Source organism: Phyllopteryx taeniolatus, chromosome 17 (assembly GCF_024500385.1).
Source record: "Phyllopteryx taeniolatus isolate TA_2022b chromosome 17, UOR_Ptae_1.2, whole genome shotgun sequence".
Taxonomy (NCBI): domain Eukaryota; kingdom Metazoa; phylum Chordata; class Actinopteri; order Syngnathiformes; family Syngnathidae; genus Phyllopteryx; species Phyllopteryx taeniolatus.
In genome coordinates, this window is record NC_084518.1 from 654788 (window position 1) to 898580 (window position 243793).

Sequence of the window (243793 nt, forward strand, 5' to 3'; positions counted from 1 at the left end):
TGGTGGGATTTCCAGGCCATGCGTTGACGTGGCGGCCGTGGTGGCAGAAGTTCTACGTATTGTTGTCGCTGGAGTCTGGAACATTCTATTTTTGGTACAGTAATATTTTTGGGTCAAGTCGTTCGCCTTTGGCAACGGATTTGGAACTAGGAAGCGCACTAATTCCAAGCGACTGGCCTACGACGAGAACTGCACGTCAACAATGTCACCACGACCGAGCGCACTGATGTGGTAAGTTTGGATGAAATGTAAAACTTTTCTAAGCTTTTCAAGCTTTTTTATATTTATTTACAATAACTTTGTACTGTACTGGGTATTTTAGGCCACGGGAAAAAAAGATTGTACTGTACAGTAGTAAATGCAAATGGCCTCAAAAAATAAAAGTGCTTCAATGTAACGGACAATCGGCTAAATTGGACCGTATTTGTCCGTTCTATCGAGGTTCCACTGTAGAAAGGGTTCTAAATAACACATTGGTTAAGTAATGCAATACTTTTGTTGTCCTTGTATGCTTGGCATGAATATTGAGTGCAAAAAAATCAACGAAAGGCTACTGAAGCTCTGGTAATAATGAAATCTGTTTCGTTTTTTTTTAAATTGTAATCGGCCCAATTTGTTCAAATGTACCATGCACCTGCCTAAAAACCTTTTAGAAAAGATGTGCTGCTTGTGTGGGGGAAAAAAAATCAGTGTCAGTGGAAAAGACATCATAATCATTGAAGCCATAAGGAATTTTGGCTCGCCTCGATCTCAGGCTTCATTTTATTTTCCATCCCGCTTTGACCTTTTGCGTTGTGAAGCACTTTGTGGCCTCCGTGTCAAAGCTGCTGAATAGGAAAAAATCTTGCTTGCTTTTATACGAGGATAAATTGCACATCAAACAATAAAGCTCATCCGCTTTAATGATGCTTTTTTTCAATTCTTATTGTTTCCATGCTGCTCAAGTTCAACCTTTCGCCACATTGAACAATTTCCATCCACACGACTTTCACAAGACATTTGCGCATTTTCGAAGACTGCTGTAGTTGCGGCTGTCGGCGCGCAGAGGGCAGCAGAGGCCAAAGTTGCGTCTCCGTGACGACGCCTGCCCCTAGCGACCATGGCTGTAGACTGTTACCGTGGTTACCGCTCGCTAAAGTAACAATCTAAAGCCACGGTCGCCATGGAGACAGCAGCGGACCGGCGTTGGTCGCCATGGCAACTGAAGGGCGGCCTGCTCTCACTGGCGCACGCCGGGACTCCTAGTTGTGCCCATCTGTCGGTCCGTGCCCGGTTGTTGTTGTTGTTGTTGTTGTTGTTGCCAGGCGTCAGTAGCCATGACTGTAGACTGTTACTGTGGCGGGAGTGCGCATAGCAGCAGTAAGCAGTCTACAGCCAAGGTGCTGATGCTCCGGCCGGCTCTTCAAACTCCAAAACATCAAAGTCTCACCTAATATACATTTACAATGTTTGCAAACATTTGGTGCCATGCGGGAGACATCTGGGAAGGGGGGGAGTGGGGGGGCAACAAGTCAGCGGCATTTAAAACAGTGAGCAAACGTCTTGCGTTATATTCCCCCGAAGCTTTTTTTGAAGTCATTCAAAACCAGTCGAGGTACGTCGGAACCTGCTGCCGAGGAGGCCGAATGCGGCGGCGAGGCGGACGGCTTTTGCGAGAAAAAGTTTGGCTGCCAAACGTAATGCTAGCCTGCTAGCTGACCTCATCTTGACAGCACGCCATCCAATTTCCGCTCGTCTGTGCCGTTAAGCCGAGCGACGCAAAATTCATTCGACGAGCCAGTCCCTCGACGATTGTGCGCACTATGTCGGATTTTTTGTTTTTTTAAGCCATCATGTCTGAGGAAGATCAACCTATAAGAGACAAGGTGTCAGTTATTTGCCGTGCACGCTTGCACTCTGACTTGTTGGCTCGGGCTTCGGGAACTTTGCTCAAACGGTGTTGGAATATTTACCTCTGGGGGGGAAAAAGACAGCGACAACAACAAAAAGCCCATCCCTCGTTAGCTAACAACTGGGCATAAGACTGGCAAGAAGTCACGCACAATTAGCAACATTTCTGCCCGACAGGTAAGTTGATTGCCTTTTCATTTTCATAAACCTTCAAACCGATAAATTGAGTGTCAAGGGTAACACTCGATCGCCAATAAATCGTAATCTGAGCCCGTTTTTCTCAACGGGCTGTCGTGACCACGTGGCACGGGAGGCTCGCTCACTAGTACGTGCGACCATGTCGTGGGTCAAAGGTCAACGTGGACTTTTCTGGATTTGGAGTCATCCTCTCGTTTTCTCCGGCCGCGTTCAAAATAACCGACGGGCGCGCTGCGGCGAGCAACGCTCAAGGAGAAGAAAAAAGATGGAGATGGCCAAGAGTTCCTCAGCGGAGAACCTGCACGGACAAAAGTCGACATCTGAAGCACAAACACACATTTTGACTCTGCGGACCTCACGGGACACAAAATATAACAAAATTCAAGAGACGGTGAGACTGAAAGCACTTTTTAAAATATGCCGAGAATGTCCAATTGTAGAATTAGAACTCTTTGTTTGTTTGTCGGGCAAATTAGTTTTCAAAATGTAATCATATCACAAAAATTGTGAAATTGTTCATTTGACTAACATTTTCTATTTTACGATTTCCAATAAATCAAGCGGCGCGGTGTTCGACTGGTTAGAGCGTCTGCCTCGCAGTCGTGAGCTCGCGGGTTCAAATCCGGCCCCGCCTGTGTGGAGTTTGCATGTTCTGCGTAGGTTTTCTCCGGGAACTCCGCTTCCCTCCCACATCCCAAAAACATGCGTGCTAGGTTCACTGAAGAGTCTCAATTGTCCCTAGGTGTGAACGGTTGTTTGTTTCTATGTGCCCTGCGATTGGCTGGCGGCCGGTTCAGGGTTCAGAGACCCCGCCTCTCGCCCAAAGATGGCTGGGGTGGGCGCTGGCACGCCCGCGACCCGCGTGAGGAGAAGCGGAACGGAAGATGGCCGATTTCATGAGCTTAAGGAATGGAAAAAAAATGTAATAAAAAGAAAGAAAGACATTTTAAATTAACTGAGTTTAGGGAAAAAAATGACTAAATGAATGCATGAAATATGGTGACAAAATCACTTCTATTAGTCCCACCAAGGGGAAATTTGCAATTATGAAAATTACAAATATTACAGGGTGCTCGGCATGAATAATAATACTAACAATAAATATGTAAACTTGTTTTTGAAGTAAAATTATTCTTATTGACGATAATGACGTTTATTGGCTGCCATCTTGTTGACTCGACTTCAGTTGCGAGCTTGTTCATTATCTATCGATCGAGCCCTGTTACTTGCATGCGCAAAAAAGGGAATACATTTCTCAGGATAAAACTGTAAAAAGGTTACGGGGCGCCATCTTGTGACATTTAGGGCCAGGGAACTTTGTTGCGGTGATTTGAAAGCTTCATTTCGACAAACTCATCTGGTGGCATCTACTTCCAGTTCAAATCCTTTTTTCCTGGATTTTGGATTTTTTTTTCCGGATTTGCTTTGATGAGAGTGGGCAACAGGTGTACCTAATGAACTGACGTGCATTGGTCGCACATGGTTCCAATGTGTTAAAAGTAACATTATTATTCTATTATTTTCGAGGAAAAGAGGGGGAAATGATGTCAGTGTAGCACATTTTTATCATCAACCAATGTACGTTTGAAAGAAGTATTTTTTTTTATTTTGTGATGATTTTTTTCCAACCAAATATTTTGTCATAATATATTTACGAAGGGAAATGTTACTAATGCTCATTGACATCATCACACGTTTAGCATTTGTAATCCTTTTTTTTTTTTTTTTTTTTGAGTGCGTAAAAGTGTCCATTCCCGCCACTTCAGCACCACGTGGTCTGAACAGCGCCCCACTCACACGCGCTCTCCGTGGTTCTGATTTGGCGTGTGTGCGTGCGTGTGCGTGTGTGAGAGACGTCACCCGCTCCGACAACCAATGGGCTTAGACCTCTCTCGGGCTCCTCGGTTGCCATGGCAGCAGCGGCAGCGGCGGCGATTCATCCGCTCCGGGCGATTTCGCGCTCCCCTTTCCCGCGCAAACAAGCAGCGACGACATGCGAATGAACACGCGCTCGTGCATTCACTCATGCACGAGCGAACTGCGCAATCCCGCCCACTGCGGCGCGTGCGTGGGCGGTCATCCGCAACGTGCGCAAGAGTGACGCAGGGCTGACGTCACAACAACCGCTGGAAGTCCATATAAGGACGAAGGGGCTCCCGGCCGGAAGGAGGGCATGAAAGTGACGCTCGACTTGACCGGAAGTGGAAAAGGAGCCACGCAGGCGTATCTGTCGTTGCTTTCACGACGATGACGTCGAATTGTGCGCGTGAGTCACACTGCAGCAACGCTCACCTTCATCACCGCCATCCTCCTCATCACTCAATCAAACCCGCGCGTTGCACTCACCTGCTGCACACTTCTTCTTCACTGCTTCTCTTCTTGTCCTCCTCCTTCGCCTTCTCGGAGTTTTCGCGGTGTGTTGCGCGTCCGCCGCTCGCTTCCCTCACAGAGCGGCTCTCCCGTCCTCCGTGGGCTTTTTATAGCGATGCCCTAGTAACTCGTAAAGGAAGAGGTGGGGTGGGGCGAGTGAGTGGGGGGCAGCTCATTCATTCAGAGATTCACCTACTCATGTGCGTGCGTGGACACGTCACTGAGGCGCGGGGGGGGGGGGGGGGGGGGGCGGGGCGGACGCACAAGCGGGACTTGAGCTTCTCCTTTTTGATATGATGGCGTGGTGACGTCACTTAAATGTCACATATCTTAACTCTGACCGCCGCGAACGTTTCTATTGGACAGCCGAGATCCGAGCGTTTACTGCCACCGACGTATCTACTCGTTTTTCGACGGGCGGTCAATTGCAGGCTCCACGCAACAATAATGACATGCAGACGCCAGTAGATGGCAGCGCTGCGTGAGAGTTTTTGAGAAGAAGATCAGCATGCCACGTCTCGGTCTTCTGGCGTTTTGCGAGCCTTTGGGCGGCCGTTCGCTCGCTCGCCCCGTGTGCCCGTTAGCGTATTGTTACATATTCTCTACCCTCGCTAACTTCTGTGTGCTTTCTGTTTTTGGTTTCCTGATTTCTCTGCTAACAGTAAGTCCAAACCTGTTCTTGGTTTGGCTTTATTGTTCAGACTTTTTTTGATGGAGTCAAATGGCAAACGGCGTGTAAAAAAAGCCACTGACGTTCAACTCGAGCCATCGGTGAGTGAGCGTCGCTAACAGTGCGTTTCTTCGTTGTCTGTGTGTAAACGAAGAAGTATTGTGTCATCTTCGTCAGTCTTGTTTTTGCGTGTTTATAGTTGGAGGTGTCCCAAAAACCAAAAATCTGTTCACAAAAAGCTGGTTTTGTCCGCTTGTTGGTGAGAAACTGCTGTTTTTGGTGAAACTAACCCGTGGCAACTGCTGATGACTGAAGAAACTTGTTTTCTCTGGGTAGCGTCGCTCTTTATTTTGTCACAGAACACAATTTTCTGTAGGTGTTGAAAGCCAAAGCAGTCTAAAATGGCCGCCAGGAAAGCTTTTTCGGGTTTGTTTCACAGAAGGCGATATGACTTTTCTTCTTGTAATATTGCAGCGTGCAAGAAGGCAGACAAGTTTGAATGAGATTCTTTCGGGAAGCCAAGTTGGCCCGCAGGTGGCGCTGCAGCAGTTTGCCTTCTGCAACCAATTTGACGACTTTTGAGATTTGGGCTTTTTTTTCCCGGAAGGAATTCGAGCAGCATGTCCCGACGCCATTCTTACCGAGTTTGCTTGTTCATCAACTGTTTTCCTAAAAACGAAAAGTTCTTCTTCTTCCCTTGCAGCCGCCCACCTCCCCTTTTTCCCCATTCTGACTCATCCTGAAATCCCTGCGAGACCCCCTACTCAGGCGCGCACGCGTGTGTTTTCTCTCCCTTTGATTGCCGATGTGAGAACGCAGCTGAAAGAGCGAGAGAGAAGAAGGGAGGAAAGAGGAGAAGATTGATGCGAGATCGGGTCGAGGGGATGCGACGGAGGAAGAACAAATGGAGGAGGAGGGGAAGGACGAGATGGACTGGAAGCGGGTGAAAGAAGAAGGAGGGAGGAAAGAGGAGTGACGGAAGGAAAAGATGGGGCCGGAGCAGAAGAAGAAGCGATGAGAAGAAGAACATGTGGGGGAGGAGAAGAAAGAAGGACAAGGAGGCGGAGGGAGATCCCTGCGCGCCCCCGCGTCCTTCCCTCCGTGCGCGCACACACACTGGAACTTTTTGCAAAGTCATCCAAGTGTGACTCACACACACGCCAAAGTCCTACGCTGCGTGCGATTAGCCACTTAGCGTCCCTAATGAAGTGGCCGTCTAGCGGCCTCGTCGTTTGAATCGACTCGACCAGAACACGCGGACGAACCTCAAGAAATGGACGCTTGGCGTATTGGACCGGACACTCCCCTCGAGTGGACACGCGCGCTCGCAGACGTTTGCCCGATCGCGGTTCCAATGGCCACCGAAACGCCGGGGGCCGCCGTCCCCTTCGCTCCCCCCCTTTGCGTGCCACTGGTTCAACTCTGTTTAGTCGAAACGAGCACGTAGCTTAGCCTTTCAGTCTGCTAGCATGTCGCAGATTGAAGACCAACACTGCAGCAGCACGTGGAGACAGACAATATACAAGTACAAGTGTTGGTGCTTCCGCACCTGCAGATTCATCTGTTCGCAGATTTTCTGTTGAATTTTCGGTTTCTTCCAAAACACTTATTAGCAGTATCTGTCCGCTTATTGAAGAATTTGCGTGTGCGTGTTGAAAAAGCCTCGTGTCCAGCCAGTCATATATTCTTCATCCTCCGTGACGAGCAACATGTAGTGCCGTACCGGTGAGCCGAGAGGAGATGAGCAGAATATCCGTCTGTCTGTCGAGCACAGCGGACGGAACGAGGCGCGCGACGGCCCTTCGATTGGGACAAAAACTGTTGCCTCCAGTGAGGATTTTTATAAAGTACAATTTTGCTACTTGAACACGGTTCGAATTGTTTGCGCTGCTCTGTAACGTGTACTTTGCGTCATGAAGGCCGTCCTCCCTCGCGGTCGCTCTTCATCTCGCCCTCCTCCTCCTCCTCCTCCTCCTCCTCTGACGTCACGCCCCCGTGCGGAGGCGGCGGGGATCGCCAGCCAGCCAGCCAGCCAGCGAGCGAGGGCGCGTGATCGGGCCGCCCGGTGAAACCCCCTTCGGCGGCTGGATGAGATTCACCTGCAAAAAAAACCAAACCAAACCAAAAACCAGCCCCCGCGTTTCTCTCATTTGTATTCGCGCAAGCCCCCATCCTCCTCCTCCTCCTCTTCATCTTCCTCCTCCCGTGTGCGCGCGTGTCGTCATCCTGCGTTGCTTCACCTGCAGTTTGCTGCAGCGCGCGCACACGCGCACACGCCCAGCACTTCCGGCGTGTCCCCCCCGCCCCCTTCGCGCGCTCTCGCGCACACGCAACACCCTCAAAGTGGCGCAGACTGGAAATAAGACGGCGAGAGCATTTCGTGACCTAAAAGCAAAGAAAACGTCTTCTCGGTGTATTTGTGCGAAACAAAATCAAATGTGGCCAATATTGAACGCATTCATAGACCTCGCATCGTGATTAAGGGGCCCAATGATGCGTAACAAGTGCTGATAATCAGCAAGTCATATCAAAATACAGTCGAAGGCGTTTTTGTGTATATTTGCTCGCCAAAATCCCAGATTGCATGTCATCCATTTTCAATGAATGTGACTTGTCAATATCATCACGTATGTCAAGTAATACATTTATTGCTGTATATTTGCTTGATTTCTTTGTCAGTACTAAAACCCCTTTGAAAAAAAATGGCACTTTTTCACCATTTGCAATAATCATTGCTGCTTAAGCGATTTCCCATCATATATATATATATATATAAAGCTTTATTCTCAACAACATTTGACCTGCCAACGCTTCAAATATCCTCTCTGCAATATTGTAACTAACCGAACAAACGTAAGGAAATTCTGGATTTATTTTTGGCCATTTTGTCTGTTTTCCTACCAAACGGATCATTTTGCTGTGAGGAAAAGTGCTGTAAAAGTCATTCAGGTGACTTACTTACGAGGTGACGAGTTTGTGTGGATGTTTCTGATCGTTATGGCAACGAAGGGAAGCAAAGAGTGCAGATGAATAATTCAGCGGCCGAGGGTGACAATTCCCGTTTGGCTCCATAACTTTGCTGCTGCTGCTGCTGCGGAAGTGGACGTGTTGACTCCGGCGGCGGCGCATCATCTGCACGGGAGCATACCGCACCTGCACGTACATCGTGACGTGCCCACCTGCGCCCTGGCACTGACGACACCGGACGTGACGCGGAGCAGCTGTAAATGGTAAGTGTTCAATAAAGTGGATGTGAAATAAAAGTGCACGGGAATGCGCTTCCATCGGGCCAATACAAACCCTTCCTCGATTGTGACACCTAGTGGATCTTACGCGGAACTGAAAGCGCACTGACTCGGGAGTGGAGACGTCAATATGGCCGAGACAGACGCAAATCGTCTTTACTCACCGGGCTTAAACGGTCGAGAAAATACCAATAAGTACGGGACGCCTACACGGATTCTTCCATACGTATCTACAAACAAAAGTTTGTAGTCGTCGGTAAGATGAGGCCACCGTCGGAACGTCGAAGTTTGTCCCGTCGCGGCCTCCGTATGTGTTTCGTGGTTTCCTGTTGTTGTGCGTTGGACCAACCAAGATGGCGGAGCAGCTGGACCGAGTGAGAATCTCCGCCGCCGAACTTCGAGTCCAAAGCGCCGCGGCGTCCAATTCGACACTTGACCAAGGTGCAAAGAGGACAAAACACAACGACGACGGCAGAGAGCTCAAAAGCTCGCAAACTCGCGTAGTTGCCGAACGTGCGCGCGCTCGGCTAATCTCGCTAATGCTAATCGTGCTCATGCTCATGCTAGCCGTGTCAGCCCGCGCGCGTTGCTTTTAAACGTCGCGGACATTTTGCCACAACCGTTAACATTACACACTTAAGTGCGAGACATGAGTCTGTGCCTTTTCAAGTGAACTTAAAACGATATTGTCGTCACGAGGACAACCAAAGGGAGAGTTTGAGAAACTTGTGCGACAAAAAGCAAAGCAGTGAAGCACTTCGTCGTGTGACTGTGTTGTGTTGTGTTGTGCTGTGCTGTGTTGTGCTGTGCTGTGCATGCGGAAACTTGTCAAAGTCGTTGTTGTCGCGGGCCACATTGTTGTTACGGTTTCCCTCAGAGGGCCGTTATGACGGTTTAATCACCTCATCATACATACGTACATCATACACGGCAAATTGATGCCTAACTAGTTTTGGAAATCAGAAGGCAAGGATAATAGTTTGTTGAGGGGTTGGTCGAGTTACTGTAAACAAAAGTAGGGCTCGCTAAATCCCGATTCGTTATTCGTGCTGACAGTAACGAATGACTTCCGTCTCAGAATCGACTCGCTACTCCATGTACTATTCTGAAATAAAAGCATGTCATAGGCCAACAAATGAAAAATTCCATTTGATTATTTGAAAACTCAGAAAGAAGGATGGCAGCGAAGCACTACTTTTGTCCAAATGAAGCTCCTGAAACTTGTCAACATAGTTCCTTGGCACCAAGAGCATTTCATTTTGCCTGTATGTCAGTGGCATAGCTGTCTTGGATTACAGCACGCACGAGGTTCTCGAAATCCCGATTGCCAAATCTTTGTGTGTGTGTGTGTGTGTGTGTTCTTTCCTTGAACGCAGAGGACTGCCACGGGCCCAAGAAGCACTGGCGCCGTCCCGACTTGCAGCGCTACCGGCGAGGGCCCGGACAGGGACGACAGCGCCGCGACAGCGAGGAGCCCGAAAGCGGTCCCAAACCGAAGAACGGCAAAAAGAACCTCCTCGTCCGCGCCGACGACGAGGCGGGAGGCGGCGACAATAATGTTCCCGACGTCAACAGCGAGGCCGCTCGGGAAAATGACGTGCCCCAAAACCACCAAGAAAGTCAGGATCCCGCCGGAGCCGTCAAGCCAAAGAAAACCCGCAAGCCCGACCGGGAATTTTACCAGCCCGGAATCCGCCGGAACGCACAGGGAAAAGACTGCGGCGGGGCGCGAGAGCAGGATAAGCCCCCCTCGGGGAATCGCGACCGTGAAGCCGAGCGGCGCGCCGAAGAAAGAGAGGCAAAGGAGAACGCAGAAGACGGAAAATGCACTCAAGAAAATACGAATTTCAAGGAGACAAACAGGAAAAAAGGACGGCAGGCTGCGGAAGAAGTCACGGTGGAGAAACTTGCGGGCAAAGTGGAAAAACTCAGCGTCAAGGCAGAAGCGTCTCGCGAAGGCGCCGAGGACGCAGCCGGCCGGAGAGGCAAAACGACAGACAAGGAAAAGAAGCCAGAAAAGGGAAACCGCCGAAGAAGAGGCGGCGAGAAGGAGAAGAGCCAAGATGTCGTCGCGGGGCCGAGCGAGCGGGAAAAAGAGAGACGGGACGCCGACGAGGCCCACAAATCAGGAGAGACGCATCCAAACGTGGGAAGGGGGAGCCGAAGGAGAAGCGCCGATATCAACTACAAAAAGCGCAGCGGGGAAGACGCTCCCACGCGGAGGAACGCGCAGCGCGAGGGCCAGCGTAGCGAGCGCCGCAAATCGGACGGCGCCGCGCCCGCCTCCAAGCGCTATTCCAAATCGGACATCCGACGCCCGCGCCGGCGCACGTACAGCAGCAGCTCGGCCGGCAGCGTCGCCGGCGACGGCCGCCCGCAGAGAGGAGGGCGCAGATCGCACCTCCGCGGCCGCGACGCCGACGGGGAGTCCTCGGCCGACTCCGCCGAAGGAAGCGAGACGAGCGACGCGGCGGACGACGGGCGGACGCGCGGGACGGACGGCGCGTGCGAGGAGCGGCACGCCTGCCGAGGGCGAGGGATCGGCGGGGTCTCCTCGCAGAAGAAACGGGACGTCTCCGGGGATCGCCACAAACACGGGCCGGCTCCTCGCGGCCGCGGCGGAGGTACGAACGGACGTGGATTGATGACGGACACGCAAGGCGTTAAAGGGAGTCGAGACGCAAGTTTACGTACGGAAATGACCAAAAGTGGCGTAATAGAGGTCAGAGTTCGGAGCGTTACATAGAAACATAGCTACTTTAGTCATCCTGTGAGCACACAGCAGCAGAATTCACACGTCAACATTCATGTCAGTAGCAAAGGCGCAATGGCGAAACAAAAACAAGAGCAGCTTTGCGGCAGAATTATCAGACTTTTGTAGCTCATTCCACTCGGGCTGAAACCATTTTTGAGTAGAACAATTCCAAAATGAGTTTCTCGTAGCGCCGCAGGGATCATTTTTCCGAACGGACTGACGTTACTGCCGACGCGCAACGCTCCGTGGAGAAATAAGACCGCGCCGAGACTGCGTCGATGATTGAGAATGTCCGAAGTTTGCGTTCATTTCGCATTTAACGAGGAAGAAAACATCAGCCGCACGTCTACGATGGCAAACGCAAAGTAACGCAAGCATTGTTTGCTCATTTTATGGAGCCTACCACTGCTAATTAGTACCGCCGCTACACGTTTTAAGAAAAGAAAGCAAGCGGGTGACCCGAGCTGCAGATGCGAGGCACTCGACGCGCGGACTCGCTAACGTCAGCTAACAGCAGCCGACTGCACTCTCGTTCGCTGACGCGCACACATTCGAAGTCGCAGGTACGACGCAATAAAATGGGAGGATGGTGACCCCAAGTGGACAAAAATAATACCTGCACCTCATATGCGCATTTTGTGTTGGTGTTGCTCAATAATGCAAAATCAATTTTGATCTGTGTAATTGATGGGAAAATCAGTGAACTGTTTGATAGCTGCAGAAGAAGAAAATAAGAAAATGTTTAAGATCTTGGTATGTGGTAGGTAACAAATTATATATTAATGACAGTGATGTGAAAGGATGAGGGCTGTCAATCGATTCATTTCATAAAATCCGATTAATCACGCTTTTGAATTTGGATTATTTGCAATTCATCACAGGCGCCACGTTTTGCTTTGAGATGGTATTTTAAGCAGGTTGCGCTCGGATGAAATATGCAAATGAGCTTGTTTTTTCGGCCTGCCTTTTGAAGCCAAATTTGTGCCGGGCATCCCCTCACTCATCTTCGCGTTGACCCGATCGCTGACCTTATAGCAACCTGCGCCGCATTTCACATATCCATCCGCCGTGAAGGTCAAGGAGCGTGTGTGGTCAAAATAGATTGTGTGATTCATCTCAGTTAATACATGATGAATGCGATCCTTTTTAGTTATCGCTTTAACTTTGACAGCCCTAAAAAGTGTACAATGTATGCAACATTGAATTCATTCTTCAACAATGATTCCGAATTGCGAGGTATAGTAACATCAAGACCGGCGTGTCCACCAGGTATCCTGGTGCTGCCGTCCCGCAGCGACATCTCCGACCCGGCCGAAGCGGGCCAGCGGATGCTTTTCGGCGGGCTTCGAGGAGGAGCCGCCTCGCGGGTCCGAGGAGGCCGCGGCGGAGGCGCGAGGCGCCTGTGGGACCCCAACAATCCCGAGCAGAAACCGGCGCCGTCCCCCGGCGGCCGGCGCTCCCTCCCGCGGGCCGTCTACCCGCAGACGGGATACGGTCAGCTGCACTTCCTGGACACGGACGACGAAGCGGCGGGGAGTCCTCCGGTGTCGCAGCGGCGGGCGGCCGCCTCGGCCCGCTACAAGTTCCAGAAGTCGGACGACCCCTACTGCTGCGCCGCGCCCGTCGGCCAGCGCCACGCCTTCCCCTTCGCGCCGCCCTACCAGGCGGCCGACGGCGCGTACCCGACGGCTCAGCTGTACAGAGGTTACCCCCGGGCGGGCGGCGCGCTGACGGCGGAGGAGGCGGAGCAGCAGGCCAGAGGCGAGCTGGGCCGCGTGCTCAGGGGGGCGGACTCCCAGGAAGTTCAGCTCGGCAACCTGCTGTCCCGAGACGGACTCGGCGCCGACGGGCTGGAGCGCATGGCCCGGCTCAGGTCACAAGGACGCTCCGAATCACACGCGTACATTGGCTTCCAAATCATCGACATCGCCACTTCTCAACCGTTTTACACTCAGTAGCGCCTCAAAAAGTACTTGGCTCTCGTCAGCAACATTCAAATACAGTAGCGTACGTTGTAATGCTAAAAGGTACACGGGGGACGCCTGCATATTCACGGTCCGACACCCGCGGATTCACCTATTTGCGGATTTGTTCCCCAAATTCTTTCCCAATTATTCGACTTTTTTTTTTTTCTAAAATGTTTCAAATGGTTCATACATGTGCGTGATATTGCAAATGATTCCCTAGCCCGTTGATGTTGCGATGCGCGTTCGTTTGCAAGGATGTCGATTGTGATGTTCTCGACCGCCAGGGCGGAGCTGCTGGGCGTGTACGAGCGCGTGGTTCTGAGCGACATCGAGCTGGCCGACTCCCACGCCGTGGACCAGGCGCTGTGGAAGAACGTCTTCTACCAGGTCATCGAGCGCTTCCGCCAGCTGCTCAAGGACCCCGCCGCCGACGACGACACGCCGCGCATCCGCAACGTGCTGCTCACGCTGCTCGACGAGGTAGACGGCTGTAAAAACGCGGCTCGGGGACTCGCTTGAACGTTGAAGATTTCCACTCGGGACTGATTTCTGCCTCGTTTCCAGGGAGCGCAGTTCTTTGACACGCTGCTCCACAAGATGCAGACGGTCTACCAGTTCAAACTGGACGACTACATGGACGGCATGGCCATCAGGGCGCGGCCGCTGCGCAAAACGGTACGGGCGGGGTCTTACCGAAAATGTTCCTTTGAAATATGAGTGATGGGAAAACCAGTCTAAAGCTGAAATGTGGTCTACTAAAAGTTGGTTTTAAACTGATTTAAGATGATTTGGACACGTCCGATTTTTGGGAACAGCCAAAAGGAAGCGGTTGCTGTACTGTACTCAGAGTTTGTGCTGTCTCAGGTGAAGTACGCTCTGATCAGCGCTCAGCGCTGTATGATCTGTCAAGGAGACATCGCTCGCTACCGCCAACAAGCTAGCGACTCGGCCAACTACGGAAAAGCTCGCAGGTACGAAGGCATTTGCGGAAAATGATGATGATTGTCTCGTTAGAATTTGTTCCTTGGATGGTAATCCCCGCCGAACCCTGCTGCAAATAGCAAACAAAAACAAAAACACAAAGAATTATGATATCATTGATCCAATTATAGAAAAGGTAGGAAAATGATTGTTTGTTTGGATGAATAAAAAAAGCGCTCACTTTCGACAGTGTTGTCATTACGTCAAACAGTTATTTGCTCATATTGCATGTTTTCACTTATTTCTATCTTGTGCTGTATTTTTAACGACACGATCAAAACAAGTGAAACATAAGTTTGTTCGGGGGCCGGAACAGATTCATTCGATTTCCATTCATTTCAAAGGGAAAAATGGATTACGTTTGTGAACGGACTCTCGTAACAAATTAAATTAGTGAGCGTTGCGGTTGCGCAGTATATTTAACATCTTTATGTATTTAATTCTTTTTCTTAGCTGGTACCTGAAAGCCCAGCAGATCGCCCCCAAAAATGGCCGCCCGTACAACCAGCTGGCCTTGCTGGCGGTCTACACCGTGAGTGACAAAACGCGGACCTTTAGCGGCGGCTAGTTAGCTCGTAGCACATTGATCCCCGAGCGTTTGTCCCCACCCGCAGAAGCGCAAGCTGGACGCCGTGTATTACTACATGCGCAGCCTGGCGGCGTCCAACCCCATCCTGACGGCCAAGGAGAGCCTCACCAGCCTGTTCGAGGAGGCCAAGTGCAAAACGGAGCAGTTGGAGCGTCGCAGGAGGCAGGACGAGCGGGACGGCGGCTCGGGGGGCCCCGCCGTCAGAGGGCGCGCCGCACCCGAGGACGGGGCGCGCTCCGAAGTCTGGCTGCGCCCCGGCGGACGCGTGGGCGCCAAGGCCGCGTCCGCGCGAGGGGCCGCCGGCGAGTCCGCCGGGGACTGTGAACTGGACGCAGAGCTCGGCGGTCTCAGCGCTAGTGACGTAAGAGCTGCCTCTCAAAACAATGATGAGATTAACTTTATTACGGTAATTTCTCATGTATAATGCGCACCTCCAAAGTTGGCGACAGAAATCGAGAAGTCTTCTACCCATGTACAATGCGCACCCAATATTTCTATATGATGGCATGCTATAAATGGTGGTGGCAAGTCGCCTTTTAGTCCATGCCTCTAATTTCCTCTCATCAGTTTTACTAAATTGAGTTCCCGTAACTCCTGATTAATGTATTTCATATTGTGTTTGGGATGCACTCTGTAGAGATTAGTTTGGACATGACGGGAAATACTCCGATAGCATGCTGCCATGTTTTAACGATGACGTCACCGTGCAGTGTCGGAGTATTTCCCAGCATGCCTAGCGCTGTTGTAAGTAGTTGTTAAAATGCTGTTGAATGTCAGTTAGCCCTCTAATCCCCTCAATAGTTCATAACGTGAATGTTCATAGACCTCGTGTGCTTATCCCCCTCGGCATCTTTTTGCCGTGTGTGTTCTGGAGCCAGAAGTGAACGTATCATCCCGACAGATGACATGGCTAGTTTTGACGACATCGTGCAAGCCGGTGGCTCACATGTCAATGTGTTGGTGGGAGGGGTTAAGGTGGGCGTTAACGCCCTCCCACCCACAGCATAAAACAAAACAATATTGAACACATTATTCAGGGTCAATCATTTTCAGTATATGATTAATTTCAATGAGAAAACATTTGATTACAAAGTGGCAGAACCTCAATACGTATATTTTCCTATACCTTTGTATAATGCGCACGATTGAAAATGGAAGATTTTTGGGGGAAACAATGATGCTAAGTTCCACAATGGGGAAATTTGGGATTGTAGTTATAAAATATTTATGTAACCATTTTAGATTACTCATGATATTAATGAGTTCAAATATCCCTGAAATACAGTTTTTGATGTTTAAACATCAAAGACGGGTGCATTCAGATGAATGACTTTTTTTTTTTTTTTTTTTTTGTTTCAGCTCAACAAGAGATTCATCCTGAGCTTTCTGCACGCGCACGGGAAGCTCTTCACCAAAGTGGGGTGAGTCCGACTCCAGTCAATCACGTGACTCCAGTTGACCCCGCACCTGTGCTAAAATGCAACGTTCCTCTTCCACGGGCGCACGCAGGATGGAGTCGTTCCCCAGGGTGGCCCGGCGGGTTCTGCAGGAGTTCGGTGCGCTGCTCCGGCACGGCCCGTCGCTCCTGGGCGGCACGCACCTGCTGCAGATCGTCACCATCAACATGTTCGCCGTACACAACGCCCTCACTCGAGGTGACACGCACGCACGCACGCACGCGACAACGCAAGCGTGACACACGTGTGCATCTGTCCGTGGCACAGGCGGAGGTGAAGAAGGAGGAGGAGGAGGAGAGTCTCGCTCGATGCTGCAGGAGCAGAGCACGGCGCTGGGCCTCGCCGTGTTTGCGCTGATGGTGCAACGCTGCACGCAGATCCTCACCGACACCCCCGCAGGTACTGCGCCGCTATTACACCTATGTGGACAAAAGTATTAGGACAGGGGCGAAAAAAGCACAACTGCCGAGCTATCGGAAGTTAAACATCAAGGAAAACCCGAGTCAAGCAGTGAGTGAAAAGGCTCGGGTGTGTATTGACGCGCTGAACTCGCGCTGAAAGCTAAACATGCAGGAAAAGACGCACAAATGCGTCAGCAACATGACTTCAGCATACGGGAAAAGAAAAGTGAAATATGGAGCAAAAAGAAACAACTCCCTTTGTGCCATGACTTACGACAGCCACAAGTGCGATAAGTGCGAAATATTCTGACCGAAGGATCTCCGCTTGTTCTCCTTTTCATTTGCGGCTCTTTGCGCATCGCAGCCTCTGCGTCCGCGTCGGCCGCAGAGCAGGAGGACAAAGACGGCGAGCCGGAGGCTCTGCTGAGGGTCTCCGATTTCCCGGCGGACCTGCGGGAACTCCTGCCCGCCGTCAAGGTTTGGTCCGACTGGATGCTGGGCCACCCGGACCGGTGGAACCCGCCGCCCTGCCGCATCGAGTGAGCGCTCCTTCTCCTCGCCGCGTCCTCCTCGCCGTCCGCGTTCCCTCACTTCTTCCTCCTCCGTCCCGCAGCGTCGGCCCGGACGTGTGGCGGTGCCTGGCCCGCCTCTGCAACGTGCTGGCGCGCGTGGACCACGGCGAGGTGCCGCTCTACAAGGTGGACACGGACGAGGCGGAGGGCGACGAGGAGCTGACCGTGCTGCAGCTGAAGGAGGACAGGCTGCTCGCCGGCTTCGTTCCCCTGCTGGCCGCGCCGCAGGAGCCCTGCTACGTCGACCGCCACACCGACACGGTACCGCGCGCGCCTCACGTACAAGCCGATGCGCTCCCTTTTGCGACCTTCTCGCCGTCTTTCGCCTCAGGCCATAGCCGCCGATTGCAAACGGGTGACGGTGCTCAAGTACTTCCTGGAGGCGCTGTGCGGGCAGGAAGAACCTCTGCTGGCCTTCAAGGGCGGCAAATACGTCTCCGTGGCCCCGCCGCCTCCCTCCGCCGCCTCCACGGACGGCAAGACCGGGCAGGACTCGCTGTCCGACAAAGAGGTGACGAGACGAGTCCTTCGCACGTCTTACGAGCGTCAAATGGACCGCCGCTAATAGTCTTCAAGCCGAAGAAAAAGCCAAACGTATAGAATTGACACCTCGAACACTGACGTTTCCCTTGACATCATATTTTTGCTGTACATAAAACGATAAGGAATTTCTTCAAAAAATAGACGAGCAGCAAATCTACTGACTGTTGTTAAAAAAGTGTCAAGCTACAACTATGAAAAAAATACATCAAAAATTGACGCATGAAACACCGGACTTTCCAGTGAACTTCATTTCTTGACATAAAACTATGATCCTCGTCATGTCTGTGGTGTGGGTCATGTGACAGGTATTCAGTTTGTGGACGCTTTTGTGGTCGCAGGCCGACGACGTCATCGTGGAGTCCTCGATGTCCGCGTCGGAAGGCGAGGAAGACGACGACGGAGAGGAGGAGGCGGAGGGAGACGGCGAGAGCGACATCCGACAGCTGAAGGCGCGGCGGCACGCCCTCGCCAACAAGCTGGCGCAGCAGCAGAAGCGCCGCGACAAAATACAAGTAAATCCATTTCAAACACAACAAAACTCATTTCAAATACAAGTAAACGCATTTTAAATAGACTTGACACCCATTTGATCGGCCTGATCGGTCTCTGCCGATAAGTAGCATTTTATGCCGATGGGCCGATCGGCTTTAATGTCATAATTGGCCGAATTAGAAAAAGACATTGAGTCCGCGCGGCCGCGTGTATTGTATACAGTGTATTCGATTCCAAAAGCGACTTTATTTTGAGCCTTGTCGCGCGTCTTTTGATGTCGTACTGTAAATATCTGACGGCCACGCATGCATTCATTCGTTCATCTTCCGTTCCGCTTCTCCTCACGCGGGTCGCGGGCGTGCTGGAGCCTATCCCAGCTGTCTTCGGGCGAGAGGCGGGGTCCACTCGGAACCGGTCGCCGGCCAATCGCAGGGCACATACAAACAAACAACCATTCGCACCTACGGGCAATTTAGAGTTGTCAATTAACCTAGCACGCGTGTTTTTGGGATGTGGGAGGAAAGCGGAGTGCCCGGAGAAAAGCCACGCAGGCACGGGGAGAACATGCAAACTCCACACAGGCGGGGCCGGGATTTGAACTCCGGTCCTCAGAACTGTGGGGCATTTTGTGATCGTTTCGGAGTTCCCAGGTGTCTTGAAAGTTCTCTGACATTTTGCAGTCGAAAAGTCAAATGTTTTTCGCGCGTCAGGCGGTGCTGCAGACGAGCGGGCGGCTGCAGCTGGAGGTCCGGCCTCTCTTCCTGGTGCCCGACACCAACGGCTTCATCGACCACCTGGTGGCGCTCAAGAAGCTCCTCCATTGTGGAAGCTACATCGTGGTGGTGCCCCTCATCGGTAAGATGTAAAGCCGGTTATTACAGTAGCAAGAAGTAGTAATTGTCGTTTTCAGGGAGTGATGCGGAGGTCGCAAACCACCCGCCCCACTGCTTTTTTGTAGGGGTCGTAGTTGCGGGCACGATCAATTTTGATCCGTCGTATCTGTCGCGGGCCGCAAATGGACGAGTCCCAATTTCCTCAGCGTCTTTGTGGTTTTGCCGCGGCAGTGATTACGGAGCTGGACGGCCTGGCGAAGGGCCAGGACGCTTCGGGGGGAGGAGGAGGAGCAAGAGGAGGAGGACACGTCGCGGCGGCGGCGGCGCACGCCCGAGGCGTGCAGGAGAAGGCCCGCCAGGCCGTGCTGTTCCTGGAGCAGGCCTTCGAGGCGCGGGAGCCGCGACTGCGGGCGCTCACCAGCAGGGGGAGCCAGCTGGAGTCCATCGCCTTCCGTAGCGAAGACACCTCGGGACAGCAGGTCAGAACGTCACACAGCGACGGGAGCTTTGTTGTCGGAATGTAGTCCCGGGGTAACGGAAGAGCGCGCGACTGGGGTTCTTACTGGGCCTGTGTCGTTTGAACGAACCAATCGACAGTGTTTCCTGTCGTCAGGGCAACAACGATGACGTCATCCTGTCCTGCTGCCTCCACTACTGCCAGGACAAGGCCAAGGACTTCATGCCCCATCAGAGAAGTATGGAACCTGTCCTCAGTTTGCCATTTAGCTAGCGAAAATGCACAAAATAACAAAAACAGAATTGAAAAAAACGGAAACTAGTGTGTGGGGGGGGAGGGGGGAAAGAAACCATCACCGAAGCTACATTACGAAACTAATTCAGAGGAACTATAATTATAGCTGTGCTGCCATCTAGGGTTAGGGTTATACAATGTAAATTTCAACAATGATTTCATAAGGAGCTTCTTATTTAAGCCCTTAAGAATAAGAATACTACTTTTGTGTATTTAGTGGTTTTGCAATTTAGGGGTGCATCCCGATCCGGCCGATGATGTGCGCAAAAAATTTGCACAATGCATTAAAGTTCTTGGATGGATTTAAGTGGATAAAAGTACAAATATTTCAGGTAAAAAGCAAGAATTTATTTATAAAATTTGGAGGTATTAAAATTTTTCGATGAAACTGAAAATTTTAAAATGTGTTTTCCTTTTTCTCTGTATTTTTTATTTTCTGCAAGACTACTGAAAATGTAATGTATTTGAAGAAGTAAAAGTGCAGAAAAATGCTGAACTATTCTATCCCCGGCCCCTTTCAGACGGGACGGTGCGTCTTCACCGCGAGGTGGTCCTTCTCACGGACGACCGCAACCTGCGCGTCAAAGCGTTGACACGCAACGTGCCCGTCCGGGACATCCCCGCCTTCCTCAACTGGGCCAAAGTGGGCTGAACGCGCTACGGGACCGCCGACGCCTCCAGCTGCCCGAGGCCCGCTTGACACGGGATTGTCCCCTGCCCCTCCTCATCCTCCTCTTCCTCGGGATGACGCGCGCGTGCGAGCGAGGCGGTAAGTGCGGCCATTTGACGCGGAACGGCGTGCTCCCTGTCGCCACAACGGAGAAACTCTGGCGCGCGGCGCCGAGGCGGCGCTGCGCTCCGTTCCGTGCAGGTGTTTCCTGCTTCGATGGAAGTTCTCACTTGACTTTGAAGCGCTTGAAAGAGAAAGTTTGTTTCTTCGTGAGAAATCAAATCAGCAGCAGTTTGGCAAATGTTGTGCTTTGCGTGCGTTTGTGTCGGATTGAAGCTCCATTCCGCTGCTAGTTAGCTCAAAGTGAAAATTTCAAAGAATATCCTCGCAACTTTTGAAAAGACTTTTTTCCTTCATCGTGACTTTGCATTTTCATGTGTGACGCTTTTTTATGGCAAAAATGTGGCATTTGTTGCCAGAGCTTTCCAAGGACAAAGCGCATGTTTGTGTTTGTAATTTGCGTCTTCATCTTGTGTTCCGGCCGGAGTGTGTCTTTTCTTTGTTTGACTCCAGTTTTTTTTTTTTTTTCCACTGGTGTTGCGGCGCGGCTGTTTTGTATTTTAGCGGCCGGGCAACCTGATGAAACATTTCGCCTGATCTGTCATTAAAGTGTTTATGATGATGCTGTTGTGATTGTCAATCATCTTTATTCACAGACAGATTATACACACTCCATTTAAATCATCTGAAAAATATATACAGTAGATGGAAAAGGTCTACACACCGCTGTTCAAATTCATTTCTTTTTTTTTGTGATGAAAATGAGACCAAGATAAATATTTTCAAAAACTTTTCCGCCATTAATGTGACCTATAACTTAATCCAACAAAACTGTGTGGAAATCATTCATTTTAAATTGGTACTGCTTTAGGTTTTTTTATAATTTTTTTTTACAAACTTTAAAATTGTTTTGTTCAATTAAAGTTAAATGTAATCAATCGGTTTTGGGGAATTACATTTTTTATATAGTTTTCTCTGTATTTTAATAATATTTATCATTATCTTCTACTCATTTCCCTGCAAAAGAAATTCGTTGACTTTGCCATATTACATAATGTTTCATAATGTTTCTTGTATCACACCACATACTTCACAATTGTATTTTTTAAAAATATATATTTTGTATTTATTTTTTATGGATTTTCATTTAATCAAAGTTTTGAACGTATTCTTCTTTCAATCCCTGAAGGGGCATTCAGTTTTCACTTTGCTACATGATATACGATATAATAGTAGTAGCGCGTATTCCACAAGTGTGTAATATAAAATGTCGTGTTGGGACGAGTTGAATAACAAGTTGGCAACTGCGCGAGGGCTGGATTGGATTCGCCTTGGCAGCAGCGGCCACCGCCACGCACGAGCCGCCGCCTGCCAGCAGCTCATGACAACAGGGGCCGAGGCGGCGGCCAATCAGCGAGCAGCGTGGCGCCTCGAGCGCTCTGATTGGTCCGCCGAGCTGCGGGAATGTGGCACAACGCTTCGCGCCATTCATGCGGCCCAAATGCACATTATCATCCTCAAATATTACTAGTGTCAATCTGGAATCCTTTCATAGTCATTTTTATATGAATTTATTTAAGAGGGGCGGAAAGACGGATGAAGGTTTTTATAATGCCCTCGGATGTGCTTGGGGAGGAGAACAGCCGCTGATGAACTTCAGTCGCGCGTAAACACGATGCACATTCGTCCGAGCTGCTGTCGGCTACAGCTCACAGCCGCCCACTCACACGCAGAGCCAGCGTTCAAGTTGAAATCTGAAATGTGTCTTTGTGACGTCACGGACGCCAATCAACAGGAAGGAAGGGGCTTCCGCCAAAAGCACAAGCCTGCCTTGAAACCATCATTTAAAACCCTCAGCCAGGCTAGAGCCCCTACTTCTTGAAACCTTAAGTTGAAGTTGAATAAGCGCAATTGTAAACCAAAAAATAAGTACAAATGTAATGATTAAAAAAGAGGCACTTTCCCTTTGTCGCCCGTCGCCAGGCAGCATCCGTCCAAGCCTCCATCATCAGCCGCCTCCCCCTCCTCTCGCGAGCTTGTCATTCACAACATTGCCTGTGTCCGACGCAGCAGGCCGCCGAAGCTTCTCGCCGTCGAGCTTAACGGCACACAGCGCGGAGCTGACCGACGAGAAGAAGCCTGACAGCCGCCTGACAGCCCGCCGGGAGGCCTCCCCCCGGCATGCCGGCCCTTTAGCTCCCTCGTCGGCAAGACTCGAGCTGCGGTGTCGGTTAGCAGTCGGCTAACGCTCCGAGCTTGGATTTCCCGGAAGGACGCTGGCTCGCGTTGGCGTCGGCCGCCCTTCTCCGGCCTCCGGAGCGGACTCACCGGCGGCGGCGTCGGTGACCAGCACGCCCGCCGCCCGCCGCTCGTCATCGTCGTCGTCGAGCTGCGCGGATTGGCCTTTCGCCTTTGGCCGGGTGAGCCTTGCGCGGCTAGCTGTTAGCACCGATGCTAGCTGGCTAGGCGAAAGTTACTGTCGCGCTTTCTCTCTGACAGCTTTCAAAATGACCCCCGGCGATCATTTCGTCACATTGGCCGTTTGCTTGTGTGCGTATTGGACTGTGCGTGTGTGAAACGGGGACGCACGGCGTGGATGTGCCAGGCAAAATGGAACCGTTGCGGATTGTTGTGCTAACGGCTACGTTAGCGAGCTAATCCGCTTTCTTATCCCGGGGGAGCTAGCTAGCTAGCTAGCTAGCTAGTTAGCTAGCTTGCTTGCTTGCTTGCTTGCCTGCCTGCCACTCCCTCAACACCGCACAACACTCGGCTTCAGGGGGCTTCATGTGACGTTGGGGGGGCGGGGGGGCTTGTGTTTATTCACGGGGACCTACGTCACTCCACAGGGAAAATACAGTAAGGTGTTGTTTTCCTGATCCGTTTTCTAAAAGTCAGCCATCAGTGACACCATGTTCTCATAGTGCTGAGCGATATGGTCTTGGGCAAAATGGACTTTTTAGTGTTTTCATATAAACAGTTGTGGGCATGGAGTGCCGAACTAAACACTAAGTTCCGGAAATGCATCTGGGAGCGAGACTTTTTTCACCGATTAGGGTTTCAAGCCTTGGTTAGGCTTCCAAAATATGGTTTGGGTTTCCAAGTAGCGTTTGTAGCCAGCTTTCAGCTTCCCAAATGGTGTTTCCACTAACCAGAGTTACAGTTTCAAGTTTGGATTATCTAGCCTAAATTGCGCTTCACAATTAGGGTTTCAAAGTAGGATTGCAAGCCAGAAGAATTACAAAAGAGGGTTTCAAGCCAGAGTTTGGCTTCCGAGTTCAGGTTTTTCAACGTTTTGGGTTTCAAGTTTAATGCGGTTCGACTCTGTGATGAAATGCCACAGCCGACCTTACTAAATCCAGCCTGTTGGTTGTTATGGTAACAAAGGCCCGGCTCGCCATTGGCCCAGCGCTATTTTGTAGTGGGATCAGCGCTGGCGTACTGTCCCAAAAAGCAGCCCATTTCAACACGGCAAAAAATACATGTGTGTGCTTGTTGACCCTTGACCCCACAGACATGTTATCAAGACACCTGCGAAGTGTTTTCAATTTCTAAAGTAGCGATTGCAGCATGTTATCGCTAAAACACGTAATACGCACGCAAATTGTACGATTATGCTCACATAGTTAAACATTTTGATGACCGTGGGTGGCGACTGTGTTACGTTACCACGGTAACAGCGTTGCAGGAAGCTGCGCTTGTTGTCGTCGTGCGAGCACGCTTCCAATCACCATCTGTATGCCCGTGAGGATGAGTGAGCTGGAGGACTGAAGATTGATGATGGTGACCAAGGTGACAATGATGATGTCATCAGGCCCCCCCCCCCCCACACACACACACACTCGTGTTGTTGACGTGATTGACAGCCGTCATGCCGAGACGAGAACGAATGTCGCGCCACGTGAGCTCGAGGACTGACATGCTTTTTGCTTTCCCTTTTTTTTCTTTGTGTGTTTTTGGGGTTGTGAGGTCACCACATTCCTTTCCCAGCGCAAAAGTGTGATGATGATGATGATGATGATGATGATGATGATGATGACGATGACGACGACCGTTGAACAGGATATCGTCCAAGTGGGAAATTGTCAAAGAGGAGATGTTACAACACTTGACAAAAAGTTGACACGTCCAATAGAGTTAAGCGATTTGCTCAAAAGCCAACACTTTAGATTGGTTACTAATTGTAAAATAATAGCAAAATAAATCACAGATTGATTTGTGAAAAATGCCAGCGATATATTTGAATGTACTAGTTGTAGACGTGGCGGCACGGCGTACCCCGCCTCCTGCCCGATGATAGCTGGGATAGACTCCGGCACGCCCGCGACCCGCGTCAGGAGGAGCGGCTCAGAAAATGGACGGATGGATAGTTGTAGACGTCACAATGATGATAAAACAGCTAAGACAAGCGTGTGTTGACAGTAATGAGATATGGGCGTGGCTTCTTAAGCATTTTTTTAGCATGGTTAGCCTGTAGCATTGTGATTAAAATCTCATAAAATGCAGAAAGTGAAATCATGTCTCGCCTCCTGTGTAGAAATGAGGGTGGCCGTTTTTCCATTGTGGTCTGATGACGTCTGAGGCTGACGGGTTAGCCAGGAAACAAGCAGCCCCCCCCCCAAAAAAAAAACCAACTTCATCCTTCAATCCATTTTCTGAGCCTGACGCCCACGTCGCTCAGCGGGCCGGGCCCCGCCTTTTACAGCTGTACACGCACAAAAGTCACAAGTCACAGATACTACATTGGAAGGTGAGGATGGCGACTCCAAGTGGACAAAAATAATACCTGCACCTCACACCTATATGTTGTTGTGTTTAATCATGCAGATTTTACGCACACAATTTTTATCCGATTCGTGGATAGAATATAGGATTCGAACAATATTTGCTTTATGTTGTAATGTGTCAATGTGCTTAAAAAAAATGTAATCCGCCAACGAATTGATTTTGCCTCATGATTCCAGTCCTTCAGCATCTGGAGTTTCTTGAAGACGTTTTATCTTGAAGTCAAAAGGTGAAACGTCTTCAAGAAAGGAGAAGAGGGCAGTTGCCTTGATTCAACCTTGGTGAATTTTCACCACCTGCGTGACCGACAGTCGACACGGACGTACGTAAGGCGCTCCCTGTTGTTGACTTCCCGTCCGTCCGTCCGTCCGTCCTTCTTGTGCCCGCAGGCGTCCACGCGCGCATCCCCGTGGCGCCGCCGTATCCTCCGATGAGCGCGGGGCCGCTCCGCCGTAGCTCAGCAGCCTCAGCGTCGCGCGGCCGAGTCCTCGCGGGGGTCGCCCCGGGACCCCTCTAGCCGGCCGGCATGCCGTCGTCGGCTCGGGCGGGGAGCCTGAAGGACCCCGAGGTGGCCGAGCTCTTCTTCAAGGAAGACCCCGAGAAGCTCTTCTCCGACCTGCGCGAGATCGGCCATGGCAGCTTCGGCGCCGTCTACTTTGTACGTATGTCCGCCGTACGCGCTATTTGCATACTTTATGCATCCTGTTGTCGGCAGCCACGATCACTCAAACGCTTCAGGAAAAGCACAGCAACTTTTTTGATATTTTGACCATTTTTCATTTTCAGTTAACCGACGCTCTGAATCAGTGGTTCTCAAATTTTCTACACCACCCAAAAAAAAATGGCTCTCCAAGTACCACCGTCGTGACTAACATTGAGATACAGTTGCGAGTATGATTAACTAACTCACTCGTTAACCTAACCCTCCAAAAACTAAAGTGTGTTTCGTATCATTTTAACCTACTTCAACACAATTTGAACATTAACACTGTGCTTGAATATAAGAAAATGAATGCATTCAAATGCATTTCACTTCAAAGGGCAATCCAAATTGTACATAAATGAAGGTTATGTTTAACAAGCAGTTGTTAAAGGTTCAATGCAAATATTTGGACCTAAAAGTGAAATATAGCAAAACTTGCTGCGATTCCTTTGTATACCTCTAGGGGGCGGCCACCTTAGTCGTCTTTTATTGTGGGCAGCCTAAGGCACACCTGTGCAATAAATGTTTTGCACTGAGTGAAGCAAACGGTGCTGTTTTTCTGCCCCCGCCCCCAAAACAGTCAAAGTGCACATTGCAAATAAACATGGCTCCTAATATTCCAGCAGGTACGTTTTGCTCGTGTTTGATGTTTCTTCTCCATGTGAACACCGCGCAGGCACACGACGTGCGCACCAACGAGGTGGTGGCCATCAAGAAGATGTCGTACAGCGGGAAGCAGTCCAACGAGGTGAAGCGGCATGTGGCACGCATGCACAACATATGAGGCCTGGGCGATTTGTCACTTTTTTCATTACAACTGATTTGTATTGTTTGTGTGTGTGTGACTTCCATAGTGGAAGCATGTCTCCGCTGACATGCAATGCTTGCACTAACAACATGGCTTCAAATATAAAGAAGCTAGTTTAAAAAAGCACAGTCAACCTCTATTTTAAATCCTCATTAAAGATTGTGGTTTTATACATGTTTTGACAAAAGTGAATTTTTTTTTCCCTCGATGATAAGTGAACATTTTTTTCTCGTTTCTTTGGAATTTGAACTTCCATCCATTTTCAGTACCGCTTATCCTCATCAGGTTTGCGGGGGAATTTGAAGTTATTGGTTTAAAAAAAAAAAAACTTGAGGAGAAATAAAGCAAAACCGTATTATTCAAATTCATTCAACACATCGGAAAATACTTTTCAGATGGCAAATGTATTGGGCAATGCAGACCGTATCTTTGTAAAAGTGCACGCAGAGAAGATTTGTGAGGCATCTTGTAAGCGTTGATGTTCTCCTCCGCAGAAGTGGCAGGACATCATCAAGGAAGTGAAGTTCCTCCAGAGGATCCGACACCCCAACAGCATCGAGTACAAAGGATGTTACCTGCGCGAGCACACGGCCTGGGTCGGTTTTGCTTTGCTTTTATTATACAATTAGAAAAACAAAACGTTGGTCGACAGGACAAATGAAAACGTTTCCATGCCGAAGCAGCAGGTGCTGCTGTAACCTGTAACGTCGTTTTAGTCTGAAAAAAGGAATAGTGACAACGTTACTCAATAGACAGCAGAACTCCCGCCAAGGCCAAATAATCCAAAATGGCAAGTACACAATGCCGCCTCCTACAGGACAAAAGTGGCGTAGCAGTTTAATCCGGGGATTATTCTGCCTTGGCGGAGATTTGCCGTCGTGGTTCTCGTGCCTTTACGGGAAATGACTTTCTTCAGGCTTCTGATTGGCTAAAATGACAGCCCTGTTGTGCCACTCCAGTCCTGTCGGATGGATGACAAAATAGTTGAATATATTTTTACCCCCCTACTTATTGATCTTTAATCAAAGTACTTCAGTCTTTCATGTCATTATTTTTAGGGTTATTTATGTGCAATTTTCATTATATTGCATGAAGTGGTCTTGAGAGATGTTTATATCGAATATCAATAAATGTATTCCTTTTATTTTTATGTTATTGCCTCTACCATTTTTCCTAGACATTGTTTTTTTTCACATAAGCTTGCAACGCAACAAACAGAGATGAAGTAAATTTCCAGTGCAAATGTGTGTGTGTGTGTGTGTGTGTGTGTGTATTGTGCAGCTGGTGATGGAGTATTGCCTGGGCTCGGCCTCTGACCTCCTGGAAGGTGAGTGCATGTGTTGCACAAAAATACGTTTTAGAGCGCCTCGTTGTCGGCCGTGAGTGCGCGCACGTTGCTCAGAGAAAGAATGAAGAGCGAGGAGAGGGGAAATACAGACGAAAGTCCGACTTCGTGTCGGCTTCTCCGTTTTAGAGTGCCTCGTTGTCCCGGCGACAACCTAGTGGCATATATTCGCTGGTGTTGGGCGAAATTCTGGTACCTCCAAAAGTATCACTTTTCAGGGAAGGGAAAAAAAACAACGCCCTTCTCTCGGCGACCTTTATTTTGACTTCCCAGGGATTTTAACAAACGAAGCTTTTTCAATAGGATAGTCGGAAACGGCTGAATCGAGCTGCTTTGACTTTTTGGAGTTGTGTCTTGCGCCGCCAGTTCACAAGAAGCCTCTGCAAGAAGTGGAGATCGCCGCCATTACCCACGGTGCACTGCAGGGGCTGGCCTACCTGCATTCGCACAACATGATCCACAGGTGGCGCCCCGCCGGTCTCGCAGCATGTACGCGCGCGTGCCAACGCGCCCTCTGTAACACGTTTGTCCCGTGCGGCAGGGACGTGAAGGCGGGAAACATCCTGCTGACGGAGCCGGGGCAGGTCAAACTGGCCGACTTTGGCTCCGCCTCCATCGCCTCGCCCGCCAACTCCTTCGTGGGGACGCCGTACTGGTCAGTGACACTTTCTCACAATTGGAAGCATTCCAACTCGTCATTGATGACCAAAATAATGCAAAATACAATACAAAGAAACAAGGATAAAAAATTCCATGACCGATATTAGCCCGTTTGGTGGGGGCGGTCCGATCTCATGCAACTGTTATCCCCATCCCATCGAGAACCGGGACAATGGCACGTTCAGATTGTGTTACTATGACGACCTGGGGAGAAGCCAGCATCTGTCAAAACAAAGAAGTCACTGGTAGAGCTTGGAGCTTTTTGGCTTTTTTGACACCTCAAAGTATAAAACAACAAAAAGGCCTTTTGATGTCGAGAAAATCCTCTCTTTCCAAATGTCCCGCTAAGAAACACGTGACGAGTGAGGCCGACTCGCCGCGCCAGCAGCGTTTTGACACGCGTCTGCTTTTCTCAGCACGTCGACGCACACTTTCCGCTACCTAGCGCAACGCATACTCCGCTCATACCGCACATATCCATTCTCCGTTGGCGTGCGAGTCGCCTAAACTTGTTTCCATTTCTCTTCCTAATAGTTGACGTGACAAGCTGAGATTCGGCGCCTAATCATTCTCTTTTACTCCAAAGGAGTAGTAGTATACAAGACATATCTATCTATCTCTCTTCCCCCCCCCCCCATACCATGTCCCCTTTCAAATGACCTTTTTTGTCAGGATGGCGCCCGAGGTGATCCTGGCCATGGACGAGGGCCAGTACGACGGGAAGGTGGACGTCTGGTCTTTAGGCATTACGTGTATAGAACTAGGTACCGCTTGTCTGCGTTGTATACATGTTTATATTTCGTGGCGTCGTGTTGAAATGAGAATAATTCTGACTTGTTTGTGCCCGTTGCAGCCGAGAGGAAGCCGCCCTTGTTTAACATGAACGCCATGAGTGCCTTATACCACATAGCGCAGAACGAGAGTCCCACGCTGCAGTCCAGCGAATGGTACGCACGCGCACACGCTGGACAATGTCCGCCACACGCCGTCGGGCCAGATCGGGTTGTCCGCAGGGTTTCGATAGGCTGTCAGGGAAAAGGCCATTGAAATGTCGCAAATGGAATTTCATGATCATTGCTGTTATATTTCAGGACAAATTCAAATGGATCATTTTGATCCAAAGAAATCACTCCAAAGTCAAATCAAAAGCTGTCACTTGTCAGGTTCCTTTTTATTGCTCGACGTATATGATGATGTGTAAAACCTGACATTTGGATGGAAGGCTTTTCCGAGCCCTGGAGGGTTAGCTGCTTAGTTTTTGTCATGACAGTGCCGTTGTTTTTCGCAAAAGGTCCGTTTTGGCAGTGTAAATTGGGGAATTTGAAATCAAATGAAAATCTGAAATATATTTTTGGAAACAAACGTGCGAGCTTTCGGTCGTTTTTATTGTCCCTCAGTGGGGGAATTTGTTTTGCGGTCGAGGGAGACGACGATAGCAATCGGGGGCAACAGTCGTATAAATACAAAATATTCAAAACATATTATCAGTAGTAGCCATCAGCGAGACAAAGGAAAAGAAGTACTTTGGTTTGAATTGCAGTGGGATCAAATCATTTTGCCGCAAAAATGAAAAGGCCGGCCGTAGTCTGCTAGAAAAACGCAGGTTGTGTCAGGAAGGCAATATTTCTTTTGCACGAAATTGTGAGTGACCGCTTGTGTCGTTGTCGCAGGACGGATTACTTCTGCAACTTCATCGACTCTTGCCTGCAGAAAATCCCGCAGGACCGCCCGCACTCGGACGACATGCTCGGCGTAGGCGCACACGCGCCCCTCGGGGCCACTTGTGGTGTAGCGGGCCTGTTGTAGGCCCGCTTCGACAAAGATCGAAAAGATGCACACTCGTGTCCATACGATCGATATCGAGCTATAACACAGTTGTAATGTCCCGCGTCCCCAGCACGCGTTCCTGCAGCGCGAGCGTCCCGACTCGGTCCTGATGGACCTCATCATGAGGACCAAGGACGCCGTGCGCGAGCTGGACAACCTGCAGTACCGCAAGATGAAGAAGATCCTCCTGCAGGAGGCCCACAACGGACCCGCGCCAGAAGCCCCCGACCCAGACGAGGTGCGCAGATACTAATATGTACAGCGGTAACTTGACTTACCGGTTCCGCTCGTTCCGTCAAGTGTGGCCGACCAAATGTCCCCGTTGAAATGAACCGAAATGCCAATCATCCGTTCCAGGCGCTCAAACCGAACGACACCACTGCGATCTTTTTGTTAAGTCTTTTTATTCAAGAGAAAGGCCACGATATTGTACAAACATAAGGACGGGCGAGTGCCGTTGCCAGGGTCTTAAAACCCGTGAAGTCTTTCGAGACCAGCCCCCGACACTTAAGGCAAAACAATCTGACATGGAATAAGTCCTCCTCGCCAGGAGTCAGCAGCAGTTTAGCGAATCCTGAACAAAGACGCTTCCAGCTGTTTATCGGCACTCCCGTACGAAGACAAACACAATTACATGTTGTCTATTTCAAACACAACGCCTTTGCCTTTGCAAAGTCCGCCAGCTCAGTGCTAACGCACAATGCGAAAGGTCATACGCGGGCTAAAGAAACTAGCATCGGTGTGACTGTGCTACAACCCTTTCAGCAATGCGTACTTAAACACAAATGGTAGTAACGCTTGTAACAACGTACTGTATATGACAATACTCACGGGCATACATTCTTTAGCCTCTGCGAAGAGCGACAACTATTACTGCAGCCGAGTCACATACTGTAGTTGTGAAACTCTTCTTTAATTGTCTTTATTTGACTGCCCCCTGGTGGACGAGAAGGATTAATGGCGTTTCCGTTCATTTCAACGGGGAACGATCATTCCAGGCACCGCGGTATAATATGAACGATAAAAAGTGACAATGCCGCATGTGTGTTACATCCACGGCGCGGCGGTCAGGAGCTGGAGGCGGGCGGCGGGCGCACGGGCACGGTGAACAGCGTGGGCAGCAACCAGTCCACCCCCAGCATGTCCATCAGCGCCAGCTCGCAGAGCAGCTCCGTCAACAGTCTCAACGACGCGGCGACGGCGGCGGCGCACGACAGCCGCAGCGAGCTCGAGCTCATGGACGGAGACCACACCGTCATGTCCAACAGCTCCGTCATACGCCTCAAGCCCGTACGTACGCACTCACGCCTATTGGACACTTGAGAAGGTCCAAAACATCATTGAGTGGCTTGTTGTGACTAATATGCTGGCTTTGCAATGAAAACAAGCTCTTTTGCTAGGAAATGCTCCTTACTGTACTGAAAGCAAACGTTTTTGCTCAGAAAACAAAGTACGTTTGTGTTAAAAACGCAAACAAATGAACATTTTGGCTACAAAATGCTATCTTTTCAATGTCAATCACATTGCACTGCAAAATGCTAATTTTTGCAACGAAAACAACACATTTAAAAAAAAAAAAAAGAGAAGTATATATTTTGTTCCAAAAATCCTAGCAAAACGTATTGCGCCACTAAATGCTGGTTTGTGCAGGAAAAATGACAATAAACGGCCTTTTTATTCTATTTGTAGTAAACTGCCACACAATGTAAGTTGTTGTGAGGGAAACAGCTTACCAGAAAATTGTGCAGTGCAGATGGGTATTCTTGACAAAAATATATGTATGTAGCGACATAGCCCCCCCCCATTTCCCCAAATGGCTTGGCTTAATGAGGTGCGCCGTGTGCTCAGGACGAAGAGGGGGAGACGTTCTCGGGGGAGCAGGCGTCCGGCGCTCAGCCTTCGGAGGCTTCGGCGGCGGCGGCGGCGGGGGCGGCTCCCAGGAAGCATCAGCGCAACAGAGAGCACTTCGCCACCATCCGCACCGCCTCCCTGGTAAGAGAGGCGCGACGTTGGCAGCACCTTTCTGTTGTTGCGCAAAGCCCCTTTTGGGATTTTGGGCGGGGCACGTCATTTGTAGGTGAGGGAAGGGGGGGGGGGGGGGGAAGTTCTCACCGGTAATTCATAAAAATAGCATGCATCCTCATTTTCAATTGCATTAGTTCTCATTAATGAAACAATTATTTTCTGAAATTGATAGAATGAGTAGTATATTTCAAATTTGACTAAAATGGGTTTAAACTAATGAAACCAATGATGAAATTGTTTACTTGTATTTTTTATATTTTATCCACAATAAATGAAACAGCTGGTTAGCACGTGCGCCTCGCAGTTGTGAGGTTGCGTGAGGTCGATTGAAGACTAACTTGCCCGTAGGTGCGAATGGTGGTTTGTTTGTTTCTGTGTGCCCTGCGATTGGCTGGCGACCGGTTCAGGGCGTACCCCGCCTCTCGCCCAAAGGTAGCTGGGATGGGCTCCATCAAGCCCGCGACCCTTGTGAGGAGAAGGTGCTACAGAAAATGGATGGATGGATGGATGGATGTTTCTTTGAGTCCAATTTTTTGCTCAGATGGCAGCAAAGGGCCAATTATTTACTGAGATAAACGAATCCAAACTTGGGGAAGACTAACGGGGACAGCGTTATTGTTCCCGCGGGTCAGGTGACACGCGAGATGCAGGAGCACGAGCAGGACTCGGAGCTGCGCGAGCAGATGTCGGGCTACAAGCGCATGCGGCGGCAGCACCAGAAGCACCTGATGGCGCTGGAGAACAAGCTGAAGGGCGAGATGGACGAGCACCGGCTGCGCCTGGACAAGGAGCTGGACGGCCAGAGGAGCGGCTTCGCCCAGGAGATGGACAAGCTGCTCAAGAAGCACCACGCCGCCCTCGACAAGGACGTAAGACCGCCGCCGTTAACTAAGAATCACTTCAACAATTATCTCATTGTATAAATGAATACGAAAAATATGTAACGGTGAATAGTTTTTTCCTAAGGCTAACATATAACACATTACAATATACGGTAACGACATTCAAACAAACAAACAAAACAGAAAAATCAGCCTCCACAAATCCGTGTCGGTCGGTGTGACGATGCGCTAATGCTAACCTGCGTGCAGCTGAAGACGTTCAGCAACGACGAGAAGAAGTTCCACCAGCACATTCAGGTGCAGCAGAAGAAGGAGCTCAGCAGCTTCCTGGAGTCGCAGAAGCGCGAGTACAAGCTGCGCAAGGAGCAGCTCAAAGAGGTGCGACTTTTATTTTGGGGAGGGGTGCACTCCTTCACAGTTAACATGGAAAGCCGTCAATGGCAGTGAATGTGTTGAGAGGGATTTTTAAGGGACCATCTAGCCCCACTCTTTAAAAAAATGGCCTACTGGTGATTGGATGATTCTGAATGCAGTCGCCGCGCTGGGAATCATTCGTCATCCTCGACTCCCCAATCCCGACAAAGTGGTTTTCAGTGGACTTTTTTTAGGAACTAGCTAGGTCCACTATTTCCAAAAAAATCTCTCTCTCTCCCTCTCTTTCTGCCCGTCACCCAGGAGTTGAGCGAGAACCAGTCGACTCCGAAGAAGGAGAAGCAGGAGTGGTTGTCCAAGCAGAAGGAGAACATCCAGCACTTCCAGGTCAACACGCGTGCACACACACTGCTTTTCCTGGTGGTTTTTCCTTTTTTCCTTCTCCTGGTGGTTCTTCCAACGCTTCTCCTCGTGCTTGTAGCGGTTCTTCTATTTGGGGTTTGTAACGGTGGTTCTTTAAATGTTTCTTGGGGTCTTTCATCTGAGGCTTCTCTTGGTTGTTTTCATGCTTGTAGTGGTTCTTCTTTTGGTTGGTCTCACGCTTTAATTGCTTTTTCGAATCGATTATGTTAATGCTTATTCGGATGGCGTGGCTTTTATTAGTTCTTGTAAAGTTCTTCTCGTGGTTCTTCTGGTTGTACTTCTGATGGTTCTCCTCTTGGTTCTTGCAACGCTTCTATCGGTTGTTGCCTTTATCTGTTCTTGGAGTGGTTCTTCTTGATGTTTTTTCTGATGGGCCTCCCGACACTTGAATGGATCTTCTGTTCTTCTCATGCTTTTATTGGTTCTTCCGATTTGTCTTGTCGGCTGTTGGTGTAACGTCTTTTGCGCGGCGCAGGCTGAGGAGGAGGCCAACCTGCTGAGGAGGCAGAGACAGTACCTGGAGCTGGAATGTCGGCGCTTCAAGCGCAGGATCCTCATCGCCAGGCACAACGTGGAGCAGGACCTCGCCCGAGAGGTTCGACACGCACACGCACACGCACGTGCGAACACACACGCTCACGGGGCTCTCGCAGGAGCTGAACAAGCGTCAGACGCAGAAGGACCTGGAGCACGCCATGCTCCTCAGGCATCACGAGTCCATGCAGGAGCTGGAGTTCCGGCACCTGGCCGCCATCCAGAAGGCTCGCGCCGAGCTCATCCGCACGCAGCACCAGACGGAGCTGACCAACCAGCTGGAGTACAACAAGAGGAGAGAACGAGAGCTGAGGCGCAAACACTTCATGGAGGTCCGGCAGCAGCCCAAGAGCCTCAAGGTACGTGCGCGCGTGTGTGTGTGTGTGTGTAACCGTCCGTTGGTGTCTGTTCATGTGTGTATTTGCGTGCGCGAGCAGTGTAAGGAGCTCCAGATCAAGAAGCAGTTCCAGGAGACGTGCAAGACTCAGACTCGTCAGTACAAAGCTCTGCGCAACCATCTTCTGGAGAGCACGCCCAAGTGCGAGCACAAGGCGGTGCTGAAGAGGCTGAAGGAGGAGCAGACGCGCAAGTTGGCCATCCTGGCAGAGCAGTACGACCACTCCATCAACGACATGCTCTCCACGCAGGCCGTGAGTTACTCGCAGCGCAATGACACGCTCGCTCAGAACGGATCCCGCCGTGCGTCTTCGATCCGAGTCCGTTCGTCGTTGGCTCGTTGCCGACTCCACGGTCGCGAGAGGAGTCGTTTTCAATTGTTCGATAATTCATCGTTCGGTCAAATTCTTGCTTTTCTCCGGGTAAATGCCGCCAAAGTGCCACGCTTCCAAAGTTTTCCGATGAGGCGCCATACAGCAAAGGCGATCCTTACCGACGGCGGCGGCGGCATTATATACGGAAATATACTTCTTGCCTGACGGGCCAGACAAATTAGATTTTCAAAAACAAAATATGATTTCTGAGATAGTCTACGACTTTCTTGAAAATATCCTGTTTTTGGGAACTATTTTTCTGAAAACCTTTCAATTAAATACATTGAAATTCAATTACATTTGAATTTGAATGTATTTTCCTTCAAAAAGAGACTTTTTCCAAAGATCTACGACTTTTAAGTGTGATTGTTTGTCGAACGTAGTATGCGGTATTCCTATATATCGGTGCTGCAGCTATGGAATATTTTCCGAACCGCATATTCTACCGATTATCCCATCGATGGATGAATCAAATAATCGGATAAAACCTGATTTTGCGTTATTAAACAACAATAACAATGCATGTAAGATTATTTTTGTTTTGTCCACTTGGCGTCGCCGTCACGTTCTACACTGTAGTATCCGTGGCTTTGACTGAGCGTGGCCTGACGCGGTCGTCGACTGGCAAGCCGTCAGCCGGTGCGTCGGTTGCGGGCCGTGGAAGCGCTTTTGTTCGGCGCGACGGTTGAAAGCCGGGTGATTTACCGGGGCGAGCCTGTAACTGTGCGCGCGCGTTTGTGTGTCGCAGCTGCGTCTGGACGAGGCTCAGGAGGGCGAGTGTCAGGTTCTGCGCATGCAGCTGCAGCAGGAACTGGAACTGCTCAACGCCTACCAGAGCAAAATCAAAATGCAGACGGACGCTCAGCACGACAAAGAGAGGCGAGACCTGGAGCAGCGAGTCAGCCTCAGGAGGGCGCTGCTGGAGCAGAAGGTGAGCAGCGCAACGAGGCGCTCGGATGTTTCCCCCTCCGTAATCGCCTAACATAGGAAAGTGGAGAAGTCCACTGAAAAGCCCTATGTCCTAGTTGTTTTGTCAGACTCTGTCGGCTACTTATTAGCTGGGATTCCATTAATCGTTTCAGCCCTCGAGTCGAATATGCAGTCCACGATATAAACATCGCTCGATAGCGATTAGGATGGAGGCCATGAGTCGGTAATTCCCAACAAAGCCGATTATTTAGTGGGCCTCCCTGAAAAACAACAGCAGCATTTGCGTCGGCCGTCCGCCGGCTCCGGATGCGCTGGCGATTCGTCCGCTTTAAGCTTTTACACCTTGATGCCGAGTAGCAGTCGTCGCGTTATTGTCCGAGTCACGGGAACAATGAATATCAGTTCCCGATTTGCAGCGTCAAGGTAAACAAAAAAAGTGGACAAATGATGTCCAGAATATACAATTGTTCACATTTGGGAGAATGAATATAGTATTGCCTCATCAATAGCACTCGTCTGTGTTGTGTGTGTATGTTGACGTTGTTTTTGCGTGTTCAGATCGAGGAGGAGATGCTCTCTCTTCAGAACGAGCGTTTGGAGCGCATCCGTTCTCTCCTGGAGCGGCAGGCCCACGAGATCGAAGCCTTCGACTCAGAGTCCATGAGGTTGGGCTTCAGCAACATGGTCCTGGCCAACGTCGCCCCCGACTCACAAGGGGGCTGGGGCGGCGGCGGGGGGACCCCGGGGGGCGGCCACTGGCCCGCCGGAGGAGGCCATCGCGGTCACCACCACCAGGGCGGCCCCCGGCAGCCCTGGGCCCAGCCCGCCGTGGCCGGGGCGCCGCCCCCCTGGAGCCTCCATCCCCCGGCGGGCGGCGGCCAGAGGGGGGGCGCGGGGGCCGGGGTGGTGAGGAACAGTCCCCAGGCCCTGAGGAGGACGTCATCGGGAGGGAGGGGCGAACAGAGCATGAGCAGAAGCGCGAGCATCGCCTCCAACGCCTCGCACCTCTCCTACACATGACGCGCACCTGACATCGCCATGGCAACACAAGGGTCACCCACCGCGTGGCTCGCAGGAAGTGGCGGAAACTCAAAAGCTGGATCCGAGATAGATTCAAGTCAGCGTCACGCTGGTATCGTGTCTGCTCGGTAGGGATGGGCGAAGACGGCCTTATTTCGAGTGATCCGGTACTCGGTAAGGCTGCCGATGCCAGCCACCGACACGTCAGGCAAAATTAATCTGACATTGACTTAGTCCTCCTCGCCGGCGAGTCGTCGTGTGCTTCCAAAAGGTCACAGTCATGTCATTGTGTTCGTTGGAATTTGATGTATCCAAAGTACGAGCGGTATCGGAGAGTATTCAAGAGCGACTACTCCAACTGCTATCGGTCTGAAAAAAAGCGCTATCAAACATCCCTACTAGAAGCTAAGAGCACTATGCTAGCCACTTGGTAGCATCATGCTAGTGTCATGTCTGCCATTTTAGCACCATGCTAAAGCCATTTCAATGTCATGACTGCCATGTTAGTGCGATGTCAGTGCCATGCTAATCTCTCGTTAACGCCGTATTAGCGTTTTTTCTGTCATGTTAGCATCATGCTAGTGTTATACTAAGTGTCATGTATGCCGAGATAGCATCATAGTAGCGTCCTTGCTGCCATTTTAGTGTTACATGACTGTTAGCCACTTGTTAGTTATTTGCTAGTTTCCGTTCAGCGTCATGTCTGCCAAACTAGCATCAGGGTCGCGCGAGTCTCCTGTTAGCGTCCCGTCGGTTTGTGTGGGGGAAAAAGACGACGTTTAGGCAGAGCTAGCGTAGCGAACAGCTAACCGTGTCGTTCCGATGTTAGCTGTTGACTTTCCGCTAAGTCCTGCGTTAGCCTCATTCACAGCAACACCCTAAGAACACGTCGATAGGGCGTGATGCATTTGTTTTTACAATTTGAAAAGAATTCCCAAGTCTGTGGCATATTTTGGTCACTTATGCCACGAAAATGCCGAATGTCGTCGAGCCTTTCTGCCGAGTCACTGGCTGAGAAACTCAAATGTATTTTGCGACAAAAATGGCTCACATATTTGCACAGAAAAGATGGAAACGTTGACGGAATGTCAATTTTGCAACAGAAACGACATTTGGCAACAAAAAAACAAGAATGCTGGATTTTGCGATGGAATACTGCGCTGCAAAATGACGAGACGGCGGCGACAACTTGCTTGTTTTACTTGAACTGTAAAACAAAACATTTGGACTCAAGTCGTTTTTGCGTCCTATGCGCAGGAGGCCATGCTGTGATTGGCTGCTGTGCTCCTCCTACCTTCCTAGCTTCTGATTTCCATAGCTTCCTTCCATCCCACCATCCTAGTTTCTTTCCCGCCGAGCTTCCTAGCTTCTGATTTTCCTACATCCTACTTTGTTAGCCTCCTCGCTTCCTAGTTTCTGACCTTCTTCCCCTACGACCCTCCTAAGTTCCAATCCTTCCCTGTCGTGACGCCCTGCTCCGCGTCACCTTCCTCACCATCCGCCACGCCCTCCCCGCCCCCTGGCAACAAAATCAAGACAGAATCTGTTAGCGGCTTTCTCCTGTCAATCAAAGTGTAAATATGTACATGAAGATAACAATCGAGTGATGTCACGGGTGCAATGTACAGTCAAACATGTTCATATTGTAAATCGTGTCAAAGATTTAACGGGAAATCTACGGACAAAACAACGGCGACATCTGCTAGCTTGCGCGCTCGCCCAAACCAATCGGCGCGTCTGTTGTGGCCCCGCCCCCCCCAAGCTGTGCTGAAGCGCGTCCCGTATTCTTTGCTGTCGTCGGTGGAAGCAGAAAATGGGACGGAAGGTCACGTTGCGCAAGAGACAAGTTGAGAAGATGAGAAGGAAATGTTGCCATTGGCTTTGTTTCTGTTGGAAGAGGGCGACTGGATAAAGAATTCTGTGTAATAAAGTCCTTTTTTTTTTATTTGGCATCTTTGTCATCGTTCTTCAACCATTTTGCACTCGAGCAAAAATACAATTCTACGAATTGGGTTGGTTGCCACACAAGTATGGAATTTTGTTATGAAACCTTACTTTGAAACCTTAACCTTGTTTTGAAACCCATTTTTTCCCCTCCAAACTATTTCACTTTTTCTCGAGAAAATAAACTTTATTCCTCAAGAATACATTCTATTTTTCCCTTTTAGTGAAAACTTGTGTCCTCTGTAAAAAGACATGTTTTCCCCTCACAAACTCTAAAACGAAGAACGTGTTTGGTTGTGAAGACTTTATTGAGCAGACGGTCGCCACGGCAATCAGTGGAAGACGGTCTGCCGCCAACGTTTGTCGGGCGCGAACGGCCACAGGCAGTCCCTGACGGCGGGGGCGAACGCTCGCGGCTCCACGCCGAGGCCCAGGACCTCCAGACGGGAACAGTCCAAGCGACTGTCGAGCGGCCGCGGAGCGCCGGCCGCCGCCGGCCGCTCCGTCAGCTGCCGGCGGGAAAAGGACGTTAACGGCCGCTCGGCGCGCGGGCCGCCGACGGGAGGCTCCTTACCGGGACGAGGTGATCGGACGGAAGGTTGAAGGCCTGAGCCATCGCCAGCGCCATCTCGTATTTCGTCATCTGCTCCTTCCCGGAATAGTGGAACATTCCTCGGATGGATCGGTCCTACGCGCACAAATGGCGGACGATAATCCTCGTAAAACAAATCCGAACAAGATTTCATAGTACTTGCGGCGGCCACCGTGTCGATGTTACAGCAGACGGTTATTAATCAGAATTCATGTACCTCGGCGGCAAACGTTCCAGTTGACGGTTATGAATAATGGAGAATATGAACAATAGAGCGACAGTGCTGCAGATCCTTATTGACATTCTAGCACTCGTCTCAATTCATAATAGTAACAATAGTTGACCCCGAAGAAAGCGCGGCAGATGGAAAAAAACAAGCTTATTGAGAAGAACCAAGATGTACCCGAGCGGCCGCGTGGCAGATGTTCCAGCAGACGGCGGCGACGTCTCGGGTGTGCGTGGGGAACCTCTGCTGGCAGTGGTCCAGAGCGCGGCTCTCGCCCGCCCGCAGGACTTCGGGCCACAGCGACGTGACGGCGCTCTCCGACAGAGACTCCACCTCCCCGAACAGAACCGGAACGCGCAGAACCGCCGAGCCTGACCGACGGCAATCGCGCGCGTTATCGATACAGCTCGATCGTCGGGCGCGCGCGGCACTCACGTGCGCAGTGTCGAAGCGTTTGTCGCTCTCCTTCCAACTTGCTGCGTCCGTACGCGTTGACGGGATTCGGGACGTCGTCTTGGCCGTAAGGCGGGCGGCGGCCGTCGAACACGTAGTCGCTGCTCATGTACAACATGAACGAGCCGCGGCGCGCTGAGCAAACACACGCGTCACACCCACGTGCCTCAAACACACACAAACGGACTCGGCCGACTCACCCGCCTCCCTGGCGAGAGCGCCGGTGGCGCGGACGTTGATGTCGTCGGCCGCCTCCGGGTGGCGCTCCACCACGTCGGGACGGCGCTCCGCCGCACAGTGGATCACCGCGTCGGGCTACGCGACACACACGCGCACGACATCATCATTTTAAAGCGTTGACCGTGTGTGACTTTTGCTTTTTCTTTGGCTTTTCTGTCACTTTTGCAAATACTTTTGTCCAACACGTTTGAGCGTCTGGCTCTCTCGGTCTCTTTGCTTTTGCTCGCTTTCTACTTCCTGCTCGACTTCCTTTCCGGCTGCTCACGATTCACCGCGCTACGTCGTCGCTACGTCCCGTTCGGTGGGCAACTTTGCCGCCTCGACCGGCCTCTCCGGCGGAGGTTTACCGCAGCTCCTTGCGAGTGTTTTCATTTTGCGTTTAACTCTCCGGGCATTGAATCGATGGCAGTCGGACCGCCGCGGTTGTCGGGTTTTACTTAAGCTTCGTCGCGTGAACCGACGAAGGCGCTCGGGCGAGAGGGGAAACGTCTTGGAAGACGTCCGTCCGTTCGACTCCCCGTGAACGAGAGTAATCGCAGGCTCGTCCCGTTTGGCAAATGGCGACCGCGGGCCTTTTTCGCCGCCCCCACTCGACTCGGACCCGTCTGCGCGCTCGTTACCTCGCATCGGCTCACGAGCGCCTTGACGGCGTCCTCGTCGATCAGGTCGCAGCGAAGGAGGCGCGGGCCTGCCCTGCGGTACGCCGTCCCCGTCGCCGCGCAGCCGCGCTTCTCGAACTCCCGCAGGACGGCGCGGCCCAGCAGGCCGCTCGCGCCCGTCACCAGGACGCGAAGACCGCCCGCCGGGGGGTCCTCCTGCTGCGCCAACACACAAACAATACTCAGCATTTGCATTCTTATCACCATAGTTCGTTAAAAACAATTCAAGGGTTCAAACGCACGCACACACACACACGTGCATTAAAAGACACACATTACACTAAGGCGCGCGCACACACACACACCTTTTACACGAACACACGACTATTTGTATACTACATGAAAAAATCCCTTTTCCATTCGAATGATCGTAAATCCTCCATTTGATGATTTGATGGCGCATTTTCACACGTATTGTTATTTGAGCGTTTGTCAAACTACGTCATTGTGTCAAGTTACCTGCAGCAGCTTCACGTGTCCCGGCCTGAAGTCAATCGTCAGGTGGCTCATATTTGATCAAAAACAGCAATAATTATGATTATCAATGTTCCTAACGTGTGACTAGACGCTTGTGATATGATCGATTAATGATCGAATATAAGCGTTTTATCTTAGTTTTGGATTTGGATGGTGCGGACGGATTCGTCAACTCTGCTCAACTTCCGGATTAAAGGAGCAGCTAATTACCGTAAACCGTCCGCCAATGTCGTGAAACGCGTGACGACAGAGACGTAAAACAGAAAACACGAGTGTCCCTCGCGTCGACGCGAGTCGTAGCGGTATAAACAGGGCGTTACAACTGAATAATAATAATAATGATAATCATTGAAAATGAATGGAATCATTCAGCTCCAGTGGTCGCATGTGAAGCATTTTTCCAATTCTTCTTCAGAAATCGTCTCATTGTGGCCTCCAGCGAACACGGAAGTTTGGCCGTTTCGTGCTTTTGGGGGGATTTCGCGCGCGCGCGTGTGTGTGTGTGTGTGTGTATTATCTGAGACATTTTGGGAGCTGTGGTTTCTTTTAATGGCAGACTTAATTTTAAAATCCAAATGTACGTGAAATGGTGGGTTGCAAATCATTAAGTGTACAACTATTTCATGTATGTTGAAAGGTGATTTGGTGAAAAATCAAAGCAAAGAAGAACTTTTTCTGCCAGGCAGATCAAATTTGCTTGTGAAGACTAAACCGTTCAATAATTGACGGAAAATTCCATTTCTATCAAACTGGAGCCTTTATTGGTCCTTTTGAACAAAACAAATATTTGGGGGATTTTAGATTTTGTATCATGCACATATTTCACAGTATAAATCTGGCTTTTCAAGAAAAACAAAAATCACACTGATAATGTGTTGTATAATGTGTTAAAAATCTCGCGTTAGATAATAAGAACGTACATTATGTGTATAAGTTGCTCAAAATGACCAGAAGTTATTACGAATGAAAATACAGCTCACAAGACATCAAGACATGAAAATACCTTTCACACACATTACACATGACCTGTGTTTGGCATTCTACATCAACATTCCAACACGCAATGTACATGCACGCAGGCAGCAGTGCCACGTGGGTACGCTCCAAAACCTCCAGCGACACACGTCAAACTTTGGTCGAGGCGTCGGCATCTTCCTCTGCGAGCTCCGCCCCTCGCTCTCGGTCTCCGGAAGCGCCCCACCCCCTGAAGGTGGGACTGACGGGCAGCCTCCTGAGGCAGTCGACCCGTCGGACCAGCGCCATCCCCGCGGGGAAGTCGTACGAGGGCGACGAGGACGCCGAGGACGTGGAGGCGCTCCACCGCAGGAGGCCGCGCTCCTCTCTCGACCCTGAACACGCAAACATCGGCACGGCGAAAAAACATCGTCACGTAACAACGCGCCACGACCACATCTTGATTACAGAGACGCTTTTTGGGCAACGATATCCCCACGGCAACGCCGTCGTCGTGCACGTTTTGCCAAAATATTGGCGCGCCTTCGACATTGTCACGATGACGCGACGACATCGCTGTGGCGACAATCCATTTTTAGAATGGATTATTCTTCCGACTAATAGTTAAAGTTAAGGAATTAGGAATTGGATACAAATTCTTCGTCCCGGCTCGCGTGCGACTGCAGTAACGTTCGTCCAAAATGATCAAATGATGTAATCAAATTATTCGAGTTATTGGAATAATTGTCGCGGGCGTCGTCACGGCGATGAAGACGAAGGTTTGCGTGTGTGACCTGGAACGGTGTTGTCCAGGCAGAAGGCCAGGAAACCTCCCACAAACATCTCGGTGGACAGAAGAACCGTCAGGATCTGGTTGAGCTCCTCCACACCTGCAAGCGCAAAACAGCTCGTTTGTTGGTCGCACGTGCGCGGATGCGGCGTCGAGCGCGCGCACGCACCCGTGTCGATGGAGTTGGGGTGCGCGTCCAGGTAGGCGGGCAGCGTGAGGCCGAAGAACATGGAGAAGCCCAGCACGAAGAGATTGCGGGACGAGTTGAGGTCCACCAGCTGCAGGTTGGAAAGCCCCACCGCCGTGATCATCCCTGGAAAAAAAAAAAAAAAAAAAGCCCGGAGACAAATTATAGACAAACATATCTTGAACATAGAAAAACAATCCTAACGACCATATCTAGAAAATACTTTTTTTTTTTTTTTTAAATGGAAATGTATAGTTATAAATATATGCCGCTGTTTAGCACATTTGCCTCGCGGTCGTGAGGTTGCGGGTTCAAATCCGGCCTGGCCTGTGTGGAGTCGGCACGTCCTCCCCGTGCCCGCGTGGCTTTTCTCCGGGCGCTGCGCTTTCCTCCCACATCCCAAAAACGTGCGCGCCGAAGACTCTAAATTGCCCGTAGGTGCGAATGGTTGTTTGTTTCGGTGTGCCCTACGATTGGCTGGCGACCGGTTGAGGGCGTACCCCGGCGGAGGGAACCTTTTTTCCTTTTTTGGGGGAAATCTCCCCCTTTACGTGAAAGGCCACACTTTTTGTTTTCTGATGTGACTTTTGATACCGCACATAGAGAATATACAACTCCCAATTCATTTCTCCAACACGTCCGACTCGCTGTCTAGTGCACAACGTAGTGGCTACTAGTGCGTGACCGCGGAGAGAAGATTCACCAAAGAGCGTGCAGAACATTCCTCCCAGGATGGGATCTGGCAGGGACGCGAACAGCGCCGTGAACTTTCCGACGCATCCCAGCAGCAACATGATGCCGGCGCCGTACTGGACCACGCGACGGCTGCCCACCTGCGCACGCACACATCACATGATAAGTCGTACACGTAGTCATCGCAGTCGGCGTAGATGACGCGCGACGAGAGGAGCCGTCTACGTAGACGTTGCGGATGTCGCGGCCTTGTTGCGATTTGTGTCCGCACGCACGTAGCGAGACCGAGCGAGCACCTTGGTGATGGCGAGCACGCCGATGTTGGGGCTGGAGGACGTGGATCCGTTTCCGGTGCCCAAGAGTCCCGCGATGATGCAGCACACGCCCTCGGTGAAGATCCCTCTGCGAAAAAAAAAACACACAAGCGCTTGATGTCGGCGCCCACCCGGGGTCGAAGGTGACGCGCGGGTGTGACGCGTCTCACCTGTTGATGGCGTGGACCGGAGGCGGCGGCGCCCCGGCGAGGCGAGCGCACGCGTAGTAGTCGCCGATGGACTCCACGATGCCCGCCAGGGTGGCGCTGAACATGCCCAACACCCCCGCCAACGTCACCACCGGCACCCCCCACTGGCCTACCGATTAAGTTGCGGAGATCAATGCGGTGCGGCTCCACGAAAAGGTATCGGTCCGCTTTGCCCCAAATCATCAACGAGTGCAAATATCGGACGGCGACAACCCACGCGAACACAAAATGCAGTTTTTCAATGGTGCTTTTATTTATTGAGGGAAATTCTTTTTGGGGCGAGAGCCGTTATCCACAAGTGGAGAAAAGACGGAAGCGTGGTCAACAAATGACAAACTGCATTTTATATTTACTTGTGTCATCTTTGACTGATATTGACATTTGTTGGATGATCTCAACCATGAAAACATGGTGGAAACTATGCCCCCCCCCAATAAAAATCGACTTTTTCCCGGCACTGTAGTTGTAAAGGTAGATGTACGGTTGCACGGATGGATGTTGACGTATATGGCGATTGTTCTCACAGGGGTACGGCACCCTGAACCAGGGCGCGGAGGTCATGATGTCCCCGCGGGCGTCGGTGCGCGCCTTGTGGCCGTAACGTCGCGGGTCGCTGGGCAGAAGGTCGCTGAGGGTGAAGATGTAACACAGGAGCCACACCAGGACGATGGCCAGGATGATCTGAAAAACAACAACGAGTCCCCCAAAAAAACATTTGGAAACCTTCCGGCGAGGCGGCGAGTTGTCGTTTACGGGAAACATCTTGAAGACGTGAACCCTGCTCAAGCTCAGGCCTTTCTTGCCCGTGCACACGGGAACAGGAAGCGACGTCGTCCGCAAGTACTGCGCAAACAGCACGATGAGGAGAATGCACCTGCACGCACGCAAAAACTACAAGCTCAGCACAGTTGACAAGCGCGTGCGCGCGTGCGGGCGGGCGGCTCACAGCGCGGAGAACCCCCAGTGCGATCCGGCGCGCTCGCCGGCCGTGGTGAAGACGGACAGGCCGATGAGCGACACGGTGGGCGTGACGGTCAGCGGGCCGATGTACTCCAGCAGGATGCCGGGGAGTCCCAGGAAGCCGATCGCCACCTCCACCGTGCTCGAGACCACGATGGCGCCCTGGATCTGACGGGCGCGCGCACACACACACACACGTACGCGCGTCAAACGTTCCCGTCGATCGCAAGCTCGAAGACGGCCGGACGGACGGACGGACACCTCTCTGATGCGGGGTTGCCAAACGTGCGACGTGTCCAGCGGGAAACTCCAGTTGCCGTAAATCTCCTCTGTCGACACACGCGCACACACCAACGTGAAAATACAAAATCCGCCGCACGCGCGCAGTTTGTCCGGTGTGCTCACCTCGACTGGGGCACGTCCATCTTTCCAGGCCGAGGATGGCTTGCGCGGGAATCAGGAACGCGAGAGCGGACGCTTGAAACAGAGGAAGTCTACCCGACGACAACGACAACAATCGGGAATGTCAGAGGCCGACGCCGAAAATTCCCGCGTGCTTACGGAATATCGGCGAGCGACGCTCCGAATATTCGCCGCTAGGGGTTGAACGATTAAGGCGGTAACAGTCGAGTCGCCATCGCCGCCTCGCAGACGGTCGACATTTCGGACCTTAACTCCGACTCACGTAACTCAACTTCGGGGATGCGACGCGCGACGGTAGAATTCCAAAATGGCTGCGCAATAACATATTGCAGCGACCCTGCGAGTTGACCCCAAAAGGGGGACGATACGGTGAACGAACTAACGTCAACATCTTGGGTTGACCTCGAGAACTCGGGATTTTCCTTTGAAGGGAATATCTCCCTGTTGTTTTCATTGTCCACGAGCTTCCGAGAAATATTCCTTAGCATGTATGAACAACCTGCGCCGAGGTGGGAATCGGCGTGTCCGAAGTGTGCGTGGCCGCCACCCACAAACGTTTACAATGTAATAAGAATTCGTAGTTGCACTGACAGAAATCGAGAGGAGCCAGAGGAGGCGGCTGGGGTATAGGGTTAGGACGTCTCCCCGGCGAGGTGTTCCGGGCGCGTCCCACCGGGAGGAGGCCCGGGGACGACCCGCGACCGGAGAGACTGAAAGCTGGAGGGACGTCCGTCTCCCGGCTGGGCCCCCGGAAGTGTTGGGTGAAGTGGTCTGGGCTTCCCAGCTGAGGCCGCCGCCCCCGCGACCCGACTTCAGATAACGCCTCGGAATCCCCCCGGAAGTGTTGGACGAAGCGGCTGGGGAGGGGGAGGTATAAGCGGAAGAAAATAGTCGATGGACGGACGGACGGACGCTTGGGGCACCGTCGCAAGTTTGCTGCGCGTCGCCCACTACTGTCTTGTGTTGTTCCAGCCAAAAGACGCGAGCGCCGATTCATCGGCTCGGCTTTCTAACCGCCGTTGCGCAGAAGTAAAGCTCATCGGTTCAACCCCTATTAGCGACGGACGGCGCTCTTCCTTCCGAGGCGGTCCGGTGTCGGCGCCGGTCACCTGACTCCCACGGTGGTCTGTATGAGCGTGGTGATTCCCACGGTGGTGAAAATGGTCCCGATGAGCTGGCTGACGGCGTTCTGGTCCTGGCCCACGCACATGGCCTCGGCCAGCAGGAAGGGCACGGCCACCGTCCCGCTGAAGCAGGTCAGGTAGTGCTGGACACACGGCGCGGGTCACACGTGTGCGTGCCGTCGCACGGCCCGCCGTCTTTGCGCCGTACCTGCAGGCCCAGCAGGACGCACAGGTACCAGGGCGGCACGTCCTCGATGGTGTAAATCATGTCCTCCGCCAACCGCTGCTCTCCGATTGGCTCTTCGCTCGCCTGGTGGCGCCGCCTCTTAGTGACCTCATCCTGACGCGGTCCCAACACACCATCTCACAATATTAGGAACCGGAACACTTCCTGTTAGCGAGCGACACTTTCCGCTCCGCCTCCCGGGAACGTCTTCTGAGCAATCGCACTCGGGCTTTATCGACGGACGCCGCGTCACGCGACTTCCCGCTCGACGTCACGTGACGCCGTTGTTTACCGCGAGCGCTTCCGGAAGGCGCCCACGCGCTCAGGTTAACCCCTCGAAGGCCGCAACAACGGCTAACGAGGGCTAGCGGTCAAAGTCGACATGGCGACGCGACCGTCGTAGCGTCGCCATGTAGGCCACGCGAGCGAGGACGGCCGTGACCGACAGCGGTCGGGAAATAAATACAAGTACAAATCCTTTTTTTTTTTTTATTTTTTTACTCCACTTTTTGCTTTTTACTCCCGACATTTGTACTTTCTCCTCCTCCCTTTTTCGATGTTTTTCAACGTCTGCAGATGACGACACGCCGAAGAAGACGACGATGAAAATAAGTCAACTGGTCTTCAGAATTCGTATTTTTGTGTTCGTCAGTTCACAACGTTAGCAATATGGCTGCCTTGATAGCATCGATGTTGCGCTAGCGCTGCATGCGAAATATAACGTTGTTTTGTTCCCTCCATAGTATGACCACAATGCAATTTACCAGCTTAACTCGATAACTAGCTTGATTGGAGAAGTTTTTTGTTTCCGATGCGCCAAGTTATCCAAGCAAATATCGTCGAGAATTTCCTGAAGTGCGACAGTCGAACGCGAACTTCTACTCGTTTTTCATCCGCCGCCACTTGTACTTCTTTTATCGCCACCTGCGATCATCAATAATCCTCTTACCTTGCAGTCGTCTCGACCGGCGGCCATGTTGACGCAGCGGAGACCCGAAAGGCGAGCGTTGGCGGTGTGAACAGAATCTGAGTGGACTTTCACCTGAAACGCACCGAAAGCGCTAAATCAATTACTGCAGGAGTGTCGCCTCATCAATGATTACACTATTAGCCATCGGCCTGGAGCGCGCGCTCACGTTTAGCTGCAGTTTGCACGCCGAATCTTCCGCCGCGACGACTTCGACGACGCCCCCGCACCGTCTCGGGCTGGCCGACGTGGCCTTGAAATGAAATCGCATTTTCATTTCTCCCCCCAAAATGGGATTTCTTGCCTTTTTGCCTTCCAAGCAAAAGACGGCGACATCATTGAAAACATGGCCTCCTCTTTGTTTTCCCCCTTTTGGGCTTTGCTTTATTTCTCCTGAAACCAAACCAACTTTGAAAGCGTTTTGGCCGTCCGAAATAGCTGAGATACAAGACGCCTTGAGATACGAGTGCCTCCACTTACAAGCTTCTTTTTTAGATCAGCCGGCGCTTTTTGAGATCCACGCAAAAAATGTGAGATACGAGCGCGCTCCTCGATGAACGCCCACGTATTCGCAGTTTGCCATTCGGTTTCTGCAGATTTTCTTTTTTGAAAGATTCCATTTTTCCTTTGTTTGCTATTTCCCGTCGAGTCAAGGCGCAGCGTTTCCGATGACTTTCCCGCCACGAGTCCGTCGAGCGAATCCTCCGAGTCTCGTCTTTCCGGTGACTCCGGTAACTCGAGTCGGGGAATCAAATTGTCGGATTCTACTGCGCTTTCCAGCGGCTGCGCTAAACCCGAATCGTCCACAGCTGCCGTGTTTTCCGTAAAACATTCGGTAAAATGTCGCTGGGTCCGATTTGCGATTGACTGCCCTCCGTCGCCCCTCTTTACCTCGTCTCCTTCCACGAGTGAGCGACGTGGCCTCCGTCCGGCGATGTCGTATCACTTCCCGCGTGAGCGAGGGTCTCAGCTGCTCCGTTCGTTGCCATTTGTTACTAAAAACAAACAGACAAACACATCCTGGCCACGAAGACCCCCGCTGATGCAACCTTGACCCCAAATGGAAAACCTGTGACCGTTCCTGACTCGTACGATTCGATCACCGCAGCGGAATCGACGACGAGTCCCTCGTTGATTGCGGGGCTACGTTCCGGAACACCCGAGACCCAATGAAAATCTGTTAGCAAAAAGGAGCGACTACGTATGCTACCCTCACATTTGCCACTGTAGTATCTGTGACTTTGAAGCTGAGGGACGTGCGAGTCGGCGAACGAGAGTGCAGCGTTGCCTGGCTGTTCACCGGCTAACCCGTTAGCCAAACTGCATGTTTAGGGAGCGCCTGGCGCCAGTTGTGCCCGTGCAGCTCGCGTACGAAGGCGCTTGTGCCAAATTGACTTTTGCTAATTCAATTTTGGGATCTATCCGATTTTTCTCCTATTAATTGAAAAGCTTCATTTGTAAGTAACACAAATGCATCTCAGTGTCCAAAGAGTTCCATTTTTACAAACGTCACTCATGACGTGTTTACCGTTAATGCCACTGGAGAGAGGCCCATCATAGCGATGTCATAATAATAGCAACAACCAAAATACAATTAGCTTTGTACAATGTGGAAATGTGCGAAAACGCACAAAAAGTCACTTGCAATATGATGACGGACCGAATGTCCGACGTTTTCCACAGGAATCTCACGATATATTTTTTAGTAGCGAACGAGAAAAGAAATTGGCTAAAATCACTTTGCCCCCCCCCCCCCCCCCCCCCATCGAATGGGGGCGCACTCCCGTTTACGATAAATCCAATTTTGGACACAGAATAAATTCCTTTTTCATCCGTTTACAGTGACGATGCTGACGATTTTGTTCAATTCATATCGGGATTCTATCTTTCGGGACTTTTAGTTCGGCCGAACAAACTCCATGTCGAATCCATAAAATCGATGAAATGCCCGCCCCTCATTCAGTAAATCAACCAATCACATTTGACACCACGTGCGACATTTTATTGCCTTGCTCATCTCATTTCTATGACAACTAACAATAATTACAAGCCGGCGTGCTAAGCTAGGCTAACGTAGAAGCGGCGCCCGTCCCTTCCGTGATCGGCGGCTCGGCTTGATAAATATATTTGTCATTAAATATCGATCGGCGATCGGTGGATGGAGTCGGCGTGATTGACGGCCGAGCCGATGGCGGCGCAGACGACGTCAGCAGCTCTTCAGGGAGGCGGAGCTGCAACGACACAGACGTCACATGATGTCATCGCACGGTGACGTCACCACGCGACGATGTCACCGCGAGCGGCCGGTCACATGACGCCGCTGCAATGCATGCCGGGAGGTTTTTGGCCGTGCGGAAAGCCGTTCGAGCGCTTACAAAGTATCAGCTTAAGGGTAAGGGTAGCTAGTTCCTTGTTCGTTCTTGAAGACAACTCAGTGCGCTAGTAGACTGACTAGGGCACATTACGAGAACGACTATGCTAGTTCATTTTTTCCACTGCTATTTGACATAACCGGGAACTTTTAGACCAACTAGGGCGCACTCGTAGAATAATGACTATTATTACTAGTGACATAAAGTAGTACTAGTAGCACTCAAGACATCAACTAGTGCACAGATTTGTCTCACTATTAAATATTGTTGTTTTATAAATGTGCCCTAGTTGTTTTACTAGTGCCATACAGTAGTGGATTTTTTTTTAACTTTCTACTAGTGCACAAAAAGCTGTTTGAGCATTTATGCGATATCCAACTTAAGGTCCATGTACTAGTACACCTTGTCCTGGCTAGTAAGCCAATTCAGCACACTAGTACAACTGGCTTACTAGTGATGGTTTTCCACTACTGTACGACTTTACTGTTGTGCACTAACAGAACAACTACACTAGTGTGCACTATTAGTGAAGCGCTAGATGTTAGCTAGTAGAATTTATGTAACAAGAATTACTAGTGTCACACAGTTGTCAACCAAATTGGTTTTGTCTCACGAGTAGTTGGCTATTAGTGCGCCCTAGTCATTCTACTAGTGCACAGGAATGCCACATTGTGGGCAAGCCATTAAAGTATGTACTCAGTGTCCTTGATATCCAGCTTAAGATCTGTACTAGTTCACTTTGTCCTCACTAGTAAGAACATTTTTGTAGAACAACTCTCTTACTAGTAGTTTTTATCCACTACTGTGCACTAGTAGAACAACTAGGGGGCACTACAATTGAAGTGCTAGATATTAAGAAGTAACATTTTATGTCACTAGATAGTTGTACTAGTAGCATGTCGTTCTCAACTAGTGCAGTTTTGTCTCACGAATAATATGTAGTTGTTCTACTCGTGTGGCCTAGTCATTCTACTAGTGCGTGACAGTGTCATACAATAGTGGGGGGAAAAAACATTACTAAGTCAGTTTTACAAATGAGGACAGAAAGTGTACTAGTACATTTGCATGAGCGTAACACCCATTGAGTTATGGCCTCTTGGCGGCGCCGTTTCCCAGTATGCGTTTGGATTGTTTGTTTATTTTTGTTACCCACAGCGGTTAGCCCGCCTGCTAATGTAGCGACGCTAAAGTGCTACTAGTATTTTCCCACTCTGCTCGCTTGCTTCAAAACACTGTTTGCAGGTAAGACAATCCAAGGAGGAAAAAAAAAATTATAATAAAAAAAAAAGCAGTGAGTCGCGCGGGCGCAGTCGCAGCGGCGGAAGAAAAAAAGCTCAAATTCAACCACAATTCCAAGAGAAATTTTATTTAAGATTTGAAACATCAGAGAGAGAGAAAAAAAAAAAAAAACATTTACACAAACTCGCTTTTGTTCAGAATCTCTGATCTGCAAACAGGCGGGAAAAAGAGTCCCAAAGTGGAGCAGGAGACAAACAGAGAGGGAAAATACACCATCGTCACCATCATCACCATCATCATCATCATCATCGGAGGTAGGAAGGAAGGAAGGAAGGAAGGAAGGAAGGAAGTGGGGGGGGGGGGGGGGTGGCGGCTGAGGGCTGGCCCGGCAAACGTCGCCGCGGCGTCAATTTGGGATTGATGATGACGCGTGAACGACTCGAACCGCTTTGAGGCCCCCCGACCTCAGTTTGGAGAAAGAGTTTCACAGCTTTGATCGGTTCTTCGTCTCCGTCACGGCACAACAACAAAAAAAGACAAAATTTAAAACGCACGCGGCAAAAAAAATAAATCCAAAGCGTTTCCACCTCCCCGGCTAGCTTAGCTTTGAGCGCAGCGCTTCCCAACAACGCATTAGCGGCTGTCAAAATTCATCGCCGGCTAATCGATCAATTTTTGAGGTCATCAATTCATCCGGTGGTTCTCAAAGTGTGGCACGAGTGCTACTCACTCAAATGTGCATTTGGTTAACGGGGCTTAAACATTTGCTAAGTACACTTTAGTTGTATTTAACTTTGGCATAATCTACATTTGTACTTAATCTTCGAACTGTTTCTTTTGGGTACAATTTGTAACTTTCATATTTGAAGCTTTATTCGAGAACAGTTGGATTTTCCGATATTTAAGAGCAGTATTGATGTTCAAAATGTTCACAGCGTTATTAAACACGGCGCAGGGATTAAATCGGCTCCTTGAAGAACACTTGGGCCTAGTGTGCTGTTGTACTTGAAGGTCGGTAGCGCATGACTCGCCAGCCAAGATGTCGATCTCCGTTTCTTCGGCTCGTTCCGCTTCGTTGTTCGTTAATTGATTTTGTCGCATCAGACGACAACGGCAAATAAACGACAACAATCGGTTAATCGACAGAAATCGGAAACAGAAGATTGCGCAATAAACTTTCAACCAAAATAATTTATCGGATTATTCGATTCATCGATGGAGTCGTCGACAGATATATTCGCTAGTGACAGCCCGACACGTTAGCATTGCAAATGACAACAATTTCCGCACATCGGCCCAAGAACGATTCTAATGTGTTCCGCGAGCGAGCGAGCTTTGCCAGCGACGTACGGTGGCAGGCAGAACAATTCGATGGCAGAATGATCCCGTACCTCCATTTTGTGAGATTGTGTCGTGAGATTTTTTGGGAGGGGGAAAAAAATAAAAAAACCCTTTTTGATGATTGTTTTTGTGCGCTATCGCCTGGAGAAAAAAACCCTCTAATTTAAGGGTGCTGTTTGACCCAATTTTCCATAGATGACATCACACAAAACGTTTTTTCCCCCCAACGTCAAAAACTCGCCACAACCCATCACCCCATTTTCAAAATTCTTGGCGCGTCCAACCGGACTTTCTCATTTTTGGGGAATGGTGTCGCGCTGCTACAAAAGTACTCCAGGTTTTCCTAACTTTGTTTTCGTCTGAAGCGGTCCAAAAAGTAGCTATTTAGCCAAACAATGTGCAGTGGACCCCCACAATTGGAAGCGGACGGGGACTGGGCCCGACCGCGAATGTCTGCAAATACTTGACGCTCATTTAGAATTCCCATGGAAACAAAGAAAACATTTTTTTTCCTCCCCCCCCAAATCTGCGAACGTGAGGGGGTCCGCTCTAGCTTTGTTCTTCTATCTATGCCAGCGACGTACACAGCAGACCCCCCCAACATATTGGCGCTGCGGATTCTCATGTTCACTGATTTGTTTTCACCTTTTTGGGGCGCAACCGCTGTTTTGCACGGGAAGCGCTTCTTGGCGGTATCCGTCCGTCCATCCATCCATTTTCTGCCACGCGGGTCGCGGGCGTGCCGGAGCCCATCCCAGCTGACTGCGGGCAGGAGGCGGGGTACGCCCCGAACCGGTCGCCGGCCGATCGCAGGGCAGATATAGACAAACAACCATTCACACCTACGGACAATTCGGTCTTCAAGCAACCTACCGTGCATGTTTTGGGGATGTGGGAGCTTATTCAAGAATTTGGGGGCTTGAAATTGCAATAGATGTCAATAATTTGCAGATTTGCACTATTGGCGGTCGGGCCCGGTCTCTAAACCCCCCCTCCCCTCCCCCCAATAACGGGCGTCCACTGTAGTGACAGGGAGAACAATGAAATGCTCAGAAGCGACTTAATGATTCTACCTTTTGTGAGATCTTTTCTCATCTCAAATGTTTGCTTCGGCTCAACAAAGGTTGGGAAGCGCCGGCTTGGCATAGCGATGCCAAAGCCGCTTGAAATCTGCCGAGCGACAGCCGAAGAACCTCCGTGGAGAGAAGCCTCGCCTCAGAGGAACAAAATAAGGACTCTTACAATGGGGGCAGCGGGCGGGCAAGGGGGGGGGGGGCACGCGTGACTTCCTGCAGCAAAGGGCGCGAGGCGAGAGGACGGCCCGGGCTACCGCTACGTCTCAAACTGCGTGAGCAGCGCGCGCACTTCGGGCGTCAGCTGCTTGGCGGCGCTGGCGGCCTCGGAGATGGCGCGGCGGTACGGGCCCTTGCGTTTCCTGTCGAAGCGCGACTGGAAGCTCTCCAGGAAGGGCGACAGCTGCGAGAGCGGCAGGAAGGAGGTGGTGGGCGAGCCGAACCAGGACACGCGCGCCTCCTGCCTCGTCGCCGCCAACACGGCGTTGGCCCGCCGCGCCACCGTGATGCCCAGCACCCGCGCCGGCCACCAGGGGAAGCCGTAGATTTTGGCCCACACGATGTCGCCCACGCACACGGTGCGCCCGTCGGGCAGCAGACATTTTGACACCGACTTGGAGAAGACAGAGGACGACGACGTCGACGACGAGGAAGAGGACGACGACGTGGAAGATTTGCGACGCCGTTTCAGTTCACCTCCTTCCTTGTCGCCGAGCGCCACCTCCACGGAGGACGGGCAGGGGGGAACTAAGGAAGCCGGGTCCGGGGGCGGGGGGAGGTCTACGGTCTCTGAAGGAGGCGGAGCCTCCTTGTCCTCCGTAGCGGCACAGTAAGAAGAGGGCGGCGTCGGACTGGGGGCGAGGCGCGGGGGCGGCGGTACGGGGTTGAACGCGGGCAGGTTTGGGCTCGAGGTGGCCGAGCGAGCGTTGTGTTTGGGAGGCGAGGAAGAGGAGGAGCAAGAAGAGGAGGAGGAGGGGGGGGGGCCCTGAGGGTCGTCGGTACGATACCTTTGGGGTTTGAGGCGCATTCGAGGCGGCAGCGCCGTGTGCGAGGCGGGGCCGACCAGAGCGCCGCTAAGGTGCTGCAGGCGGCGGGTGAAGTGGACCTTCTGGTTGTGGTTCTGCAAGGCGGCGGCGCGCGTCAGGGCCTTGCCGCCGCCCTCTCTGTCCTGGTTCTCACCGAGCGGCGGCGGAGGCTGCGAGTTCCGCGCCATCTTCTTGAGAACCTGGCGAGCTTTGGAGCGATCCGCTGAGGTTCCTTTGCCAAGAACCTTCTTAGAGTTCAGCTTGAGACGCATGGACGCGGACGAGGACGGCGAAGAGGCGGCGGAGCCCCCGATGCCCGACGGGGCGCGTCTGTCGCCTCGGCCGCTCCTGTCGTCGCTCCTCAGTCGCTTGACCTCGGCGGACACGGGCCCGTCCGCCGCCTTCCCCCGCCGCGACGCCTCCTCGCCCCTCAGGTCCACGGGGCCCGTCCGCCGCCCGGCCGCCGCCACCACGCCTTTGCACTTGTCGCACAGCACCTGGCGGGGGCGCAGCTTGATGGCGTTCATGATGGAGGTGGGCTCCTCGCAGCGGTAGCGCCGCTTGGGCCGCTTGATCTTCCGAGGCGGCGGCTGAGGTAACGCCTGGTTGTAGGTGTCCCTGATGAACAGCGGGGGCGGGTACGGCGCCCCCTCCTGGAACAGCGGCGGCGGCTTGGCGGTCCACGGGCAAGGAGGCGCGTCTTCACTGGGCACTTCCCGCTTTGGGGACGTGGGGGCGGCGGCCTCTGCGGGGACCGCCACCCTCTGAGGTCGACTCTGGTCTTCGCGACGGGGAAACGGCGTGATGGGAATTCCGTACGGTCCGAACCTGAGCACACCACATGAGAACCTTAGAGACTCAAACGTGACAACCTTTCAAAATATAAATGTAAATACAAGACAAGAATATGTTCTGTCTAAATGAAGCTCCTCCTCTCACTTCAACGCAGTTCCTCCTTGGCCAAAAGATGATTTCCAAATCAATATTTCCACACACGACACGGCTGTGGCGAGAGCACAAAAGTGAGACAAACGCCGACGATGCGTTGCGCAACAGCGATAACGTCCGTTTCAATAGGAAATCGAAAAGCAGGACGCGTGGCCAAATCTCCTTCTCGCTCGACGACGACGACGACGACATTATTTCATGGCGCGTTTCGTGAAATCGCGCACATTCGTCCTCGCTCTCGGGCTGCCTGCAGCGAATGATGATTTCCATCATCGATTCATCTGGCAATTATTTCTCTCAATTATCTGACAAATCAGATAAAACCCAAATCTTTTCTAATTTTCATCCCTTTATTCAAAAACAGGACACAATTTCTACGGAAGCGTATTGCATCACTTGGATTAAAAAAAAGAAAAAAAAAATGCTGTTTTTCTGAGCAATTTATTTGAGGGCTTCGTTTTTCTGAGTAATGTTTTCGGCGTTATCGGGACACACCGAAAATCCCGCGAGAACCTGCGAACTGCAAGGGAATTAGTCACAAAAATAACAAATATTCAAAAAAACAAAGCCCTCCAAAAAATGACTCAGGAAAAAGTTTTTTGCGGGAATCCAAGTGAATGCAATACACTTCCGTACAATTTCAGATTGACGGTGCAGAAAATGCACAAACATAAACTTGAACTGGTTTGGTCAGAAAATCGGCAAAAATGTTGATAGTTGTTTTCCGCAGCAAATGTTTGCAAATGTCTTTTTTTTTTTTTTTTGATTTAACGCAAAGATAATCAGTCCGTCTTCACGGACGACGACACAAATCGGGAGAATTCTGAGGGTTTGGGCAATTTGAAGTCAGACAAAGTCTTCAATGACAAAAAAAGGCATGAATCGATGAATTTGATAACGGATTGCTGGTCGTATCGATTCATTGTTGCACCTCTCGATTATCCGATGAATTTCGCCGTACCTTTTGGAAACGTCCATCAGAACCCCGGAGAAGAGCTTCTCGCCCACCCGGAACGACACAACCAGCGCGTCATCGATGACGTGGTCCAAGGAGACCCGGACCTCGGAGCCCAGGCTGAGGCTCAGGTCCTGCACGCGGCCGCCGAGCCTCGGAGCGCACGGAGCGACTTCGGCCGGGTTGGCGTCCGGCTTCGGCGGTTCTCGCAAGCCGCCGCACGCGTCCCCCTTCTCGGGCTCGCCGTATCCCGTCTCCGGATCCCCCTCCGCGGTACCGTCTTGAGAAGCAGCGGGCCTCCGCTCCGGTTGGACCGAAGCCGGGTATACCCGGTCCCGGCCCGCGGCGTTCGTGGTCGGTTCCGCCGGTTCCGCCAGGGACAGGCCGGCCTCGGCGCCGGGCGGGGGCCGGGCGGCCGGGAAGGAGTGAAGGAAGACGGCGGAGGAGGAGGGCTTGGGCTGCTCGAGGATGCTGCGGCACGCCGCCGCCTGCGCCGAGCCGTTCCAAGCCGCTTCCCTCCCGGTGCCAATCCGGTTCTGGACGAGTTGGTCGCTGGCGGCGGCCTCACCTTGGACTTTCCCCCCCGCGGGCTCCGGCTCCGGCTTCGGCTCCGGCTCCGGCCCGACATGGCGGCGCTCCTCCCCGCCCCCACCGTCTCCCGAGCGAGGGCTACGCAGCTCCGCGGCCTGATCGGGCTCCTGGGAGACTAGCATGTGACCCGAGCCGCTGGTGCCCGGTTCCGGTGAGCCGTCGTCGGTGGTCGCTGTTGTTCGTATCGCCGTAGCTCCTGGCTCGGTGGCCACGGCCGCCATTTTGCTCCGCTATGCGGGCGAGCGCGCGTCGCCCCGCCCTTTACGAAGGGTCAGCCGATATGCGGTCCGCGATTGGCTGCCGGGGCTGTCAGTCAATCGGAAGACCGAGGAGCACGCATTCGATTCGTCTGAAAGGCGGAAATGCGATGACGTCACCGAAGTCTTCGTCTTTACGCGAAACAAAACATCGGCCAGCATCCCATTGATGAACTGAGTGAGAAAAAGGCGACATACGCGATTCATTCAACACACAATCTTGCCATTCTGCAAACACTTCATGCAAACTAGCAAACCATAAATAATTTTGGGAAAAGATCTGTTGGCAACGTATTGATGCGACAATCATCGATTATCCACGATTCTATCCCGATCCTCGGATTCAAAACAAGTGTGAGGACTTGTTTTAGTGGTTTCCTCGCGTTTGACCTCCAGTTGATGGATGGTTGAACTCCAACCCCAACGTTCGCCCATGCATCCATCTTCTTCCGCCGCGGGGGCAGGGAAGCCCGGCAGACTCCCCCCCCGGCCCCCGTGCATCTCTTCCGGGGTGGTCCCAGGAACTTTCTCCCCAAGGAGCCTCATTTGGCGACCCAGCTCGTGAACATTCATATATACTACGTTCGTATTTCAACTCCAACGTAACTTTTTTCACGTGTTCATGAACTCAAACCCGTATTTTGTATTTATTTATTAAGCCTAACTTAATGTGTTCGTTTATTAAACTTAACCCAAATAGTTCGCACATTAGTAACCCTAACCCCTTTTTTCCCCCCCCCACATGATCATTTTCTTTTCATTTGTATGTTCTACTGAATAGGTTCATCTCTGAACATGAGCCCTCATTCATCATTTATTTCAACTCGTTTGTGGACATACAAGATGAGGATTGCAGTACAGTTGTAGATTCAACCAACGACATTGCCCCCTTCATCAATGTCGTCATTTATACAAGGACACATTGACGAGGCCTCCGATCAATCATTATTTCATATTCGGAAAAGCCACGCGTGACTCCGGTACAATTATAAATTCACAAGTCACGTGATTACTGTGCTGTCTACCAAATAAATGCGGACCACATGATCGGGTCTGCGAATGAACGGCTTAGGATGTGAGGTGCGATTGGTCAGAGGGCGTTGAGACCGCTCCCTTCAACTTCCTTCACTTGTTTTAAAGACAACGCCACTTGCTCGTCTTCCGAGGACACGGCCTCCTTCTCCTTCTGGTCAGCGGGACTTCTTCCAGACCTTCCGACAGACACGTCAATCAAATCAAAAACACTCAAATGCAATTGATTTGAAAATGCGAGGGCGCTGGCGTTTATGTGGCCGCTTCGCAACCTGGAAAAAATACCAACGGATACTTTGTTCTTAGTCATTTGATGGCATTTCGGACTCTGTATGTTTTAAACAACTTGTTCTCTAACAAGGAGCCGAACAGAAACATTCACAACAGGTGACTGATCCATGAAAATTGCCAAGGACGTCCGCTTCCGCAGCTCCAACATAAGTTTCTAACATTACATTCCAAAGTTAGCTACCAATGTTACCTCTAGCATTAGCTTCAGAAATTAGCTTCCAAAGTTACCTCTAATGTTCTAGCTCGGGAAGGTCAACATTAGCTTCCAAAGCCGGCATCCATTTTAGCTTCCAAAATGATCTTTAATATGACTGCTAATGTTAGCTTCCAACGGTAGCTCCCAAAGTTAAGCGTAACATTACAGATAAGGAAGACCAATGTTAGCTCCATTAGCTTTCAAAGTTGGCATAAACACAGGTTCCAACTTGAACTCCGTTAGCTTCAACATTAGCGTTCATCAATCAATTCTGAGGTTAGCTTCAACATTCACTCAGATTCCGAAGTTAGCTTCTAACAGTACGTCGAACAGAAGCTTCCGACATCATAAAAATTTGCTTCCAATGTTTGCTTCTTGTATTAGCTTTCAACGCTGAATCCATTGTTACCTTCCGACGTCGTATCTAACGTTAATCTCCGACGTTAGATTCCCTTATCTTCCAACGTGAATCCTAACATTCGCTTCCAAAGTTACCTTTAACGTTTGAGCTAAGGAAGACAGTTTACTTCTGATGTTAGTTTATTTTTAGTTCATTAGCTTATTTATCCAAGTTATTAATATTCCTTATTGTAATGCCATGTTAACTGACACGTCTGTTCTTTGTGTGAAACAAGATGGTGGTCGGATGGCAACATTCATTAGCATTAGCCACTAACACCGCTCACCATCTCTCCTCCACGTCTTGGACGGTGTCCGGCAGCGGGACGTTGAGCGTCTCTGGCAAGAAGCAAGCAAAGCCCGAAGCCAGCACGGCCGCCCCCCCGTACACCACGCTGGGCAGAGCAGGGAACACCTGGCGGGGGCACCACACGGCATTCGCGAGGTCACGGCTGCAATTAAAACGCCGTTAACAACAAAAAAAAAAAAAAGGAAGGGTTACCTCGTCCAGAATGAGGACGGCGGGCGCCGCCATGCTGCCCACCCTGGCCATGGTGGACACCAGACCCATTCCAGTTTGCCTACAGACGCCAGGCTCAAAGTGAACATTTCAACAGTGGCGGCAGGTAACAAAGTACAATTATTTTGGGACTGTTCTTAAGTACATTTTGCAGCTATCTGCATTTTACCCGAGTATTTATTTGTAGGGTTCCTACTCTTTGTCAAAATATAGGCTGGCTACTTATTTCAACCTCTGCGGATGACGACACAGACTAAAAAGATGCAAAGGCAACCATTTGACTGATGGGTACACTATATAGTCAACGAGATAAAAATCCCTGTATATTACAGAGTATTTGATTAATAGTTGCAGGCGCATAGTCCATCATGTGAAAATAACTACACACACAGTGGAGCCCAGCTATTAATGGGGGATTGGGGACCGGGCCAGACCGCGAATAGTGAAAATCCGCAGATAACTGACGTCCATTAAAATTGCACCGCAAAAGGATATATTTTTTTTTAACCCCCCCAAAGTCTTGAATAAGCGGGGATAAACCAACACAATATAGGGATTTTTTAATCAAGTGATGTTGTCATACCTGATGATGGTGGGGTAAAGTTCTCCGGTGTACAAGTAGACAGTGGTGAAGGACGCCGACGTGAAGGCTTTACCGAGACACGCTAACGTCGTTCTGATGGCCTGCATGTCTGACAGGGGGACCGCCGCCATTAATTGTTGACATTGCAGCGTATCTGAAGCTTGCTTAAATCTCTTTATTGTCCCTCAAAAGGGAAATTGATGTTGCAGCAGGAACAACAAAGACAAGGTACATAAGGGCAAGGTCAGCAGTGGGAATAAGACCCTTTTAAAAGTCTCAAAGTCAGACATTGAAGAAAAAAATAAAATAAAAAATGAATGAAAAAAATCTTGTAATTCAAATTTTGAACTCGCAAGAAATTGTTCATTTGTGAAAACATACTGTTGTTTTTAATGTGCATGTCCCTTTAATGAAAAACAAATCCTGTGCGTGTGGATGCATGTTACCCATTGGGACGAAGATGTTGGCGAAGATGACGAGGGCGGACATGAAGAGGCAGAGGGCCTGAGTCACCCTCCTCCCGAGGAAACTGAGCATGCCCAGAGCCACAAATTTGGCAGGAAAATCCACAGCTCCAAAGATGAGCTGCATCACGTAAATACTCACCTGGATCGAGGAACGGGAGCTCTTAGCTTAGCTTAGCTTAGCTTAGCTTAGCATGCACCACATTCCGGGCTAAAATGTTTGTACCCTCACCCCAAACTTCTGCATGTCCATCGCCAAGCCGTAGTAGGCGAAGCTGGTGGAGAACCTAGCGAAGGAACACGGGTGGACGTATTGTGAACAGCTGCCGTGTGAGTCAGACACATTTGCGTGAGTCGCAAGTTAGTTTCAAGTCTTCTCTTCCGGTTTAAGTCGAGTACCCACTAAACTACCAGCGGGTCGCAAGTCAAGTCATGCGGCGGCAGCCCTCGTGTAATTGGTTACCCGCCCCGCACCTGTCCCCAAAAGATGTTACCGTGCCATAGTCACGAAGTCATTCACCGCCGTGGATGTTTTTTTCCCTTCGTCAGCCGAAATCCAACCCGTCACCTGCCACAGCCGCGCACATTCGTCAAGTACGTTATTTAACAGGAAGGCACGGGAGAGGGTTTCGCCTCGTCTGCCAAATTCAGGTTTCTGAACCACAGCAATAACGAACAGATTGCAGCGTTGCGTTGCTTTTTGTTTGAGAACAGCAAAATGTTGGACTCGAGCAGGAAGGAAATGTCCAAATTTGGAAGGAAACAATGCGTTCTATGTGCCCCAACCAGTCTAAACACAGTGTTCTGATAAATATTACGTTTGTGAAATAAGAACGAAACATCCATTTTGACGAACCTCAAGTTGGGCAATATCACCCTCTCCTGTTGACTGATGATAATGTCACGTGAGCAAACCCGGACCTCGGGATATCGGGCTCCCCCGCGTATGCCGCAATAACTCGCAGAACTATGGCTTGATCACATGATGCTTTCAACCCTAACTTGTATACCGTATATGCAGTGGCTACAGGAAAGTTTTCAGACCCACTTACATTTTGTTATATTGCAGCCATTTGCTAAAATCAATTCAGTTCTTTTTTTTTTCCTCCGTAATGTGCACACAGCACCCCGTATTGACGGGAAAAAAAAGGGAATTGTTGAAACTTTTGCTGATTGATTAAAAAAGAAAAACTGAACTATCACACAGCCATAAGTCTTCAGACCCTTTGCTGTGCCACTCATATTGAACTCGGGTCGGGTGCTGCCCATTTCTTCTGATCGTCCTTGAGATGGTTCTACACCTTCATTGGAGTCCAGCTGTGTTTGATTACACTGATTGGACTTGATTCGGAAAGCCACACCCCTTTCTATAGAAGGCCTCACAGCTCACAGTGCATGTCAGAGCAAATGAGAATCATGAGGTCAAAGGAACTGCCTGAAGAGCTCAGAGACAGAATTGTGGCAAGGCACAGATCTGGCCAAGGTTACAAAAACATTTCTGCTGCACTTCAGGTTCCTAAGAGCACAGTGGCCTCCATAATCCTGAAATGGAAGACGTTCGGGACGACCAGAACCCTTCCTAGAGCTGGCCGGCCGTCCGGGCAAACTGAGCCATCGGGGTAGAAGAACCTTGGTGAGAGAGCTAAAGAAGAACCCACAGATCACTGTGGCTGAGCTCCAGAGATGCAGTCGGGAGATGGGAGAAAGTACTAGAAAGTCAACCATCATTGCAGCCCTCCACCAGTCGGGGCTTTATGGCAGAGTGGCCTGACGGAAGCCTCTCCTCAGTGAAAACCCGCATGGAGTTTGCTAAAAAACACCTGAAGGACTCCAAGATGGTGAGAAACAAGACTCTGGTCTGATGAGACCAAGATAGAAATTGTTGGCCTTAATTCTAAGTGGCAAGTGTGGAGAAAACCAGACACTGCTCATCACCTGTCCAATCCAGTCCCAACAGTGAAGCACGGTGGTGGCGTTTTGCAGCTGCAGGGACAGGACGACCGGTTGCAATCGAAGGAAAGATGAATGCGGCCAAGTCCAGGGATATCCTGGACGAAAACCTTCTCCAGAGTGCTCAGGACCTCAGACTGGGCCGAAGGGTCACCTTCAAAAAAGACAATGACCCTAAGTGCACAGCTAAAATACCGAAGGAGTGGCTTCAGAACTACTCTGTGACTGTTTTTGAATGGCCCAGCCAGAGCCCTGACTTCAACCCAATTGAGCATCTCTGGAAAGACCTGAAAATGGCTGTCCGCGAATGTTCACCATCCAACCTGACAGAACTGGAGAGGATCCCCAAATCCAGGTGTGGGAAAACCTGATGCATCATTCCCAAAAAGACTCATGGCTGTAATAGCTCAAGAGGGGGCTTCTACTCAATACTCAGCAAAGGGTCTCAATAATTATGGCTGTGTGATTTTCAGTTTTTCTTTTTTAATAAATCAGCAACATTTTCAACAATTCAGTTTTTTTTCTGTCAATATGGGGTGCTGTGTGTACATTAATGAGGAAAAAAATTAACGATTTTAGCAAATGAGTGCAAGATAAAAAAATAAAATAATAATTAAAAAAAAGTGAAAAACGTAAGGGGGGGCCTGAAAACTTTCCGTCCCCACTGTACCTGTACATCCATACTGTGTCAAGTCAAGAGGAGTCTCAGTTTTAGCCAAGTCCTAAAATTGGCATCATAAGTCTGACGAGAGTCAAGTAATGTGACCGGACGCCGCTGCCCCCCCCCCCCCCCCGACCCCCCTCCCCCACTAACGTTAGCCTCTTAGCATCGTGAGGAGCGACAGTCTGGTTCTCCCAGGTTGTTCCTCACCAGACGGCGATGAGGCAGACGGAGATGCGTCTCATGCCCGGCGTCCTCAGCAGGTCGTAGGCGGTCAGCGTCTTACGATTGGACGCCAGCTCCTTGCTCATGTGGGAGTGAAGCACCTGCGGGTCACACGGCACACACGTCAAGCTCCCATTGGTTGGAACAGTGATTCCCAACCACTCTGCCACCAAATGTCATCATCATCATCAGGTGTGGCGTGACATTGGCAAATATAAACTTCCATTTTTAGGGGGTTCAATTACTGCAGTGGGTGGTTGGGAATCAGGGCCTAGAAGACATCATTTGTAGACGCATGACAGGACAACCTCCAGCGTCAGCTTGTCCGCCACTTCGGGTTTTCCGTTGATCCGAGCGACTCTGTGGAGAGTCTTCAACGCGTCCTGCGATCTTCGCCTGAGGACCAGCCACCGCGCCGACTCAGAGTACCACCTGAGCGGTCACACATTTGGATCACACGGACATTTTCAAGGGGAACCGCCCGAGTCTGGAATGACGACGGACCAGCTGTAGGCAAAGAAGAGGATGTGGGGCGCGCACACCACCAGCTGCAGCTTCCTCCAGTCCCTCAGCCAATAAGCCAAGCCCGCCAAGATTAGCTGACCAAAGGTGAAGTAGAAGGAGGTGAGCGTGCCCACCAGAGTCCTGGTTTTAGTCGGGATCCACTCCACCTCTGATGACAAACACCAAGAGTGTCGGTGGGGTTGCTCGACGGCCACGGAGAACAACAATGCAAAAGCGTCGACGTCTTACTCAGGGAAACGGAGTTGAGTATGATGCCCGACACCGCCATGCCGCTCAGGAAGCGGAACACGCAGTAGACCGAGTAGGACTGCGACAGTGTGCCGCAAGAGCCCAGGACGCCCAGCTGCAGGTACGACCAAATAAGGACAGAGCGCCGCCCGAACCTGATACAAATGTGAAAAAGGTGACAAACATGTTTCTGGTGATCAGAATCATCCTTACCGATTATCTGCCAAGGATTTTGTCTCTGCTGGTTGGAGTTACTCAAGTACTTCCACTAACAAAATATACATTTAGGACATACTGTATAGACGTTTTTGTCACAGGTGGCAAAACATGGAGCGCTCTCAGATGACACCCTTCTGTGTCATGTGATCAAGGCAGAGTGATTGACAAGTCGAGGTAAACGGTTGAGACGATCATTTTAGCCTTCTCCGCTAACACTGCAGTTAGATTGTGGGCAGGAATGTCAGCAGGTTGGTTTTTTTTCCAGCTAGCAAAGGTGAAGCCTTTCGTTACACAGCAGCACTCAAACAGCGATCCGCACCTTCATCACCTCTCAGTTGGGTTGGTGTCATGTACTTTACTTTGGAGTCAGCCAGTCCTCCTTCAAACATCTCCAGTTGGTTCAAAATGGGGAGGGGAGCGCAAACCTCCCATTCAGGCCTCCCCCCGGAGACCGGCTGCCTGTGCACTTTAGAATTCATTTTAAGATTCCGCTTTTTCTGATTTCTTTTACATACACATACATGCATGTGCATATGTACGTATGTATTTATGTATATACACACACATATGCAAACTACTAGACTTTACACCGATTTTATCGGCCTGATCGGTAACGGCCAAACAAACAAAAATGTCACAAAAAGTGGATCCATCCACGACCGTTTATACTTCCTGCCATGCAATAGAAGAGCATTCATTTGTTCCGTCTGTCACTGTGCCTCACTGGCAGAAATAGAGGAACAAAGATACATTATTTCTTGGAAATAGAATTTTTGGGGCAATTAAGTACACAATTCTGAACAGGTCATTTGAAACGACACATTCCTCCATCTTGTGATGGGTTATTTAAACTCGCTGATCGGTCCCAAAAAGCCTGATGGTGTCCAGGACATTTTACAACTCCGTCTTCTAGCGCTGATCCGAGGTCGGGTCGCGGGGGCAGCAGCTTTAGCAGGGACATCCCAGACTTCCCTCTCCCCAGCCACTTCATCCATCTCTTCCGGGGAGGGATCCCGAGGCGTTCCCGGTCCAGCGTGTGCCGGGTCGTCCCCGGGGTCTCCTCCTTATTCATATGTAATTTGCATTATTTAATTCCCTCACCCAATGAGATTCGATCAGAGAATCAATACGGAATCGGATTGATAATGGAATTGTAATCGCCGGTTCTGGTGTGCATCGCTCCACAGCGCCCGCCGGAGGGAAAGAGCTGGAAAGCGTGCTGGCCTTTTGCCATTTGAAAGAAACGAGAACGAGTCTCTCACCTGTCGGACAGTCCACCGTAGAGGACGGCACCCGCGAGAACGCCGCCCATGTAGACCGTCTGGATCATCTGCTTGAGGGGCCGCAGGCTGCACACCAGATCCCACTGAAGACGCATGACACAACGCAACGCACGCTGGCACACACAACTTCCTACTAGATCACTGAACCTTCTGCTGGATCCCTTGGATTTCCCGCTAGATAACGTGACGTTCCTTCAGGATCATGAGAAGGTTCCGAGCTGGGCCTTCCTTACAGATCTCTTGAACTTACTACTGGATCATTAGTATTTCTTGCTGGTTCACTTCTACTTCCCGCGGGACCATTACAACTTCTTAAGGAATAATTATTAGAACTACCTGATGACTAAAACAGCCTACTGCCTAATTGTTACTTGATGACTTGCTCGGAACTTCCTGCCAGATAAAACGTGGACTACGATTTCCATCTCGGCTTCTGACGCGATTTGGGTTACCTCGGAAACAGTGGTGGCAAGGAACTCGGAGTCGTCAAAGGTCCAACCATCGGCGCAGCTTTCGGTTTGCAGGTGGCTGGTGTTAACGGAGCCGTTAGCTGTTAGCATCTGCCACTGAGGCATCACGTACCTGAAAGAAAGCCGCCGTTTAGCCGTCAGACACACCGCCGGCGGACAAACGTGGATAGGCCGCGGGAAAAACCTCCTGCAGCGGTCTAGTCCAGTTCCCGAAGAGTCCAGTGGGATGAAGGCCTTCAACACGTCCTGGCCATCCACCTGAAACATGACGACGTCGCATCAATCGCACGGCGACCGGCGGCGTGAGACTCTCCCCGACGGCATACCTGCTCCGTGAGGTTCCAGAGGCTGTGATTGGCCGACAAGCTGCAGCGGTGGCCGGGGGTTCCTGAGACAAAGTTGTTCAGGAGGTTTTGACTCGCCATCAGCAGGCCTGGGAAACTGATGAGGGTCACGTGGAGCCACTGGTACCGCCCGAAACCGCCCATCTGACAGGTTGCACACACCAGGAGATTTAACACCCAGAAGTTGACCTCCAGCCAGGATTCCAACTTCCTGTGGTTTTGGCCAATCAAAGGGCACACGGAGACAAGACAATGGACTGGCCGCCAGTCAATCACAGACAAGTGTTGGGGAGGAACTAAGTACACGATGACATCTCTTAATGATAAAAAAACGCGTTACATGACTGGAAAACAAGTGCAGTGATTCAATTAGTTGTTTTGGGAAATTTCCATTCCAATCTTAGTTACGTTTGAGAAATGGCGGCAAAAGCCGACGCTTGTGATTGGCTCTTTCTGGTCATGTGCCATTCTGACGTCGTTTGAAACATAACATTTTGCCCAAATATGACCTTGTGGTGCAATCCATTAGTTTGTCTGAGATTATGAAAAGTTTGGACTTTTAGTTAGTTACACTTTTGAACACCAAAAAAAACAACTTTTGAACAGTTCTTTAGAATTTTGGACATTTTTACGTAACATTATTATGAAGCACTAATCTAAATTGTGCACACTTGTCATTAGGCCAACATGGTATCATGTTTTCCATGTTATACACCGCAGCATTTATTCAAATGTCATGTTTCAACCACAACCTGTGCGCCCGCGAGGCCGCTGTGCGAACCACCGCGCGCCGCGCCGCTCTCAACTCCACGCGCACGAAGGTTTGCCGTTGTGATCCCATGACTGACCTCGTCTAGCAGCTCGTTGAAGCCCATGCTGACGGCTGACCACGATGATTTTCGTCCTTCAAATCAACCTGCCCGAAAAAAGAGAGAAAATCTCAAATCCAACCCGCCGAAACTTGTCATGGCAGCGGCGTCCGCTCTTTCTCACAGTTTTGCAGGGTGGTCTGCTGAGTCGCCTTAAAGGATTACAAGTGTGCAACATTCACAAACACAAGAGGATTTCCTCGCCGCGTCGGCGGACTTCGACTTACCCGGTGGACCAGACGAGCGGAATACGGGACGCGTCCTCCTCGGGGACGTGCAGACTTTGGCACCTCGCTCGGGTCCGGCTCAGCTCCACGTGACACCCCCCCCGACCCGCACTCCCGCCCCCGAGCCCCCCATTGTGGCGTCTGTTAATGTTCCCGTGAGTCTTGTGGTCATTAACTTGGTGGGCACGATGATGCAACAACTCATCATTGCGTGCTTGTTCACGCAACTTGTAAACACGCACGGCCCGCTGATCATTACAACTTCCTGCCAGATCAGTGATCCTCAACTGGTGGGTCGGGACCCGAAAGTGGCCCGTTTTGGGTGGGTTGCGAACAGCTCCGAAAAATGACAAGGACAGTATTCATATTTTTTCAGTCCAGACGCGTACCAAGTTCCCACACTGAACATACAGTATTAATAAGTAAGCGACAGGAAATGTTACCCCCTTGCGTACTAGCTACTAGTTTACGCTGTAAACAAACACAGTGTAGCTCAGCTTCTGGCGAGTGGACTTTATGGCTAGCAATATGCTTTTGGAGGCAAGTCATACAACAGTGTTTATAACAATATATTGTACACGTGTTTTCATAGGTCAGAAACACTGGCGGCAGCCGATGGGTACCACCTGGCCAAGCGGAACTCGGCTTTGGTGGTCGCCGAGGAAAAAACTCAGGCGTGGGAGGAGTTCGGCGAGGCCAGGGAGAACGACTTCCGGGCGGCTTCGAGGAAATTCCGGTCCACCGTCCGGCGTCTCGGGACGGGGAAGCAGTGCACCGTCAACACCGTGTATAGAGGGGACGGGTCCGTCGGAAAGTCAAATCTCACATTCAGGAGAAGCAGTGTGGTTTTCGTCCTGGCCGTGGTACAGCGGACCGGCTCTACACCCTCGGCGGGGTCCTCGAGGAGTTCGACCGACCGGTCTGCGTGTGCTTCGTGGACTTGGAGAAGGCATTCGACCTGTGGAGGGTGCTCCAGGGGTATGGGATATAGGACCGCCCAATACGGGTTAATCAGTGCCTGTACAACCAGTCTGGTCCGCATTGCCAGCAGTAAGTCGGATTTTTTCCAGTGAGGGTTGGACTCCGGCGGGCTGCCCTTTTATGGATAGAATTTCTAGGCGCAGGGTGTCCCGGCTGTCCCTTAGACATACCGGAGGGGCTCAGAATCGAGTCCCTGCTCCTCCGCATCGAGAGGAGCCAGATGAGGTGGCTCGGGCATCTGGTTAGGATGACCCCCGGACGCCTCTCCGCTGAGGTGTTCCAGGCACGGTGCTGACCTGGGAACCCCTCAGGATCCCCCTGGAAAAGCTGGATGAAGTGGCTGGGGAGAGGGAAGTCTGGTCTTCCCTGCTTATGCTGTTGCTCACGCAACCCGACCCCAGATACGCGCAAGAAAATGGATGCACGGATGTTTTCATAGGCTATTTTTAAACAAAAAAAATCTTCCTTGTTCTTATCTTCTTTAAAAGTGGGTTGCGACCTTGCAACAATAGGAACATGCGAGGCTCAGGGTGCCAGCAGTTGGGAACCACTGCGCTAGTTCGCTAAAACGTCCTAGTACAACATTACTACAACTTCCTCGTAGTCATTACAACTTCCTGGTTCATCGTAACTTCCATCTGGATCACCAGAGATGGAAGGACCCCATTGCGGCTGACTTTGGGCGAAAGGCTGGGTACACCCCGGACCGGTCGCCAGTTAATCACGGGGCACATAAAGACAAACAGCAGACCGATCAACAGTCCCGCCCGCTCACCGAGCGGGACCGCATCCCCCAGACTGCGCGAAGCACTACACGAGAGGCGACCTCCACTCGGAATTCACCCCCGCGACTCGAAGCAACAAACAAGTCGGCGGGTCACCAGCTGAACACAGCGGTTTTTTTTGCGGGAACGTTTCCTTTGGCCCGCCGCAGCGACCGCTCGGTTGAACATTGACGGCCGGCTCGGCGCTTGCGCAATCGCCCGGACAATGATTGCCAACGGCAGCAAGACGGGCATTTAATGTCACTCATTCACAAAACAAATTAAGTGTGAGCGTCCGTGGAAAAGTCGTTTGAATAAAAAAGACCAGCTTGACGCAACTGGTCAGTGTCTATCTCGTGGTGCGTTCAGGGGCGGATGAAAAGCGGATTGGTTTCTTCCAACAGATGGACCAATCCCAGTGGTACTGAGTTTGGGGGGGGGGGTCTACAACATGGACAGAAACTCTTGCAACTGAGAACACAAAAATGCCACAATAAAACAACATTTTAAATTGTTAAAGAATCAGAAATTGCCCGATCAATGATGGCGTTAGCTGACGTGTGCCAGGACACGTGACAGGAAGTTGGCGAGGAGGAGGAGCACCTGCGCCTCGGGCCCTGAGGTAAATGAAGGCGTCCAGGGCGACGTCGGCCAACAGTGCCAGTCCCGGGAGACGCTCCACTCCGCCTCGCTCAGGCCGCCGCCCTCCAGCAGCGCACACCCAAACACGTACCTGGACGCGAAACAAGCCACGTTTGTCTAGTTTTGTTATGCTGATTGTTGATCGAATTGTGTACTGGGGTTATTTTAGTCTTTATTTCACACATTGTTGTTTGTTTGAATGTCAGTATCTCAGTCTCATGTTGTCATTTGTTTGTGCAAATAAAATAAAAATGTAAAAAAATAAATAAATAAATACAATTGCCCTTCATTGCCGATGAAATCGGCCCTCCGATGAATCGGTAAGGCCCTAGTAACTGGGTCTTAAGACTACGTAAAAATGTGCAAAGGCTTTTGTAAAACAACTTGGTTCTGACAGACGTCGTGGACGTTGCCCCATTTGCCGATGGGCTCGGCGATGACCTCACCCTGCAGGAGGCGCACAAATGTGGACTTGCCCGCCGCTGGAACCACAAACCAGTCAAAAGTCCATTCATTTCAAAACAACAAAAACAAAACAAAACAAATGTGCGTGTATGTTACTAAAGCCAGAATTACGACCACCGTTTTATTTCCATTTCGCTGTGTCGAAGAGATTTGGTGGGGGTCTACCAAAATTGCGTTTTCTCCTAGTTTTTTTTTTTTTTCCAATGACGTCGTTGTGAAATCCCTTTACCTCCTGGTTTTGGAATTTCTCCATTTCAATTGTCTGTGGTTCTGACAAAGACGAAAGCGTTCCTCGGTTTCCCACGTTCATAGGATTCGTCCACGGGCGAAACCTTCCATGTCCTTGACTCGCTATTCTTCTTCTTGCTTTCTGTGAAGTTTGAAGTCATTCCAGCGACTCGCTTGCTCTCAGTTTGAGAATGCTCGAGCGGACCCTATTGAAAAAAAGTGTGAAAATGGCCTGTTCACATGAAACGCGGGCGTGTTTCTACGAAAGAGGCACACTTTCGGGCTGACATTTCCTCATGCCTTCCATTGATTTCTGGGCACAACATTTTCGACATAAAAAGTGACTTAAAATCCTTCATCCCTTTCAGACTCTTACACATTTGGGCTCATCTTATTCGTGTAAGACCCTTCCATCCAATGGCATCGTCTATGTCGATATGAAGGTATTTTAAAAATAGTTTCATACTTATGACGTTTTAGAAATGACAAGTGAACTCACCGATGTTTCCTTCGATTGAAATCTTTTTGTGTCGGCGAGAGAGGCCGACGGACTACCGAGAAACGAACGTGCAAGCTTTGGAGGAATTGCCATGCTTGTCTGTTGTTTAGTGTTGGCGTTAGTTAGCAAACTACTGTCGTTTGTTTGTTTGTTTGTTGGTCGTGAGCGTCTTCTTCGTCATATTACAAACCCGCGGCCGGACACGCGCAATGTATTTCCGGGTTGTAAAGATATGCTCACACGCCACGGCCGACAAGACGTCCCACTCTGTCCTTGTTTGACTGTGTTCTTCAAGTATGCGTTCATAAACTATATTTGAGTTGCTTTAAGAACATTGTAGTTGTAATTCCATGTCTTGTGGTTATCTTGATTTGCATCAAATGTACCGGCATTACCAGATAACTAGCAACCCTTTACTGCTCAGTGACTGTTTTCTTTTTTTGTCAATGTCTTTCTGTCTCCAAAGTGTTCTGTAAATTGACTGTCTGTTGTCGTACTCGAGCGGCTCCAACTACCGGAGACAAATTCCTTGTGTGTTTTTTGGACATACTTGGCAAATAAAGATGATTCTGATTCTGATAACATATCTATATAACGTTTTTTGAGTGAGTCACTTAGCTTAGTTGAACTGCTTTAGCAACAGTGTCATTGGATGACTAAGGCGTTTTGAAAACATTAAAATAAAACACACACATAAAGATAAAACACATAGTGAATAAAATGTTAATAATAATGGTTACAATAATAACAAAATAATAATTATACGGCAGCTGGGGGAGCGGAGGTTGTCAAACCGGAAGTGGATCTTTCGCATGCGCTCCAAAACACCGAAAATGGCGGCGCCCGTCGATCTGGAGCTGAAGAAGGTAACCCTTTAAATTAAAACGGTCGCGAACTCATAAGTTTAATTCGATATCGACATGTATAATGTGTACTTTTAGAATACCAAGCTTGTCAGCAAGACGATCTAATTGAGCCATTCTCGACCGTGCTGTGTAAAAAGCGGTTAGCACGTCTGCGTCACCTCGCCTGAAATACAGGGTTCGAATTCTTGTGTGGCTTTTGCATGCTGACTAAATTGTCCATGAAACGGACTGGCGACCAGTCAGTCCCTCGTTTGTGTATATGTCCCCTCCCATTGGCTGGCGACCAGTCCGGGGTGTACTCTGCCTCTCGCTCAGTCAGCTGGGATCGGCTCCAGCTGACCTGCCACCCGCTGTGGAAAACGTTTTGTCAGAGCGATTTGAATGAAAGTACGCATATTGACCGGCGGCGGGCGTCGTCAGGCCTTCTCGGAACTTCAGGTGAAGATGATCGACACGCAGCAGAAGGTCAAGCTGGCCGACCTGCAGATCGAGCAGCTGACGCACGTGCAGAAGCACGCCAAGCTCACGCACGCCGAGATCAACACGCTGAGCGACGACACGCGCACGTACGAGGGCGTCGGACGCATGTGAGTGGCCCGGTCCGTCGGTCGCCGCCGCCCCTGAACGATTGACGCTCTGAGCACACGCGCGTGTGCGCTTCAGGTTCATCCTGCAGTCCAAGGACGACATCACGCAACAGCTGAAGATCAAGCAGAAGACGGCTGAGGGGAAAATCAAAGAACTGGAGGTAGGAACGGACAGGCGTTGTTCATTCATTCATTCATTGGGAGCTGGGCCCATTTCATTGCCTTTATGGCTTTTTACGATCAACCCAATTTCAAGTCCAGCCCCGGCGACCCGATTGATTGATTGATGATGTCATCACCGAACCCCATTGTGTGTGTGTGTGTGTGTTTTCCAGCAGAAGAAGGTGTACCTGGAGCGCAGCGTGAAGGAGGCGGAGGACAACATCCGCGAGATGCTGCTGTCCAGGAGGGCTCAGTGATCGGCCGGCTTCAACTGGTGTTCATTAAACCGCTTGTGTCATCACGCCATTGATTTGCGTCATTGATCAGCCTCGCGTTGGGGTGCAACAGGAAAGTTTTATTGTGAAAGAACAGCGCGGCGCGGTCACGTGTTGTTGGGCTTGTTGACAAAGTTGATGGAGTAGGAGCCCGTGTCGGCGTCCCGGTTGACCTGGAAGTTGCTGGTGGACATGCCGAACGGTCTCAGGACCATGTTGCCCAGCTCCTTCAGTTTACCTGCCCGGGGTCAAGAGGTCATCGATCATATAGACTCAAAGTCACGTGGACCGCATGTGTTCCTACCTAACATTTCCTCCTTCAGCTTCTCGTTCTTCTCGTGGATTTGCTGAGGTAACCTCTGCAGGGACAGGAAGTAGTTGGAGTTCCAAGAATTAGTTTGGTTTTCTTTTCAAATCAAACACCACCAAAAAGAAAAACAGTCACAACACCGAACAAAAGTACAACCTCACTTCCAAATGGGATTCGGGAAGCACAGCTCACCTTAGCCCAAATAAAAACACCAAAAGAGTGAAAGCCCCGCAAACCGGGATATGCGCAACCTTCTTCCGCATTTGGCAAAAACGGGTCAAAGCGCTTCCTCCTCCTCGCTCGGTGATTGGCAAAGGGGCTGTGACATAGCGCCCGTACTTACTTCAAACGGCGATGCTTTGTTTTGTTTTGTTTAGTTTTTTTAAACACGAAATGCCACCAGAGATAACAATGACCTGTTCAGGCTTCATTCGTGGTTACAGATCATATTTTTGTAAATGATCTACATGGATGTAACTTTTTATGGAAGACACCAGCCATAAAGAAAACATTTTAGCAAGTTCGGCTTCCAACTATCACGTACGTCTTCAAAGCGGTCACGCACGACGTCAGCTATCCAGTTTCTGAGTTTACAGGCCACAAGATGGCGGCAAAGAACTTTTTGTCAAAATGAAAGCACTCAAGGCCTCTTTATACTCCCGTGGCCGACAGCGCCCACATTGCAGCGCTTGACCGACGCGTTGGCCCGCGCGGCACCTCCGCGTCGCTTGAGGCGCAAACGGCAAAAATTGGTGCTGCGCGTAGACCGCCGCGGAGATCATCTCGCGTGATTGGTCTCTTTTAGTCACATGCTGTGATGACACAAAATGCGGCGTCCTAGCCAATAGCAGCAGTAGCGACACCCCCGACTTGGAGGTGAACTGCAGTACATTTTCGAAAGTGCGCGCGGGGGACAGCCGCAGTGACGTCAGCGCGGTCGCTGCCCACGCGAGTATAAAGAAGCCTTAAGTCGCTCGTTTTTTAACTTTGTTGTAGAGGTCTTTTTTGTCTTTTTTTCCATCCCTTCCTCTCAAGGAAGACATTTTCCTGTTTGGAGTTTGCTTGTATGTCGCCATTACTTGCGTGGGTTTTTCCTTCTCGGGCCCAAAAACTTGTTAGCTTCATCGCGAAGTCTAAATTGTCTAAATTGAGTGCGACTGCGACTCTTTGCTCGTCTTTACGAGCGGCGACAAGTCCGGGTTGTACGCTAACTCCAGCTCAGCTGCGACTCTACTGAGGAGAAGCGCTATACTGTAGAAGATGGAAGTGGTTAAAGATGATTTTTATTTTAGCGTAGTAAATGATTAAGGAGCAGGAAGGACAACAACGACCACAGCGCTGGCGGCGCTCCCTGAACTCACCACGCAGGCCTGCCTGGCTCCCGTCTGCTCGGGGTCTCGCTCCAGGGCCTTCTGGTAGTCGTCCAGCGCCTTTTCCAGCTGTTCCGTCTGCTCGTAGAGCTCCGCCCTCCTCAGCAACGCCTTCACGTAGTCGGGATTCAGCTCCAACGCTGGCATCCGAAATCAACGGATCGATCAATCGACCTTCTGGCCGGGACGTCACGCGCACTTCCGTCGTGCTCTCTACGACGTCGATGACATCACTCACCTCTGGAGCAGTCCGCTATCCCGTCGTCCTTGCGCTCCTGACGCGAGAGGGCGAGACTTCGTGTTAGCGTGTCGCTAGCCGGACCTCCGCCGATAGCGTGAGCTACGTTACCAAGTGCAGTCTGGCGGCCGCTCTGTTGGAGAACAACACGGCTCGCTCTTGGCCGAAACCGCGCGGACACAAACGCAGCGCTTGCGTGTAGCTTTGCTCCGCCACAGACCAATCTGCACAAACACATTCTTAAACGCTGCTCAAACAGTCTCCGTTGCAAAAAGGCGTCTGTACGCTGGTCAAACCGGTCTCTAAGCTGTAGAGGGGCAACAATTAACTCATCAATTATCCAATTCATCGACAATCGATTCATAGTTTCGAGCCATTATTTCATTTCCAATTGTCCAAATTCTCAGAATTTCAGATTTCTGTTGTCCTCCATGAAAGCAGACTTTTTAATCAGAAAAAGGACATTTGCAAACATCTGCGCCGATTTTCTGACGGATGTTACGGACCAAGCCAGTAACTTGAACCATAATACATTTATAGAAAAAGGTTGTCCGTCTAATCTTTTCCAGAAATAATTGTTACTTGCAGCCGTAGTCTGACTAACGTGTAGTCGCGCGCGAAGCCGCCTCGGAGGTGAACTTCAAACTTGTAGGCCTTCGTTGGCAATAAATCAGTAGAACTCCATTTCAGAAAGCTCGGACACGACGTGTGAGTCGTATGACTTCTTTGTGTTTTATTTGGAGTTGTTTCATCAATGACTGGCTAATAAAGTGTCATCTGAAAAAAATGCAATAAACCTGACTGCATTTCTGTCCGATTATTTGATTGATTGACAGGATAAGTGATTCCAAAAAGATTTGATAGTGAGCTCACCTCCATTTTTAAAGTGACAATTGCCTTCCTCCTTCAAGGCGAGACTGCGCAGTCGTCGGCTCTGAGGTGACAAGAAAGGTGAAATCGGCGGCGGCGGCGGCGATGCACTCCGACTTTTAACGTCATTCGCTTTTACCTCCTTCTCCTCCTGCGACAATTTCTCTTCCTCTTCCTCCGGCTGGTCGTCGTCGTCCTCCTCCACTTCTCCGACGGGCGCATCCTCAAGCGGCTCCGCCGGCTCCGGCTCGTGTTTGGCGTCCGTCTTCACGCGCCGTCGCTCCTCGTCTCCTCGCTCGGGAAGCTCCAAAGTCTCGCGACAGTCAAAAAAGTCCTCCCGGTCAACAGTGTCCTGCTCGTCCGCTGGCCGGCTCATCCTAACAGAGAGAATAATATGTCACTTCCTACCGCAATATCTTTTGAGGTGTTGCTTGAGCTAACAACACGGAGAACCACTGCTGTAGAACAGTAGAACACGACACCCGGAGTAACCACGTTCGCAACCTTGGAGAACCTGCCTGAGCGCCACAAGAACATGCAGACGCTTAGAACCTTCTAGTGGACGGCAAGGAGCGGAATGATTTTGATGAGATTTGATGTCACGATGAATTCATTTGCATACAACCGAGAATAAATACGAATTGTATGTTGTAAAACTAGAATCATTTTATGCGGAATTATGTTTTTTACGAGCGGAGTTGACGGATAAAAAGTCGACAAAAACGCCCGAACAACATGCAGACAGCTGCCGCCGCGATGTCGACTAATAGTTGCACTACGAAGTCACATTAGGACGATGAAAAAACGTCCAAATCGTCAGGTTTGTTGTCCTACCTGACAGCAATGGCAGCCTTCGACGAATTAGCCAAAGCACTTCCGGGTTACACTTCTTCTTCTTCTTCTTCTTCTTCTTCTGTTTCACTAGTTTCTGTTTCCTACGATTAAGTCCAATTCTGGTGCAGAACTGACGAATTTGTCGTTTTAAGACAACTTGAAATGTTTGACGTACGTCTTTTCGCTCACGTATTTAAAAGGCAATACAGTGTGGGACTATGTGGCAATGTCTTGTTACCGCCCCCTGTAGGCAAATTACCATACTACTATCAAGACGTCGACGTTCAATAGATGATCAAATTATATTTTTAATACATTTTTTTGCATCAATATTACTCCTATCATTATTAAAATAGAATATAATAAGAATATTTTGGTGATCGTATAGATGACTGTTGAAGTTATACTAACGATCCCCGAAGGGGAACGATTGTCATTGTCAAGTGGAAGTCCAATCAAGCATCATGTTCATCGTCATCATGTATCCATTTTCTACGGCGCTTATCATCATTAGGGTCGTGGGTGAGCTGGAGTCTATCCCAGCTGGGCGAGAGGCGGGGTACGCCAGGGACTGGTCGCCAGTCTGGATGATTTTTAGAGTTTTCAGAGTTTTTGGAATGTGTGAGTAGCCCAGCATGTGCCCGGAGAAAAGCCACGCAAGCCCAAGCTCTTTAATGTTCACCTTTAATGACTTCAAAGTTCAACAACATGAGGAGAACTGATAATCAACATACATCTTGTTTTTGTTGTTGTTGTTGTTCAGAGGACAGTGATCTCCTCTTCCTCCTCCCGGTGCTGCTGCCCGTGCGTCTGCAAAGCGTTCCAGGTGAGCCTTCACAGTCGCCGACCGATCGACACGGCGGTCACGTGACCTACCAGGAAGAGCGGCGCGTGGTACAGGACCAACTCGCGGGTCAGCTTGAGCAGGTCGGCGTTCAGACTGTGGAAGAGCGACGGCACCAGGACCAGGGCCAGGTTGTGGGCCGTCATCTTGTTGACCTGAGAGAACGTCTGGACCCTGGCGGGAAATTAAGTCAGTGTGAGTGGTCACCAGGGACAGAATTCAGGACTATCTCTCCCACACACACACGACTGAAATGCATATTGCAGTGCATTCTAGGGGAGAATTTCAATATAATGGGAGAGCATTTCTTCAGAATTCATGTGAGAGTGTTCCAGTCGTGTCCTTTTTGAGTAGTGTGTATGAGAGCGTTTCAGTAGTGTGTAGGAGAGTGATTTAGGAGCGTGTGCGACAATGTTCCAGAAGCGCGTGTGAGAGCGTTTCAGTGGTGTGTTGGTGTTTCAGTTTCAGTGTGCGCGCGAGAGGTAATCCCGAACGATTACTTACATGTAAAAGTGTCCAAACAAAGCGTTCAGCGTCATTCGCTTATCGGTGGGCAGTTGCCATAGCAACTCGCGGTAGGCGGAGAACCTGGCACGCTCATCTGAAATGACTGGACACACAAAGGACTAGGACTAGGACTGTGTTCCTAAGTCGAGCTACCGCTGTATATAGCGCACGACAGTATATAGGCACTACGGCAGTACGACCCACCCACCCGCAGCACGCATCCAGTCCTTGCGGTCGCTCTCGGGGAAGAGTTGCGCTTCCTGTTGCCGTATGTACTGCTTGAGGGCGGCGGCGGCGTCCAGCACACCCTGTTCGTCCGACTCCAGGTGGGCGGCACCCGGGGATTTCACCAGGGCCTCCACCAGCTGGGACACTTTGGAGGCTAGGCCGCAGCGCCGGTACACGCCTTCCACCTTTAGACCTGAACCACGCACAACGCAAGAACGATGTCTACAGAGTGGAAGAAGAAGGACGACGTTAAAGTCGAAGCGGTCGAAGAAGAGCAAATGGCCACCGTGGTTTTTGATGTGTCGGATGCATCGTTGGACGCCAAGCGGCACCCGGTCCATCTCGTTGAGGTCGCTCAGCGGGTACAGAGTCTGAGTGGACATGACGGGAGATTCCGCAGCGTTGTGTTTGGCCAGAACGTCGTGCAGGAGGCGGTACCATCTGCCGCAGCTGCCGTGCTCGTCAAAGTGCAGTGAAACACGCCTGCACACACGCGACATGTGTCACCTGACCAAACACAACGCAAAACCGTGCGTGTTGGTCAGGTGGTATGAGTCTTGTCAGGTCGTCTTAGTTTTTCCTTTCAGGTCACGTGATCTTTGCCTTGTCGGGTGGTATCAGGCTAGTCAGTTTTCTTGTCTGGTGGTTCTTGTCACGTAGTCTTAATTTTGTCTGATGCTCTTTGTCTTGCCAGGTGGTCTGAGTCTATGAAGCCAGCTTGTGTGAGAAGAGCCTTGTCAGGTGGTCTGAGGCCTGTCACTTTTCTGGATCTTGTGGGCAGCCCACATGGCAACACAACAGAACGCAACCCGTGTGTTGGAGCGCACACGCACCTGTGTCCTAATACCAGGGTAATGATGTCTTCAAACGGATCCATCTCTGAAGAAATATCCATTAATGTTCCTTTGGATGTGGATCAACACCTTTGAGACGCTATACACACAGTACGGAAGGATGGTTACCGTGGTGACTGAGCGCACGCAGTTCCATTTTTAGCGTCTGCTTGGAGCCTCTGTGAGCGCGGTGGACGCTCACGCCGCCGTCCCACAGCAACAACCAGGCTTCGGAGTTGTCCGAGGTTCCGCTGTCTTCCAACACGCACACTTTACTGACCCCCACTGCGCCGCACACCTCCGCGTAGGACACACCGCTCGGAAGAATCACCTGAAAAACGGCTAAATAAGTGGTCTGAGTCTTGTCAGGTGATGTTTCACCTGTCAGGTCGTGTTTGTCCTGTGCGCCGGTATCAGGCCTGTCAGGGGTCTGAGTCTTCTCTGGTGGTTTGATTCTTGTCCGGTAGTCTGAGACCAGTCAATTGTCCTTTCAAGTGTTTTTTTGTCTTGTCCGTTGGTCTGACTCTCGTCAGATGGTCCGGGTCTGGTCAGGGGGTCAGAGCTCAGACAATTTTCTCGTCAGTTGGTCGGAATCTTGTCAGGTTTATGAGTTTTGTCACGTAGTATGAGGTCAGTCTTGTCAGGGGATCTTTGTCAGTTGGTATGAGGCATGCTTGTCAGCTGTCTTGTCTGGTGGTCCGAGGCCAGTCAGTCAGCTGGAGTTGAATTCATCGGGTTGTCTTCATCTTGACAGGTGGTCTGCCTTATGATATGAGGCATGGTCTGTTTTTTTCAGGAGTTCTTGGCAGTTTTACCTTGAGGATATGGACCAGGTGGATGAGGAGTTCGTCCTCGGTCTCGGCCACACAAATGAGTTGATTGTCCAAAGTGATCAACTCAAACTGAAAAGTCGTCCTGAACGAAGAAACACTCGTTCGTTTTCCAGTTGCTCGGACTGCAGCGGTATCGATTGCTCGTGCTGTTGTCGCTGCGTGTGGAATATTTACCCGTCATTTCGGAAAAGTGACAAAACCTCACGCAAGTCGAGGACGTCGCAAGCCGCTGAGTCGTTTTCCAAAGAGAAGAGGAAGCGATCTTCTTCCAGTTTTCCGTGAAGCTCCTCGTCTTCCTCTCCTACACATGCGCACGCATGCACGCGCACACACACACACACACCATGTGGTAATTACTGTAATTTACTCATGTATAATGCGCATTTCCCCCCCCAAAATTGTCCAAAGTCAATAATGCGCATTATACATAGGTATAGGGGAAAGTGACAAAAACGTTCACATTTTATAAATATATACCACCATCTAGACGTTAGCTGTACACTTTCATTCCAATATGCCACCGCCACCTAGAGGTTATGAGAAAGGTGTACACTTTCATGCCAGTATGACTGCATATGTACACTTGTACTCCTAAATTTACATACCCTGGCAGAATTTGTGAAATATATATATATATATATCTATATTTTAATATGACTGAAGACTAAACAACAACCATCATAATTTTTTTTATGGTTACATTTTATGTAATGATAATGCTTTTCTGAAATGCTTGACAGTTACATTTGAATCCCATTAATATGAAATTAAATTTGTTTCGCCTGGCCCTTCATGTTTTCTTTCAATAATTGTACCCATCTTACAAATTCTGCCTGGGTAATCAAACATGAGCATAACTGTGTTTTTTTTTTTTTTTCTCATTTACTGAATAAAATAGGGTTGTGGATTTCAACATAAGAGCAAGTAAATAAAAAGAAAGTATTACGTTTTCAAATAATGTGCTTCAGAAAAAATTAACAAAATACAGATAATACTTCATGGTTTGATCATATGGGTAGAAGCAAAATCATGCATTGGAAAAATGCATTATACATAGGTAGAAGGGTTTTCCAGCATTTTGAGGTCAACTTTGGGGGTGCGCATTATACACGAGAAATGACGGTAAATAAAAAAAATAAATACCTGAGGGGGTGGACTCAGATCTCCTATATCCTGATTTTGGCAGGTAAGGGAGAATCTCTGTTAAAGAAATAAAATGATAGAATATGAATATTGTGTGTGTGTGCGTGTGTGTGTGTGCATGTGTTTGTGTGCGTGTTTGACCTGTGTACTCATTGAGTCTGAGTAGCTCGGCCTGCAGAGCTTGCCCTGATCTCTCAGCCAGCTGGATAGCGGAGGGGCTCTGAGGTTCTGTTTGACACACCTGCAGAAAGGAAGTGATGTCACACGATGTCACAGGATGTCACATGTGCGTGTGAGTGTGTGACCTTTGCCCCCGAACAGATGAGCGAGAAAGTTTCTTCTACGTCGCCGCCACAAACAACCTCTCGCAGCCTCTGAAACAAAAGACTGTAGTCAGTGCACGGTGGCACGGCGGCACGCCGGCACGGCGTCACACCTGCTGCATCAGCTCTCCAGACGACGCGAGGGCGTGTACTCGTCGGTAGCACCCCTTGCTGTATTTATCCTGGATGAACTTTGACCTGCTCTCATCGGAGGCCTCTGGACCGATCTGCTCTGAAGAGGGCACCAGGGGGCCCCATACCTGATTGGCCAGACGGTTACCATGGGCAACAAACAGCTGCGAGAAAGGAGGGGGTCCGAAATGAGAGAGACGGACGAGCACCTTTCCGGAACGGCGTGTTCTTTCCCCGCTTCCTCCTCACCTGTATGAGTGGTTCAGTCCACACCTTGTTGTCCATCTTCAGACTGCGGACCTTGGACAGGGTGCTGCTCAGAGCTCGGTGTTGCCCTGAGGAAAAGCCGTTAGCGTTAGCTCATTAGCGTTGGTGACAGCGACGGGGGCTGCGCGGGGCGCCGGGGTCACCTGCGCAGCTGTGACAGATGACGAGCAGCAGGTTGACCGCCGCCCACTCGGGGTCGGCGGCGCCGCAGTCGGCGCAGTGCCGGTTGGACGGGTTCTTCCACAGGCGCGTCGCCACCTGGCTGCAGGACAGAGCGCTGCTGATAGATGACGACAGACCCTCCAGCCAGACGGACAGATCCTTCGACGAATCAACAGACAGGCTGTCGGCGGCGGGCGGGGCAAAGAGGGGGAGTCAGACAGGACGGTCCACGCAAAGACGGACGCGCTTCATTGACATCTCATACGCGCAAGACTAAAATGCGCTCACACGCACACAACTGAAACGCTCTCACGTGCGCTACTGAAATGTTCTCAAACCCATTTTGGAACCGCTGTGGAATGAAATGCTGTCACACACCACACAAACACTTTCACACACCACACAAACACTTTCACACACTACAGATTTTTTGCGCTTACATACACGAAAGAAATGCTCTCACATTCACCACATACCGTACACTACGGAAAGGACGAAAGAAAAGACGCCGCGTGCGTACTTGACGGTCCTGAACGGCGTGGTAAGGGTGAAGGAGTGTCTCCCGGTGGTCCGGACTGTGACCAGGTTGAGGGGAATGCTGTAACAGGCCACGCCCAGCTGGAAGCCGTCTTTGTTCTGGTAAATCCAGAAGTCGTGGCCCCACACGGCGGCATAGAAGCGGCTCTTGGGGTCCTTGACCGTGATGGGTCCGTGAAGGTCCGGGGCGGCGGGACTGGGCTGCCCCCGAGACGCCAGCAGAGACTGGACCCAACCGTCCTGAACGTCTGCAATGAGAACAGAGAGTGTAGAGCAAAAGAGCATAGACAACTAGAGTGTTGTATAGTAGAGCGTCGAAAACTCGAGCAGTAGAGTGTAGCGTATTGAGAACCACAGTGTAGAGTGCTAGAGTATAGAGCAGTAGAGCGTACCACAGTAGGTAGAGCACTGAAATGTGGAGGAGTCGAGTATCCGCAACGAGAGCGTCGAGCAGTAGATGGAGAGTACTGGACTGATGGGAGTATAGAGCAGTATCGTGTAGAGCGCTAAAGTGCAGAGCAGTTGCGCATGGACAACTCGAGTGCAGCGCAAATGGAACTAGTTCATAGAGCACTCGATCATAGAGAACAAGCCATAGATAGTAGAGTATAGAGCGGTCAAACATAGAACAGTAGAGCATTGAGGAGTAGAGCGCAGACCAGTATCGTATAGCGCAGTGGAGTAGACAGCATGGGTTAGAGAGCAGCAGATAAGTAGAACGTAGAGCTATAGAGTAGTAGAGGAGGGGTTCAACGATTTTTGTACTCAACACTCATTTGATGAAAGGGGAGAGTCAAAGTCGGTTAACCGATGACGTCATTGATATTTTGAGCCCAACAAAAAACGTTATTAGCGATGAGTCGCCTTCAAATGGGACTCAGTGACTAGTCGACTCATTCGTTCAACCCCCAAATAGAGTAGTGCAGCATTTTCAAAGCAGAGGAGTGTGTAGCGCAGCGTCGTATCTGACCGTCGCTGTGAGCCATGAAGTCGTAATGTTTCTTCTTGAAGTAGACGGAGAATCTTCCTGTGTCGAGTTTCTTCACGTTTGTGATGCTGGACACGTGGAAGAGAACCTCGCTGAACTGGTCCTGATCGAGCACGACAACTGTCACTCACACAACACACACACACACACACACACACACACACACACACACACACTTACTGTTCGTTTTTTCCACAGAGACATCAACTGTCCGTCCAGCGTTGCCCAAAAGACATTGTGTCTAAAAGAAGGAAGGAAGAAAAAAAAGACATCTAGTATCAATCAATCAATCAATCAATCAATCAATCAATCCGTGTGTAGATGTGAAGCTTGTTCTTCTTCTACCTGAAGCCCTTCCAAACGTCCAACCAGCTCGCTCGGGCAACCGCGCTTTGCGGACCAGCGGGCGGGCCGTGTCCTTTCTTCCTCGACACTCGGATGGTTGCCACGCTGCGACGCCATCGCATCGGCGAGGACGACGACCACCATCGGGGCAACGACAAAAACAACGATGAACAACAACCGCGACGGCAACAATAATGACAGCAACGACGATGACAAAGACATCAAGCAGCAACAAACACAAGAACATCAAGAACAACAATGACAAAAACAACAACCGCGACGAAAGTAACGACAAGAACATTGAGAACAACAGCAATGACAAAGAAACAAACATGAACAACGATGACAACAACAAAAAACAACAGCAGCAACACTCATCAATATGCGTGCGAGTCCTCTGATGGACACAATCAGTCGTGTGTCTGTTGCGTACCTGGGAGTCTTTTGTTTTGCTGTTTGGCCGACGTGTAAAGGAGGAGGCGGGGCCGGCCGAGGGGGCGTCACACTCGCGGAACGACTGCGGCAAACCGAGCAGTATCAGTGTACCGCCGCGTGTGCAATGACATGCAGTAACAAGTGTGGCATCAGGTACCGGCTGCAGCGTCGTCATAATTGTCGACCAAAGTGCAGTACCACGTGTAGCGCCAAGTATCGTGCTAGGTGTAGTACTGGGTGTCATACTAGATGTAGTGCCAGGAATAGCACCAGGTGTAGTGCCAGGTGGACTACCGGATGTGGCGCTAATGGCAGCACCGGGTACTGCACCTCTCGTACTAGATGTCGTACTGGAGGAAGCACCACGTGTGGCACTGATGTCGTAGCAGGTGGAGCACTAGTTTTAGTAACAAGTGTCATACCGGGTGGAGCACTGTATGTCGGATTAGATGTAGTAGCAGGTGTAGTCCGAGGTTTACTTGGCGCTGTTGAGCAGGTTTTGGACGTGGTCTCCTCTCATTGGTCCATGAGCCGCGGACGAGGATGGCCAGTTTTGATAAAGTTCCTCCTCATTGGACGAGTCGGAATCCGCGTCGTCGTCCCAACTTTCCAACACGGTGATGTAGAGAGCGTCTTCCTCTTCTTCTGTGGTGTTTGGGGGCGGGGCAGAAAGAGGAAGCAGGAAGTACAAGATAGGGATTTTTGTAAGTTCCGTCAAATGCCAATTTCAAATCCCCTCGTAGTGATTCGGGAGTGAGGAATGGAGTGGATGTGCATGATTCTGAATGCAGCGGCTGTAATTCCAATCATACCCGCCCGAATCACTACAAGGTGATTTTTATATGCGTTGGACTATATCGTGGACTCTCGGGATAAAACGACGAATTGAATACTCCCTAAATGATACAGTTGAGTCATCAGTGGGCAATATGGCCAGCCCTATGCAGGACATGTTTACAAAATGCTCACGACACATTTGAACAGCATTATGAAATGGCGAGCGCACGACAGGCTTGAAACCGAAAGACTCGGAAGCGAGTCGCGGTGGTTTCTCTGTATAACTATTAGCTAGGTTAGGTCTCCGACGAGAAGCGTGAGGACATCGAAGCTGCTCTGCGGGGTCCGAGGCGGCCGAGCCTTGCTGGCGCCGTCGGGGGCTCACCGCCGCCCGTGTTTCGACCGGAGACCGCAGGTCCGCTGGCGGCGGACGCAGGGGGGAGGCCCGTAACCACGACGTTACGACATGTACTTCCTATCGATAGTCAAGTTTGCTTTTAGAAAGACAAATACGTATCTGGCCGGCGGGAGGGCAGCTCTGCTGGTTTGTGAAACTCAATCTGTGTCTCTGCCGTGACAAATCCGCAATCTTCTCGCCCTGATTCCTAATGTGTGCCGGTAAACTGTGAGATGAGACTTTGTCCCTCCCACCTGTATTACTGCAGCCCTTAATCTCATCAGATGTGCAAAGATGAGTGCGGAGACATTGAAGCCGGTAAGCAGGGTTCGCGCGGTCAAGTGGCAGAGGCGGCGCTGAAGGCCGTGCCACCGCCGGAGATCAGACTGCTGGAGCAGAAGGGATTCCCTTCTTCCCGCTCCACCCGCCCAGCCCGGTCCTCAGAACCTGAGCGCACGGGTACCCGGGTCCACGGGGCCGCCCTCAATCCTGACCGTCGGCCGCACTCGGCCGGTGCCTTCGCTTCAGTTCCGATCCTTCCGCAGGGTTACCTGCCAGCCGAAAAGCTTTGGCTGTACTTCCTCTAGATGGTCACGTTGGTTTTTATAAATACGAATGGGAAACCGGCCGGAACAAAACAACGCCTCCACCTCCAACATGGCGACCGCGGGCGTGTCCAGAGGTGTGCGATGTCACAAGAAAACTATCTATATCGTGCCGTTGACTTCGGTCCAATGGTACCTGGTCCTGCGAGTCCAACATTGCCCTCTGTTGGCGCTGGTGAGTCCACAACAACAACATCTGGACCAGAAGGAGGAGAAAAACAATGAATGACGGTCACACAATCATCTCTGATCAGAAAGTCCGTCCTGATTGATTTACCAGCCGGTGTCAAAGAAGGGATGCCTTTGCCAGATTGCGATGGCAAATTAGCCACCGTGCTGAGCATAGCCGCTAAACTGGGCATGTTCGATAATGAGCTGGCGACGGCGCCCAAGCGAGCAGGTGGCGTGCCACAGGAGCTCGGCATGGGAGCGGCAGCGGAGCTAGCGACGCCGCTAGCGGCCCCTGCTAAGCTAGCTATGTGGTTCGCGATGGTGCTAGCCATGCTGTGAATGGAGGGCGGGCTGGAGGCGGAGTCGGAAGCGACCATATATGGAGCATCAACGGGCGGGTCTTCATCTGAGGGGGAGGAGACAGTGACATCGTCATGTAACGATTGGCTGGATGGCACGACAAGCCCAATTCCAATTAAATTGGGAAAAACAGAATACAATGATTGATTGGCAAATCTATATTTCATTGTTCAGCGCCGTGTTGCATCACCCGACATTGCCCCAACTTCATTGAAATCGGGGTTGGAGATATTTATCCGTGTGTGTACGCGTGTGTTTTCAAGTCATGTCACAAACTGGTTTCCAAACTAGTTTGGAAACCAGTTTGTGACAAAGATGTCGGCCTGACCTTAGCTCATTATCTCCTTCCAATCAAAGAAGATTCTGTCGCATGTACATACTGTGCGCGTGCGTGTGCGTGTGCGTTTGTGTGTACCTGTGCTCAATCGAGTTCCATTGGAGGCACGCTGATGTCTGAAAGGCAAGAACACACACATTGCCGTACAACACGCACAATATTCCCACTGGCACACACACACACGCACAATGTTCATGTCTGTCTGTCCTGGTCGTGTGTGTGTGTGTGTGTCAGGGTCACTCCCTGAAGAGACAGACGGACGTGAACGTGTGTAATTAAGCGTATATGTTCACGTGTTTGTGTGCAAGCGTGTTTAAGTGCGCTTGTGTGTGTGTACGTGAGTGTGTTTCTTTGTGGCTATGTGTGTGAGCGTGTTTGTGCGCGTGCGTGCACACTTACCTGCCGTCTGCCGAGGAGGCGGAGCTTCGGCTGTCCCTGGCGTAACGAGCTCTGGGCTTGGGGACGGGCGGGGGCGGGGCCATCTGCGGGCGAGGACCCGTCGCGATTAATCGATCGGCGATCGCGATCAGAGAGTATCGGACGCTGACGCCGGATTGGCTGTCGTCAATCCAATAGAAACATTGCGGCGTTTGCGTGGTAACCACGCTAATGCAATTACAGTGAACCCTCACGACTCGGCGGTTCGACAACTTCGGGGGGGTTTTTAGGTTATATGTGGCCGTTATTTACAGTACAGTCCCCATCTTTATTGTTGTATTTAATTTGAATGGCTACCGCCAAGTAGTGTGCAATCGTGTGATATCCTATGATATGAATAATATGATAGCGAGGCTTTTAAAAGGTCAAAATACACGTCAAATAATGAAATGAATATGGAAATTGGCTTCTCGCGCCCGGTCCCGGAAGCTAACTCCCGTTGGGTCGCGAGATGGCCTTTTCCTTACCGTGTGACTCCCGAGATCCGCTGATCGCGTGTCTTCTTTCCTGCTTGGGTCCGGTGTCTCGCGGCCTTCTGTTGTTTGCGTGGCACGCGTCTTTCCCCGTGTGGCGTTTGCAGGACGGGCGCATTCGTGCGACGAGTAGATATCGTCCAACCTGCTCAGTCACTTACTTTTTTTGTTGTTGTTGTTTTTTTGTTTTTTTTACACAACCAGTTCCTCTCGCTCACATCATCACACAAGTATGCATACACTTGTGCACACACGTGCATCTACGTGTGTGTGTGTGTGTTTTATGTGTGTGCGCTTCATTTTGCTCATTTACAGACAATTTTCAAAACCGGATTCAATTCATCCTAAACACAACCCCCCCCTATGATGACAACGTGTGTGTGTGTGTTTTTTAAAAATGTTTTTATAAAGATTTTTGCAAATGTATTCAAAAAATAACAACAACTAAGAAATCACATGTATAAAAGTACTAACAGCCTTTACGCAATACACTAATCTCTCGTTTATCGCGGGAGAGGTTAATGATTGTTTTTGTTTTTTTACAGCATATTCCAAAAATGTTGTGTTGAACTGTACACAATATGAATATGAACTAAATCCACAATGCACCGAATGTGCAATAGGGCACCGGCGACATTTTTGGGCAGGAAATGCACTGGCTCCTCAAGATACGAGCCGTTGCTTGGCCGAGTTTGTTGCCTTGAGATAGGAGCAGACATTTAAGACGTGTGCTTTCATAGCCCTACCGCTAGATGGCGCCGGCGAACTTCACACCACCATCCATTCGCCTTGGTTTCCTTGCAGTGGAAGGACAATATCAGTTGGTGGCGCTATTCAGCCGCTTTGCCAACCACCGATCGACCTCAGGCGGGTCGCGGGCGTGCTGGAGCCCATCCCAGCAATGTTCGGGCGAGAGGCGGGGTTACACCCGGAAATGGTCGCCAGCCAATCGCACTCGCATCCACGCCTCCGTCCAATTTAGTCAGGGTTCATTGGGCTTCAGGCCGAGCGACGCCTTTGTTGCACATGTGGACTTACTAGAGAAGATCCGTGTGTCGTAGATGTACACACGTTAGAGCAGATTTGAAATGCAGACACGTCGACGTAGGCAGACGAGAGTTGATGTCTAAGTTTGTGGAGCCTTTTTTGTTTTTGTTTTGTTTTCTTCAAAACTTTCCAGCTATCCCACTCACTGTGCGTGTGTGTGTGTGTGTTGACTTCCTGTCGGGTTTGGCAGGGATGCAGATTGGAAACAGACGCTCTCTCTCTCTCTCTCTCTCGCTCTCTTTCTCTCTCTTTCACTTTGTTTCCAGTCAGCGAGCGGCAGGAAGAAAAAGAGGCCAAAAAGAGAAGAGCGGCCGAAAAGGAAGGAAAAGAAGAGCAAAGGGAGGACAAGGAAGGACGAGGTTGGAAGAAAACTCCTTTGATGTGACTCGGGTTTGGGTGGGGGTGTGAAATCTTGTTTCCATGGCAACCTTGTTGACTTGACTCCTCCGACGGACCGATGTTTTTTTTCAAACTCACTTACCGGATTGTGAATATCCGAATCAGCAGCAGACTTTCCACCAAGAAAGTTGGTTGATGCTTTTAGCAGACACGTGTTGACTTGGCGATATTTGACTCCGCCCCCTGGGGCGAGCCTCATAGTTTCCACAAGCTGCCGCTACTGCTGCTTCTTCCTCTTCTTCATTTCTTCTTTTTCTTCTACGTCTTCGTCTTCTTCCGGCGACGATGTCAAACGTTGTCGTGTTGATCTATGTGCAGGTTTTCATCTTTTTCGCACCATCTGATCCTCACCGAGGTCGATTCAAGATGGCCGACTGATGCGAGCGTGACGACTTCCCGTCTGCTGTCCGGTCACCAGGTCCGTGCGACAAGCGCCGCGTAACGTGTAACGGAGCGTGCGACCAGTCGCAGCCAACACGTAACTCGCATTGTGTGACAAAGAACATGCGACGAGTGTCATGTGACGCGTGTAACATGCAACATACCATGTGTGACATGTAACAGTTAAGTTGCATTAAGTGTAATACGACATGTCGAGGTAACCACTTGCGCGCAACACGACAGGCACAGATACGGTATTCGTTTCCAATCGCGTCAAAATAAACGTGTGTCTGTGACGTGATCGGTCAGAGTCGGGAGTCATGCCGGCGTCCGTCGGGGGACGAACCGCAAGTCTGAAACCGCTGCGCTTCCTGCTGGGTGAGTAGCAAGGCAACAACAAGAAAACGTCCGTCCGTCCCGATCGGCCGGATGGACTCGCGCCAGCCTGTGTGTGTTTGCGCGTGTAGGTGTGCTCCTGGTTCTTCCAGAAGGGGGCGTTTGTCTGGAACTGATTCCACTGGCCTCCCAGGTTCTGCTCCAGTCTCACTCCAACTTTACCGTGGTCAGTAAGACTTCGCCTGTCCGGCTCTCCACGGCCTCGTCTCGCGCTCACTCTTCCGGCGCCTCTCGGGTGTCGTTTTGCCCCGGTGGTCTGTCAGGTGTGTTCCGGCTGGAGCGAGGTTTCCTGGCGCTTGCCGTGGCAGGAGTCTCAAGGCGGCGATGTCGTGGTGGAAAAGCAGGGATCCCGCAGCGTCCTGCAGCTCTTCAACGTCACCTGGAGGAATTCCGGGAGATACGCGTGCGAGGAGTCGTCGTCGGATCAGATCAGGAAGATGGACATCTTCATACCCGGACAAGGTGAACTTTGGATCCCGGCCGGATGAAGCGTCTCGCAGTCTGACGATCGCTTCGGGCCCCCCGCAGGTGCGGACGAGTGGTTTGTCCCGGTGGGTCCAGGTGTGGTGATGAAGGACGAGGACGAGGACACCATCCCCTGCGCGGTGTCCGACCCGCTGTTAAAAGTCAAACTGTACGAACGCGGGGATGAAACACCGGCGTCTGGACTGAAGTACGAACCCAGTCGCGGCTTCACGGGACGCCTGAACGACTCGTCGTACGTGTGCGTGGCCTCCGATGGTTTTGAGGAGACGCGGTCGCAGGTCTACTACGTCTTCAGCGTCGTGGGTAGGTTTGAGCGCTCACCTGTCCAGACAACCCGTCTGCGGCGCACCTGCGTTCCTCACCCATCTGTCCCACCTGTCTGCCAGTTGCCAAGGAGATGCGGGTGGACTTGACGGCGTCCGGCGGCGTGTTGAAGCGTGGACAACAGCTGCTCGTCAACTGCAGCGTCCAAGACATCGACATAGTCTACTTCTCGTGGAGCTTCCCGCGCAGAGAGGTACGTCTGCCTTCGCCCGCATGCTGGACTGACTGACGGGTGAGGTCGTGTTTGGCTTTTATTGCGAAGTGACTCCCCGTAGTGTGATTTTTTTTCTTTCTCTGTCTCAGCGGTGTTTTTTTGTCAAAGTGGCCGTCTGCCGTCTGTTGTCCTACTAGAGCGGCTCCAGCTACCGGACGCAAATTCCTTGTGTGTTTCTGAAATACTTGGCAATGAAAGATGATTCCGATTCCGATTCCGATTCCGATTTTGATTCAGGAAATCGAGCCGCTCACAGAATTTCTGCCCAATCAAATCCGTTCGTTCGTGAACATCCCCTCGGCGACGCTGGCGGACTCCGGTAGGTGCCGACGCCGCTCATCGTTGGTGACGCGGGCGGTTGCCACGGTAACTGTGAGATGCTGGGGATGCTTCCTGCAGGCGTGTACGTGTGTGCGGTCCAGGAAACGCTGCAGGGAGGGCGAGTGGAAAAGAACATCACAGTAAACATACTGGGTGAGCGCATACACAGCAAACAACGAACATGCACAAAAACACACACGCAAACAAACACACGGATGGATTCTCCGCAGATCGGGGTTACATTTCTGCGCGGGCGACGCATGACACCAACGTGACTTCGCTGGTCGGCCACACGGCGGTCCTGCGGGTGGCGGTGGACGCCCACCCTCCGCCAAGTGTGGTGTGGCACAAGGACAACCGGAGCGTTGTCGTCGCCACGGGAACAATCGGCGTGTCCAGCACCCGCGTGACGGCCGGCAGGTACGCTAAACGTCACGCTAACAGCGACGCCAACACGGTGCTCACACTAATGCTGACACCGACGCTAACGACGATGTTAGCTGCGATGCTAACAACAATGCTAACTGCGATGCCATCAAAATGCGGCTGTCGGGCCCGTGACGTCGGCAGATACGTGAGCACGCTGACCTTGGCGAGGGTCCGCTTGGAGCAGACAGGAAGTTACGCGGCCAGCGTCTACAACGAAGATGACCGGCAGGAGGTGCTCTTCTACCTGCAAGTTCAATGTAAGGCAATCGCTATTGATGAATGAATGTCTCCCTACAACTCACGGGCGTGTGGCTGGGTGTGTATGTGTGCGATTGTGCATTTGTGTGTGTGTGTTGTCGTGTGTTTGTGTGCGTGCGTTGGCCTTTGTGCACGTGTGTCCGCAGCACCGCCGAGGATCACGTCGCTGACGGAGACGAGCACTCAGGCCGTGTTGTGCGTCAGCGAAGGAGCTCCGCCCCCTTCCGTCAACTGGTTGACGTGTCACAGTGCACACGGGTCAGAATAACTTCACCTAGCTTAGTATTAGCTAACAAGAACCGACATGTTGACGCATTCACAGGAAGTGGTTTAGTGTGACATGACAGACGTTGTGTGTTTGAGTGCAGGTGCACTAACGGGACGGGTAGCTGGACGCGCCGATCAGGCGCTTCAGAGGGCGCGGTTCTGCAGGAGAACGTCACCGTCCTGGCGGACACGGGCGTAACCCAGGTAACCGATGACATCGCCGCCCCTGCGACCTCTTCGCCGGGCATCCGTGAAATCATCAGTCCTCGCCCTCGCAGGTGCGCAGTGTGCTGAGGCTGGAGACCACGACGACCTTGACCGCCGTCCGATGTGAGGCTTCAAACTCTGCCGGACGTCGAGCCCGAGACCTCAGACTGGTGTCATCTTGTAAGTGGGACGGACGATCGGATGATCGGATGATGGAAGACGGACCTACTCTTTGCTGACATTCCATCCCATAATAAGTCCTGGTGACGAAGCACCTCCTGTCCAGCTCTATTGTCCCAGGTGGCCACGTTGGCGCTGGTCCTGGTTCTGGTGGTCATCGCCATCGTCTTCCTGCTCATTCTCATCATCTTGTGGAGAAAAGTCAGTAGTACTCGATGCAGGGATTCTCTCCCGTGACACCTAAGTGCAGTCGGGGAACTCTTGTCCTTCAGAAACCTCGCTACGAAGTCCACTGGAAGCTGATCGGTTCCGTGAGTCCCGATGGACTGGAGTACACTTACCTGGACCCCGCCGAGCTGCCCTACAATGGCTCTTGGGAAATACCCAGGGACAACATTGTACTAGGTAGTGGTAGTTCTGTGCAGGACAGTAATAGTACTAAGTAGAAGTCTGCCCGAGATCCTAGTTTCCGTATTGTGTGTTCAGGTGAGGTTTTGGGTTCAGGAGCTTTCGGCCGAGTTGTGGAGGCCAAGGTGTCGGGTCTGCTCCGGGACCAGAACACCACCAGAGTGGCCGTCAAGATGGTCAAATGTGTGTACCTCGCCCTGCTTCTGTGTGTGGACCTGTACCTGTACCTGTACCTGTGTATATTTGTACGCGTGTGTTCCTCTACCTGCCTGAGTCCCTGTGTGTTTATACCTTTACCCTTTTGGTTCTCTTCCTGCTTGTGTACCCGGTGTATGTCTATACCTGCACTTGTGTCTACATGTTTGTGTGCCCCACCTCTTCCTGTTTGTCTACAAATTGGTGTGTGTATACCTTTCGCTACATGTACCTCCAACCTCTTGGGTACCAGTTTGTGTGTTTATCCAGTACCTTTACCTTCACCCTTGCCCCACCGCTTCCTGCTTGTGTACCTATTAGTGTCTATATAGCTTTACCTGCCCGTATGGTACTTCTACCTGTTTGTGTGTGTATACCAGTCCCTGTGTCTTTACCTGTCTACACTGCTACCTGCTTGTATGTCGTATGTACGTGTGTGTATACCCATGTGTATCTTTTGTGTATTTCTGTGCTTGTGTGTGTTCAGCCAACAGCGGCGCATCTCAATCGTTGTTGTCTGAGTTGAAGCTTTTGTGTCATCTGGGCCCTCACGTGAACATCGTCAACCTGCTCGGAGCGTGCACGTCAGGAGGTGACCAAGCGACGCCGCCCCCTGCCGGCCGCCGGCATGCTGACGTCCATCTTCTCCACAGGTCCCGTCTACGTCGTCACTGAGTTCTGTTGCCATGGAGACCTGGCTAACTACCTGCGACGTCACAAACACACTTTCGTGCACGGCAGCGCGCACGCTAAGAGGTAGACACATCAACACAGACAAACTCACACGTAAACACACAAATGAACGCGTTAAAGGGACACTCACAGACACACACAAACATAAATAAACCCACACAAAACCACCAAGACACTCACAAACACAGAGACACAGAAACCGAACACCCTACAAAACCGCTGACACACAAACACACGCGCACAAACACCCAAATGCACACAAATACATGCATACAAACAAAAGCCACACGCACACAAAAAAACATACACCCACGCATGCAGATGAGCACACAGACACAAACCCACACAAACAAACAGGGCACACGCACACAAAGAGTGACGCACAAACATACACATTCAAATGCACATATACACATGAACACAAAGACATCCAAACACACATGAACAAGCAGACACACACGCACACTGACCGCGTGTGCGTGCAGAGAGGCGGACGGAGGTTACATGGACGTGATGAGCAAGCGGGAGGGCGGAGCCGTCGTCATCGGCAGCGACAGCGCGGCGTCAGGTGGGGCGGCAACGGCGTCAGTGACGTCTACGTCCTCGCGCTTGTCTGTGTATATTTGCGTGTACCTCCGCTTGCTTGTGTGTTTACCTGTTCCCGTGTGTACCGATACATTCTCATGTACTTAGCATCTGAGTGTGTATAGCTTTGCCTCGGTGTACTTCTACCTACTTATTTGTGTATGCGTGTACCTGTGTGTACCTCAACCTGCTTGTGCACCTGTAACTGTGTGCACCGCTTCCCTCTTGTGTACCTGTGTGCGTGTATTCCACTGCCTGCTCGTATCGCTTGCTGCTTGTGTACCTGTCGGTCTATGTATATGTATTGGTCTGTTCGAGTACCTATTGCTGCTTGTGCACCTGTTTGTGTGTGTATACCAGTGTTTCGATTTGCGCGTATAGACCTTTGTGTCCCTCTTCCTGCTCTCGTACCTGTTTGCGTGTATATACCTTTGCCAGTGTGCTCCTCTCCTTCAGACCAGCAGGAGGCGTCGTTGCCCCTCCTCAGCGACTCTACCGTCCTGGGCGTGAGCGACCTGCACAGTTTCTCCTTCCAGGTCGCCCACGCCATGAACTTCCTGTCCTCGCGCAACGTACGCCGACGCAACTCGACGTACAGGTGTACGTGTGATTAGCGTGTGATTAACGTGCGGTTAGCGCGTGTCATGTGTCGCAGTGCGTCCACAGAGACCTGGCGGCCAGGAACGTCCTGGTGTGCGAGGAGCGGCTGGTGAAGGTGGGCGACTTTGACCCGGCTCGAGATCCGCTCAAGGATCAGGACTACGTGGCCCGAGGACACGTCAGTGTGACACGACGACGCGTGACGTCTCGAGCGCCGTGTCCGTGGCGTCACGTGACTTTCTCCACCTGATTTTTCCCAGCAGGCCTTGCTGCCGCTCAAGTGGATGTCCCCGGAGAGTATTTTCCAAAGTGTTTACTCATCGCAGAGCGACGTGTGGTCCTACGGGGTTCTGCTGTGGGAGATCTTCTCTTTGGGTAAGACGCCACCACACGTTACGACACGTCAAACGAGTGTCACGTGTGTTTTGCTGCAGGTGAAAGTCCGTACTCGGACCTCCCCGTGACGCACCAATTCTACGTTGCGCTGAAGAGAGGACACCGCTTGACGCGGCCACAACACGCCAACTCCAACATGTATGACTTGCAAAAACATACATGACGTGAAATGATTGCATGTTATGACAACATGTATGACAAGTTGATGCGCGTGCTCAGTTACGACGTGATGCAGGCGTGTTGGAGCGAGCATCCCGGTTCCAGGCCGCCGTTCTCGTCGTTGGTGGCGTCTCTGGACGCCACGTTGACGGACGACTGCAGAAAGGTGTCGGCGTCCTCCGCGTCGTTTGCCGGAAGCGTCTCGTGACCGTCTCCCTCCCTCAACGGTGTCCACTTCTTCGCGTCCTTCGCAGACGTACGCCAGGCTGACGGACGACTTCCTGACGGGCGACCATCCGGCCGTCGTTCGATCCCGACTGACGTCCACGACCGTCGACGTGCCAAGCGACACCGACGGTGAAACGGCGTCGCATGTTTTTGATCAGGCGCCGGAAACATTCAATGTCAATCGTCGCCGCTCTGTACAGGAAGTAACACCTCCGAGGCGACGGTTCACCTGTTGGCCACGGGGCCGGAGGAGGCGGGACCTTCGCATGGCGAATACATCCTTCCTGTCAGAGTGGGGACAGGCAACGGCGGCGGCGCTGCGCTGGACGCAGACAGGTACCGTCACGAAGATGATGATCATTACGATCGTGATCACGGCTGGTCTGTTTCCCCGTTCAGAGCCGAGGAGTCGCCGGCCTCACAGGAAGTGACATCATCACGTGAAAAAGTGGAGGAAAGCTGCGTGTGAGAAGCATGTACATATAGCATGTTAGCATACATGTCACATACAGTACAAGACGACATTATAGTGATGCAATACTCCTGTCATTTCTTTTATATCAACATATTATGCTCAACATAAATTAAAAACATTTTCAATTCCAGCTGCCCGTTGAGTTTGCTTTGTTCTGTTTTATTCCCTCAACATGAAAACATGAAATCTTCGACCAATAAAATCGCGCATAAAAGGTGGCCCCGCCCACCAGATGGAGTCTAGGTTGTGTTTTATGTTTCTCCTTCAGAGAGAGTTTTTCTTCTTTTCCAGGCCGGTGGAGGCCCAAGGCCATAAAAGGTTTGAGGCCGGTTGTGGTCCAAGATTGATGGACATCTGAAGCAATTGGAGGTCTCAGACCACTTAAGGTCTCAGGCTGTGAGACCTTTGAGGCCACTGGAGGTCTAAGACTGTGGAGGTCTTAAGCCATAGGTTCTTGGGGGTATGAAGGTTGAAGGTGTGAGGCCATAGAAGGTTTGAGACTGTTTGAGATCTGAGGCTATCGGTGGGCTGAAATAGTTTGAGGTCTGAGACTGATAGAAGTCTGAGGCCACTGGAGATCTGAGACCATTGGGAGTCTGAAGCCATTGGCAGTCTGGGCTCACTGTTAGAGGTCAGAGACTACTGAAGTTAAAAAACTGTTAGAACTCTGAGACGTGCTGAAATGGTTTGACGGTCTGGTTTAGGTCTCTGAGGTCAGAGATCTGAGGCGATTGGTGGTCTGACACTGTTTGATATCTGAGATTGTTACCAGTCTGAGGCCATTGGAGGACTGAGGCCAAAGAAGGTTTGAGACTGGTTAAGGTCAGAGATTGTTGGACATCCAGGCCATTGAAGGTCTAAGACATATTAAGTTTCAGACTGTTGGTGGTCTGAGACCATTGAAGGTCTAAGACTGTTGGACGTTTGAGGTCATTGGCCGTCTGAGACTATTGGAGGTCTGAAACTGTTTGAGGTCTGAGGTCATTGTTTGTGGTCTGAGACTATTGAAGGACTGAGGTTGTTTGCAGGTCTGAGGCCATGGAAGGCTTGAGATTGTAGGACGTCTGAGGCTGCCGGAGCCCTGACACCGTCGAAGGTCTCAGACTGTTGGACGTCTGAGACCCTGGAAGGAAGGGGCGAGGGCGCTTGGTGAGTTAGGCGGAGGGGCCGACGAGGTGGGCTGAGCCAGTGAGCGACTAACAGGAAGTTGAAGAGGTGCTTGAGTGTCAGTCAGTCTGAACACGGAGATGAAGACGATGAAGATGAAGATGGTGTTGCTTTTGTTCCTGCTGTCAATCATCTCAGCTGAAGGTAAGAAGACAAACAATCATTGATGTTATTAATGGAAAAGTCACCAGTAGCTAGTAATGGTCTTTAGTGGAAAGAGGAACTTGTGGCAAAAACCAAACTTTGTATCGAGTCATGTTTATGACATTTGTTCTTCATCCATCCATCCGTTTTCTGAGCCGCTCCTCCTCGCGGGGCATTTCTTCTTGCGGTACTCAATTTCATGTTCGTTTGAGCCTGTCAAACTATAGCATGCGTGAAATACTGATGATAAACACGCATTTGGAGACAGCCAGTCCACTGATTGAAAGCTTGTGGGCGGAGCTACCTGCTGTCTGCGGCAGCGCGGCGCTAGGTGGGTTAGCGGCTAATGGGAGCCAGCCAGCGAAAATATGTATTTTGTCGATTCCTTTTTGATGTTAGATGTTGACAATTGGAGCGTTTGGAGCGTCTTCCCTGATCCTGATGAGGACAGCGCCTTTTCTTCCTCTTTTTCTCTTTTCCAGACACGCGCACACGCACGCACACACACACATTTGGCCTCCAAACTGCTGACAGACGTTAAAGTCAAAAGTTTCACTTCTGTTTTTCTCCCCATCTTGTGAAACTCAACCGTCATGTCGACAAAAATCTCTTATTTGGGTTCAAGCTACATTTCCCGAATGGTCTAGAAGAATAAAGACCTTCCAAATATTTGCCTACATTGTTTATGTATACTTATACATATGTTAATGTGCAAGGGAGGCACAGCGGTCGAGTTGTTCGAACATCCGCCGCACAGTTCTGAGGTTGGGGTTGGAATCTAGGCTGTGGTTTTCCTGTGCGGCGTACGGCGCTTCGCTTGAGTACGCGTTGGCATTGGCTGGCAGCCGGTCCCGGGTATTCCCTCGCCTCTCGGTCTCCGTCATCTGGGGGATTGACTCCAGCACCACCGCACCAGTGGTTCCCAACCCGTCTGCTGTGAGAGCTCATTAGGGGTCTTCTTCATTTGCTTTGGTCTTGTCCCGTTAGCATGCCATCCTCTTCTCCTGCATCCTCCTCTCGCACACCAACTGCGCTCATGTCTTCCCTCACTCCATCCATCGACCTTCTCTTTGGTCTTCCTCTCGCTCTCTTGCCTGGCAGCTCCGTCCTCATCAACCTTCTACCAAAAGATCCACTTTCTCTCCTCTGGACGTGTCCGAACCATCCAACTCTGCTCTCTCCAAAACATCTAACCTTGGCCAGCTCATTTCTAGTCCTATCCAACCTTCTGACTCCTCCAGAGAACTTCAACATCTTCATTTGCTCTGCTTCCTGTTGTCTCTAATCCGTCCATCCTGGCTGGCCTCACTACCGTCTTCTAAACTTTGCCCTTCATCGTAGCAGAGACTCTTCTCTTCCTTCCAGATTTTTCTCCTCCGTTCATTCGTCTGAATTCAGACCTGCTGCAGAACCGGTCCGAGGCGGTTTTGCCCGCCGGCTCCGCCTTCACCCTTAGTTGTCACGGCAACGCGTCGTTGCACTGGTCCAGAACGGCGTTCCGTTCTGCGTCGGAGGAGTGGCGCGGCGAGCTGAGGTTCCGGCCCGCCCGACCCCGACACACGGGAACGTACCGGTGCGCATACACCAACCGCAGTCTGGAACACCTTCACGCCTCGGTGCACCTGTACATCAAAGGTGAGCTACGTTGATCGTCCCTCAGATGATGTCACTTCCCTTGTGGATCATCCCTTAGGTGATGTCACTTCCCTTGTCAATCATCCCTCAGACCCGTTGGACCCAACCAGTGTCTTCGTCGCGCCTCACTTTACGCCCAGCGTCAGGGAGGGGGACGACTTCCTCTTCCGGTGTCTGCTGACCGACCCGTCCGTTACCAACCTAACCCTCCTACCGGAGGAGGACCGGGCCGGAGGGCGGGGCCGGGGTTTGCCCCCGGGCATGAATGTGAGCGCCGACCCTCGCCGAGGAGTCGTCATACACAAAGTGGACAGGAGGTTCAACGGACGCTACGTCTGCGCCGCTTGGAACAACGAGACACGTGTCACGTCCAACACGCTACACCTCATCGTCACGCCAAGTAAGGAGCCTGTCTAACTCTCTGTCAGTAGGGCTCTCTTTAAGCAATCTGTCTCGCACCTGTACCTGTCTCATGCTAACCAGTGTCTCTCCTGGCTGTCTGTCTCGCATTAGTCGGTTTCTCACCTGGCCATCTCACCTCCAGTCTACCGTTCATCGTTGCATTGTTCACCTGTCTGTCTGTTTTTTCCAGTCAGGCTTTGCCCGTCTTTCACCTAATCAGCCCTTCTACTGTCCCCGCCGTCCCCGTCGCTCATAAGACGCTAGCTACCTCACTCTCCCCCGTCACAGCAGGAAGCAGGGCGTTCTTACCGCGCTCCTTGCCTGTGGAATCAGCTTTCGCTTCATGTTAGAAACGCTTTTTTCAATGCAGCTGTTTCACAGGAGACTCGCAAGACGCGTCTTCACAAAACATTTGGACTTAGAATGAAGGCCTCAGCAACTGGGCCCACCTCACGATCGCAGCGCCAGCCTTAAGCTTCATCCTATCTCCGGTTGTTTCTTGTGAAGCTCCCATATTGTATTGCTAGATTGCACTGTGTGTTCTTTTCATGTGTACTCTTGTTGATCCATCTGTGTGCATTTGTTTCTAATATTGTTAAGTGCTTTGGGAAACCACATTACAAAAACAACTTGAAACTTGAAACTCGTCTTTCATTGATTAGTGCCTCACATTTCTGCGTGTGTGTGTTCAGGACAGCGCCGTCCTCCTGAGGCGTCGGTGGATCAGACAGATTTTTTCCGGGTGGCGGGGGAAACCTTTGCGGTGACGTGTATGACCGGTAACCCCTCCCTCATCTACAGCGTCTCCTGGACGCACCCTGACGTAGAGGTGAGACCCGATGCTCTTCGATGTGGTTTGATGTTCCTTGACATTTGACGGATGGTCTCGCGCTGGCCTACAGGCTCCAAATGTGACGCTGACCCGTCATTATACGAGCAACCGATCTTCCATGAACAGCACGCTGATCGTTGCCTCTGTCAGCGGGAAGCACAGCGGACGCTACACGTGTACGGCGCGCAACGAGGCCGGCGACGCCACAGCCACGGCTCGGCTACGCGTCTTAGGTGAGGAGTCGGCAGAGGTGGGAGTCAGGCCCGGTGCGCTCATAAAGACAGTCGGGCTTGTTTTTGTCCCGATTCTGCCCCTCCCCGACCACAAATGTTCGTGTGTGGGGAAAGCCGACGACTCCCCGAGTCATGAATTGTGAAGTGAAACGTAATTCAGCCAATCAAAGGCGTCTAAAAGTAGATTCCTCAGACGGCCATAAGTATTCATCTACACCACTTCCGCCTCCATATTCCCAAGGGCGACACTCGGCAAAGATCGGCGCGTGCCCGGCGGTGTCGTTGTTTTTGAGAGATCACGTGTGATCACGCGGGATTTCGACATCGGCGGTGGAACAGAATCTTTCGGCGTGTGTTGATCTGCGTTGAGATTATCGGAGCGCACCACACACGATAGGACCAAAACTGTTAAATGCCAGATTTTTTTGTCCTTGTGTGTGGAGTTCTGTCACAGATGGAGACTCTTTTAAGATATGAAAAATCCAGGCCTTAGTCACATACGTGCAAGACAGAAGTAACTGTCAAGTCATTATGTTCAACTTTCAAGCAAGACCCAAGTTACTTTGGCAAAAATCAAGCGACTCAAGTCTGGGTCCCATTAAATTTCAAGTCCTGACAAAGGTTAGGCAAGTCATAAATCAAGTCTTTAAATCATGCCCCAAAATTGGAGGTCCATCATGTGTTTGTCGCGTGTTCTCTCCGGCAGACGCTCCCTTCCTGACGGCCTGCCTGCAGCGCCATACTAGCGCTCAAAGCAGCGCTAACGTGAGCGCAAGCGGCGTGGAGCCCATTGGAGGGCTACATGCTAATGCTAGCGACTGGGAAGTGCTGGTTAACGTTAGCATGGACACAATGGAGGCTAACCGGGTTAGCAGCAGCAGCACGGCGGTGGACGTGCTCGAAGGTGGAGACGTTATGTTGACCGTCGCCGTGGAAGCGTACCCGCCAATCAGGAGCCTCGAATGGACCACGCCGACATCCGAGAACGACAGCGCGGCGCACACACAGAGCTACACGGCTAATGGCTACAGGTTAGCGTGAGCCCGCGAGGCCTGCGTTTTGTCACTCTTTAGCCCCTCCCACCACCCACCTTGTCCTCTCCTGTTTGCTGTTTTGCGTTGCGCTCCTTCCTTGCAGGTTGTAGCGCTACCTGGCTCGCTAGCCCTGGCCTGTCCACGTTGTCCAGTTGGCTACTTGTTGCGGCTCTTCTTCAGATGGTGTCGCACTACCTGACTCACTAACCTTGACCCGTCTCCGGTCCTATTTGCTACGAGTTGGGTCGCTTTCTAACAGAGTGGACCGTTGCCTCACTATTAATGACTTTTTTTTTTTTTACTTGTACTTTGGGTTTTTGTTTTGTTGTTCTATTGTTGCCTTGTTTTTGTTTGCTTGTTTATTCGTGACTATTCTGTACGTTGTTGGGTAAAGGCAGGATCCCCTGAAAAACGAAATATTTCAAGAGATGACTCCTCATCGTAAAGAATTTCGTTTGCAGGTCCCAAGCGAGCCTGCTGCTGCGACGCGTGCGTGACTTGGAGAAAGGTCGCTACGCCCTACGCTACGCCAACGCCCTCTTCAGCGGCTCCTTCAACTTTGACCTGCGAGTTCTTCGTAAGCAACTTTTCATCTTCCTCATCCTCAGCCGCACCATCGACCGATACCGGTTGTTCTCGCGCGACTCAGGCTCTCCGAGCGCCGTCATCACGGTGGAGAACGATACCCTGACCTGCAGCGGCTCGGGTTTCCCGCCGCCCACCCTCCGGTGGTCGCGATGCAGCGGCCTCGTCGACACGTATGTACCGTCTTCGCCCCCGCCGCTGCTCTCTGATTGGCTAATCCGCGTCTCTCGGACGTCCTTGCGCAGCTGCGGCGACGTCTCGGTCGATCGGCTTGATGAGGTCACCGCGCGGGAGGGGCTGAAGAAACACCTGGCCCTCCCGCAGGCGCCGGATGATGACATCACCATCGAGTGCGTGTCCATCAGCAGCGTGGGACGCTCGCGAGACGTCTTCTTCCTGCGTAAGCGCTTAAGAACGAAACGATTTTGGTTTGGTGTTGTTTATCGGCCTTGTTGGATTTGAACACTCTTTAACGTTGAGTTTTTGCTTCTTTTACGCCACTTTGTTTTTTTCAGGTTCCGTAGGTTCCGGCGGCGGACGCGTGCTGACGGCGCCCCTGGCGGCCGCCTCGGTTGGCGCCACCCTGCTCCTCCTGCTCGTCATCTTCCTCATCTTCAGGATCAGGCGGGTTAGTCGGCCGCAAAGGCGAACGAAGGCGTGACCCCGACTACATACGTGTACCTGGACGCGCTTCCTTCTGCCTTGTCTTGTCTTTGTCGTCGTCAACATCGTCATCGTCATCGTCATATTTTTTGCTTTTCCTCCTCCTCCTCGTTGTCAGCGACCAAAGTACGAAATCCGTTGGAAGATCGTGGAGAGTTGCTATGGTAACAACTACACCTTTGTGGACCCCAGCCTGCTGCCTTACAACAACCTCAAGTGGGAGTTTCCCCGAGACAAGCTGCGCCTGGGTAACCTTTGACCTCCGTCCGTCCGTCCGTCACCGGAGCGAGGCCGCCGCTGATCTCTCGCGCAATCTCGCTCAGGGGGCGTGTTGGGGTCGGGGGCTTTCGGGAAGGTCGTGGAGGCCACGGCCTACGGTCTCGGCAGCCGGGACGAAACCCGCGTCGCCGTCAAGATGCTCAAACGTAAAACGCAATTACACAACAGATACTACACGACGACTACTACTACACAGCGACACGCTGTTTTGTGTGCAGCGAGCGCTCACTCGGAGGAGCGAGAGGCGCTGATGTGCGAGCTGAAGATTCTCAGCCATCTGGGTTACCACGACAACATCGTCAACCTGCTGGGAGCCTGCACCCAAGGAGGTCACGCAACTGCACTTCGCTCGACCGACTTGACTTAACCTCACTTCAGTGAGTCAACTTGAGTTCCGCGCACTCGCAGGGCCCGTGCTGATGATCACCGAGTACTGTTTCCACGGCGACCTGCTCAACTTCCTGCGCGAGCACGCTCACCACTTGGTGGCGGCCATGTTGAATACGGAGCCGGCGGAGCACGAAGCCAAGTATTCCAACGTCCGACTCAGGAGGTCCGACATCCGCTTCTTCTTCTTCTATTCCGCACGTGTGCACCCGTCCCACAATAATGTTGCGTGTGTGTGTGTGTGTGTGTGTGTGTGTGTCTGTTGCAGTGACAGCGGGATCTCGTGTTGTTCCGAATATCAAGAAATGCAACCAATGCTTTCACACTCAGGTCTTTCACACACACACACACACATTTCTCACAAACATGCGTCACACGAAGACACACTCATACTTCTCACACACACAGACGTCTCAAACACACACACAATGACACCTGAGTGTGTGTGTGTGTGTGTGTGTGTGTGTCCTTCAGGTGTACAGCGAAGCGCGCGTTTGTGTGTGAGTGACCTGATGAGGTTTTCCTACCAGGTGGCTCAGGGGTTGGACTTTCTCTCGACACAAAACGTAACCACACACACACACACACACACACACACTCGACATACACGCGAGTGTGGTGATTCGACGCGCGTGTGCGCGTCAGTGTATCCACAGAGACGTGGCGGCGAGGAACGTGCTGCTGACCGACCGCCACGTGGCCAAAATCTGCGACTTTGGCTTGGCGAGAGACATCCGCAATGACGACAGCTACATCGTACAAGGAAACGTCAGTACATATGCGCACGCCGACTGCTGCGCAACAACTTCACAGCGAGCATACGACAACTGCACGACATCAGCCGGGAAGGGGGGGGGGGGGGGGGGGTGATTGGGTAAAAAGGGGGAAAGGTTATTTTATGTGGTGATATTAAGTGTATATATTTTATTTGATTTTTTGGTCTTTGTGGGGTTTGGGGGGTGTTTGGTGGGGGGGGGTTTGGGGGGGGTGGGGGGGGGGGGGGTTTTGTTTTGTTTGGTGTGTGGGTTTTTTTTGTGTGGTTGGGTGTGGGGGGTTGGGGGTGGGGGGGGTGGGGGGGGGGTGGGGGGTGTGGTGTTGTTTGTGGTGTGGTGTTTGGTGTTGTTGTTGTTGGGGGGGGTGGTTGAGGTTGTGTTGGTTTGTGTTGGGTGGTTGGTTTTTTGTGTGGGGTTGGTGGTGGTGGGGTGGTGGTGGGGTGGGGTATGGAAAGATTGGGGTAGATAGAGGGAGGGGGGTGGGGTTAGAGAGAAGTTGGTGGAAAAATGTATGAGAATGGAGGTATAGGATTGAGTAGGGGGGAAAGTAGAGGAAGGATTATGAGGATAAAGAGTTAAGAAAGTAGATAAGAGTGATTAAGAGAAGTAATATAGGTAAAATAATAATAAAAGAAGAGTAGAAAAATGTTTGGAATGTAAAATTAGGGAAGGTGTAATATGATTATTGTGGTGATTTGTAGAAGAATATGGGTGAAAATATGGGAAAGAAGATTTGGGTTAAAAATAAGATATAGTATAAGGTTTTTGATGGTATTCAGTTTTCAGGTATCGGCTGATGACGTCGTGTTGGAGCTTGGAGCCGACGGACAGGCCCACGTTCAAGACGATCGGTCAGCTGATCGAAAGGCTCCTCCCGTCGGCCAATAAGGCGGCTCCCGGCGAGCAGGTGGGGCCGATCGCGCGCCGGCTGGCGCTTTGAGCGACAGTTCGAATGTTCCACCGTTTTCTTTGTCGCTCAAGCCGATGTACAAAAACATCGACGAGCGGGGAGAAGACGAAGAGAGCGAGGAAGAGGAGGGCAGGGGCGGAGACTCGCTGAAGGGGGAGGAGCAAGGTTGAGTGTGTCTTTCCTCTCGCCGCGTGTCTTTAACCCTTGTTGAATCTCGACCGCCGTCTCTGATTGCGTCTTCGCTCTCCTATCGCTGCCCCTGCGTCTTGGAACTCGACCGCGGCTGTCACTGAGTGTGTCCTTGCTGCTGCAGATGGCGGCCAGGAAGGCGAGGAGTCCATAAAGATGATGCAGATGACCAACAACATCTACCAGCTTTCCTGATCCTCTCGTCCAATCAGCTTTGACTCATGTTTTCCTTTGTCGTCATCGGTGATCTCACACGCACGCACGCACGCACGCACGCACGCGCCACTGCAGAACTACTCAGACAACCAAAGTACGGGAAAAATAAATGCAATTTTCAAGTGCGTTAACTTACAAATAAGAAAGGAACCTGTTAAGTTAGCCACATTTACACAGTCGACATAGCACTTCCTGTATTGTGCTCTTATTCTGAAAGACGAAGCGAACCACTTCCCGTAGTGCGAGTCGCTCGCTAGGCCGAACCTTCACGACTCAACATCACGTCGAACGCTCGCGTCACGCGACAAATAACGGTGTCGCTACTCGCTTTGTCATTGACGCACACAGCCACATAAGTATGCATATCATATCATATCATAGATCATAAAGCCTCACTATATCGTGGATTGTTCAGTGATTTGGAAGAGTTTTTTTCACGTGTTTTTACAGTATACGTGCATGTCCCATTTGGGGGTTGGCGCTTTCAGTGTAGTACCACCTTCTGCCACAGCATGCCGGGCAGCACTGCGCTGTACAGAATGTAAATGCATTGTCATTAAGAGCAAGAAGAAGCATATGTTGCTGCTCTGCGTTGAAGGAGCAGTCGGTTAAAGGTTTAGAATTAACACAACATCTATGCTCGTTTTGCGTTGGCCAGTCTATGGCGTTTTGCATTATATTTTACCATTAAGCTAGTGGACTTTTCTTATTGTTGTACACGGTACACTTCCCTTTCGTTTTACGCATTAGTTTTATGTTCAAATTCAAGTGGGAGTGACAAATAAACAGCTTGAAACAAGCACGCTTTGCCTCTTATTCGGAGAAGTGTGCCAGCCAGAGAGTGAAAATCAAATGTTCAAGATGACTTTCAAAAGTACGACAGTGGTGCCTAGAGATACGAGTGATATTTCGAGATATGACCTGAGTGACTTTTTGCTTGTTCGGTGTGTTATTTGTATTTTTTTTACTTCTACATTGTTTGGATTAGAATTTGTTATGTTATGTTTCCTGTTATGTCTTATTTTTGTGTGTGTGCCGTGTTCATATCTTGTCTGCTCGTTAGGTTTTCAGTTCCACTGTTCCCTGTGTCAACCAATCGGCTTCCTCCGGCGACTAGTGTCTTGTCCAGGTGTGCCTCGTTGTCTCGTCAATTGGGTTGGATTTCCTCGCTCGCTTTCTGTCCCTCAGCGTCGGGTGGTTGTTGTCGTCGCACGTCACGTAGCTTTCCTTGTCACGTTTCCTTATCGTCTTTGGCGGCGAGTGTTTTGTTTCCTTCCATTTTTCTTTGTTGCTGCGCACCATGTTTTTGGGACTTTGAATTCCGTATTTTGTCAACGTGCTGTCGTACTTTTTTTTGGCTTTTTCTCCACACCAACGCTACGAAAACCCAAATCTGGCAAAGTGTCTTCTGTTAACTTCAAGTGTGTTTCAATCAGTTTAAATGGGTTGAAAGTGTGTGTGGATGGAGAAAACATTTTTTTGTTTGTTTTTCTTCTGGTCGCTCAATATTGTGAGTTGGTCTGGAACGTGTAAACACAGCCCCACTGCACTATATCATATTATATTGTACGTGAAGTCTGTCGGTCCGATGTTGAGCGACGGTTTATGGATCGACGCGTGTTTGCTCACGTTGTCCTCTTGTACTTTTCCACCACATTAATAATAATAATAATGCAGAAATCATGTGACACTTTTACTGCCACTGGACTTTCTTTCACACGCACGCGCAGGGAGGAGTGAAAAAACCCCCAAAACATTTGTGTGTGATCAGCATGACGTGTTTTCTGCTCAGTTATAAAAAGTCGCCAAAAGTTCTCGCGTGCTCAAAACCTTTGGACGGAAAAGAGCTCAAGGTAAGTCCCGCTTTCACACGGTCATTCGTTGACTCGTGCAGTATTCATTCATTTGTCCACTCATTCACATGTTCGCTCATTTATTCATTCACTCATTTACTCTGCGTTCATTTGTTCGCTCAATTCCTCGCTCAATCATATTTGTACTTCACTTTCACTTTCCAAATGTACTCATTCACTTGATTATATATTCATACGTTCACTGAAGGTAACTTTGGAAACCTTAGTTACAATTACAAGTTGCCCTGTTGACAATGTAAAAGTCGTAATTTCACCAATTATGTTTGCTTGTACTTTGATGACTTTTCTTGATTTAGAATGAATGCACCAGCGACCTTCCGATGTTTCCGGAAAAAAAAAAAAGGCATTAAAACCATGCAACATTATTTTGGAATCAACCTTTACACAAATAAACTGATAACAAACCATGATGACATATGTAAATACATAATCCCCCCCCAAAAATGTTTGTTGTATTATATTTGTGGAAAGCATGATACCCTGTTGACCAAATGACAAATGTGCACAATTTCGACAATATCACTTCGAATGACAACCAGATAAGTGAATGTTCCATTAAAAAATAAAATCAAATCAAATATTCTCTTATGTGTTGAAGAGTCGAACTATGAGTCGAACCTTTTCAAAATGTCAGACAAACTAATAGATGGCACCTACACGGCGGCGCTTCGAGGTCCATCCATCCATTTCCTTTACCGCTTCTCCTCACGAGGGTCGCGGGGGAGCTGGAGCCTATCCCGGCTATCTTCGGGCGGGAGGCGGGGTCGCCATATTTGGTAAAATGTTATGTTTGAGACTGGCACATGACCGGTGAGAGCCAATCACAAGCGTCACCTTACGAAGGAGGACGTGAGATGAAAACCAAATTTGAGCTTTTGTAGCTAATTCTCAAACGTAACAATAATTGTAAGATAATGAAAGTTTTGGATCAAGTTTTGATGTGTCGGCTCGAGGCCATCAACCGATCGATCGATCGATCAAGTTGCCGATGTGCGGTGGGTCCAGGATGCGAGTGCGCGGCGCTGCTTCTTCCGTCAACTTCCTGCTGGTGGCGCTGTGCGTGCTGCTGATGCTGTGCTGCGCCGCGCTGACGGCGTTGATTTGGGCGGACACTCGGCCAGCAGGTGAGCTCCTCAATTCATCCTCAATGATAATGCCGTCAAAGTGTTACTTTGCGCCATCTTGTGGTGTCAGGGAACTATGTTGAAGTGAGTTGAGGAGTTTCGTTTAGACAAAAAATATTGCTGTGCCGCCATCTCGTGGCGTCTTGGTGCGAAGGAACTACGGTGAAGTGAGTTGAGGAGTTTCATTTAGACACAAATAGTGCTTTGCCGCCCTCTTGCGGCATCTGTGGGCAATTCTAAACCTTTTTGTAGGAACTGCGCTACGCGTGCGCTGACACTAACCGACGACTCGCGTCTTAGATGAAGACGCGCCGGCGTCGGCGCTGAGCGGCGAGATGGCGATCACGCGCGGTGCCGAGTTCAGCCGGGATCTGCGGAACCAGAGCAGCGTGGCCTTCAAGTCGCTGGCCTTCGACGTCCAGCGCCTGGTGAGCGAGAGCCGACCGGCGGGGGGCCGTCCGCCGGGCTGACTTGTGATTGGCCGACAGGTGCGCGAGGCGTTCGGGCGCGGTGGGTTCAGGCGGCGCTTTGTGTCGTGCGACGTCATCAGATTCGCGTGAGCGACACCCACGCACACGCGTCTTTATTATTCCTCATTATTGATCATTTACACACTGATTATTGCGCACAAGGATTATTAAGAATTAATAATTGACGTTGCTATTTTATCTTTAACACAGATTGTTGAATATTGAATACAAGGATTATTAACAAATGATAATTAACTGATTTGTGATGATTTACCACTGATGATTGAATAATAGACACTGATTATTGATTATAAACACAATGAGTATGGATAATTGATATTGCTTAATTAAAGCACTGATTATTAATCACTGACATTGACGATTACACACACTTATTGAGTATGGAACACTGGTTATTATTGAACACATTGATTATTTACAATTGATTATCTGAAACAGTCCTTATTAATTGTTAAACATTATTTGTGATTACTGATACATTCATTATTGATCACTGATGACAATTCCTCGACTATTAAAAATATTGATGGTTGATAATTGATTATTGGTTACTGATCATTGATTAGTGAACACACTTATTGATCACACAGAACACCTTGACTACCAATCTAAGATAATGGGCTATTTAACAAAGGGATAAGTGATTGTTTAACACATTGATGATTGATCATTGATCATTGAAAACATCGATGACTGAATATATTGATGATTGATTTTTGCAAATTTATTTTGTCATTATTTGTTTATTATTTGTTTGCAATTATTGACCTATGATCATTGAGCTCACTTATTATTGATTGTTGAACACTGCTGATTGACCCCAAAACACATTGACTGCTGACCATTGAAAATTGTTTTTTTTAACACATTAACCATCGATTATTCATTAACGATGACGTCCTCACTCAGTCAGGGCAGCGTGCTGGTGACCTTTGACCTGTGGTTCACGCAGCCGGTGGACAGCCGGGAGGCGGAGCGACAGATGAAGGCGGGCTTGGAGGAGAGCGGCGGATTGGTCGTCGACCGAGACAGCCTCCGCGTCACGGGTAAGGTCGCGGCTGACGTGAGGTCAGAGTACACAAGCATGATGACGCGTTTCCACAGAGAAACACCAGGAGGCGACCACCACCACAAACTTGACGCCGCAGATGCCAACCACACCTGTCACAAGTGAGGAAGCCATTTTTCTTGTCTCGACAGTACGGTTGGAAAGTGGTTAACGCGTCTGCCTTGCATTTCAGAGGTTCCGGGCTCCAATTAGTTTTTTTTCCACACGTGCATGCCAAAATCTGAATTTCATGATTGTTTTTACCAACAAATTGGCCATGTGCCCTACGCTGACTGTCACTGCCCTGACATTTCCTGCGTCCATCTAGTCGCGTGCCCTCCTTACCACGCCTCCTGCGACCACTCGTCAACGTGTGTCCAGACGCACCGCCTGTGTGACGGCGTCGACGATTGCGCCGACGCTTCTGACGAAGACGCCGCCCGCTGCGGTCTGTGCTTTCCCTTCCGCTTGTCTTGCGTGAGTTGCTTGTTTGTCGCTATGACGACCGCATCCTTCTGTCTCCGCAGCAACGGCCTGCGACGGACAGTTCGTGCTGCGCGGGCCGACGGGATGGTTGGCCTCGGCCGCGAACGGCAGCTTCTGCCGCTGGATCGTCAGGTCCCAAAAGCAGACTTCGTAGACTTAGTAGAAGGCGCTGACCGCAATTGGTTAGCAACGACTCGTTGCTGAAGGTTAAACACAAATGTTTTTTGTTGTCGCCTTCAGGGTCCAAAGTGGATTTTCGGTTCAGGTCAACTTCCACAAGTTCGAAAGCCGAGAGAACGTCGACATTGTGAGACTTTACGAAGGAGTCGGTGCTGAGAAGAAGATGGCAGGTCAGGAGAGCCCACGGCAGGTCAGGGTCAGGTACTGGATCAGATCCAAGATCAGGTTCTGAGTGAGGTCCTGGATCAGATCCTAGATAAGGTCCTGAATCATGTTCTGGATTAGATTCTAGATGGGATCTTGGATCAGGTCCTGGGTCAGGTACTTGATCAGATCCGAAATCAGGTCTTTGGTAAGGTCTTGGATCCGATCTTAGATCAGGTCCTAGATCAGATGTGAGATAAGGTCTTGGATCAGATTAGATATCAGGTCTTGGATCAGGTCCTGGATCAGGTCCTGGGATTGGTCTTGAATCAGGTCCTGCATCAGGTCCAGGGTCAGGTCTTGGATCAGGTCCTGCATCAGATCCTAGATCAGGTCCAGGGTCAGGTCTTGGATCAGGTCTTGGATCAGGTCCTGGATCAGATCCTAGATCAGGTTTTGGATCAAGTCCTGGGCTCATGTCTTGGATCAGTTCCTGGATCAGGTCTTGGATCAAGTCCTAGATCAGATCTAGGATAAGGTCCAAATCAAGTCTTGTGTTGGGTCCTTGATCCGCTCATCGATCAGGTCTTGGAAAAGATTCTCAATCAGGTCTTGGAAAAGGTCCTGGATCACGTTCAGCATCAGATCTTTGATCGGGTCCTGGATTAGGGCCTGGACAGGTATTGGATTAGGTCCTTGATCAGGTCCTGGATCTGATGTAGGTCAGGTCCTTGCTCAAGTTCAGGATCCATTACTGGACAAAGTTTTGGTCAAAGCTGGATATTCAGATCCTGGATCAGTTCCTGTATAAGGACTTGGAAGGGGTCTTGATCAGGATCCAGTACTGAATCAGCATCGTTAACTCTTCAATTGTAGCTGAGATCTCGGGCGCCAACCCTCCCGGGACCGTGTGGCTGCTGACCGACCAATCCACCATCGAGTTTTCCACGGACAATTTTGATGGTGTGTCAGAATTCAATGCCACCTTCAGTGCCAGCAACCTGTCGGGCCTCACCGGTGAGGCGCTGCCCACCTTCCGCCCGGAGTGTGATAATGTAGGTAGCATCAACATGTTGACGTCGTTGGTGTGTTTCAGATTCAGAGAAGCTGTCGTGCACATTTGAGCGCGGACTTTGCTTCTGGAGGCAGGGACACAAAGACGACGGCGACTGGCTTCGAAACAGAGGCGCCACATTCCCGCCTCTCAGCGGCCCGAGTGTAGACCACACGCTGGGAAACATGTCTGGTGAGTTAGCTTTCTCTTAGCATAGTTGCTAATCACACATTAATGTGACGTGTTTCCTGACTCAGGCATATCGAGGTCCTGGATTTGGTTTTGAGTCAGGTGTAGGTCAGGTCCTGGATTTGCATCTTAGCATTGTGTTCGCATAGCTGCTAATCACACGTTTGCTGACTCAGGTTTTTACTTGGTCACCCCTCTGAGTCCCGGCCAATGGCTGAAGAGCTTCAGAATCTACAGTCTGCCTCTGACGCCGCCCAACCGTCCCATTTGCCTGCGTTTCTGGTAAGCAACACATGCTAATGAGGAGATGATTGACAATTGTCAAACGGGAACTGTGTGTGCAAAGGTATCACATGTTTGGAGAAGATGTCCACCGTCTTCAGGTGTTGCTGCATAGTGCGTCTCCAGGCGCCGTCCCCACGGTGGTGTTCCACAGGGACGGTAACTATGGCGACAACTGGAACTACGGACAAGTGCTCCTTAACTTCACCTACGGCACGCAGGTGGGTCGAGTTCAGGTTTGCAACTGATTTAAAACGGATGAAAAGCTGACTACAAACAGATTTCAAGCAGGTTCCTCACTGATTTCACACTACTTTCAATCTGATTTCAAACTGATTCAAACCTGATGACATTGTAACTTATTTAAAGCTGATGATAAAATGATTTTTAATCGCTTTAAAAAATGATTTTGAACTAAAGTTCTACCATGATTTCAAACGGATTTAATCACATACTGGTTAGAAAGTTCATTGCAGATGGATCAAAAGCTTATTAGAGACAGATGTAAATGTGATTACAAATTGATTTTGAACTGGTTTAAACCTGATTTCAAACTGTTTTAAATATGATTGCAGTAATTCGAACTGATTTATTCGATACTGATTTAGGTTTGATTTTAAGATGAACCCTTCCAACTGGTTTCAAACTGATATCATCCATCCATCCGTCCATTTTCCGTACCGCTTATCCTCACTAGGGTTGCGGGGGTGCTGGAGCCTATCGCAGCTGACTCTGGTTGAGAGGCGGGGTACACCGTGAACCGGTCACCAGCCAATCGCAGGGCACATAGAAACAAACAACCTCACGTTCACACCTGCGGGCAATTTAGATTCTTCAATTAACCTACCACGCATGTTTTGGGGATGTGGGAGGAAACCGGAGTGCCAGGAGAAAACCCACGCAGGCAAGGGGAGAACATGCAAATTCCACACAGGCGAGGCCGGATTTGAACCCGGGTCCGCAGATCTGTGAGGCAGATCTACTAAGCAGTCGTCCACCGTTCCGCCGAACCGATATCAAACTGATTTCAATCTGATTGCAGGATTTTCCTACTGATTTCAAATGTCTTCACTGCAGATTGTTGATTGCAGACTGGTTTAAGCCTGATTTCAAACAGATCTAAAGCTAATTACAGTTTTCAAACTGCTGTAAACCTTGAAGTCTAACTGGATTAAACCTTATTCTAGCCTGATTTTGGTGTGATTTGATTTCAAACAGCTCTAAACTTTACTTGTAGCTAATTTCAATTCCTTCTGATTTCAAACTGCTTTAAGTCTGATTTTCAAGTGGTATAAACCTTATTACGAACTGCTTTCAGACATATTTCAATCTGCTGTAGATCTGATTTTGAAATGATTTCAAACTTCTTGCAAAGTGCTTCAAACCTGATTCAAGCTGCTAGATTTCAAGCTGCTCAAAATGTCTCTGACCGGTTTCAACCTGACCCAAGTCCGGTGTGCGCAGGTTGTGTTCGAAGCTCTGAAGAGAGGTGGGATGAGGAATGACATCGCGTTAGATGACATCACATTGATGTCCGAGCCTTGTGGCCCTGCCCCCCCTGAACCCACCCTGGTGCCCACTCCTACTCCTGCGCCCACCATTCCAGGTGACCACGTCTCCCACTCTAGCGGGGCACTATTAGATCGTGTGAAAACCGACTGACTCTGCCACCTCTTTTCCGACTGGTCAGCTGACTGCGGAGGTCCTTTCGACATGTGGGAGCCAAACTCCACCTTCAACTCGCCAAATTACCCACAATCCTACGGGAACAGAGCTCGCTGTAAGAACACCTCGGCTGTGTTGGGAATCACACCCTCGGGAATGCGTGAATGATTCCTAACGCAGCCCAACACATGCTGTTCATGAACGTGATATCAAATCACCTAAAGGCTCCCTTTGCTCACACAGGTGTGTGGACGCTCCACACTGTCCCAGGTCGAAACATCCAAGTCCACTTCCTGGACTTTGATGTTGAAGAAAACTACGACATGGTGGAGGTGCGCGACGGGGTGGGGCCCAACTCCACCTTACTGAGTGAGCTGATATTTATTATGTTAGGCTGTTAATATATGATCGTAACTAAGGCGGCACAATGTACAAGTGCTTATTCAGCACGTCTGCGTCACAGTCCTGAGGTGTGTTTGCCTGGATTTTTCCTTCCACAAAACAAAAACATGTTGCCATGTTAGCCTAATTGAAGATCATGAAATTGAGTATGAATGCTTGTTTGTCTATATGTGCCCTGATATTGACTGGCAACTGGTCCAGGGTGCACCTCACCTCTTGCCCAAAGTCAGATGGCTTAGGCTCCAGCTCACCGGCCACCCTAATGTGTATAAGCGCTATAGAAAACGGCCGTATGGCTATTTTGCAATAACTGTTGTCAACTTGCTTCTCGTAGCCGTTCTCACTGGCACCGGTGTCCCCGACCATGACTTGATTTCAACAACCAATCAGGTGACAGTCTGGTTCTTTACGGATAGTTCCGGCTACGGACGAGGGTTCAAAGCCAACTTTACCTCCGGGGTCAGCTTGGGGTCTCCAGGTGAGTTCTGCTGAACTGAAGCAACAACCTACAGTATATGAAGTTGACAGGTCTCACTAAGCTGTATTTGTGCTTCTATACAAAAACCAGAGCCGTGTCCCGCAGACGAGTTCCAGTGTCAGACAGGCAGCTGTATCCATGGAAACCATCAGTGTGATGGAACGGTTGACTGTGGCGATGCTTCAGATGAAGCTAACTGTGGTGAGGTTTGCCTGGATGATGTGAAATGGGATTTGGTCACAAATACTAAATACCGAGTGCTTTACACAGACGTGTGGTTTCAGTTGTGTTGAAGGTGAACTCTTCCAGTCGTCTCCAGTTTCAGATCGCTTCCTCTCGGTTCACCGTGTGTGCAGACACCTGGACCCCACGCCTGTCTCACTTCACCTGTCAGTACCTGGGATACAGGTAGACTACTTCAGTATTTGGGATACTAATACTAATACTAATACAGTTGTAGACCAACTGTAGGACCTGACCTGTCAGTAATGGGAGACAGGTAGATGACTTGTAGGACCGACATAACCTGTCACTTCCTGGAATACAGGTAGAGAACTTGTAAGACCTGGCAAATCAGTTCCTGGATGACAGGTAGTCTACCTCAGTATCTGGGATACAGGTAGAGAATTTGTTGGACCTTCCTGACCTGTCAGTACCTGAAATACTGGACGAGCACTTATAAGACCTGAGTACCGGGAATACGGTAGACTACTGTACTTTGGTAACTGAGATACAGGTGTAACACTTGTAAGACCTGACCCGCCACTACCTGGGATACAGATAGACTACGCCATTATCTGAGATTCAGGTAGACCATTTGTAGAGCTGACCCAACACAACCTGGGATACAGGAAGACCAACTGTAGGGCCTATCCTTTCAGTCAGTACCTGTTTTACAGGTAGAATACATGTAGGACCGGACAAGTTAACCACTTGTAAGACCTGACCAGTCAATAGCTGGGAGACGGGTAGACAACTTGTCAGACCTGACCTGACACAACCTGGGATACAAGAAGACCAACTATTGGGCCTGATTTGTAAGCACCTAGAATACAAGCGGACGACTTGTAGGGCCTTGTAGCTAACTGTCATTTTCCAGGTCCGGCGAGGCCGCTCTGCTGCCAGCCTTACCAGTCGATTCACCCTTCACCTTTGTCAAAGTCACCAGTAATGGAAGTCTGGAATCCAGCGTGAGGTATCTGGGCACATAGCGCGAGAACAGTGTCTCTTTGTAGAAAACATGAACAGTTGACGTAATGCTCACTGAGGGCGATGGCGAGTCACGAGAGTCAGTTGTTGTCTTTCAGTGACCGTTGTGTCAGCGACCACGTGATTTCACTCCACTGTGACAACCAGCGTGAGTTTCTACAATATTCATATCTCCGTTCTGAAGTCACCGTGTCTCATTGTTTTTGTCTTTGTGTTTCAGCCTGTGGAGCTCGTTTAGTCGCCCATGACACCGTGGACCACTCAGCAACCAGAGACGGTAAAAGCCGGATACTACACTTAACCATTTTGAATTCACCTGTTTGTGTTCTGAAACCTTACATTAGGTGTTTGCTAAAAAAAAAAAAAAAAATCACCTGTTCGTCAATTACTTGCGGTTCCCTTGGTTCACTATACAAAATATTTTGCTATTTCCAAAAAGATTTAGCTTTTACTTTTTCAGAGGTCAGAGTGGTGGGTGGGTCAGATGCAGCAATAGGGGCGTGGCCGTGGATGGTGTCGCTGCATTGGAATGGTCGCCACGTGTGCGGTGCCACGTTACTTGGTCGCCATTGGCTGCTGACTGCCGCCCACTGTGTGTACGGGTAAGACCCCGGGCAGATGATTGACGTGTCTGATGGCACGCCGCCACGGCCGGGCTGACGTGCCTTTGACAGGAAGGACCGCCCCCTGAGCCGGTGGTCCGCCAAGTTGGGTCTTCAGGCTCAGAGCCACGCCGGGGACGCAAACTCGTTCCAAATTGATGGCGTGTTCATCAACACGCACTACAACAGACTCAGCAAACAGGCCGACATCGCCATGATGCGCCTCAGCACGCCCGCCAACTTCACTGGTATTTCGGCACACAAGTACACACATCGACTTCCTCTTCCTGTGGTAATACTGGTGAAGTAGACTTCTTGTCCCGTTGATAGTAATGAGGTAGTCGACGTCCTTTTCCATTGACGTCCTGTTTCTGTAAAAGTTTTAAGGTGGCAGACTTCCTGTTTCTGTGATACTCGTAAGGAAGTTTGACTTGGTTTTCCCAATGCTACCTGTTCCTGCCATAATGCATGTGAAGTAGACATCCTGTTCCTTTCATAGGAGGGAGGTAGTAGACTTTCTTTTCCATGGACCTCCTGTAACTTTGACAGTTTTAAGGAAGTAGACTTCCTGTTCCTGTGAGAGTAGCAAGGAAGTGGACTTCCTCTTTTGTGAACTCGTGCGTTTGTGCGCAGATCTGATCCAGCCAGTGTGTTTACCTGAAAATGGTCAAGAGTTCCAAGCGGGGAGGAAATGTTGGCTCGCTGGTTGGGGGAGACAGGCCGAGGAGGGTCAGTCACCAGAATATCTGAACATCCACCCGTCTGCCCATCAGTATCTTGATCTGTTTGTCCACCTGACTGTCTCGCCACCTGTGTGTGTGTGTGTGTGTTGCTCAGGTTCTCTCCCAGACATCCTGCAGGAGGCCAAGGTTCCCCTGGTGGACCGGGTCTGGTGCCAACGCGCCTTGGCCGAATACACCATCACGTCCGACATGCTATGTGCGGGCTTCCCGGAGGGCGGCGTCGACTCGTGTCAGGTGATCCGCGATCCACCCGCTCGGTCGGTCGTCCCGAAGAAAGTTCAAAGTTCATCGCGTGTCTTTTTCAAACAGGGCGACTCCGGTGGTCCGCTCATGTGTGAGGAGGAGGGACGCTGGACTCTGATTGGTCAGTTTCTTTTCAAAGCGTCCCTTATCAACACCGACACTCGGGTGCCAACTTCCTGCGTGATTGTTCGCGACAGGCGTCACGTCCTTCGGGATCGGTTGCGGTCGGCCCGACCGGCCCGGCGTCTACGCCAGAGTGTCGGCCTTCGTCGCTTGGATCGCAGAAACGCGACGCTCCTCATCCTCATCTTGAGATTGTTCTCCTCCTTTGACTTGTCTTCCTCCTCCTCTTCACTGACCTCTTTGTTCTTTTCCTCCACCACCACTCCTCCCTCCTCCTTCTACACATCATCCCCCCTGCACCACGACCTCTTCATGCTTCGACTCGTCTTCTTCCTTCTACCCACCTTTCTTCTCCTCCACCTCCTCATCTTCTTCCTTTTCTTCCTCTCCTTTCCCTGCAGCACCACCTCTTGCTCCTTCTACTCATCTTCACCCTCCTCTTCCTTTTTTCCTCTTTTTCTTCCTTCTCCTCTTATTACTCTTTCTACTTCTCTTCCTAGTCTTCTTGTCAAGACCAGTTGATTTGTTTCGCCCTCAATCCCAAAAGAGCCTCAATAGGCTTCACAGGCCCAGAGTTGTCAATGATTGACGACATCCCCTAAGCTAAACCCCCAATCGGGCAAGGAAAAACTCAAAACCGCATTTGGGGGGAAGAGCGACCTTGAGAAGGAACCGCAGATGGGGAGATGCCCCTTCCAGGATGACCAGGTTGCAATGGATGTCGAGTGGGCAACATTTGTCACATGGTATGGTGCTGTACAATGTTGTACATTAAGATGGCATTCGAGTCTATTTAAAGAGAAAAGGTGCCGCAGGTAGACGCCGTCGGTGGTTCTGCCCGGTCGGTCGGAGCAGAATCCTCCGTTGGAACGACTCCGGGGGAAGCGGTCCACCTCAGATCTCGTCCCAGTCGGTCGGTGTAGCACCCAAACAGCAACAGCCTCGGATTCAGATTCTTCGAGCAGGAGACGAGGGGGGAGGGGATATGACAAGCGGCAGTAAAACAGGCCAAGGTGTACTTTAACTACAGTAAATGCCAAAGAGTAGAAATAAGTCTTAAGTCGAGATTCTACTGAGGTCGCAGCGCTAATAACCACGGGGAGGGCATTTCAGAGTACTGGAGCCCCCATCAAATGCTCCCATCTACTCCTCTTGCTTCTCCTCTTCCACCTCCTTTTCTTCCTCCACCTCTCCCTTTTCCTCCTTCTACTCCTCTTCCTCCTGCTCTTACACCTCCTCCTCTTTATTCACCTCTTCTTTCTCTTCTCCCTCTTCCTGTTTCCCTTGCTCCTCTTGCTCCCTGTGAAGGCCGGGACGACTGATGACATCACCCAGCTTCAGCTGCTCTGATTGGCCGCGGTGCAGAATCCACGTGCACAAAGTTGTTATTTTATCATATTACTGTTTTCTTTCTCACTGACTGAGTGTGTAGCGACACACACACACACACGCACACAGAATAGAGTTTGTGGGTGGAGTCCGGAGTCGAGAGGACTTGTCGGTTGCGTGTGAACACGCACACACTCACGCACACACCGAGAGTCAGTCGCCGGGAGATGAAGACGTGAAGAAGACATGAACGCATGACGACGTGAACCCGTGAAGACATGACGACATGGACTTGTTAGTGTGCACGGTGTTCATTGTGTTTGCGCGCGCCGCCGCCCTCAGCACACACGGCACAGGTAACCACAAATACTACTAACACTACGAGTCGTACTCCACAAATTGCCATTGATTGAACTTGACTCCTCCATTTTGCACGTCAAAAGAAAATGTGCTTACCGTGCTTACATCATTCATGTGGAGTGCAAATATGTATTTTGATAGGATGATGAAGTTGCCTAAAGCTGTAAGAATGTGTTATGGGGTGTGCATGTGTGTTGAATTCTCTTGTGATTTTAGCTTGCCAGACCTTGAAAAGGCTGACGAGATGGAAGAGGACACTTAATCATCTAGTTTTCTTGGGCTTTATTTAACACTTGAACTATTTACAGGAGCTTTAGATTAGGTTGCCCACCTCAAATCAAAGACAGACACAGAAAATAGACAGAATGACTTCTCAGGCCGAGCGTTGTCCAGTACTCGGTGAATAACAATTTCCATCGAACAGAACAGCTTCAGTCTACATGACAAACAAAAGACTCCATAAATCATAGTCATCACATACCAGTGGCGTCTGCGATCTTCTCTAGTAAGAAACAAGAAGGAGTCTTCGTAGCGTTCCAACAAGTTTCCAGGCCGCAAATCATGTGCTGGAAAGTCTTTTCTCTGACAGCTGGAAAAGTTATCAATGAGGTGAAGGTGATTGATTGTGTTTGTCATTTGAAAAAGTCATCATAGATCTATGATGTGATGGATTGTGTTTCTCTTTTTTTTTTTTTTAAACATAATTCCTCAATGACGTGATGGATTATGTTTCTCATGGGAAAAAAATATTGATCAATGATGTAATGGGTTGTGTTTCTCTTTTTTAAAAAAAGATAATTGACCAATGACGTGATGGATTGTGTTTCTCTTTTTTTAAAAGATAATTGATCAATGACGTGATGGATTTGTGTTTCTCAAGTAACCATTGATCATTGATGATTAAATTGTAGGATTGAATTTTTTTATTTTAGAAAAGTGATCATTGGTCAGTGAGGTGATGGATTGTCTTTCTCATTTCAAAAACGTGATCATTCAATGAAGTGATGGTCTTTCTCAGATTCGCTCCAAGAGGTCTTGTCCGAATTCCGCGTGGTTCTTCCAATCAGAACCGACGCGCAGGGCCGCTTCCTGTCGGCGTCGGTCTCTGCCCACTCTCCGTCCCGCAGCAAAAGACACGCCCCCTGGAACGAGACATCGTGGACACACCCGGCGGATTCTGAGTCGGAGCTCTTCTACAATGTGACGGTGTTTGGGCGGGAGCTGCACCTGCGGCTGCGCGCCAACCGCCGCCTGGTGGCCCCGCGAGCCACCATGGAGTGGTGGGAGGAGTCAGGACTTAAGCGCTCAGAGCCAATTAGAGACACCGGCTGCTTCTACACGGGGGGCGTGTCCAACATGGAGCGCACAAGCGTTGCCCTTAGCAACTGTGATGGACTGGTGGGTGCCGCCTCTCAAAAACGTTCGGCATGCTAACCATCGGCTCATTAGCTAGCTGCTGGCATGTTAGCATCACTAACATTCTGTTACTCAACTGGCAGCTGATTAGCTTCGCTCAGTATACGGTCAAGTCCGCTGTTGAGTATAGTATCAAGTACAGGGCTAGTCAAACTTTTCCATCCCGAAAAATAATTGTCGACAGGGGGTGGGATCGGCATTTTCCATTGCCGAAAAGGGGCCCATCACACAGATAGGTGCATATAGGGTAAAAAGTGGGGTGACCCCAGTGCCCCCCACCCCACCCACACACACACACACACACACACACACACTCATGTGTATCGCCACTAGCGCATTAATGTGAGATCTTCTGGGGTGCTGGTGTGCCCCAGGAAGTGATCCCATTTCACTCCACTGGTTTGAAAATCATGATTTATGTCTCTTTGGTCATCTGTCCATGCCAGTGATGTATAGTGACAGGTAGAACAATGAAATGCTCTTCCACTAGATGGCAGAAGGTCCAATGAACCTGTGTAACCACCTGTTGCCATTCATATAACAGTTTAACAGCGTTGTGTTCAACCAAACAGGTCAATTCAGGAGGTACATTTGTGAGGAAATTGAGACAAGACCGTCATTTTTTCAGTGTACAGTGGCCTCCACTAGTTTGGGGTTCATTGTTCACAGCCCCTAATTATGGCTTTTGTGTGTGTGTGTGTGTGTGTGTTCCTTGGCTCAATAAAGGCTAGGAAACAATTGAGTAAAAATGTGAGATAGCTGATGTATAGACGCAGAGACGATTGGAGAGATCAAGCGAGAGAGCGAACAAAGGCTGTAAAAAGCAGCAGCCGCCACGTGCACACTGGCCGCACTGGCGGTGCGCTGAAGCTTTTTCAACGTCTGACTGCCGGAGTGCAGCTGTGATGGGATCCAGATGTTGCGGAAAGATGAGACTTGTTGAAAGGAATGAGCTGCACAAACACTCGCAAGGGCAGGACTTCTCGTCACGCTAACTCCCACTCCCTCTTATTGTGAAACGCGTGTCTTTTTTCCAAACTTCCTTTTGCTCCCAACACTTTCCTGTTCTGCTCTGTTCTCCACCAACCACTCACTTTCAATGCCAATCCTCAGTCCACTGCATCCACTCTAGAGTCTTTCTAGACCCTCAGTGCACAGTTCGTAGAACCACAGCAGACCATCAGTAAACCCTCAGTAAATATTCAGTGCACCCCAAGGAGAGATTCAGTAGATCCTCAGTAGATCCTTATTAGATGTATGCTAAGTAGATCTTCATTACAACATCATAGATATTTTGTAGATATTCAATAAACACTTGTGCAGATACTGTATTCAGTCGACTTTTGGTAAACCCTCAGTGGATCTTCAGTGGGTCCACAGAAAAGCTTCTGTAGGTCCTCGGTCGATCTGGAGATCTTTAGGATGTTCTGCAACTCTTAAAGTAGATTTTCAGTAAACATTGAGTTGATTGTCGGTAGACTTTCTGTAAACCATCTGCAGATCCTGGGCAGACACTCGGTAGCACTCCAGTAGATTCTCTGTAGATCATTTGATTTTAGTAAACACTGATTAGATATTTGATAGATTTTCAGGACACCCTCAGTAGATCTTCAGCAGACCTTCAGTAAAACTCCAAAAGATCCCCAATACCGCTTAAGTAAATAATCCTAGTTCTTCAGTTAACCCAAGGTAGATTCTCAGTAGGTATTTGGTAGAACTTAAGTAGATCATCAGTAGGTCGTAAATAAACGACCATAGATCTTCTGTCAACCTTAAATTTTACCTTCAGTAGATCTTCTGTAGATCTCCAATGGATGAGTAGATTGTGTGTGTGTCGGCAGGCTGGGATAATCCGAACAAGTGAGGAGGAGTTCTTCATCGAGCCGTTGCATCGCTGGGGGTTGGGAGGCCAGGGCGAAGACGAGCATGATGAAGGAGGAAGACAACACATCGTCTATCCATCGTCCGCTATCATCAAGTCCAAACAACGGGCAGTCAATCAAACTGCTGACTTCCTGCGAGGTCAGAAGAACTCTTGCTCATAGTCATCCAATCCCACAATGACATCTGTTGAGATTTTCCTTGTGGTGTCTTCAGGACCGCTCTTAGGTTCCTTGGAACAGCTAAGGTCCAAATCCAGTTCGGGTCGGCGGCGGCGCCGCTACATCGAAGAGGCGGATATGTTCAACATAGAGGTAAAGGAAATCACGTTCCTCCACAGCCAATCACAGCACTCATTCTCCCGCCTCCGCAGGTCCTGCTAGCTGTGGATTATTCCGTCCTTCTTTTTCACGGACAAGAACACGTCCAGAAATATCTTATCACCCTGATGAACATCGTAAGTGGACGCACCAGAGGTGGGAGTAAGTCACATACTGTATGTGCAAGTCATAAGTGTGTCTCAAGTCTTAACCTTCAAGTTTCAAGTGAGTCCCAAGTTACTGTGGCAAAAATCAAGCAGGTCAAGTGGCGTGCCCACCAAATTTCAAGCATGTCAAGCATCTAGTTCATGTTTGTCGGTGAGCTAAACTGTGAAGTTAACGTGGATTCTATAGTGACAAATGAAGTAGATGTTGTAGTTGTTGTCGCCCTTATATTTGAGTTGAAGACTTTGCATGTTGTCATTCTCTTTTTCCCAATTTGAAGGGGAAAAAAACTCATCTTTGATTCCAAATGTAATAATATTGCGATTTCCCCCCACGATGCTTGCTTCATGAAGTTGCATCTGCACTCCGCATCATAGCATAGCATAGCATAGCATACTGGTTGGTTGCCAGGTTTGCACAAACATTACACAAACAAAAACTTTTCTTCCAAAAACAAAACAAGTGGCACACTATTTTGAAAATGGTCAACAGCCAACACCTGTCAAGTTACATAATTAGTCTAAGTAAAGTCCAGTCTCATGAATATCAGGTCAAGTGGAGTCTTTCATAAGTTTTAGCCAAGCAAGTCCCAAGTCCTAGAATTGGCGCCTTAAGTTTGACTGTAGTCAAGTCGTTACTGGAGTTCTCTGAGCACCTCTGATATTATGGTTCAAGTTCAGTGCTAACGTTTGAGAAGAACACGGATAAGCTGAAGCAGATTCTTCTAACTGATGTGTTGCAGGTTAACGAGATATATCAAGATCATTCCCTTGGTGCCAATGTCAACATTGTTCTGGTGCGAATCATCATGCTGTCTCCATCCAAGGTACCGCTAACATCGCACAGCCTGAAGAGCAATACTCATCAATAGTTGTGACGCTCCCGGGTTTCTCCTCCAGTCCCAGGAGCTGATCTCAGTGGGAAACGCCCAGAGGAGTCTGGAGAACGTCTGCGGCTGGTCCTACATCCAGCAGAGAGAGCAGAACCCCAACCAGCAGCACGACCACCTGGTCTACCTGAGCAGACGAGAGTTTGGACCATCCGGCATGCAGGGTACCAATGCTAGTATCCAGCCAATATGCTAATATGAGCTAATGCAAATTCTTGTCACCTAATGCCAATACTAATGGTAATGCTAATATTCCCCAATACCACGACTACTGCTCACTCAACACAAATGCTAATATGACCTCTACTGCTAACAACATTCATCCATCCATCCATTTTCCATACCGCTTATCGGGAGTGCCGCAGCCTAATATTACTTTTTCAAATACAGCTAACAATATACTACTGCTAATATGATTGCTACTACTAACACCACTAATGATAATAGTAAGGCTAATATGACCTCTACTATAACTATAGCTAAGTCTATACTAATGCTAATATGACATCGACTATTATTGCTAACACTATACTACTAAAAATGTTGATGCATAATACTAGCACTAATATTCCAGTAATAGTAGTGCTCTGTGCAGGCTACGCTCCGGTCACAGGAATGTGTCAGATGCACCAGAGTTGCGTTCTGGTCTTGGAAGACGGTTTCTCATCAGCCTTCGTCGCTGCTCATGAAATCGGACATGTGTGAGCCGCACAAACACGTAAACACAAAATCATGGCGCTGTTAGCCCGCGCTAGCGTTAGCATCAGCCACGTGTCCTTGCTCAGGTTGGGAATGGAGCACGACGGCGAGGCCAACGACTGTGACGACGACGTGTCCCTGGGCAGCATCATGTCGCCACAAGTGGAGGCCACGTTCTACCGCTACCACTGGTCCAGATGCAGCTGGAGCGAGCTGCACAAGTACCTGCAGTGAGACAAGACCACAGTTACGCTACACTTCCTGTCCCCTTCTTTTTAACCTACTGTCCATTTCATGTCTAATTCCTGTCCACTTCCTACTCACATCTTGCCTACTTCCTGTCCACTAATTGTCCCCTTCCTGTCGACTTATGATGCATTTCCTGTCCATTGTCTGTGCATTGTCTGCCCCCCTTCTTGTCCTTTCCCTGTCCACCCCCCATCCACTGTGTGTCCTGGTCTTGTCCACTTCCTATGCACTTCCTGTCTGCTTTTCGCCCACTGTCTCCTTTCCAATGCTTGTCCATCCAGTTTCTCTGACTTCCTCTCACCTTCTTTTCCACTTCCTGTCTATTGAATGTACACTTCCTTTCTGCTACCTGTAGACTTTCTTTCCCCTTCCAGTCTACTTTTTGTCCACTCCCTGTCCTGTCCTCATGTCACGAGTGCTTGTGTTTCCCTGGTTAGCACGTACGACTGTCTCCGGGACGACCCTTTCAGCCCCGACTGGCCGACTCCGCCCCTTTTGCCAGGGTTCGAGTACTCCATGGAGCAGCAGTGCAGCTTCGACTTCGGCCCAGGATACGGAACCTGTAATGCTGTAAGTTTGAACTTTCACCTTTTTGATTTTGTCATAGTTCTTTTCATCGCATCGTTGTTGATTTTGTTGTCATTGTTGTCATCAATGTAGTTGTCATTTTTGTGGTTGTGGACGCAGCGGTCTCTCTGCGGTCTAATTTGGTTTCTTTATTAGGTACACCTGTGCTGGTCTCTTTATTAGGAAGGTGTTGATCCACGCTGGTCTGTTTGATGTTCTTGTCAGTATCCCAACACGCAGCCTTGCCAGCAGCTGTGGTGCAGCGACTACAACCATCCTTTTTTCTGTAGATCCAAGAAGGGTCCGCCTCTGGACGGGACGCCGTGCGGACCCGGCAAGGTGAGTGCCCAGTTCATCGCTGTTCTGAATGGAACTATATCCACGACGAACATCTCCATCTTCCTCAGCACTGCTTCAAAGGCTCCTGCATTACGCTGACGGCCAACCTCCTGCGACAAGATGGCGCCTGGAGCTCGTGGAGCGGCTACGCCAGCTGCTCCAGGACTTGCGGGGGCGGTGTCCGGATCCGCTCCAGGAACTGCGACAGCCCGCCGTGAGTGAGCTGCCCGTCGAAACCCAAAGTTGAAGGCTGTGTTAGGAATCACTCTCTATTCACAATATCATGCACTATATAGTGAGTTGAAATTCTAACAGAAATTCAAGTGGACTACACAGTCACCTATGTAGTCCACAATATACATGTAAATCCCCCCGATAGAGGGAGTAGTGAGTAGGGAATGTTTTCAAACACAGCTGTAGATCACAGTCAGAGAAGCTTACTGTTGCTGTCCCCAGGCCAGCCAACGGGGGGCGCACCTGCTTCGGAAATAGTTTCGAGTTCCAACTGTGCAACCAACAGCACCAGTGCCCCGCCATGACAGACTTCAGGTCAGTAAGAATCCAAAGTCCAAAGTGGACTGAACAGATGACTGGAATCCGTTGGTGACCGGATTGACTTGGAAAGACTCGGTGACTTGTCTCATTCGGCCACGTCGTTGTATTCTCAGGGCATCGAATTGATCGTGATTGGACTGTTCTGGTTGTCCTGGAAAAAAACAGAAGGGTCCACCTGTGATCGATTCAATGCCCTGAGAAGACTTGATGATTTCGAATGACCTAATGACTGGAATGAATTGGAATCAACTGGAATGATGTGGAATAACTTTATGAATTGGAATGAGATGACGACTGGAATGACTTGCTGACTCGTAATAATTTGGCATGACTTGGCATGACCGAGAAGGACCCGTAATGTGGCGTCTTTCAGGGCGGAGCAGTGAAGCGTCTGGGATGACTTTGAAATGACCTGGAATGACGTAGAATAACTAGGAATAGTGTGATGAATCACAATGATCTGAGGACTGGGATGATTTGGAGTATCTTGGAATGACTTGAAATGGCTTCCAGTGACTTGGAAGAAGTTGAAATGACTTGACTGAAGAACTTGATGAATTGCAATGAGCTGATGATTTGTGATGACTTGGAATGTCCTGGAATGACTTGATGTCTGGATTGAGTTGGGATGAATTTTAGAATGACCTAATGACTGAAATAAATTGGAATGAACTGGAATGATGTGGAATAACTTCATGAATTGGAATGAGTTTATTACTGTCATGATTTGACAGACTTGGAGTGACTTGTGATTATTTGGAATGCCCTGCCACGGCTTGGAATAACTTGGAATGACTTGATGATTTAGAATGACCTAATGATTGGAATGGATTGCATTGACCTGGAAAAACTTGGAATAACCTGATGAACTGGAATGACTGTAATTACTTGATGACTTGGAATGACCAGCAATGACTTGGAATGAAATTGGAAGAACTTGATGACTGGAATGACTTGTAAATTATTAGAATTTGTGATAATTTGGCATGACCGGGAAGGACCGGCGATGACTTGGCATGACATGTGGTGTCTTTCAGGGCGGAGCAGTGTAGCGCCTGGGATGACTTTTTAGAACATGAAGGAAAAAAACATCGCTGGCTGCCTGTGGAACACGCCAACCGTAACTACACACTACACACACACACACACGCGCGCACCACATGTTCGAGTCATCAGGCCGTAATCTGGGAATGTAGTTTTGGTAGCAAGTCACAGACACGTGGAATCCTCAGACAGGACTGCGCCTGACGGGGGGCGCGGGCGCTGTCTCCCACCCGCAATGTCACACTTCCCATGCGTGTCCACGTCTCACGTTTCTTAACAGCCGACGAGCGATGCAATCTGTTCTGTCGCTCCGACGAGACGGGCGCACTGGTGTCCATGAAGAGAGCAGCGCACGATGGGACGCTGTGCTCCTACAAGGACGCCTACAGCGTGTGTGTTCGAGGAGAGTGTGAGGTCTTTAGCTCATCTCATCTTATCTTGTATTTATGCATTGGATTTTTCACGTCAGCGCCATTAGGCGAGCAAGACGTGTCTCTTCATTTATGGTCCTTTCCTACTTGTCTCATCATCTCAATTCTTTGTGTCCTATCCCTGTTGACTTGTCCAATTGCCTACTTTCCTCATGTCCCGGCCTCCTCGCCTCCTCGCCCCCTCGCAGCACGTCGGCTGCGACGGGGAGATCGCGTCGGACCTCCAGGAGGACCGTTGCGGGGTGTGCGGTGGAGATCATTCCCGCTGTCGTGTGGTCAAAGGGAACTTCAGTCGCAGCGCCAACAAAACAGGTGACTTGATCACCAGTGAATATTACTGGGCCTCCGAATCCAATTTTGCACAGGGTGTCTTTGAGTGGCTTGATTGTCGGCTGTGGCCCAGGTTACCTGAAGATCCTGGAGATTCCTCGAGGCGCTCGACACCTCCTGGTGCAGGAGTTCAGGAGGACCCCTCACGTCCTCGGTAGGCGCCGCCGCCGCCGCCGCCGTTTTCTCGAGCCGACTCGCGTATCCCTCAGTGCGGCTCGCCTTGACTTTGTCGCTCGTCTAGCGGTGAAGAACCAGGAGAGCGGCCGCCTGTTCCTGAACGACGAGGACACGGAGCCGACGTCCCGCGTGCTGGTGGAGATGGGCGTGGCCTGGCGGTACACCCGCAGCGAGGAGCAGGAGGTGGTCCAGACCGAGGGCCCGCTCAAGTACGCCGTGGTCCTCATGGTGAGTCCTGGACCTCGGAACCTGTCACGTAAACCCAGACGCGGGAAGACGCAACGTCCGACTTCAAATTGTATTTTTTCAAGGAAAAATGTTTTTAGGGAGCGGAAGAAATGTCAATCTTACAAGAAATAAAGTCGCACTATGGCGCACCACTGGAGAGAACCTGAAAACCACGAGTGGCACGCAAATCACATATTCAGAGTCACTGATATTCACATTTGCCCCTGTATTCCATTGTTCTTAGATACTTTCTATTTGAACTACAATTTGGATTTGAAATGAGAAGTCATGGAAAATATTGACAACCAAATTTGCAGATTTTCTTTTCAACTATTCTCCATTATTTGCTGAACAATTCATCTAGTTGCTGTTTTGTGCCCAGGCCAAAGCAATCAAAGTGTTGCTACCTCGTGGCATCCTGGCGAGATCCGCCACTCGGGCATCAAGCAGCAGCGGAACTCGACAGGTTAAAACAATAAAATGATCAGATAGAAAATAAATGTCAATGTTACAAGCGATCACACAATTTGGAATTAGAAATAATTACAGGTCAGACTTGTACTGGTAACAGCAGTAACACTAAGCTGAGGTTTAGAGTTTTAGTATTTTTTATTCTTTACAAATCGTCAACTGCTTTGCATATGTTGATAAATGAAACATGTTTCACAAATTGAAGGTGAAGGACCTTTGAGATCACCAAACTCGTTGCAGACTGTCGGCAACACTTAACTGTTTGGTGGCATCGGGCCGCATGAAGCGTGACGAGCACTCTTTCCATCAGCTCCGTTCCCATGGCGATGCCAAGCTGATGGTGTCCTACAAGTACGTGATCCAGGACCACCTGCGCTCTTCGCTGGAGTCCAACCTGGTGCAGGAGGACGCCATCTTCTACGAGTGGGCGCTCAAGCAGTGGTCTCAGTGCTCCCAGTCATGCGGAGGAGGTGCGGCGTCGCCCGCTTGCCGTGGAAAGGGAAAGCCGGTTGACTCCTCCTCCTTTGGTCACCAGGGAAACAGTACACCCGCTTCGGATGCCGCCGGAAGGCAGACGGGGTGATGGTTCAGAGAACGTTGTGCTCCAACATCAGCAAACCGAGAGCCATCACGCGCAGCTGCAACACCGACGTCTGCAGCCCGCCACGGTAACGTCAGACGTTCGTCCCGGTAACACTCGAATGGAACAGCAACGTCAGGCACGCAACTCTCAATTGGTCACCGTGGTAACGTCAGATAGTCCTGACCGTAACACTCAAAGGGTCACCGCGGTAAAGTCAGACAGTCGTCACGATAACACGTAAATGGTCGCAACGGTAACGACACGTAGTCGTCACGGTAACATCAGACAGTAGTAACACTATAGCAACACTATTACTACAACTAACACTATCGGTCACCAGGGTAACATCAGACGGTTGTCACGGTAACACCCAACACTCAAAGGTGTCCACGGTGACGTCAGACGGTTGCCACAGCGACCCTCAAATGGGCACCACGGTAATGTCAGATCGTTGTCACGGTAACACTGCGCGGCAATATCTAACACTGCTTGCCGCCACGGTAACATCGTAGACTCCACTGTTCGATAACATCAGACAGTCGTCACGGTAACACTCAACTGACTGCGACATCGCGTCACCATAGTAACACTCTTTGAGCCCCCTCGTATACACACTGAGCACTTCCTGCTCTCAACCGATCAGCTGGATGACCGGCGGCTGGGAGGCCTGCGGCGCCTCCTGTGGACAAAGCGGCTGGCAGCGTCGCTGGGTGGGCTGCCAGCTGGTGTCCGTCGGCGGGCGCCGGCTTTCCGTCAACAGCGAACTCTGCCAGGACCGCCGGCCGGACGCCAAACGGCCCTGCAACCGCCTCCCGTGCCCGGCGGTGTGGCGGGCCGGGCCCTGGACGCCGGTAAAGGGCGGGCGTGGGGGGCGCGAGGCGGGTTCACGCGTGGCACTGACGCAGCTTCTGTGTCGCAGTGTTCCGTCACCTGCGGCAACGGCACGCAGGAGCGTCAGGTAGCCTGCTTCCGGCCCGAAGGATCCTCGGGGAACTGCAGTCTCGTCCCGCCCATCGCCAACCGCACCTGCAGAGCGCCACCGTGTGGCGGTAAGCATGCGTCGCGTCTCGAAGGCCGTGTGTGGATGCGGAAGGACACTCATACCTTGAGCCTTAGCACTTGAACTTCTTGAAATTGTACCTGTCGGAGTAATATATCATCATATTGTTGGGCATTCTTTCTTTTTTACGTGCATGCTCTGGTTACAAAAAATCAATAAGTTACTTTTTCCCTGAGTATTTATTTTGCTCAAGTAACGATTTAGAGGACTACTTTTAACCAAATCAAATCAATGTTCCCCATTGAAATGAATGGAAATGCTATTAATCCGTTGCAAAAAAAGAAACACAAATTCTCTCCTGCCCACATGTTACTCGATTAGGTTAGGTTTAACATAACATTAACGTTCCTTTGTAAACCTTTTCCGGTATTTTTAAGATACCACTCGTTTCAGACCAAGTACGCGTACGGAGTACTAACGTTTGAGTACTCGGCACTCAGTGCTATGATGAAAATGTGTTTTATTCTCGTCAAATATTGTTCCAAAAGAAAACGTTTCCTTGGACATGGCGCATGTTTGCCTCGCTTTAGGGAGGAACGACTTGCCATGGCAACAAGGAAATCCCGCATTACAAAGCAAGCGCAAACAAATGGCGGACGCGTATTTCGCCGCTCCAGGAGTTCATCGTCCATTTTGCTGTTGAAAATGAAAGTGTCGTCATCCGCGTTGTCCGCACACGCACGGCTGACGTCGGGCCGCTGATGAGGTATCGCTGCGTACAGTGTGGGAGAATTTTGGGCGAAGCTGATCTATGAGTTATTGGCCCATCCGAGTTGAGACAATGCATTTTATACCCTGAATTTTTCAGATGTTGAATTCTTTTACACTAAATGGAATGTATTGTTGTACATGTGGAGTTTTTATTTTCATTTTTGATCTGTTTAAAATTAGAGTTCAAATTGCTCGCCCATTTTTGTTTTTGCGGCGCAGGCGACCCGAAGAACTTCATGGTCCAATGGCTGTCCAGATCCAGTACGGACGTCCCGCCGGCTAAGACCGCCTCGAGTACGGCAGACTCCTTCCGCTTCCTCTTCCTCTTCCTGTTAGGCGACAGCTGACCTTGTTGTTTCTGCAGGGCAGCGTTGCCGTGGCGACCGCTCGGCATTCTGTCGGCTGGAGGCGCTCAGTCGCTACTGTGCCAACGCCGGGTACCGACAAATGTGCTGCAAGTCCTGCAGCAACTTCAGGTGACCTGCAACACCGCCTTTAGGAGTGTTCATACGTGTTCATGTGTGTTCTTCGTTTGTGTGTGTTCATGAGCGTTTGCAAGCGTTCGTACGTTTAAGACTTCATTTGCATGTTCATAAGCCATCGGAAGTGTTTCGAAGCGTTCGTACGTGTTCATAATGCTCTTTTGGTTTTTGCTTTTTTTAGCGTTTCCGCCACAGTGACGCCACAGCCGAGCCCCACCCCCTCCAGCAGCACATGGACAGTGACTCCGCCCCCCAGCACCACCGACTTTATTTACGTGGATTACGACGACGACGCGCTCGTCACTCCCGTGACCGCGCCGCCGTTTTTCCTCACGGAGTCCACGCCCACTTCTGCTGTGGCAACCTCTGTTGCTATGGTAACCGCCGCGGGGATAACAGCACTCACCCCGCCGCTCGGGACAGTCGCCGATGTCATCGCCCCGAGCGGGAGGCGCCCCGCCGGCGGACGTTCGTCTTCCTTTCGGGCGACGTCGCCGAAGGTGGCGAAGGACTCGGCGGGCGAGATTTCCTACGGCATCGTGGGATTGGACGCTGACGGGACGAGGGGCCCGCAGAGCCACTTCGTGCCCCGGGTGCCCCCCGTCCGGGAGCGGACGCAAAACAAACGCATCCAGGAGCTTCTGAACGAGAAGCTGCGGAGGCCCGGACGGCGCCGCCGACCCGGCGCCTTGTAGGACGCGTCGTTTGCGTTTTCGTTGGTCTGGTGGCGCTGGCTTGTTTTTGTGAGTCCAATAAAAGGCAAAGTCTCAACTCTTCCTGATCAAGTCAACCACATGATGACTTCAATTCAATGAGCAGGACACGAGGGCCCGACCGATTAATCGCCAGCCGAAATTGGCCCTTTTCAAATGGCCCGATTTTCTTTACAAATTTGTTGTTGTTTTTTACACGTATCAAAAATATCGGCTAGAAATTTTTACAGATTTTTCGCTCTGTAAAACAGTCAAATGTTCTGCCTGTAGTTCAAATCTTTATTGTTGTAAGCATTAAGTGACCAAAAAATACATTCTCTTTTTCATAATATATTTTTTTTACGAATCGGCCGACCTATCTAAATGTCGGAATCGGCATCGGCCTAAAAAAAATCCAAAATCCAAACACCCCCGTTTAAATGCCAGGTTTTGGTGATGAAAAAATCAAATCAAGATAAATCATTTCAAAACTTTTTCCACCACGATAACTTCTATAACTAAATTTGGGGAAAAAGACATTTTTAGGGATGTAAAATGAAACAGATGATATAATGTGGTAGAAAAAGTATGCACACTCTCTAATAACTGATTTTCTTTCCCCCCAATCACTTGTACAGCTTATAGGTCACATAACGTTTATGGTTAAAAAAAAAAAAAAAAGATTTATCTTGGTCTCCTTTTTCATATTACACAAAGCTGGCCTTTGAACAGGTGCGTGTAGACTTTTTACATCCGAGCTTTCTGCTAAAGGTGACAAGACAAGCAGTCTCATTGGATCATTCGTGCCATATGTTTACAGATTTCATTTTGACACGGGCCAGGAAGGGGAGGAAAGCATTTTTGGTCCAACTCCGAGATTAATACAAATTTGGAGATAGACATTTATTTCAGCGTTCAGAATATACGGGAACCCTTTCTAACATTTAAAAGCCGAGTTTGACTATCCAGAATGAATACTGTAGATAGCGACATCGTCTCTGACCCGTCGTAATTCCAGTTTCAAATGTTGGAATTTTCATCGCCGATACGGTATCTGTAACGTCATGGCGACGAGTCGAAACGACAGATCGATATCTGTAAATGAGTTTAGCCTCGTCGAAACTGAATTTCAAATATCTGCAAAGTCATTTTGCCGACGACAAATTACGTCACTTTTGCTATGCATGTGTACGAGTTTCTCATTCAAGAGATCTATTCTCCAGCCGCCAATATCCACTCGTGACTTACAGATATCTGCGATGGAACTATAGATACTGTATCTTTAACTCTACTTTGAGGTATCTACAATTTGATTCTGACTAGTCGGAATTCATTTTGTCCAGTTTGAAACGTGATTCAAAATATCTGAAAAGAGACACGTCTTGAATTCAGGTGAATTAAACAGATCTTGAACTGGAATGATGACGAGTCAGAATCAACTCGTAGATATCTCAAAGTGGAGTTAGAGATACGTGTAATTCCGATAGCAGATATCTACAAATGAATTGTCCTTGGCGAAATATAATGTCCTTTTTGACTAGGCAAAATTGAATTACAGATATCAACACATATCCAGTCAAGCTGTTAAATGTTAAAAAGGTTTTCCAAAGCCAGACGAACGAACATGTGGTTGCCTGTCCGGGCAAATTCGGGGGCGAAAGTGCGCGTGCGAATGGCGCCTGCCAGGCCGAAAAGTGGGCTCGCGTCTACAAGCCAAGATGGCGGCCGCAGTCGTCCGAGGTCTCGGCTCTGCTTTAGCTAAAAACCTCCGCGAAATCCGAATCCACGTCTGCCAAACCTCCGCCGCGAGCAAGGGGACGAGGTGAGCCCGCGAGCATGCTGCCGCAGATGTTAGCACGCACACGAAGCAGACGAAGCTGACGAAGCTCCTCTGTCCTCAGCGACCTGAGAAGCAGCTAGCAGCTGCTAATTGCTAACTGCTAACTGCTAACGTCCAACCCTCACCAAGTGTTCGACTCGGTGAATAGAATCAAATCGACAAATCTCATTCTCTCGCCCTGAAATATACACATCTTGAAACTAAAGGTGCAACAGTGCATTGATTAATGGACAATTACTCAATTATCATGTTAATCGACTAGCATTTCATAATTAAATAAATTTCATAAATTGTCCAAAACCTGTTTTCAGCAACAACGGTAAATCTTCTCCGGTTTCTGTTGCCCTTCATCAAACCAAACTGATTCTCCGTGTTTAATCGAAATAAGACATCTGCTTTTCTTTTGGAAAACAATGATCAACATGTTTGCTGATTTTTCTCACAGATGTTACCGAACAAAACAGTCACTGAATCATAATCTGTTGATGGAAAAAAATAGTCACTTGAATCTCTGAGAAAATAATGGTTCTTTGCAGCTGTGGTATGAATTGTTGCGCCTGAGGCAGCTTTACAAATGTGGATACCAAACGATCAGCCTTTAAGCAGTATTTGGTGCAGTTTAATTGGTAAACAATACCAAGTAACAACAATAATCGGTTACCAAACAGTATTCAGGAAAAGAGCAAAAAAAAAAAAAAAAAAACAATCTGCTTAATCAATGGAATGTTTAATAGAATGATGGATTCTAGAAATATTCCACATTTGCGCTGAAACGTGCTCCTGTTTCTGCTTTGAAGGGTCGTGGCAGAAAATCACAAATAGTAGAAGAAACTAACATAAGAATGATCAACTATATTAATAACGACTGCAAGATATTTAACAAACAATTGGTGTGAAAGTTTGGGGGAAAAAAACAAATGACTTTCCCCTTTCTTTGAACGGCTTAAGAGGAATCTTCCATCTTGCTTTTATTTTGTGCTTTGAGCTTGATGTTGTTTTTGTTCCCACTTTACAGAGACTTTGTGGAGCAGCACTACGTGGACCTGAAGCGAGCCAACGCAGACTTCCCCATCCTGGTCCGAGAATGTTCCGGAGTGGAGGCCCGACTGTGGGCTCGTTACGGTGAGTGGCAGCAAAGCATCATGGGAGAGAATTGCGGCTTTGTTTGGAATTCTTTAAACAAAAAAACAAATCTTAAATGCTGTATAGCGGTGGTTCGGACTCAACTCGGTTGGAGGTGCTTGGTTGGAAAAAGCTAATATGCTTGATTTCAAATTCAAAACCGTTGATGCATTTTATTTGTGCACGTGTGAGTTGTTCAAAGAGCAAAACATGGATTTCACACACAAAAAAAACAAATTCAATTGAAAACAAACGTCGTGTGACGGAATTAGAATTTTGCGGATGCCATTTTCACAACAAAGTCTGTTCCCGTTTTTAAAGACTGCAATCCTCCAAAAGAATTGTTTGCTAAGATGCGTCCAGTGTAAACTTGGTTCCACTTAGGACATTTGCACACATCTGCTTTGTTTTGGAACACAAAGATCAACATTTTTGCCTATTTTCTGACGACGGAATCAATCAATTTGTGTTAATGCATTTTCTGCACTGTCAATTTGAAAAAAAAAAGGTCCTGTTTTTGAATAAAGGGATGGAAATGAAAATGGCTTTTATCGGATTAATCCCCCCAAAGTAATGGACAGCTAATAGTTAGTTGCGTCCGTGGTCGACTGCAAAAAAGGCTCGGCTGGCCGTTCGGCCAATTTGCTGCCGGCTGGCACGAGGGTTTCGCCTATTCGTCGTCAGCGTCTTCCGATGGCCACTCTGGCTTTTGTCATGTTTTGACGATTGACTTGCTTATTTTGCGAGTGACCGTGCTCCCGATCTCATTTCTCGTCCAATGTTCCCAACCGCCGGCGGCGGCGCCCTCGCGAGCTGGAGCGGTAAAGTTGACGCATCAACCAGTCGGTTCAACCCCGAATGTTTCCGCCTCCGAGTCCTGGCTTCAGACTCTACGTGTGTTTACTGGCAGATTTCGGGAAGGAACGCAGCGTCTCCCTGGACAACAAGTCTGCCGATCAGGTGGCCCAAAGTCTGCAAACTCTGGTTCGGTCTGCGCCGTGACGAACCTGCGACAACCAGCACCGGTCTTGCCATGCGCTGATGTGAATGAGAGAGAGATTTTTGCTTGTTGATGCAAAAAATGAATAAAATATTGTCCATTAAGTAACTTAAGTGTGTGTGCTGCTTTGTGTGCGGTCGTCCTGGCAACGGCGCATCAAAGCAGCTGTCGGCTGCTGCGCCTGCTGGTCCTGGGGATCCTTCTGCAGTGACTCTCGTGCCCTGAGGGGGGCAGCAGAGCTCGCAGGCAGTTCAACGTGACACCAAATGTGTCTTGAATGATTTGCCTACTCTGATTGTGGGTCGTTGCTTAGCTAACATCTACATTTCAAGATCAGGGTTTCCTCGATTCAATATTTAATGTTTGAATACATATAATCGCAATAAGTGTTCGATACATTTGCTGTACACCCGTAAAAACATTCCAAAAATGTTGGTTTAGTTATTGTACATAAAAGCAAAACCTTATCATCATATGAAAAGTTGCACATTTTGTTTTTGAGGTGAGCGATTTTCCAATTTGTGTGTATTTGAGAAACGGGTAATTTGTCTATTTGAATTTTGTGTACTTCTAATGTTTAGGGTATTGACTAAATAAGCACCAAAACAACTTGCAAAATGGGTGTACCTTTGCCGTCCTCAAACTAAGTCAACACACAGCCATTAATGTCTAAACTGCTGGCAACAAAAGTGTGTACACCTCCTCGTGAAACTCCAAATTGGCCCCACAGTGTCAATATTTTGTTATTTTCCAAACTAATTCCCGATGCCTAATGATTTTTAGGTCATCTTCATTTCCACACAAAAGCACGTCACGTCTTTTATTTTGACATCGGCACTTCCTGTCACACATTTCGACATGCAGAAAACACGTTGAGGAATGACTACATCAACACGGAACGTTTAAACTGGAAATAAATTACAGGGCGCGGCGGCCAGTCGGCTGGAGCGGGGCCATCTCAGGTCACCATGTACTCCTGCCGCTTGTTGAGTCGAACCTGGCACAGCGACACGGCGCCCACCGCCACGTAGACGGCGGCCGCGATGAAGCAGTTGATGCCCACTTGGCTGTACAGACCGTAGATGTTCTGGGGAGGGTGTTGACTGCGAGAAAACACAACAACAACAACCGCGTGAGCTCACTTCCTGTCGGAACAGGAAACGGCCTTCCTACACCTTGCGCATTTCCAAATTCCATACTTCTTCCACACACTAACTGCCCGACTCCTTGGTAAGGAAAATATTTGTAAATAAATGTTTTCATTATTGTGAATGTGTTCAATTGCGTCATTCAATCATTTCCAGAAGACGTAAATATCCAAATAAATGACGAGCAAACACAGATAAGCTGAATGCATGGAACTAAAAAAGGTTTTCTCTTTTAATATTAATTAGACGATGATCAGATAAAATAGTATAAGAGTGGTAACAGTCTGGGAAACTGAAATATTTTTCCTTTCGATACTTTCCTTTTTCTCTGCTTTCCCAGGCCTGAAAATGTATCAAATCTACTTCAGTACTTGTGTAAAGAGAAATATGTACAGTATATACAGTGTGGATGTATATAATCTATCAAATCTAATAACTGACTCGTTGCGGATGTCGTCCTCGGTAAACGGGACGTCCTCGATGAGCACGGCCGACTTGGCGCTAAAGAAGATTCCCAGCATCGCCTGCGACGACAAAGAGCGCAGCCACAAATGACCAAACAATGACTTGAACGCCTCATATCATCATGAATCACAATTGCCGACAAAACGCCGTCATTGGTCGCTAAATGTGCCATTTGCATCAGAATTATTGTGATTGTGAACGGAATGTTGCATTTGCTATACAATTGTGAACAAAATGCAACGCTTGCATCATAACGGACAGCAAAATGTTTCTATTCACATTATGGTCAGCAACAAAGTGCCCTATTTGCATCAAATTGTAAACAAATTGGCCATTGGCATTATTGTTGTTAACAAAATGCTAACAACAAAACAAAAATAATTGTCAACAATGTTTCCATTCACACCAAAGTAGTCAATAAAACTCCCCATTTTTATAATTATTTTTAAATTCACAATTTGCCTCGTAATTGGAAACTACATTTTTCATTCACCTTCACCGTCAACAAAATGTTCTATTTGCATCATCATTGAAAACAAAACTCCCCGTTTGCCTCATAATTGTTAACGAATGTTTACTTTGCTTTGAAATAGTTAACAAAATGCTTAAATTGCATGGTAAACGTCAACGGTTTAATCCCCAAAATATTGAAATAAACAAATATTGCTCGTCCATACATGCTAACACAATCGCACTTCCTGTTTTCAGTCACCTGACAGGTTGCGGTGTCAAAGTCACGTGAAGACAAGAGGGGGAAAATAAATCACGTGATCAACGGATTATACTTTCTTTTCCCTTTACGCGTTGATTTGATCCGGAAACAACGAACATTCTCGTGACTGTTGTTCGAAGTTGTTTTTGCGTTTGTTTGGTGCGGCTCCGTCTACACACTGGAGGCCAACGTCGGCCAGCGTTTCTTTCTTGGCCACGATGAAGAGCACGATCGTCGTCACGTCGCTCATCCTAAATCCTAATTGAGACCAAGAAGAACGTTGCGGCTTGGGCGCTTGTTCTTACCAACATGATGACGCCCCAGATGCTGATGACGATGCCGCACGCGGCCATCTTGGGGCCGCAGAAGAGCAACGACGGCATCCTTCCCGGGCAACTCGGATCAACAGTCGCGCACAACAACGAGTTTCTCCTCTTTTGGGGCCCTTCGACAAGGACCAAAACGTTTCAGGAAGTAGTCAGCCCACGAAAGGAAGGACGACGGCCGGGCTGAGCCGACGTCGACGTCGGCGGAGGCTTTGGGTCAGCTGATCCCCGAGCTCGGCTAAACTCGGCAAAACTCGGCCGGCATCGTCTTCGTCGTCATCTTCAGGTTTAACGGCGTGTCGGTGCATTGCCGCCACCTACTGGTAGGAAGTGTGGCTCGATCAGGTACAATAAGCACATCTGTTGCCTTAAGGAAACGTATACAAATGTAACAATATTCACGTTTTTTCCTGTATTTCTATTACATCGAATCTTGTTTCGTTTTTCAAAAGCTCTCTCCCTCATTCGTCTTCTTTCCAATGTATTTTGTTTTGTAAATGTCATGAACTCCGTCGCATATAGCTTTGAAACGACATCAAACCCACAATTATTGTAATCGATTCATGTCAATTATTTTTACAATTAATCAATGAACGGGAAAAAAATCATTTCCGTTCCTTTATTTAAAAAGAAAACGCTAAATATAAATTGATCATGATTCATTTTGTGGTTTGGTCAGAAAATCGGCAAAAAAAAAAATGTTGATTGTCGTTTTCCAAAGTAAAAGCAGATGTTTGCTTTGATTCAACACCAACATATTCTAGAACTACAGAAATCAGAGAATATTTACACCTGACGGAAGATTTTGACAATTTGAAGCTGAACAAGATGTCTGTAAACGATTCATCGACCATCAAAGTAGTTGATGAATTTGGCAATGGATTAGTTTTCGATTAATTGTTACACATCTGAATGACACTTTTTTTTTTTTTATCAAGGCGATGTCACATCGAGCTTCAAAATGTTTGTTGCACGCAGAAATAAAAAAAGATGTCTAAAGGGTTTTGTGGCTCCTGTTTTTTTGTTTTGTTTTGTTTTGTTTTTGTCCAAATGGCTTTAAGGTTGCGACCCGTGATCTATTCCAATTGTCCGAACTTTTGTTTTGGAAATAATAATATGTACTAGCAGCTTCACACGAGGTGCAACAAGAGGCAATAAAACTCTGAACGTCCTCAATGCTAAATCACCGACTTATTGACTGATTTGTGGCAACGGCCACACAAAAGTGACTTCATGCAGAAATGAGAAATGTTGACTGTGGATAGGAAGAATGTGGTCTCAAATGTTCTTTTGGACTTTCGGCAAGACTGAATTGCAGACGTCTGCAACATGTGGAGTGTGTGCGCCCTCTGGTGGTGTGCAAACGAAGCACTGCCCAAGTACAATTCTGTTCTAATTTTCAATTTGCATGTAATCTTTCATAACTATTTTTCAAAACATTTCTATGGGAACCATTTTCAACTTTTATGACAATTTGTTTGACAATTATTTATGGCCAGTTACATGAACACAAATGAATTTGACTATATTTAAGCGCAGTGTTACTATTCAACCTGTGCATATTTATACAGTGCCTTACAATAATATGAAATATACTTTTTAGGAGTAAAACCCCTGCCCTATTACCACTATTAGTAGTAGTGGTGTTACTGTAGTGAGGACGGCTGTTTATTCTACTCACGCAAACGTTCATGTTCATACTAGCACAAGTGCGTCTTTTAACATCAAAACAACTCGCCTAAATTCCTTCTTTCAAGCACACGATCCAAACATCCTGCTTACTTTCATACTTTCATACTTCTCGATGTATGAATCGTCATTCATCCGCCCGGCGTACGTGCGTATTACGTTGCGTCGATTTCCCGCTGCTGTGTGACCTCTGAACCCTCATGCGGAAAGTCACTTTTTTTTCCCCACAGCCAGTGTTCTTCATCATCATCATCAGCAGCAGCAGCCATAAACGTGGGACTGTACAGTGTGTGTGTGTGCGTGTAATATTAAGTTTTACAAGCGTGTGGGCGTGGCCACAGGGCGGTAAAGCGGAGGACATTTTGTTTGCAGGCCACTTTATTTTTCTTTCTCGTCAAATTTAGGCGGCGTTTTCTTTCTCCTTCGTCCGCTCGGTAACCGTAGTAACAAAGGCGCGATGACAACACGTGCACAGATCATATTAATAATCGTCATCACAACTCATTTCAAGCGTTACAAGATGGACCATGTTGCGTCATAAACATGTCCTAGAAATGTGTACGGATGTCATAAATCTGTATTCGTATTATAAATGTATATAAATAAGCCCTAAATATATGTCATATATAGTGTTTAATTTGTCCTGAATGCGAACTGTACATAACTATATCATAAATTGCATATATATGTTCAAAATGTGGACATCATAAATGTACTATGTATAAGTATGTCCATAAATGTGTATAAATGTATAAATATGTCATAAATTTGTATTGATATTCCAAAATGAGAATATTATGATGGAAATATGTCAATATATTTTTTAAAAATGTGTATAAACATGTCCTCCAGGAAGGATGTGCATACATAAGTCCAAAATGTGTATAGCTATGTGCACGATGTATAAATGTATGTCAATAAGTTCTCCTTCCTGAGTCATGATTGTTCTCTTGGCGTAATCTTTGTAGGCCGGTTTGCTCATGGCTCTCCCTATGGTTCGCTGGAGTCCTAAAGCTTGAGAAAAGGCTTTTTGGAACCGATAGACGTCGATGACTTGAGTTTTTTAGATCTTTTGTCCGACTTGATTTTGTCGGGACAGATTCTGTTTTCGTGCTTTCTTGGTTGAACAAGTCTGGACGCAATCAGGCTCGGGTGTGATCAGTGAAAATCAACCCAAAACTGTCATTAGCCACAATTAATTCACGATTTAACAAGTACTTAATTCAAAGTAATTACTTTTTCACACAGGGCCAGTTCACTTTGAATAGTTTTTTTCCCCCCTTCCTTAAGAAATGAAATTACCATTTAAGAACAGCATTTTAAGTTCTCTTGGGTTATACTTGTCTGATATTTACATTTGTTAGATGATCTGAAACATTAAAGTGGGGAAGCTGTCAATATATCATTTGAGAAGGGGGACAATACTTTTTCACGGCGCTGCATGTCATAAATGTGTATCAATAAGCTCACAATGTATAAATGTACGTCATATTTAGCATGTCATGCATTTATGATTGCTGAATTACGCTTTTCTTCTCTTTGTGTTTGCCGTCGAAGGCGCAACGATGACGGCGACCGACCGGCGCACGCGTTAGCACCCCTGTAGCGCTCAAGAGGAGAAGATGGCGTCTGTTGGTGGCGCAGATGACGCGTTTGAGCCAATCAGGAACAAGCTATCACCGGGACGAAGGTCACGCACACACACACAGATACACACAGGAATACACACGGTTGTTTGCATACGTGTCTGTTTTTACGTGCGAGTTTGCGTAAATGCATGCGGATTTGTGTGCGTGTACACGTGTTTGTGTGCGTGTGAGTGCGCACGAATACGTTTACGTGTGAGTACATATACATACATACATATATATATATATATATATATATATATATATATACACAAACCTTTCAATGAGGTTTTCTGTGTGTATGTGCCCGTGTATGTCCATGTCCATGCGTGCGTGTGCGAAAGGTCAGGCAAGTGAGTAAACATTGGCGCGTCTCTGTGGTGAAAAAAGAAAAAAGGTTTTATTGTCATCCTCAATAAAACTTTACGGCGGCCAGGGGAAGCTCCTCCAACCTTGGTAGCGCGTTAGCCAGTGTGGGGGCAACATCCAAACGGCGGCAACACGGCAAGCGCCGCGCAAACATTCGTGCTGCCGCGACTTTCCCCTTTTAAAACACGACGACAAGGCCGCAGATCAAGATGGCTGCTCACCTCTGTTACACGCACACAAATGCGAGGCAGATTTAAAAGCAATGAAACAAAAAGTCAAGATAGGCACTCATCTCTGTCAGTGTGCACACACACGCACACACGATAGCGAGATATGACGAGGCAAAATGGAGAAAAGGACAAAGGTCTTACACACACACACACACACACACACACACAAAGTGCTTGTTGAGGTGTGGCGTCCAAAGAGCAAACACAATGAAGGATCCTGCTATCAGTGCATTTGTGCGCGTGTGTGAGGTCATGTGACTGGCTGCGAATGGAAAAATGAGAAAAGAAGAAAACGTGAAAAAGAAGTGCAGACGTGTTTGAAGAAAATCACAATTATTTTCAAGATTAGCATCCCTTGATTGATAGCGGCCTTTCACACCTACCAGGGGACCAATCGGGAAGAGTCAACAATAAAATAAAAAGACAAACAAAGAAAACATGCTGGCTGGGGGCGGGGCCTTTCAAATAACACACAAGTGCTTCCAAAGCCTCGAACAATGTTGGTCTTCGAAATGCTAATGTTGCTAATAGCTAACCCCACTATTGAGTAGCATCAGCATGCTAATGTCGCAAATTGCTAGTCCAGCATCAGAATGTTATCAGCATGCTAGTGTAGCTAACAGACCTGTTGAATAGCACCTGATTGCTAAAGTAGCTAAGTCACAGTTGGACAGCATCAACATGCTAATGTTGTTGCTGAGACCAAACCAGACTAAACTACAAGTAGAACATCAATTTGTCATTAACATGCTAATGTAGCTAAATGTTAGCCCTATTGTTGAATAGCATTAGCATGCCAGTGTGACTAGTTCCTAGTCTTGTGCTTGAGTATGTCTGTGTGGATTGTCATTCATGCAGGTCTTGGTAATCCGCAAATGTCGAATTCTGGCAACTGGACTCTTCTTGTTGGTTGGAGACGTTTCATTCATCCAAACGGCGTCTTCAGGAGGTCAAGTGTGGCGGTCTCCTATGTGGCCGGTTTGCCAGAGAAACTGTAAATTCTCACAACATAACATCCCGGTGAATTTTAAATCCACTAACACCCTCAGACAAAAGCTGGTTCACCCCAAGGGCAAAATCCTGAGAAGAAAACTAAGCAACATTGTTTACGTGGGGTTGCGCGGAGTCCCACTCTGACCCACTGTCTTATGGAGTTACACAGGGTTCCATTTTAAGGCCCCTGCTTTTTTTCAAAATTTCAAAATGTCTATGCGGCTGACAGTCAGATTCAGTTTTATGTTCCACGAAAGAAAAATGATGCATTCTCCCTTAAAGCCACTTTTGTTGTGTGTTGAGTACCTCAAAGCCTTGCTGGCATTGAACTTTTTGAATTTGAAAGAAAACAAGAGCACACGGTGTTTGGTCCCAGTGGCCCTTGCATACGTCCGAATCGTGGATAGGGAGGCCCGCCGGTTTGAAAGAGGTGTAAGAGAAGCCATTTATGTCAGAGGAGAAAAGCCGTCTCTAAATAGACATCGCCTATCGTCTGCCGGTACCAATGTCGTGACATGTCTCCCCTCAAAGATTGCCTCATTCCACGGGAAGAGTGGTGCTAACAAACTGTTTTGCCACAAGAAGAGTGAGAGATTGGTACGCGGGATGGGCGTTTCGCTGTGGCGACCCCTAACGGGACAAGCCGAAAGGAAAAGAAGAAGAAGATGGGCGTTTCGCTAATCACACCGGGCAACAACAGCGACACCCTATTGTTGGCCACCCTAAGGGAACACATGCACGAGGCCCAACTAGAGGGACTCCACAGCGGAAAATGAGAACTGAAGGAGGCCTTTGGATTCAAAGTGAAACGTCTTCCACAAACACGAACAGTCCAGTTGCCGTCAGTCAACCTTGGCGGGGTAGCTAACGGTTAGTGCCACAGTTTCACCGCATCAACATGCTAAAGGAGCGAATTGCTAGTCCAGCATCAGGAGGTCATTAGCATGCTAATGTTGCTTACCTCCTGTCCCACAGTCTAATAGCATCAGCATGCTAATGTAGCTAACTATTGTTTTGTTTCAATGTCACGTCATCGCCCTCGTTCGTGGTCATTCTTCCCCCGGGTCGTCGCCACGCAATGTTCCTCTTTATCCTCCGGGAGGCGCCGTGGAGCTGGTGGAGGCCCGATGACCACCAGAAGAAGAAAAGCCGGCGGGAGACGGGTTTAAAACTCTTCTTTGATGCTGACGGACAGCGACGATGGCGACACCAGGCCGGACGGCGACACCAGGCCACTGCTGCTGCTGGTCACCATGGCGACGCTGCCGGAGGAGGACGAAGCAGGCTGCTGCTGCTGCTGCTTCTTCTTGCTGATCTTGCGTTCTTTGGCGCGTCGGTTCTGGAACCAGATCTTCACCTGGAGGCCCAATTTGGACAGTTTCACAAAGGGGTGTACTCACTTTTGTTGCCAGCTCTTTAGACGCGAACGGCCCCCCCTCACCTGTCGCTCTGATAGGCTGAGGGCGCCGGCGAGCTCCGCCTTCCTGCGGATGGTGATATACTTGCTGTAGTGAAACTCCTTCTCCAGCTCCAGGCGCTGGTGGTCCGTGTAGACCACCCGGTACTTGTCCTTCGTGCGGGTCTTGCCGTCTGCGAGCGCACACGTCCCTGTTAGCATTCAGCACCCGATAAGTCACGTTTGTCTGCTTCCCGTTTAGCACCCGGGAAGTCACGTCTGTCTACGTTCTGTTAGCTTGTAGCATGTAGCTCCCATGAAGTCGACTTCCTCTTGGCGCTCCTTTAGCATTGGCGAGTCACTGTTGCGCGCTGCTCATCTGGTACGCGTTAGCGTGTCGTTAGCACGCCGTGATTGACAATTAACGTTAAACACACACCGCCACACTCACCCGCTCAAAATTAACAGATGTCTTGTTAAAAAGTGACAAGAAAACAAACACAATCAACTCCCCACCCGAGAAGGCCTTCTCGTGCTTTCTTTATACACTAATATATATAAATATATGCATATATGTGTGTGTGTGTTTATATACAGTATATGTGTGTATATGTATATATATGTATGTATGTGTGTGCGTGTATATATATATAATGTGTGTGTGTATGTTTACATTCATTTATACTGTATACACTGAAGAAATATCTTGAGTTGAATTTGAACATGCACATCAGTTGCACATGATAAAAATGTTTTCAACTATTTGATTATTCTCGAGTAAGAGTCACTGAGTTTATAACATTTTAATCATGTGCAACTGAAAATTAAGCATTTTTTTTGTTGTGACCATAATGAAAAACATTTCGCCTTTTTAGTTGACAATTATAATTGAAAAAAAAAATAGGATTATTATTACAGGGACAAAATGTAACAAATCACAGTGTCGTCAATTATATCAATAAACGTCAATAGCAATAAACATTTTCTTTCGAAAATAAATATAACAATATGAATAACTTATAATAATTTCATTATTTAACAAGATTGTAGTATTACTGTGGTTGAGGAACATCAGCCGGTATGCTGACAACAGCAGTGATGATAATAATAATAATCCTAATATTCATAATATCACTATAATAATCATCATAATCATAATAATAGTACTACGTAATTATATCATAATTGTAGCATGCGAGTATAATATCAAATTTTTACTATAGTAAAATAGACAAAAGTCACTATTTTAGGAGGAAGAGGATGATGATGATTATTATTATGGTCAATGTGTCGATTATAGTTGTTGTTGCTATGATTTGTACGCAAAGTCAAAAATGTGGTTTGTAATAATAATTATAACGACAATAGTCAATTAATTTGAATGTGTTAATAATAATAATAATAATGGTAATAATAATATTTTTTTTTGGAGTGGGGTGGGGTTGGTGGGGGGCGTCTTACTGGGGTTGGCGAGCGGCGTGGTCGCGCGTCGAATCCACTCGTAGGCGCTCCTCCTCTGCGGGGAGCCGGTCGATACTGGCCCGGCGGCGGGCGCGTTGAGGGAGGCGGCCAGAAGCGACGGCGGCGCCTGGCCGGGGAACTCCGGAGGACTGAAGCCGAGGTTGGGGCCCCCGGCGCCGGCCACGGCGCTGCCCGAGGGCCCGGCGATGACGGCGGCGGCGGCCGCGTAGTGATGCGCGGCCCACGAGTCGTCCCGGGCGGGCTGAGCCGGGTGAGGAGGCGGGTAAGCCGGGCTCCAGCCGCCCCCGGCTCCGCCGCCCGGCCCGCTCTGCTGGACCGGGTGGGGTTCCGCGCCGAGGCCGTGGGTGTGGGGGTGGTGATGGTGGTGGTGGTGGTGATAGCCCGAGAAGTCCGAGTACTGGGCCGGACCGGGCACTGGGAAGTTCTGCGAGCTGAGGCCGAGGCCCGGGTGTCTGCTGACGGGGTTCTGGTGGTACATGGGGGGGTCCTTGTCCAGCTGCAGGTAGCTCACGTACATGTTGGCCGGGGGTGGGGGGGTGGGGGGTGGGATCGGGGGGCCCACTCACCTGACGTGCGTGCGGTGCGAGTGCGCGTCTTCACCTGCTGCCCCCTCACGCACCCCCGCCGCCCGTTATAAAGTGGCCCGGTCACGTGGTCTGCTTTATTGCTCTCACCTGACAACACACATACACACACACACACACACACACATCCTCCTCCTCCCCCTCACTCACCTGTTCACAAGCTCCTGAAAACTTGAAACTTCATCATACGCGATGCTCACATTCATGTTAATATTTGAATACAAATTTTGGAATGACTTGCATTTTTTACGTAAGCTCCAGAAAACTGTGTGACTTTTTGCACATTGACATCTCATGTTTCTATTTTCATGAATCTTGCACGTATATATGCACTTATTTTTAACTCGTTTTTCAGCGTGACCGCCATCAAACTGTGATTTCATATTTCAAAATAAGTATGCACACACACACACACACACACATTCATGTGTGTGTGTGCATATACACAGACAGACAAAACATGAATTGAAGATGAAAACTTATTTTGAAACACAACCTTAACCTACCGATTCCAAACACATCAATATTCGATTCATATCAATTCGAATGAATTTGTACACATTTTGAAGCTTATTTAGAATCATAATCCACTTCAAATAATGACTTTATATTCAAAAAGCAACTTCATATTATTATGATATTGATTTTTTGCCCCCAACAGACATGAAATCTCCATGAAAGGTTATTTTAAAAGGTTTTCATCATTCAAACCAACTATAATCATCATCATCATCATCATCATCATTTATATCGATGCCATTTGAAATTAATACTCTATATTTGCCCATGAAAGAATTCAAGCTCATTTTTTTTAAAGAAACTCTCTCATTCATGAAATTTGTCAATTGTCATTATTCATTTATTATTATTGAACCATTTATTTCTATCATGCATATTAGAATAAGATTTGTTATTCGTTTTTTCCCTATTGAAATGCTATTCTTTCTCATTCATCATGAATACTCCATTTTACAAACTATTCAACTATTAAACAATAAGAAGCTCCTGTCGTGTTGTTGTTCTCGTTTGTTGCATTCATCTGTGACGTTCCAATTGGCGCACACTCGAGTTTATGGAATATTCTCTTGCGGAAACGAATTCGAAGAAGCGACCATTTTGAAGGTCACATGTCATCGACGTCTTCATTTTTTTGACTTTCATGAAAATGAAGCAAAACAAAAATAAAAAAAAAATCAGTCGATTTCTTGTCGTGGTTGTTTTTGGAGCGTGTGAAATTTTTGCCCAGCTGTCGTCGTCGCCGTCGTCGATTTATGGATTTACGAGTTTGCCTTTATTGTTTTACACTCATGACTTTTCCCTAAGGGACACTTCATTAGGTACACCCACCCTTCAGCTCTCTATGCGTGTGCGTGCGTGCGTGTGTGCGTAAAATACCTCATTCATCTCATTTTTGTTGTTCAATGAATTCGTCGTACTTCCAAGAAAAGCCGTAAAATTAAGTAGCGTTTATTTTAGTTTTTTTTATTTCAAAGCAAAACAAGCAAATCAACCATAACATAAGAATCGTGTATCATAAATGCTCGCTGTCGTCGTAAAATTATTTTTGTTGCTCAAAGACGTCGAAGAGTATTATTTCAATCGTTGACATGTCAATAAATTATGAATATTGTTCTTTGATGTGAAAAACATTTAAACGGATTAGTTCAGAAGAGAAAACAACTTATAAAAGTAAAAACGGTAATTGTAAAAATGTTTTTATCACAATTAAGATCAACAGCATCGTTAAAAAAAACGCAGTACATTTTTTATGTTATTTATTTTGGGTGTGGCTCTAGAATTTTGATGAGAGGAAATAGTATAATTTAATAAATAGTAAGAATATATTTTTTTTAAAATACAAAGCTAATCGTAAATTTGGATGATGAAAATATGAAATACAAAAAAACCTGATCCTTAGGCTGTAATATATATATATATATATAAACTCTGTTTTGTTGCAGTATTTGTTTACATGACTAATTCTCTAAATTTTATAAATACAATAATAGTGTGTGTATAGTATACGTGTATTAAGGTGTGTTGTGCTCGGCATCCATCTTGTGTCACCTGTCGTAAGCAAACATTAAACAGGCCAACATGGCCGCCATCGCCTTTTTTTTTTTTAATATTATACAGCTCCTTGACACACTTCTGCGGCGTACAATAACGTCTTCGAAAAATTGCATCGTGTGACGTAATGCGATGCTGCCCTCTTGTGGTCAAAGATAAAGCGACACTGCAGTGAAGGCGCGGCAGCGTGAAGACTTGAACAACCAATCACGGCAAAAGCGTGAACAGATGAACGCTAAATGCTCTCGTTTCAAAAATGTTTGATTCAAAACTTTATGCACACGTGAGTCAAGCATCTACAAACCTTCATTTACGTTATACATTTATGTACAGTCTGGTTCTGGTTGGGTTCTAGACAGATTGTAATCAGGTTCAAGTCTGGTTTTATTCAAGTGCTGGTCTGGTTCTAGTTATGTTTGCTTCAGGTTGTAGTCAGATCCTTGTCAGATTCTGGTTAGGATCTGGTCTGGTTCTCGTGAGGTTCCAGTCAGTTAATAGTCAGATATTAACCAGGTCCGGTTCAATCAGGTTCAGATTCTCGTCAGGTTCTGGTTCTAGTAAAGTCCTGGTTAGGTTTTAGTCAGAGTGTAATCAGGTTTTAGTCATGTTCAAGACTGGTTACTGTCAGGTTCTGGTTAGGTTCTACTTCGGTTTCATTCAGGTTTTGGTCAGTATGTAGTCTGGTTTTAGTCTAGTTCTAATAAGGTTACATTATGGTTTTGGTCAGATTCTTATTAGGATTTGGTTCTAGTCAGGTTCTAGTCAGATTGTAATCAGGTTGTTGTCAGATTTGAGTCAGGTTCTGGTTGTAGTCAGGTTGTGTTTAGATTATAATCAATTTGTAGTCAGGTTTTAGTTGGGTTCAAGTCTGTTTCTAGTCAGGTTTTGGTTCGGTTCTACTCAGATTGTAATCAGGATTCAGTCAGGTTTTAGTCAGGGTCAAGTTGATTTCCTGCCAGGTTCTGCTTAGGTTAGATACTGGTTAGGATCTGGTTCTGGCCTAGTAGTAGTCAGACTAATCAGGTTGTAGTCAAGTTCAAATTTCATTCTTGTCAGTTTCTGATTCTAGTCAGGTTCCTGTCAGGCCTCGATGAGATTCTGGTTGGCATCAGGTCTGATTTTGGTTTGGTTCTTGTCTGGTTCCGACCAGGTTATATTCTTGTTCTTTTCAGGCTCTGGTCAGTTTCTAGACAAGTTCTGGTGAGGTTCTGATTGTAGTCAGTTTCCAGTTTGGTTGTGTGTGTGTGTTTTAGGTCGAAGCGTTCTTAGAGTGACAAACATTTTTGGGCTTTCGTTGTGTTTTTGCGCCCTCATGTGGTCACTTGGGTACTGCAAGTCTCACTGCTACGCAATGTAGCAGCCATCCATTCATTGATTGATTTGAATTTCAATTTGGTGGTCTTGAGTCATGTTTTCACTCGGTGATGTGGTATGCTTTGGATTTTCTTTCGAAGAAAGGACTTTTTGCAGGCAACCAAAATCTGCTTTCTTCATAAAACCTCGTTACGACATTTCGGAGAAATTCTTGACGTCGAAGTGCCGCGACCGCGTAGTCATGGAGATGTCATTGTGGCACCTGTCGTCATGGTGACTGTTGACTTTGGTGTTCAATGTGAGCGTGTCAGCATGTTGCCGACACGCGTGATCGTGTTTTTTTTTCTTTCCTTCTCGACTTGACTTTCCAGTGACATCATCAAACCTTCTGTTGGCTTCTTTCTTTTTTTTTTTTGTTCGGAATCTTTCATTCCTAATCCCGATTTCACGTAGTGCGAAGGACATTGAAAAAAGTAACAACGAGTCTATTTGGACAATCTAAGGAGAAAGTACAGATATGTTTTTGGAATAGTCAAAGTAAAAAGTGGTGAGGAAAAAAACTGCTTTGGCACAAAGACCTGCTCAAGGACCAGAAGGACCTGCTGGAGGACCGGGAACTGCTGGAAGACAAGTAGCGGCTTAGTAACACTGGAGGACAAGGACCTGTTGCAGGATCAGCACCTGCTGGAGGATGAGGACATACTGGCAGCCAAGGGCCTACCTGAGAGCCAGAACCCAATGTAGGAGAAGGATCTGCTAGAAAATGATGACCTTCTGCTGGACAAGGAATTGATAGAGGTCAAGGGCCTGCTCAGAGTCAGCTGGAGGATCAGAACGCAGTAGTGGAAAAGGGCCTACTCGAGACCCAGAACCTGATTTAGGACCAGGACCTGTTGGACAACTAGGAACTGCTGAAGGATAAGGAGCTACTTGAGAACCAGGACTTGTTTTAGGACAATGGGCTACTGATGGACCAGGACCTGCTAGAGAAAAAGGACCTACTGGTGAACAAGGGTCCACATGAGAAGCAGAACTGTATTTAGGACGAAGACCTGGGGGCAAGATATTGCTGGAGAATTAGAACTTGCTCAGAATCTCCTGGAGTACGAGTAAGTAGTGGCGAACAAGGGCCTGCTTGAGAACCAGGAACTGCTGGAGAATGAGGACCTACGTGAGAATCGGGACATGTTTTAGGACAATGACCTACTTATAGTCCTGCTTGAGAGCCAGGACATCCTTTAAAGGGAGGTACTCATCATGAACCAGGACCTGCTTGAGAACCAGGACATGCTTTAGGGTAAGGATCTGCTGGAGGACCAGGTCCTAGTGGTGGAAAGGGGGCTACTTCAGAACCAGGACCTGATTTAGGACAAGCACCTACTAGAAGATGAGGACCTACAGGTAGACAAGGAACTGATTTTGAAGGGGCTGCTGGAGGACGAGGACCTGGTGCACGACAGGGTGGCAGAGTCATCCGGGGACAAGGACCTGCTGAAGGATCAGGACCTGCTGGAGAACCAGGACCTCTCCCTCATATCGGTAGTAGAAGAAGACGTGAAGGTAATCACAGGAAGTGAGTCAATATTTGCGACAGTTCATCACATCAAGTCGCCTCATTTGTCGTGTTTGTTCGACTAAAAGCGAACACGCACGCGTGCACACTGCCAGTGGGCGTGGCCCGGCGCTATAAAGGCCTCGCAGGTGGCGTGCTCGACCTCACACCGCTCGGCTCCTCTTCATCATCATCTTCATCCTCATTGGACCGCTGCAGGTAAGCCCCGCCTCCAAGCGCCGCGGTCGACAGGCGTGCGGTCCTGACGTGCGGTGTGTTCAGCTGCCTGTGATGGCGTCGTCGTGGCTCCGGGCGTTGACCGTGCTGGTCCTGATGGCGGCCTGCCGGCCCGCCGCCGCCGAGCCGCAGCACCTGTGTGGCTCGCACCTGGTGGACGCCCTCTTCCTGGTTTGCGGGGACCGCGGATTCTTCTACAACCCCAAGAGGGACGCGAACCCCCTGCTGGGTGAGCCGCCGCCACCGGGAGTGATGTCATCCCACAGACACACACATACATGCAGGCACAAACACAAACACACTCGCCCTCACACACTTGCAGATATACACAAAAGGACACACACACACCGCATACAAACTTGCACAAACGCAAACACAAAGTGCTGTTTGTGACGTGATGACATCATCAATCAAACAATCAATCGATCGTCGTCGTCATGCCGCCGATGATGCAGATTGAGGGCATTTGTGTGCGCGTGCGGCAGGTTTCCTCCCTCCGAAGGTGGGCGTGGCGGCGGGCGGCGACAACGAGGCGGCGGAGCTGGACTTCCAGGCCCTCCAGGACCACATGGAGGTGCTGGTCAAGCGGGGCATCGTGGAGCAGTGCTGCCACAGGCCCTGCAACATCTTTGACCTGCAGAACTACTGCAACTGAGCGCCGAGCGCAGCCGAGCCTAGCGCAGCCCGGCGGCTTGGTGACGAGAGCAGCGGTGTTGTTGTCTGCCACCAAAATAAATGAGATTATTTTTCCTAAAAAAATAAACTTTTCTGAATGGACATAGAAGTTTGTTGATGTTGTTTGACAATTTCACCCAACATACAAGTTTTTCCGACACACGAACCGTCAATCAGCCGTTTTGTTTCTTTTGTCGCTTTGACTTGAGAGCACAAATTTGAGATATGTGCTCTGCGAACGCAACTCGACTCACCAAAAGCTATTTCGAAAGTGTAAAACAATAGAGAGAAGAGCAAATCCGAAAGAAGTATAATGAAGACACAGGAGAGAGATTTTGAGAAAACAAGTCAAAAAAAAAACTCGGATTATGAATTACTAAATTTACAACATAAATAATACGTAGTTATAATTAATGCCTTACCATTGTCTGGAGCTTTTCTAGGCACTCAAAGACGCTTTACAATTTCACATATTATTCATTCACTCCACAGTCACGCCAAGTGGTGGTAAGCTACTTGTGTAGCCACAGCTGCCCTGCAGGGGGCAGTCTGCCGGAAGCGTGGCTGCCATTCTGTGCCTACGACTCCTCCGACCACGACCAAACATCCAACCGCGTTCATTCATGGGCAACGTGGGTGAAGTGATGAAATAAGTAAGCATATAAACAAGTATGTGAGGTGGTGGAATCTATACATTGATATACAGGATCTATTTACAATTTTGCACTGATTGATTGGTACTCATTCCATTTGTTTTTTTAATTACAATAAAACAATACGCAACACAATACATTTATTGTATTCAAATGTGTAATGAATGTAATCAGTGTACTGTATATGTATTTTTATCTACAACTCTAACCAAAGGAAAACATGTTTCTGTATTGACTGATTGATACAATATATTATTGCATTGATTTAACGATTAATAGTCGATTATGACAATACAGTACATTATCGTATCATTTTTATAGACAAATAAAATTTAGAGAAGGGTAAATACATTCATTAGACATTTGAAAATGTTCCCTCTCTTTTGTTGATTTTGCCATTTTATTGATGTGAATTCTTCATGTGAATTCACAGCTTTGTCTGTAAAGCAACGCAGTAACCACTCCAGATCAACAGGGGGCGAGCGAGCGATGCGGTTCGCAAGGGCCGTTGGTTCAACACGAAGGAGTAGAAGCAGTCGGCATCGCCAGTGTTCCGCTAGTCGAGCTAATCTGTCTTCATCGTCGTTAAACGCAAACAAATCGAACCATCTCCCCAAATTTCCCATCCGGGGACGTGACAACGTGACGCCGCCAACATGCCCGAGAGTAAGTTGGCCCGCTAGCATGCTCGCGCTTGTGCGAGCATGCCACGACTGCAAACGCGAGCAGGAGCAGGAGCTAACCGTGCTAGTCAGCTGCCGGTTGTTCAGAGATGTGCTCTATATACTCCCTTTGTGATAGTTAAGCGGTAATCGTATTTTATTTCGTGTATACTGTATGTAAATAGGCTAACAGATAAAAAGCTGTTCAGTTTAATGTGCACGAAAGAGGTATGAGTATATATTGGGAGATTGTGTCTCAATAATGTAGAAATAAAGATGCAAGATTCGAAGATGATTAGAAGTGCATTCGGGTGTCTAAAATGGGAGTGTGTGTGCACCTGGTTCACTTCATTGATACAAAGTGGTCCACACACATATGCTAACATTGGGAATGTGTGCGTTGACAGCGGAGAGTTATTCCAACCCTCTGGCTCCTGAGGGTCACGATGTGGACGACAGATCAGCTGCTCAGTGAGTATTCACGGCCTCGCTTGTGTACTCTCATCTGTGTGGGCGCTAACTCAAATGTATGTGCGTGTCTGCAGGTCAAAGTTAACCAATGACGACTTCAGGAAGTTGCTGATGACACCGCGTGCTACGCCTTCTTCGGCCCCGCCCTCCAAGTCCAGACATCATGAGTGCGTCCGCCACGACGACGACCGGCAATGACAAGATGTCAACATCACATGGCATCATTGGCATCATGTGACACAAACGTGGCTAAACATGACAATAATATGACCGCAGCAACATAACTACAAAAAACATCACATTACAACAGCACATTACTACATGACGACAACGTGATGATGACATAACGTTACAACTTGACAACATGACAATAACTATCTAAATACGACGACATAAAATTACATTGCAACAGCCTAACATTTTGTGACAATATGACAACAGTATGATTACAAAGTCATTTAACAGTTATGAAAACAATAATGTAACATTACATCACGCCAACAGTATGACTACAACAATAACATTGGAACCTCACAACAACAACATAACATTGCAACATCACTGCAACGTAACATCATTTTACAACATGACTACAACATTAGCATATGACTACAACCATGTGACAATATGACGACAACACAGCAACTGAATACAGTATTATAACGTGACAACAAAACATTACAACATAACTAAGCAACAACACTAACTTGACGTTTTTTGCTTGTTTGTTTTTTTACCCAGAATGCCGAGGGACTACAACGAGGATGAAGATCCTGCGGCGAGGAGGAGGAAGAAGAAGAGGTTGGTTTGATTGATCCTATTGATTATTTTGACTTGATGACTGACCAATGTCGTATTTGTGTGGCCGTTAGCTACTACGCTAAGCTACGCCAGCAGGAGATGGAGCGCGAGCGCGAGCTGGCCGAGAAATATCGCGACCGGGCCCGAGAGCGGCGGGACGGCGTCAACAAAGACTACGAGGAGACGGAACTCATCAGCACCACCGCCAACTACCGAGCCGTCGGACCATCGGCCGAGGCGTGAGTGCGGCTAACGTCTGACTCCAACCACGACGCCTCTTGTGCTAACTTGCTAACGTGACACAGGGACAAGTCGGCGGCGGAGAAGCGACGTCAGCTGATCCAGGAGTCCAAGTTCTTGGGTGGTGACATGGAGCACACTCACTTGGTGAAAGGCCTCGACTTTGCGCTGCTGCAGAAGGTGACGCACGTTCACAGTTTGCACACAGGATCTTTCTACAGCGGACCTTATAGTCCGCCCGTTAAAAATCTCTGTCTAGTGATCGGGGAGTCAGGAAAACCACGGCACCACCCAAAAGCCAACCGCGACTCCGCCCAAAACCAATCGCATTGTTTGTTTGTGCGTCAGGTGAGAGCTGAGATCAACAGCAAAGAGAAAGAAGAAGAAGACATGATGGAGAAAGTCCAGAAGGAAGCCAAGTAGGACCTCACTCACTCTCCGTGCCTTTGGCATCCTCAGTGACCTTCACATCACACTCCATGCGTGCGCGTGTGTGTGTGTGTGTGTGTGTGTGACAGGAAAGATGTGGAACCAGAGGAGAAAATTGAATTCAAGACTCGTCTCGGTGAGTTTAGCGTCGTCACAAATTGCGGCGGTGTCGAGGAAATACACACACACACATCAACAAAGGTGCACGCACATTAACACACACACACACACGTTAACAAACACAAAATGATCACGTACTCCTTCGCGTCCGTATTTTGTTACGGAAATCACTGAACGTTGACCCGTTACGGCCGTAACACTGAATGTTCCGGATAATGGGGAAAAATCAAATCCAGCGTCTGACATTACCGGCGCGTCCGCATTGAACAGCTGCTCGGTGCGCGGCGTTTTATTCCGTCCCACGACTGCCAAGACGCGGAGGCGAAAGTTCTCCTTGCGTCCGGTGTCAACGCATTAAAGTCACTGATCTCCGCCTCTATGCTAGCGAAGAATGCTTCTGCCAAAAGTGTCACAGAGGGAGGACGAGGAGTGGATAGGCCAAGACCTTGTCGGAGCCATGCTAATTGCTAAGCTATTGTTGCAAGCACTCGTACTTCTTGTACGTGTACAAGAAGTGGATTGCACAAACTAGAAACCAGACATAAACTATCCTATTCAATCTGTTATTTGTTTATTTGCAAAATGGAGTGCTTGAGTTTTAACTTTGACGCTTGAGATATAATTAATGTGCTTTGAGAGGCTTCTCTACATTGACATTTTTGGTTGTTACCAGCGTGGAAAACAGAGTATTAGCAAAGGTGAATTCATGCACCGACGCAGATATTTTGGATGATGGAACGTCAAAATCTCAAATAGTGGCACTTTGAATCCGAATCCATTATAAGGTTGACGTAATAAAAACATTAAAATGACAAATATTGAAGCCATAATTTATTCCCGATTATGATTTTATGACTGTCGCATGGAAATGTTCTTGACAACATTTTGAAAATATGGAAATTCAGACAAATTTGGACAAATTCTCCTGCGAGTGAATTTTTATAGGTTGGCGGCGCTGCCTACAACATTAACACACACACACACACACACACAAACTGCTGTTGTTTGGTAGATTTTGTTTATGTTTTGCTTTGTGTAAAAGTTTACTGTCAAAGTAAACATAAAACAAAGACAATTGAAACAACCACGAAACTTTGCCGTCTGCTATCTTAATGCTAACGCACAATGCAAAACACACCCTGGAGGGGCTAACAAAACAAGCATCGATGTTGCGGTGTTTACAACCCTTTAAGCGAAAGATATTTGAAGAAAAGCGGCGAAACAACGTGTAGACGGACAATATAACAATACTCAGAGGCAGGCACATACGGTATACTTTAACCTCTGCAAAGAACAACTAATAGTGGACGTGTGCATGAACGCCCGTGTCACGAAAAGGCGCCGAGTCACCTTGTTGCCGGCGTGCGGTCCCCAGGTCGCAACATCTACCGCATGGTGTTCCGCTCGGGGGCGCTGGAGCGGAACGAGCTCTTCCTGCCGGGCCGTATGGCGTACGTGGTGGACCTCGACGACGAGTTCACCGACACCGACATTCCCACCACGCTCATACGCAGCAAAGCCGACTGTCCCAGTATGGAGGTACGCGCTCGCACACGCGAGAAGGCGTGCGTATGCGTTAATCTTGTGTGTGTGTGTGTGTGTGTGTGGAACAGGCTCAGACGACGCTGAGCACCAACGACATCGTCATCTCCAAGCTGACGCAGATTCTGTCTTACCTCCGCCAAGGAACTCGACACAAGAAGATCAAGAAGAAGGACAAAGGTGATTATTCACTTAATCATGTTCAACATTCAACATTCATAATCATTCATTCTTCATACCCGAAGAATGCAGTGAACACAACAAAATGTCGCGGACTCCGCAAGACATTTTGACATGCTTGAGCTTACTCTATTCCCGGTGACTTTGGTTGTTATTAAGAAAACCGTGGAAAATGATGAGCCATCAGCTCCTAAATGACTATACTATATACGAACTCTTATGAGCTATTTTTGGTTGTCATCGTTATATTTGTCCCAACAAATGTACCTTTAGTTGTAAAACACACAAACAAGAACAGAATGCTGAAGAAACGAGGGTGGGCTCATCAATCTGCTTCCATGACTGCATAGCCGTATGCCTGTATTATACTGCCCCCAGGTGGCCAAGGCGCGCACACCGGAAGGAGCGGCACAATGTCCGTTGAATCGAAGCATAACATTTTTAATTCAAATGTTAATTATTTGACATTATTGTATGTTTTGATAAAGTCAAATAATATATCGAGTGCTAATGTTAATTATTTGACATTATTGTATGTTTTGATAAAGTCAAATAATATATCGAGTGCTAATTTCCTTATTAAAAAGCACATTACATGCATTTTTGTTGCTGTTTTTTGGGACTGTTTTGAGTTGGCATATCTTCTATCTCCGGGCACCACTGTATTTATTATGACGTAACATGAACACGTTTGTTGTTATGGGCGTGTAAATAATGTGTTTCAGGTAAAGCAGACGAAAAAAGAGCTCCGGAAGCCGACATCGGGTCAGTAACAAAACACGCGGTTGTCGGCTCCTTGTTGTTGTCGCCGTCACGTCGTGTGATTATGTGTGTGTGTGTGTGTCTCGTGCGCAGCATCTTTGACGACATCGGCGACTACGTGTCGTCGGCCGTGCCCTCGTCCAAACCTCCCAAAGACAAAGAGCGGCGACGAGACCGCGACAGAGACGACGAGAAGAAGCGAAGACACGCCTACTTTGACAAAGAACAACAGGTTAACACATGCATACAAACACACACACACACAACTTTCATAAAGAACAGCGTTACAGTAACACAACACTACAACACACACACACATTTCACACATATTGTACACACGCAATCAATGTTAACACACTACGTGAAGACACACAAGAGTAACACACACACTATGTACAGTGCTGTTTGACTCAAAACAAAACATGTTCTGCTGGGGCGTGTGTGTGCGTGTGTGCGTGTGTGTAGGTGGTGGAGGAGGCAGATACAGGTATGTGATAGATGAACATCAACTCTCTTGTTAGCCGGGACAACATTGACTTTGTGTGTTAATGTCGTGCGTGTGTGCGACAGGTCCAGGATCAGTGCGAGATCAGCTGAAGTTAATCAACGAAAAGTTTGCGGGCGCAGCAGGCAGCCAGTGGCAGGGCCAGGATGCATATCCTTCTCTAGTCACAACGATGCGGGTGGCGCCCAACGTGCGTGTTACCGTGTGTCCGTGCGTGCGTGCGTGTGTGTGTGTCCTTAACATGTGTCACGCCGTCTCAGAGGAGAGAGACGAAAGAACATCTGGGAGATTTCTTTGGAGGATCAAACTCTTACGCTGAGTGTTATCCTGCCACGTAAGAAATGCAGACACACAAACGTAATTGCTGTTTGAATGTAAACAAAACACGTCGTCACGCGTGCGCGCAGGATGGATGACCTGGCGGTGGACAGTGACGAGGAAGTGGACTACAGTAAGATGGACCAAGTGAGTCGCGCCCGCCCCCCATTGCGCGTCATATAACGCTTTGTAATGCTTCCGTGCGGCCCGACGAGGGCGCCGGTGAGCGTGTGATGTCACGTGACCGTGTGTGGCCTTGCAGGGCAACAAGAAAGGTCCGCTGGGTCGCTGGGACTTTGACACTCAGGAGGAATATTCCGACTACATGAACAACAAGGAGGCGCTGCCCAAGTACGTACAGTCTGACTCCTCAGGCCACGCCCGCCGTGGGTGTAATGCGGTCGTCCTCAATGAAAGCAGACGGATTATCTTTGTGTTTGCAAACATCTTCGCAAAACAATGATCAACATTTTTGCCCGTTTTCTGACGTGTTACGGACCAATCCGTTTAATTCCAATTTGAAACAATGCCCTGTTTTTGAATAAAGGGATGGGAATGTATTTTTTTGTATTCGATTAATTGAAAAAATAATCGACAGATTAATCAATTTTGAAAATAATTGTTAGTTGCCGCCCTAATTTGATTACAGCTGTTCCCGAAAAATAAATCAACACACACACCCATTCATGTCTAAATTGCTGGCAACAAAAGCGAGTACACCTCTAAATGAAAATGTCCTAGTTGGGCCCAATGTGTCAATATTTTGTAAGGCCACCATGATTTTCCCCCCTTGGGCATGGAGTTCACCAGATCAGGTCAAGAACATTTATAATCATCAGACTAAAATTTATATACATCATTTTTAGTTTCCCAACTCTTTGAATGAATGAATGAGTGACGTTACGTTTGTGCACTTTATCAGTCGGCACTCTATTCACTTCGATTTATTTACTTGAATTAGTTCTCAAGGCAGATCTGCCGCATCCAAAATGGCTGACGAACTGACATCGCAGCCACTCAACCCGCAAGATGAGGCATCTATGTTTATAGGTCCCACCTCCACAACATGACGGTGTGTGTGTGTGTGTGTGTGCGCGCGCGCGTGCATCCCCACAGGGCGGCGTTCCAGTACGGCATCAAGATGTCGGAAGGCCGCAAGACGCGCCGCTTCAAGGAGACCAACGAGAAGGCCGAACTGGACCGCCAGTGGAAGAAGATCAGCGCGGTGAGAAGACGGAGCACGCGCCGTCCACCTCTGCTGTCGTGTCACCATTATGATGTCATTATCGTGCGCCTCTCTCTTTCAGATCATCGAGAAGAGGAAGAAAATGGAGGCCGACGGGTGAGTCTCAACTGGGTTGATAATCCTTCTCCATCCTCTATAGTGGCCTCCCTAATCACTACAAAGGGATTTGTAGTGTACTTTTTTGTAGTCCACTAGTCCACAAAACAACTCCTGGACCCCCAAATGCTGACTTCTAACACTTTGTTTTATTTCCCCCCCGCAGGGTGGATGTGAAGCGCCCCAAATACTGAACTTTGTCCTTTATTTGTTGTATTTGATCAATCACTACGATCTATTAGTATTAGCAATTATTGGTTTTATTTACACACACACACACAATTTCAGCTGATTAAAAAGAAAAACATCACTTTTGACTGAATCTTGTGATTGGTTCTTCCTGTACTTGTGGATCACATGACCTGCTTGTGTTAATAATCACACACGCAAACGTGAATAAAAAAAAAAAATCAAAATGTCAAAATTAACAAAAAGTTTTGAGTTTTCACGTCAGAATTGAATGCCACAGGTATCTATAGGTAGATAGGACACGCCCCTTTTGAGCTGCGTCCCTCCGGCGACGCTAAGCTAGGAAGGTCAAAGTCGTCAGCGCCTTCCGTGTGTGGATGGCAAGAAAACCGAAAGACCAAAAGGATATCGGTTGAGAAATGTGCAAGTTAATACTTAATTTCAATGTCTCTGCGTTGCCTTCTACGGGAACGGCGACCTCTCCAACATGGCAACCACGTACGCACGGCGTGTTGACGTCATTAGTGTACGTCGCATGGAAACGCGCACGCTGTTTCGGTGACGAGCACACTGATGTCAACGCGCCTGTGGCAAGATGGCTGCCGAGGATCTTCCGTCCGAGTTCGACGTCGTCATTGTGGGCACAGGTAAACTTTGGAAAACGCCTTTGTCTGCGATGTCACGTGTGTTCTTGTCACGAAGGCTGTGGGTCGTACAAACGTCACATTATTCGAACTGTTTTAATAAACCAATCTTTTCCTGTTAATTGATGCACACCTCGATTAGCTTGTGGTTAACAGCCTGTTCATTTTCAATAGCCGTGGCTAGCAAACGCCAAGCTCGTTATCTCGCGAATAAACGTAACTTGTAGTTGAGCATTTGCCACTAAATTGAGTTTTATTCCAATAATAGTGTTTTTGTTGAGTGAGCGTTTTGAAATGTCATCTCCGCGCTGCCAAGCTAATTAATGTTTGCTAGCAGTGAGGCACCCTTTACATCATGACGTCACGGTGGCATCACAGGCTAGCTTTATGGGCGACCAACATATTTTTGTCGCGGGCAACATTGGAGTTTCGGTTTCTCTCAGAGGGCAGTTATGACGTTGAAAGCATACAATTGTATCAAATATTATTATTATTACATATACCCACAACACATTGCTGAATAACTAGTTTTGGAATCAGAAGTCAAGGATAATAATTTATCCTTTTTTTTTATAGTTTACTATACTACTATCATAATAGTTTATGGTAATAATAGTCAACTATAATTCAAGTTACTGTAAAAAGGGGTTTGTCACACAAAAAAATGCTTGCAATATCGCAACGTTACTTATTACATATAATTTGAAATTTTATTCCAGATTTTGGCTAGAATAATGGAAGTTGACACACACGATTTGCTTTCACGGGCCGCATAAAATGACATGCGGGCTGGATCTGGCACCCGGGCCTTAGGTTTGAAGTATGTTCCTCTTTTTTTTTTCTTGATCTTTATTATTTTCCGGTGTGTTTGGACATTTGCTTACGTATGTTATAGTCTGAACGGTTTGGAATCATTGACTGCTATTTGTGTTGTACAAAATTTCAATAAAGTCTAAGGCTGAATGTCCTTTTCTTTTATTGGCCACCTCCTCGTCTCATGAAAACGTCAAATAAAGATGATGTCATGCCATTGGCGCGTGTCACACAATCGCTTCCGTGACTGATTTGTGCAATTGAAATCAAATATGATCAACACTGTTACTGTAAACGACAAAAACACAACTGAGCAAAGGCTTATTTATTTACAGATATGAAACTACCAAAACTTTTTTTTTTTTTAACAAGCCATTCGACACGCACATTTTGCTATCACAACACATATCTTGTTATTAGCGTACACTCTGGTCAAGTGTGAGGCGCCTAAACGTCTCCGACTCCCAGCGTGTTGCCATTTCTCTCCCTCGTAATCGACGTGACAAGCCGAGATTCAGCGCCTAATTCTTCTCTTCCGCTCAAAAGCTGTGCTGATCTCAAAACCAAAGCGATACAACGCTGCCATCTACTGGCGTACGTTTGCCATTGCAGTTTTGTAGAAGCTTGAATTTCACAGACGAGCCGGGTGCGACCCTCACGCCTCGCCTACCCGTTGAAAAACGTACTTGACGAATAGATTTGTTGGTGGCAGTAATCGCTTGGATTCCCGTTGACGAATTCAACTGATCTGATTGCTGATTATTGATTATTGAAGGTCTGACGGAGTCGGTGGTGGCGGCAGCTTGTTCTCGAGCGGGACAAAAAGTTCTTCACCTGGACACGTGAGTTTGCCGATGTTCTTCCCGCACGTCTTTACACACGCCGCCATGACCGATTTGTGCGTTTGCGTTTCAGGAGGAGTTACTACGCATCCAAGTGGGCCAGCTTCACTTTTAACGCTTTGCTGACGTGGATCAAGGAACATCAGGTGACTCCCTGCTGCGTCCTCATTGGTTGTTTGCTGTGAAAGACAGAAAGTTCACGTCGGCATCTATCTTCGTTTGTTCTTGCAGGAGCAGTCGGACAGCAATGAGGTCCACGATTGGTCCGGTCTGTTGCGGGAAGGGGAGGAGCCAATCTGTCTGTTAAATGCAGACTCCGCCTCCATCAGGAATTTGCAGGTGTTCTGTTCTACCAGGTCAGCTTTTCTTTCATTTGATTATTCATTCACTTTTATTCTTTGTTGTTGTTAAAATGAAGATGACATATTTCATTGATGATTTGTTGTCAGTGAGGAGGAGGAGGAGGATGAAGAAGAAGAGGAGGAGGTTCACTGCTGCGTAGAAGAAGAAGAATCATGTGCAGGTTACTTTGGCTCCACAGCTGTGATCGTAAAACAAAAAATGTAAATGTAATGTTTATATTTCTCTGTGTTGTTTGTGTCAGAGTCCAAGGAGCAAACAGCTGACGAGCGGCAAAGTGAAAAGAAAGAAGAATCATGTGCAGGTTAATTGTTAGAGAAACACAAAATGCATGTAATAATGGCTCGATATTAAATATGTATTTCTGTATGTTCTGGGTGTCGCAGAGTCAACGGAGCAAACAGCTCACGAGCAGCAAATGGAAAAAGAAGAGGAATCATGTGCAGGTTAGTTAAAATAAAAATTTAGACTGTAATACAAAAATGATTTGAAATGAACTATGGTTTTCTATATTTTCTTGGCATCACAGAGTCAACGGAGCAATTAGTTGACATGCAGCATAACAAAGAGGAGGAGGAGGAGGAGGTGAGAAGTGTTTGATGGGTAATCAACTCGTCTCAGGCCACGTGATGGATGCTTTTGTCCAATCACAGGGCGCACACGCAGAAAAGGAGGAGCCGGCTCCGCCACGCCGCCAGGAGACGGCCAACCAATCAGAGCCCAGCAGGAAGAAGCTAACCTATGCTCACCTGCTCAAAGAAGGACGCAGGTTCAACATAGATCTCATCTCCAAGGTAACCGTCGTCTATCATCAGCATCTCTACTCTTGTCGAGCAGTCCCAATCTATCGGCATCATCCATCTATGCTATATCATAATCAATACACTATCATAATAATCATCTGTTATAATCTAATCTTTTCATAATCGACTGTTCCGCCTTTCTATTCGAATCTATACTCAAACCCTTTATAATCCATAATACTTGACTATTATAATCTATGATCGATCATCATCTACTCATATATCATCTGTTTGTCTATACCCTCGAAAGCTACTTAGTCTATACTTTAATCTATTATCTGTACTGGTCTACTCTACTGTATTCTAGGCTCTTATCTGTTATAATCTTTACTCTGATCTATTATAATCAATACTCTATTGCAATCTATACCATCTGTAATCTATATTTCACCATAATAGGATTAAACCTAACCCTCATAATATACGTTTATCTGTCTTAATCTATACTCCATCATAAAATGCTGTACCCTAATCTTTACCGTCCCATCATTCTGTAGTCTATCATAATTGATGTTTATCTATCCTAATCTATGGTGTAGTCTGCCCGAATACGTCCTGACGGGCGACGGGCGCTGTTTTCTTCCTCAGTTGATGTACGCTCGCGGTTCATTGGTGGAGCTGCTCATCAAATCCAACGTCAGTCGCTATGCCGAGTTCAAAAATGTCACCAGGATCCTCACCTATCGCCACGGCAACGTGGAGCAGGTGTGTACTCCTCGTGCGCGTCACGTAAGTTTGTTTGAGCGCTACATGAATAAAGTTCATTCTCCTCCTTAACGGTCAGGTGCCGTGCAGCCGGGCCGACGTGTTCGCCAGCCGCCAGCTGACGATGGTGGAAAAGAGGAAGTTGATGCGTTTCTTGGCTTCCTGTCTGGAGGAGAGGGAGGACGAGCTCGAGGGTAAAAAGCATATTTCTAATTATGTATGGGTGAGAGGATGTGATTGTCAGCGTGGGGTTCTTTGGCCTCACAAGGCATTGTGGGTAATCGTCCTTTCAGTTTACAGCGGGCGACCGTATTTGGAGTTCCTGCGTGACCAGCAGCTGGGCGACAACCTGGAGCACTTCCTGCTGTACTCCATCGCCATGGCGACGGAGCACACGCACACCCCTGCCGGCCTGGCCTCCACGCGTCACTTCCTGCGTTGCCTGGGTCGCTACGGCAACACGCCCTTCCTGTTCCCCGTGTACGGCCTGGGCGAGATCCCGCAGTGCTTCTGCCGGTGAGCCTGCGGCGGGTGGTGGACGACGGCCGGCGGGTGTGTGACCGTGTGATTGACGTTTCAGGATGTGCGCCGTCTTTGGGGGCGTGTACTGCCTGAGGCATCCAATCAGCTGCCTTCTGCTAGACAAGAGCGCCAACAGGTAGCCACGTCTCCTGCTCACCCTCACAGACGAAGACGCGTAGACATAAACATGAAATAAATGCCTCATATGGCGGCCTGGCCTGTTGTGATGCAGCAGTGCGTCCGCCATTTTGGATGTGGCAGATCTGCCCCGTAATCTCGTGCACGTCAAAGCGCTTGATCAGTGACAATCGGAAAAGTGCACAAGTCGATGACCCTCATTCATTCATATATTTGGAAAAACAATCTTTGACACTTTCAAGGTGATGATTATAAATTGTAGTTCCCAAGGGAGGGTTTTAGTACCAAAGTATGTACTACTCCCAAGAAAAGGTAGTAGTCCCGAAAGGTTTTAATCCTCAGTGAAGATTCTAGTCCTGAAAAGCTTCTGGTACTGAGTGAAGGTTCTAGTCTCAAGAGAAGGTTCTACTCCAAAGAGAAGGTTCTAGTCCTGAGTGAAGGCTCTAGTCTTGAGAGGTCTAGTCCCGAGGGAAGATTTTACTCCCGAGTATAACACATTCCAACATCTTCACACTGTGACACATCCAATATGGCGGTGGCATACGATTTAGCACTCCATAAGGCTTCTAGTTTTTATTTGGTCTATGCTGACGATGGCTCATGCCCCCCCCAAGATGCACCACGCTGATTGACGGCCACGGGCAGCGAATCACATGCAGCCATTTTGTGCTGGAAGACAACTACCTGCCCGTACACCTGAAGAACCAGGCCACCCCCACCAGGTATGACCCCCTCCTCCATCTTAAACATTTTCTCTAATTCGCGAGGCATGGGCCGGCCAATTATTTTCGTAGTTGAAAGCGCGCGTCCGCTGATGTGGACTGCTTACACTAACAACATAGCTGCAAATGGTGACAAGACAGTTGTCATTTTACTCTTTCTATAAAATCCTAAAGCAGAGTATTGTGGGGGGGAAAAAAAAATCTCGATTTTATTTGAAGGGCATAACTGGCGTGTCCTCTTGCAGGTCTATCTCCAGAGGCGTTCTCATCACGGACCGCTCTATCCTGCCCGGCGACAAGGATCAGGTCACATGACCACACTTGCTACAAGCACTGACAACTGTTACGATCAATACCATTTTTTTATTGTGGGGGTGTTGTAATGCGATGACAACAAGATCTTATTTTTTAATGGAGTTTTTAAAAAGGAAAAAGCAGTTGTGCCACGGAGAACTAAAGTGGGGTAACTCCATTTTTGTCATTTTGCGGGAGAGTGATCAAATCTGGGGGATTTATATCTTTATATATATCAGTGGTGCACAGATGAATCAAATGACTGCCCCCTATAGGTCAACATTGGAACTGAACTTTGATTTCGTATTTGTGGAGTAACCCATTGTTGTTCTCAGTGGCTCAATTTACTGCCAGTCATTCTTTGGGCCTCCATGTTAGTTCGCGGAATGAGTGCATTAATGTTGTGTGTGCGCGTGAAGGTCTCCTTGGTAACCATCCCTCCGGCGGAGGCGGGACTTCCCGCTGTGAGGATGGTAGAGCTGTCGCCGTCCACCATGACGTGCGCCCCGGGAACATGTGAGCGTCCATTTGACGTCTTTTTGGTCACAGCTACAAAACCCCCAAAACAAACATGTCCGCCGTGCCTCCTCAGATTTGGTCCACCTCACCTGTCAATCACTACTGGGCTCCGCCTACGACGACCTGTCACCCGTGGTGACCAGGATGTTTAACGCCACGCAGCCACATGACCAAGGTGAACTGAATTTAAGAGTTTACTTGCCACTGAGGGACTGTTGATGGATTTTTATAGAGTGGCGTTAATAGGGCTGAAACGATTCATCAAATTCGCTGTAATCGCTGCATAGGGATTTTTAATGACTTCGTGGAATACAGTAAACTTTCGTTTATTGTGGTGGTTATGTTCTGGAAAACCCCCATAGTAAATGAAATCTGCAAAGTAGCGACCAATTATTATATTACTATATTCATTTCAATTCCAATTTGTGAAATAGCACTTTAACAAGAGGTGTAGGTATTTGTTCACTTGAGGTCGCCATTCTCTCTCTCACACACACACACACCAAACATAAGCGCATGCCCGTTGGGCGTGCCCTGCTTGAGTGACTTGAACAACAGCCAATGCGAACATGGGTAAACCATTTCCACTGTTTTGCTCACTGACAGTCCTGGCAATATAGTCAGCAAAAAGCAAAATGCATCGTTTTTAATTACACTACTGTAGTTGTTGAAAATCAAGCTAAACGTTGCTGTTTACTTGCATTTGTTCCTATTACTATCGTGACGAGCTTGTGGGTTAGCTATTCATCAAGCTAAGGCTGGTATTTGAACCCCCCCCGAATCACGACAACAGGATTGTTTTTCTGTGCACTAAGGTCGGCGTCCCGGCGTCCTGTGGAGTTTCTACTTCAACATGGACGTCGCCGCCGCCACCACAGAAGCGGACGGCGACCGCTTGCCATCGAACGTGTACGTGTGCTCGGGGCCGGACAGCGAGCTGGGTCACGAGCACGCCATCAAACAGGTGCTGTATATTTTTATTATCCATTCATTTTCACTTGAGCCGGAATTTTCTGTGCCAATCAATCTAGTATTGACCAAGGCCATATAATTCCGTGTGCCCACACACACACTGGAGCTGCGCTTCACAGATCTCAATTTTTCTTTTGTTTTCAAACACAGAGCTCCTTTAACAGTCTTGGAAACATGACTTTTGCATAACATATTTTCCACTTGAAATAATTTTCCAGACCTGGAAATCAAGTTCCATACTTACGTAGGATTCCTGAATTATAATGAAATTATAAATATAGCCATTTTTTTCACGTTTGTTTAAAACATGAATACAAAATTTGTAAAATAAACCCTGATACATTAGAAATGTTTAAAAATGATATACTATGAAGCCATTTCATTTTTGAAAAATAGTTAACTAAATAAACGCTTTAAAAGTTACATTTTACTTTTGATTGTTATGAAGCATTTCCCCCCCTTAACAGTAGTTTTAAATGTATTAATTTATATAAAAAAAATTTTAACCTCATCAATGAATGAGCATTTGTTGTCAGGCCGAGTCCATCTTCCACAAGATCGTGCCCGACCAGGACTTCTGCCCTCCCGCGCCCAACCCCGAAGACATCCTGTACGACGCCGAGGACACCCCTTACGACGCGGGCGAGCGGGACGAAGATGAGGAGGCTACCCAAGGGTGACTCCAAAAAGAACGTGTACAGTATTTACTTGAAGCCCACAGTGCATCATGGGAAGAAAAAAAGCCTTCATTTTCTATTTATGTGAGCTCAAAGGAATAAAAGCTTCTGCTAAACAAACTGGTTCATCTTGTTCGGTTGCTACAGAATCAAACCCGCTAGCAAAAGGCTAACAGGAAGTTGTTTGAAGAAAGTCACGACCGACATCCCGATGTACTTGAACACGTCAACTCGTTTATTAAAGTTTAGCGTTTTTACAATCTGCGTCCGCGACGTCCTCCCTTTCTGCGCGTCGAGTCTGACGGGATGGGGGTCACATCCTCTGAAAGCACAAAAGACGCACGTCACACACGAGCTAGCCAGAGAGTGTGCACACGCGCGCGTGTTCCGCTCACCAATGCGTCCGATCTTCATTCCCGATCGGGCGAGCGCCCTGAGTGCCGACTGGGCTCCCGGTCCGGGCGTCTTGGTGCTGAAAGGCCACAGCGCACAAGCTGAATTTAGCACGGACTGCGACCATAAACCGATAATTCCAGTTTGGCATTACTATTTATTTTTTATTTTTTTTAATTAAAATTGCGGCCCGCTAATGTGCACTGCTGACACTAACAACATGGCAGCAAACAGAGTGAAGTGAGTTTACGAAAGCACAGTCGGTGCTGACAACTTTGCCACGTTCACAACACATCTAGTGACCCCCCCCCTCCTCCAAAAAGACAATGAGCGGCATCCTTCAAGGAAACAAAAGCCAAACCTGTTGGGGAAAAATCGCATGTCGTGCGTTTGCTTTTTCTATAAGCAAGCAAGCGTTTGTGCGGCGTCTCACCGGTTCCCCCCGGTGGCCCGGAGCTTGATGTGCAGCGCGGTGATGCCGAGCTCCTTGCAGCGCTGCGCCACGTCCTGCGCCGCCAACATGGCGGCGTAGGGGGACGACTCGTCTCGGTCCGCCTTCACCTTCATGCCGCCTGTCACGCGGCAGATGGTCTCCCTGAGGAAACCCCAAAGGTTACTCATGCACGACAAGCAGACTTGTGGCCAGATGGAATTTTTTTGACGTGGGCCTTGACTGACTTCCCGGAGAGGTCGGTGACGTGCACGAAGGTGTCGTTGAAGGAGGCGAAGATGTGGCACACGCCGAAGACGTTCTCGCCCTCGGCCACCTGAGGGCCCAAGCTGATCACCTGCTCCTCCTTCTTCTCTTTGCCTTTGCGCGGCGCCATCTTGTCTGACGCACACAAAAACAGAACAAAAACAAACTGTCACATGTCCACTCCTCCAAAATATACAGCTTCTTGAAAATGTGTCACTTTCCTCAAATTAAACAAAATTCTTTAAAAATACCACCTTATCACTACAATAGATTTGTTTTGTCCTGCAAAATAAGCAACTTTTCTTCCCCCTAAAATAAGTATTTTTCTTTAACCATTTATTTTCCCCACAAATACACAACCTTTTGAAAGGGTCACAGGGGGCTTTGTGCAACCCCCCACTTTTTTCTCTTAAATTGCAACCATACATGCCGCCTTAAACTTTTTGGCTGATACAAGAGGTGAAAAGTGCAGTTTAGAGGATTAGTGTTCTTTGCAAATGTGTTCCGATTTATTGACTCGTGCGCTATACTTCACCTTGGAACAATGGAATGGGTTTGACAGGAACTAATAGCTATTCTAACAGCAATACAAATGTCCGACTCACTATGTTGTGAGTGATTCCCACCACAGAAGAAATGAACTGGAATTGTGGCAATGTTTTTCTGGACGACGCCATGTTGCGTGACGTCACACGCCTGCATTTCCAGCAGCTTTCATCCCCCGAGAGATTTCTGACTTTGCCAATTTTAACGTCCAACATGTTTGTTTTAGTGCAACGCGACATGCTGGGGGTCAAAAGACGAACAATAGGAATATGTTGACGGCGGCGACGCGACAGGCAGTCGGGAAAGGTGTTAAAGCGAGCAAGTGAGCGCGCCTACAGCGACAATTTAAGGCCAACAAGAGAGACCGAGTGGCACAAAGTCGACACAGAGTTAAAAAAAAGGTCCGATGAAATTGTAGCAACAGGATTGGAAAGGATAGAAAAAGAACAGCTCTCACCTCGGTGGTTCGCTTCTGGGGCTCCAAATAGAAAGGAAGGGCAGAAGTGCTTCCGGGGTTAAAGTGACGCGTTTGACGCGGGAAAGCGTCTGTGGCCGCCACTGCCTCCTAGAGGCGGGGAAGATTAGCTCAGCTTCAACTGGAAAAACGGAACATAATAATGATAATTGTGATCCAGGCCATCAATATTCATAATTCCTAATCCCTATCATTACTATAACCAAATCAAATAGCGATGATTGTTTTATTATACATTTTTAAAATTAATATTTAAACAAATGAATCATAATGGTCAATAATAACAACATAAATAATACTATTCGGATTGTTATGTTATTATATTATGTTTTTTATACAATGGCGCCTTGAGATACGAGTGACCCATTTTTGCTGGGGGCCCCATCGTAGTTATGGCTTCCCTCAGAGGGCCGTCATGACGGCGCAGCCATGGAAATGTTTGACTTATGATCGCCTCATATTGTGAATATACACAAAAGTTGATGGATAACTACTTATGAAATCAGAAGCCAGTAAAAAGTTATTTGTTCAACTATTAGTCGGTTTATTTTGAAAAAGTGATTGGTAATAAAAAAAAAAAATGCTTGCAATATCTCAACAATATGAAAGTGAAGACATTTTACAATTGGGGGTATTTTAGCAAGAAACAAGAAGTCGACACAATTTGCTTTCGCGGGCCACATAAAATGATGCGGTGGGCCGGATCTCGCCCCGGGCCTTGAGTTTGACACACATGCTAAAAGCAACGGGGATTTGAACACAAACGGTGGGGCAACATGGGAATCTATTCTTTATCCTCTGCGAACAACGACTAATTTACTGCGGCTCACTGAGAAGCTGTGACCGTCTCCGAGTGGACTGTCCGGATGTCTGTATTATACTACACGCACACCACAAGGAGCAGCACAACGTGCATTGAAGTGAAGCAAAAAATGTGGAAAAAACGGTTTCATTCATCACAAATAATGTAATTGTGTCACTACTATATGTTTTAACAAGGAATGTTATTGTTTTTTGGGATAGTGGCCCCCTAGAAAAGTACTTTTGGCCCTCTGTATGTTCCACATATATTGAGGACTGAAAATAAAATGCTACGACCCCATTACAGAAATTGACCACGTGTTTTGAGTATTTATACATATTTTAAAGCTGTACGCATTCTGATGAATCTTCCCCACACTCCCGGTAACTGCTAATATGCGCTGAAGTTCAAAATGCCATACTTTTTCCAAACCCGAATTTCCAGACTTTCAAATGATCTGTGACATTTGAGTAAATAGATGTGCGTCACTCGGATTCTTGGAGCTTCCATTTTGTGGCCACATCATTTCCAGAAGATTCTAGCGAGCTAATCTAGCTCATGCAAATCAAGCGCAAACCCAGACGACGAGACCACTTTTGATGAAAAAATATTAATCATAACTGCCGCCTCCCCAAATGTCAAAAACATAGTCTGCATTGAGTGGAACTCACACCCTACTTTGAAAACCTAACCCTGTTTTGAAACCCTAACCCGGTTTTAAAATACTAATTTGAAACCCTAATCCCGTTTAAAAACTCGAATTTGAAACCCTGACCCTGTCACCAAATGAAGTCAACGATGAAGTCACTGATGATTTTTTAAAAATGTGCTTATTTCTATCTCTTTCTTGTTTCTCTGTCCCCAGAGTTGTTGAGGTTCAGAAAATGGGAGTGTGTCAGGTTTGCTCGTGTATGATCCAACAGCTCAGCGTGCTGTGCGTTCATTTGGAACAAGGGAACGTCGTTTCGACAGGAACCACTTGAGACGTCCGATGGAATTTTCTGAGCCGATCAGAATCGAGTAGTCACCAAGACCAGCGTTTAATACTTTTGTGCTCTCACACAAACATTGTAGCTGCGCTTCCAAGCGCCTTAACAAAAACACTCTTTTTTTGTAGATATTTATATTTTTTTGCTTTAGAAAAGAGAGCTGTTACAACATTCCCGGAAACAGGAATATTTTCCCATTCCATTCTCCATACTTTGCCAGAACTGGAAATTTATGAAATCAAATTCCATACATTTACATACTTGCGTAGTAACCCTGTCATCACCACTTTGTATACTCTTAAACACCTTTTAAAATATTATACAGTCATGCCTTGTAATGTGTATTTTTTTTTGGCTTCAGTTTGAATGTCTTAGGCTAGGCAGCATTTATTTTACCACAATAAAAAAATGTGAATACACTTAAAATACGGCAATATGTGGCAATTATGCACAATACGAATACGAAAAAAATCCACAATGAAGTAAATCCACAATAGGTGAACCACAAGGGAACACTGCATTATTTGTTATATTCCTAATGTAAGAATTTATTATTAATATATCAAACCCTATTAAATGAATTATTTATTAATATTAAGAACCCTGAAAAAAATAAAGCACATGAAGTCAGTTGTTGTGATCATTTTTTTTTAATAGATTTTTAAAATTTGACAACACTGGAGCACAACGCAGGAGAAACACGTGCACGTTCTCACCTGCGTGCACGCACGTCATGTTCACTTCCTGTTACGCAGCGAGCATGCAGCCGCTTACACGTCACAACACTGACTCACTTTTTATTTTTATTTCATATATATTTATATATTCCCCCCCCTGTTTTGTGTCGTCGCTTCACCTGAGAGACGTGACCATTACCATGTTTAGCAAACCCGGTCGGGTTAGCGTCTTAGCTCAGAGCCCAAGCAACAGCTGCTAAAATGCTAAAGCTAAAAGGAAAAGAAAAACTACTTCCTGTTCATCAATGTGACGCGTGATGACGTCAGCGGCGTCAGAGCAAACCGCAGGAAGATTTCCACTGGGCACACGAGAAAAGTTCACTTTCAAAGCTGCTAGCCAAAGAAAAACAAACGTAGCCGATTAAACTTTGCCTCAGACACCAGGCTAACAATGCTAAAAAGTGCAACGACAAAATAAAAACTGCTTCTTGTCCAAGTACCGTGATGGCGTCATCAGCGCCCAATCACAACGGCAGGACGATTTCCACTGAGTACACGAGAAGATTTCATTTTCGAAGCAGTTTAAGCTAACAAAGAAAATCTAAAGCAGCCGGTTAGCCGTGAAGAACCAATCAGGAATGATCAGCCTATAGATAGTCAATGAAAAAAAAAAAAAAAAAAGAAAACATTTGTCTGCTTGGATGTAAACGAGCCAAGAGTCACATGACTACAAAGCTCCAAACAGGAAGTTGCTTGTCAAAGTCAAAACGCATGCAATAGAAAGCAGAAGAAGGAGAACACACACACGGGCACTTACTCACACTCATGAACACACACACACACGTGGACACACACACACAAACACATCATCACACACACATCTGGGAGGGTCTCGCAGACAGACATGCATGCACACACTCGCACAAACTTGCACTAACACACGCACACACAGGAGAAGCAGCAGCTAATTGATCATTCAAGCTCTTCAATCGAACTAACAAGCTAAAAAACCCTGGCAAAGACATCAAATTTTTAAAAAAATTATTACTACATCCTAAGTATGTTAGACTCCTCCCACATGTAATGGAGGGGGCGGGGCCTGGAGGCAGCAGACCCCTGATGGGGCGGAGTTTAAGTGCAGATGTGTATGGAAGCTCGCAAGGTCGGAGACAAAGGAAGCGTCTGGATGGAACCAATTGCCACAACAACAACAACAACAACAACCGGGCTCTGTCATAGCGCCCCCTGCTGGTTAGCTAGCAACAAACACACGCACGCACCAGTCACTTCGAGTCTGTTTACATTCAATAAATATACAATCCACTTTGCACCTGCTATGCTAAGCTATAAGCCCTCCAGCCACAGGGGGGCACTGCGACGCATGCGGTAAGGGAGGCGTCCTGTCAATTTAGTCACATGACAAAAGATCAACGAGTTCACAAGGGGGCGTGGCTGAAGAAAAAAAAAGGGGTGGTCGGATTTGTCAGGGACAGACAATGAAGGGGTCGTTGTGCTTTGGCCCCGCCCTGGGCTCCTCCTCTTCCTGTTTGTCGACGTGACTGGCCTGCTGTCAATCAATCGGTTGTCGTGGCGACGATGACCTCGTCCAAGGACCGCCCACACAGGACGTTAGCTAGGTGAAGACGAACACAGGACAAAAAAAAAAGCCGAAATAATTGTATTTAAATAAAGTTATAGTCACTGCTAGCTAGATAGTTAAAAGTGCTAGCCCCAATGCTAAAGTGACAGCCAGTTAACTGCTAAATTACTAACCAAATAACTCCTAAAGAGCAAGCCAGCTAACTGCTAAAGTGAAAGCCAATGCTAGCCAGCTAAAGTGCCAGCCCGCTAGGTGCTAAAGTTCTAACCAGTACTAGTCAGCCAACTGCTACAGTGTTAGCCAGGTAGCTGCTAAAGTGATAGCAAGTAGTGCTGGACAGGTAACGTCTGCATTTCTAGCCAACTAACCGCGAAAGTTGTAGCCAGCTAGCAGATTACGTTCTGCCTAGTGATAGTCAGCCAACTGCTACATTTCTAACTTATTAACAGCTAAATTGTTAGCCACCCAGTTAGCTGCTAAAGTGATAGCCAATGTTGGACAGCTAACTGCGACATTTCCATCTAATGAACCGCTAAAGTTGTAGACAGCTAGCTGCAAAAGTAGTAGCTAAAGAGCTGGTTTAAAAAAAAAAAAAAAAAAAAGCTACTTAAATTCCAGCCAGCTAACTGCTACCCAGTTTCGATGCTAGTGAGCTAACTCCTAATTTGCGAGCCAAGTAACTTTCAAAGTGTTAGCCAGCTAATTCCTAAAGTGCAAGCCAGCATTAGCTAAAGTGATAAAAAAAATAAAATGAAATGAAAATAAAATGTGAGCCAATTCTAGCCAGCTAACTGCTGAAGTGCGAGTCAATTTACTGCTAGTTTTACCTGACTAACTTCTATATCTGGAGCCAGCTTAGCTACTAAAGTGCTAGCAGGCTAACTGCGATATTGCTAACCAAGTAACTTCCAACTTGCTGGCCCGCTAGCAGCTAAGGTGCGCCGTACTTGCTGAGCGTGGAAGGCGAGCCCGAGCGGTGGAAGTGGACAATCTGCCACTTGCCGTCGCGGCGGTGCCACACCCTGGTCTCCTCCGATTGGACGGTGCGTGGCGTCCCGTTGGCGTCGATGTACTGAGTGACGCGGATGTACGCGATGCACGCCGCCTCCTCGCCCACCAGGTGGATGTGAGGGTTCAAGATTGTGGTGTGCACCGGCTTGCTATTCTTGGACCACACTACACGCACAGATACACAGATAAACGTGTGTGTGCGCACACACAGATACACGAGTGTGCGTGTGTGTGTACACACACGAATATACACAAAAACACAATTAGGGAAGAGGAAGTAGCATGGAGTAAGCAGGAAATGGGCTCACAGTTTTCAAAGTAAAAGCGATGGAAGTCCAGGCCCTCCACCAGGTTCCCCAGCGCCTCCGGCTCGAACGCCGTCACGGCCGGGTCGCACATCTTGCTGAGGACGAAGCGCAGGCACTTCCGGCGGTGAGCGACGGCCACTTCCTCTCTCTCCACTTTCACAATAAAAGCGCGTACTCACGTGTAGCTCTCAAAGTCGCCGTTACTGATGGCTTCGATCAGCATCTCCGTCACTTTGATGATGTCCTGCTTCCTCACTAGCACACGCACAGGGGCGTGCGCACGCACGCACGCACACACACACACACACACACACACAGACACACACACACACACTATCGTGAATGATATGTGAGCGCATCAGTGCCCGTGTGTCGTCGTGCGTATATGTTTTGTTTATGTTTTTTATGTGCGTGTGTGTACATGTCTGTGTGCGTGAGTGTGCATGTGTTTAAAAGTGTGTGTGTGTGTGTGCGCGCGTGTGAGAATTTGCCTGTTTGTGTGTACCTCTAGTGTCCTCATCCTCAATGGTGGTGTTTGTGCTCTCTGACGACTCCTGCGGTGGCAGGAAGTGCGTGTTACTCAACAGGAAGTTGTTACCAATTGGTCAACTGCGGTCCCCCCAGGCCCCCCCTCACCTTGACGCCGTCCGTCTTCTTGTTGCCGCTCTTTCCTCCTGCGGGCGGGACGACAACAAAGACGCACAACAGCAACAAGAGCGTGACCGTCACAGCGAACAGCGCCACCGCCTGGACCAACGGCCACATCACCACCGCTCTACCTACTGTACCTTATTGTCTGTTTACGCTAGATCTATATCTACTACTAGTACTACTAGCTGGATCTTACTGCCCTCCCTACACAAGCTATCCTACCCCGAGATGTACTGCTCTACATACATTATCTCTACAATACGTTCAGGATGTACTGCTCTACGTATGCTACTAGCCCTATATTGACTATCCTAGCTCTTACTCTATGTACAGTAGCTCTATATATCGAAAGGTACTATTCTAGCTACACTAGCTCTATCCTTACTACTGTACAGTAGAGCTACGACTGCTATATTCAAACTAGATCTACACTTAATACCCTACCTCTAGGTGTACTGTTCTGCCTACACTAGCTCTATACTGACTAGTTGTCGAGCTACTCCTTTGTACTGACTACCGCTGCATTGCTACAGCTCTATCGGCGTACGTCTAGATCTGTAGCTCGATGTGGTCCAGGTGATCAAAGGCGTCAGGAGGGTAAAAAATATCCAGATCAAAGTTTAAAATTAAAAAAAAAAAAAACAACAAAAAAACCCCAAGCGTCCAGCAGCGTGCGTGCGGCCCACCAAGACACGAGCGAGCGAGCGAGCGAACGAGCAGATCGGAGTCGAGTATGAGTACGAGTCAGAGTCCACATTTAGAAAGCACTTGACACCAAACATTCCTCAAACGTGACACAAGATACACAACGTCGCCGTACACCGGTGCCGCCGCACATACCCTGGCAGAAAAACTTGGGATCAGGCCTGGGGATAGGACTGGGTGCAGGACCAGCAGGTCCAGAACCAGGACTAGTACTATGACCAGGTCTCAGACCAAATCTAGTACCGAGATCAGGACCGGCAGGCTCAGGTTTAGGACCAGGACTAGAACTAGGACCAGGGCTCTGGTCAAATCTAGCACCAGGACTAGGACGAGCAGTTCTAGGATCAGGACTAGAACTAGGACCAGAACTTTGATCTGATCTTGACCCAAGACCAAGTCTAAGGCTAGGACCAGGATAGGAACTACTAAGGACAGCAGGCTTAGGACCAAGGGTCGGACCAGGAAAAGGTGCAGGATGAGGACCAAGAGGTCTAGGATCAAGACTAGCGATATGACCAAGTCCTAGACTAGGTCTAGTCTCTGGGACTAGGTCTTGGGCTAGGACCAAGGTGCGGAAAAAGTACCAGTAGGTCTAGGACACGACAAGGTGCAGGACTACAACCAGCAGGTCCAGGACAAGGACTAGCGTTATGACCAAGTCTCAGTAAACTTCATCCATTCAGCCGCTGACCTACCCGAGAAGTTGCGGGTGGCCAACATGGTCGTCAAGATGGCGCCCTGGGGAGGAAGAAGAGGTGAGAAAGAAGGAAGGAAGGAAGGAAGGAACAAAGGAGAGATGGAAGGATAGATAAAACAGCAAAGAAAGAAGAAAGGACAGAGGGAAGGAAGGTAGGACAAAATGACAGAAAAATGGAGGAGATGGGAGAATAAGAAGGAAGCGAAGGAAGGTGAAAAGTAGAGAAATAGAGGAGAGAAAGGAGAAAAGGAAAGAAGGATAGACAGTAGTAGAAAAGGAAGTAGAGAAATAGAGAAGGAAGGACAGAAGAAGAGACAAAATGAGAAGGTATAGAGAAGGACGGAAGTAAAGAAGGAGTTGAAGGAAGGAAGGAGAGGAGGAGATAAGGAAAGATGGCAAGAAGCATAACATGAGTGATGTGAACTGCGATTGCCTGGAAAGAGTCGCGACGCCACACGTTCTTGCTGTTGTTGCAACGGAAACGTGTGACATCACAAAGACTTTCCAGCCAATCAGACGAGCTCTTGGCCGCAGATGACGCTTTCCTTTCCTACCTTGAGCTTGCGGCGGGCGTTAAACTTCTTCAGACATTCCACCGTCTCCTGTCGATGCATGCAGGACGCCACCGTGGAGCGATGCTGCACGCACACGTTCACACGCACACGTTAACACGCAAGCGTTAACACGCACGGCACCCTGGACCAATCACGAGAGAGGCAAAAGGTCGCTCACAGAGATCCAAGGGTGTTTGAGGACCTCGGCGGCTGAGATGCGTTTGGCCGGATTGATGGTCAACATCTTGTTGATGAGATCTTTGGCCTCGGGGGTCACCGTGTCCCACTCGGGGGACGGGAACTGCGAAGCACAAGGAAGGCCGCTAAGCGTCACAGGAACCGACAGTGGCCGTCGTGTGACCGTGTGACCTCGTACGTCGTACGCTCCCGCTTTGATTTGCTGATACAGACGGTGCTGGTCTTCATCCCAAAAGGGAGGATAGCCCACCAGAAGGATGTAAAGGATCACACCTGAGGGCGGAAAAAAACACAGACCTGAGGAAACGTCTGCGGGAGCAAAACAACGACTGACGACGCGTCTGAGGTCGCACCTCAGGATGCGTCTGAGGGCTGAGAAAAACACACGCAAAACAGACGACAAATGACAAATCGTTGAGGACACACCGAAGGACACATTTGAGGATGCAAAACAGACAATCGAGGACACACCCGAGAACACACACAAGGAAACAAAAAGACAAACGCGCCTTGAGAAGACAATACACACCTGAGGACACAAAAGACACACGCCAGGAGACAGGACACACCTGAGGAGAGGAAACAAGAAGACAAGTGGAGGAAAGAAGGAGATGAACAGAGAGAACAACATACACAACACAGAGAAGAGTCGAGGAGATAAAGAGAAGGAAGGCACAAAGTGGTAAAAGTAGGAAAGGAGTGAAGGAGTAAAAGCAACGAGGAGAAGAGCGGAGGAGACAAGGAGAGGAGTGGCGGAGTGAAGGAGACAAGGCAGCGACGGATGGAATCTGACCACAGGCCCAGAGGTCGACGGCTTTCCCGTAAGGATCCTTCCGAAGAACTTCGGGAGAAAGATATCCAGGAGTCCCTGCGAAGCCTAAGGACACACACACACACACAAAGCAGCTACCTTAACAACATGGTTGCTAAGTGGTCCTCATTGAGATACAGATGAAGTGAGTCTAGATGTTTCCTACACCATCAGGGGTGGTGGTGGTGGTGGTGGTGACGACAATGATAAAAAAGATAATTACGGTGACAGTGATGAGGACGATGATGATGGTGGTGATATTAAGATGACGGTGATGGTGAAGATGACGACGTGGCACTCTCACCAAACCAGGCCTGCTGCTCGCCCTCCACTTCGATGGCGAGCCCAAAGTCGGCCAGCTTGACCGCCGCCCCCTTGGACTTGGAGGCCAGTAGCAGATTCTCCGGCTGCGCGACGACAACAACGACAGGTGTGCTAACCATACTAACAACAGGCCAGTTTGTTCAAATGAAATCATTCAAATCCCATCCGTGCCCCCGTTTCTTCTGCTGTGCCCCAGGGCTCTGACTTGGGTCCCCTCCTCTTTATCACCTACATCCTCCCTCTTGGCAACATTTGCTGAGAGCTGTAGTTCCCTACATGACCCAATGGCACCCTTCCTCCCTTACTGACTGCTTCTCTGAACTCAACCACTGGTTCTCATCCAACTTTCTACAACTCAAGTGATAAAGCCAAAATGTGTTTTTCCAATTTCTCCTCTGTTTCCCCCTCCCCTCAGGTTAAGAGTCTGGCTGTCATACCCGACAGCACACATAAACCACCTCACCCGCTCTGCCCACGTTCGCTTCAACGGCCTACACTTCGTAGCCTCGTCACTTCCGGCTGCATTATTGCAACGCTTTCCCCTTTGGTCTCCCCGAATCACGACAAAAACTGCAGCTTCTCCAGAACCTTGCCGACCGCCCGTATTATCGCAAGGACCCTCTCCGGTTACCACATCCCTCCAGGGCCGCAGCAACTCCTTCTGGCTCGGCTAAATGGCGGAAGTCAACAGCAGGAGATCGCAACAGAGCAGCCGTGGGAACTTTCAACGTCTTCAACAGCCAGCAAAGATGACAACAGCCAATCTTGAGGCTTCGTTTGGGTTTACACATATCATATTTGTATATAAATGAAATACATGTATTGAACTTTGATCTGAAGACACCAGCCAGAAAGAAAACAACATTTTAGCAAGTTCAGCTTCAACCCATCATATGATGTCATCAAACCGCAGTCATTCTTACAACAATAAAAAGTCATGAATTACAAGCAGAACATTGAACTGTTTTACAAGACTTTGTCCATTAGCGTTTGTTAAGAGAAAAATCGGATTATTTATTTTTCGCCCTGATTTGAAAAGGGCTAATATCGGCCGATTAATCGGTCAGCCCCGAAAAATGAATTATTGTTGTTACTACTATGAGGGGTCAGTGCAAACCTTCAAGTCTCGGTGGACGACGCCCATCTGGTGACAGTGAAGCACCGCCTCCAGAATTTGCTGGATGCAGTGGCTGTTGACAAAGTTCAAAGGTCAGACGTGAAAAACGTAGCAGGTTAAACACGCCGGCTGAAGATTTGCTAATTGCGAGTCGTTCACCTGGCGTCAGCCTCGCTGTAATATTCTCGGGCGACGATGTCCTCGAACAATTCGCCACCTGTCACCCTGACACACACACGCGCACGCATACATACAAACACACACACAAGAAGGAGTCAATGTAACATCCAATTTTCCATCGGTACTGAACGCAAAAACTAGGGCATCATAGGTCGGCCAAAAAAAGACTCACAAGTCAAAGATGAGGTAATGATGAGCCTCCTCCGAGATGCTGTCATGAAGGCGCACTGCAAGGGAGCAAGGGAAAAGGAAACAAGGAAGCCAGAGGAACAGGGGAGCAAGGAAAGAAGAGAGGAAGGAAACAAAAGGAGCAAGGAGAGGGAAGTAGCGCCACAAGGGAGAAAGGAAACAAGGAAGCACGGGAGAAAAAAAGGCAAGGGAGAAGGAAAAACAAAAGAGCAAAGAAACCAAGGAGAGAGGAAAAAGGGAGCGAGGGAGAGATGACACCAGGGAGAAAGGAAAGAAGAGCGTTAAGGAGTCAGGAAACAAAGGAGCAAGCGGAACAAAGGGGAAAAAAGACACGAGGGGGCAAAACAAAGGGGAAAGGAAAGTACACATACAAGGGAGCAAGAGGGAAAGTACCCGAGAAAACAAGGAAATGGAGCAAGGTAAATAGAAACTTTTAACAATAATTCTGTGTGCTTTTGACAATAAAAATGTCAGTTTTAATCATAAACGTGATCACTTTGTGTGTTTTATGCGCACTGGACGGCCAGCAGGTGCGTTTGAGAGGAAAATGACCTCAGGTGCACCGAAGCGTCCAATCGGAACGCTCGCTGCGGCCCAGCGTCCAATGGCGGCTCTGTGTGGGTGGGTGATGCGCCGCAGATACCGAGGAGGCTTACGTAACATAACTCGGTGCGTGTGTGTGTGTTGCCAGGCAACAGTGTCTTTAGGTGAAAACGTCAAAAGCCTCCTGACAACACACACACACACACACACACTGATGCAACGTGTAGGAGTGTTTGGCGAGAAAAATCTAATTGTTTCTCTCTAAGAGCTTTTTTAACACAGGTGTGTGTGTGTGTGTGTGTGTGTGTGTGTGTGTGTGTGTGTGTGCGCGCGCGCGCGTGGGCAGCAGGCTCGCTTCCACACAGTCATCCAAAATAAATGCAGTGCCTTGCATTTAGCGTGTCATGATTTCGATATGAGATGGTCATGTGACATAAGACGCGTGACATGTGCCATACGAACCAATTTCAGAGGTGTGCTGTGATTGGCTGAAGCACTTTCACGAATCTTTTTCAAATGAGACAAATGGATTAGGTAAAAACAAAAATGAATTTATTTTATAGAAAATATAATTGGCCGCACAGTGGCCGACTGGTTAGCACGTCTGTCTCACAGTTGTGAGGTTGCGGGTTCAAATCCGGCCTCACCTGTGTGGAGTTTGCATGTTCACCTTTGGGGCTTTTCTCCGGGTACTCCGGTTTCCTCCCACATCCCCAAAACATGCGTTCTAGGTTAACTGAAGACTCTAAATTGTCCGTAGGTGTGATTGTGTGTGAGAATGGTTGTTTGCTTGTATGTGCCCTGCGATTGGCTGGCGACCGGTTCAGAGCGTACCCTGCCTCTCGCCCACAGTCAGGTGGGATAGGCTCCGGCACGCCCCCGACCCGCGTGGGGATAAGCGGTGTGGAAAATAGATGGATGGATAGATAGATATAATTAATTATAATGACTTTTAAAAATTGATTGAAAATGTTGAATGTTTACTGTGTGTCATTTTTACAAATATTTTATTGAATGATTTATGAGCAATTTAGTGAATAAATTAACCAATTATTTGCTTAAAAATGCTGGAAGGTATATGTATTTTTTTTAAATATTTATTTTATTATTCATAACTAAATTTCTCATAATCAACCAATTATTTAATCTAAAATGTTGAAAAAAGATGCACATTTTTCCTCTATTTATTTATTTTTCTACTTATATTAAAATGTACTTTTAATTAATTAACAAGTTTCATTTAAAATGCTGTACTTATTACTTAACCAATGTGCGACGAAACCGGAGTGCCCGGAGAAAAGCCACACAGGCTGGGCCGGGGATTGAACCCCGGTCCTCACAACTGCGAGGCAGATGTGCTAACCTGTCGTACACCGTTGAATATATATGAAACACTATTTTACTCATAGTTATATAAATATTAAAATACAATTGATTTACTAATATTCATTTCTTTGTGATCCTTATACTCAGCGTTCTTTCAATTACTTAACCAATTAATTAATCTAAAATCCTGAGTATGTAAAATTGTGGCTCCTATTAATATTTCTTTACTTTTATTATTTTTAATGAATTTAATTGTAATTGAAAAAATAAAACACTGAATGACTAATTTATTTATACATTTTCATGATTAACTATAATAATTATTATTTAGTTAGAAATGTTAAATGTATCTGTACAGTTTTTTTTTTAATTGACAACAAATCAATTCCCAAAACACTTCATGAGAACGAAAAAACTGAATAAATACATTTTGCCTGGCCTCCCCTTTTCCCGTTCTAGAACAATCTCGGTCACACAATGATGACATCAAATGAATTATCGATGGCACGGCGGCAAGCGCCGTGTCCATAATTCATCATCTTCACCCTCGGGCGTTTTTCACTCACCGATGTTGGGGTGCTTGAGCAGGCGACAAATTCGAGCTTCGCGGTCCAACTTTTGATGATCTGACAACACAGAAAGAGAAAGTTTCAATTGCGCCAACGACGTTGGCGGTCCGCAGCGGACCACGCCCACGCGTCCGATTTCGGCCGACGCTCGGGCCCCAAAGCGTCGACTTTTCCCACCTCGCCGTAGACGGCGAAGCGGTGGCGCGCGTCTCACCTCGGGCCGACAGCTTCTTGGTGTTGATGATCTTGGCGGCGAACTCCTGACCCGACAAAACCTTCACGCAGCGGCGCACCACCGAGAACGCACCCCTGCCGACGCACACGCGCACACACACTTCGTCAACTGAGGGAGAAAGGACGCAAGGGAGCAAGGAAAGGAGGAACTGAGGAAACCAGGGAGCAGGGAGAAAGGACACAAGGGACAAGACAACAAGGAAACGGGAGAAAGGGAAAAAGGAGACAAGAAACGGGGTGCAAGGAAATAAGGGAGACAGCAAAGACCGGAGGAACCACGGAAGCAAGCCAACAAGGAAGCAGGGAAAGAGAATAGTAAGGGAGTAAGGGAACAAGGAAGCAAGGAAGTTCGGGAGACAGGAAACAAGGGAGCAAGGAAAGAGGAGAGTAAAGGAGCAAGGACACGAGGCAACAAGGAAACATAATGGAGCAAGGAAACAAAGGAGAAAAGAAATGAGAACAAGGAAACGGAAAACTAATTCGGTAAGCGGGGAAGGAAACAAGGAAGCATAGCAGGAAAGCAATCAGGTGATCAATATTTTGATTGATGATGATTCTTCTGGAGGTTTCACAAAAATCAAACCAATGAGGAAATATGTCTGCTGCGTCTCCAGAGAACACCCACACAACTTATGTAAGAGACCTGTGCGCGTGTGAAGGTGGTGAGTGGGTGAGGTCAGAGAGGTCTTACACTCCTCCATCCAGCTCATTGCACATTCTACACACACATCCATCCATCCATCGCATGAAGAGGAATGTAAAATATGCGCAAGTTTTGAAGTCGTCGCACAAACAATTGTCATAAAACTCAGCAACTTACTTTCCCAGCTCCTCGTACAGCTGATACTCCTCAGTGAAACGAGTGCAAATGACTGTTGCCATGGCGACCCGGCGGGGTGAGGGTCAGGGATGGGAGGAAGATGATGGTGATGATGATGAAGGTCAGCAGCTGGATGGAGGAGAGGAGGAAGGAGGAGGAGGAGGAGAACTCGTTTCTTTCTGCCCAAGTGAGAAGATGATGAAGAAGATGGAGATGATGAAGAGCGGCTCCTCACCAGGTTCAGCTCCCCGCCTACTCACCCCCCCACCCCCCAATCAGCCAATCGCGGGCCAGGATACGCGCAGGCAGGGTCGCCATGGCAACTGCATCCTCTCACTTTGTCTGCTCGTGCTGCAAATGAAAGACACGAATTGTAAATATATATTACACCACATGAAAATCAACATTCAATATCGGACTAAATATTGATCGATATTTTGCCCGGGCAGACTTTGACCTCACCTGCGTGTTCGGCGCGTTACCCGCTCGTCAGGTCACGTGATTGGTCAGCCAAGCTCTACTGGCAGCCCCTCCCCCCAACAAACAAATGAACATTTGCCGCCCCCTGCTGGGCCCATGCGGTGCCTGCAGGCCTAACGTGGCGGTTGAGAGCATAAAATGATGCGTGATACTCATGACGTCATCATGTATATTTTTTTATTATTAAGTCAAACGTCCAGAAAGGACAAAAAAACAACAACATTTTACTTCCTTGGTGTTGAAGCACTCTGATTGGTCAGTCAGCACAAGGAGAACGGCAGCTACTGGATGGTTGCTATGGCAACAACATTCTCCCTGCCTCCTCATTACCTTTGACCTCCCGCCGCCGCCGTCTGCTTTGAAAGGTTCAAAGGTCACAACTGACAGGCGTCGCCGTGGTCCGACACTTCTGGGTGGAGCTTTCGGGTCTCGGCGATCAGTCGCTTGACGCCAACCATCCATTGGCTGACCTCCGTCACGTGATCCACCATCAGGGAGCGATGGATCTCGTCGGCCTGGTCCCAGCGTCCCGCCTGCACTTCTGGACACACACGAGACAGTCGCCGATATGGATTTTTTGAGGCCGATTCCAATATTTGGCAGAATAAAAGTCCGATAACCGATTAATCGGCCGATTAATTTGAAAAATATATCATGAATAACTTCTTTTTTTAGTTCCTTGACGCTGAGAGCAAGAAAGATATGAATTGAAGGCAAAACATTTGACTGTTGTACAAGACAGAAAAATTGGATCAGATTTTTTGGCTGAGATTTTTTTTAATTTGAGTTTGTATGACATTATCTTTGTCTTATGTTGTAATGTGTTAATATGTGAAGAAGATAAAGGAATTGTCAAAAATCGCACTCACATTCACACCTACGGGCAATTTAGAGTCTCCAATTCATGCATGTTTTTGGGATGTGGGAGGAAACCGGAGTGCCCGGAGAAAACCCACGCAGGCACGGGAAGAACATGCAAACTCCACACAGGCGGGGCCGGGGATTGAACCCCGGTCCTCAGAACTGTGAGGCTGACGCTCAACCAGTCGTCCACCGTGCCGCTCGGCTATAATCAGTGGGGAAAAAAAAAATCCGCAGATTTTTACTGATTAGAAAAGGGCTAATATTGGCTGATTAATCGGTCGGGCCCTACAACGACAAGTCACAACAACCAACGCACACGACAACAGTCACAGACACAAGAACGGACATGAAGATAAAAAACAGCCACAACGGCAGACGGACCAACCTCGCGACAAGGCGCTCATGCGTCTCCTCACAGGGAGACTTAGTCGTCCCGATGTCCAGTTGTCCTTAAAGAGGCGGAGTCTCTTTTCCATATCGTTACACACTTGGGGCTGCGCAAAGGATAAACCACGTGTTCCAAATCAAGCAATAGTGGACGACGTGATCGCCGGATCGCACGACTCACCGCGACGTCCCCCCTGCATGTGGCCAGCGCTCGCTGCAGAACCTCCGCCACACCCTCTGCGTCAGGCTCTGCCTCCGACTGGCCGCAGTCCTCGTCACCCTGAATCCTCTTTGGCTCCGCGGTGGCTGCGGGAGGCGTGGCCTTCCATTCGGGCGCGCGACCTTTACGAGGGGCCGAACGGACGAAAGATGTCAGCGTACACGCAACTTGATTTGACTCCAACAAAACGGCGGCGTCTGACCTGCGGGAGGCGGGGCCACACCACATGGCAGTGGACCGGAGGGGCTGGAATGAGGAGTCTTGGGCGGGGCCGCAGCGTCTACCCACCAATCACGGAAAAGACAGTCACGCTGATTGTAAACTACAACGTTACTCGTGTACAACAACATCACTACACATTTACAACACACGTCTGACACTACATAAGTACAACACTGTGACACAACACAACACCGGGACTAACACTACACACTGACAACACAAAACTGTGACTAACACTACTACACAAGTAGACGGCAGCATGCCACCACACAAGTACACAGTTACTAATGCTACACAAGTACAAGAAACGTTGTGAGACCAGGCATCACAGGCCTCTTGTTCAGGACGTTCCTCTGTGGCGTGCGGGCCGTCTGGAGCCCATAGGAGAACTGAGGGGGGTCGTTCCATCCTCGTTCCTGGTTACCTGGACGACACATTCAGATTTGATGATTTAATGACATTTAATACGATATCCTCATAGATATGAACAGCTGGTACGACACTCCTCGTCAGACCCCTCAATGTGTGTGGACGGCAAGAAAACCAAAAGACCAAAGATGCCCGTACATTGTGCTGTTGTACAATTACAAAATGGGGGCTGTTCTGTATTATTGAGACACGCTTTGGCGTTGACAAAAAAAGTAAACATCGTTAAAATTGGTTGATAAATTAGCAAGTTATGACTTAATTTCAATATCCATGCATTGCCTTTGCTGGGAACGTCGACCTCCCAAAAATGGCCGCCACGTAAGCACGTCGGCTAGCCAGGCTGCTTCAGCGCCCTGGCGTTTCTAGTCTTCATATCTATGAGTTACCTTGTCAAAACGCCAAAAACCGCATACAAGAAGAAATATTGTCAAATATTGCTTTTGGCAGGATATACAATTAAGCTTTCAGTGTTAAGGAGACCACACTTGTACATAATAACATATGTGACGTGTCGTGCTAGCTACTACTTAGCTGTTAGTTCGACAGCACATCGTATTTGCTAATTAACGCTGTATTTTAATCCTCTTACCTGGTTTGACGTATATGTCCTCCATTGTGTGTTAATGTTGACGAGAGTAAACAAACTCTACGCTAAGATAACAAAAAAACGTAGTTTTATTTCCGGGTTAAGGGGCAGCGCTCTGATGGCGTCAGTGCTAACTTGCGTTAGCTTTGGGTAATTCTCCGGCGTCGCACGAGGATTGTCCTCATGTATGACGACTGTTCGTGTTGTACAAAAGAGGTAGTGTCATGGGGACTTCGGCGTAGTTATTTGTTAACATAAACGTTTGAAAACGGTATTTTCAAAATACTACAATGTAACCAGATTAGTTGTGTGTAGCTTTTGCCGTAAAGCGCCCGCTGTCTGTCGCAAAGTACGTACACCAATGGAGCGGAAACCTATACTATTCAGATCTAAAATGTTAAATAAGTAACCATGTGAATATGATAAACTTTGCCTCTTTAAATCCTTCATATCTTAAAAAAACAAATTTCTTTCTTTCTTTCTTCTTATTTTATTTATTTATTTATTACCTGATATTTTCTGCTCAGAATTAAAAACAAAAACTTGAGTGGAGTTGACGCTGTCGTGCCGTAACCCAATTGGAAGGCGGAGCGAGAAAGGAGCACGGTGACGTCGCCATAACGAGGAGCGAGCGCTGGGCGCTGATGACGTCACCAGAAGGGGGAGGAGAGCGGGAGGGAGTGGTAGCGCCACTGCCTCCTCCATCAGTGAGACAAGAAGAAGACACCATCACACAAGTACACGAGACTGATGCTGTTGCCGTGGAAACAAAGACAAGCAGAGAGCTGGAAGGCCCTTGTGCGTGTAGGTTTTTGAGTTTGTGTGTGTGTGTGTGTGTGAACGTGTAGGCCTATGAGTGTGTTTGCGGTGTGTGCGCACTCTGGAGGGCAAGCGGCTGATTGGAGCCATGATGGGCAAGGACTACATGTTGGCTATCATCATTGTCAACTGCGACGGTAAGGCCCTTTCGTTATATCAACTTTGTCACACGCTAACACGACTTACAAGAAATGTGCGCACATCTGCCGTGGTTTCTGAAGTTTAGGGAGAAGAAGAAGAAGAAGAAGAAGATGAGTTTGCAAAGAAGCGTCCACCGCTGCACTTCCTGTCTGCGCTGCCTCATTCATTATTTAAGCCTCTTTATGCTGCAACTAACAATTTTAATTATCAGTTATTCTGTCAATATTTTTTCCGATTAATCGATGAATCGGATAAAAAAAACATTTTTTAATTTGCAAACAGGACATTATTTCAAATTGCAAACATAAACTGATTACGATTTGGTTCCTGGTTTGGTCAGTCACATCCGAGGGAAACTCATCCAAAATGTTGATCGCTGTTTTGCAGAGTAAAAGCAGACGTTTGCAAATGTCTTATGTCTTATGCTGTTGAGAGGCTGAACTTCCGTATATTTTGGACAATGCTAAGTTAAACACATTTTCTAAATGATTAATAGATGATCAAAATAGTTGTTGATTAGTTTACAATCGATTAGTTGTCGATTAATCGATAAATTGATGCACCTCTCGACTTTGGAGGGGGAAAGGTTGATGATACCGCTGGAACAGAGAGTGCGGGTAGTGGTATGTATCGTGAGCAGAGAGCGGAAGAAGGGTGGCGTCTTGCCAATGAGTAGAATTCAATCATTGAACAATTTGATGGACAACATCCGCTTCTCACTTTCTTAGGATCACGGTTGGAAAAAAAACTGAAAAGACAAAACACAACTGTGCCTGTACTTTCACTGCGAGGTGAACTGACGGTGACCGGATGGAGGGAAGTTTGCTAGCGCCATCTGAAGCTGACTCGAGTGTCAAATGTCTCGTGCGCTCGTGTGTGTTAGACAATATCTGGAGCGACCAGAACCTGCTGCTGGACCCGGACCTTCCCTCTGGCTGGAAGACCATCCAAGACTCCACGGGAACCTACTACTGGCACGTGCCCACCGGCGCCACCCAATGGCAGCACCCCCGACTCAACGGGACGCCCACGCAGCCGCAGCCTGACGCACAGGTCCGTCCTCTTCTTCTCTTGCTGTGTTGTGATTTTGACACAACTTCCTGTTTGTGTCCGAGATGGACGTGTTTTATTCCATTCTACAAATTTATGTCTGTGGCCAAAGTGGGCTTTTTTTTGTTGTTGTTTTTTTAACCAACTTCCTGTCATGTAGAACTTCTTCTTCTCTGGTGTTTGCTCTTCGAAGGATGACCAAAGACCACAAGGCTTCAGTGCGGTCCCAGCTGACACCAGGTAACAAAACACACACAGACACACACACGCACACACACACACACAGCGTGCACACATCGTGTCTATGTTGCGGTTGAAGGTCTCGGAGGGCGGACGACTCCTGTCGCCATGACGACAACTCACAGGTATGACATCACACACAAACACACAAAGCAGCGCATTTAATCTCCGCTTAATCTCCTTTAATCTCATCTGCGTGTCCTCCTTTCTCTCCACATCTGTCCACGGTGACGTCTGCCCACCCGTCCGTCCGTCCGTCCGTCCGTCAGTGTTTCTCGGTGCGCTCGCTGGGCTGGCTCCAGGTGGAGGAAGACGACTTGTCGCCGGGTCGCAGCAGCCTGGCGGTGGGCAACGTGATCCAACAGCTGTCCCGCTGCGGCCCCCCCGAGGAGCGAGACAGGCCGGGGCTCTTGAGGGAGGTGAGACGTGCCTCCGCCTGTCTGTCTGTCTGTCTGTCTGTCTGTCTGTCTGTCTGCCGTTCTTGAAGGACATCTGTCTGTTTGTCTGCAGGGGAGCGAGATGAGGCTGCTTCTGAAGCGGGACACGCTAACTCTCCTGGACCCGGTAGACCACACCCCCTTGTACTGTCAGCCAATCATCAACATCCGCGTGTGGGGGGTGGGCAGCGACAACGGCAGGTGAGCCATTCGGGAGGAAGCTGCCTTCACTGTCTCACCCGCCCTCCTTTTTCGCCACAAAACACAGCTCCTGCTTAGGTCTTGATGCTGAGCTAAGCTAAGCTAAGATCACTGTGCTAAGCTAACACGTCACTGATCACGTGTGTCTCTTTGCCTGCCGCCACGCCCCCACCTGGCAGGGACAGGTAATGTTCGCACACACACACAGCACACAGCGCAGGTAAACAAGCGCGGAGGCCGGACACGCGTGTACTCGTCCTCAGGGACTTCGCCTTCGTGGCGGCCGATAAGGACAGCTGCGTGCTCAAGTGTCACGTGTTCCGCTGCGACGCGCCCGCCAAGGCCATCGCCACCGCGCTGCATCGCATGTGCTCGCAGGTCAGTCGCACCTTAGGCCGGCGCACACGGCATGTCACAGACACATCCGATGATGTCATACAAGATGATGTCACACACCATGACGATCATGTCACGTAATGATCATCATGTCACCCATGCTTATGATTTCGTACACACCGTGATGATGTCACACACCATGATGTCACTTATGATGATGTCATACAGGTTGATGTTACACGTCATGATGATGTCACACAATGATAAGGTCACACGATCTTATGTCGCTCATGCCAATGTCACACACGATGGTGTCACATCACATGATGATGTCACCCACCCGATGACGTTCCCCCGTTGGCGTCCTCAGACGATGTCCCAGCAGACGTCCCGCTCGCTCTCCATGGACAGCATCTCACCCGAAGACCTGCCTCGACAAGGTGACGGGCCGACAAGCCCCCGCTCTGCTCTGATTGGCCGCCTGTTGACTCCTCCTCCTTACTTGTGTCTTCTAGTGGAATTCCTGGAGGCGGGGCTTCAGCGCGTCCACAAGTTTGACGTCTACTACGTCGGCAACCTGCCCGTGTCCCGCGCCATGGGTACCCGGCACCGACATCACATGACCGCCTAGGCCACGCTCCTTTGCGCTGAACCACTCACCCGAGTGTGTGTGTGTGTGTGTGTGTGTTAAAGGCATGGAGGTGTTAAACTTGGCCATTGAGAGCATCATGAACTCCACCCAACGCCACGAGTGGGAGGCCACCGTCATCCACGTGACGGACAACTTCCTGTCTGTCTTCAAGGTGCACTTGCTTTATTTTGATAGAACTTCCTGGATGTGTCCCAGATGGACTTCTTTTATTTGACTACAACTTCCTATGTCCCATACAGACATGGTGTTTTATTTTGTAAAACTTCTTGTCTGTGTCCAAACATAGACTTATTTTGATGTCGCATCCTATCTGTTGGACTACTCATTTTATTTTGATTTAACTTCCTGTCTGTGGCAAATGTGGCACTTGTTTTATTTTGTTAGTACTTACTTTGTCTATCTGCGTTTATTTTTTTTATTTTGCTACAACTTCCTACGTCCTATGTGAACCTTTTTGTTTGTTTGCATCAACTTCATGTTTTATGTCCAAGTTGGATTTGTTGTTTTATTTTGTAACTCCAGCAGCAGGAAGGGGAGGAGCCAGTGTGGGCGTGTCAAGTGCGTTTCCTCAGCTTCCTGGGCGTGGGTCACGACAATCGCACCTTCGCCGTCATCGTGGACGGCGGCCGGCAGCGTTTCGAATGTCACGTCTTCTGGTGCGAGCCGGACGCCGGCCTCTTGTCGGAAGCCGTCCAGGCGGCGTGCATGGTGAGCTAGCTTAGCTTAGTCTAGCATCGCTTAGCATTACATTTGATCAGAAATGGCAATGCGTCTATTGCAAAGCAGAACTGGCTTACACAACTGCAAAGTAAACTATTTAACAGTAATTTAATGTCACTGACGCACATGGCCACATTCAAGGTCACAAATACTACACTGTGAGGATGACGACCCCAAGTGGACAAAAATAATACCTGCCCCTCACCAGGATATCTTCCATTGGTATTATGCGTCAAGCTTTAAAATATATATCAATAATAAAATAAATGTATGGTCACCACTTAACAGAATTTTCATGTATGTTGCGAGGTTCGGGAACGGAACGCACGCGATAAACAACAGACTACATTACCGCTACAAGTAAACATACTTGTACACGTGTGACGAACGCTAACCCTACCCTAAAAAAAATACTTCACGTATAAAAGTAGACGTACCGATTCCACTACTTTACTAAAGTAAAAGTAAAAAGGTAGACTGTGAAATATACTCAAGTACAAAAGTACATTTTTAAAACTTATATAAAATACCGTTTCGATAAGAAAAATGTTCTCTGCAGACAAGATAGGTTCCCTTGTTTGTTAACTTATGCTAATGCTAACACTAATGCTATGAAAACAACTTGTTCCCGTAGCTTTACTAACATTGTGAAGTGGCTAAAAAAAAAATATGCTAGGTTATGATAACAAGTGAAAAGAAATTGACTGAAGTATTTGTACTTTGTTACTTCCTTCACTGATATCTCGCGTTTCCTTTCAGGTTCAGTATCAGAAGTGTTTGGTGGCTCAGACGCCGCCGCCCAGGAGCCGGCTGTGGCACGCCGCCGCGCCCAAGGTTAAACGCGCCAACTCCATGGATGGCGCCACTTTCCACAGCGGCGGCAACGGCGGCGTGTCGCCGCGGAAGGGAAATGGCGCCCACGGCGTGGGCGTTCGCAGGGGCATGATGGCGTTCTTCGACACCTTCCGGAACAAACAGGCTGCCACCTCATAACGGTGGACGCACAAAATGGAAGACGGTCCCTCGCAAGAGCTCGGGTTGGACTTCCTGGTGACCGCCGACGCGTGGTCATGTGACCTGTGTCACGGATGCCCGCTGATGAAATAAATAAATTTAATGTTGATCTGATTGGATGCACGCAGGCTTTATTTGAGGGTTGTGATGTCACAAGACATAAATATACACGCACACACACACACAGACATATATAAACATACATACAGTATATAATATGCATATATACAGTGGCACCTTGAGAAACAAGTGACCCGACTTACGAGTTTTTCGAGATACGAGCCGTCATTTGGTCGCCTTTTTGCTTTGACTTGGGAGCGCAAACTTGAGATACGAGCGCTTCACGGCGGCAGTCAATTCAATCCAACTCACTTCACAATAAGCAGTACTTTCACATCCATCCATCCATTTTCTGAGCCGCTTCTCCCCACGCTGGTCGCGGGCGTGCTGGAGCCCATCCCAGCTGTCTTCGGGCAAGAGGCGATGTACACCCTGAACTGGTCGCCCGCCAAACGCAGGGCACATAGAAAAAACAAACCCGCGACCCGTGTGAGGATAAAGCGGAACGGAAGATGAATGAATGAATGAATTCCAAAAACATGTTAGCGTGTTAGCATGTTAGCTTCATGTAAAATGAAGAAATTGTCCCGACGTCGACTGGCGACCAGTTCAAAGTGGACCAGTTTTGAGCCGTCCGTCACTCGGTCGACGTTTTCCTTCGTTTTGAAAGACAAAATTTGATGCGCGAGCTTCAGACACGCCGCCGCTAGACGCCGACAGAGAACGACACGACGTCCGCGCGACTTCGCACAATTTGACGTGTGAGTCAAAAGACTTACAAGCTCAGTCGCTGAACAGATTCAAGTCAGAAGTCAAGGCACCCCTCTCCGTATTTGATCTTAAACGAGATTTTTCATGTTCAAAAATCATTTTCAAACCGCTTGCGGTATGACCATAACGAAGAAGGGACAGTGGGGGCGCTGAGGGGGCATCCAAACTGGTTTTGATGGGCGGCATCCAACTCGTCGGAGGACCTTCGCTTGGGAAAAGCGTGTTTTGAAGCAGGAAAATGTCCCCACGCCCCCACCGCCGACCTCCACATAGCGCGGTGTGCCCCGGCGGCAACGCGCCTTTGCACGCCACTGCAAAGGAATAAGGCGAGGTGGGAGGCGACGGAGGAAGCTGCGACCTCCCCCCCGAGGCCTCGTGACCCAGCCCGAGGGAGCGCCGACGTCGATCCCGCGCCTGAGCGTCAAGAAGGTAACTTCACCATCTTCTTCTTCCTCCTCGTCTTCTTCTTGCGCTAACTTGCCTCATCGAAACGTCGACTTTGACATTTTAATGGCAAATATTGAATCAAATGTTTTTTGGGAAAATGCACAAAATTGGCGCTTACAAGTGGCGCTGCGTCACACTTTAAAGTTCATTGAATTGGACGTTACCAAACTTCACATGCTGCATATACAATCCATATTTGTATACGTGTAAGTTTTTTTCCGAGGGTTTTCCTCCGAACAATCAACAGTGCGGTTGCCGTGGAAACAGGCCTCAATTGGATTAGCGCTGCTATGCGCGTCCGACAGCGCGACATTGTTCTCTGGCCGCCATCCCATATTAAGCGCACGTGTCGCCATGACGTCATCGCCGATATCATCTTTGTCCTTCCAGATGAGTGCCGACCACCCTCCCCCGTATGTCCCGCCTCCACCGGCCCAAGGTGGGTGCTGATTGGTCCAAAGGTTCTCTGGTTAATTAGATAGATAGAGAGACTGTATATGATTAAATCATGAGTTTAATGACAAAATGCTTCAGTTAAAGCTGTTCAATCACACTGTCATGATTTGTTTTGTAATATAAGAATAGATCAAAATCAAACGTAGTCAGCCCGAGCTGCAGGAATGCAAAGTTGTCGACGTCCTTCGGGCTGTCGTGCTGCGCTGGCTGCTTTTGTTGGCGCAGTTTTAGTTCCTCATTTCCAAAAACACCACTCGAGCAACACGTTTTTCTTTTTCTTGACATTGGTGGGTCAAAGATGCTCTCGATATTTTGTCGAGTACTCCAGTCATCAGCACCAAAATGATATATTTTACTATTTTACTACCAACATGCATTTTATTCTCACTTATGCTGGTACAGAGTGTCAATAAACTGCATAGAATTTGAGAAAACAAAATCAAGCCTTTGCGAAACAGTTGGTATTGGCTATTAGCATTAGCGCACTAGTGATTACCATTTGAGGTTACAAATAAAATCGACCTTGGGCCCATCTTGTGATTCCGTGTGTGTGTGTGTAGGCTTCGTAGGCTCGGCGGGCGCCACGCCTTACCAGGTAGGCGAACGCGAGCGACGCGGTAGGCGGCGCGGATGTGGCGACAGCTCATGACATCACCGCCTGTCTGTCCCCCTGTCGCAGGCGGCGCCCTCCTCCTACTACCAGGACCCGCAGCAGTACGTGACCCCGCCCGGCTACCGCACGCCCTTCTACGTCGCGCCCTCAGGCTGGGACGCCCCCAAGGCCTACGGGGGGCCGCCCAAACACACGGGTGGGCCACTTCGGACTTTGAAGAAAGGGTCTAAACAAAGGCTTCTCTCCTTATTCTGGATAAATGTTGATAACTTTAATTGACGATGATGTAATGTCGTGTTCCAGTGTACGTGGTGGACCAGAACGAGGGTGCGGGCCACATCGGCGGCGGCGGCGGAGCTTTGAGGTCGTTGCTATCGGCGTGCTCCACCCTTCTATGTTGTTGTTGTCTGTGTGACCTACTGACACGTCACCTCTGACCTCTGACCTCTGGTTCATTGCTACGGTGATGATGACGGGCTTTACTTTTGCGGTCACCTCTGACCCAGCAAAGAAATAAAAACCTTTGAAAGTCATGAATCACTTCACTGTTGTAACGAACCCTGTGACGTCACCGTCGTCGTCGTTGACCTTCGAGCTGAAACGCGACTGTTGCAGTGACATAAAAACAACCGCAGAGGGCGCCAGCGCACCATTCATCACATGGGATGCTGGCAGAACTAATAACAATAATAACGATGACGTTGGAGCTCACCGAGTCAGTCACATGACCTTATGTTCGACTACAACTGGCTTATTCATTTAAAGTACAACAACAATCCCCAACAAGTGTCGACAATGGATGCGCAATCATCAATAATGAGCGGTTATTCGCTTATTAGTGGTTGGAGGAGGTTGTTGACAAAGTTGTGTTGACATATTTAGAAGCTCGCTCGCCTTCTTTCTCTCGCTCGATCTCACGGGAATCCCACAAAAAATCTCATGGGTGCATCGACTGGCACAGCTGCTGTTGTCGTGTCACCTCCACGGCCCGCCGGGACCGTCGTATGTCACACGCGCGCACACGCAGACACACGTACACGCGCGCGCGCGCGTGCACACACACACTGATGTTTGCGCGTGGCCAGGATCGACCACTGCGGGTCAGAGGTCGACGAATGCGCAGCTGCACAGCTGCAGGCAGGATGAAGAGGATGATGAAAACGATGAAGGAGATGACGATGATAGACGATGAAGACGAGAATCTTCCTCAAACAGGAAGTGCGTGAAACCGTCATAACAAGAGTGGCTGGCCCCCGGGAGCGAAAAACGGGAAAAGGAAGCCTGGATAATGATGAGGATGAGGATGATGAAGAGGAGGATGAAGTTGATGATGATGAAGATGTTGAACGTAAGGAACTCCCGTAAACAAGAAGCGAGACCGTGATAACCCCAGTGGCCCCAGGGGGGGGAAACGGGGGAAAAGATGATGAGGAGGAGGAGGATGAAGAGGATGGTGATAATGATGAGGATGAGGAGGATGAAGATGTTTTTTTGAATGGTTTTGACGTTTCCTCCGCTTCCGCGTGTGCAACACATACGCATGACGCGGTTGTGCCAGTTGTGGCGCGACCGGACGTGTCGGTTGTTCTTGACCTTAGCGCTGATGTGGGCCGTAAGTTCGAGCTGGTCCTTGCGCTCTTCGCATCCCCCCGCCGGTGTTGCACGTTTACATCGCACGGGCTTCTTATTCGGTTTTGGGTGATTTCCTGTGGCGGCCTTACAGCGCCACCTCTGGCCTGGCATATCTACTGCAGCGTTTCAGCATCATTGTGTGGACACACACATTTCTTGAAATGATTCTGTATTAAAGGGATCTTTTTGTTTTTAACGAATAAGAAGACTATCAACTCCCCCCCCCCCCCCCCATTCTTGGAATCATGATGACACTAACCCATTAGAGGAGTAATTCCCTTAGAAGGAACCGCTAGATGCTTTTGTACATTTACTCAATGGAGGTCAAAATGACCTATTCCTCTCTGTGGGTTCACATTGGTTTGTTCAACTTTGTAGAGACCCCTTTTGGGTTTATTGACCCCAAACCAAACTCATGTTTCATGTTTCCCCTCTGAGAAAATGACAGTGGTTTCATTTGATTGGTGGCGTGATGGTTTTCTGAGCGTGAGTTCAGGTAATCATAGGGTATCTTCGTGTAGTAGGTTAAGGGTGCTGCTAGGGGGGAGCTTTCGTTTGGGGGGGGGGGCTTCTTTGAGATGAGTTGGTGACTCACTATGTCACGTCCTTCCTCGCCGGTGGGCATCGTCCCCATTTGGAATGGCGTCCTTTTTAGAATGCCGCACTTGGCTTGGCATCATCTCGTTGTGAAGAGGAATGGTACCAGAACAGTTCCTTGGGGTACGCCAGAGTTATTTGGTAGCACTTCGGAGATGATGATGATGATGAGGGTGACGAGGAGGATGATCTGTCAGTGGACGAGGGGGAGAAGCGGGCGCATTATTATGATCATTATGCTAAGTATAATTGTAGTGTGTATTCGTGTGTTTCGTGGACATTTGTCAGCCGCTTCCCGTCGCCCGCCGCAGCACTTCCCGTCACTGCCGTGACGGGTGATGGGGTGAGGGTGCGCGCGAGTACGAGGGCGTGCGCGGGCCCACAAAGGGTGCGCGTGTCAGGAAAAGACGTCGCCCACGCAGGAATTAAACAATTTGTTTGTGCTGAACGCACACGCTGAAGTCAGCACAAACATACACACACCTCAGCGCAAAGCTGCTCCCATTTAGCAACGGTGCGCACACACGCTGGCTGACCCGATGATGTCATCTCGATATTTGAATGGCGCTCCAAAAGATGCTGAGGAGGGAAAACATCACAGGAAAGCACTAAGATGTGATGTGCGGTCAATTTGCATACAATGAGTGGCCATTGTTTGTGCGTGTTCGTTCGTGTCTGTGTGTGTGTGTGTGTGTAGTGTGTGCGCATGTGTGCGTGTGTCATGTCACACAGAGTCGATTGTGTGTTCACTGCTGTGGGACGCCATGTTTGCTCACGAGGCGCACCTACGATGCTAATGTCAGACAGTACGATGATGATTAGGATGAAGATGAGGTGGGGAATGTTCTGGAATGTCTTGCCCAGGGGCGTGCATAAGTGTCCCCCAGCTGTGTTGCCCCAATTCCCCCCCCCCCCACCCTTTCCCCCTGTGAGGCCCCCAGCTGCACCCCTGACACAAGAACATATCATCATCTTCCTCGTCCGCATCCTCATTCGCTTCCTCTTGATCTTCGTCTTACTCGAGGCTCACAAGAACATTAAACGGCCCATCAAGGCGTCGTTAACGAGCGCTTGACACTGCACTGTTGCATTGTGGGTAATGACCGCTGTTAACGCACACACAGACGTTGTGAACATGTCATGTGACTCATCTGTAGCGTAAGACGTCGACATGCGCCAGCGTCTCCGAATGCCAACAACGGCTTCAGCTATCGGACATGACTAATATGCGTGTGTGTGTGTGTGTGTGTGTGTGTCTGTGCGTGTGTGTGTGTGTGTGGGTGGGTGGGGGGTTTGAGCGTGAGAGAGCGAGCGTGTGAGCATGTGCGTGTGTTTGTGCATATGTGTGTGTGAGAGTCTGTGTGTGTGTGTGAGTGAGAAACTGCGCTTGTCTGTTAGTGTGTGTGTAATCTTAACTATGGTTAAGATTGTGTGTGTCTATTTTTAGAAACGCGCGTTTGTTGACGTGCACACAAAAGAAGAATTGATGATGTCATAATCAGGTGTGAAAGGCCCATGAAAGATTGACAAGGCCGACAAATAATTGATGCTATTATGGGATGTTTAATGCATGTGTTGTATTTACATTAATGGCTGCCTACTCTATTATTTCATGCGTTTACGTTGTCATGGCAACAAAACACATAATGGCCTCAAACACGCTTTTTGATGGCGATCTCATTGGCCGCTGCTTGCTAACAACATCCCGTGACTCACCTGTCAATCATTTCACTTCAGCCACTTCCAGGAAGTTCACCAGGTGATGGGGGGGGGGCAGGAAGTGAGGACACAGGAAGTGAAGGCAGTCACCTGAAGCTCCAAAGTACAGATACGTTTTCCAACGTAGCAAGTGAAATGAAAGTACAGATACCTGAGAAATGGACTTACTTTAGCAACCAAGTGTTTGTACTTTGTAACTTGCCACCAGTGGGAAGCGGACTCGCTGAGCGAGCTGAACGCCGTCTGCCATCGTTAATGGCCTCCCACATGAATAAAACAGCACGTCGGCCGCGCGCCTTCGCCATTTCCTGTCGAGTCAACATAATTGACTGAAAACTTCAGGTCAACTTCCTCGTCACGGTTGCACACTTTATGAGGATGAATAAATAACGACATATTGTGCCGCCGCCATTTGACACGTGTGCGTGCGCTTGTTCACGCCGCGCTGAACAGGCCAACATGTGGAAACGCAGACAGGAAGTGGACCGGCTAATTGGATGTCGCCATCCTCCGATGTTCCTTCTGCCTCCGTGGGCCGCTGGCTCCGCCCCCGACACAGGACTCCCCCTCAGGAAGACTTGAGGACAGGAAGTTGAGACATGGGCGCGAAGACGCGGGAAGTGAAGACTCGAGGACAGGAAGTGAAGGTGAAATCTACGCACAAGGAGCGAAGAAGACAAAGTGGAGTCAGGATGAAGACAGGAAATGATACAGGAAGTGAAGACGTGAGGACAGGAAGTTGAGACATGGGCGCGAAGACGCAGGAAGTGAAGACTCGAGGACAGGAAGTGAAGATGAAATCTACGCACAAGGAGCGAAGAAGACAAAGTGGAGTCAGGATGAAGACAGGAAATGATACAGGAAGTGAAGACGTGAGGACAGGAAGTTGAGACATGGGCGCGAAGACGCAGGAAGTGACGAATGTTAGCATTTAGACAAGAGTAATAATTACAAAGTGGCTACAAAGTAGCCGACTTGTTTTGATTACTCATATGATTGCAGCGTGTGTGTGCGTGTGTGTGCGTGTTCTTGTGTGTTGCTGACACTGCTAATTGATAGGACCAGAGGAGGACCTAAGGGGCGGGGCTTGATTCTCGGGAAATCCCACGCCTGCACTCTCAGGCGCACGCCGTGCGAGTGTGAGACGGCCGCAGAGCTCTCGAGGCTGCGGACGAGAACCATGAGGACTCCGCATCCTCTGATGCTCGGCTTCGCGCTCGCCGCCGCCGCCGCTTTCCCCGCCAGCGTCAACATAGGTGAGCTCACCTCGCACGCGCCTCATCATATCCATCATCATACTAATCGCTACGCGCATCAGAGACATATGCGTTCCACATGCCTCATTGCATCGTGTCCACCATATTTATGGATGTATCACACGCACGTGTGCGTGTGTGTCCAACATTCCAAAGTGTGTTTGAAGTTCATCCACGTGCACAGAAAGTCATTACACGTTCATTTCAACTCAAGTTTGCGTGTGCGTGTTTTTGCATTTTGTGTGTGCATGTCTGTGAGTGTATACGTACACGTGGATTTGTGTGTTTTCGCATGTTTGCACACATGTATATGAATATGTGTGGATTTTTGTGTTTGTGCATTTGTGTAAACGTGTCTGTATGTGTGCGCATGTTCATGTATGTAGGTGTTTGTGCTTTTGTGTGTGGTGTGTATGCCTGTGAGTGGATTTGTGTGTGTGTGCGCATTTGTGTGTGTATGTGTGTATGTCACTGAGCAATAAGGGGTTAATAGTTATCTGGTAATGCCGGTACAATTTTTTATTTATTTATTTTTTTGGGACAATTGTGCAAAAAAGTTGTCTAGCAATGAGAGCGGTTTGAATGACCAATAGAGCAATAGTCCGGTGCAGTGACCATCGTGCAAATGGCGCAGAGACTTCAAGAAATGTATGCAGTTTAAAGTGACCAGTAGTGCGATATTCTGGGACAATGTCGATTGTGCAAATGTTGCAGATTATACTCTGTCGATTGTGCAAATGGTACCGATGCTACTCAGGCACATGAGTGGCCGGTATTGGTCAACAACAGATACGCAAATAGTGCAGCGTGGCGAGACTGCTACACGAGTAATGTATGATTGGCCCCGCAGAAATGTGACAACGAACTCAAGACAAAAAAATTGGCAGCATGTTGCAATGGACTTGTAGGTTAACTGTTTAAGAAGTTAATGGCAAGAGGCTGTTGGAATGTCTACTAGTTTTAGTTTACATTGTTCGGTAGCGCCTACCTGAGGGAAGGAGCCGGAAGAGCCGGTGACCGGGATGCGGAGGGTCCGAGAGGATTTTGCACGCTCTTGTCTTAGTTCTGGCAGCGTGCAAGTCCTCAAGGGCGGGTAGGGGGGTACCGACAATCTTTTCAGCAGTTTCGATTGTCCGTTGCAGTCGGAGTTTGTCCTTTTTTGTAGCAGCACCAAAACAGACTGTGATGGCAGAGCATAGGACTGATTCGATGACCGCTGTGTAGAACCGCCTCAACGGCTCCCGTGGCAGGTCGTGCTTCCTCAGAAGCCGCAGGAAGTACATCCTCTGCTGGGCCTTTTTGAGGACGGAGTTGATGTTGAACTCCCACTTCAGGTCCTGAGAGACTTTAATTCCCAGGAACTCGAAGGTCTCGACATCATGAGGGGCAGCTGTGGCGAAGGATGCCTCCTGAAGTCCACGATCATCTCTACAGTCTCGAGCGTGTTCAGCTCCAGTTTGTGTCGGCCGCTCCGCTTCCTGTCGATACGCAGACTCGTCACCGTCTTTGATGAGGCCGATGACAGTGGTGTCATCTGTTGAACGCAGAGTTGAAGTCCACGAACAGGATCCTCGCGTAGGTCCCGGCGCCGTTGAGGTGTTCTAGGATGAAGTACAGTCCCATGTTGACTGCATCATCCGCGGACCTGTTTGCTCGGTAGGCAAACTGCAGGGGGTCGAGCAGGAGACCTGTGACTCTCTTGAGGTGGTCCAGCGCGAGGCGTTCAAAGGACTTCAGGCGACAGGCCTGTAGCCATTCAGACCCGAGATTGTAGTTTTCTCGGGGACTGGGATGATGGTGGTGCGTTTGAAACAGGATGCTACTTCGCACAGTTCCAGAGATCTATTGAAGATCTGTGTGAAGACCGGAGCGAGCTGGTCCGCGCAGACTTTGAGGCAGGATGGGGACACAAGGTCCGGGCCTGTCGCTTTGTTCATCTTTTGTTGTGTGAGGATGCGTCTCACATCCCGTTCGTGGATGGTTAACGCAGAAGTCAGAGATGTGATGGTGGTCGGTGGTGCGGCCGGGTGGGTGTGGGGTGTGAAAGTGTCCTTTTCAAATCTGCAGTAGAAGGTGTTCAAGTCCTTGGAGTCTTGTGTGTGTGTGTTTCGGTCGTGAATGCAAACACTTTCAGTACTTTGTGTCAGAGCCTGTCAGTATTGTGTGTGAATTAAAAAAAAACAATTGTTGTAGTTTGTGAACATTTCAAGAGGTTGTGCATTTTTAATTATTTCCCCGATGGCCCTGCGCGTGTTCGCGTGTGCGTGCGTGGCTGATCGACAGCCGAGTCAGTCTCAATCGGTCTGCGCGGCGCCCCCCGCAGGAGGACTTTTCCCGGCCGGGTCGCACGAGCAGGAAGTGTTCCGCTTCGCCGTGACGCGCCGCGCCGGCGACGTTCCCAAACTGCTGCCTCAGATGGACGCCGTGGACGCCGGCAGCAGCTTCGCCATGACGTACGCTTGTGAGTACGCTTCGTCGTCGTCGTCGTCCACAGCTTTGTGTTCGTCGTTCTCCGAATCATCATTTGCAGCACCTTGTGCAACATGGTGTGGGGGGGAGGGGCGGTGTCCTAAATGGAGGAGTCCATCAAAAGCTTGTGGCGGCGCACTAAAAGGAGCGGCGGCGAGGGCCCGAGGGTGTCAAGTTGTCGCTGCAGTCAACAATGTGCTGACCTCCTTCGGTCGAGCCGACCACAAAAGACGGAACCGCCACAAAAAACTCAATAAATAAATACATACAAAGAACCACGCATGCTCTCCCGTCACTTCCTGTTCTCTTTATCCACTTTCTAATCTCTCTCCCACTTTGACTTCCTGTTTTGTTTCTACGTCCGGATTTCTATTTCTACATCCTGTTCTGCTTCTACTTCTCGTTTGTTTCTATTTTCTGCACTGTTTCCATTTCCCTTTTCTACTTCCTGTTCTGTCTTCACTTCCTGTTGTCCGCTTCCACCGTTTCCTCGAGCGCGGCCGCTCTCGCGGCCCCTCCCCCTCCATCTGCTGCGTCGCGTTCTGTCACTCAGCTTTAACGCTAAGCGAAAGTGAGCTCATTAGCACGAGAGCCTCGGCCGCGGGGCATCCGCCTTTTGTTAGCATGCTAGCCTCGGCGTGTTGTGAGTGCTGCCGGCCATATTTCTTTTTGTCTACCAGTAAGTGAAGCGAAACTTTTGAGGAACTTCTATGTGCTGGTGACGCTGATACCATGTGAACCGTGTGTGCGCGCGGTGTCAGTCTGCTCGCAGTTCGCCAAGGGCGTCCACGCGGTGATGGGCGTGTACGACCAGCGGACCGTCAACACGGTGTCTTCCTTCTGCGGCTCGCTTCACGTCAGCTTCGTCACGCCGTCATTTCCCGGGCTGGCCGACAGCCCCTTCGTGCTGCAGTTACGGCCCGGCCTGCGGGAGGCGCTCGTGTCGCTGCTGGACCACTTCGGCTGGCAGCGCTTCGTCTACATGTACAGCGTGCACGAAGGTGACATCCTGACGCTCGTCTTTGGAGAACTTTCGCGTGTTCTTCATTTGAGTTGAATGTTTGATGACGTTTCGGTGGGCACCGATGGGCCCCCGGCCACGTTTTGGTTCTGTTCGCGGTCCACTAATGCTAATGCTAACACGCGGTTAGACACGCACATGCGAATGTGTTGACCGAGACAATTCTGCTAAACACCCCCACAACTTTTTGTCGCATGACTGGTGGGAACACGATTGTCACATGATGTCACACGTCGCGTGGTGACCACCCGGTGGTCACGTGACGCCAGACGGTCACCTGACAGTGGCGTGCCGATGAGCCGAGCGTGTGCTTGCGATGCGTTCAGGCGTGTCGGTCCTGAAGAAGGTTCTGGAGCGGGCGGCCTCGCGAGGCTGGCAGGTGATGTCCGTCAACTTGGACTCGCTGAACGAGCCCGGCTTCATCCAGCTGCTGGCCGACCTGGACTTCAAGAAGGAATTCCAGGTGGTTCTGGACTGCGAGTCGGACCGCCTCAACGCCATCCTGGCCCTGGTGCGTCCTCGTCGCCGCGTCCTCTTCCTGCCGGTCCACCGGCGCCTTCAGACTCAGCGTCCGCTGTCTTGTTTTCTGGCAGATTTCAGCGCAGAAAAGAAACCTGAAGAACTATCAGTACATCCTCCTCAATATGGTAACTCCATTTCTACACATACCCGGAACCTCTACATTCTGTACTTCTATATTATAGAGGTGAAGATTCTATATTTCCTTATGCTTTTTAGATTCCAAATGGTACTTGTAGAATCTATACTTCTACATTCTATAATTCTAGATTCTGTACTGCTAGATTCGGTTTGTAGATTCTTACTATAGTTCCGGATTCTCTATTTCTATATGCTGTACATGGAGACAGGTCCACTTGTAGATTCTATACTTCTAGATGATATACTTTTAATTTCCGTACTTCTAGATTCCGTACGTTTAGATTTTTGTACTTGAAGATTTAACACGACGAGGTTCTTATTTCATTTTATATCTTGTGTGCGCGTGTGAGGGCTTTGTGGAGCTGAACCTGACGGAGTTCCACGCGCTGTCCCCGAACGTGACGGGTTTCCAGCTGGTCGACTGGTCCCACGCGTCCGTGCTGACGGTCCAGCGGGACTGGATGAACTTTGACTCCAAAGACGGCAAAGCGGCGCGGCGCGGTCTGCGGGTACGAGCCGGCGCATACGGCGCTTCCCATTTTGCGCGCCACGGCCCTGACGCTGGTCTTCTGCTCTGATTGGTCAGTACGCAGGCGCGCTGACCTATGACGGCGTGAGCGCGGTGGCGGCGGCTTTTCAGAACCTCCGACGCCAGCGCATCGACGTCTCTCGCCGCGGGAACGCCGGCGAGTGTCTCGGGAACCCCCCCGCGCCCTGGGGGCAGGGCATCGACATCCAGAGGGCGCTGCAGCAGGTCGCACGTGCAAAACCACACGCACGAACGCGTGCTCACACAAAATCACACACGTGAGCAAAGACGCGCACGCATAAGCGCTTACACACACCGGTTGTTGTTTGTGTATGTGCACGCGTAGGTCCGTCTGGAGGGTCTGACGGGCCGCGTTCAGTTTGATGAGCGAGGACAGCGGACCAACTTTACCCTCACAGTCGTGGAACTGAGCCGCACCGGACCCCGGAAGGTGTGTGCGTGTCTGCGTTTTGTGACCGCGTTGGATTGTGTGCGCATACGCGTGTGTCTGCGTGGTATCCAGGTGGGCATGTGGAGCGAGCGGAGGGGCTACGTCAACACGGCCCGGTACAAGCCCACCCCGGAGGAGTTCTACGGGCTGCAGAACCGCACCTACATCGTCACTACCATCTTGGTGAGACCCGCAAGTGAAAACCTCCCCCGAGCAGTCCAGTCTCAGCCTCAGCAGAGAGGAGGGTCATGTGAGAGTAAAAAGGGGGCGTGGCTCGTCCTCCCTTCCAGGAAGCGCCCTACATGATGCTGAAGAAGAACCACGAGCAGCTGGCGGGAAACGACAAATACGAAGGTTACTGCGCCGAGCTGGCCGCCGAGATCGCCAAGCACGTGGGCTTCGCCTACCGACTGGAGCTGGTGGGCGACGGCAAGTACGGCGGCCGAGACCCCAGCAGCAAGATGTGGAACGGCATGGTGGGAGAGCTCGTCTACGGGGTGAGAGAGTGTGCATGGCAAACGCGGGTGATCGCGACAACAGATTTGATTGAAACTGGTGCGCCGTCTGCTGCTATCGATAATCACGAGGTCATTAATGACGCCATCGATGTCGGCAGCTTGACCTTCCGTAAAAAAGAATAAGTGGTGAACCCAACGCAAGTCCTTCACAGCGCGCTGCATTTGGGCAGGTCGTGAAATATTAATAAAAATAAGTCTCGTGGCGAAAGTCTTCCTGGTTCATCGCTTCATAACTGCATTATACTGCCCCCGGTGGCCAAGTCGCACACACCAGAAGGAGTCGCAACGAACCCATCATGCTGCACAGACTGTTTCATTGTTTACATTTTACTTAATATTGTTGTTACGATATGTTTTATAAAGTAATTATTACCGATGGAACTCGTGAACATTTTAACAATGCATTAATCTGTCCATTTTTGGGATTATTCAATGAATCAGATTTTTGGAAAACCTTTGACTTTCCATCCCTTCATACAAAAACATGACATTATTTCAAAATCGAGAGATAAATTTGTGTTTCAGAGAAAATTAATTTTTCCAAAGTAAAAGCCGATGTTTGTTTTGGATTCAACACAAAGATAAGATTTACTGTTGAGAGGCTGAAATCATTTTAAGTTCAAGAGGGTCGTTAAACGTTTAATTGGTTATCAAAATAGCTGTTGATTAATCAATGAACTGTTGCACCTCCAGTAAATATTACGGAGTGCTATTTTTTCATGTTTTGTTGTCGATTTTTTGGGGTGAGGCTCCAACTGATTAATGGCATTTGCATTCATCCCAATGGGCAAAGATGATTTGAGATCTTGAGTGTATAGCGGCCAACTTGCAGCCTAGGTTGCTAAGCGCGGTAGCCTCCGTTAGCGTAGTGTGCTAAACACGATAACATCTGTTAGCGTCATGCGATGAATGCGATAGCGTCCGTTCCCTTCATGTGCTAAACACGGCCGCTTCCGTTAGCTTCACAGTGCTAAACGCGATAGCGTCCGTTAGGTTTACGTGCTAAATGTGATAACTTCCATTAGCTTCACGTGCTAAACGCTATAGCGTCCGTTAGCTTCCGGTGCTAAACATGATAGCGTCCGTTAGCTTCATGTACTGAACGCGTTAGCTCCTGTTAGCTCGGCGTGCTAAGCACTGTCGGCGTGTTGGCGCAGAAGGCGGACGTGGCGGTGGCGCCGTTGACCATCACGCTGGTGCGCGAGCAGGTGATCGACTTCACCAAACCCTTCATGTCGCTCGGCATCTCCATCATGGTCAAGAAGCCCACCAAGTCCAAACCGGGCGTCTTCTCCTTCCTGGACCCGCTGGCCTACGAGATCTGGATGTGCATCGTCTTCGCCTACATCGGCGTGAGCGTCGTGCTCTTCCTGGTGAGGCCCCGCCCCCGCCGCGCACGCGTAGCAAAGGGAGCTTTGATGTGATCGGTTCCCGACGTGTCAGGTGAGTCGCTTCAGTCCCTACGAGTGGAAGAAGAGTGAGGAGGAAGAAGAGGTGGAGGAAGACGAAGCGCCGCCCACCTCTTCCAAACACGTTGCCGGTATGACATCGTCGTCATCGCGATCATCTTCGTCCACTCGGCCGTCGTGTCTTCTGCTTGAGCGTCATGTGACGTGATGTCTTCCTGCCAGGACTTCCACTTCCTGCGCTCCACAAAGACAAAGAAAAAGAGAGTCCGGAGCACACCAACGACTTCGGCATCTTCAACTCTCTGTGGTTCTCCTTGGGAGCCTTCATGCAGCAAGGATGCGACATCTCACCCAGGTCTGACACCGCGCCTCGTCACACGGCTTATGGCGCGTCTCGTTACGACGGCTCACGTGTGGACGCTTCCCCCCCCCCCTTCTCAGGTCCCTGTCGGGCCGCATCGTGGGCGGCGTGTGGTGGTTCTTCACGCTGATCATCATCTCGTCGTACACGGCCAACCTGGCGGCGTTCCTGACGGTGGAGCGCATGGTGTCGCCCATCGAGAGCGCCGAGGACCTGGCCAAGCAGAGCGAGATCACCTACGGGACGCTGGACGGCGGCTCCACCAAAGACTTCTTCAGGGTGAGCGAGGGCCGCCACGCTCTTCCTCTTCCTCTTCGTCTGCTGCGTGTGCGTGCATGTGTTTTGCGTGCGTATGAGCGGATGTGAGTTGTGTGTCTATGTTTGTGTTGTGTTTACGGGTGTGTATTTTGTATGTTTGAAGAAGCTACAAAACACGCGAAGAATTTTGCAGACTTTTGCCAAACGTTCGTCTTCTTGTTGTCGCGCCCCGTCAGAGGTCCAAGATCGGCGTGTTCGAGAAGATGTGGTCGTACATGCGCGGCGCCGACCCGTCCGTCTTCGTCAAGAACACGGACGAAGGCGTGAGCCGCGTGCGCAAGTCCAAGGGCAAGTACGCCTACCTGCTGGAGTCGTCCATGAACGAGTACATCGAGCAGCGCGCGCCCTGCGACACCATCAAGGTGGGCGGCAACCTGGACTCCAAAGGCTACGGCGTGGCCACGCCCAAAGGCTCGTCGCTCAGGTACTCGCGTTGCATCGTTAGCCCCGCTAGCGTCGTTAACCTCGTGAGCGACCTTAGCCACGCTGGCCTAGTCTGCCCTGTTAGCATCATTAGCATTGTTCACCCCAAGGGAGGGCTTGTTGACAGGAAGTTAGCATGTTAGGGTTAGCAAGTTAGAGGACGCGTTACGATGTGGAATTACTACGACCTGATATGACGACAATCATCGAATGTTATCGTGTGTTTACATTTGACAAGAATGTGTTATTACATTTCTTTTGTTTTTTTTAAATGTTAAGTTTCATTGTGATGTTTTATGACATTTGTTGCGTTTTAGTATAGCGCGTTTTTACTTACTATTTTAATTGTTACTTTACATGAGTGTGTTCACTTTTTTATGCGATATTATATGTATTATGACTTATGTACATGTTACTACAATGGGACATCTTACCATGATGTGTTACCACTCGTATGACGTGTTATAACAATGTCTTCTGGCATTTATCTAGTATTGTTATGTCGTTACATGTTATTACACATTGGTACGTGTTAATATGTGTTAGTTGTGGGATTACAGTACACGGCCTTATGTGTTGTCACACGTGTGTGTGCATGTGTGTCTTTGTCTCATGTCCGTCTCTCTCTTCTGTCTGTCAGTCTGTCTGACGTCCGTGACTCCGCCCCCACGCCAGCGTGTCCGTCCGCTCATCTGCGCGTGGGCCGATCGCGGCTGCCGACCGCGGACGCCTTTTAACGCTCGGGTCAGTGACGCCACATAGCTTAGCAACATGCTAGCTTAGCAACACGCTGACAACATCCGATACGTCCTAGCAACGCGTGACACAACCGTGGCGTGTCGCCTAGCAAGCGTTGCCTTAAAGAGAAGCTTTGCTTTTGTTCTCGTGCGCCGTCTTCCACTTCTTCGGCCAGCATGCGATTGTTCGCTTTCCCTCATTTGCGCTTTTGTCCACACCGACGCACGACTCAGCACTTTTACTACAACAACGGCGAGGACAATTCGGGCTGCAGTTGCTTAGCAACATGTCTCTGCACACACACACACACACACGCGCACAGACTTAATTGCTATTTAGAGTGTTAAGGTTTTGTGTGTGTGTGTGTGTTTTGTAAGTGTTTGTTTGTTTTTATTTGTTTTTGTGTGAATATGTTTGTATGTCTTTGTGTATATTTTGGCTGTATGTTCCGTTTGTGTGTGTATATTTTAAAGTATATATTTGTGTGTGTATATTTTTGCGTAAATGTGTTTGTGTGTATGTCTTTGTGTGTGCCTGTATAATTGTCTTTTTATCTGTTTGGTTTGTGCATGAATTTGTCCGTGCATGTGTGTGTGTCTTTTATGTGTGTGGTTTTTGTGTGTGTGTGTTTAATGCGTGTGTGTGTATCTTTTTTGTTTTTATGTTCTGTTTGTTGTGTATGTTTTTCTGAGTTTGTATTGCATGTGCATATTTTTTTCATGTCCGTGTAAGTCTTTTGTGCTTTGTGTGTTTGTACGTGTTTTTGTGTATCTTTAGTGTGCAGGTGTTTTGATTTTGTGTGGATGTTGTATGTCGATGTATATAATGTTTGTGTGTTTTGTATGTGCATGTATGTTCCATGCGTGTGTGTGTATATATTTTTGTGAACATGTACGTTTAGTGTGTTTTGTGTGTGTGTTTGAGGACACTAGTAAATGCAAACCCTGTCCTCTTTTGAAGCACTTCCTGTGTGTGATGAGATCATGTTTACATTTTTTTTCCCATCACATCCGGCGTATACATATATGATTTTAAAGTGGCTTTTACGGAAATGAAAGTCATGTATTTTTATATAAATGTCAGTCGGTGTCGATGTTGTAGATGCTGTATGATGATACACGCGAGTGTCCACGAGTGTAGTAGTGCGGCTAACATAGGATAACATGCCTCTGCTGGACGCTATGTGACGCTATGTGACGTTATGTGATGTTATGTGGCTTTATGTGGCGCTATGTGACGTTATGTGACACTATGTGGCGCTATGTGGCGCTATGTGACGCTATGTGACGCTATGTGGCGTTGTGGCGCTATGTGACGTTATGTGGCGTTATGTGACGTTATGTGGCGCTATGTGACGTTATGTGACCTTATGTGGCGCTATGTGATGTTATGTGGCGCTGTGGCGCTATGTGACGTTATGTGGCGTTATGTGACGTTATGTGGCGCTATGTGACGTTATGTGACCTTATGTGGCGCTATGTGATGTTATGTGGCGCTGTGGCGCTATGTGACGTTATGTGGCGCTGTGGCGCTATGTGACGTTATGTGACGTTATGTGGCGCTATTTGACGTTATGTGGCGCTATGTGGCGCTATGTGATGCTATGCTGTTATGTGATGTGATGTGCTGGCCGTCAGAATTCCCGTGAACCTGGCCGTGCTCAAGCTCAATGAGCAGGCCGTGTTAGACAAGTTGAAGAACAAGTGGTGGTACGACAAAGGTCAATGTGGACACAAGGACGCCGGCAGGAAGGTCAGTTAGAGGTCGCTTGGACGCACCCCCGACCCCGACCCCCCCCCCCTCTTAGCTCCCACGTCATACCCCCACCTTCTCATTATCTTCCCTTGTTGTTTTGAAGTTTCATGTTTTCTATTTTTTTTATTTCTATGATCTTTTTCCCTTTTTTGTTTTGTTTTTATTTTTTCTTGCAACCTTTTATTGTCCTTTTGTGTTTTGTGTGTGATTATTTTTGTTTTGTTGTATTTTTTCAAATCTTGCTTTTGTTTTTCCTTTTTGTGATTTTTGTAAGCTTTTGGTCTTTGGGATTTTTGCATGTCAGTTTTTCTGTCCTTTTCTGGTGTTTTTTTCTTCCTTTTGTCAGGGTAGTTTTTTTTTTTTGTCTTTCAGTTTTTGGTTTCATTTGGTTTTTGGTTTCATTTTCATGTTCAATCCAGTTTATGATTTTTTTTCTGCTTTTTTTTTTTAACTATTTCTGCCTTTTTCCCTTTTGTTTTCTTCTTTTGTGTATTGTCCTTTTTTATTTTTACTTGTTTCAGTTTTTTTTGTTGCATCATTATAATGTTTTGGGACTATTTTTGATTTTTTTCTGTTGATCTATCCTTATTTTCCATTTTGTTTTTGCCTTTTTTTGGGTAGTTTGTTGTCCTTTACTTTTTGTTTTACATATTTTCATTTTTTGTCATCTCCCCACCCGTTCTTCCGAGCGGAGCATGAACCCCTCGTAAATCGGCATGAGTCCGGCAACCTGCGGAGCCCCGCCCACAACGAAATGTAACCTTTGACATTCCCTTGAGGCCCCGCCCATCTTTTAACCACTCCTCTCTGATGTCAAAGGTCACGTTTTTGAGACAACAAAAGACGATGCTTTTTTCTCCAATCTGTCACAAATTCCTGAATTTCTATTTAACGTTGTTAACGTCATGTTAACTTGTTCTGAACTTTGTCTTAACTTACTGTTAACTTCCTGGTAACTTCTTGTGAACAGCTTGTTAACTTCATTTTAAATTGTTTGAACTTTACGTTAACTTCCTGTTAGCTTCATCTTAAAATCTCGTTAACGTCGTCTCACTTGCTGTTAACTTCTCACGAACGTGCTGTCAATTTCTTGTTAACGCCGTGTTGACTTCTTGTAAGCTCCGTTATCTTCCTATGAACTTCCTGTTAATTTCCTGTTACCGCCAAAACTTCTTAACGTTGCGAGCATGTTTTTGTTGTTGTCCAACGAACACGTATCATGTAAGCTAAGCTAACGGCACGTTTTATTTTGAAAAGTACATGAGGCTTCCTGTCGATCAACAGGACACTTTGGAGAGAAAAGCATTAGGAACCACAGGCCCCGCCCACTTCGACAGCAGCATGCAAATGATGTCATGTGTCACGAACGCCGAAAACCCCTTGCAACCTTTACGTTTTTGAAAGAATTTTTTTTTAAAGGAACTTTAAAGAAACTTTGAATCATTTTCAGAAACTTTCAAGCTTTTTAAGAAATTTTTACAGTTTTTAAAGAAATAAACTTTTTTGAAAAGAAGCTTTTTAAGTTTTGAAGTGGTTTTCCTTTTCACTTTCTTTTTTTAGTAAGAAACATTACTTTTAAAGGACTTTTTCAAGTTTAGACTATTATAAAACTCATTTTTTGTTTAAAAATTATTATTTTTTTCCTCAAAGAAAGTTGTACTTTTTAATCATCTTTTCTTTTCATAAAACATTGAGTGTTTAAGTTTTGAAAAGAAACAGTTTTGGCGTTTTTTTTTTAGTTTTTTAACCTTAACAAAATTTATTGAAAGTTTCAAAGGTAACTTTTTAAGAAACGTTCATGTTTGGTTTTAACGAAACTTTTTTTTTTTTTAATGAAACTTTCAAAATTTCTTGTGTAATATTTTGTTAAGACGATTTTTTTAAATAAATGATGATTTATATATTAAAGATTTTTTTTTAAAAATAAATAGTTACATTTGATAAGAGATTTTTTTTTTTCCCTCTCCTCTGGGACACGCCCCCTCCCCGTTTGCATTACGACACTACACTTCCCAACAGCCTCTGCTGTGTTACCGTGGTGACGCAGACAACTAGTCGGAATAGAACGCATTCATCCTGTGCCGTTTGAATGCGTAAAGAAAGAAAAAAGAAGCTGTGGTTTTCTTGACCCCGCCCCCTTCGTTCTCGGACAGGACAAGACGAGCGCGCTGAGCCTGAGCAACGTGGCGGGAATCTTCTACATCCTGATTGGCGGCCTGGGCGTGGCCATGATGGTGGCGCTGCTCGACTTCTGCTACAAGTCGCGGCTCGAGTCGCGCAGGATGAAGGTGAGGAGGAGGAGGAGGAAGTGGAGCAAATGAAGGAAGTTGGGATTTGTTTGCTCCAATTTCCTTGACGGCTGTCCACGGAAGGGGCGGCAACAACTGCAACGACGCAAACGCATTATTAGCGGACACGCAAGCGAGAGGCCGTCAGGGACTTCATTCAAGAGTCCTTCTTTCTCGCTCTCTCGCGCGCGCGCTCGCACGCACACGACTGAAACGCTCTGTCACGCGCTACAGAAATGTTGTGTACAATTTCCGCAGCATGTAATGTGAGCGAATCATTTCGGGTAAGGCAAGCGAGAGCGTTTCGGCAGAACGCGAAAATTGTTTCGAGTAGCGTGTGAGACGGGCGCTTGGTCGCAGGAGCTGATCGACGCCGCCGTGCTGAGCAGCGGCCTGGGCGGCGTGACGCTGGCGCTGGCGGGCGACAACGCCGGCTGGCCTGCGTGAGGCCGGGCCTGCCCTCCGACCCCACGAGAGCCGAGATGAACCGAGCGCACCTGAACGCGACGCCCGACCTTCGGCAACGCGCTGCTGTTGCTGCTGCGTCTTCTTCTACTTTTCTTCTTCTACTTTTCTTCTTCTACTTTTCTTCTTCCTTTTGAGCCTGCCGTGTTGTTTGCAAGCTAATTCACTGAAATCGCACATGATCACTCCTTTCACTTGCTTGTTGAACCCAAATTAAAATAATGACAAAATATGAGTCTTGTGTGACGATGCTGACGATGAGAAGAGGACGACTTCTAGTCCAGCCCCCTGCTTACTGATTTATGAAAAAGGTCCAAAGGCGATCTCTTAGGGCGATGACGTCGACAACTCACATTGGCGATATCGACAACGTCAGAAATTGTCAAGCGTGAACTTTGGCGCTCTGCTCACGCACATATAAACCTCCGTATTCTTATGTCTTCAGCTAACAATGGCCAACGTCAACGTTTACATACACTCGCATCATAACGTGACGTCTATTATTTGAAAAGTACAGTGAACTCCTAAAACTGAAAGAGTTGGAATTTTATGCCAAAATATCTGGAAAGTATATAAGCGGTCATTCCGCCCCATATGGATGACGTCATTTTTGCCATTCACGTGTATGGCGCTTGCCGTTACAGATATTCACGATTCGGCCGCAGATATCTGCTAGTGAATTACAGATAATTGCAATGAAATAACCTAACGAGCGTTTCAGATATCTACTGTAATATTTGATTTTGGTGAGATATGTATCACTTCATTTTGCTCAGTTCAAATTGTATTAATTTAATTTCAGATATTTTGAACTGAGGTGAATTAAAGATATCTCGAACTTGAACATTTGAATTACAGATACAGTATGTGCGACACATATCCAATCGAGATGCTAAATGTTAACAGGGCTTGCCAAATAAAGTTCCATACGGATAAAATATACATATAAATCCTTAGATGACAATGAGATTCAAAAGTTTTCAGGTTTGTGTTTTCCAATATAAAGGAGATAACTTATAATCACTCCAAGTTTGAAGCGCAATACAAAATGTCCAAGTGACCATTGGACACTTTAGAGGAGACAGTGGAGGATTCCCAACACAAGCAAGCACGCAAACAGAAAAGAATATTAAAAGTTATTGTTATCAAGCGGTGTGTATCTGTCTTTCCGAGTCATCTTGCACTTTATACACCATAATTCATATAGAAGCAAGCAGCTAATTTCCTATTTGTTTCTATTCGGATACTTACGCGATGATCGAGCGCCGTTTGGTGGCCATTTGTGAGAACTCCAGCTATTGGCTGAGGGGAGTGTCGTCAGAACCGGCACAATCCTCGCAAGCTACAAAAATTGTGTGCTCCTTTATTGGTCACAGTTTGCGCGATTATATACATCATAATTTCTATAAATACGTAAAATACAACAAATGTATGCATTTTTTTAATTAAATGTCTTTAAATTCGCGACATTAGGCACGATAGTTGTTCGTTTATTCACTTCCGGGATAATGGCAGGGCTGCCATCTTGTGGCGGTTTGAGAGCTCCCGCTATTGCGTGACTGGAGTCACGTGACACACGGGGCTGTTTGAATGTTCATTTCTATTGGCTGAGTGTAGCCACGTGACAACCGCCGAATCTTCTTCTGGATACAAAAAAAAAAAGAAAAAAAAAGCTTGCGTGCTCATTACATCCAATTTGGATGATTGTCTCGTATGCAGAATAGACACGAGAACGACAGACCCGGTATTTAAAAATTATAAAATATAAAATATCCCTCAATTGCATCGAGACCTCGTGGCGCAACGGTAGCGCGTCTGACTCCAGATCAGAAGGTTGCGTGTTCAAATCACGTCGGGGTCATGGCCTTTTGACAAATGTCCTCCTAAAAACGTAAACATTGTGCAGCTATCAACCACCACCGCAGCCCTCCACCAGTCGGGGATTCATGGCAGAGTGGCCCGACGGAAGCCTCTCCTCAGTGCGGGACACATGAAAGTCCGCATGGAGTTTGCTAAAAAAACATCTGAAGGACTCAAGATGGTGAGAAATAAGAGTCTCTGGTCTGATGAGACCGAGATGGAACTTTTTGGCCTTAATTCTAAGTAGCATGTGTCGAGGAAACCACACACTGCTCATCACCTGCCCAATACGGTCGTCCCAACAGTGAAGCGCGGTGGTGGCAGCATCATGCTGTGGGGGTGTTTTGCAGCTGCAGGGACAGGACGAACGAAAGATGAATGCGGGCAAGTACAGGGATATCCTGGACGAAAACCTTCTCCAGAGTGCTCAGGACCTCGGACTGGGCCGAAAAAAAAGACAATGACCCTAAGCACACAGCTAAAATACCAAAGGAGTGGCTTCAGAACAACTCCGTGACTGTTCTTGAATGGCCCAACCAGAGCCCTGACTTAAACCCAATTGAGCTTCTCTGGAAAGACCTGAAAATGGCTGTCCACCAACATTTACCATCTAACCTGACAGAACTGGAGATGATTTATAAGGAGGAATGGCAGAGGATCCCCAAATCCAGGTGTGGAAAAACTTGTTGCATCATTCCCAAAAAGACTCCTGGATGTATGAGCTCAAGAGGGTGCGTCTACTAAATACTCAGCAAAGGGTCTCAATACTACTGGCTGTCAACAATGTCAAAAATTCCAGTTTTTTTCTGTCAATATGGGGTGCTGTGTGTACATTCATGAGGAAAAATTGAACTTCAATGATTTGAGCAAATAGCTGCAATATAAAAAGTGAAAAATTTAAGGGGGTCCGAATATGTTCCGCAACCACTGTATATACCATCTCATTTATGTGCTTTATACGCTGTAAATGCTATTTAATTACTGCTTAAAGGAGAGTTGGATGTTTTAAGGCCTTACTTCACTAAAAGCATACACAAGTAAAAAGGTAGCAAAATATCATTTATTGCACTCACAGAAAGACATAAAAAAGATGCTCAGCTAAATCAAATATTAAAGATGTCTGGATTTTTAAGTGCTGACTGACTCCCAAAATTCCAAATTATCCAAGACAAGTTCCCAGTTGCCTTGTTTTTTGTAGTTTTTTGTTTTTGTTTTTGTTTTTTTTTAAATGGTGAAAAGAACTTAAAAATAATAATAATAAATCACAAACGAAATGACAAGGTTCAACTATCTGTTCGTCTCAGGTGGGGCTGCTCCGCCTCCCTTTTGCCTCCAAAGCGTCGGAAGAAGGAAATGAAGCGGAAGGAGCCGGCCGCATTCCTGACGCCGTCCGTCCCGGAGCCGGACGAGTACGAGCGCTGGGGGGCGCCCCTCTGGAACAAAGTCCTCAGCCGGAAGGCGGCGGCCGTGGCGGGCAGCGGCGACTGGCGTGTGGAGTCCACGGAGGCCGAGCGCCCTCGAGGACCTCGGAACGCGCTTTCCCACACGCCGTCGTCCGGCTCTTCGGCGTCGGACACGCCGCCCCGCAGAGGGCGCCGCTGCCGGGAGCACGTCAGCGGGCTCAGGACGGTCCACGGCGAGCCCCCGTCACCGTTATAGTCTGAGAAAACGTCTCGTGTTCTGGGCCGAGGGGTGCGCGGTGTGGACGGGCCCTCCCGGTCCTCCTCGAGTTTGGCTTGCTTCTTTTCGGGACTCTCCGCCGCCGTTTCTTCGTCCCCGGCGGGAGGCTCCGGGGCCGGCGGCTGGGTGTTCTTCCGGGATCTGCCGGAGGAGGGTCCCTCGGGGCCGGCGGACAGGAGGCTGCGCAAAGCAGACTCCAGGCTGGATTCCGGGACGGGGGCTGCGGGCACGCGCTTGGCGCTCAGCCGGACGCTCTCCTTGCGCTTCAGACGCTGCTCGGCCGCCACGCGCTCACGATTCTCCTTCAGTCGGGAAGAAAGCGATGAGTTGTTTGGGATGAACGTCAGCTACACAGTAGAAATAAACATGTGGAAATACGCCGCTCGTCCCTCGCCATTTTGCAGTTCACTGTATCGGGAATTTTTAAATCAGGCCTAATTTGTTGTAAATTGCCGTCATCATTTTCCTTTAATATAACTATAGACTTGCATTTCAATTAGCGCAAAACTAACTACAACAGAAAACAAAGAGAATTCCACGCTGTGTACTTAAACGTGCCATATTTGATCAAACCAAATGTTTCTCGGATTCGGGATGTAACATTGTCTCTTTTTGGTGCCTCACGCATTCCGAGTTGCAGACGTTTTTCTGCCGAGAGGCCTGAAATCAGCCCGTGGGAATTTCTCCAGCTTTTTGGCAGAGGCCGGAACGGACGAATGGCATTTCCCACTTCCCGTTGTGAGCGCCACCTGCACGGCGGTGTCAAAGCGTCGGCAGAAGGAGTGGAAGATGGAGCAGCATTCCTCCAGCTTGAAGTTGTTGGGGTCCTCGCAGAAAAACTCGGCCACGGCGCAGCTGGACACCTCGAGCTCGTGCAGCAGCGAGTTGACGTCGCCGAGCTGAGCTTCGCATTCCTGATACAAAGAAAAACAAAAACAAGAGCTAACATTTTCCTCTTGAAAGAATAGCACTATTCTCATTATGTTACACATTTTTGCCATGGAAAAATTTCATTGTCTTGATGAATAAGAACTTAGGTCAAGAAAGAGATTTGACTTGAAATGCGCTTTTATTCACATAATATATAACAACGCGTTTTGTTTCTAAAAATGTTTTTATCTAAAAAAAATTCAACATCTTTTTCTCCAAAAATACATTTTTGATTCAAAATCAAAAACGTTTTTTTCTTGACAAATGAGAAAAAGACAATTAACTCTTTTTACCCTGAAATCCATTTTTATTCAGATAACTTTTTTTCCTCAAAAGACGAAGTTGTGAGCTTCTGAGACCTTGATCAACCTTTCCTTGAAAAAAGCATTACACATTTGATTAAATTTTTTTTCTTGGTTTCAAAAATAAAAATGTATCCTTTTCTTATTATAATAAATTTTCTGAAAATAAAAATAAGACATTCAAGAATTTTTTTTTAATTAAATCTGATCGTTATTTTTTGAAATTGGAACACTCCCTTGAATCTGGACTTATCCCCCTATATTTAATTATTTTTTTATTTGTTACATCTCAAAAATGATTTTTTTTCCTCTTACAGTTACAACTTCTTTCTGTGAAAAATACATTTTGAAAAACTTTTCCAAAAAAAATAAATAAATAAATAAATTTAAAAAAAGACCTCTCTGTAAAAACAGGACGTTATGTCCCTAAAAGATGGCTGCTTTATTGGCATAGTTGATAGTAGTCCTTTTCGGTGCGGTCCTAGTACTCCTTTTGTATGTCGTGGTGTAAAAAAGTGTGCTGCATTACCTTGAGAAAGGGCTCCATCTGCTGGTGGAGGTCGGAATGCGTGCCAGCGTCCAGTTTGACCTGGTTGAGCTTCTCGACTTGTCGCTCCAAGTCGACCACCACTTCCTCTTTGCAGATTCTTCTTCCGCAACATCGATGTAATGAGATAAAAATTCGGAGCTCGTCATCAATACGAAATATTGTCAACACGCACCTGGCCGCTGTTCCGATGTGCTCCAGGTGGCCGGGAAAGGTCAGCAGGTCAGCGTCGATGTCCTCCGCTTGCTGCTGCCACAAAACAGGAAAAGAAAATCACATTTTATTTTTAACATAAATCAATTTATGAAAAAAAAGTGTAACTCTTTAATCCCCTTGTTTTTTTAAAACTTTTTTTTTTTTTACTTACTAGATTCTTAAAACAACAACAAAACAAAAAAAACATCTCCCCAAAAGGGACAAAAAAACACTTCATTCTCATAAACCAACTTCTATTGGTACGCCTTTATTTTTTAATTCAAAAATAGTTTGTTAATTCTCAAAAAATATATATATTTTTTTCCTTCCTGAATAATAAAGCATTTTTAGTTGATAAAGTTTTTCAAAGAAAAAAAGTCACATTTCTCTAAGGGAAAATTGTGCCATTTGATGGGAAAAGTAATTTCCCCCCCAAAAAGGTCACTTCATTTTTTTTAACAAGCAACTACACAATAAAGTCCAACTTCAAATGTAAAAAAAAAAAAAAAAAACCTTTTTTGAGAATGGAAAAACATATTTTTTAGATAATAATAACTTAACATAAATTTGTAGCCTTACGAGAATAAAGAGTTTTTTTTTTTTTTTAGATTTTTCCATTTTTTGATTTAGGGGTTTATTGTCTTTTTTTTGTTTTGCTGTTGACCTTAGCGACGTAGTGCATGAGGTTCATGCCGGGCTTGTTGGCCTTGGTGTCGGCCATCTTGAGCAGCGACGCCATCCTGAAGCCGATGGCGTCGGTGCTGTCGGTGCTGTCGCCGCCCTGCGCGGGAAATCATTCGGGCGGCGTCCAATCACAGTCGAGCGGCACGACAGTGCACAAAACGACAAAAGAGCAAATAAATACCGACAGCGTTCATGTAATTCCCAGCTTTCAACACCAGGCGGATGACGGCGTGAAGGTCGTCGCAGTCCAGCAGCTCTGCGCGGGAAAAAAAAAAAAAAAAAGACACCCTGGATTAGCATTAGCCAAAAGGAAGTGGCTACCCTAGCCTCACGTTAGCACGCTTACCGTTAGCCGCCTTGATCATGACGGTCAGCGACCTGTTGACCTCGTCCACGAGCGGCGAGAACTCCTGGCGCAGGACCATCACCTTCAGCAGTTCCTCGTAGCTAAGACGGTTAGGGCAAGCACGCTAGGGACGTTAGCATGGTTTACCCGTTGAACGGAAGCTACTACTAGTTTGCCATGCTGCCCCTCTTGAGCCGGGGTGGCACTGCTTGAACGCTAACTTTTGCTGCAAAGAGTATGACTGTTTTTTTTTTTTTTAATCCCCCCCAAAGATCCAAAACTTTATTTTCACATGATTAAACAAAGACGCATAGAAATCGAGCAAAATGGGAAAATGGACGGCGGCTCCTTACTAGAACCCAAGTCGAGGTACGTTTTGTGCAGTTCCCCTTTGCATTTTTCTGTTTACTCACTGCGGCACTTTGACCAGCTGCACCACGAACCGATCGGCTTCCGGCAAAAGCGACGGGTTACCGGCGAACGACACCAGTCGCTCCACCTGCGACCAGTTTCACAAGCGCCCGTGAGGTCAGACGCGGCCGTCGCTACGGGTTACCGCCGCGTTACCTCGCTTCGGTCGGGCAGCAGCTTGCAGAGCTCCGACAGTTTGCCGCCGCCGAAGGCGCGCCAGTCGCCCCGGACGATGTCGTCCACCATTTCTGCCGGCGGCCTGCAGAGGGAGCCGCGTACGCGTTAGGCAATGGAACGGATCGGTACGCGACGCACATCGACCTTTTTCATTGTGCTCAAAACAGGAGTGATGGAGTGACGCTCGCGGTCGTAGAAGCGTTACGCGCGCATTTCATTTTGTTCCTTCCGACATTCAATGATCGATTGTGAAAACTGAGCCCAAGATTCATTCGTCGCGATGCACAATTGATTTGTGTTCATCATCTAATAGTTGGTATTTATTTAGATTTTTCTAATATTTGAGGACTTTTGTCCAATATTTGGTGCTATTTCATGGTATTTTAGAAATGATTAAACTTTATTTTTTAATATTTGTGCACTTGTTTGTATCATTTTGTAATATTTTTCCATTTTCTTATTTTTTTTTTGTAATCGTAATATTTGTGTACTTTTGTCAAAAATGTTTTTGTGTTGAATATTTTTTTCCTTTTTGCCCCAAATGATTCTATATCCCTACAAAGTCATTTCCATTATTGTTGAATATTTGAGTATTTTCCATCCAATATTGTTGCATTTTCCCCCCCCAGCATTTTCCTTTGAGTATTTTGCCTCCAAAACTATTTTAGAATATTCTAATGCATTTGTCAAATCATTTCTGTTTTGGTCAAACATGTTAGTAGTCTTATTTTGTAATATTCTTGTCATGCTTGAGTATTTCCCATTCAGTTGCCTTTGCATTTTTCATTTTCTGTTTCCGTCTGTCTTCTAATATTTGTCTACTTTTCAGCTCCTATTTCAGTCTCCTTTTTCCAAACGTGACACTACTTCTCCTTTTGTTCAAGTTTTGGACCGGTGCCACCCACTTGCGCATTTGCATGGCTCCGCTTCAGCGTTTTGACTGAACTCACTTGTTCGATTGTCTCCATCGGGGGAAGTCACATTTGGCATTTACATCCGCATTGGAGAAGGCTGTGGCGTTCGGTTTACTGCTTCGAAAAGATTCAGCTTTCAAAATAAAGAAATAAATTTGACTTTTCCCCTTGAATATAGCAAATATGACCCCCCCCCCCCCCATAAAACACAACTAAATAAATGATTAAAAAATATATACTTAAAACAATAAAATAAAGGTCTTTTTGGGGAAAACTGGATTTATTCAATTCATTTTTATTTTATTTTTCAAGGCGAAATATATTCATTTGATACAAAAGTAGTTTTTTTGAGGGGGTGGGGGGTGATACTCTGTATATAGTTTTTTTTAAAACAAACTTTTTAAGATCGCAACTTTATTGTTTACCATTTTCTAAACACCTTTTTCAGCATTTCAGAGAGAAATGCTGCTGAAAATGAAAACGGGGGAACCCTGTGCTTTCAGTCTTACCTCTTAAAACATCTGAGGAGGATGCCCATGTTCATGCTCTTTTTGGAGTCCAGAATACCCACCTGAAGACGACAACAACAAAAAGGTTGCATCACGTGACATATTTGAGGAACTTTCACAGGGAACGAAACACTTCCCTGGCCGGACAACTTCCCACCTGCGGCTCGTGCGGGCGGATGTCGTACGTGCCGCGGGACCTCAGTCTGCCGCAGCCGGCCGCACGGCGGTCGACGCGGCTGAAGAGCTCGTCCATGCTGCGGGTGTCCAGCACCAGTTCTCGGGGGGGCAGCTCCAAGGTCCACACGTTGACTCTGCCCAGCACGCGCTGGCTGGGGATGGCGTCCCAGTAGAACTTTTTCATGGAGCGGCGCTGGAACGACGACGACGACGACTGGGGGAGGAGGCGAGGGAGAAGAGGAGGTGGCGGAGGCAGCGGAGGAGGAGGAGGAGGAGGAGGAAGAAGAAGAGGCGGAGGTTCCGGAGAGGAGATCGGTGCCGCCTCCATAACGCCCGACGACGACGACGACGACATGGTCGCACTTTCCGCCATCAAAGGTGCAGTAGATCCAGATCTACAAATTCACATGTTGCATCCGAGTCAATACCACCAGCATAAGATGCTTTTGAGAACTCCACATTTCACCCGAGGGGCAACAATTTATTGATTGATCGACAAACAATCAATGATCACATCAATGGGCAGCTATTTTGATGAGCGATTAATGGTTTGAACTTCACCTCCCTGAATATAAACAGGCCAAAACTTGTCCCCTGCAAAAGATCTCAGCGGACTCAATATTGAGATTGTCCATTTATTTTGCACTGCTACTCAAAAACCGACTTTAGGTGCGTTGCCCCGATTACTGGGTGACGTCCACTTACGTTTGAAGGTCCGCCGGTGTGTTCGGCGTGGTTGTCATCCGTCAAGCGAGCGTTGGCAGCCGCTTTCTGTTGTTTCTAGAAACTTGGGTGGACCATAAAAGCGCCGAATGCATGCAATCAAAAAACGTCACAATAGTTTAGGCTCGGCAGAGAGAAAACATCAAAAGCCTTTTTGCAATGAACACGATGTTTAACCATGCTTTTCCTCAAAGAGATTCGCTTCAGGATCTTTATTGATCGCCAAATACGGTTAGCATCGTTTTAAAACCTCTCCTTTTCGAAGCGTCACCAAACTTTAAACTCTACTCACCGTAATATTTGAGAAATAGAGCTGTCCAGTAAGTCCAAACGACGCCGTGGTGTGCTTTTTGTCAAGTCAGGAAGTAAAAGTCAGTTTAAAAACCACACACACAAAATACGGAAGTACGCGCGGGTATAGGAAACGCTCCACCAATCAGATCTCGCGTTAAAGTCCATGTGGGCGCGCACAAATATTGGCGTCTCCACGAATCAGATCCCGAGATTGTTGCAATGCGCTTAACAGCAACCTCTCATTGGTTTAACACTCTGAAGGACCGCCTCTTTGATAGCGTCAATCAAAAATTGGTGTGAGGAACGTCTCCACCAATCGGACTCCGAGATGGTGCCCACATGGGCGAGAAGAGCCTCCCATTGGCTTCATACTCTGAAAGACCGCCTCACTGATAGGGTCGATCGAAAAACCAAAGCATGTACGATCGGAAATTGACGTAGTTAAAAAAAAAAAAAAAAAATCTTAAATGTTCCATAAAAAAAGCTTAAGAAATGTACTTCAAATAGTAAAACAAAATTTCACTTTGAATAAAAATAGATCCATTTTGATTGTAGTATGCCACACGAGCATCTACATGCTCAAGAGTCCTGTAATTGTTGCATACATTTAGCCATTCAAAAACAAAAAAATCATTAATTTGTTTATTGTAAATCATAGAAAAACGAGTAAAAGTTAGTTAGTTAGTTAGTTAGTTGTTAGTAGTATAGTTATTATATTTTAAACAATTGGTTATACTCTTTAATCATTAAAAAATGAGCATGAATTATGTTCAAATAAAGTCCATCCATTTTCCATAGCGCTTCTCCTCACGCAGGTCGCGGGCGTGCTGGACCCTACCCCAGCTACCTTCGGCCGAGAGGTGGGGTACACCCTGAACTGGTCGCCAGCCAATCGCAGGGCACATAGAAACAAACAACCATTCGCCTAATAATCATTAACCTACCACACGTTTTTGGGATGTGGGAGGAAAGCGGAGTACCCGGAGAAAAGCCGCGCAGGCACAGGGAAAACATGCAAACTGCACACAGGCGGGGCCGGGGATTGAACCCCGGTCCTCAGAACTGTGAGGCAGATGTGCTAACCAGTCGTCCACCGTTAAAAGAAAGTCATTCATTCATTCATTTTACATAACACAAAAAGAGATAAATATTTCAATTTATTGAATCCTCCGTTAGTCGCAGTTAAAAATTACATTAAACATGGGGTTCATTATTAAAATGAGAATTTTGACTTTATTCTTGAATAAAATTAACAATATCACTATTCAATTTTTTTTAACCTCATCTATGACCTTACCCATCAAAAAAAATCTAATGTGACCCTTGAATACAAGTTTGCCCATATATAAATGAACGGAGCCCCCCCCCCCCCCCCCCCCCCCCCCATTCAGTATTGCTATGTTATTTGCACTTTAAGATGCTTTTTTTTTTTATCTTGAATATGCAAAAACCAAAAAAAAAAAAAAGAACACAACTGGAACATTTGAAAATTACTTTTTTTAATTTCTGGGGGTGTGAGGTTTTGGCGGGCGGCGTGATCCTTCATCATCCATACTTGACAAGAACACATCACTTCAGCTTCCAACGTACACAAATAAAATATCTATCTTATTATTTTTTTCTTAGAAATCGGAGCTGTTTGTCGGCGCGTTCACGAACGACATTTTGCCGTTTTCTGACGTCTTTCAGTGTATAAAATTATTTTGGGGGACACGTTCACTCTTGCACGAAGTCAACGAGCGAGGAGTGCAGCGTTCCAAAGACTTCGACTGCCGATTGATTGCTACGAGAGCTTCTAAGTTTAAGTTGATCTTAAAAATATATCTATATATCTATATATCTATATATATATAGATATATATATTTTATTTTTTTTTCAACTGGTGCACGGGGAGCGACAACTAGCTCGACAGTTAACCCGAACCCCGCGATGAACGGGTTCACGGTAGACATTTTAGTTTGGCGGCGTGAGATATTTCTGATGTAAAATATGGACCCGGGCTTACCAAAGATTGGGAAACAATGCGTTGGATAGCGAACGTTCGCTGTGAATCCTTCAAATCATTACCAAAAAAAAAAAAAAAAAGAAAATACCACATGAATGTAATAATATTACAAGATAAAGTGGTTTGGTCAACAAATTTGCATGTTGGCTGAGTCATGCCGACTAGAAATAATAATGAATAAAAAAACGTTTTCAACAATAAAAACAAACAAACGACACAAATTTGCCATGTACACTGATTCAAAATGTCCCCTTGGCATTTCCTCCATTTTGATTGGGTAGTGTTTTGATAGCATTCAGTCCGCTCGGTCAACATGAAAACGCACAATATTAGAAGGTTCCGGGAAAACTGGCCTACTTGCGTCGTCGGGTTCGAGCGGGGCGGGCGAGGGGGACGGGGGACGGGGGACGGGGGACGGGGAGGGTTTAGGCGTCCTCCACTGCGCCGGCGGCGCTCACTGCTCCTCCAGCCAGGATGGCTTGTCGGCGCCGGGCGGCTTGAGCTTGATGTTGAACTGCTTGAGCGTTTCCTCCAGCTGCTGCTGGTTGCCGGCGAAGTAGGCCGAGATGGCGTTGTGGAAGAGCAACAGCTGCTTGTGCATCACCTTCACCTGGGGACGACAAGCGTGTTACTTTGCTGGATGTCACGATTGGGAATATAGGGCAACCCGTTTAGGCAGTAAAACGTTTTGGGTATGATGTTTTTCTTTCTGCATTTCCCTCCCGAGGATGCACTGACCTTGTTTTCCTCCAGGAACTTGAGTTTGATGGTGACGTCAGAGCGCAGTCGTTCATACTTGTCCTTCTGGACTTGGTACTGCTGCTGCGCCGCGTCAATGCGGGCCACGGCCGCCGCGTCCCGGGGCCCCAAGCTCAGCTCCTCCAGGTCCGACCGGTACGCGTCGAATTCCAACCTGAGCGGCCGTTTTGTAGCGGTTTCGTCTCAAAAGATGCGCGCGGCTTTGTGAGCGGCGTGACGGCGCGGCGGTCTTTACCTGGCGTTTTCGTACATCTTGATGGTCATGAGCGTGTCCTCCATGGTCTTGTTGACCAGCGTGTTGATGCTGGACACAAAGAAGTTAATGGCGCCCAGAAGAGTCTCGCCGTTCTTGCACAGCAGCTTCTGGGTCTCCGCGTTGTAGCCGAACTCGTCCTGCGGGGACAGGTGTGACGTTACGGAACCCCCGCCAACGGCCAACGCAAAGACGGAGACTGGACTTATGAGGAACTTTCTTCATTGTTAACGGTCCCACGCTCGACTCCGCTTGTTTACTTCATGATTCCGATACGTATCCGAAAAGGTATTTCTTGACTTTGCTTTCGATGACCGGACCCCCGCACTCAACTCAACGGCTATTTACTTCAAGATTCAAAAATGTATGGCAAACCATTTGGCGGTCTTTGTCGTCTAAGCTCTGGACATACGATCAACAAGAAAACGTTTTTGGTTGGTGTCCTCACCCGAAGCTCCGGCGACTTCTGACTGAGGTCTGCGAAGGTGTCGCCCAGCGCGTGCTGCGTCTGCACCATGTTGTAGAAATGATTGGTGAGCGCTCGGGCCAGTCGCAGCACGCTCTCATATTTGCGCTTGGTGTCCCTCAGCAGCTCGATCTGGGCCTCCAGGTCCAGGTCCACGGTCCGCGAGCCACGCCCGAAACGCTCCGAGATCATCTGCTTGGTGCACTGAGGAAGAAAAATAAAAGCTTTCGAGATGAGGTTTTCGGCGGTGCAGGGCAGCCCGTTGAGCCAATGAACCAGTTGGGTCGATTTGCTTTGCTCTGCACAAAAAGTATTTCCGAGGAACTTTCTTGTTTGTTTTTAATGATCCCATTTTCAACTTTGTCTTTTCACTTCACGACTCAAAAAGATAGGGCAGCCCTTTTCGGTAGGACACTAGTTGTAACCATATCCACGCTCCATATTCGTATTTATTCGTAAGGAATTTCATGACTTTGTTTGTTCCTCCCTAAGGGTCTCCGGCACTCAACGTTACCCGTGAACTTCATGATCGGAAATCTAGAGCAGCCCAGCCCGTTCCGGCAACCATCACTTTGGAAAAAAAAACCCTCAAAAAGCGAGTCACTGCGGCTTTGAACCTTGTAAGTGTTGAGACCCCACTTCTTGACAGTCTCCAGCTTCTCCACTGCCACGCCTCGGGTGGCCTCCTCCGCCGCCATAGACGAGCTGCTGGCGCTGCGATGCATGCCGGGACCTGCGGGTGGCGCCGAGAGAAGAAAAGTCAAGAACGACATTTTGTCAGGACAGGAGAAGCCCGCCAAGAAGGATCGCACCAGCCCTGACCCGCCTTTGGAACAATGAAGCGAGAGGAAGCAACCCGGGAGAATTTTAGTTTGTCCAAATGTGGATTTTAGTGAAGAAAGACTCCAAAAAAAAAAAGTACACAACCTAATCCTGTGACCGGGATCCGTTTGTTAAAGTCGGGGTTGTAGCGCACAGCCGGGCCTGAGAGACACAATGGAGATGCACAAACGTTAGCCCGGCGTTCGTTCCCGCCCGCCGACGAGCATTTGAGGGCGTTTCTTTCATGGAGGATTCATTTTGGTAACTTGGGCGTCCACGTTGTCGGGCGAGACGATGAATGAATTTACACACTCAATTTGGTCACTTGAAGTCATGATTTAAATGGAAGGTATTGTGTTACGCTGGGGACTTTATCATTCTTTTTTTTTTTTTTTTTAAAGAAGGAACCTCTTTGGCTTTTGTTTCCAGGGCCACCGCATTCAACTTAGCCTGTTTACTTCCTGACCGCAAAAATCGTCCGGCCCGCTTAGGCAGCAAATCTGTCGAACCGCTACGTCACGCTACGTCACGCTACGTCACGTTACGTCACGCTACGTCACGTTGTTCACCATCAGGCCCGTCCGTACGCCGAGCGAGGCCGACGCGGTCGCTACCTTTGATGGATCCGGTGGGGATGATTCCCTCCGCCGTGCCGCCGTAACCGCCCGACACGATGTTGGTCTCGTTGAGGTTCGGCCCCGACACCATCACCTGGTGCAGGTCCTGCGTACGCCACAAGGGGAGAGGCGGGGTCCGCACAGAATGGCGGGATGGGGGCGGGGGCACGAGGGCAGATTAGCACTTGGACACAGCCGGTTTTTCAATGCAGGACAACGCTAGGAAGGTTAACTAAAGGTTACGGGCGATACAAGTTGTACGAACACGCTTTAGCCTCTGGAGACTTTTTGATAAGGAAAGTGTAGCGGAAAGCTGAAGGGAGGAGGAGGAGGAGAAAGCATACGATAGCATCGGAAACTTGCTGACTGCGATTTGTTCAGCTGGAGGTCTGGAACTTACAGAGATAAGGTCTGGTTTACCAAAACATAGGAGCTTTGAAATCATCAAAAGGGTTTTTTTTTTGCTTCGCTCCCTTATACGACTTTATTGTCGTGTCATTATTGTCTTAAATAACACAATTATTGTTACATTACATTGATAATATGTCAGAAAAAAAATAATATGCACCATTAGCCTAATAGCAAAGACATTTTCCAAGTCGGAAACTTTCCATGGAAATGAACGGGAATAAAGCGGAATTTGACCAAGTTGAAGATTGCTCTTAACTCATGGACTGCCGCAGAAGTTTATATACATTTTAATGTTGAATACATTCGTCAAGTTTGCTTTGCGACGTGGAAGAGGGTCTCAACCAGCTTGTGGGCTTTGTAAACTGCGGTTATGTCTCACAGATGCCCGTAGATGGCAGCGTTGCATCGCTTTGGATTTTAGATCAGCACAGCTTTGGAGTAGAGGATAAAGATTAGGGTGTGACTCCTCGGCTTGTCACGTCGAATGTGAGCGAGAGAAATGTCAACACATCGGAAGTTGGATAAGTTTAGATAGGTCACAGTCCAACGGAGTAAGTACGTGTATGAAAAGCCTTTCCTCAGTCTTGGTTTCGTTGTCTTAATAGTTTGCGGTGTCACAAAAGCACAAATGTGGGGGACTCCGTTTTGAAAATGGCTGACAGTCAATGAGGATATCGGGAACCTAATACAGCTGGGGCATAAAAACATATTTGACCATAATCCTGTCTAAAACAAGCAGATTTGATGAATTGTGATGGACAGGCTATACTTTCGATGTAACTACCCGAAAGTCCCAGCTAACTAATTCCAATGGAAAGTTTCTGCAAATGTTCCATCGCTTTGCCACATGATCTATGTTAGAGCATTAGTACGATGACAAGTAGTCATGCCGCAAAGTAAGACAGAGACAGAAGTCGTACGAAAGTCACCCAGGTGAGACCAAAAACTATTTCTACATGTCAGGGCAGCCTGACCAGGCAGCACACTAGTACTAGTAGCGAGTCAGTCAGTAGGTTATAGGGCTGCACGATATTGAGGGGATGGGGGGGGGGGGTGACACTGCGGTTTTCCGTAACCCTGTGATACATATTACGAGTTCAAAATGCAGCTACATGTGAAAACCAGCAAACATTTCTCTTTTTCATTCTAAATTAAAAAAAAAAAAACGAGGCTCAGGAGAGCACAAACGCATCCGGAGTATGCGCATATGAAGTTTTTGCACTTGGTACTGCACAATAGTTCAGCCAGACATGAAGTTAAAATCATTGCTTTTCATGCCCACGTATGCTGCTGTCATGAGCACATTCCTAACACGATTCATTTGTTTTTAATCAATCTGTTATTTTACACCTATGTTTAAATGTATACAATAGTATTTCTACATTTGAGTGCATAAGTTTACGCAAAACGTGTTACCGTGTACACCTGAAGTTCATCCCTTCAACGATGCCGCGGCTCTCCCTCCTCCCCCGAGTGTAATCGGTCGCGACGTGAATTTGTTCGTCGCGTTCTAAAGAGAAATACAATCAATGCAGGCGTCTAATTGTTTCCTGTGTCCTCATTAACAGTTCCCATACAAAAAAATGAAATAAGTGTGTAACACTCTGGGCTGCTCCGTGTGTGTTGTTTGACGGGTTATAATTAATTCACCGCAACATCGGTACTAATCAACCTCCTTGGCGTGTCCTACCAGGCCCCCTCTGCTGGTCACTCATTAATATTACAGCTGATTGACTGCACGATAGCAACATTGCGCAGCAGCCTGCGACGTGACTATTGCGCAAACGTAAATTGCGACGACGATGCTCAAACTATATATTGTGCAGCCCTAGTAGGGTTAGTGCTTTGGTCACCGCAAAATGAGTCACTTGTGACTTTCGGTGCTAGGAACTACACACACACAAACACACACACACACACACACACACAAACAAACAAAGGCACACAAATGTCCGCTCACCCTGGCGCCTCTGCCGCATCCTACCTTCTCATCTAAACGCCACTGCAGCTTTGTAGCCTGCGCACAGACACACACACACACACACGCACACACACACACGCACACACACCAGGACCACCACGAACGACACACAGAACCAAAAAGTACACAAAAAGAAAAACATGATTGAAATCAGGAGGATGCCAAAGAAAATCAACAAGATGTGTGACGCGCACTGGTGACTTTCAGCATTCAGATTGTTTACATTGACAGGAAATATGCTTTGCTAGAAATGACACACATACGCCCGTGCGCACGCGCGGCCTCACCGTCCCACGATGCACTGCAAAAACTCAAAATCTTACCAAGAACCCGTCTTATTTCTCGTCAAAACCAATTCAAATAACACTCATCGCGTACAAAGTAACTTGTTTTGAACAATTTTCACTTGTTTCATGCTAATCTATCCTGGAAATAAGTAGGAACCAAATTGCCAGTGGAGTGAGGAGAACAAAAATTTAATCAAATCAAAAAATACATAAATAAATAAACTTGCAATATTTGTTCTACTTCAAGTAAAAATTAGCTTGAAAAAAATGAAAACTGATTTAAAAAAAAATAAATAAAAATGTTTTCAGAGATGAGTCGTATTTGAAGTGTTATCAGATTCGTTTTGAGACTTTTGACAAGAAATAAGACGTATTGATGGTAAGATTTTGAGTTTTTGCGGTATTGCTAAGCCACGCTCCGCCTACGTGCAGTTGCTATGGTGACTGGTCGCTATCTCCCAGTAAACACTGCAGCTCACATACATATGCGCGCACGCACACACACACACACAGAGAGAGAGAGTTTGGTTACCTAACACGCAACTGTCAGCGTTTGGTGCAGGAACTTGCGTGTTTGCTGAAGGAGTGGACTCAGCCGGACCACCTTAAGTCATCTTCATAATCCCCACTCGGTTGACCAGCCCGAACCGCCTTGAATCACCTTGGCAATCGCAACGCCTGAACCGCCTTATCTCACCTGAGCCATCGCAACTGGATTAAACCGGGTTTCACCTTCACCCAAAACAGCTCGACTGCTCCGCACCATCGTGACTCCACCGAAACCATCTTAATGCAATTGAACCACCTTCAACCAACTTAATTAGACGTTGACGCTTTCTGCTGAAATTTGTCAGTATATAAACATTTATTTCTATTAGGGCTGCTTTTTGCCGGATGTAACAGCTGCAACCAAAACATTTTTATGTTCATCGGTAAAGCGGTCGGCGCCAATTCGGGTTGGGCGGTACGGCTTCAAATTCATGTCATGCTATAAGTTGAATCCCATCACGGTCATGGTATCCATCACGGTATAAAGTGTCAAAATAATATTGTATGGCTTATTCAAATGTGAAATGTAAATATTGCTGTTAAAAGGGACAGAGAGCATCAGATGTATTCATTCTTCTCTCTGCTTCTTTTCATTCAAATGTTGTTTTCATGTAAACATGTCTGCTTTTTTCTTTTGAAATCCAATGAACAAAGAAAAAAACAAACACACAGCGGACCCCCGTGATTCACAAGGGACAGGGTTAGGGTTAGCCCGACCGCGAATAGCGAAAATCCGCAGATCATCGACGGGCGTTATATGCTAGCGAGCCAGCCGCGCGCCCTTAACCGGCTTTCCAATCTCAAGTGACCTGAGCCGGCGCAACTGCGCTCATTCGTTCTGTGGAAACAAAAACTTCCTCAGTGAATCGTCAAGCAGAAGCAGAAGCAGAAGCAGAAGCAATCTCACCGGTGGTTGTCACGCGCACACACGCGTAAAGAACGTGGGTACCATTCTCTTCGCGACGGACGCTAAGTTAACAATCGGCCCGATGAGGAACGCGTATGCAGACCAGTTGGCGTCGCCCACCTGCTCGAGGCCGTCGTCCTCCGCTAGCGTGCCCGTGTCGCCGTTGCCGTTGATTGGGATCTCCATGGTGGCCGCTTTGCTCATGATGCCGTCCGCCATGGCACCCTGGCTCACACAGAGAAAAAGATGCCGAATTGTCACTGTCGGACAGAAAAAAACTCACGTCCAAATATGGTCAATTTTTGTTTTTTCCCCAAATTGAAAATATTGGTCTCTCCCCGCCTTGTCTGCTATCGTCATGCATTATTAACCAATTTAAAGTGTTCCAAATTGCTTCAGAACAAATCTATGAATGCTCGACTGAGAAGGGTTGTAAAACTCCGCCTCCGTCTTACTTTGCGGCATCACGGCGCCTCAAGATTGAAAGTCTGGATGGTTTTTTGGGGCAATCATTTGTGAAAATAGTTAAGTTACATACATTTGAGTAAGCCCGTTTTTTTTTTTTTTTTTTTTTTTTTAAATCCTGATTGTTGTAATCGTTCAGTGCAAAAGGAACTGGTCAGCCACGAAGGTTAGTTTGCGTGCAAATTCATTTCTGCTTATTACACCACTTAGTCAGCTGATTATTTTAGTCATTGCAGCACTCGTGGCTCCAAGATCCTGAAAAAGAGTTTGGGCAGACTTTGATGGGGACGTCTGGCGACGTGTCAAACTTTTTTAATCAACGACAGCGTAACATATTAGCAATTTTTTTTAGCGTATGAAATGAGTGATTGTGCACGATTTTGGGTTAGTGCTATACTGATGTCGGTGCACACCAATATAGGGTTGCAATATAAGGGGGGAAAAAAACTATTTGGACAATGCGGTGTTTGGGAACTCAAGCAACGAGACATTTTTTTTTTAGATTTCCTTAAAAAGTAGGAATTTTGGAGATTACACTTGACAATGATAAAAATATCCTGTTGAAAAGTCGTAGTGACAACGAATACAAATTGTAAGTCCCCCCCGAAGAGAATCTGAAGGAACCCTCCGCGTTCAGGTGCCATATGGCAGGTGCAGCCGCTCAGGCGTGCAGAAGGAAACGCTTATTGTTGTCATTTGCATGATTAAAGATGGTTTAGGAACGTTACTTACACGCTAAATACAAAATCATTCTTCAATTGTTTAATTGAGTCTGGAAAAGGCCTGATTCGAGCTACGGAGGGGTACCGGAGGGGCACGTAGCTTCACCCGGCTGACAGGCTCGAGAAACAGCTGCTTACTCAAAATGTGTCAAAAGATACCTTCGTTCATAAAATATAAAACCCAATCATTACAAAAAAAAATCATCCGAGAGAAGGGAAATGAATTACCGGAGTGTGTGGTCCCGTCGTCCGAATTGCTAGCGGCGAAAACGGAGCATCTCAGGCGAAACAAGCGCAACAAAACGAGCCTCCCTCCCGGTTGAAAGAAAGATATTTTTTATGACATAACACAACTCAAGTGCCGCCGCCGTCGTCGTCGTCGTTGTTGTTGTACTTGAGGCTACGTAAACAGGATGCTCTCCCCGCCAGCGAAGAAGAAGAAGCAGAAGAAGAAGAATCAGAAGAAGAAGAAGCAGAAGAAGGAGAAGAAGATGCGGCGGAAGTGACGCGCATCAGAGAGCCTCTATTTAGGACAAGAGGACGCACTCGGCGGTCAAGCGAACGACGCAAACACTCTGCCAACGACGATGATATTCATTAGTGGATGTTGAAAATGCCTTCCGGGAGGTACTTCCAGTTTTCCAACTGTCCTTGCCCGTGTCGCGCTGCTGCTGAGGATATGTTTCAATTCCTTCACGCTAAACATGAACTCACTTTTGCACTCCTTAACGCATCACAATCTCCCAACACTATAAGCCTGAAAGCTCGTAATTGCATATTTTATTATCATTCTTCTTCTTTAAGATTGAGTGCTTATTTTTGTTGATTATATTTTATGTTGTTTGTTTTGTGCTTATTCCCCCCCCCCCCATTTTTGTGGTTTACATGTGATATAAATTGGAATGATGACGAACACAACAGGTAAATCTCATTTTACAACGATGACATCAGTCGTGTTGGGATACAATTGGGAGCGACTATGCTGCCCCCTGTTGGTGACGAGGTGTACAGCAGCGCGCACGCGCACAGCCTGTGGCTCGAAATCCTGATTTGAAACCTTAACCCTGTCCTGAAACCCTTATTTGAAACCCTAACACTGACTTGCAACCCTAAATTGAAACCTTAACCCTGTTTTGAAATCCTAACCTTTGTTTAAAGCATTAACACAGGCTTAAAAAACTAATTAGAAGTCTTAACTTGAAATATCCATTTCCTTTGATTGGAAAGCTAGCCCAAGCTTAAATCCTTCATTTGAAACCCGACCGCTGATGTGATGTCCACGAAGTGTCACATTAGTGTATTGTTTTATGTATTTTGTAAAAGCTTTGTTGAGAGGCTTTGTAATTTATGTTCTCTTTTAAACCCCCTTCGCGTTTTACATTGTATAACACGCACATTACTCATTTGGGTCAGTAGGTGGCAATGGTTGCCTGACGCTGTATGTAGAGCGCATGCGCGAGGCCATTTCCTCAGAACCGAGGAGAATTGATGAACTGCTGACAGGGGCGTCACTGTCTCCATCTTTGACTTCATTGGATTTGGGGTTGTAATCGAAAATGATACAAAAGCTGCAGGTTGTGTTTACGTAGAACATAATGAAGACCGAGATGACGGAATGGTGTATTTTCTTGGATGTGACGGTGTTCAATGGAAGAAGAAAATGCAAATATAAATAATGTCTTGATAATAAAGTATTGTTTAATACTGGGTAAACGAAGTAAATGGGACAAAGCAAGTACTATTTATAAAGTTCGGACATTTATGTAAATTGTGAAATTGTAAATAAATATAGTTGGGGAGACAACTGCGTCATCGGCTTTGCTCAACCTGTCAATGTTTGTTTTTTTGCTGCCGTATTCTCGTGACTTAAAACCCGAATCTTGGCTTAAAACCCAACTTGAAGCCTTCAAACCCTAATTTGAAACCATAACACTGACTTGAAAGCCTAATCTAATACAAACCCTAATTTGAAACCCTAACACGGACTTGAAACGTTAGCCTTTGCTTGAAATCCAAACTAACAGTGGCTTAAACGCCTAATTTGAAACCAGAACACCGTTTTAAAACCCTCATTTGAAACCATACAACTTGCTTGAAGGTTGAAGGAGGAAGTTAAAAACTAGAATCCGGCTAGCGTACACCCTAATTCGAAACCCTGGCCTCAAGCAGTAAGATTTGCTTGAAACCATAACAGGAGTTGTAAAAAAAATATGCTTAAAGCCCTGATGGTGGCGCCAAATAGCAAATACTGTTGAGGCAAAAATTGATCGTGAATTTGATATCGTTGAGTTCTTTTCTTTTTGATTGTGTGGTTGTCATCTGTGGTTGCCGTCTTATATTTTTGTGTGGTCTTTATGATGATCATTATGGCGACTATTATTATTGTCCTTTGTGTTTGTCGGCACGCAAGCGGCCCCGAAACAAATCCGCTGGGTGGAATGACGTCATGCACGGCCATCATTTTCCAATTTCCTTTTTTTCCCCCTTTTAATTCCTGGCCGCGTATTAAAAAACATAAACAGCTCGACCGAAATGACACAGGAAATTAAGGGGGGGGGGGGGGGGGGGAAGGTACCGCGATGCAGTCACCGTTTCCATGGCAACCACAGCAAAAAACAGGATTTTTTTATTTTTTTTTAAACATGATGATGGCTTGCGCTTCACCAGATGACAAAGGAGTCGCGCGTGCCAATATTTGACAACATCGAAAAGTCATACAAAATAATTGCAGCACACAAACACATGTTCAGATAATAAAATAATAACAACAACAAAAAAATCAAATAAAAATCCCGCTTCAGGCCAATGATTGATTTATGATCACGTGAACGATGCAGCAGCTGGACACACTCGTATTTGCTATTTTACGATTTGCATTATTTGAAAACCAAACAAAGAGTTTTGTGTTACATTTTGGCCTATTTCAGAGGTCTCCGTAGTTTTGGCCACATCGTGGACCCTGCCAGGCTTGAAACAGAACCCCATCCCTGGCTTGAAACCCTAATTTGGAACCTTAACCTAGCCTTGAAACCTTGAGCTTTATTTGTAACCCCAACCTTGGTTTGGAGCCCGAACTTGAAAGCCAATCCTTTGTCCGAAACACAAACTCACAGACTTAAAATCCAAATCGCAAACCGTAACTCTTGAGTTTCTGCGCGTGCGTCGCAAATGATTGACACCTCGGTCACACCTTCTGTCTCTGATAGGTTGTTCGTCCTCCGCCTTCTTTTTTGTACACTTAACAAGACAAAGATAATGACATTCAAAAAAACACCAATGGCAAATTTTCGGTAAGTTTCAGCGTTTATATGTTTTCTAAATGAATTGGCCGATTAATCGGTTATCTGAATTTTATTGTGCCAAATATTGGAATCCATTTAAAAAAAAATAAAAAAAATCCCTATCAGCCGGGCCCCAGTTAAAATGATTTTAAAAATATTTATATCTAGATTGCAGATGTACGAATGTACAAATTCCCCGCACTAAATGTGAGCATTTATTATCTTTGAAAAAGGCATACATTTAGTATTGGTTGTGTACCTAATGAAGTGGCCGGTTAGAGGAGAGTACACTGTAAAAATGGCCGCTGTCAGCCGCTATTAGATTGTAGTCCAAAATGACACAGACACAAACGGAGAACACTTCCAACACTTTGGACGTCGCTTTCATGCGCCTCTTCTAACGAATATCGAACAAACATTGTCGCCGTCAACGATAATCTTATGACATTTTTTCCCTCTGTGTGGCCCTAATACTTCGTACAACTGTCATGCGTTTATGTCCCTTCCAGGACCTTTAACACAAATTAGCGTCCATCAGCTGTGCTGAGATCGTCTCGTCGGGTCTGACGTCCAACTTGTCTTCGATCGCCGCTGATTCATTTGTTTTGGTTTCTGGGATGTCAGGAGCGGTTCAGTGCTCCTGGGAGTTGAGCTGCTGGAATCAACTCGGAAGAAGATGGATGCTAGCGCTCCTTTGAAGCCGCAAGCTAGCCCCCCTAAAAAAAAGTCCCCCTCCCTAAAACCCGCCGTCACCCGAGGAAGAAAAACTAATAATTTCTCCTGCTTAGTTCAGACCGTTGACAGATTTTATTGTTTTTAAAAAAAACGGATGGAGTGACTTTGATTTGATCTAATTTCAACAATGCTAACAGCTAGCGTGCTAACAACCCACATGGACTTGCCGTAATTTTAATCAGAATCAGAATCCGCTTTATTGCCAAGTATGTCCAAAACACACAAGGAATATGTCTCCCGTAGTTGGAGCCGCTCTAGTATGACAATAGACACAATCATTTTGAAATATAAAAACACACGACGGAGAGTCGCATAGCCGCTAGCAATTTAAAGGCCAGAGGGAAGAAGCTGTTGGAATGTCTGTTGGTTTTAGTTAGCATTGTTCGATAGCGCCTACCTGAGGGGAAGAGCTGGAAGAGGTGATGACCAGGATGTGGAGGCTCCAAGAGGATTTTGCATGCTCTTGTCTTAGTTCTGGCAGCGTGCAAGTCCTCAAGGGTGGGTAAGGGCGGGGTCCCAACAATTTTTCCGGCAGTCGCCATTTGTCCTTTTTTGACGCAGCGCCAAACCAGACTGATGGAAGAACACAGGACCGATTCGATGACTGCTGTGTCGAGCCGCCTCTACAGCTCCCGTGGAAGGCTGTGATTCCTCAGAAGCCGCAGGAAGTACATCCTCTGCTGGGCCTTTTTGAGGATGGAGTTGATGGCGACTGTAATTCCCAGGAACTTGAAGGTCTCGACGGTTGACACTGGGCACTTGGACAGCCTGAGGGGCGGCTGTGGCGAAGGATGCCTCCTGAAGTCCACGATCATCAGCTCCAGGTTGCATCGGCCACACCGCAGCTCCGGCCGCTGCGGCCGCTCCGCTTCCTGTCGATACGCAGACTCGTCACCGTCTTTGATGAGCCCGATGACTGTGGTGTCGTGTGCAAATTTCAGGAGTTTGACAGCCAGGTGTGTTGAGGTCCACCCCGGTGCTGGTGGTGCGTGCAGATGAGGTGGCGTCCCCCAGCCTCACCTGCTGTGTCCTGCCCGTCAGGAAGCTGTACATCCACTGGCAGATGGCAGGCGAGACGCTCAGCTGGAGAAGCTTGGAGGAGGAGAGTTCTTGGATGATGGCGTTGAACGCAGACCTGAAGTCCACGAACGGGATCCTCGCGGCGTTCTCGGATGAAGTGCAGTCCCATGTTGACTGGGTCAAACACAGACCTGTTTGCTCGGTAGGCAAACTGCAGGGGGTCCAGCAGGGGTCCTATATAAGACATTTGTGTATTATTATTAATTCAAAGACTTAAGACTTTATTCAGGAAGAGGATAGAAAAACTAATTTGAAAAGCAAATTTGTTGGCATGTCCCAGTGGAGCGGAGACGAAGAGAAGGTGGGAGGAAAAGCAAAGGCAACCTGGCAGCGGGTTCCAGGAAGCCAGCGTGAAACCAAGTCATCACGTTGGTGTTAATAAATCACATCTGAGTGTTTCCCTGAGGGAGTGAGTCAGGAATGCTAGCGGGCTGGGGCAGAACCCTCCTGGCGTTGATTAGGACCTGTGTCTCCAAAAAAAACAAAAAACAAAAGTTACAAGCTGCTTTGGCGATTGTGAGGAACGAAGAAATCATTGAAGAGAGTGACGAAGATGAATGGATGCCCGTGGCGCTCGTGCTAACTGAGATGACCTACCCCGAGGTTGTTGTAATCCAATTGCTGACAC

The 243793-nt window shown here is 48.3% G+C and overlaps 26 protein-coding genes, 1 long non-coding RNA gene and 1 other non-coding gene across 88 annotated transcripts; 16 read left to right on the plus strand and 12 right to left on the minus strand.

The window, feature by feature from the left end:
- The first annotated feature begins 8499 nt into the window (after window positions 1–8499).
- On the plus strand, window positions 8500–21066 carry smg6 (SMG6 nonsense mediated mRNA decay factor). Of its 3 annotated transcripts, XM_061751439.1 has the most exons (19): window positions 8500–8814; window positions 9750–10997; window positions 12398–13001; window positions 13380–13575; window positions 13660–13770; window positions 13960–14066; window positions 14530–14608; window positions 14691–15026; window positions 16025–16086; window positions 16175–16320; window positions 16390–16521; window positions 16888–17062; window positions 17137–17356; window positions 17427–17606; window positions 17977–18150; window positions 18841–18985; window positions 19195–19442; window positions 19577–19658; window positions 20236–21066. In XM_061751439.1, exons 1-19 carry the CDS (start codon window positions 8727–8729, stop codon window positions 20364–20366), a joined length of 4464 nt encoding a protein of 1487 aa, XP_061607423.1. In that variant the 5' UTR covers window positions 8500–8726; the 3' UTR covers window positions 20367–21066. The 3 variants fall into 3 exon arrangements, with proteins under 3 accessions (XP_061607423.1, XP_061607424.1, XP_061607425.1); XM_061751440.1 differs by lacking the exon at window positions 9750–10997 and having other exon boundaries at window positions 8504–8814; XM_061751441.1 differs by lacking the exon at window positions 8500–8814 and having other exon boundaries at window positions 10974–11095.
- Window positions 21067–22176: 1110 nt separating this feature from the next.
- On the plus strand, window positions 22177–39430 carry LOC133467038 (serine/threonine-protein kinase TAO1-like). 5 transcript variants are annotated; one of them, XM_061751452.1, is made up of 22 exons: window positions 22177–22864; window positions 24979–25191; window positions 25406–25884; window positions 26606–26677; window positions 27232–27333; window positions 28019–28064; window positions 28449–28545; window positions 28624–28737; window positions 29415–29506; window positions 29596–29689; window positions 30413–30494; window positions 30640–30807; window positions 31641–31859; window positions 32418–32561; window positions 33227–33463; window positions 33686–33814; window positions 34112–34195; window positions 34707–34826; window positions 34885–35124; window positions 35203–35415; window positions 36284–36466; window positions 37024–39430. In XM_061751452.1, the coding sequence occupies exons 3-22, from the start codon at window positions 25753–25755 to the stop codon at window positions 37483–37485; spliced, it is 3030 nt and encodes a 1009-aa protein (XP_061607436.1). In that variant the 5' UTR covers window positions 22177–22864; window positions 24979–25191; window positions 25406–25752; the 3' UTR covers window positions 37486–39430. The 5 variants fall into 5 exon arrangements, with proteins under 5 accessions (XP_061607436.1, XP_061607441.1, XP_061607437.1 ...); XM_061751455.1 differs by lacking the exon at window positions 22177–22864 and adding an exon at window positions 22906–24577; XM_061751457.1 differs by lacking the exon at window positions 24979–25191.
- A 288-nt stretch (window positions 39431–39718) lies between these two features.
- Window positions 39719–42308, minus strand: mat2b (methionine adenosyltransferase 2 non-catalytic beta subunit methionine). Of its 2 annotated transcripts, XM_061751491.1 has the most exons (7): window positions 42059–42307; window positions 41561–41758; window positions 40901–41015; window positions 40683–40835; window positions 40425–40618; window positions 40004–40117; window positions 39719–39938 (listed from the first exon to the last, which is right to left on the minus strand). In XM_061751491.1, exons 1-7 carry the CDS (start codon window positions 42107–42109, stop codon window positions 39762–39764), a joined length of 1002 nt encoding a protein of 333 aa, XP_061607475.1. In that variant the 5' UTR covers window positions 42110–42307; the 3' UTR covers window positions 39719–39761. The 2 variants fall into 2 exon arrangements, with proteins under 2 accessions (XP_061607475.1, XP_061607474.1); XM_061751490.1 differs by having other exon boundaries at window positions 40425–40801; window positions 42059–42308.
- A 506-nt stretch (window positions 42309–42814) lies between these two features.
- slc23a1 (solute carrier family 23 member 1) lies at window positions 42815–58698 on the minus strand. 12 transcript variants are annotated; one of them, XM_061751468.1, is made up of 16 exons: window positions 54949–55179; window positions 49815–51154; window positions 48906–48998; window positions 47939–48070; window positions 47716–47873; window positions 46589–46677; window positions 46445–46512; window positions 46170–46351; window positions 45977–46097; window positions 45748–45904; window positions 45185–45332; window positions 44997–45102; window positions 44711–44840; window positions 43990–44133; window positions 43825–43920; window positions 42815–43425 (listed from the first exon to the last, which is right to left on the minus strand). In XM_061751468.1, exons 3-16 carry the CDS (start codon window positions 48930–48932, stop codon window positions 43202–43204), a joined length of 1782 nt encoding a protein of 593 aa, XP_061607452.1. In that variant the 5' UTR covers window positions 48933–48998; window positions 49815–51154; window positions 54949–55179; the 3' UTR covers window positions 42815–43201. The 12 variants fall into 12 exon arrangements, 9 of the variants coding, with proteins under 9 accessions (XP_061607452.1, XP_061607450.1, XP_061607451.1 ...); XM_061751466.1 differs by having other exon boundaries at window positions 46170–46512; window positions 54949–55180; XM_061751467.1 differs by having other exon boundaries at window positions 45748–46097.
- Window positions 58699–58758: 60 nt separating this feature from the next.
- oatx (organic anion transporter X) lies at window positions 58759–73338 on the minus strand. 6 transcript variants are annotated; one of them, XM_061751477.1, is made up of 20 exons: window positions 72790–73338; window positions 72292–72496; window positions 71559–71688; window positions 69211–71426; window positions 69108–69135; window positions 68963–69030; window positions 68097–68258; window positions 67955–68028; window positions 67753–67882; window positions 67280–67383; window positions 65799–65953; window positions 65550–65718; window positions 65354–65477; window positions 65031–65146; window positions 62442–62496; window positions 62192–62351; window positions 61746–61929; window positions 61145–61223; window positions 60930–61057; window positions 58759–58898 (listed from the first exon to the last, which is right to left on the minus strand). In XM_061751477.1, exons 6-20 carry the CDS (start codon window positions 68987–68989, stop codon window positions 58859–58861), a joined length of 1707 nt encoding a protein of 568 aa, XP_061607461.1. In that variant the 5' UTR covers window positions 68990–69030; window positions 69108–69135; window positions 69211–71426; window positions 71559–71688; window positions 72292–72496; window positions 72790–73338; the 3' UTR covers window positions 58759–58858. The 6 variants fall into 6 exon arrangements, with proteins under 6 accessions (XP_061607461.1, XP_061607455.1, XP_061607458.1 ...); XM_061751471.1 differs by lacking the exon at window positions 58759–58898 and adding an exon at window positions 59526–60028 and having other exon boundaries at window positions 72790–73337; XM_061751474.1 differs by lacking the exon at window positions 58759–58898 and adding an exon at window positions 59526–60028 and having other exon boundaries at window positions 61746–61854; window positions 72790–73329.
- A 219-nt stretch (window positions 73339–73557) lies between these two features.
- pfdn1 (prefoldin subunit 1) lies at window positions 73558–74705 on the plus strand. 2 transcript variants are annotated; one of them, XM_061751499.1, is made up of 4 exons: window positions 73558–73655; window positions 74076–74242; window positions 74319–74403; window positions 74578–74705. In XM_061751499.1, the coding sequence occupies exons 1-4, from the start codon at window positions 73602–73604 to the stop codon at window positions 74659–74661; spliced, it is 390 nt and encodes a 129-aa protein (XP_061607483.1). In that variant the 5' UTR covers window positions 73558–73601; the 3' UTR covers window positions 74662–74705. The 2 variants fall into 2 exon arrangements, with proteins under 2 accessions (XP_061607483.1, XP_061607484.1); XM_061751500.1 differs by having other exon boundaries at window positions 73608–73655; window positions 74581–74705.
- Window positions 74706–74738: 33 nt separating this feature from the next.
- On the minus strand, window positions 74739–78456 carry ttc1 (tetratricopeptide repeat domain 1). 2 transcript variants are annotated; one of them, XM_061751493.1, is made up of 8 exons: window positions 78302–78456; window positions 77607–77844; window positions 77471–77531; window positions 76709–76821; window positions 76598–76634; window positions 76351–76499; window positions 74984–75038; window positions 74739–74917 (listed from the first exon to the last, which is right to left on the minus strand). In XM_061751493.1, the coding sequence occupies exons 2-8, from the start codon at window positions 77841–77843 to the stop codon at window positions 74787–74789; spliced, it is 783 nt and encodes a 260-aa protein (XP_061607477.1). In that variant the 5' UTR covers window position 77844; window positions 78302–78456; the 3' UTR covers window positions 74739–74786. The 2 variants fall into 2 exon arrangements, with proteins under 2 accessions (XP_061607477.1, XP_061607478.1); XM_061751494.1 differs by lacking the exon at window positions 78302–78456 and adding an exon at window positions 77986–78295.
- A 579-nt stretch (window positions 78457–79035) lies between these two features.
- LOC133467036 (arf-GAP with Rho-GAP domain, ANK repeat and PH domain-containing protein 1) lies at window positions 79036–89619 on the minus strand. 5 transcript variants are annotated; one of them, XM_061751446.1, is made up of 26 exons: window positions 89431–89606; window positions 88925–89007; window positions 88604–88641; window positions 87935–88234; window positions 87794–87853; window positions 86358–86523; window positions 85877–85960; window positions 85444–85548; window positions 85279–85339; window positions 85081–85201; window positions 84094–84358; window positions 83555–83754; window positions 83394–83479; window positions 83126–83308; window positions 82995–83063; window positions 82831–82930; window positions 82690–82746; window positions 81721–81847; window positions 81529–81628; window positions 80843–81044; window positions 80714–80759; window positions 80167–80363; window positions 79861–80073; window positions 79650–79755; window positions 79178–79319; window positions 79036–79111 (listed from the first exon to the last, which is right to left on the minus strand). In XM_061751446.1, the coding sequence occupies exons 2-26, from the start codon at window positions 89005–89007 to the stop codon at window positions 79061–79063; spliced, it is 3162 nt and encodes a 1053-aa protein (XP_061607430.1). In that variant the 5' UTR covers window positions 89431–89606; the 3' UTR covers window positions 79036–79060. The 5 variants fall into 5 exon arrangements, 4 of the variants coding, with proteins under 4 accessions (XP_061607430.1, XP_061607428.1, XP_061607427.1 ...); XM_061751444.1 differs by having other exon boundaries at window positions 79861–80363; window positions 86358–86520; window positions 89431–89609; XM_061751443.1 differs by having other exon boundaries at window positions 79861–80363; window positions 89431–89608.
- Window positions 89620–90422: 803 nt separating this feature from the next.
- On the plus strand, window positions 90423–98214 carry LOC133467039 (platelet-derived growth factor receptor beta-like). 2 transcript variants are annotated; one of them, XM_061751458.1, is made up of 28 exons: window positions 90423–90842; window positions 91201–91300; window positions 91573–91641; window positions 91731–91825; window positions 91923–92121; window positions 92188–92448; window positions 92532–92662; window positions 92921–93002; window positions 93083–93157; window positions 93235–93424; window positions 93575–93690; window positions 93838–93949; window positions 94060–94162; window positions 94237–94345; window positions 94452–94546; window positions 94618–94750; window positions 94832–94936; window positions 95436–95540; window positions 95602–95704; window positions 96127–96209; window positions 96683–96798; window positions 96882–97004; window positions 97087–97201; window positions 97261–97360; window positions 97442–97547; window positions 97636–97738; window positions 97810–97945; window positions 98009–98214. In XM_061751458.1, the coding sequence occupies exons 3-28, from the start codon at window positions 91584–91586 to the stop codon at window positions 98076–98078; spliced, it is 3024 nt and encodes a 1007-aa protein (XP_061607442.1). In that variant the 5' UTR covers window positions 90423–90842; window positions 91201–91300; window positions 91573–91583; the 3' UTR covers window positions 98079–98214. The 2 variants fall into 2 exon arrangements, with proteins under 2 accessions (XP_061607442.1, XP_061607443.1); XM_061751459.1 differs by having other exon boundaries at window positions 90425–90842; window positions 97090–97201.
- Window positions 98215–98820: 606 nt separating this feature from the next.
- Window positions 98821–107512, plus strand: csf1rb (colony stimulating factor 1 receptor, b). The gene is made up of 19 exons (XM_061752666.1): window positions 98821–99395; window positions 100761–101030; window positions 101122–101430; window positions 102125–102261; window positions 102335–102497; window positions 103204–103528; window positions 103993–104108; window positions 104181–104289; window positions 104362–104516; window positions 104632–104744; window positions 104898–105027; window positions 105103–105204; window positions 105277–105387; window positions 105467–105611; window positions 105714–105775; window positions 105920–106011; window positions 106091–106285; window positions 107200–107293; window positions 107442–107512. Exons 1-19 carry the CDS (start codon window positions 99332–99334, stop codon window positions 107510–107512), a joined length of 2763 nt encoding a protein of 920 aa, XP_061608650.1. The 5' UTR covers window positions 98821–99331.
- Window positions 106997–122368, plus strand: tmprss15 (transmembrane serine protease 15). 4 transcript variants are annotated; one of them, XM_061751448.1, is made up of 30 exons: window positions 106997–107125; window positions 107200–107293; window positions 107442–109386; window positions 110413–110531; window positions 110832–110959; window positions 111020–111087; window positions 111932–112068; window positions 112127–112192; window positions 112399–112518; window positions 112598–112688; window positions 112797–112906; window positions 113757–113897; window positions 113977–114126; window positions 114300–114405; window positions 114470–114626; window positions 115870–116011; window positions 116096–116185; window positions 116314–116439; window positions 116807–116950; window positions 117041–117151; window positions 117235–117358; window positions 118050–118145; window positions 118258–118307; window positions 118380–118436; window positions 118599–118761; window positions 118834–119009; window positions 119395–119490; window positions 119599–119738; window positions 119814–119868; window positions 119945–122368. In XM_061751448.1, exons 4-30 carry the CDS (start codon window positions 110414–110416, stop codon window positions 120058–120060), a joined length of 3078 nt encoding a protein of 1025 aa, XP_061607432.1. In that variant the 5' UTR covers window positions 106997–107125; window positions 107200–107293; window positions 107442–109386; window position 110413; the 3' UTR covers window positions 120061–122368. The 4 variants fall into 4 exon arrangements, with proteins under 4 accessions (XP_061607432.1, XP_061607433.1, XP_061607435.1 ...); XM_061751449.1 differs by having other exon boundaries at window positions 107200–109386; window positions 118620–118761; XM_061751451.1 differs by lacking the exons at window positions 106997–107125; window positions 107200–107293; window positions 107442–109386; window positions 111020–111087 and having other exon boundaries at window positions 110513–110531; window positions 110832–111019.
- Window positions 121260–138736, plus strand: LOC133467035 (A disintegrin and metalloproteinase with thrombospondin motifs 2-like). Its single transcript, XM_061751442.1, has 27 exons — window positions 121260–121555; window positions 122578–122957; window positions 124817–124997; window positions 125073–125170; window positions 125230–125313; window positions 126084–126167; window positions 126241–126394; window positions 126826–126931; window positions 127016–127159; window positions 127616–127748; window positions 127971–128084; window positions 128153–128298; window positions 128541–128633; window positions 129677–129759; window positions 129964–130097; window positions 130303–130426; window positions 130518–130598; window positions 130686–130849; window positions 131631–131790; window positions 131856–131988; window positions 132547–132754; window positions 132823–132952; window positions 133894–133968; window positions 134039–134150; window positions 134338–134899; window positions 137704–137810; window positions 138721–138736. Exons 1-25 carry the CDS (start codon window positions 121486–121488, stop codon window positions 134849–134851), a joined length of 3705 nt encoding a protein of 1234 aa, XP_061607426.1. The 5' UTR covers window positions 121260–121485; the 3' UTR covers window positions 134852–134899; window positions 137704–137810; window positions 138721–138736.
- On the plus strand, window positions 136513–138918 carry ndufa2 (NADH:ubiquinone oxidoreductase subunit A2). The gene is made up of 3 exons (XM_061751505.1): window positions 136513–136670; window positions 137704–137810; window positions 138721–138918. The coding sequence occupies exons 1-3, from the start codon at window positions 136567–136569 to the stop codon at window positions 138810–138812; spliced, it is 303 nt and encodes a 100-aa protein (XP_061607489.1). The 5' UTR covers window positions 136513–136566; the 3' UTR covers window positions 138813–138918.
- Window positions 138919–139616: 698 nt separating this feature from the next.
- LOC133467055 (ribonuclease kappa-B) lies at window positions 139617–141693 on the minus strand. Its single transcript, XM_061751503.1, has 3 exons — window positions 141441–141693; window positions 140400–140482; window positions 139617–139913 (listed from the first exon to the last, which is right to left on the minus strand). The coding sequence occupies exons 1-3, from the start codon at window positions 141516–141518 to the stop codon at window positions 139769–139771; spliced, it is 306 nt and encodes a 101-aa protein (XP_061607487.1). The 5' UTR covers window positions 141519–141693; the 3' UTR covers window positions 139617–139768.
- On the plus strand, window positions 141668–145785 carry LOC133467058 (uncharacterized). Its single transcript, XR_009785120.1, has 2 exons — window positions 141668–141806; window positions 144708–145785. It is a non-coding gene; the product is annotated as an uncharacterized LOC133467058 (long non-coding RNA).
- A 1750-nt stretch (window positions 145786–147535) lies between these two features.
- cdx1b (caudal type homeobox 1 b) lies at window positions 147536–149765 on the minus strand. The gene is made up of 3 exons (XM_061751492.1): window positions 149228–149765; window positions 147812–147960; window positions 147536–147727 (listed from the first exon to the last, which is right to left on the minus strand). Exons 1-3 carry the CDS (start codon window positions 149763–149765, stop codon window positions 147536–147538), a joined length of 879 nt encoding a protein of 292 aa, XP_061607476.1.
- Window positions 149564–156207, plus strand: ins (preproinsulin). 2 transcript variants are annotated; one of them, XM_061751502.1, is made up of 3 exons: window positions 149564–154987; window positions 155051–155234; window positions 155491–156207. In XM_061751502.1, exons 2-3 carry the CDS (start codon window positions 155060–155062, stop codon window positions 155658–155660), a joined length of 345 nt encoding a protein of 114 aa, XP_061607486.1. In that variant the 5' UTR covers window positions 149564–154987; window positions 155051–155059; the 3' UTR covers window positions 155661–156207. The 2 variants fall into 2 exon arrangements, with proteins under 2 accessions (XP_061607486.1, XP_061607485.1); XM_061751501.1 differs by having other exon boundaries at window positions 149564–155234.
- Window positions 156208–156833: 626 nt separating this feature from the next.
- Window positions 156834–164015, plus strand: ik (IK cytokine). Its single transcript, XM_061751482.1, has 20 exons — window positions 156834–156999; window positions 157403–157466; window positions 157541–157633; window positions 158208–158267; window positions 158339–158506; window positions 158573–158687; window positions 158856–158926; window positions 159026–159072; window positions 160432–160595; window positions 160670–160778; window positions 161504–161543; window positions 161634–161772; window positions 162006–162027; window positions 162111–162194; window positions 162295–162379; window positions 162453–162510; window positions 162626–162714; window positions 163480–163588; window positions 163671–163705; window positions 163872–164015. The coding sequence occupies exons 1-20, from the start codon at window positions 156990–156992 to the stop codon at window positions 163897–163899; spliced, it is 1590 nt and encodes a 529-aa protein (XP_061607466.1). The 5' UTR covers window positions 156834–156989; the 3' UTR covers window positions 163900–164015.
- A 390-nt stretch (window positions 164016–164405) lies between these two features.
- On the plus strand, window positions 164406–172025 carry chm (CHM Rab escort protein). The gene is made up of 19 exons (XM_061751470.1): window positions 164406–164541; window positions 166127–166193; window positions 166267–166339; window positions 166425–166549; window positions 166643–166716; window positions 166798–166857; window positions 166940–166999; window positions 167083–167138; window positions 167207–167347; window positions 167945–168061; window positions 168141–168255; window positions 168355–168577; window positions 168642–168719; window positions 169336–169443; window positions 169689–169749; window positions 170157–170253; window positions 170330–170431; window positions 171072–171220; window positions 171765–172025. The coding sequence occupies exons 1-19, from the start codon at window positions 164490–164492 to the stop codon at window positions 171906–171908; spliced, it is 1902 nt and encodes a 633-aa protein (XP_061607454.1). The 5' UTR covers window positions 164406–164489; the 3' UTR covers window positions 171909–172025.
- Window positions 172026–172119: 94 nt separating this feature from the next.
- rps14 (ribosomal protein S14) lies at window positions 172120–174157 on the minus strand. Its single transcript, XM_061751498.1, has 5 exons — window positions 173999–174157; window positions 172977–173130; window positions 172732–172893; window positions 172301–172377; window positions 172120–172227 (listed from the first exon to the last, which is right to left on the minus strand). The coding sequence occupies exons 2-5, from the start codon at window positions 173123–173125 to the stop codon at window positions 172160–172162; spliced, it is 456 nt and encodes a 151-aa protein (XP_061607482.1). The 5' UTR covers window positions 173126–173130; window positions 173999–174157; the 3' UTR covers window positions 172120–172159.
- Window positions 174158–175828: 1671 nt separating this feature from the next.
- Window positions 175829–188919, minus strand: camk2a (calcium/calmodulin-dependent protein kinase II alpha). Of its 5 annotated transcripts, XM_061751478.1 has the most exons (20): window positions 188784–188919; window positions 188557–188672; window positions 188322–188450; window positions 187482–187576; window positions 187265–187324; window positions 184813–184867; window positions 184620–184685; window positions 184461–184533; window positions 183324–183426; window positions 182738–183085; window positions 182387–182481; window positions 182189–182311; window positions 182011–182094; window positions 181455–181497; window positions 180040–180077; window positions 179909–179957; window positions 179583–179658; window positions 179404–179498; window positions 179032–179260; window positions 175829–178117 (listed from the first exon to the last, which is right to left on the minus strand). In XM_061751478.1, the coding sequence occupies exons 3-20, from the start codon at window positions 188381–188383 to the stop codon at window positions 178114–178116; spliced, it is 1698 nt and encodes a 565-aa protein (XP_061607462.1). In that variant the 5' UTR covers window positions 188384–188450; window positions 188557–188672; window positions 188784–188919; the 3' UTR covers window positions 175829–178113. The 5 variants fall into 5 exon arrangements, 4 of the variants coding, with proteins under 4 accessions (XP_061607462.1, XP_061607463.1, XP_061607464.1 ...); XM_061751479.1 differs by having other exon boundaries at window positions 183002–183085; window positions 188557–188818; XR_009785118.1 differs by lacking the exons at window positions 175829–178117; window positions 179032–179260; window positions 179404–179498; window positions 179583–179658 and having other exon boundaries at window positions 182380–182481; window positions 188557–188818.
- A 42-nt stretch (window positions 188920–188961) lies between these two features.
- sra1 (steroid receptor RNA activator 1) lies at window positions 188962–192156 on the minus strand. Of its 3 annotated transcripts, none has more exons than XM_061751497.1 (6): window positions 192019–192156; window positions 190797–190918; window positions 190475–190552; window positions 190234–190394; window positions 190051–190159; window positions 188962–189342 (listed from the first exon to the last, which is right to left on the minus strand). In XM_061751497.1, exons 2-6 carry the CDS (start codon window positions 190900–190902, stop codon window positions 189176–189178), a joined length of 621 nt encoding a protein of 206 aa, XP_061607481.1. In that variant the 5' UTR covers window positions 190903–190918; window positions 192019–192156; the 3' UTR covers window positions 188962–189175. The 3 variants fall into 3 exon arrangements, with proteins under 3 accessions (XP_061607481.1, XP_061607479.1, XP_061607480.1); XM_061751495.1 differs by lacking the exon at window positions 192019–192156 and adding an exon at window positions 191513–191650 and having other exon boundaries at window positions 190814–190918; XM_061751496.1 differs by lacking the exon at window positions 192019–192156 and adding an exon at window positions 191513–191650.
- Window positions 192063–197233, plus strand: apbb3 (amyloid beta (A4) precursor protein-binding, family B, member 3). 6 transcript variants are annotated; one of them, XM_061751485.1, is made up of 13 exons: window positions 192155–192465; window positions 193353–193522; window positions 193680–193759; window positions 193839–193884; window positions 194029–194178; window positions 194270–194397; window positions 194577–194582; window positions 194661–194775; window positions 195104–195173; window positions 195249–195332; window positions 195427–195536; window positions 195908–196093; window positions 196865–197233. In XM_061751485.1, exons 1-13 carry the CDS (start codon window positions 192417–192419, stop codon window positions 197096–197098), a joined length of 1428 nt encoding a protein of 475 aa, XP_061607469.1. In that variant the 5' UTR covers window positions 192155–192416; the 3' UTR covers window positions 197099–197233. The 6 variants fall into 6 exon arrangements, with proteins under 6 accessions (XP_061607467.1, XP_061607469.1, XP_061607470.1 ...); XM_061751486.1 differs by having other exon boundaries at window positions 195911–196093; XM_061751489.1 differs by having other exon boundaries at window positions 193713–193759.
- Window positions 197234–198274: 1041 nt separating this feature from the next.
- LOC133467447 (cysteine-rich and transmembrane domain-containing protein 1-like) lies at window positions 198275–199999 on the plus strand. The gene is made up of 5 exons (XM_061752330.1): window positions 198275–198379; window positions 198788–198836; window positions 199414–199448; window positions 199533–199662; window positions 199770–199999. Exons 2-5 carry the CDS (start codon window positions 198788–198790, stop codon window positions 199901–199903), a joined length of 348 nt encoding a protein of 115 aa, XP_061608314.1. The 5' UTR covers window positions 198275–198379; the 3' UTR covers window positions 199904–199999.
- Window positions 200000–200682: 683 nt separating this feature from the next.
- Window positions 200683–218305, plus strand: LOC133467329 (glutamate receptor 1-like). Of its 8 annotated transcripts, none has more exons than XM_061752078.1 (19): window positions 200683–200814; window positions 204474–204670; window positions 206994–207131; window positions 207901–208140; window positions 208487–208671; window positions 208754–208807; window positions 209171–209329; window positions 209407–209574; window positions 209696–209800; window positions 209873–209983; window positions 210091–210297; window positions 211476–211691; window positions 211762–211858; window positions 211950–212082; window positions 212169–212367; window positions 212583–212830; window positions 215205–215319; window positions 217476–217610; window positions 217971–218305. In XM_061752078.1, exons 2-19 carry the CDS (start codon window positions 204595–204597, stop codon window positions 218055–218057), a joined length of 2673 nt encoding a protein of 890 aa, XP_061608062.1. In that variant the 5' UTR covers window positions 200683–200814; window positions 204474–204594; the 3' UTR covers window positions 218058–218305. The 8 variants fall into 8 exon arrangements, 5 of the variants coding, with proteins under 5 accessions (XP_061608062.1, XP_061608064.1, XP_061608063.1 ...); XR_009785194.1 differs by lacking the exons at window positions 200683–200814; window positions 217971–218305 and adding exons at window positions 203465–204337; window positions 213470–213573 and having other exon boundaries at window positions 217476–217495; XM_061752077.1 differs by lacking the exon at window positions 200683–200814 and adding an exon at window positions 203473–204337.
- Window positions 218306–219864: 1559 nt separating this feature from the next.
- On the plus strand, window positions 219865–219936 carry trnaw-cca (transfer RNA tryptophan (anticodon CCA)). Its single transcript has one exon. It is a non-coding gene; the product is annotated as a tRNA-Trp (tRNA).
- A 1040-nt stretch (window positions 219937–220976) lies between these two features.
- LOC133466880 (FH2 domain-containing protein 1-like) lies at window positions 220977–227980 on the minus strand. 3 transcript variants are annotated; one of them, XM_061751021.1, is made up of 13 exons: window positions 227823–227980; window positions 227513–227594; window positions 226788–227202; window positions 226631–226692; window positions 225187–225289; window positions 225033–225118; window positions 224620–224720; window positions 224459–224529; window positions 224254–224370; window positions 223570–223643; window positions 223377–223494; window positions 222365–222529; window positions 220977–221917 (listed from the first exon to the last, which is right to left on the minus strand). In XM_061751021.1, the coding sequence occupies exons 2-13, from the start codon at window positions 227548–227550 to the stop codon at window positions 221219–221221; spliced, it is 2049 nt and encodes a 682-aa protein (XP_061607005.1). In that variant the 5' UTR covers window positions 227551–227594; window positions 227823–227980; the 3' UTR covers window positions 220977–221218. The 3 variants fall into 3 exon arrangements, with proteins under 3 accessions (XP_061607005.1, XP_061607007.1, XP_061607006.1); XM_061751023.1 differs by having other exon boundaries at window positions 223570–223640; window positions 227823–227979; XM_061751022.1 differs by having other exon boundaries at window positions 227513–227587; window positions 227823–227962.
- A 1326-nt stretch (window positions 227981–229306) lies between these two features.
- arfip2b (ADP-ribosylation factor interacting protein 2b) lies at window positions 229307–242606 on the minus strand. 7 transcript variants are annotated; one of them, XM_061751027.1, is made up of 10 exons: window positions 242483–242606; window positions 237003–237107; window positions 235119–235175; window positions 232745–232853; window positions 232236–232292; window positions 231926–232041; window positions 231291–231512; window positions 230825–230982; window positions 230569–230743; window positions 229307–230440 (listed from the first exon to the last, which is right to left on the minus strand). In XM_061751027.1, the coding sequence occupies exons 2-10, from the start codon at window positions 237099–237101 to the stop codon at window positions 230285–230287; spliced, it is 1149 nt and encodes a 382-aa protein (XP_061607011.1). In that variant the 5' UTR covers window positions 237102–237107; window positions 242483–242606; the 3' UTR covers window positions 229307–230284. The 7 variants fall into 7 exon arrangements, with proteins under 7 accessions (XP_061607011.1, XP_061607010.1, XP_061607013.1 ...); XM_061751026.1 differs by lacking the exon at window positions 242483–242606 and adding an exon at window positions 238298–238522; XM_061751029.1 differs by lacking the exon at window positions 235119–235175.
- Window positions 242607–243793: the final 1187 nt, after the last annotated feature.

Coding starts and splice junctions, on each gene's coding strand:
- pfdn1 (XM_061751499.1), top strand. CDS start 73,602: ATGCGCTCCAAAACACCGAAAATGGCGGCGCCCGTCGATCTGGAGCTG. Junction 74,243..74,318: donor TACGAGGGCGTCGGACGCAT/GTGAGTGGCCCG, acceptor TGTGCGCTTCAG/GTTCATCCTGCAGTCCAAGG. Junction 74,404..74,577: donor GGAAAATCAAAGAACTGGAG/GTAGGAACGGAC, acceptor TGTGTTTTCCAG/CAGAAGAAGGTGTACCTGGA.
- sra1 (XM_061751495.1), bottom strand. CDS start 191,537: ATGGAGGACATATACGTCAAACCAG. Junction 190,553..190,813: donor CAAGAGGCCTGTGATGCCTG/GTCTCACAACGT, acceptor ATTGGTGGGTAG/ACGCTGCGGCCCCGCCCAAG. Junction 189,343..190,050: donor CATGAGCGCCTTGTCGCGAG/GTTGGTCCGTCT, acceptor GTGTGTGTCCAG/AAGTGCAGGCGGGACGCTGG.
- oatx (XM_061751472.1), bottom strand. CDS start 68,989: ATGGGCTTCAACGAGCTGCTAGACGAG. Junction 61,930..62,191: donor CAACATCTTCGTCCCAATGG/GTAACATGCATC, acceptor TTCCCTTTTGAG/GGACAATAAAGAGATTTAAG. Junction 61,224..61,745: donor CTTTACCCCACCATCATCAG/GTATGACAACAT, acceptor TGGCGTCTGTAG/GCAAACTGGAATGGGTCTGG.
- ins (XM_061751501.1), top strand. CDS start 155,060: ATGGCGTCGTCGTGGCTCCGGGCGTTGACCGTGCTGGTCCTGATGGCG. Junction 155,235..155,490: donor GGACGCGAACCCCCTGCTGG/GTGAGCCGCCGC, acceptor CGCGTGCGGCAG/GTTTCCTCCCTCCGAAGGTG.
- LOC133467036 (XM_061751443.1), bottom strand. CDS start 89,007: ATGGCCCCGCCCCCGCCCGTCCCCAAGCCCAGAGCTCGTTACGCCAGG. Junction 88,642..88,924: donor GCCTCCTCGGCAGACGGCAG/GTAAGTGTGCAC, acceptor CTTGCCTTTCAG/ACATCAGCGTGCCTCCAATG. Junction 81,629..81,720: donor TCACTTTTCCGAAATGACGG/GTAAATATTCCA, acceptor TTCTTCGTTCAG/GACGACTTTTCAGTTTGAGT.
- apbb3 (XM_061751483.1), top strand. CDS start 192,417: ATGATGGGCAAGGACTACATGTTGGCTATCATCATTGTCAACTGCGAC. Junction 195,174..195,248: donor CGAAGACCTGCCTCGACAAG/GTGACGGGCCGA, acceptor TGTGTCTTCTAG/TGGAATTCCTGGAGGCGGGG. Junction 195,537..195,907: donor ACTTCCTGTCTGTCTTCAAG/GTGCACTTGCTT, acceptor TTGTAACTCCAG/CAGCAGGAAGGGGAGGAGCC.
- ttc1 (XM_061751493.1), bottom strand. CDS start 77,843: ATGAGCCGGCCAGCGGACGAGCAGGACACTGTTGACCGGGAGGACTTT. Junction 76,635..76,708: donor CGGCCGCCAGACTGCACTTG/GTAACGTAGCTC, acceptor CTCTCGCGTCAG/GAGCGCAAGGACGACGGGAT. Junction 76,500..76,597: donor GATAGCGGACTGCTCCAGAG/GTGAGTGATGTC, acceptor TTCGGATGCCAG/CGTTGGAGCTGAATCCCGAC.
- chm (XM_061751470.1), top strand. CDS start 164,490: ATGGCTGCCGAGGATCTTCCGTCCGAGTTCGACGTCGTCATTGTGGGC. Junction 166,717..166,797: donor AGAAGAAGAATCATGTGCAG/GTTACTTTGGCT, acceptor TGTTTGTGTCAG/AGTCCAAGGAGCAAACAGCT. Junction 170,254..170,329: donor GACGTGCGCCCCGGGAACAT/GTGAGCGTCCAT, acceptor GTGCCTCCTCAG/ATTTGGTCCACCTCACCTGT.
- LOC133466880 (XM_061751021.1), bottom strand. CDS start 227,550: ATGACAACCACGCCGAACACACCGGCGGACCTTCAAAC. Junction 226,693..226,787: donor TCCGCCCGCACGAGCCGCAG/GTGGGAAGTTGT, acceptor TGTCGTCTTCAG/GTGGGTATTCTGGACTCCAA. Junction 224,721..225,032: donor CAGCTGGTCAAAGTGCCGCA/GTGAGTAAACAG, acceptor TAACCGTCTTAG/CTACGAGGAACTGCTGAAGG.
- LOC133467039 (XM_061751458.1), top strand. CDS start 91,584: ATGCCGGCGTCCGTCGGGGGACGAACCGCAAGTCTGAAACCGCTGCGC. Junction 94,937..95,435: donor GGCCGTCAAGATGGTCAAAT/GTGTGTACCTCG, acceptor GTGTGTGTTCAG/CCAACAGCGGCGCATCTCAA. Junction 97,202..97,260: donor GTGGGAGATCTTCTCTTTGG/GTAAGACGCCAC, acceptor GTTTTGCTGCAG/GTGAAAGTCCGTACTCGGAC.
- LOC133467035 (XM_061751442.1), top strand. CDS start 121,486: ATGGACTTGTTAGTGTGCACGGTGTTCATTGTGTTTGCGCGCGCCGCC. Junction 126,932..127,015: donor GCTCATGAAATCGGACATGT/GTGAGCCGCACA, acceptor GTCCTTGCTCAG/GTTGGGAATGGAGCACGACG. Junction 132,755..132,822: donor GGGCCGGGCCCTGGACGCCG/GTAAAGGGCGGG, acceptor TCTGTGTCGCAG/TGTTCCGTCACCTGCGGCAA.
- tmprss15 (XM_061751448.1), top strand. CDS start 110,414: ATGCGAGTGCGCGGCGCTGCTTCTTCCGTCAACTTCCTGCTGGTGGCG. Junction 112,689..112,796: donor TTCTGCCGCTGGATCGTCAG/GTCCCAAAAGCA, acceptor TGTCGCCTTCAG/GGTCCAAAGTGGATTTTCGG. Junction 116,440..116,806: donor GCCCAACTCCACCTTACTGA/GTGAGCTGATAT, acceptor TGCTTCTCGTAG/CCGTTCTCACTGGCACCGGT.
- ik (XM_061751482.1), top strand. Junction 162,195..162,294: donor CCAGTGGCAGGGCCAGGATG/CATATCCTTCTC, acceptor TAACATGTGTCA/CGCCGTCTCAGAGGAGAGAG. Junction 162,511..162,625: donor ACTACAGTAAGATGGACCAA/GTGAGTCGCGCC, acceptor GTGGCCTTGCAG/GGCAACAAGAAAGGTCCGCT.
- csf1rb (XM_061752666.1), top strand. CDS start 99,332: ATGAAGACGATGAAGATGAAGATGGTGTTGCTTTTGTTCCTGCTGTCA. Junction 103,529..103,992: donor TACACGGCTAATGGCTACAG/GTTAGCGTGAGC, acceptor TTTCGTTTGCAG/GTCCCAAGCGAGCCTGCTGC. Junction 105,028..105,102: donor CCGAGACAAGCTGCGCCTGG/GTAACCTTTGAC, acceptor AATCTCGCTCAG/GGGGCGTGTTGGGGTCGGGG.
- camk2a (XM_061751478.1), bottom strand. CDS start 188,383: ATGGCAACAGTCATTTGCACTCGTTTCACTGAGGAGTATCAGCTGTAC. Junction 184,534..184,619: donor TACAGCGAGGCTGACGCCAG/GTGAACGACTCG, acceptor CTTTGTCAACAG/CCACTGCATCCAGCAAATTC. Junction 182,095..182,188: donor TCAAACACCCTTGGATCTCT/GTGAGCGACCTT, acceptor GTGTGCGTGCAG/CATCGCTCCACGGTGGCGTC.
- LOC133467447 (XM_061752330.1), top strand. CDS start 198,788: ATGAGTGCCGACCACCCTCCCCCGTATGTCCCGCCTCCACCGGCCCAA. Junction 198,837..199,413: donor CCCGCCTCCACCGGCCCAAG/GTGGGTGCTGAT, acceptor GTGTGTGTGTAG/GCTTCGTAGGCTCGGCGGGC. Junction 199,663..199,769: donor GGGGCCGCCCAAACACACGG/GTGGGCCACTTC, acceptor GTCGTGTTCCAG/TGTACGTGGTGGACCAGAAC.
- arfip2b (XM_061751031.1), bottom strand. CDS start 237,101: ATGGCGGACGGCATCATGAGCAAAGCGGCCACCATGGAGATCCCAATC. Junction 232,854..237,002: donor AGGACGACGGCCTCGAGCAG/GTGGGCGACGCC, acceptor TGGCGTACGCAG/GACCTGCACCAGGTGATGGT. Junction 231,513..231,925: donor GGGGTCTCAACACTTACAAG/GTTCAAAGCCGC, acceptor TTTCTTCCTCAG/TGCACCAAGCAGATGATCTC.
- LOC133467055 (XM_061751503.1), bottom strand. CDS start 141,518: ATGCCGTCGTTGCTCTTCTGCGGCCCCAAGATGGCCGCGTGCGGCATC. Junction 140,483..141,440: donor TCTGGGGCGTCATCATGTTG/GTAAGAACAAGC, acceptor TTGTCGTCGCAG/GCGATGCTGGGAATCTTCTT. Junction 139,914..140,399: donor GAGGACGACATCCGCAACGA/GTCAGTTATTAG, acceptor GTTTTCTCGCAG/TCAACACCCTCCCCAGAACA.
- rps14 (XM_061751498.1), bottom strand. CDS start 173,125: ATGGCGCCGCGCAAAGGCAAAGAGAAGAAGGAGGAGCAGGTGATCAGC. Junction 172,894..172,976: donor GTCACCGACCTCTCCGGGAA/GTCAGTCAAGGC, acceptor GGGTTTCCTCAG/GGAGACCATCTGCCGCGTGA. Junction 172,228..172,300: donor AATGAAGATCGGACGCATTG/GTGAGCGGAACA, acceptor TTGTGCTTTCAG/AGGATGTGACCCCCATCCCG.
- smg6 (XM_061751439.1), top strand. CDS start 8,727: ATGGCGGAGCAGCTGGACCGAGTGAGAATCTCCGCCGCCGAACTTCGA. Junction 10,998..12,397: donor TCCTCGCGGCCGCGGCGGAG/GTACGAACGGAC, acceptor CGTGTCCACCAG/GTATCCTGGTGCTGCCGTCC. Junction 17,357..17,426: donor TCGACCGCCACACCGACACG/GTACCGCGCGCG, acceptor CTTTCGCCTCAG/GCCATAGCCGCCGATTGCAA.
- LOC133467329 (XM_061752077.1), top strand. Junction 209,575..209,695: donor TCCAGAGGGCGCTGCAGCAG/GTCGCACGTGCA, acceptor GTGCACGCGTAG/GTCCGTCTGGAGGGTCTGAC. Junction 212,831..215,204: donor CCCAAAGGCTCGTCGCTCAG/GTACTCGCGTTG, acceptor GCTGGCCGTCAG/AATTCCCGTGAACCTGGCCG.
- ndufa2 (XM_061751505.1), top strand. CDS start 136,567: ATGGCGGCCGCAGTCGTCCGAGGTCTCGGCTCTGCTTTAGCTAAAAAC. Junction 136,671..137,703: donor GCCGCGAGCAAGGGGACGAG/GTGAGCCCGCGA, acceptor CCCACTTTACAG/AGACTTTGTGGAGCAGCACT. Junction 137,811..138,720: donor CCGACTGTGGGCTCGTTACG/GTGAGTGGCAGC, acceptor GTTTACTGGCAG/ATTTCGGGAAGGAACGCAGC.
- slc23a1 (XM_061751461.1), bottom strand. CDS start 48,932: ATGGCCGCCGGTCGAGACGACTGCAAG. Junction 44,841..44,996: donor GCGTGCTCGCCATCACCAAG/GTGCTCGCTCGG, acceptor GTGCGTGCGCAG/GTGGGCAGCCGTCGCGTGGT. Junction 43,921..43,989: donor CCCCAACTCCATCGACACGG/GTGCGTGCGCGC, acceptor TTGCGCTTGCAG/GTGTGGAGGAGCTCAACCAG.
- mat2b (XM_061751490.1), bottom strand. CDS start 42,109: ATGAGCCACCTGACGATTGACTTCAGGCCGGGACACGTGAAGCTGCTG. Junction 40,802..40,900: donor CGCTCTCGCCAGGGAGGCGG/GTGAGTCGGCCG, acceptor GTACATGAGCAG/CGACTACGTGTTCGACGGCC. Junction 40,118..40,424: donor TCTGCCACGCGGCCGCTCGG/GTACATCTTGGT, acceptor TTGTGCGCGTAG/GACCGATCCATCCGAGGAAT.
- LOC133467038 (XM_061751452.1), top strand. CDS start 25,753: ATGCCGTCGTCGGCTCGGGCGGGGAGCCTGAAGGACCCCGAGGTGGCC. Junction 29,690..30,412: donor ACGCTGCAGTCCAGCGAATG/GTACGCACGCGC, acceptor TCGTTGTCGCAG/GACGGATTACTTCTGCAACT. Junction 33,464..33,685: donor ACGCCGCCCTCGACAAGGAC/GTAAGACCGCCG, acceptor ACCTGCGTGCAG/CTGAAGACGTTCAGCAACGA.
- cdx1b (XM_061751492.1), bottom strand. CDS start 149,765: ATGTACGTGAGCTACCTGCAGCTGGACAAGGACCCCCCCATGTACCAC. Junction 147,961..149,227: donor CACGCCGCTCGCCAACCCCA/GTAAGACGCCCC, acceptor GTGCGCTCGCAG/ACGGCAAGACCCGCACGAAG. Junction 147,728..147,811: donor TCAGCCTATCAGAGCGACAG/GTGAGGGGGGGC, acceptor TTGGGCCTCCAG/GTGAAGATCTGGTTCCAGAA.